Here is a 267640-nt window from a genome sequence, read left to right as displayed (position 1 = left end):
AAACATACCCATTTTTGCTTTCCGAGATAATGTTCTCGACTTCCACACATTCTTCAAGGCCCCCAGAATTTTCGCCCCCTCCCCCACCCTATGATCCACTTCCGCTTCCATGGTTCCATCCGCTGCCAGATCCACTCCCAGATATCTAAAACACTTCACTTCCTCCAGTTTTTCTCCATTCAAACTCACCTCCCAATTGACTTGACCCTCAACCCTACTGTACCTAATAACCTTGCTCTTATTCACATTTACTCTTAACTTTCTTCTTTCACACACTTTACCAAACTCAGTCACCAGCTTCTGCAGTTTCTCACATGAATCAGCCACCAGCGCTGTATCATCAGCGAACAACAACTGACTCACTTCCCAAGCTCTCTCATCCCCAACAGACTTCATACTTGCCCCTCTTTCCAAAACTCTTGCATTTACCTCCCTAACAACCCCATCCATAAACAAATTAAACAACCATGGAGACATCACACACCCCTGCCGCAAACCTACATTCACTGAGAACCAATCACTTTCCTCTCTTCCTACACGTACACATGCCTTACATCCTCGATAAAAACTTTTCACTGCTTCTAACAACTTGCCTCCCACACCATATATTCTTAATACCTTCCACAGAGCATCTCTATCAACTCTATCATATGCCTTCTCCAGATCCATAAATGCTACATACAAATCCATTTGCTTTTCTAAGTATTTCTCACATACATTCTTCAAAGCAAACACCTGATCCACACATCCTCTACCACTTCTGAAACCACACTGCTCTTCCCCAATCTGATGCTCTGTACATGCCTTCACCCTCTCAATCAATACCCTCCCATATAATTTACCAGGAATACTCAACAAACTTATACCTATGTAATTTGAGCACTCACTCTTATCCCCTTTGCCTTTGTACAATGGCACTATGCACGCATTCCGCCAATCCCGAGGCACCTCACCATGAGTCATACATACATTAAATAACCTTACCAACCAGTCAACAATACAGTCACCCCCTTTTTTAATAAATTTCACTGCAATACCATCCAAACCTGCTGCCTTGCCGGCTTTCATCTTCCGCAAAGCTTTTACTACCTCTTCTCTGTTTACCAAATCATTTTCCCTAACCCTCGCACTTTGCACACCACCTCGACCAAAACACCCTATATCTGCCACTCTATCATCAAACACATTCAACAAACCTTCAAAATACTCACTCCATCTTCTCACATCACCACTACTTGTTATCATCTCCCCATTTGCGCCCTTCACTGAAGTTCCCATTTGCTCCCCTGTCTTACGCACTTTATTTACCTCCTTCCAGAACATCTTTTTATTCTCCCTAAAATTTAATGATACTCTCTCACCCCAACTCTCATTTGCCCTTTTTTTCACCTCTTGCACCTTTCTCTTGACCTCCTGTCTCTTTCTTTTATACGTCTCCCACTCAATTTCATTTTTTCCCTGCAAAAATCGTCCAAATGCCTCTCTCTTCTCTTTCACTAATACTCTTACTTCTTCATCCCACCACTCACTACCCTTTCTAATCAACCCACCTCCCACTCTTCTCATGCCACAAGCATCTTTTGCGCAATCCATCACTGATTCCCTAAATACATCCCATTCCTCCCCCACTCCCCTTACTTCCATTGTTCTCACCTTTTTCCATTCTGTACTCAGTCTCTTCCGGTACTTCCTCACACAAGTCTCCTTCCCAAGCTCACTTACTCTCACCACCCTCTTCACCCCAACATTCACTCTTCTTTTCTGGAAACCCATACAAATCTTCACCTTAGCCTCCACAAGATAATGATCAGACATCCCTCCAGTTGCACCTCTCAGCACATTAACATCCAAAAGTCTCTCTTTCGCGCTGCCTGTCAATTAACACGTAATCCAATAACGCTCTCTGGCCATCTCTCCTATTTACATAAGTATACTTATGTATATCTCGCTTTTTAAACCAGGTATTCCCAATCATCAGTCCTTTTTTCCGCACATAAATCTACAAGCTCTTCACCATTTCCATTTACAACACTGAACACCCCATGTATACCAATTATTCCCTCAACTGCCACATTACTCACCTTTGCATTCAAATCATCCAACACTATAACCCGGTCTCGTGCATCAAAACCACTAACACACTCATTCAGCTGCTCCCAAAACACTTGCCTCTCATGATCTTTCTTCTCATGCCCAGGTGCATATGCACCAATAATCACCCATCTCTCTCCATCAATTTTCAGTTTTACCCATATTAATCGAGAATTTACTTTCTTACATTCTATCACATACTTTCACAACACCTGTTTCAGGAGTACTGCTACTCCTTCCCTTGCTCTTGTCCTCTCACTAACCCCTGACTTTACTCCCAAGACATTCCCAAACCACTCTTCCCCTTTACCCTTGAGCTTCGTTTCACTCAGAGCCAAAACATCCAGGTTCCTTTCCTCAAACATACTACCTATCTCTCCTTTTTTCACATCTTGGTTACATCCACACACATTTAGGCACCCCAATCTGAGCCTTCGAGGAGGATGAGCACTCCCCGCGTGACTCCTTCTTCTGTTTCCCATTTTAGAAAGTTAAAAAAATACAAGGAGGGGAGGATTTCTGGCCCCCAGCTCCCGTCCCCTCTAGTCGCTTTTTACGACACGCGAGGAATGTGTGGGAAGTATTCTTTCACCCCTATCCCCAGGGATAATATACATATATATATATACACATACACACACATACACACACACACGCACACATACACACACACACACATACATATATATACATGTGAAAAATGTAAGAAACAATTTAGAAACTGAAACTTCTAGCTTGAAATGAAAAAATGAATGTCACATAATGGTTCAATCTCTGGCTATGGAAAAAGGAAAAGTTTAATTTATTTACACAAACGTCAATAGTAGTTCTTATCAATTTAACCACTCTATCAATAAGCTTCAATGTCTAAGCTACATTTTTTCCAATTTCACTATTTTCTTGTCAAAGCACTATGTATGAAAACTATCACTCCAGTAACACAACTATAAACATTTACTTTCCCTTTAAAAAAAAAAAAGTTCTGGGGAAGTCTGTCTCGATACACTGCGGGACACTCTACCACCTGGCGAGAGATGTGTGGAAATAAAAAGAGCGTGGTTGAGAGAGCAGAAGAGGGTGTTTTGAAATGGTTTGGGCACATGGAGAGAATGAGTGAGGAAAGATTGACCAAGAGGATATATGTGTTGGAGGTGGAGGGAACGAGGAGAAGTGGGAGACCAAATTGGAGATGGAAAGATGGAGTGAAAAACATTTTGTGTGATCGGGGCCTGAACATGCAGGAGGGTGAAAGGATGGCAAGGAATAGAGTGAATTGGATCGATGTGGTATACCGGGGTTGACATGCTGTCAGTGGATTAAATCAGGGCATGTGAAGCGTCTGGGGTGAACCATGGAAAGCTGTGTAGGTATGTATATTTGCGTGTGTGGACGTATGTATATACATGTATATGGGGGTGGGTTGGGCCATTTCTTTCGTCTGTTTCCTTGCGCTACCTCGCAAACGCGGGAGACAGCGACAAAGCAAAAAAAGAATAATATATATATATATATATATATATATATATATATATATATATATATATATATATATATGCGAACAAAGTGCATAGGAACGCACACCTTCATAGAACATACAAACCTCCAACAGCCAGGATTGAACCTGGGACCCCTGTGCCACAAGCGGGAATGCTACTGCTAGGCTCTGGGCCTGGCTAATAGGAAATAACAATTCGAATATTATGTACTCGATTACCTTTCATCTCATGTTGGTGAGGAATGGGGTCTACACTGGTCATTTTCCAACGGGCACATATAGCCATCAGATAGCATTTTTACAGAAGCTAAATTTACAACGTGGAGGTATATGAATACGAACAAGGTGCATAGGAATGCACACAGGGGTCCCGGGTTTGATCCTGGCTGTTGGAGGTTTGTATGTTCTATGAACATACATATTCTTATGGGTCCACGGGGAAATGATACATGATAAGTTCCCAAGTGCACTTTCGTGTAATATTCACATCATCAGAAATATAAGTCAGTTGATATACAGTGAAGAGAAGTAGCTAGGACGCCATTTGGTAAACAAGTGATTATTGAAGACAACCAGCGTTTCTAAAACGTATTATGTGGACCAGAAGGGGAATTGTTTACAAATTTTATCAACAATAAAGCTATCCAATTTGTGTATACCTTCACAAATATTAAGGTTATAATTCTTTGTGTATTGATAATAGAAGATTCAATGACATTTCTCGTCATATTGGAGTTAGAGTTAATAACTGGGATAGCATTACTCCAGTCAGTACAATGATCATAGTTTTTAATGTGATTAAACAAAGCGTGTGATTCTTGTCCTTTACTTATACTGTATTTATGTATTTTTTCAGATCCTCTTCAAAATGGACAACAATGGTGGTTGTGTGCTTGTGGAGCAAGAAAAGCTTCATCATAGTATGAATGTTCCACGGGACAAGTTTTCCTTTGATAAGTTCCGTAATATGTGCATCTTGTCAGGCTGTGATTATCTTCCATCCTTGCATGGCATTGGCCTGGCAAAAGCTTGCAAGTTTTTCAGTGTTATATCAAATCCAGATATTCATAGCGTAAGTTCAGAGCAGTAGTTAAGGTCTTGTTGAAGAAAGAAAAACTCATTTGGAAGTATTTAATTATTGATTATTATAATTTCTTGTTGAAATAAAAATTTTGTTTATCTGTAGTTACATTTAAGGTAAATCTTTTGGAGGTAAGAAGATGCTCACTCACCCATAGTTGCTGAAGTATGTGAAATGTACAAAAAAAAAAAAGGAAGCAATTTAGAGAAAATTTTCACTTGTATCTTTTTGATGTTTCCATGGACTTTGTGACGTGTTATTATTTTGGCATTGAAGATAGTCTTGCTAATCTTGGGCTTAGTTAAAGAGTTGAATTAGAAATAATTTCTGCATTTTAGTGAAACATTCTTTTGATATTAGATAATTTACTATTGCCAGGTTCTTTGCAAACTCCCGAGCTACCTGAAAATGCCACAGCTAGAGGTTACTCAAGAATACCGTGATGGCTTTATCAAAGCTCGCAACACATTCTTGTACCAGCTAGTGTTTGACCCTATTGACCGCATCCTTCGCCCTCTAAATGATTACCCAGATGGCAATGAAGCTGAGGATTTCCCTTATGCAGGAAAATTTATTGGTCATAAGCAAGCTCTACAGATAGCACTAGGAAATGTCAATGTTCAGACTGGAGAAATAGTTAACCACTTTTCTCCAGACACTTCTAAGGTATTTGATTTTCTTATATTCCTGCATTATGCTTTGTGTTTTGCTCTTTATGAATGCTGGATATATTGATTTGATTTTTCTTACTTCATTGCTGTTTCCTGCATTTGAGAGGTAGTGCCTGGAACAGATAAAGAAAGTCCTCATTTGCTCACTTCCAGTCTGTAGCTGTTATGTGTAATGAACTGAAACCACAGCCCCTTATTCACATCCAGGCCCCACAGACCTTTCCTTGGTTTCCCCCAGTGCATCATATTCCCTAGTCTAGTTCACTGACATCAAGTCATTTCCTGTATATCACTTCTCTCCATTTCACTCTGTCCCATGTACTCCTTTCACCCTCCTGCATATTCAGGCCCTAAGTACTCAAGATCTATTTCACTCCATCCTTTCATATCCAATTTGATCCACCTTCTTATCCCCTCCACATCTGACGCAAGTGTACACAGCAGAAGTAAGCAGGGAGAGACAGTTAAAGGAAGTTAGTGTATACGGTAGGCGTGAGCAATGAGATACAAAGCGAAATTAAGAAGAGAGCGTCAATAGAGGGAAGTGCTCACAGCAAAGAGAGGGAAAGGAATAGATAGAAAGAACATTATTTTCTGTACCATGTATCCTCTTTGTCAATGTCTCCTCACTCATTCTCCCATTTGTTCAAACCATTTTGGGACTTTGTCTTCATCTTGCTGATCCACACTATGAAGAATAGAGAGGTAAAAGTGCAATCAAGCTAGATGATGAATCAGAAAATCCAGGGAGGAGTATGAGAGAAGGAGTTTGACTCAAGATGGAAGTGCAGTAAATGTAGGTACGCAGTCATGTGTGAATGAGGCATTTAAAATGTTTAGAGAGAGATTGGAAAAGTTTGTGAAATCTGTAGTTGGATGCATTGTTGTGCAGTATAAAGATAAAAGGGGAAGTGTATAGTGGATGGATGAGATTAGAAATGCCATGGAAGATGAGAAAAAAACATTTGGTAGATGGCTCGAAAGGAATGTACCAAGGGAAGTTCAGCAAAGGAGGAGGGAAGAATGAAAGATGTATAAGCAGAATGTTAAGAAGCTGCTTGAGGAAAGCAAACAAAGGTTCGATGAAGATTTTGCATGAAAGTTGAGTGAAAAGTTTAGGGAGAAGAAGAAATTGTACTGAAAGGAGGTGAAAAAGATGAATGTAATTGTGGAAATTTGAATGTGAGAAGTTAGGAATGGGAGTTGATGAATCAAAAGGAGTAAGTGAAAGGAAGATGGAATGATATTTTGAAGAACTGATAAATATTGGTCAGAGATAGGTAACTTTTATTACATGCATGTGTATGGAGGATGGAAGGAAGAGGATACAAGTGCAAGGGCCTATAGCAAGGGAGGTAAAAGGGTGATAATGAGGTTGAAGGTAGGAAAGGCACCTCAAGTGAACGGGATTACAGCTGAAATGCTGATGTATGAAATAGTAAATGTGGTAGAGTGGATGCGTTTATGTATTTTAGCATGGAAGCAGAAAGTTGTTCCTGAGGATTGTATGAAAGCTGTTATTGGTCTTTTATTTAAAAGAGAAGGTGCTAATGATGTATGTAATAATTATAAGGGAATATGTGTATACTCTTTTTATTATACTTGATTGCCATTTCCTGTGTTAGTGAGCTAGTACCAGCAAACAGACAAAGAAAGACCCATCCACTCACATACATATATATATATATATATATTTTTTTTTTTGCCGCTGTCTCCGCGTTTGCGAGGTAGCACAAGGAAACAGACGAAAGAAATGGCCCAACCCACCCCCATACACATGTATATACATACGTCCACACACGCAAATATACATACCTACACAGCTTTCCATGGTTTACCCCAGACGCTTCACATGCCCTGATTCAATCCACTGACAGCACGTCAACCCCGGTATACCACATCGATCCAATTCACTCTATTCCTTGCCCTCCTTTCACCCTCCTGCATGTTCAGGCCCCGATCACACAAAATCCTTTTCACTCCATCTTTCCACCTCCAATTTGGTCTCCCACTTCTCCTCGTTCCCTCCACCTCCGACACATATATCCTCTTGGTCAATCTTTCCTCACTCATTCTCTCCATGTGCCCAAACCATTTCAAAACACCCTCTTCTGCTCTCTCAACCACGCTCTTTTTATTTCCACACATCTCTCTTACCCTTACGTTACTTACTCGATCAAACCACCTCACACCACACATTGTCCTCAAACATCTCATTTCCAGCACATCCATCCTCCTGCGCACAACTCTATCCATAGCCCACGCCTCGCAACCATACAACATTGTTGGAACCACTATTCCTTCAAACATACCCATTTTTGCTTTCCGAGATAATGTTCTCGACTTCCACACATTCTTCAAGGCTCCCAGAATTTTCGCCCCCTCCCCCACCCTATGATCCACTTCCGCTTCCATGGTTCCATCCGCTGCCAGATCCACTCCCAGATATCTAAAACACTTTACTTCCTCCAGTTTTTCTCCATTCAAACTCACCTCCCAATTGACTTGACCCTCAACCCTACTGTACCTAATAACCTTGCTCTTATTCACATTTACTCTTAACTTTCTTCTTTCACACACTTTACCAAACTCAGTCACCAGCTTCTGCTGTTTCTCACATGAATCAGCCACCAGCGCTGTATCATCAGCGAACAACAACTGACTCACTTCCCAAGCTCTCTCATCCCCAACAGACTTCATACTTGCCCCTCTTTCCAAAACTCTTGCATTCACCTCCCTAACAACCCCATCCATAAACAAATTAAACAACCATGGAGACATCACACACCCCTGCCGCAAACCTACATTCACTGAGAACCAATCACTTTCCTCTCTTCCTACACGTACACATGCCTTACATCCTCGATAAAAACTTTTCACTGCTTCTAACAACTTGCCTCCCACACCATATATTCTTAATACCTTCCACAGAGCATCTCTATCAACTCTATCATATGCCTTCTCCAGATCCATAAATGCTACATACAAATCCATTTGCTTTTCTAAGTATTTCTCACATACATTCTTCAAAGCAAACACCTGATCCACACATCCTCTACCACTTCTGAAACCACACTGCTCTTCCCCAATCTGATGCTCTGTACATGCCTTCACCCTCTCAATCAATACCCTCCCATATAATTTACCAGGAATACTCAACAAACTTATACCTCTGTAATTTGAGCACTCACTCTTATCCCCTTTGCCTTTGTACAATGGCACTATGCACGCATTCCGCCAATCCTCAGGCACCTCACCATGAGTCATACATACATTGAATAACCTTACCAACCAGTCAATAATACAGTCACCCCCTTTTTTAATAAATTCCACTGCAATACCATCCAAACCTGCTGCCTTGCCGGCTTTCATCTTCCGCAAAGCTTTTACTACCTCTTCTCTGTTTACCAAATCATTTTCCCTAACCCTCTCACTTTGCACACCACCTCGACCAAAACACCCTATATCTGCCACTCTATCATCAAACACATTCAACAAACCTTCAAAATACTCACTCCATCTCCTTCTCACATCACCACTACTTGTTATTACCTCCCCATTTGCATCCCTTCACTGAAGTTCCCATTTGCTCCCTTGTCTTACGCACTTTATTTACCTCCTTCCAGAACATCTTTTTATTCTCCCTAAAATTTAATGATACTCTCTCACCCCACCTCTCATTTGCCCTCTTTTTCACCTCTTGCACCTTTCTCTTGACCTCCTGTCTCTTTCGTTTATACATCTCCCACTCAATTGCATTTTTTCCCTGCAAAAATCGTCCAAATGCCTCTCTCTTCTCTTTCACTAATACTCTTACTTCTTCATCCCACCACTCACTACCCTTTCTAATTAACCCACCTCCCACTCTTCTCATGCCACAAGCATCTTTTGCGCAATCCATCACTGATTCCCTAAATACATCCCATTCCTCCCCCACTCCCCTTACTTCCATTGTTCTCACCTTTTTCCATTCTGTACTCAGTCTCTCCTGGTACTTCCTCACACAAGTCTCCTTCCCAAGCTCACTTACTCTCACCACCCTCTTCACCCCAACATTCACTCTTCTTTTCTGAAAACCCATACAAATCTTCACCTTAGCCTCCACAAGATAATGATCAGACATCCCTCCAGTTGCACCTCTCAGCACATTAACATCCAAAAGTCTCTCTTTCGCGCGCCTGTCAATTAACACGTAATCCAATAACGCTCTCTGGCCATCTCTCCTACTTACATACGTATACTTATGTATATCTCGCTTTTTAAACCAGGTATTCCCAATCGCCAGTCCTTTTTCAGCACATAAATCACAAGCTCTCACCATTTCATTACAACACTGAACACCATGTATCCAATTATTCCTCAACTGCCACATTACTCACCTTTGCAATCAAATCACCATCACTATAACCCGGTCTCGGCATCAAAACCACTAACACACATCATTCAGCTGCTCCAAAACACTTGCCTCTCATGATCTTTCTTCTCATGCCCAGGTGCATATGCACCAATAATCACCCATCTCTCTCCATCAACTTTAGTTTTAACCATATTAATTGAGAATTTACTTTCTTACATTCTATCACTTACTCCCACAACTCCTGTTTCAAGATTACTGCATACTCCTTTCCCTTGCTCTTGTCTCTTCACTAACCCCTGACTTTACTCCCAAGACATTCCCAAACACTCTTCCCCTTTACCCTTGGCTTCGTTTCACTCAGAGCCAAAACATCCAGGTTCCTTTCCTCAAACATACTACCTATCTCTCCTTTTTTCACATCTTGGTTACATCCACACATGCACTTAGACACCCAGTCTGAGCCTTCGAGGAGGATGAGCACTCCCCGCGTGACTCCTTCTTCTGTTTCCCATTTTAGAAAGTTAAAAAAATACAAGGAGGGGAAGGATTCAGGCCCCCCGCTCCCGACCCCTCTAGTTCGTCCCCGCCTTCTTAACGACATCGCGAGAATGGCGTTGGAGGTATTCTCTTCAAACCCCTATCCCCAGGATAACTAAATATAATATAATCTATATATATATATATGATGATACAGCTCTGTGGCTGATTCATGGAGAAACTTGCAGAAGCTTGTGACTGAAGTTTGGAAAGTGTGTGAACGAAGAAAGTTAAGAGTAAATGTGAATAAGAGCAAGGTTATTAGGTACAGTGGGGTTGAGGGTCAAGCCCAATTGGGAGGTGATTGAATGGAGAAAAACGGGGGGAAGAAAAGTTTTAGAAAATCTGGGGGGGTTTGGGCAGCGGAGGAAACCATGGAACGGAAGGGGAATCTAGGGTGGGGGGGGGGGGCAAAAATTTTGGGAAACCTTGGGAAGAATGTGTGGAAGTCGAAAAACATTATTGGGGAAACCCAAAAAGGGGGTATGTTTGAAGGAAAGGGGTTTTCCCAAACAATGTTTTATGGTTGCGAGGGTGGGCAAAGGATAGAGTGGGGGCGCAGGAGGGGGAATTTTGCTGGAATGAGATGTTTGGGGGACAATTTTGGGGTGTGAGGGGGTTTTGATCGAGTAAGTAACGAAAGGGTTTAAGAGAAGTGTGGAAATAAAAAGAGCGTGGTTGAGAGGGGCAGAAGAGGGGTTTTGAAAAGGGTTTTTGGGCACAGGGAGAAATGAGTGGGGAAAGATTGACCAAGAGGTTTAAAAAATTGTGTCGGGGGGGAGGGAACGAGGAGAAGAGGGAGCCCAAATTGGGGGGGAAAAGAGGAGTGAAAAAGATTTTGTGTGATCGGGGCCTGAACTGCAGGGGGGTGAAAGGGGGAAAAAGGAATAGAGTGAATTGGTTTCATGGGGAATCCCGGGGTAACGTCCCGTCATATAAAGGGCTTTTGGTGAAGCGTCGGGGGAAAAACCCCATGGAAAGCGTTTTGGGAAGTATATTTGCTTTGTGTGGACGTATGTAAATACATGTGTTTTGGGGGGGGGTTGGGCCATTTCTTCGTCTTTTTTCCTTGCGCAAAACCCTTGCAAATGGGGAGAAAGCAGAAAAAAAAAACAAAAAAAATAATATATATATATATATATAAACATGACACATACATACGCACATATATACACACACCACAACACATATACATATATATAACAATGAAAAATGTAAGATATAATTTAGGAAACTGAAACTTCTAGTCTGAAATGAAATGAAAAAATAAAATGTCCACATTATGGTTCAACCTCAGGCAATGAAAAAGGGAAAATGTATAATTTATTTAACACAAACGGCAATAGTTTTTATTATGTTCTCAATCAATTTAACCAACTGTATCAATAACTTCAATGTCTAAGCTACATTTTTTCCCGTTCACTATTTTCTTGTCAAAGCACCATGTATGAAAACTATCACTCCAGTAACACAACTATAAACAATTACTTCCCCTTTTATATATATATATATAACATATATATATATATATATAATATTATATATATATATAATCGCAAAAAAAAATTTAAAAACAACCATGGAGACATCACACTCTATTCCGCCGCCGCAAACCTACATTTCCACTGAGAACCAATCACTTTCTCTCTTCTAAGTACACAAGCCTTACAACCTCGAATAAAAAACTTTTCACTGCTTCTAACAACTTGCCTCCACAACCATATATTCTTAATTACCTTCCACAGAGCATCCTGGAAAGAGTCCTTGGAAAGAAGGGGCAAGTATGAAGTCCTGCTGGATGAAGAGTGGGAAATGGAAGTCAGTTTTTTGTTCGCTGATGATACAGCGCTGGGTGGCGATTCATGTGAGAAACTGCAGAAGCTGTGCTGATTGGTAAAGTGTGTTTGAAAGAAAAAGTTAAGAGTAAATGTGAATAGAGCTAGGTTATTAGTAAAAGTAGGGTTAGGGTCAAGTCAATTTAGAAGGTGAGTTTTTAATGGAGAAAAACCTGGAGAAGTGAAGGTTTGTAGATATCTGGGAGTGGATCTGTCGCGGATGGAAACCATGGCAGCGGAAGTGGATCATAGGGTGGGGGAGGGGGCCGAAATTTTTGGAGTCCTTGAAAAATGTGTGGAAGCGAGAACATTATCTCGAAAGCAAAAAAAGGGTAAGTTTGAAGGAATAGTGTTTCCAAGCAATGTTGTATGGTTGCGAGCGTGGGCTATGGATTAGAGTTGTGCGGCAGGAATGGGATGATATGCTGGAAATGAGATGTAAGAGGTACAATGTTGGTGTGAGGTGGTTTGAATCGAGTAAAATAACGTAAAAGGGGAAGAAGAGATGTGTGGAAATAAAAAGAGCGTGGTTGAGAGAGCAGTAGAAGGCTGTTTTGAAAAAGGTTTGGGCACATGGATAGAATGAGTGAGGAAAGATTGACCAAAAGGATATATGTGTCGAGGTGGAGGGAACGAGGAGAAGAGGGAGACCAAATTGGAGGTTGGAAAGATGGAGTTGAAAAGATTTTTTGTGATCGGGGCCTAACATGCAGGAGGGTGGAAAGGAGGGCAAGGAATAGAGTGAATTGGAGCCGATGTGGTATACAGGGGTTGACGTGTCTGTCATGGATTGAAAACAAGGCATGTGAAGCGTCTGGGGTAAACCATGGAAGCTTGTGTAGGTATATATTTGCGTGTGTGGACGTGTGTTGTACATGTGTAAGGGGGGGTTGGGCCTTTCATTTCGTCTGTTTCCTTTTCGCTACCTCGCAAAGACGCGGGAGACAGCGACAAAGTATAAAAAAAAAAAAAAACTATATATATTAAAAATATATATATATATATATATATATATATATATACACACACCACTGCAATACCATCCAAACCTGCTGCCTTGCCGCTGCCATCTTCCCCGCAAAGCTTTTACTACCTCATCTCTGTTTTTCCAAATCATTTCCCAAACCCTCTCACTTTGCACCCAACCCCTCGACCAAAAAAACCCCATAACTGCCACCTTAACACAAACACATTTAACAAACCCTTTAAAAATACCACTCCCTCCCTTTTTCACAACACCACCACTTTTTTATCACCTCCCCATTTGCGCCCTTCACCGATGTTCCCATTTGTTCTCTTGTGTAATGCGTTTTATTTACCTCCTTCCAAAACATTTTTTCTATTCTCCTGAAATTTAATGATACTCTCTCACCCCAACTCTCATTTGCACTTCTTTTTCACCTCTTGCACCTTTCTCTTGACCTCCAGCCTCTTTCTTTTATACATCTCCCAGTCATTTACACTATTTCCCTGCAAAACTCATCCAAATGCCTCTTCTCTTCTCTTTCACTAATAATCTTACTTCATCATCCCACCACTCACTACCTTTCTAATCTGCCCACCTCCCATGCTTCTCATGCCACAAGCATCTTTTAAGGAAGCCATCACTACTTCCCTGAGTACATCCCTTTCTTCCCCCACTCCCCTTTCGTCCTTTGCTCTCTCCTTTTTCCATTCTGTACTCAGTCTCTCCTGGTACTTCCTCACACAATACTCCTTCCTAAGCTCACTTACTCTCACCAATCTCTTCACCCCAACATTCTCTCTTCTTTTCTGAAACCTCTACAAATCTTCACCTTCGCCACCACAAGATAATGATCAGACATCCCTCTAGTTGCACCTCTCAGCACATTAACATCCAAAAGTCTCTCTTTCGCATGCCTATCAATTAACACAATACTCCAATAACGCTCTCTGGCCATCTCTCCTACTACATACTTATGTATATCTCTCTTTTTAAACCAGTTATTCCCAGTCACCAGTCCTTTTTCAGCACATAAATCTACAAGCTCTTCACCATTTCCATTTACAACACTGAAAACACCCATGTACCCAGTTATTCCCTCAAATGCCACATTACTCACCTTTGCATTCAAATCACCCATCACTATAACCCGGTCTCGTGCATCCAAACTACTAACACAGTCATTCAGCTGCTTCCAAAATACTTGCCTCTCATGATGTTTCTTCTCATGCCCAGGTGAAATATGCACCAATAACCACCCATCTCTCTCCATCCACTTAAAGTTTTACCCATATCAATCTAGAATTTACTTTCTTACACTCTATCGCATACTCCCACAACTCCTGTTTCAGGAGTATTGCTACTCCTTCTCTTGCTCTTGTCCTCTCACCAACCCCAGACTTTACTCCCAAAACATTCCCAAGCCACTCTTCCCCTTTACCCTTGAGCTTCATTTCATTCAGAGCCAAAAGATCCAGGTTCCTTTCCTCAAATGTACTACCTATTTCTCCTTTTTTCTCATCTTGGTTACTTTCCACTTACATTTAGACCCCCCAGTCTAAGCCTTCGAGGAGATGAGCACTCCCCGAGTGACTCCTTCTTCTGTTTCCCCTTTTAGAAAGTTAAGATACAAAGAGGGTAGGGTTTCTAACCCCGCTTCTGTCCCCTTTAGTCACCTTCTACAACACATGAGTAATACGTGGGAAGTATTCTTTCTTCCCTATCCCCAGGGATATATGTATGTATATATGTATATATATATATATATATATATATATATGGGAAGTGAGTCAGTTGTTGTTCGCTGATGATACAGCGCTGGTGGCTGATTCATGTGAGAAACTGCAGAAGCTGGTGACTGAGTTTGGTAAAGTGTGTGGAAGAAGAAAGTTAAGAGTAAATGTGAATAAGAGCAAGGTTATTAGGTACAGTAGGGTTGAGGGTCAAGTCAATTGGGAGGTGAGTTTGAATGGAGAAAAACTGGAGGAAGTGAAGTGTTTTAGATATCTGGGAGTGGATCTGGCAACGGATGGAACCATGGAAGCGGAAGTGGATCATAGGGTGGGGGAGGGGGCGAAAATTCTGGGGGCCTTGAAGAATGTGTGAAGTCGAGAACATTATCTCGGAAAGCAAAAATGGGTATGTTTGAAGGAATAGTGGTTCCAACAATGTTGTATGGTTGCGAGGCGTGGGCTATGGATAGAGTTGTGCGCAGGAGGATGGATGTGCTGGAAATGAGATGTTTGAGGACAATGTGTGGTGTGAGGTGGTTTGATCGAGTGAGTAACGTAAGGGTAAGAGAGATGTGTGGAAATAAAAAGAGCGTGGTTGAGAGAGCAGAAGAGGGTGTTTTGAAGTGGTTTGGGCACATGGAGAGGATGAGTGAGGAAAGATTGACCAAGAGGATATATGTGTCGGAGGTGGAGGGAGCAAGGAGAAGAGGGAGACCAAATTGGAGGTGGAAAGATGGAGTGAAAAAGATTTTGTGTGATCGAGGCCTGAACATGCAGGAGGGTGAAAGGAGGGCAAGGAATAGAGTGAATTGGAGCGATGTGGTATACCGTGGTTGACGTGCTGTCAGTGGATTGAATCAAGGCATGTGAAGCGTCTGGGGTAAACCATGGAAAGCTGTGTAGGTATGTATATTTGCGTGTGTGGACGTATGTATATACATGTGTATGGGGGGGGGTTGGGCCATTTCTTTCGTCTGTTTCCTTGCGCTACCTCGCAAACGCGGGAGACAGCGACAAAGTATAAAAAAAAAAAATAATATATATATATATATATATATATATATATATATATATATATATATATATATATATATATATATACATGTTGGGGATGAGAGAGCTTGGGAAGTGATTCAGTTGTTGTTCGCTGATGATACAGCGCTGGTGGCTGATACATGTGAGAAACTGCAGAAGCTGGTGACTGAGTTTGGTAAAGTGTGTGAAAGAAGAAAGTTAAGAGTAAATGTGAATAAGAGCAAGGTAATTAGGTACAGTAGGGTTGAGGGTCAAGTCAGTTGGGAGGTAAGTTTGAATGGAGAAAAACTGGAGGAAGTAAAGTGTTTTAGATATCTGGGAGTGGATCTGGCAGCGGATGGAACCATGGAAGCGGAAGTGGATCATAGGGTGGGGGAGGGGGCGAAAGTCCTGGGAGCCTTGAAGAATGTGTGGAAGTCGAGAACATTATCTTGGAAAGCAAAAATGGGTATGTTTGAAGGAATAGTGGTTCCAACAATGTTGTATGGTTGCGAGGCGTGGGCTATGGATAGAGTTGTGCGCAGGAGGATGGATGTGCTGAAAATGAGATGTTTGAGGACAATATGTGGTGTGAGGTGGTTTGATCAAGTAAGTAACGTAAGGGTAAGAGAGATGTGTGGAAATAAAAAGAGCGTGGTTGAGAGAGCAGAAGAGGGTGTTTTGAAATGGTTTGGGCACATGGAGAGAATGAGTGAGGAAAGATTGACCAAGAGGATATATGTGTCGGAGGTGGAGGGAACGAGGAGAAGTGGGAGACCAAATTGGAGGTGGAAAGATGGAGTGATGGTATGGGGATGGTATGGAGGGGGATGGTATTCCATGTGTGGCGAGGTTGCGATGGGAATGAATAAAGGCAGACAGTGTGAATTGTGTGCATGGGTATATATGTATGTGTCTGTGTGTGTCTATATATGTGTAGATTGAGATGTATAGGTATGTATATTTGCGTGTGTGGACGTGTATGTATATACATTGTGTATGGGGATGGGTTGGGCCATTTCTTTCGTCTGTTTCCTTGCGCTACCTCGCAAACTCGGGAGACAGCAACAAAGCAAAAATATATATATATATATATATATATATATATATATATATATATATATATATATATATATATATATATATATATACACATATATATATATATATATATATAGGGGATGGGGAGAAGGAATACTTCCCACGTATTCCCTGCGTGTCGTAGAAGGCGACTAAAAGGGAAGAGAGCGGGGGGCTGGAAATCCTCCCCTCTCATTTTTTTTTTTATTTTCCAAAAAAAAAAAGCAGAGAAGGGGGCCAGGTGAGGATATTCCCTCAAAGTCAAAGTCCTCTGTTCTTAACGCTACCTCACTATCGCAGGAAATGGCGAATAGTATGAAAAAAAATATATATATATATATTTTTTTTTTTTTTGCTTTGTCGCTGTCTCTCGCGTTTGCGATGTAGCGCAAGGAAACAGACAAAATAAATGGCCTAACCCACCCCCATACACATGTATATACATACGTCCACACACGCAAATTTACATACCTACACAGCTTTCCATGGTTTACCCCACCCGCTTCACATGCCCTGATTCAATCCACTGACAGCACGTCAACCCCGGTATACCACATCGATCCAATTCACTCTATTCCTTGCCCTACTTTCACCCTCCTGCATGTTCAGGCCCCGATCACACAAATTCTTTTTCACTCCATCTTTCCACCTCCAATTTGGTCTCCCACTTCTCCTCGTTCCGTCCACCTCCAACACATATATCCTCTTGGTCAATCTTTCCTCACTCATTCTCTCCATGTGCCCAAACCATTTCAAAATGCCCTCTTCTGCTCTCTCAACCACGCTCTTTTTATTTCCACACATCTCTCTTACCCTTACGTTACTTACTCGATCAAACCACCTCACACCACACATTGTCCTCAAACATCTCATTTCCAGCACATCCATCCTCCTGCGCACAACTCTATCCATAGCCCACGCCTCGCAACCATACAACATTGTTGGAACCACTATTCCTTCAAACATAGCCATTTTTGCTTTCCGAGATAATGTTCTCGACTTCCACACAATCTTCAAGGCTCCCAGGATTTTCGCCCCCTCCCCCACCCTATGATCCACTTCCGCTTCCATGGTTCCATCCGCTGCCAGATCCACTCCCAGATATCTAAAACACTTTACTTCCTCCAGTTTTTCTCCATTCAAACTTTCCTCCCAATTGACTTGACCCTCAACCCTACTATACCTAATAACCTTGCTCTTATTCACGTATACTCTTAACTTTCTTCTTCCACACACTTTACCAAACTCAGTCACCAGCTTCTGCAGTTTCTCACATGAATCAGCCACCAGTGCTGTATTATCAGCGAACAACAACTGACTCACTTCCCAAGCTCTCTCATCCCCAACAGACTTCATACTTGCCCCTCTTTCCAAAACTCTTGCATTTACCTCCCTAACAACCCCATCCATAAACAAATTGAACAACCATGGAGACATCACACACCCCTGCCGCAAACCTACATTCACTGAGAACCAATCACTTTCCTCTCTTCCTACACGTACACATGCCATACATCCTCAATAAAAACTTTCACTGCTTCTAACAACTTGCCTCCCACACCATATATTCTTAATACCTTCCACAGAGCATCTCTATCAACTCTATCATATGCCTTCTCCAGATCCATAAATGCTACATACAAATCCATTTGCTTTTCTAAGTATTTCTCACATACATTCTTCAAAGCAAACACCTGATCCACACATCCTCCACCACTTCTGAAACCACACTGCTCTTCCCCAGTCTGATGCTCTGTACATGCCTTCACCCTCTCAATCAATACCCTCCATATAATTTACCAGGAATACTCAACAAACATATACCACTGTAATTTGAGCACTCACTCTTATCCCCTTTGCCTTTGTACAATGGCAATATGCACGCATTCCGCCAGTCCTCAGGCACCTCACCATGAGTCATACATACATTAAATAACCTTATCAACCAGTCAATAATACAGTCACCCCCTTTTTTAATAAATTCCACTGCAGTACCATCCAAACCTGCTGCCTTGCCGGCTTTCATCTTCCGCAAAGCTTATATATATATATTTTTTTTTTTTTTTTTGCTTTGTCGCTGTCTCCCGCGTTTGCGAGGTAGCGCAAGGAAACAGACGAAAGAAATGGCCCAACCCACCCCCATACACATGTATATACATACGTCCACACACGCAAATATACATATCTACACAGCTTTCCATGGTTTACCCCAGACGCTTCACATGCCCCGATTCAATCCACTGACAGCACGTCAACCCCGGTATACCACATCGCTCCAATTCACTCTATTCCTTGCCCTCCTTTCACCCTCCTGCATGTTCAGGCCCCGATCACACAAAATCTTTTTCACTCCATCTTTCCACCTCCAATTTGGTCTCCCTCTTCTCCTCGTTCCCTCCACCTCCGACACATATATCTTCTTGGTCAATCTTTCCTCACTCATTCTCTCCATGTGCCCAAACCATTTCAAAACACCCTCTTCTGCTCTCTCAACCACGCTCTTTTTATTTCCACACATCTCTCTTACCCTTACGTTACTTACTCGATCAAACCACCTCACACCACACATTGTCTTCGAACATCTCATTTCCAGCACATCCATCATCCTGCGCACAACTCTATCCATAGCCCACGCCTCGCAACCATACAACATTGTTGGAACCACTATTCCTTCAAACATACCCATTTTTGCTTTCCGAGATAATGTTCTCGACTTCGACACATTCTTCAAGGCTCCCAGAATTTTCGCCCCCTCCCCCACCCTATGATCCACTTCCGCTTCCATGGTTCCATCCGCTGCCAGATCCACTCCCAGATATCTAAAACACTTCACTTCCTCCAGTTTTTCTCCATTCAAACTCACCTCCCAATTGACTTGACCCTCAACCCTACTGTACCTAATAACCTTGCTCTTATTCACATTTACTCTTAACTTTCTTCTTTCACACACTTTACCAAACTCAGTCACCAGCTTCTGCAGTTTCTCACATGAATCAGCCACCAGCGCTGTATCATCAGCGAACAACAACTGACTCACTTCCCAAGCTCTCTCATCCCCAACAGACTTCATACTTGCCCCTCTTTCCAAAACTCTTGCATTCACCTCCCTAACAACCCCATCCATAAACAAATTAAACAACCATGGAGACATCACACACCCCTGCCGCAAACCTACATTCACTGAGAACCAATCACTTTCCTCTCTTCCTACATGTACACATGCCTTACATCCTCGATAAAAACTTTTCACTGCTTCTAACAACTTGCCTCCCACACCATATATTCTTAATACCTTCCACAGAGCATCTCTATCAACTCTATCATATGCCTTCTCCAGATCCATAAATTATATTTTATATTTTTTATTTATTATACTTTGTCGCTGTCTCCCGCGTTTGCGAGGTAGCGCAAGGAAACAGACGAAAGAAATGGCCCAACCCCCCCCATACACATGTATATACATATGTCCACACACGCAAATATACATACCTACACAGCTTTCCATGGTTTACCCCAGACGCTTCACATGCCTTGATTCAATCCACTGACAGCACGTCAACCCCGGTATACCACATCGCTCCAATTCACTCTATTCCTTGCCCTCCTTTCACCCTCCTGCATGTTCAGGCCCCGATCACACAAAATCTCTTTCACTCCATCTTTCCACCTCCAATTTGGTCTCCCTCTTCTCGTTCCCTCCACCTCCGACACATATATCCTCTTGGTCAATCTTTCCTCACTCATTCTCTCCATGTGCCCAAACCACTTCAAAACACCCTCTTCTGCTCTCTCAACCACGCTCTTTTTATTTCCACACATCTCTCTTACCCTTACGTTACTCACTCGATCAAACCACCTCACACCACACATTGTCCTCAAACATCTCATTTCCAGCACATCCATCCTCCTGCGCACAACTCTATCCATAGCCCACGCCTCGCAACCATACAACATTGTTGGAACCACTATTCCTTCAAACATACCCATTTTTGCTTTCCGAGATAATGTTCTCGACTTCCACACATTCTTCAAGGCCCCCAGAATTTTCGCCCCCTCCCCCACCCTATGATCCACTTCCACTTCCATGGTTCCATCCGCTGCCAGATCCACTCCCAGATATCTAAAACACTTCACTTCCTCCAGTTTTTCTCCATTCAAACTCACCTCCCAATTGACTTGACCCTCAACCCTACTGTACCTAATAACCTTGCTCTTATTCACATTTACTCTTAACTTTCTTCTTTCACACACTTTACCAAACTCAGTCACCAGCTTCTGCAGTTTCTCACATGAATCAGCCACCAGCGCTGTATCATCAGCGAACAACAACTGACTCACTTCCCAAGCTCTCTCATCCCCAACAGACTTCATACTTGCCCCTCTTTCCAAAACTCTTGCATTTACCTCCCTAACAACCCCATCCATAAACAAATTAAACAACCATGGAGACATCACACACCCCTGCCGCAAACCTACATTCACTGAGAACCAATCACTTTCCTCTCTTCCTACACGTACACATGCCTTACATCCTCGATAAAAACTTTTCACTGCTTCTAACAACTTGCCTCCCACACCATATATTCTTAATACCTTCCACAGAGCATCTCTATCAACTCTATCATATGCCTTCTCCAGATCCATAAATGCTACATACAAATCCATTTGCTTTTCTAAGTATTTCTCACATACATTCTTCAAAGCAAACACCTGATCCACACATCCTCTACCACTTCTGAAACCACACTGCTCTTCCCCAATCTGATGCTCTGTACATGCCTTCACCCTCTCAATCAATACCCTCCCATATAATTTACCAGGAATACTCAACAAACTTATACCTATGTAATTTGAGCACTCACTCTTATCCCCTTTGCCTTTGTACAATGGCACTATGCACGCATTCCGCCAATCCCGAGGCACCTCACCATGAGTCATACATACATTAAATAACCTTACCAACCAGTCAACAATACAGTCACCCCCTTTTTTAATAAATTTCACTGCAATACCATCCAAACCTGCTGCCTTGCCGGCTTTCATCTTCCGCAAAGCTTTTACTACCTCTTCTCTGTTTACCAAATCATTTTCCCTAACCCTCGCACTTTGCACACCACCTCGACCAAAACACCCTATATCTGCCACTCTATCATCAAACACATTCAACAAACCTTCAAAATACTCACTCCATCTTCTCACATCACCACTACTTGTTATCATCTCCCCATTTGCGCCCTTCACTGAAGTTCCCATTTGCTCCCCTGTCTTACGCACTTTATTTACCTCCTTCCAGAACATCTTTTTATTCTCCCTAAAATTTAATGATACTCTCTCACCCCAACTCTCATTTGCCCTTTTTTTCACCTCTTGCACCTTTCTCTTGACCTCCTGTCTCTTTCTTTTATACGTCTCCCACTCAATTTCATTTTTTCCCTGCAAAAATCGTCCAAATGCCTCTCTCTTCTCTTTCACTAATACTCTTACTTCTTCATCCCACCACTCACTACCCTTTCTAATCAACCCACCTCCCACTCTTCTCATGCCACAAGCATCTTTTGCGCAATCCATCACTGATTCCCTAAATACATCCCATTCCTCCCCCACTCCCCTTACTTCCATTGTTCTCACCTTTTTCCATTCTGTACTCAGTCTCTTCCGGTACTTCCTCACACAAGTCTCCTTCCCAAGCTCACTTACTCTCACCACCCTCTTCACCCCAACATTCACTCTTCTTTTCTGGAAACCCATACAAATCTTCACCTTAGCCTCCACAAGATAATGATCAGACATCCCTCCAGTTGCACCTCTCAGCACATTAACATCCAAAAGTCTCTCTTTCGCGCGCCTGTCAATTAACACGTAATCCAATAACGCTCTCTGGCCATCTCTCCTATTTACATAAGTATACTTATGTATATCTCGCTTTTTAAACCAGGTATTCCCAATCATCAGTCCTTTTTCCGCACATAAATCTACAAGCTCTTCACCATTTCCATTTACAACACTGAACACCCCATGTATACCAATTATTCCCTCAACTGCCACATTACTCACCTTTGCATTCAAATCATCCAACACTATAACCCGGTCTCGTGCATCAAAACCACTAACACAGTCATTCAGCTGCTCCCAAAACACTTGCCTCTCATGATCTTTCTTCTCATGCCCAGGTGCATATGCACCAATAATCACCCATCTCTCTCCATCAATTTTCAGTTTTACCCATATTAATCGAGAATTTACTTTCTTACATTCTATCACATACTTTCACAACACCTGTTTCAGGAGTACTGCTACTCCTTCCCTTGCTCTTGTCCTCTCACTAACCCCTGACTTTACTCCCAAGACATTCCCAAACCACTCTTCCCCTTTACCCTTGAGCTTCGTTTCACTCAGAGCCAAAACATCCAGGTTCCTTTCCTCAAACATACTACCTATCTCTCCTTTTTTCACATCTTGGTTACATCCACACACATTTAGGCACCCCAATCTGAGCCTTCGAGGAGGATGAGCACTCCCCGCGTGACTCCTTCTTCTGTTTCCCATTTTAGAAAGTTAAAAAAATACAAGGAGGGGAGGATTTCTGGCCCCCAGCTCCCGTCCCCTCTAGTCGCTTTTTACGACACGCGAGGAATGTGTGGGAAGTATTCTTTCACCCCTATCCCCAGGGATAATATACATATATATATATACACATACACACACATACACACACACACGCACACATACACACACACACACACATACATATATATACATGTGAAAAATGTAAGAAACAATTTAGAAACTGAAACTTCTAGCTTGAAATGAAATGAAAAAATGAATGTCACATAATGGTTCAACCTCTGGCTATGGAAAAAGGAAAAGTTTAATTTATTTACACAAACGTCAATAGTAGTTCTCATCAATTTAACAACTCTATCAATAAGCTTCAATGTCTAAGCTACATTTTTTCCAATTTCACTATTTTCTTGTCAAAGCACTATGTATGAAAACTATCACTCCAGTAACACAACTATAAACATTTACTTTCCCTTTAAAAAAAAAAAAGTTCTGGGGAAGTCTGTCTCGATACACTGCGGGACACTCTACCACCTGGCGAGAGATGTGTGGAAATAAAAAGAGCGTGGTTGAGAGAGCAGAAGAGGGTGTTTTGAAATGGTTTGGGCACATGGAGAGAATGAGTGAGGAAAGATTGACCAAGAGGATATATGTGTTGGAGGTGGAGGGAACGAGGAGAAGTGGGAGACCAAATTGGAGATGGAAAGATGGAGTGAAAAAGATTTTGTGTGATCGGGGCCTGAACATGCAGGAGGGTGAAAGGATGGCAAGGAATAGAGTGAATTGGATCGATGTGGTATACCGGGGTTGACATGCTGTCAGTGGATTAAATCAGGGCATGTGAAGCGTCTGGGGTGAACCATGGAAAGCTGTGTAGGTATGTATATTTGCGTGTGTGGACGTATGTATATACATGTATATGGGGGTGGGTTGGGCCATTTCTTTCGTCTGTTTCCTTGCGCTACCTCGCAAACGCGGGAGACAGCGACAAAGCAAAAAAAGAATAATATATATATATATATATATATATATATATATATATATATATATATATATATATATGCGAACAAAGTGCATAGGAACGCACACCTTCATAGAACATACAAACCTCCAACAGCCAGGATTGAACCTGGGACCCCTGTGCCACAAGCGGGAATGCTACTGCTAGGCTCTGGGCCTGGCTAATAGGAAATAACAATTCGAATATTATGTACTCGATTACCTTTCATCTCATGTTGGTGAGGAATGGGGTCTACACTGGTCATTTTCCAACGGGCACATATAGCCATCAGATAGCATTTTTACAGAAGCTAAATTTACAACGTGGAGGTATATGAATACGAACAAGGTGCATAGGAATGCACACAGGGGTCCCGGGTTTGATCCTGGCTGTTGGAGGTTTGTATGTTCTATGAACATACATATTGTTATGGGTCCACGGGGAAATGATACATGATAAGTTCCCAAGTGCACTTTCGTGTAATATTCACATCATCAGAAATATAAGTCAGTTGATATACAGTGAAGAGAAGTAGCTAGGACGCCATTTGGTAAACAAGTGATTATTGAAGACAACCAGCGTTTCTAAAACGTATTATGTGGACCAGAAGGGGAATTGTTTACAAATTTTATCAACAATAAAGCTATCCAATTTGTGTATACCTTCACAAATATTAAGGTTATAATTCTTTGTGTATTGATAATAGAAGATTCAATGACATTTCTCGTCATATTGGAGTTAGAGTTAATAACTGGGATAGCATTACTCCAGTCAGTACAATGATCATAGTTTTTAATGTGATTAAACAAAGCGTGTGATTCTTGTCCTTTACTTATACTGTATTTATGTATTTTTTCAGATCCTCTTCAAAATGGACAACAATGGTGGTTGTGTGCTTGTGGAGCAAGAAAAGCTTCATCATAGTATGAATGTTCCACGGGACAAGTTTTCCTTTGATAAGTTCCGTAATATGTGCATCTTGTCAGGCTGTGATTATCTTCCATCCTTGCATGGCATTGGCCTGGCAAAAGCTTGCAAGTTTTTCAGTGTTATATCAAATCCAGATATTCATAGCGTAAGTTCAGAGCAGTAGTTAAGGTCTTGTTGAAGAAAGAAAAACTCATTTGGAAGTGTTTAATTATTGATTATTATAATTTCTTGTTGAAATAAAAATTTTGTTTATCTGTAGTTACATTTAAGGTAAATCTTTTGGAGGTAAGAAGATGCTCACTCACCCATAGTTGCTGAAGTATGTGAAATGTACAAAAAAAAAAAAGGAAGCAATTTAGAGAAAATTTTCACTTGTATCTTTTTGATGTTTCCATGGACTTTGTGACGTGTTATTATTTTGGCATTGAAGATAGTCTTGCTAATCTTGGGCTTAGTTAAAGAGTTGAATTAGAAATAATTTCTGCATTTTAGTGAAACATTCTTTTGATATTAGATAATTTACTATTGCCAGGTTCTTTGCAAACTCCCGAGCTACCTGAAAATGCCACAGCTAGAGGTTACTCAAGAATACCGTGATGGCTTTATCAAAGCTCGCAACACATTCTTGTACCAGCTAGTGTTTGACCCTATTGACCGCATCCTTCGCCCTCTAAATGATTACCCAGATGGCAATGAAGCTGAGGATTTCCCTTATGCAGGAAAATTTATTGGTCATAAGCAAGCTCTACAGATAGCACTAGGAAATGTCAATGTTCAGACTGGAGAAATAGTTAACCACTTTTCTCCAGACACTTCTAAGGTATTTGATTTTCTTATATTCCTGCATTATGCTTTGTGTTTTGCTCTTTATGAATGCTGGATATATTGATTTGATTTTTCTTACTTCATTGCTGTTTCCTGCATTTGAGAGGTAGTGCCTGGAACAGATAAAGAAAGTCCTCATTTGCTCACTTCCAGTCTGTAGCTGTTATGTGTAATGAACTGAAACCACAGCCCCTTATTCACATCCAGGCCCCACAGACCTTTCCTTGGTTTCCCCCAGTGCATCATATTCCCTAGTCTAGTTCACTGACATCAAGTCATTTCCTGTATATCACTTCTCTCCATTTCACTCTGTCCCATGTACTCCTTTCACCCTCCTGCATATTCAGGCCCTAAGTACTCAAGATCTATTTCACTCCATCCTTTCATATCCAATTTGATCCACCTTCTTATCCCCTCCACATCTGACGCAAGTGTACACAGCAGAAGTAAGCAGGGAGAGACAGTTAAAGGAAGTTAGTGTATACGGTAGGCGTGAGCAATGAGATACAAAGCGAAATTAAGAAGAGAGCGTCAATAGAGGGAAGTGCTCACAGCAAAGAGAGGGAAAGGAATAGATAGAAAGAACATTATTTTCTGTACCATGTATCCTCTTTGTCAATGTCTCCTCACTCATTCTCCCATTTGTTCAAACCATTTTGGGACTTTGTCTTCATCTTGCTGATCCACACTATGAAGAATAGAGAGGTAAAAGTGCAATCAAGCTAGATGATGAATCAGAAAATCCAGGGAGGAGTATGAGAGAAGGAGTTTGACTCAAGATGGAAGTGCAGTAAATGTAGGTACGCAGTCATGTGTGAATGAGGCATTTAAAATGTTTAGAGAGAGATTGGAAAAGTTTGTGAAATCTGTAGTTGGATGCATTGTTGTGCAGTATAAAGATAAAAGGGGAAGTGTATAGTGGATGGATGAGATTAGAAATGCCATGGAAGATGAGAAAAAACATTTGGTAGATGGCTCGAAAGGAATGTACCAAGGGAAGTTCAGCAAAGGAGGAGGGAAGAATGAAAGATGTATAAGCAGAATGTTAAGAAGCTGCTTGAGGAAAGCAAACAAAGGTTCGATGAAGATTTTGCATGAAAGTTGAGTGAAAAGTTTAGGGAGAAGAAGAAATTGTACTGAAAGGAGGTGAAAAAGATGAATGTAATTGTGGAAATTTGAATGTGAGAAGTTAGGAATCAAAAGGAGTAAGTGAAAGGAAGATGGAATGATATTTTGAAGAACTGATAAATATTGGTCAGAGATAGGTAACTTTTATTACATGCATGTGTATGGAGGATGGAAGGAAGAGGATACAAGTGCAAGGGCCTATAGCAAGGGAGGTAAAAGGGTGATAATGAGGTTGAAGGTAGGAAAGGCACCTCAAGTGAACGGGATTACAGCTGAAATGCTGATGTATGAATAGTAAATGTGGTAGAGTGGATGCGTTTATGTATTTTAGCATGGAAGCAGAAAGTTGTTCCTGAGGATTGTATGAAAGCTGTTATTGGTCTTTTATTTAAAAGAGAAGGTGCTAATGATGTATGTAATAATTATAAGGGAATATGTGTATACTCTTTTTATTATACTTGATTGCCATTTCCTGTGTTAGTGAGCTAGTACCAGCAGACAGACAAAGAAAGACCCATCCACTCACATACATATATATATATATATATATATTTTTTTTTTGCCGCTGTCTCGAGCGTTTGCGAGGTAGCACAAGGAAACAGACGAAAGAAATGGCCCAACCCACCCCCATACACATGTATATACATACGTCCACACACGCAAATATACATACCTACACAGCTTTCCATGGTTTACCCCAGACGCTTCACATGCCCTGATTCAATCCATTGACAGCACGTCAAGCCCGGTATACCACATCGATCCAATTCACTCTATTCCTTGCCCTCCTTTCACCCTCCTGCATGTTCAGGCCCCGATCACACAAAATCCTTTTCACTCCATCTCTCCACCTAGAATTTGGTCTCCCACTTCTCCTCGTTCCCTCCACCTCCGACACATATATCCTCTTGGTCAATCTTTCCTCACTCATTCTCTCCATGTGCCCAAACCATTTCAAAACACCCTCTTCTGCTCTCTCAACCACGCTCTTTTTATTTCCACACATCTCTCTTACCCTTACGTTACTTACTCGATCAAACCACCTCACACCACACATTGTCCTCAAACATCTCATTTCCAGCACATCCATCCTCCTGCGCACAACTCTATCCATAGCCCACGCCTCACAACCTTACAACATTGTTGGAACCACTATTCCTTCAAACATACCCATTTTTGCTTTCCGAGATAATGTTCTCGACTTCCACACATTCTTCAAGGCTCCCAGAATTTTCGCCCCCTCCCCCACCCTATGATCCACTTCCGCTTCCATGTTCCATCCGCTGCCAGATCCACTCCCAGATATCTAAAACACTTTACTTCCTCCAGTTTTTCTCCATTCAAACTCACCTCCCAATTGACTTGACCCTCAACCCTACTGTACCTAATAACCTTGCTCTTATTCACATTTACTCTTAGCTTTCTTCTTTCACACACTTTACCAAACTCAGTCACCAGCTTCTGCTGTTTCTCACATGAATCAGCCACCAGCGCTGTATCATCAGCGAACAACAACTGACTCACTTCCCAAGCTCTCTCATCCCCAACAGACTTCATACTTGCCCCTCTTTCCAAAACTCATGCATTCACCTCCCTAACAACCCCATCCATAAACAAATTAAACAACCATGGAGACATCACACACCCCTGCCGCAAACCTACATTCACTGAGAACCAATCACTTTCCTCTCTTCCTACACGTACACATGCCTTACATCCTCGATAAAAACTTTTCACTGCTTCTAACAACTTGCCTCCCACACCATATATTCTTAATACCTTCCACAGAGCATCTCTATCAACTCTATCATATGCCTTCTCCAGATCCATAAATGCTACATACAAATCCATTTGCTTTTCTGAGTATTTCTCACATACATTCTTCAAAGCAAACACCTGATCCACACATCCTCTACCACTTCTGAAACCACACTGCTCTTCCCCAATCTGATGCTCTGTACATGCCTTCACCCTCTCAATCAATACCCTCCCATATAATTTACCAGGAATACTCAACAAACTTATACCTCTGTAATTTGAGCACTCACTCTTATCCTCTTTGCCTTTGTACAATGGCACTATGCACGCATTCCGCCAATCCCGAGGCACCTCACCATGAGTCATACATACATTGAATAACCATACCAACCAGTCAATAATACAGTCACCCCTCTTTTTTAATAAATTCCACTGCAATACCATCCAAACCTGCTGCCTTGCCGGCTTTCATCTTCCGCAAAGCTTTTACTACCTCTTCTCTGTTTACCAAATCATTTTCCCTAACCCCCTCACTTTGCACACCACCTCGACCAAAACACCCTATATCTGCCACTCTATCATCAAACACATTCAACAAACCTTCAAAATACTCACTCCATCTCCTTCTCACATCACCACTACTTGTTATCACCTCCCCATTTGCATCCTTCACTGAAGTTCCCATTTGCTCCCTTGTCTTATGCACTTTATTTACTTCCTTCCAGAACATCTTTTTATTCTCCCTAAAATTTAATGATACTCTCTCACCCCACCTCTCATTTGCCCTCTTTTTCACCTCTTGCACCTTTCTCTTGACCTCCTGTCTCTTTCGTTTATACATCTCCCACTCAATTGCATTTTTTCCCTGCAAAAATCGTCCAAATGCCTCTCTCTTCTCTTTCACTAATACTCTTACTTCTTCATCCCACCACTCACTACCCTTTCTAATTAACCCACCTCCCACTCTTCTCATGCCACAAGCATCTTTTGCGCAATCCATCACTGATTCCCTAAATACATCCCATTCCTCCCCCACTCCCCTTACTTCCATTGTTCTCACCTTTTTCCATTCTGTACTCAGTCTCTCCTGGTACTTCCTCACACAAGTCTCCTTCCCAAGCTCACTTACTCTCACCACCCTCTTCACCCCAACATTCACTCTTCTTTTCTGAAAACCCATACAAATCTTCACCTTAGCCTCCACAAGATAATGATCAGACATCCCTCCAGTTGCACCTCTCAGCACATTAACATCCAAAAGTCTCTCTTTCGCGCGCCTGTCAATTAACACGTAATCCAATAACGCTCTCTGGCCATCTCTCCTACTTACATACGTATACTTATGTATATCTCGCTTTTTAAACCAGGTATTCCCAATCGCCAGTCCTTTTTCAGCACATAAATCTACAAGCTCTTCACCATTTCCATTTACAACACTGAACACCCCATGTATACCAATTATTCCCTCAACTGCCACATTACTCACCTTTGCAATCAAATCACCCATCACTATAACCCGGTCTCGTACATCAAAACCACTAACACACTCATTCAGCTGCTCCCAAAACACTTGCCTCTCATGATCTTTCTTCTCATGCCCAGGTGCATATGCACCAATAATCACCCATCTCTCTCCATCAACTTTTAGTTTTACCCATATTAATTGAGAATTTACTTTCTTACATTCTATCACTTACTCCCACAACTCCTGTTTCAAGAGTACTGCTACTCCTTCCCTTGCTCTTGTCCTCTCACTAACCCCTGACTTTACTCCCCAGACATTCCCAAACCACTCTTCCCCTTTACCCTTGAGCTTCGTTTCACTCAGAGCCAAAACATCCAGGTTCCTTTCCTCAAACATACTACCTATCTCTCCTTTTTTCACATCTTGGTTACATCCACACACATTTAGACACCCCAGTCTGAGCCTTCGAGGAGGATGAGCACTCCCCGCGTGACTCCTTCTTCTGTTTCCCATTTTAGAAAGTTAAAAAAATACAAGGAGGGGAGGATTTCTGGCCCCCCGCTCCCGTCCCCTCTAGTCGCCTTCTACGACACGCGAGGAATGCGTGGGAGGTATTCTTTCACCCCTATCCCCAGGGATAATATATATATATATTATATATATATATATACTGATGATACAGCTCTGGTGGCTGATTCATGTGAGAAACTGCAGAAGCTGGTGACTGAGTTTGGGAAAGTGTGTGAAAGAAGAAAGTTAAGAGTAAATGTGAATAAGAGCAAGGTTATTAGGTACAGTGGGGTTGAGGGTCAAGTCAATTGGGAGGTGAGTTTGAATGGAGAAAAACTGGAGGAAGTAAAGTGTTTTAGATATCTGGGAGTGGATCTGGCAGCGGATGGAACCATGGAAGCGGAAGTGGATCATAGGGTGGGGGAGGGGGCGAAAATTCTGGGAGCCTTGAAGAATGTGTGGAAGTCGAGAACATTATCTCGGAAAGCAAAAATGGGTATGTTTGAAGGAATAGTGGTTCCAACAATGTTGTATGGTTGCGAGGCGTGGGCTATGGATAGAGTGGTGCGCAGGAGGATGGATGTGCTGGAAATGAGATGTTTGAGGACAATGTGTGGTGTGAGGTGGTTTGATCGAGTAAGTAACGTAAGGGTAAGAGAGATGTGTGGAAATAAAAAGAGCGTGGTTGAGAGAGCAGAAGAGGGTGTTTTGAAATGGTTTGGGCACATGGAGAGAATGAGTGAGGAAAGATTGACCAAGAGGATGTATGTGTCGGAGGTGGAGGGAACGAGGAGAAGAGGGAGACCAAATTGGAGGTGGAAAGATGGAGTGAAAAAGATTTTGTGTGATCGGGGCCTGAACATGCAGGAGGGTGAAAGGAGGGCAAGGAATAGAGTGAATTGGATCGATGTGGTATACCGGGGTTAACGTGCTGTCAGTATCAAGGCATGTGAAGCGTCTGGGGTAAACCATGGAAAGCTGTGTAGGTATGTATATTTGCGTGTGTGGACGTATGTATATACATGTGTATGGGGGTGGGTTGGGCCATTTCTTTCGTCTGTTTCCTTGCGCTACCTTGCAAATGCGGGAGACAGCAGCAAAAAAAAACAAAAAAAAATATATATATATATATATATATACATACACATACATACGCACATATATACACACACACACACACATATACATATATATACATATGAAAAATGTAAGAAATAATTTAGAAACTGAAACTTCTAGCTTGAAATGAAATGAAAAAATGAATGTCACATAATGGTTCAACCTCTGGCTATGAAAAAGGGAAAATGTATAATTTATTTACACAAACGTCAATAGTTGTTCTCATCAATTTAACCACTGTATCAATAAGCTTCAATGTCTAAGCTACATTTTTTCCAGTTTCACTATTTTCTTGTCAAAGCACCATGTATGAAAACTATCACTCCAGTAACACAACTATAAACATTTACTTCCCCTTTATATATATATATATATATATATATATATATATATATATATATATATATATATATATCCATAAACAAATTAAACAACCATGGAGACATCACACACCCCTGCCGCAAACCTACATTCACTGAGAACCAATCACTTTCCTCTCTTCCTACACGTACACATGCCTTACAACCTCGATAAAAACTTTTCACTGCTTCTAACAACTTGCCTCCCACACCATATATTCTTAATACCTTCCACAGAGCATCCTGGAAAGAGTCCTGGAAAGAGGGGCAAGTATGAAGTCTGTTGGGGATGAGAGAGCTTGGGAAGTGAGTCAGTTGTTGTTCGCTGATGATACAGCGCTGGTGGCTGATTCATGTGAGAAACTGCAGAAGCTGGTGACTGAGTTTGGTAAAGTGTGTGGAAGAAGAAAGTTAAGAGTAAATGTGAATAAGAGCAAGGTTATTAGGTACAGTAGGGGTGAGGGTCAAGTCAATTGGGAGGTGAGTTTGAATGGAGAAAAACTGGAGGAAGTGAAGTGTTTTAGATATCTGGGAGTGGATCTGTCAGCGGATGGAACCATGGAAGCGGAAGTGGATCATAGGGTGGGGGAGGGGGCGAAAATTTTGGGAGCCTTGAAAAATGTGTGGAAGTCGAGAACATTATCTCGGAAAGCAAAAATGGGTATGTTTGAGGGAATAGTGGTTCCAACAATGCTGTATGGTTGCGAGGCGTGGGCTATGGATAGAGATGTGCGCAGGAGCATGGATGTGCTGGAAATGAGATGTTTGAGGACAATGTGTGGTGTGAGGTGGTTTGATCGAGTAAGTAACGTAAGGGTAAGAGAGATGTGTGGAAATAAAAAGAGCGTGGTTGAGAGAGCAGAAGAGGGTGTTTTGAAATGGTTTGGGCACATGGAGAGAATGAGTGAGGAAAGATTGACCAAGAGGATATATGTGTCGGAGGTGGAGGGAACGAGGAGAAGAGGGAGACCAAATTGGAGGTGGAAAGATGGAGTGAAAAAGATTTTGTGTGATCGGGGCCTGAACATGCAGGAGGGTGAAAGGAGGGCAAGGAATAGAGTGAATTGGAGTCGATGTGGTATACAGGGGTTGACGTGCTGTCAGTGGATTGAAGCAAGGCATGTGAAGCGTCTGGGGTAAACCATGGAAAGCTGTGTAGGTATGTATATTTGCGTGTGTGGACGTGTGTATGTACATGTGTATGGGGGGGGGGTTGGGCCATTTCTTTCGTCTGTTTCCTTGCGCTGCCTCGCAAACGCGGGAGACAGCGACAAAGTATAAAAAAAAAAAAAAAAAAAAAAAATATATATATATATATATATATATATATATATATATATATATATATATATATATATACACACCACTGCAATACCATCCAAACCTGCTGCCTTGCCGGCTTTCATCTTCCGCAAAGCTTTTACTACCTCTTCTCTGTTTACCAAATCATTTTCCCAAACCCTCTCACTTTGCACGCCACCTCGACCAAAACACCCTATATCTGCCACTCTATCATCAAACACATTCAACAAACCTTCAAAATACTCACTCCATCTCCTTCTCACATCACCACTACTTGTTATCACCTCCCCATTTGCGCCCTTCACTGAAGTTCCCATTTGCTCACTTGTCTTACGCACCTTATTTACCTCCTTCCAGAACATCTTTTTATTCTCCCTAAAATTTAATGATACTCTCTCACCCCAACTCTCATTTGCCCTCTTTTTCACCTCTTGCACCTTTCTCTTGACCTCCTGTCTCTTTCTTTTATACATCTCCCACTCAATTGCATTTTTTCCCTGCAAAAATCGTCCAAATGCCTCTCTCTTCTCTTTCACTAATAATCTTACTTCTTCATCCCACCACTCACTACCCTTTCTAATCAACCCACCTCCCACTCTCCTCATGCTACAAGCATCTTTTGCGCAATCCATCACTGATTCCCTAAATACATCCCATTCCTCCCCCACTCCCCTTACTTCCATTGTTCTCACCTTTTTCCATTCTGTACTCAGTCTCTCCTGGTACTTCCTCACACAAGTCTCCTTCCCAAGCTCACTTACTCTCACCACCCTCTTCACCCCAACATTCACTCTTCTTTTCTGAAAACCCATACAAATCTTCACCTTAGCCTCCACAAGATAATGATCAGACATCCCTCCAGTTGCACCTCTCAGCACATTAACATCCAAAAGTCTCTCTTTCGCACGCCTGTCAATTAACACGTAATTCAATAACGCTCTCTGGCCATCTCTCCTACTTACATACATATACTTATGTATATCTCGCTTTTTAAACCAGGTATTCCCAATCGCCAGTCCTTTTTCAGCACATAAATCTACAAGCTCTTCACCATTTCCATTTACAACACTGAACACCCCATGTATACCAATTATTCCCTCAACTGCCACATTACTCACCTTTGCATTCAAATCACCCATCACTATAACCCGGTCTCGTGCATCAAAACCACGAACACAGTCATTCAGCTGCTCCCAAAACACTTGCCTCTCATGATCTTTCTTCTCATGCCCAGGTGCATATGCACCAATAATCACCCATCTCTCTCCATCAACTTTCAGTTTTACCCATATTAATCGAGAATTTACTTTCTTACATTCTATCACATACTCCCACAACTCCTGTTTCAGGAGGTGACTGTATTATTGACTGGTTGGTAAGGTTATTTAATGTATGTATGACTCATGGTGAGGTGCCTGAGGATTGGCGGAATGCGTGCATAGTGCCATTGTACAAAGGCTAAGGGGATAAGAGTGAGTGCTCAAATTACAGAGGTATAAGTTGTTGAGTATTCCTGGTAAATTATATGGGAGGGTATTGATTGAGAGGGTGAAGGCATGTACAGAGCATCAGATTGGGGAAGAGCAGTGTGGTTTCAGAAGTGGTAGAGGATGTGTGGATCAGGTGTTTGCTTTGAAGAATGTATGTGAGAAATACTTAGAATAGCAAATGGATTTGTATGTAGCATTTATGGATCTGGAGAAGGCATATGATAGAGTTGATAGAGATGCTCTGTGGAAGGTATTAAGAATATATGGTGTGGGAGGAAAGTTGTTAGAAGCAGTGAAAAGTTTTTATCGAGGATGTAAGGCATGTGTACGTGTAGGAAGAGAGGAAAGTGATTGGTTCTCAGTGAATGTAGGTTTGCGGTAGGGGTGTGTGATGTCTCCATGGTTGTTTAATTTGTTTATGGATGGGGTTGTTAGGGAGGTGAATGCAAGAGTTTTGGAAAGAGGGGCAAGCATGAAGTCTGTTGGGGATGAGAGAGCTTGGGAAGTGAGTCAGTTGTTGTTCGCTGATGATACAGCGCTGGTGGCTGATTCATGTGAGAAACAGCAGAAGCTGGTGACTGAGTTTGGTAAAGTGTGTGAAAGAAGAAAGCTAAGAGTAAATGTGAATAAGAGCAAGGTTATTAGGTACAGTAGGGTTGAGGGTCAAGTCAATTGGGAGGTAAGTTTGAATGGAGAAAAACTGGAGGAAGTAAAGTGTTTTAGATATCTGGGAGTGGATCTGGCAGTGGATGGAACCATGGAAGCGGAAGTGGATCATAGGGTGGGGGAGGGGGCGAAAATCCTAGGAGCCTTGAAGAATGTGTGGAAGTCGAGAACATTATCTCGGAAAGCAAAAATGGGTATGTTTGAAGGAATAGTGGTTCCAACAACGTTGTATGGTTGCGAGGCGTGGGCTATGGATAGAGTTGTGCGCAGGAGGATGGATGTGCTGGAAATGAGATGTTTGAGAACAATGTGTGGTGTGAGGTGGTTTGATCGAGTAAGTAACGTAAGGGTAAGAGAGATGTGTGGAAATAAAAAGAGCGTGGTTGAGAGAGCAGAAGAGGGTGTTTTGAAATGGTTTGGGCACATGGAGAGAATGAGTGAGGAAAGATTGACCAAGAGGATATATGTGTCGGAGGTGGAGGGAACGAGAAGTGGGAGACCAAATTGGAGGTGGAAAGATGGAGTGAAAAAGATTTTGTGTGATCGGGGCCTGAACATGCAGGAGGGTGAAAGGAGGGCAAGGAATAGAGTGAATTGGATCGATGTGGTATACCGGGGTTGACGTGCTGTCAGAGGAATGAATCAGGGCATGTGAAGCGTCTGGGGTAAACCATGGAAAGCTTTGTAGGTATGTATATTTGCGTGTGTGGACGTATGTATATACATGTGAATGGGGGTGGGTTGGGCCATTTCTTTCGTCTGTTTCCTTGCGCTACCTCGCAAACGCGGGAGACAGCGACAAAGCAAAAAAAATATATATATATATATATATATACACATACGCACATACACGTTCATATACATACATGCATATATACATACATACTCATACATACGTACACATCACATACATATATACACATGTACATATTCTCGCTTGCTCATCTTTCTTCATTCCCGGCGCCAACCCCACTCCACAGGAAACAGCATCACCACACCCTGCATCTGCGAGATAGTGCCAGGAAACATACAAAAAAGGCCTTATCTGCTTACATCCACACACTATCTGTCATGTGTAATGCACTGAAACCACAGCTCCCTATCCACATCCAGGCCCCACAGACCTTTCCATGGTTTACTCCAGACGTTTCACATGCCCTGGTTCAATCCATTAACAGGACGTTGACCACAGTATACCACATCATTCCAATTCATTGTATTCTGTGCATGCCTTTCACCCTCATGCATGTTCAGTCCCTGATTGCTCAAAATCTTTTTTACTCCATCCTTCCACCTCCATTTTGGTCTCATGCTTTTCCTTGTTCCCTCCACTTCTGACACATACATCCTCTTTGTTGAAAAAGAAAAATGCCCAAACCATCTCAACACACCCTCCTCTGCTCTCTCAACAACATTCCTTTCACTACCACTCATCTCTCTCACCCTTTCATCACTCACGCCATCAAACCACCTCATACCACATACCGTCCTCAAACACTTCATTTCCAATGCATCTACCCCCTCCACACAACCCTATCTATACCCCATGTCCCATGACCATATGATATTGTTGGAACTACTATTCCTTCAATCATGTCTATTTTTGCTTTCCAAGATAATGTTCTCTTTTTCTGCACATCTTTCTTTGGTCCGTGAAACTTCACCCCCTCCCCAACCCTGTGACTCACTCCTTCCATGGTTCCATTCACAGCCAAGTCCACTCCCAGATATCTAAAACAGTTCACTCTATCCATTCAAACTTACATGCCAACTAACTTATCCCTCAGTCCTGCTGCACCTAATAGCCTTGCAGTTATTCATATTTACTCTCAGCTTTCTCCTTTCACATACTCTTCCAAAATGTCACCAACTTCTTCAGTTTCTCTCTCAAATCAGCCACAAGTGCTGTATCATCAGCAAACAACAACTGACACCAGGAAAAATTTATGGAAGATTGTTGAGTAATAAGAGTGGATGGAGTAATAAGAGAGGTGAAAGCAAAACTAGGGAAAAATGGTGCAGAGATGGAGTCAAATGTTGAGGTGTGGTGGCTAGTGACAAGCCTGGTTGTGGATAATGCTGTGTTGTTTTCTGAGAGTGAAAAGGAGTTGTAGAAGGTTGTAAGTGTGCTTTTGATGTGCGTAAGCATAAGTGAATGGAGGTAAATGCAAATAAAAGTAGAATAATGGTGTTTGAAACAGAGTGAAAGTATAGATTTTGTAAAACCATATAGAGTGAAAGAAGCAAGTGTACTAAACTGTTATGAATATGGGAGAAGAAAGATTTGAAGATGTGACAGAATTTAAGTATTTAGGGGCTGTCTTAGGTAAATTTGGTGATATGGAAGGAGAGATAAGGGAGAGAGCATTACAGGGTAGAAGAGTCATGGGGTCCATTAATAGAATACTGAAGGGCATAGGTGTAAGTATGAAAGCAGAGAAAGGATTAACAGACAGCATAGTCCTCTTGACCCTAACCTATGCAGCTGAAACATTGACAAGGAAGGAGTCACATAGGTCAGGGATCCAGACTGAGGAAATGAACCATTTGAGAGGAGTGTATGGTCTGAGTACATGGAATGAAGAAAGAAATGAAGGGGTGTATGAGAGATTTAGTATGGCAGGGAATGCAAAAGGAATGTATGATGGAATAGTAGAGTGGGTGAAACATAATACTCTGATGTGGTTTGGACAGGTGGAAAGAATGCAAGATAGGAACTGTACAAGGAGAGTGTATGATAATACTATTAAAGGGGTTGATGTGAGAGGAAGACCACTGGGACATGGGGAAATAGAGTGGAAGAGTACTGGAGGGAGAGAAATGGTGGAAGAATGTGAGAGGTATGTAAGAACAGGAATAAGTGGAGACTCTTTTGCCATGGTCACCCCTTTGAAGGGAGTTCCCAGAGGGAACAGGCTTCAGAGATAGAATGGATGGATAGATAGATAAACCACATCACACCACATATTGTCCATAGTTATTTGATTTCCAACACATCGACCCTCTTCCACACATCCTTCGCATCCATACAATATCATTGGAACTACCTTCAAACATGCCCATTGTTGCCCTCCCAGAGTTTTACACACATTCCTCATTTCTCAAAGAACCTTTGCCTTCTCGCCCATCCTGTAACTCACCTCTGATTCCATTATTCCATTCACTGCCATGTCCACTCCCAAGTATCTAAAACACTTCACTTCCTCTAAATATTCTCCATTCAGACTCATACACTGACTAACCTTCCCTTCTGCCTTGCTAAACTTAACCTTGCTTTTATTCACATTTACCTACAACTTCCTTCTTTCTCATACTCTCACAAAGATAACCAAATGTTAGGTTTCACTGCCAGGAACATAGATTGAAAGACACCAGAAACAATTCTCACACTTTACAACTCTCTAGTAAGACCACACCTTGAATATACAGTCCAGTTTTGATGCCCAAACTATAAAAGAGATAAGGAAAAATTAGAGCAAGTACAAAGATGCACAACAAAATTGGTTCCATCCTTTAGAAATCTAGCATACAAAGAGAGGCTAGAATGATTAGATCTATTCCCTAAAAAACATAGACTTCACAGTGAATTAATCCAAGTGTTCAAATTCTGAACAAGTTTAATAAAGTAAACCATGGGCATCTTTTCGAAGTACAAGAAAATATGGTTACTAGGACAAATGGAATAAAACTCAAAGCTAAAAGATTTAGTACAGATGTGGGAAAACGCTTTTTTTCCTATAGGTGTATTGAACACTGGAATAAGTTACTGTCAGACATAGTGAATGCTAAAACTATAGATACGTTCAAAAGTCATTCAGACAAATATTTTATAAATTCAGGTATACTTTGAGAAAAATACCAGAAATAAATGCATAAACAACAATGATAACGAGGACATTGGAAGGTTTATGTGCAGCAGTGGGGAGTCGGTAATAGCTTCAAAAAGTACCGAGCAGAATTGAATTTTTCTTGTCAAGTTTAATTATTTTTTTTTTCAGACAACCCAGTCGTGGGCCAATCAGGCCTCCTGTTGTCTGTCTTTCCCATGTAAACTCATGTAAACTTTGACACCAACTTCTATAGTTTTTTAGCAATCTTGCCACCTGTGTTGTATCATCAGCAAATGACTGACTCACTTCCCAGACCTTGTCACTCCATACAGATTGCATATTTTCCCAATCTCTAAGAGTCTTTCATTTAGCTCACTCACCACTGCATCAACTGCATCCACAAACAAATTAAACTGCCATGGTGACTTCACACACCCCTGTTGCAGACCAGCTTCCACCCAGAACCACTCTTATTTCTCTCTACCTGCTTGCATACATGCCTTACACAATAAAAACTTCTGATTGTTCCTAGTAGCTTTCCTTCTACACTGTATATCTGTAAAACCTTTCACAAGGCATCCCACCAACCTTGTCACTTGCTTTCTGTGGATCCATAAATGCCTCATACATATCATTCTGTTTCTCATAGTATTCCTCGTATATATTCTTTAAAGCAAACACCTGATCCGCATATCCTCTACCAGTCCTGAAACTGCATTGTTCCTCTCCAGTCTGATGCTCTATACATGCCTTCAAGCCCTCCATCAACTCTCTCCTATACAACTTATGAGGTACACTCCAGCTGCCTTACCTAATTTCATCTTACCTAAGGCTTTCTCCACCACTTCTTTCTTCACCAGACCACTTTCCATTACTCTCATTATGCATATCTCCCCAACCTAAAGACACTACATCTGCCATCCTGTCATCAAACACAATTAACAGTCTTCCATAATACATGTACTCACTCCATCTCTTCACCTCACCATTACCTATTCCCACTTCCCCATTGACCTCCACCAATGTTCCCATTGTTTTCTTGTGTTTCTTACACTTTTAGTCTCTTCCAAAGCATCTTATTCTCCCTAGAAATTACTTATAATCACTCACCCCAACTCTGTTTGCCCTTTTCTTCGATCCCTTCACTCTCCTCTTGACCTCATGTTGCCTTCTCTCGTATATCTTCCGGTCACTTGCACTCCTTCCTTATTGATTTTGCTCATACACCTCTTTTTTTATTCACTAGCAAATTTACTTCATCATCCCACCACTCACTACCCTTTCTCACCTGCCCACCTCCTACCTGTATGCCACCCACTTCTCACTTTTACCACTACTGCTTCCCTTATTACCTCCCATTACTCACCCACTCCCTTTGCTTTGTTTGCACTCACCTTTTGCCATTTAACACTCAAGTCTCTTGTAGTGTGTATTCACAAAAGTCTCTTTTCTAAACTCGGTTACTTTCACTACTCTGTTCACAATCATATTGTTTCCTCATTTGAAAACCTCTACAAATCTTCACTCTTTTCTCTACCAGGTAATGATCAGACAGCCCACCAGCTGCCCGTCTCTGCTTATTCACATCCAAGAGTCTCACTTTTGCCTGCCAATCATTTAGTATGTATTCCATTAATGCCTGCTTATCATCTTTTCTACTCACCCACATATACTTTAAGCTTATGTTTGTCTCTCTATTTAAAACAGGTACTCCCAATCACCAGTCCCTTTTCAGTGCGCAACTCCATTAGCTGTTCGCCATTTTCATTTGCCTTACTAAATGCCCCATGCTCCCCAGTAATACTCTCAGCTGCCATATTACTTACCGGCATTTAAATCACCTATCAATAATACTCACCTGATCACTTGCTTCAAAACTGCTGACACATTCACTCAGCTGTGTCCAAAAGACTTGCCTCTCATCATCATCTTTCATCACATGGCCACATGTAAAAGCACTCATAATCACCCATCTCTAAATCCACTTTCATCTTTACCCACATCAATCTGGAGCTTACTTACTTACACCCGTGCACATTCCCACAACTCTTGCGTAAGACTTTGCCCTCAGTATAACCCCTGACTTTACCTGAGATATTCCAGACCTTTCTTCACCATTACCCTTGAGCTTTGTTGTGCTGAGAGTCAGACCATCGTGGTCCCTTTCCTCAAACATGCTATCTTTCTTTACTTTCTTTTCATCTGGTTACATCCATACATATTTAGACAACCCATCCTGAAGTGATCTCTGCCTTCTTTCATCTTTTGCTTCTGTTTTAACTTCTCCACTGTTAAGGGTCAGGTCTATGATCATCCGAGGAGCTTCAGTAATGTGGCAGTTGAGGGAATAATTGGTATACATGGGGTGTTCAGTGTTGTAAATCGAAATGGTGAAGAGCTTGTAGATTTATGTGCTGAAAAAGGACTGATGATTGGGAATACCTGGTTTAAAAAGCGAGATATACATAAGTATACTTATGTAAGTAGGAGAGATGGCCAGAGAGCGTTATTGGATTACGTGTTAATTGACAGGCGTGCGAAAGAGAGACTTTTGGATGTTAATGTGCTGAGAGGTGCAACTGGAGGGATGTCTGATCATTATCTTGTGGAGGCTAAGGTGAAGATTTGTATGGGTTTTCAGAAAAGAAGAGTGAATGTTGGGGTGAAGAGGGTGGTGAGAGTAAGTGAGCTTGAGAAAGAGACCTGTGTGAGGAAGTACCAGGAGAGACTGAGTACAGAATGGAAAAAGGTGAGAACAATGGAAGTAAGGGGAGTGGGGGAGGAATGGGATGTATTTAGGGAATCAGTGATGGATTGCACAAAAGATGCTTGTGGCATGAGAAGAGTGGGAGGTGGGTTGATTAGAAAGGGTAGTGAGTGGTGGGATGAAGAAGTAAGAGTATTAGTGAAAGAGAAGAGAGAGGCATTTGGACGATTTTTGCAGGGAAAAAATGCAATTGAGTGGGAGATGTATAAAAGAAAGAGACAGGAGGTCAAGAGAAAGGTGCAAGAGGTGAAAAAAAGGGCAAATGAGAGTTGGGGTGAGAGAGTATCATTAAATTTTAGGGAGAATAAAAAGATGTTCTGGAAGGAGGTAAATAAAGTGCGTAAGACAAGGGAGCAAATGGGAACTTCAGTGAAGGGCGCAAATGGGGAGGTGATAACAAGTAGTGGTGATGTGAGAAGGAGATGGAGTGAGTATTTTGAAGGTTTGTTGAATGTGTTTGATGATAGAGTGGCAGATATAGGGTGTTTTGGTCGAGGTGGTGTGCAAAGTGAGAGGGTTAGGGAAAATGATTTGGTAAACAGAGAAGAGGTAGTGAAAGCTTTGCGGAAGATGAAAGCCGGCAAGGCAGCAGGTTTGGGTGGTATTGCAGTGGAATTTATTAAAAAAGGGGGTGACTGTATTGTTGACTGGTTGGTAAGGTTATTTAATGTATGTATGACTCATGGTGAGGTGCCTGAGGATTGGCGGAATGCGTGCATAGTGCCATTGTACAAAGGCAAAGGGGATAAGAGTGAGTGCTCAAATTACAGAGGTATAAGTTTGTTGAGTATTCCTGGTAAATTATATGGGAGGGTATTGATTGAGAGGGTGAAGGCATGTACAGAGCATCAGATTGGGGAAGAGCAGTGTGGTTTCAGAAGTGGTAGAGGATGTGTGGATCAGGTGTTTGCTTTGAAGAATGTATGTGAGAAATACTTAGAAAAGCAAATGGATTTGTATGTAGCATTTATGGATCTGGAGAAGGCATATGATAGAGTTGATAGAGATGCTTTGTGGAAGGTATTAAGAATATATGGTGTGGGAGGAAAGTTGTTAGAAGCAGTGAAAAGTTTTTATCGAGGATGTAAGGCATGTGTACGTGTAGGAAGAGAGGAAAGTGATTGGTTCTCAGTGAATGTAGGTTTGCGGCACGGGTGTGTGATGTCTCCATAGTTGTTTAATTTGTTTATGGATGGGGTTGTTAGGGAGGTGAATGCAAGAGTTTTGGAAAGAGGGGCAAGTATGAAGTCTGTTGGGGATGAGAGAGCTTGGGAAGTGAGTCAGTTGTTGTTCGCTGATGATACAGCGCTGGTGGCTGATTCATGTGAGAAACTGCAGAAGCTGGTGACTGAGTTTGGAAAAGTGTGTGGAAGAAGAAAGTTAAGAGTAAATGTGAATAAGAGCAAGGTTATTAGGTACAGTAGGGTTGAGGGTCAAGTCAATTGGGAGGTGAGTTTGAATGGAGAAAAACTGGAGGAAGTGAAGTGTTTTAGATATCTGGGAGTGGATCTGGCAGCGGATGGAACCATGGAAGCGGAAGTGGATCATAGGGTGGGGGAGGGGGCGAAAATCCTGGGGGCCTTGAAGAATGTGTGGAAGTCGAGAACATTATCTCGGAAAGCAAAAATGGGTATGTTTGAAGGAATAGTGGTTCCAACAATGTTGTATGGTTGCGAGGCGTGGGCTATGGATAGAGTTGTGCGCAGGAGGATGAATGTGCTGGAAATGAGATGTTTGAGGACAATGTGTGGTGTGATCGAGTGAGTAACGTAAGAGTAAAAGAGATGTGTGGAAATAAAAAGAGCGTGGTTGAGAGAGCAGAAGAGGGTGTTTTGAAGTGGTTTGGGCACATGGAGAGGATGAGTGAGGAAAGATTGACCAAGAGGATATATGTGTCGGAGGTGGAGGGAACAAGGAGAAGAGGGAGACCAAATTGGAGGTGGAAAGATGGAGTGAAAAAGATTTTGTGTGATCGGGGCCTGAACATGCAGGAGGGTGAAAGGAGGGCAAGGAATAGGGTGAATTGGAGCGATGTGGTATACCGGGGTTGACGTGCTGTCAGTGGATTGAAGCAAGGCATGTGAAGCGTCTGGGGTAAACCATGGAAAGCTGTGTAGGTATGTATATTTGCGTGTGTGGACGTATGTGTATGGGGGGGGGGTTGGGCCATTTCTTTCGTCTGTTTCCTTGCGCTACCTCGCAAACGCGGGAGACAGCGACAAATTATAATAAATAAAATATAAATATATATATATATTCATTTTCTGATACTCTTCGTTTTCCCTTTCATCCAGGATGTGATTGGAGTATGTTTTGGACTGTGCCATATTGGTTTGTGAAAAATTGAAATTGAATATTCTGTTATGAAGAGTGAAACTAACTAGACAAGATTACGGAGAAATAAGTCTTTCAAGCATAATTGGTGAAATATATGTAGGACAGTGACTGATTGTGTTAAAAGAAGTAGTGAACTCCTCCTTGATGACAACCAGCATGTTTTTAGAGAAAAGAAGAGAGTGCAAAGACCAGATTTTTGCACTTAGATAAGTAGTAGAGAATGTTCTAGAAAAAGGTATATACATTGTTTCTGGATTTGGAAAGGCATATGATAGAGTGAACAGGAAATCATTTAGGAAATTCTGACTCTTTATGATGTGCATGGAAGACTTGCGAATGCTATGATGAGCTTTTATAATGGAAGCAGTGTGTGTACGAAAATAATTGATGGAATGAGTGAGGGGGTTTGACATAAGTGTGTGAGTGCATTAGGGTTAAGTGATGTCATCATCATTATTTCATGTTTTCTTATGGATAGGGCATTACATGAAGTGAGAGCAAGGGAGGGTGATTGTGGTGTAAAACTTAATGATGCAGAGAGAGAGAGAACGGAAGTTACTGCAGTTACTGTATGAATATGATGCTGTGTTGTTAGCTAACTCAAAGGAAGAGCTAGATAGAATGATGTGACATTTCATCGAAGTATTAAGGAAGAGGATGCTGAAAGTGAATACAAATAGAATTAAGATTCTACTTAAAGAAAGGGATATATCATGGTGTAACGTCAGTTTAGATTGTGACAAACTGGACAGTTTAGATCTTTATTTTCTTTCATACCTTTTTGTCATTTCCCAGATAGAAGAGAGGGATAGACTAAGAAAAGGTCCCATTTGCTCACATCCATTCTCTTGCTGTGATGGGTAATGCACTCAATATCTTATTCACTCCATCCTTCCATCTCATTTTTCTTCTCCTCCTTGTCCCCTCCATTTCTGACGCATATGTCCTCTTTTTCAACCTCTTCTTGCTCATTCTCTCCATATGGTCAAACTTTTTCCTCTTCAGCCCTTTCAACCATACTCTTCTTATTTCCACACTTACTAGTTCAACCCTCCTCACACCATATGTTGTCCTTAGACATTTTATTTCCACCACATCCACCTTCTTCCATACATTCTCATCTGTAGCCCATGCCTCACATCCATACAATAATGTTAGGACTCCTACTGTACCTTAAGACATAATCATTTTCATTCTCCCAGATACTGATCTCTCTTTCCATACATTTCTCAGAACTCCCAGAACTTTCGTCCTGTCACCCACCATATGACTCCCCTCCACTTCCATGATTCCATTCTTTACCATATCCACTCCAAGGTGTTTAAAATGCTTCACTTCCTCCAAGTTTTCTCCATTCAAAGTTTCACCCGTTAACCTTTATCTCTGTGGTGTTAAACCAGATAACCTTGCTTTTACTTACAGTTACTCACAGCTTTATCCATTCACACATTCTCCCAAACTCAGACACCTGCATCCACAGTGTCTCACTCAAAATTCTGTCAACAGTTCTGTATCATCAGAACATTAACAATACTTGAGTACTTCCAAGTCCCCTTCATTCCCTACAGATGGCATACCTGCTTGTATTTCCAAGACCCTTGCATTTTCCTCCCTCACCATTTCATCCATAAAGAAATTACACACCCATAATGACATCACATTCTGCAGACCCACTCACCCTCTTCCCTCCTACTCACACATATGCCTTACTTTTTTGATAAAACCTTCTTACTTCTAATAGCTTGCCTCCCACACTATATATTTTCAATTCCTGTCATAAAGGATCTCTACCATATGCTTTCTCTAGATCCATAAATACCACATACAGATCTTTCTCTTTCTGTAAGTATTTCCCACATATTCTTGAAAGCAGACTTCTGATCCACTTGTCCCTTACCACTCCTGAAACCACATTTTTCCTCCCCATTTTGATGCTCTGTGCTTAACACTACCCTCTCAATCATGACTCTTCCATACAACTTACCACTTGCACTCTGAAAACTAATACATTTGTAATATAAACACTCATCTTTGTTCTCCTTGCCTTTACATAATGGTACTATACGTTCCTTCTGCCTGTCCTCTGGCACCTCACCATGATCCATTGAAAATCCTATTAGATGATCAACTTAGTTACCTCCTTTCTTAAGAAATTCAACTGCATTGCTATCCACTCCAGCAACCATGCTACATTTCTATCTATCTATCTATCTATCTATATCTCTGACACCTGTTCCAATTGGAACTTCCTCAAAGGGTTGGCCGTGGCAACAGTCTCCATAACTAAAGAACACCAGTGCTGCTTTTTAGCCTTTATTGCCTCATTCTTAATAGGCCACTGGTAGAGGGCAAGTGTAATGCAGTGTTTGCAGAGGCTCCTACCTAATGTTCCTAATGACTTCTATCTAAAGCTTTTACCTACTGTTTCTACCTAATGTTTGTATCTAATACTTGTGCCTAAATGTTCCTACCTACTACTTCTACCTACTGCTCCACCCATTTTGCCAAAAGGCAGGACTAGCACATATGCTCAGTGCAGGAAAATCTGTAGTTGTGAAGAATGAGCTGCATGAGTTAAGTGTTGTCAAGTGTTACTTATGACAAGGAGAGATTGTATGTTTGTGGACAAAATGCCAGTAGTCCACATGTTACTGAGGCAGAAATAAAAGACAGCTACCTGGATCATTCTAAGTAAGCTTTCATATTTGATCCTAAGTAAGTTTTCACCTTATCTCTTTCACCATACCACTCTGTATGACTCTTTCTTTGTGTACCTATCCAACCCAAACACCCTACATCTGCCAGTGTATTGTCAAACACATCCAGCAAAGCTTCAAAGTACTCACTTTATCTCATCTTAACCTCCCCCATCTGCCCATTTCTCTCATGTTCCTATTTGTTTTTTTGTTTTTCTCATCATTTTAATCTCCTTCCTAAGTATTTTCCAATTCCCCCTGCTGCTTCGTTTCTGCCTCCTACCTTTTTCTCAGTTACTTATCCTAGTTATTTGCACTGCTTCCCTTTAAGTATGGCTTATACACCTCTCTCTTTCATGGCAACATTACTTTGTCTTCCCACAACTCAGCACCCTTTCTCATATGCCCATTTTCTGCCTTTTGCATGCCACATACTTCTTGCACACATGCCAACACTGCTTCACTAAAATACCTCTTATTCCTCACCTACTTCCTTAGTTTCATTTACTTTCCCATTTTGCCTTTCTATATTCAGTCTATCCTGTTATTTCTTCATAAATGTTCTTTTTCCAGGTTCACTTATTCACATCCCTCTTCTACCTCATATCATTTCCCCTTTTCCAAAACACTCTATAAATTTTCATCCTCACCTCTACCTGGTGATGAGTAGACATCCCACAAGCTGCTCTTTTCAGCACATTCACATCAAAGAGTTCTGTTTTGCATGCTTATTAATTAGTACGTAATCCAGTAGTGCCAGCTTACCATCTTTCATTGTCACCCTCATATACTTATGTACATCCCTCGTTTTAAACCAAGTACACTCAGTCACTGTTCCTTTATCTTGCTGAATGTGCCATGCCCCTCTGTTATACATCAACTGCCTCTTTATCTACTTTTGCATCATATCACCAATCACTAATACTCATTTTCTTGCATCTTTTCTCTTGCATCAAAACAGCTGACACTCACTCAGTTGCAACCAAAACACTACCTCTTTTTTACCATTCTTCTCATGGCCAAGTGCAGAAGAATTGATAAAGATCAACGTATCATAATTCACTTTCATTTTTACCCACATCTGTCTGGATGTATATGAGTGATTTTAGAGGCTGTACAAATGTGATTCACCACATGGACAAGAGGTACATAGATTGACACCATCATAGATATCTCATCTTGTTTTTAAAAGCTTTAATCCTGGGATTTTTTTATTATCCATTTTGACAGAAAAAAAGTAATATTCATTCTCACAGTACCAAATATGTTTATTGTGATGATTCATGGAATGATAAGAGCTCTCAAAGATAGGGTAGGTTGTGTGAAGTTTTAGAGAGAAGAAATATAAGTTAGGACTTAGAAGTGGTAAAGTGTCCTAATAGGAAATTTTATCCAATTCTGAGATCTGAAATGCTATACATTTTACTTTGGATGAATGGTATATCTGATATTGATTGGTTGACTGATGAATTATCTTGTTTCCTGTAGCCTACAGAGCCAAAGTCATCAAGCTGGAACAAGTATGGTGATATTAGCTCAGCTCATCCAAGCATTTGGACCAAGACCTTCACCAAAAAGGGGCCTGTTGTGCCAAATATCATGACTCCTGAAAGACAAACAATGAGGGGTAAAGAAGTTACTGTCTCAACTTCAGTCTTAAATAGAAGAAAACCAGGTAATTATATTTGATTGAACTCATTTGTTGTGGTTCAGTCATGATTTTTTAATACTTTTTAAAGGAAGAAGAGAGATGATCAGAGAAGTTGTGGATTTTCTTTTTACTTATTTTCGTAGTGTATCTACACATAGAGGGAGAGGGAGGGGGGGGATGGTGTTTAAACAGACCTATGGAATGTCTTTCATTGTAATTTTGATGATTCAAAACTGAAATGGTAGTGATTATGAAAGATGTACAGTATTTTATAAATGCGCTCTACTCTACTTCATGTTAGGTAAAAGATAACCGGATCTCTTTGCAATGCTTTGTCATATGATGAATTTACTTTGTCACAAGATGAATTTCTACTTTCATTGTATGATGTTATAGCACTTAGTAAGGAAAATTTTCAGACTATACAAAGGAATGGTGTACAAGAAGTTCTGTATTTATGTTGCTTCAGTTTGTTTCATTATATCATCAGTAAGTTAGGGAATGTTCATTTTAGAATGTATTGATTTAGTACAAGCTTTCCCCTACTTATAACCTATGCAACATACGACCTTCCGCACATATGACCAGAAAAAAGATTATGAATTAAAGAATAGAAATGATGAAATATGAAATATAGAATCTTAAATAAAAGGTAAAAGAAACTATCTTTGTTATTGTACTTGATCACCATTTCCTGCATCAGCGAGATGGCACCAGGAACAGATGAAAAATGACCCATCCTCTCACGTGTGTATATACATAAATGCTCATACTCATACATATACATGCACATACATATGCATATCACCATATACACATTTACATACATATGCATACACAGACATATACATATATACACATGTACATATTCATACTTGCTTGCCTTCAATCCATTCCCAGCACCACCCTACCCCACAGGAAACAGCATCACTTCCCCCACTTCAGCAAGGTAGTGCCTGGAAAACAGACAAAAAAGGCGACATTCATTCACACTCAGTCTCTAGCTGTCATGTGTAATGTGCTGAAATCATAGCTCCCTATCCACATCCAGGCCCCACAGACCTTTCTATGGTTTACCCCAGATGTTTCACATTCCCTGGGTAAGTCCATTGACAACACATCGACCCTGGTATACTACATTGTTCCAATTCACTCTATTTCTTGCACACCTCTCACCCTCCTGTATGTTCATGCCCGGATCACTCAAAATCTTTTTCACTCCATCCTTCCACCTTCAAGTTGGTCTCCCACTTCTTGTTCCCTCCACCTCTGATACATATATACTTTTTGTCAATCTTTCCTCACTCATTCTCTCCAAATGTCCAAACCATTTCAACACACCCTCTTCTGCTCTCTCAACCACACTCTTTGTATTACCACACATCTCTCATACCCATTTATTACTTATTCGATCAAACCATCTCACACCACACATTGTCCTTAAACATTTTATTTCCAACACCTCCACCTTCCTCTGTACAACCCTGTCTATAGCCCATGCCTTGCAACCATATTGTTGAAACTACTATCCCCTCAAACATATCCATTTTTCCTCTCTGAGATAATGTTTCTCCTTCCACACATTCTTCATCGCTCCCAGAACCTTTGTCTCCTCCCCCACCATGTGACTCACTTCTGCTTCTATGGTTCCATTCGATGCCAAGTCCACTCCCAGATATCTAAAACATTTTACGTCCTCCAACCTTTCTCCATTCAAACTTACATCCCAATTAACTTGTCCCTCAACCCTAGTGAACCTAATAACCTTGCTCTTATTCACATTTACTCTCAACTTTCTCCTTTCACACACTTTTCCAAACTCAGTCATCAACTTCTGCAGTTTCTCACTTGAATCAGCCACCAGTGCTGTATCATCACATGACAGGCAGCAGAGTAGAGACTTACAGGTATTGAATGATCTGTGAATCAGGAGTTCTGGATGGCTAAGAGCAGGTGGTGGGTTTGTGATGTCAGTGTGGTGATGGTCACAGTTTGACTGAGCAAACCCATTTATCAAGCAAAAAGTGCTGATGATACAAGGATTAACCAAAATGGGTGAGTGAACAAGAGCTTGCTCACCAATTTTATGAGAGTAGGAGTAATGCTGACCTGATTATCCCCCAAAAATATGTTGCATGCTGGACACCACCTTGGATAGAAAAAGCCTATCAGTCTTCAAAACCTACATTATTTATTTTACTTGTGTAATTCCTACCATATTTTGCTAATGATTTGCCCTTACATATGTTTGAATTTTATCCCTGGGGATAGGGGAGAAAGAATACTTCCCACGTATTCCCTGCGTGTCGTAGAAGGCGACTAAAAGGGGAGGGAGTGGGTGGCTGGAAATCCTCCCCTCTCGTTTTTTTTTAATTTTCCAAAAGAAGGAACAGAGAAGGGGGCCAGGTGAGGATTTTCCCTGTAAGGCCCAGTCCTCTGTTCTTAACGCTACCTCGCAAATGCGGGAAATGGCGAATAGTATAAAAAAAAAAAAAAAATGTTTGAATTTACTCTTGACAGCCTTTTCCAGCATATTTCACTGGAATGATTAAGGCCAAAATCTCTTTTGATTCAGAACAGAAAAGTGTCGTCAGTATTCAGCAACTATTGTACCTTCCAGTCTGCTGCACTATGGTCTTGCTTTATCTCACTAATACCCCTCTGTATATTTTACATCATGCCTCATCCATGTATCTTTTAAGGAAATGGTTCAGTTAGTCTTCTGTAATGAGTGGTAAGAATCATAGAGATTAAAGTATTTAGTGAAATAGATGGAACTGCTTCTTTTGCATAAAGATTTTTCCCATACTTTGTTCCAGAACCTGAAGTGAATGACGGAGATCCAACTGAAGGGGATCTCCAAAACATGTATTGTCAACCAAAGAAATGCAGGAAGGTTGAAGCATCTCTTGATAACACTGAAGAGTCACATGATGAATGTGCTATTCCCAGCTCCACAGACCAGTCATCAGATTCACATGACACAGAATATGTTACTGACATGAATTTGAGTTCCTCAGTGGATAAAGAAAATGATACATCTCTGGAAACGCATCACTCACCATATGAACAAAAAAAGTCAAGAAATCCATTTGCAAAGTCTCATACTGCCATTAGATTAGCATCATCATCTGGAGAACAGTTCAGTGCACTGAAGAAATTCAGTAAGATAAAAAAAACTGTGGTGGACCAGACTTCTATAATTCACAGTAGGTCAGTGATAGAGAGTTTTTAGAATGCTTAAGTTGTTGATATACCAAAGATGAGAGGCTGTCAAGAGGTAGGCCCTATCTGAAAGATTGGAAGTTGCATTATTTTCCTAATTATTTTTGTATATTGAAATAATCTAAAGAGTGAGGAAGTAGAAATAGAAATAAGTTTATCTTATGGAATGATATTCTGTACACTTTATTAGATATAATATTTGTAGTAGATATTAGATCCCTGGGGATAGGGGAGAAAGAATACTTCCCACGCATACCTCACGTGTCGTAGAAGGTGACTAAAGGGGACGGGAGCGGGGGGTGGAAACCCTTCCCTCCTTGTATTTTAACTTTCTAAAAGGGGAAACAGAAGAAGGAGTTACGCGGGGAGTGCTCATCCTCCTCGAAGGCTCAGATTGGGGTGTCTAAATGTGTGTGGATGTAAATGTGTGTGAGGAAAGGAACCTGGATGTTTTGGCTCTGAGTGAAACGAAGCTCAAAGGTAAAGGGGAAGAGTGGTTTGGGAATGTCTTGGGGGTAAAGTCAGGGGTTAGTGAGAGGTCAAGAGCAAGGGAAGGAGTAGCACTACTCCTGAAACAGGAGTGGTGGGAGTATGTGATAGAGTGTAAGAAAGTAAACTCTAGATTGATATGGGTAAAACTGAAAGTGGATGGAGAGAGATGGATGATTGTTGGTGCATATGCACCTGGGCTTGAGAAGAAGGATCATGAGAGGCAAGTGTTTTGGGAGCAGCTGAGTGAGTGTGTTAGTAGTTTTGATGCACAAGACCGGGTTATAGTGATGGGTGATTTGCATGCAAAGGTGAGTAATGTGACAGTTGAGGGAATAATTGGGGTACATAGGGTGTTCAGCGTTGTAAATGGAAATGGTGAAGAGCTAGTAGATTTATGTGCTGAAAAAGGACTGGTGATTGGGAATACCTGGTTTAAAAAGAGAGATATACATAAGTATAAGTATGTAAGAGACAGGAGGTCAAGAGAAAGGTGCAAGAGGTGACAAAAAGGGCAAATGAGAGTTGGGGTGAGAGAGTATCATTAAATTTTAGGGAGAATAAAAAGATGTTCTGGAAGGAGGTAAATAAAGTGCGTAAGACAAGGGAGCAAATGGGAACTTCAGTGAAGGGCGCAAATGGGGAGGTGATAACAAGTAGTGGTGATGTGAGAAGGAGATGGAGTGAGTATTTTGAAGGTTTGTTGAATGTGTTTGATGATAGAGTGGCAGATATAGGGTGTTTTGGTCGAGGTGGTGTGCAAAGTGAGAGGGTTAGGGAAAATGATTTGGTAAACAGAGAAGAGGTAGTGAAAGCTTTGCGGAAGATGAAAGCCGGCAAGGCAGCAGGTTTGGATGGTATTGCAGTGGAATTTATTAAAAAAGGGGGTGACTGTATTGTTGACTGGTTGGTAAGGTTATTTAATGTATGTATGACTCATGGTGAGGTGCCTGAGGATTGGCGGAATGCGTGCATAGTGCCATTGTACAAAGGCAAAGGGGATAAGAGTGAGTGCTCAAATTACAGAGGTATAAGTTTGTTGAGTATTCCTGGTAAATTATATGGGAGGGTATTGATTGAGAGGGTGAAGGCATGTACAGAGCATCAGATTGGGGAAGAGCAGTGTGGTTTCAGAAGTGGTAGAGGATGTGTGGATCAGGTGTTTGCTTTGAAGAATGTATGTGAGAAATACTTAGAAAAGCAAATGGATTTGTATGTAGCATTTATGGATCTGGAGAAGGCATATGATAGAGTTGATAGAGATGCTCTGTGGAAGATATTAAGAATATATGGTGTGGAAGGAAAGTTGTTAGAAGCAGTGAAAAGTTTTTATCGAGGATGTAAGGCATATGTACGTGTAGGAAGAGAGGAAAGTGATTGGTTCTCAGTGAATGTAGGTTTGCGGCAGGGGTGTGTGATGTCTCCATGGTTGTTCAATTTGTTTATGGATGGGGTTGTTAGGGAGGTAAATGCAAGAGTTTTGGAAAGAGGGGCAAGTATGAAGTCTGTTGGGGATGAGAGAGCTTGGGAAGTGAGTCAGTTGTTGTTCGCTGATGATACAGCGCTGGTGGCTGATTCATGTGAGAAACTGCAGAAGCTGGTGACTGAGTTTGGTAAAGTGTGTGGAAGAAGAAAGTTAAGAGTAAATGTGAATAAGAGCAAGGTTATTAGGTACAGTAGGGTTGAGGGTCAAGTCAATTGGGAGGTGAGTTTGAATGGAGAAAAACTGGAGGAAGTGAAGTGTTTTAGATATCTGGGAGTGGATCTGGCAGCGGATGGAACCATGGAAGCGGAAGTGGATCATAGGGTGGGGGAGGGGGCGAAAATTCTGGGGGCCTTGAAGAATGTGTGGAAGTCGAGAACATTATCTCGGAAAGCAAAAATGGGTATGTTTGAAGGAATAGTGGTTCCAACAATGTTGTATGGTTGCGAGGCGTGGGCTATGGATAGAGTTGTGCGCAGGAGGATGGATGTGCTGGAAATGAGATGTTTGAGGACAATGTGTGGTGTGAGGTGGTTTGATCGAGTGAGTAACGTAAGGGTAAGAGAGATGTGTGGAAATAAAAAGAGTGTGGTTGAGAGAGCAGAAGAGGGTGTTTTGAAGTGGTTTGGGCACATGGAGAGAATGAGTGAGGAAAGATTGACCAAGAGGATATATGTGTCGGAGGTGGAGGGAACGAGGAGAAGAGGGAGACCAAATTGGAGGTGGAAAGATGGAGTGAAAAAGATTTTGTGTGATCGGGGCCTGAACATGCAGGAGGGTGAAAGGAGGTCAAGGAATAGAGTGAATTGGAGCGATGTGGTATACCGGGGTTGACGTGCTGTCAGTGGATTGAATCAGGGCATGTGAGGCGTCTGGGGTAAACCGTGGAAAGCTGTGTAGGTATGTATATTTGCGTGTGTGGACATATGTATATACATGTGTGTGGGTGGGGGTTGGGCCATTTCTTCCGTCTGTTTCCTTGCGCTACCTCGCAAACGCGGGAGACAGCGACAAAGTATAATAATAAAAAAAAAATAAGTATGTAAGTAGGAGAGATGGCCAGAGAGCATTATTAGATTATGTGTTAATTGATAGGCGCGCGAAAGAAAGACTTTTGGATGTTAATGTGCTGAGAGGTGCAACTGGAGGGATGTCTGATCATTATCTTGTGGAGGTGAAGGTGAAGATTTGTAGAGGTTTTCAGAAAAGAGGAGAGAATGTTGGGGTGAAAAGAGTGGTGAGAGTAAGTGAGCTTGGGAAGGAGATTTGTGTGAGGAAGTACCAGGAGAGACTGAGTACAGAATGGAAAAAGGTGAGAACAAAGGAGGTAAGGGGAGTGGGGTAGGAATGAGATGTATTTAGGGAAGCAGTGATGGCGTGCGCAAAAAATGCTTGTGGCATGAGAAGCGTGGGATGTGGGCAGATTAGAAAGGGTAGTGAGTGGTGGAATGAAGAAGTAAGATTGTTAGTGAAAGAGAAAGGAGAGGCATTTGGACGATGTTTGCAGGGAAGTAATGGAAATGAGTGGGAGATGTATAAATGAAGGAGGCAGGAGGTCAAGAGAAAGGTGCAAGAGGTGAAAAAGAGGGCAGATGAGAGTTGGGGTAAGAGAGTATCATTAAATTTTAAGGAGAATAAAAAGATGGTAAGGTTATTTAATGTATGTATGACTCATGTTGAGGTGCCTGAGGATTGGCGGAATGCGTGCATAGTGCCATTGTACAAAGGCAAAGGGGATAAGAGTGAGTGCTCAAATTACAGAGGTATAAGTTTGTTGAGTATTCCTAGTAAATTATATGGGAGGGTATTGATTGAGAGGGTGAAGGCATGCACAGAGCATCAGATTGGGGAAGAGCAGTGTGGTTTCAGAAGTGGTAGAGGATGTGTGGATCAGGTGTTTGCTTTGAAGAATGTATGTGAGAAATACTTAGAAAAGCAAATGGATTTGTATGTAGCATTTATGGATCTGGAGAAGGCATATGATAGAGTTGATAGAGATGCTCTGTGGAAGGTATTAAGAATATATGGTGTGGGAGGCAAGTTGTTAGAAGCAGTGAAAAGTTTTTATCGAGGATGTAAGGCATGTGTACGTGTAGGAAGAGAGGAAAGTGATTGGTTCTCAGTGAATGCAGGTTTGCGGCAGGGGTGTGTGATGTCTCCATGGTTGTTTAATTTGTTTATGGATGGGGTTGTTAGGGAGGTGAATGCAAGAGTTTTGGAAAGAGGGGCAAGTATGAAGTCTGTTGTGGATGAGAGAGCTTGGGAAGTGAGTCAGTTGTTGTTCGCTGATGATACAGCGCTGGTGGCCGATTCATGTGAGAAACTGCAGAAGCTGGTGACTGAGTTTGGTAAAGTGTGTGAAAGAAGAAAGTTAAGAGTAAATGTGAATAAGAGCAAGGTTATTAGGTACAGTAGGGTTGAGGGTCAAGTCAGTTGGGAGGTAAGTTTGAATGGAGAAAAACTGGAGGAAGTAAAGTGTTTTAGATATATGGGAGTGGATCTGGCAGCGGATGGAACCATGGAAGCAGAAGTGAATCATAGGGTGGGGGAGGGGGCGAAAATCCTGGGAGCCTTGAAGAATGTGTGGAAGTGGAGAACATTATCTCGGAAAGCAAAAATGGGTATGTTTGAAGGAATAGTGGTTCCAACAATGTTGTATGGTTGCGAGGCGTGGGCTATGGATAGAGTTGTGCGCAGGAGGGTGGATGTGCTGGAAATGAGATGTTTGAGGACAATGTGTGGTGTGAGGTGGTTTGATCGAGTAAGTAATGTAAGGGTAAGAGAGATGTGTGGAAATAAAAAGAGCGTGGTGGAGAGAGCAGAAGAGGGTGTTTTGAAATGGTTTGGGCACATGGAGAGAATGAGTGAGGAAAGATTGACCAAGAGGATATATGTGTCAGAGGTGGAAGGAACGAGGAGAAGTGGGAGACCAAATTGGAGGTGGAAAGATGGAGTGAAAAAGATTTTGTGTGATCGGGGCCTGAACATGCTGGAGGGTGAAAGGAGGGCAAGGAATAGAGTGAATTGGATCGATGTGGTATACCGGGGATGACGTGCTGTCAGTGGATTGAATCAGGGCATGTGAAGCGTCTGGGGTAAACCATGGACAGTCGTGTGGGGCCTGGATGTGGAAAGGGAGCTGTGGTTTCGGGCATTATTGCATGACAGATAGAGACTGAGTGTGAACGAATGGGGCCTTTGTTGTCTTTTCCTAGTGCTACCTCGCACACATGAGGGGGGGAGGGGGATGGTATTCCATGTGTGGCGAGGTGGCGATGGGAATGAATAAAGGCAGACAGTGTGAATTGTGTGCATGGGTATATATGTATGTGTCTGTGTGTGTCTATATATCTGTACATTGAGATGTATAGGTATGTATATTTGCGTGTGTGGACGTGTATGTATATACATTGTGTATGGGGGTGGGTTGGGCCATTTCTTTCGTCTGTTTCCTTGCACTACCTCGCAAACGCGGGAGACAGTGACAAAGCGAAATAAATAAAATTAATAAAAAGATGTTGTGGAAGGAGGTAAATAAAGTGCGTAAGACAAGGGAACAAGTGGGAACTTCAGTGAAGGGGGCTAATGGGGAGGTGATAATAAATAGTGGTGATGTGAGAAGGAGATTGAGTAAGTATTTTGAAGGTTTGTTGAACGTGTATGATGATAGAGTGGCAGATACAGGGTGTTTTGGTTGAGGTGGTGTGCAAAGTGAGAGGGTTAAGGAAAATAATTTGGTAAACAGAGAAGACGTAATACAAGCTTTGCGGAAGATGAAAGCCGGCAAGGCAGCATGTTTGGATTGTATTGCAGTGGAATTTCTTAATAAAAGAGGTGACTGAATTGTTGACTAGTTGGTAAGGTTATTTGATGTATGTATGACTCATGGTGAGGTGCCTGAGGATTGGCGGAATGCTTGCATAGTGCCATTGTACAAAGGGGATAAGAGTGAGTGCTCAAATTACAGATGTACAAGTTTGTTGAGTATTCCTGGGAAATTATATGGGAGGGTATTGATTGAGAGGGTGAAGGCATGTACAGAGCATCAGATTGGGGAAGAGCAGTGTGGTTTCAGAAGTGGTAGAGGATGTGTGGATCAGGTGTTTGCTTTGAAGAATGTATGTGAGAAATACTTAGAAAAGCAAATGGATTTGTATGTAGCCTTTATGGATCTGGAGAAGGCATATGATAGAGTTGATAGAGATGCTCTGTGGAAGGTATTAAGAATATATGGTGTGGGAGGCAAGTTGCTAGAAGCAGTGAAAAGTTTTTATCAAGGATGTAAGGCATGTGTACGTGTAGGAAGAGAGGAAAGTGATTGGTTCTCAGTGAATGTAGGTTTGCGGCAGGGGTGTGTGATGTCTCCATTGTTGTTTAATTTGTTTATGGATGGGGTTGTTAGGGAGGTAAATGCAAGAGTTTTGGAAAGAGAGGCAAGTATGCAGTCTGTTGTGGGTGAGGGAGCTTGGGAAGTGAGTCAGTTGTTGTTCGCTGATGATACAGCACTGGTGGCTGATTCATGTGAGAAACTGCAGAAGCTGGTGACTGAGATTGGTAAAGTCTGTGAAAGAAGAGAGCTAGAGTAAATGTGAATAAGAGCAAGGTTATTAGGTACAGTAGGGTTGAGGGACAAGTCAATTGGGAGGTAAGTTTGAATGGAGAAAAACTGGAGGAAGTGAAATGTTTTCGATATGTGGGAGTGGATTTGGCAGTGGATGGAACCATGGAAGCAGAATGAATCATAGGGTGGGGGAGGGGGCAAAAGTTCTGGGAGCGTTGAAAAATGTGTGGAAGTTGAAAACGTTATCTTGTAAAGCAAAAATGGGTATGTTTGAAGGAATAGTGGTTCCAACAATGTTATATGGTTGCGAGGCGTGGGCTATGGATAGAGTTGTGTGGAGGAGGGTGGATGTGTTGGGAATGAGATGTTTGAGGACAATATGTGGTGTGAGGTGATTTGATCGAGTAAGTGATAATAGGGTAAGAGAGATGTGTGGTAATAAAGAGTGTTTATGAGAGAGCAGAAGAGGGTGTTTTGAAAAGGTTTGGTCACATGGAGAGAATGAGTGAGGAAAGATTGACCAAGAGGATATATGTGTCAGAGATGGAGGGAATGAGGAGAAATGGGAGACCAAATTGGAGGTGGAAAGATGGAGTGAAAAAGATTCTGAGTGATCAGGGCCTGAACATGCAGGAGGGTGAAAGGCGTGCAAGGAATAGAGTGAATTGGATCGATGTGGTATACCGGGGTTGACGTGCTGTCAATGGATTGAACCAGGGCATGCGAAGCGTCTGGGGTAAACCATGGAAAGTTGTGTGGGGCCTGGACGTGGAAAGGGAGCTGAGGTTTTGGTGTATTATTACATGACAGCTAGAGACTGAGTGTGAACGAATGTGGCCTTTGTTGTCTTTTCCTAGCGCTACCTCGAGCACATGAGGGGGAGGGGGTTGTTATTTCATGTGTGGTGGGGTGGCGATGGGAATGAATAGGGGCAGACAGTGTGAATTATGTACATGTGTATATATGTACATGTCTGTGTGTATATATATATGTATACGTTGAGATGTATAGGTATGTATATTTGCGTGTGTGGACACGTATGTATATACATGTGTATGTGGGTGGGTTGGGCCATTCTTTCGTCAGTTTCCTTGTGCTACCTCGCTAACACGGGAGACAGCGACAAAACAAAATTAAAAAAAAAATATATTAGATAAGTAATATTTACTTATCGAACCTTTGAAGACTCCCTGCCCCTGCCAAGCCTCACCACTTAGCTCAAACACATGTACTGTTGACACTGTCAGGCTGGATGATGAACATGCACCCTTGCACCCTCACAATTGAAACTGCTCCTATGAGAAACTGGAGTCCGTTTAACCTGATTCTTTTGTAGCCACCATCCAGTCCTCTGTTAATACTAGCACAAGCTTCAACCAACACATAACCCACTCTGCTTGTGCTGTAATTTTAGTTTACACGCCACATTACACTAAACCCTTTTGGTGTTATGATACTCAATTGAAGCAAGCATAGTAGGGTGCTGTTGTCCTCAGTCTAACCACTTACAGTAAAAACTTTGATTTTGTGCTCATTGTAATATATATTGGATAGCCATTGATGGGAACTACAACAAAGGATGAGTCATTGGAACAATTTGAAGGCCTCACTAACCCTCAAGTAAGCTTGAGGGACAGTTGCATGCCTGTTTAGGTTTTTGGCCTAAAAATTCCCCTGAACTGTTGCCTGCAATTTTTGATATTTTTGTGAGTGTAATGGATTTGCTTAAGTACTTCAATGTATGGACTATTTTTCTTGCTGAATTTGAATCTTGGGTTGAAATATGTATTAGGGGACAGTATATAAGTAATTCATTGCTATTCTTAGAAGATTTTGAGATTATTTGGTTCATGATTATTGGGTATTTATCGGATTGGGGAAGCATTATGAGATATTTTCCATGATTATTTTAAGTATAGAAGCATTTCTTTATATCATTTCAATTTTAAAACAAAAGGTCCATCGGCAAAAAAATTTCCTGAAGTATTATGTGCAATTTTCGTATTTTTGTGTGGTAATAGATTTGCTTTAAAACTCAGTATGGTTAATGCTGACTTTGAATGTTTGGTTGAAATATATGTAGGGAGACAGTAGGGCATATAAATATGTAATTGATTGTTAGTCTTTTAGAAGACTCTTTGCTTATTCTCTTTGTAATTATGGGATATCTATTGGCTTGGGAAGCATTACGAGATATTTTCTGTGATTATGGATAAAAACATTTCATTATGTCATATATCAATTTTAAAACAGAAAGGTTTTTGGGTAAAAAAATTCCCAGAACTACTGGTATTTTTGTGAGGTAATAGATCCTGCTTGCAAGCCTTGGTGTAAGGACTATTTTTCATGTTAATTCGAATCTGGGTTAAAATATATGTTCAGAGACATTAAGGTTTGTAAATAAGTAATCGATTGTTACTCTTTTTGAGAATTCTTTGATTTTTCGGCTTGTATGTATTGGGTATCTGTCTCCAAGAGAAAGCATTATGAGATATTTTTCATGATTATTTCAAGTATGGAAGCATTTCATTATGTCACATTTCAGTTGTATAACAAAACAGTTTTTGGGCTAAAAAAAATTTCCTGATTCCTGCAGTTTTTAGTATATTTGTGAGGCTAATAGATTTGCTAGAAGACCTCAATATAAGGACTACTTTTCATAGTGAATTCGAATCTGGGGTTGAAGTATATGCTGGGGGGACATTAAAGCCTGAAAATAAGTAATAGATTGTTACTCTTTTAGAAGATTCTGTGATTTTATGGTTCTTATTTATTAGGTATCTGTCACTTGGGAAACAATGATGAAATATTATCTGTGATTATTCTAAGTGTAGAAGCATTATATGTATTTGTTGCTCATTATACTTTGTTGCTGTCTCCTGCATTAGCGAGGTAGCACAAGGAAACAGACAAAAGAATGGCCCAACCCACCCACATACATATGTATATACATGCATGCTCACACATGCACATATACATACCTATACATTTCAACATATACATGCATATACATACATAGACATATATATATACACATGTACATACTCATACTTGGTGCCTTCATCCATTCCCATCGCCACCCTGCCACACATGAAATGGCAACCCTCTCCCCTCACGTGTGTGCGAGGTAGCCCTAGGAAAAGACAAGAAAGGCCACACTCGTTCACACTCAGTCTCTAGCTGTCATGTTTAATGCACCGAAATCACAGCTCCCTTTCCACATCCATGCCCCACAAAACTTCCCATGGTTTACCCCAGACGCTTCACATGCCCTGGTTCAATCCACTGACAGCACATTGACCCCGCTGTACCACATCGTTCCAATTCACTGTATTCTTTGCATGCATTTCACCCTCCTGTAAGTTCAGGTCCCAATTGCTCAAAATCTTTTTCACTCCATCCTTCCACCTCCAATTTGGTCTGCCACTTCTCCTCGTTCCACCATCTCTGACACATATATCCTCTTGGTCAATCTTTCCTCACTCATTCTCTGCATGTGACCAAACCGTTTCAATACACCCACTTCTGCTCTCTCAACCACACTCTTTTTATTACCACACATCTCTCTTATCCTTTCATTACTTACTTGATCAAACCACCTCACACCACATATTGTCCTCAAACATCTCATTTTATCCATATCTCTGATGCCCATTCCCTTCAGGAACTCCTGTCAAGGGGTGGCCATGGCAAAAGAGTCCCCACTTCTCCCTGTCTTACTTGCCTCCCTCGTATACACCATTCTATGCATTTCTTTAACCCACTTCTCCCTGTCCTTTATTGCCTCCCTCGCATACACCATTCTATGCATTTCTTTTAATCTTCAACATTACTGGTAGACTCCAGTGCCACTTCTTAACCTTTTGTGCAGTGTTTCCAGAGGTAGCCAAAATTGTCAAAAGAAATGAAATGTGACAGCACACCTCGGGTGTTTGTCTAAATTTAAAAGTATTGCCCTGCCTCCCCCTTTAGTTACACCCCTAATGGGTGTAATAACAAGGTCACCACGAGAAGGCAGGGATGAGACTTGGATACTATTTACAGGGGCCCTCACTGTCTGTGAAGCTTAGTCATGACTTGTTTCCTTGGTTAGTATATTGATCAAGTACAGGGAAAAATATATTGTACTTCAGATATTAACATATCTTCGGCTTTTTTCTGAACAACAATTGGGGATTGAGTAGAGTGAAGATTTCATATTTTTTTTTAGTTTCCTATCTACAGCAACACAAACTGAACAGTTGCAATGAACCATATACATTTTAGGTTTAGAGGAAAGATTACATGTAGGTAATTCATGATATTCTGTTTTTCAGGTACTTTGCTCCTCCTGCAGTTGAGACCTCACCTACACCAGGCATCAGTGCACAGGTGATCATGAAATCCCCAGCACAAAGCACAGCAGAATCAGAAGGTCACAGCCAAAAACTGAATGTAAAAGAGCAGAAAATAGTTGACAATAATTTGGAAATTAAACTGCCAATAGAAGACTGTCCTCTTGAGACCCCAAAAGCTCTGTTGTCTTCTGTTCAGAGTAACACCGTACCAAAAAAAAATAATACCACTTTTCAATGGCGTAAGCTCTCTGAAATGTATTCCTACACTGAGACCAAAAGTATGAAAATAGAAGGCAGTCCTGCAACTAAGAGTGCATTTAAGTTTGTAAACCAACAAAAAACTGAATCATCTAAAGAAGACACTGAAACATTGTCTCAAAACTTGGACAATGAGGAACTTTGCTCATTTTCTCAAAGGAGTTGTCTGTCAGAACTGTCATCATGCAGTGATGTAGGCTCCTTGGACAATGAGTCTTTCTGTTTGACGCCTTCATCCTTGCCCTCAACACCAGAAGCTGGTATTACTACAGCACTTCAGGAAGCTATGACACTCCCATCTGTTACCACTTCATTGGTATGTTTGATGATAAGCCTTTTTGTTTTGATTCATAATTTGTAGCATATTTTTCAGGCTTTTATTATCTCTTTAATATTGTTATACAAGAGGTGATAGTCATGTACTTATGAATGACATGGTAGTGAAAGCATTCACATGAGACTGAAGTCTGTTGGAAGAGATTGGATAAAACCAATTCAGAAATCATCCAACTTCATGTAAATACATTTAGTAACGTCAGATTATTACCAGTTGCAGAAGTCTTTGGGAATCTCATGTGTAAGTTCCATTCCTAGGCTACATTTAAGTTGTTTGCAAGATAGTGCCACTTTATCTGTTTATTGTTTTCATGGCAGATATTTGAACTGGTAAAACCTTCAAGCTTTATTAATTTAATGTTTTACTTATCATAAGCATGATTATGTTCGTATGAACTGCATTTCATGAAAGAAGAGGTCTAGTCAGTCTTAGGATTCAGTAGCTGTCAAATCAGTTTGAATGCATTTGTTCAGATATTAATGAGATAGGTGTCTCGCACTGGCTTGAAGATTGTAGAATCCCAAAAGCTGGATGTTTGGTTGAAGGAGACATAAATGTCATTTTTAGAATCACAGGATTGTGGTCTGAACGGTATGGAAATGCAAATTTAACCAAATCAAGAAGTTCAGGTTATTAAAATGTACTTTGCTGGATTATGTTCTAGATAGAGATTCAATTTTGTAAATTTTTCAGGCAGTTTTAGGTGATTGGACTTTAAATTCTGCATGTGCTGCTGAACGTCTGATCAGATTTTATAAATTGACTGGTTAAGATGTAGGGTTTTCAGATCTTTTACTTTGGGTAATGATTTTGTAGTATTTGAGTGAGATATTAGTTCCTTGTTATTAATCTTAAATTTTTACTCCTATAGATCAAAACCAAGGTTAATAGTTTGTAAATTATCTATTGACTTGCTTGCCCAATCTTGGGAAGCTACTGTGTATGGCAGCTCAAGGTTGGGTGTGCAAATTTTGATAACTGTTTCTTTCCCTACACCTCAAAGCTTTGGAACTCTGTACTCTCATGTCTTCCTCAGTATAACTGTGACATGGCACTTTTTAAAAGACAAGTTTTTCACTTTCTCCAAAATTCCTAAATACTTTCCCTTGCCTCTTCTTTTCCCCTTTTATTTACTTCTATGTATTTCAATTAAGGCCTGGCCTTGATGTGGACTTTTGTCTGTGACTGGAACCTTCAAAGTGAAAAACAGAATTGATGGCAGTTTTACTCACCACAGGTAGTATTGATATTAATTTCTTTTTGTATTGCGATAAGGTCATATTTATGTAGGGTCTGTCTATGTTGGGCTTTTCATATTTGTCAAATGATGGCTGATTGTCATGGAGGAATAAACTGCATTGTTTTCAAAGTTGATTTTGTAGTGTAATACATATTTATTATTTATTTATTTATTTTGCTTTGTCGCTGTCTTCCGCGTTAGCGAGGTAGCACAAGGAAACAGATGAAAGAATGGCCCAACCCACCCACATACACATGTATATACATACACGTCCACACACGCAAATATACATACCTATACATCTCAATGTGTATACATATATATACACACACAGACATATATACACATGTACATGATTCATACTGTCTGCCTTTATTCATTCCCATCGCCACCTCGCCACACATGGAATAACCAACCCCTCCCCCCTCATGTGTGCGAGGTAGCGCTAGGAAAGATAACAAAGGCCCCATTCGTTCACACTCAGTCTCTAGTTGTCATGTAATAATACACCGAAACCACAGTGCCCTTTCCACATCCAGGCCCCACAGAACTTTCCATGGTTTACCCCAGACGCTTCACATGCCCTGGTTCAATCCACTGACAGCACGTCGACCCTGGTATACCACATCGTTCCAATTCACTCTATTCCTTGCACGCCTTTCACCCTCCTGCATGTTCAGGCCCCGATCACTCAAAATCTTTTTCACTCCATCTTTCCACCTCCAATTTGGTCTCCCACTTCTCCTCGTTCCCTCCACCTCTGACACATATATCCTTTTGGTCAATTTTTCCTCACTCATTCTCTCCATGTGACCAAACCATTTCAAAACACCCTTTTGCTCTCTCAACCACACTCTTTTTATTACCACACATCTCTCTTACCCTTACATTACTTACTTGATCAAACCACCTCACACCACATATTGTCCTTAAACATCTCATTTCCAGCACATCCACCCTCCTGCGCACATCTTTATCCATAGCCCACACCTCGCAACCATACATCATTGTTGGAACCACTATTCCTTCAAACATACTCATTTTTGCTTTCCAAGATAATGTTCTCGACTTCCACACATTCTTCAAGGCTCCCAGAATTTTCGCCCCCTCCCCCACCCTATGGTTCACTTCCACTTCCATGGTTCCATCCGCTGCCAGATCCACTCCCAGATATCTAAAACACTTCACTTCCTCCAGTTTTTCTCCATTCAAACTTACCTCCCAGTTGAGTTAACCCTCAACCCTACTGTACCTAATAACCTTGCTCTTATTCACATTTACTCTCAACTTTCTTCTTTCACACACTTTACCAAACTCAGTACTGCAGTTTCTCACATGAATCAGCCACCAGGGCTGTATCATCAGCGAACAACAACTGACTCACCTCCCAAGCTCTCTCATCCACAAAAGACCGCATACTTGCCCCTCTTTCCAAAACTCTTGCATTCACCTCCCTAACAACCCCATCCATAGACAAATTAAAAAACCATGGAGACATCACACACCCCTGAAGCAAACCTACATTTACTGAGAACCAATCACTTTCCTCTCTTCCTACACTTACACATGCCTTACATCCTCGATAAAAACTTTTCACTGCTTCTAACAACTTGCCTCCCACACCATATGTTCTTAATACCTTCCACAGAGCATCTCTATCAACTCTACCATATGCCTTCTCCAGATCCATAAATGCTACATACAAATCCATTTGCTTTTCTAAGTATTTTTCACATACATTCTTCAAAGCAAACACCTGATCCACACATCCTCTACCACTTCTGAAACCACACTGCTTTTCCCCAATCTGATGCACTGTACATGCCTTCACCCTCTCAATCAATACCCTCCCATATAATTTCCCAGGAATGCTCAACAAACTTATACCTCTGTAATTTGAGCACTCACTCTTATCCCCTTTGCCTTTGTACAATGGCACTATGCAAGCATTCTGCCAATCCTCAGGCACCTCACCATGAATCATACATACGTTAAATAACCTTACCAACCAGTCAACAATACAGTTACCCCCTTTTTTTTAATAAAGTCCACTGCAATACCATCCAAACCCGCTGCCTTGCTGGCTTTCATCTTCTACAAAGCTTTTACTACCTCTTCTCTGTTTACCTAAGAGAATTCAAGCCAGTACAGTAGAATGTGAGGTTGAGATGATGAGAAGGCAGTATTTTAATGCATTATTAGAGGCTTTATTTTGTATGTGTGCAGCACTGTGTGTTTTGGTTTTGAAAAAGAGTTACAGACTAAAGTGTTAACCCTTAAACAACAGTATTGCTTCCATTATCCATACCCATGTGGAACAATTTAATTTTTGTAAAGAAAATAAAACAAAGTAATCGACAGTAATTCCTCTGTATTGTTGTGGGAGGGTGCTGAGTAGACTGGGGAGGGCATTTGCTGGTTGTATGGATACTCCTTATCTCATTCTATACATGATGATTATACGTCCCAGGTGTGTTTGCAATCTTTATTATATTGATTATAGGTAAATAAAGTGCGTAAGACAAGGGAACAAATGGGAACTTCAGTGATGGGGGCAAATAGGGAGGTGATAACAAGTAGTGGTGATGTGAGAAGGAGATGGAGTGAGTAATTTGAAGGTATGTTGAATGTGTTTCATGATAGAGTGGCAGATATAGGGTGTTTTGGTCAAGGTGGTGTGCAAAGTGAGAGGGTTAGGGAAAATGATTTGGTAAACAGAGAAGAGGTGATAAAAGCTTTGCGGAAGATGAAAGCTGGCAAGGCAGCAGGTTTGGATGGTATTGCAGTGGAATTTATTAAAAAAGGGGCTGACTGTATTGTTGACTGGTTGGTAAGGTTATTTACTGTGTGTATGACTCATGGTGAGGTGCCTGAGGATTGGCGGAATGCTTGCATAGTGCCATTGTACAAAGGCAAAGGGGATAAGAGTGAGTGCTTAAATTACAGAGGTATAAGTTTGTTGAGTATTCCTAGTAAATTATATGGGAGGGTATTGATTGAGAGGGTGAAGGCATGTACAGAGCATCAGATTGGGGAAGAGCAGTGTGGTTTCAGAAGTGGTAGAGGATGTGTGGATCAGGTGTTTGCTTTGAAGAATGTATGTGAGAAATACTTAGAAAAGCAAATGGATTTGTATGTAGCATTTATGGATCTGGAGAAGGCATATGATAGAGAGTTGATAGAGATGCTCTGTGGAAGGTATTAAGAATATATGGTGTGGGAGGCAAGTTGTTAGAAGCAGTGAAAAGTTTTTATCGAGGATGTAAGGCATATGTACGTGTAGGAAGAGAGGAAAGTGATTGGTTCTCAGTGAATGTAGGTTTGCTTCATGGGTGTGTGATGTCTCCATGGTTGTTCAATTTGTTTATGGATGGGGTTGTTAGGGAGGTAAATGGAAGAGTTTTGGAAAGAGGGGCAAGTATGCAGTCTGTTGTGGATGAGAGAGCTTGGGAAGTGAGTCAGTTGTTGTTCGCTGATGATACAGCGCTGGTGGCTGATTCATGTGAGAAACTGCAGAATCCAGTGACTGAGCTTGGTAAAGTGTGTGAAAGAAGAAAGTTGAGAGTAAATGTGAATAAGAGCAAGGTTATTAGGTACAGTAGGGTTGAAGGTCAAGTCAATTGGGAGGTAAGTTTAAATGGAGAAAAACTGGAGGAGGTGAAGTGTTTTAGATATATGGGAGTGGATTTGGCAGCGGATGGAACCATGGAAGCGGATGTGAATCATAGGGTGGGAGAGGGGGCTTCAGGGCGTTCTGGGAGTCGAACAAAGTTGTTGAGATAAAATACTCGATTGGGTGGGAGCGCTTTTCTGAACCTAAAATTGACACAGGTACGGACCTGTGGTGCTTGAGGACATCCTAGGACTCAAATGAAGTTCTTGAGATGATATACTAAAGTGGGTTGGGGCGCTTTTCTGAACTTAAAATCGACACAGGTGCTTTAGGGCGTTCTGGTAGTCGAAAGATTTTGTTGAGATAAAATACTGGATTGGGTCAGAGCACTTTTATGAACCTAAAATTGACACATATACGGACCTGTGGTGCTTGAGGGCGTCCTGGGAGTCAAACAAAATTAAGATAAGATATTTGATTAGGTTGGAGCACTTTTCTGAACCTAAAATCGACACAGGGACAGACCTGTGGTGCTTAAGGGCATTCTAAGAGTTTGAACTAAGTTGTTGAGATAAAATACTCGACTGGGTTGGAGCACTTTCTTTAAATTAAAATCGACACAGGCACGGACCTGTGGTGCTTGAGGACATCCTGGGACTTGAACAAAGTTCGTGAGATAATATACTAAAGTGGATCGGGGCGCTTTTCTGAACCTAGAATCGACGCAGGTACAGACCTGTGGTGCTTGAGGGCGTCCTGGGAGTCGAACGAAATTAAGATGAAAAACTTGATGAGGTCGGAGCACTTTTCTAAACCTAAGATCGACACAGGTACGGACCTGTGAAGCTTTAGGGGATTCTAAGAGTTGAACTAAGTTGTTGAGACAAAATACTTGACTGGGTTGGAGCACTTTATTTGAATTAAAATCGACACAGGTACAGAACTGTGGTGCTTGAGGACATCCTGGGACTTGAACAAAGTTCTTGAGGTAATATACTAAATTGGATCAGGGCACTTTTCAGAACCTAAAATCAACAGGTACGGACCTGTGGTGCTTGAGGGCATCCTGGGCGTTGAACAATTTTGTTGAGATAAAATACTGGATTGGGTCGTAGCGCTTTTCTGAACCTAAAATCGACACAAGCACCTGTAGTGCTTGAGGGCATCCTGGGAGTTGAACGAAGTTGTTGAGATGAAATGCTAGATTAGGTCAGGTTGCTTTTCTGAACATAAAATCGACACAGGTACGGACCTGTGGTGCTTGAGGACATCTTGGGACTCAAACGAAGTTCTTGAGATGATATACTAAAGTGGGTAAGGACACTTTTCCGAACCTAAAATCGGGACAGTGACGGACCTGTGGTGCTTGGGGGCGTTCTGGGAGTCAAACGATTTTGTTGAGATGAAATACTGGATTGGATCGGAGCACTTTTCTGAACCAAAAATCAGCAAAGGTACGGACCTGTGGTGCTTGAGGGTGTCCTAGGAGTCGAACGAAATTAAGATGAAATACTTGATTAGGTGGAGCACTTTTCTGAACTTAAAATCGCCACAGGTAGAACCTGTGGTGCTTAAGGGCATTCTAAGAGTTGAACTAAGTTGTTGAGATAAAATACTCGATTAGGTCGGAGTGCTTTTCTGAACCTAAAATCGACACAGGTATGGACCTGTGGTGCTTGAGGGCATCCTGGGAGTCAAACGAAATTCAGATATTATACTTGATTAGGTTGGAGCACTTTTCTGAACCTAAAATTGACACAGGTACCTGTGGTGCTTAAGGACATTCTAATAGTTGAACTAAGATGTTGAGATAAAATACTTGACTGAGTTGGAGGATTTTTTGAAATTAAAATCAACACAGGTACGGACCTGTGGTGCTTGGGGACATCCTGGGACTTCAACAAAGTTCTTCAGATAATGTACTACAGTGGATCAGAGCACTTTTCTGAACCAAAAATCGACACAGGTACGGACCTGTGGTGCTTTAGGGCATCCTAGGAGTTGAACGAAATTAAGATAAAATACTTGATTAGGTCGGAGCACTTTCCTGAACCTAAAATCGACACAGGTACGGACCTGTGAGGCTTAAGGGGATTCTAAGAGTCAAACTAAGTTGTCGAGACAAAATACTCGACTGGGTTGGAGCACTTTATTTAAATCTAAATCGACATAGGTACGGAACTATGGTGCTTGAGGACATCCAGGGACTTGAACAAAGTTCTTGAGATAATATACTAAATTGGATCGGGGCACTTTTCTGAACCTAAAATCGACAGGTACGGACCTGTGGTGCTTGAGGGCATCCTGGGAGTCGAACAATTTTGTTGAGATAAAATACTGGATTGGGTCGTAGCGCTTTTCTGAACCTAAAATTGACACAGGTACGGACCTGTGGTGCTTGAGGGCATCCTGGGAGTTGAACGAAGTTGTTGAGATGAAGTGCTAGATTAGGTCAGATCGCTTTTCTGAACATAAAATCGACACAGGTACGGACCTGTGGTGCTTAAGGACATCCTGGGACTCGAACAAAGTTCTTGAGATAATATACTAAAGTGGGTAAGGATACTTTTCCGAACCTAAAATCGAGACAGGTACAGACCTGTGGTGCTTGAGGGCATTCTGGGAGTCGAACGATTTTGTTGGGATGAAATACTGGATTGGATCGGAGCGCTTTTCTGAACCAAAAATCGACAGGTATGGATCTGTGGTGCTTGAGGGTGTCCTGGGAGTCAAACGAAATTAAGATAAAATACTTGATTAGGTCGGAGCACGTTTCTGAACCTAGAATCAACACAGGTAGGACCTGTGGTGCTTAAGGGCATTCTGAGAATCAAACTAAGTTGTTGAGGTAAAATACTCGATTAGGTCGGAGCGCTTTTCTGAACCTAAAATCAACACAGGTACGGACCTGTTGTGCTTGAGGGCATCCTGGGACTTGAACAAAGTTGTTGCGATAAAATGCTAAATTGAGACGGCTCACTTTTCTTAACCTCAATTCGATATAGGTACGGACCTGTGGTGCTTGAGGGCATCCTGGGAGTCGAACGAATTTAAGATGAAATACCTGATTAGGTCAGAGCACTTTTCTGAACAGAAATTCGACACTTGTACAGACCTGTGGTGCTTCAGGGCATTCTGGGACTTGAACAAAGTTCTTCAGATAATATACTAAAGTGGGTCAGGGCACTTTTCTGAACCTAACATCGACACAGTTACAGATTTGTGGTGCTTTAAGGTGTTCTGGGAGTCAAAAGGTTTTGTTGAGATAAAATACTGGACTGGGTCGGGACGCTTTTATGAACCTAAAATTGACATAGATATGGAACTATTGTGCTTGAGGGCGTCCTGGAGTCGAATGAAGTTAAGATAAAATACTTGATGATTAGGTTGGAGCACTTTTCTGAACCTAAAATTGACACAGGTGTGTATGTGGTGCTTGAGGACATCCTGGGATTCGAAAGAAGTTGTTGAGATAAAAGACTAAAGTGAGTTAGCGTGCTTTTCTGAACCTAAAATCGACATAGGTACGGACCCGTGGTGCTTAAAGGTGTTCTAGGAGTTGAACAAAATTAAGATTAGATACTTGATTAGGTCGGAGCACTTCTCTGAACATAAAATCGACATGTACGGACCTGTGGTGCTTGAGCATTCTGGGAGTCAAATGATTTTGTTGCAGTAAGATGCTAAATTGAGTCGGCTCACTTTTCTGAACCTAAAGTCGACATAGGTTTGGATCTGTGGTGCTTGAGGGCGTCCTGGGAGTCAAACAAAGTTAAGATGAAATATTTGATTAGGTCGGGGCACTTTTCTGAACAGAAAATCGACACTTGTATGGACCTGTGGTGCTTCAGGGCGTTATGGGAGTTGAAGGAAGTCATTGAGATAAAATACTTGATTGGGTGGGAGCATTTTTCTGAACAGAAAATCGACAGGTGTGGACCTATGATGCTTGAGGGTGTTCTGGGAGTCTAATGAAATTGAGATAAAATGCATGATTGGTGGAAGCACTTTTCTGAACCTAAAATCGACACAAGTATGGACCTGTTGTGCTTGAGGGCATTATGGGAGTCATATGAAGTTGTTGAGATCAAATTCTCGATTGGGTTGGAGCACTTTTCTGAATCTAAAATCAACACAGGTATGGACCTTTGGTGCTTGAGGACATCCTAGGACTAGAATGAATTTCTTGAGATACTATACTAAAGTGTGTCAGGGTGCTTTTCTTAACCTAAAATCAACACAGGTATGGACCTGTGGTGCTTGAGGGTGTTCTGGGAATCGAACAATTTTGTTGAGATAAAATACTAGATTGGGTCAGAGCACTTTTCTGAACCTAAAATCATCACAGGTATGGACGGACCTGTGGTGCTTGAGGGCGTTCTGGGAGTAGAATGATTTTGTTGAGATGAAATACTAGATTAGGTCGGAGCACTTTTATGAACATAAAATCAACAGGTACAGACCTGTGGTGCTTGAGGGCGACCTGGAGTCGAACAAAGTTGTTGAGATAAAATGCTCAATTAGGTTGGAGCGTTTCTTAACCTAAAATCAACACAGGTACGGACCTTTGGCGCTTGAGAACATCCTGGGACTCGAACGAATTTCTTGAGATAATATAGTAAAGTTTGACGGGGCGCTTTTCTGAACTTAAAATCGACACAGGTATGGACCTGTGATGATTGAGGGCATTTTGGGAGTTGAACGATTTTTAGATAAAATGCTAGATTGGGTTGGAGCGCCTTCCTAAACCTAAAATCAACACAGGTACGGACCTGTGGTGCTTGAGGGCATCCTCGGAGTCGAAGGAAGTTGTTGAGATAAAATACTTGATTGGAACGGAGCGCTTTTCTGAACCCAAAATCAACACAGGTCGATTTTCTGACCTGTGGTGCTTCAGGGCATTCTGGGAATCAAAGTTGTCGAGATAAAATACTTGATTGGGTCAGAGCACTTTTCTGAACCTAAAATCGACAAATACGGACCTGTGGTGCTTGAGAACATTCTGGGGCTCTAGTGAAGTTGTTTAGATAAAATACTAAAGTGAGTCAGAGCTCTTTTCTGAACCAAAAATCGACACAGGTGTGGACATGTGGTGCTTGAGGACATCCTGGGACTCTAATGAAATTTTTGAGGTAAAATACTGGGTTGGAAAAGAGCGCTTTTCTGAACCTAAAATTGACAAAGGTACGGACCTGTGGTGCTTGAAGGCATTCTGGGAGTAGAACGAAGTTGTTGAGGTAAAATACTGGATTGGGTTGGAGCACTTTTCTGAACTTAAAATTGACAAAGGTATGGACCTTTGGTGCTTTAGGGCATTCTGGAAGTTGAACAAAGTTGAGAGAAAATACTTGATTGGGTTGGAGCACTTTTCTGAACCTAAAATCGACACTGATACAGACCTGTGGTGTGTCAGGGCGTCCTTGGAGTTGAATGAAGTTGTTGAGATAAAATACTTGACTGGTTTGGAGCACTTTTCTGAACGTAAAATCGACACAGGTACGGACCTGTGGTGCTTCAGGGCATTCTGGGAATCAAACGAAGTTGTTGAGATAAAATATTCAAATGGGTTGGAGCATTTTTCTGAACCTAAAATCGACACAGGTGCTTGAGGACATCCTGGGACTTGAACAAAGTTCTAGAGATAATATACTAAAGTGGGTCGGGGCACTTTTCTGAACCTAAAATCGACACAGGTCCGGACCTGTGGTGCTGGAAGGCATCGTGGGAGTCGAATGAAGTTGTTGAGATAAAATAATCGATTGGGTCAGGGCACTTTTATGAACCTAAAATTGACAATGTTAAGGACCTGTGATGCTTGAGGGCATCCTGGGAGTCAAACGAAGTTCTTACGATATGATACTAGATTATGTTGGAGTGCTTTTCTTAACCTAGAATCGATAGAGGCACAGACGGACCTGTGGTGCTTGAGGGCGTCTAGGAAGTTGAATGAAGTTGTTGAGATCAATACTTGATTGGGTCGGAGCATGTTTCTGAACCTAAAATCGACACAGATACAGACGTGCGGTGCTTCAGGGCGTCCTTGGAGTCGAATGAAGTTGTTGAGATAAAATCTTGACTGGTTTGGAGCACTTTTCTGAACCTAGAATCAACACAGGTATGGACCTGTGGTGCTTCAGGGTATTCTGGGAATCAAACGAAGTTGTTGAGATAAAATATTCAAATGGATTGGAGCATTTTTCTGAACCTAAAATCGACACAGGTATGGACTGCTGGTGCTTGAGGACATCCTGGTACTTGAACAAAGTTCTAGAGATGATATACCAAAGTGGGTCGGGAACCTTTTCTGAACCTAAAATCGACACAGGTACGGACCTGTGGTGCTTGATGGCATTATGGGAGTCGAACGATTTTGTTAAGATAAAATACTAGATTGGGTCGGAACGCTGTTCTGAACCTAAAATCAACACAGGTACGGACCTGTGGTGCTTCAGGGTGTCCGGGGAGTTGAATGAAGTTATAATTCAAAATACTTGATTAGGTCAGAGCACTTTTCTAAACCTAGAATCAACACCTGTGGTGCTTAAAGATATCCTGGGACTCAAACGAAGTTCTTGAAATAATATACTAAAGTGGGTCGGGGCACTTTTCTGAACCTAAAATCAACACAGGTACAGACCTCTGATGCTTGAGGGCATTCTGGGAGTTCAACGAAGTTGAGATAAAATACTGGATTGGGTAGGAGCACTTTTCTGAAACTAAAATCAGCACAGGTATGGACCTGTGGTGCTTAAGGGCGTCCTGAGAGTCGAACAAAGTTAAGAAAAAAATACTTGATTAGGTTGGAGCAATTTTCTAAACATAAAATCGACTGGTATGGACCTGTGGTGCTTCAGGACATCCTGGGGCTCTAGCGAAGTTGTTTAGATAAAATACTAAAGTGAGTCAGAGTGCTTTTCTGAACCAAAAATCGACAGGTGTGGACATGTGGTGCTTGAGGACATCCTGGGACTCTAACGAAGGTCTTGAGGTAAAATACTGGATTGGGTCGGAGTGCTTTTCTGAACCTAAAATCAACAAAGGTATGGACCTGTGGTGCTTGAGGGCATTCTGGGAGTAGAAAGAACTTGAGATAAAATACTCGATATGGTCGGAGGACTTTTCTCAACCTAAAATCAACTCCTGTGGTGCTGGAGGGCATCGTGGGAGTCGGAGGAAGTTGTTGAGATAAAATACTCGATTGCGTCGAGGCACTTTTATGAGCCTAAAATTGACAATGGTACGGACCTGTGATGCTTGAGGGCGTCTTGGGAGTCGAACGAAGTTGTTGAGACATAATACTAGATTATGTTGGAGTGCTTTTCTTAACCTGAAATTGATAGAGGCATAGACGGACCTGTGGTGCTCGAAGGCATCCAGGGAGTTGAATGAAGTTGTTGAGATTCTTTCTTTCATACTATTTGCCATTTCCCGCATTAGCAAGGTAGCGTTAAGAGCAGAGGACTGGGCCTCTGAGGGAATATCCTCACCTGGCCTTGTTCTCTGTTCCATCTTTTGGAAAATCAAAAAAAAAAAAAAATACCTAATTGGGTTGGAGTGCGTTTCTGAACCTAAAATCGACACAGGTACAGACCTGTGGTGCTTGACGGAGTGCTGGGAGTCAAACGAAGTTGAGATAGAATACTTGATTGGGTCAGAACAATTTTTTGAACCTGAAATTGACACAGGTACGAATCTGTGGTGCTTCAGAGCGTTCTGGGATTCGAACGAAGTTGCTGATAAAATACTTGATATGGTCGGAGCACTTTTCTCAACCTAAAATCAACACAGGTACGGACCTGTGGTGCTTGAGAGCATCCTGAGTCGAACACAGTTGAGATAGAATACTCTATTAGGTTGGAGCGCTTTCCTCAACCTAAAATCAACACAGGTATGGAACTGTGGTGCTTAAGGGCATCCTGGGAGTTGAACGAAGTTGTTGAGATTGAATACTCAATTAGGTCGGAGAGCTTTTCTGAACATAAGATCGAAACAGGTACGGACCTGTTGTGCTTGAGGGTATCCCTGGACTTGAACGAAGTTGTTGTGATAAAATAATAACTTGAGTCGGTGCACTTTTCTGAACCTAAAATCTACACAGATATGGGCTTGTGGTGCTTCAGGGCGTCCTCGGAGTTGAGCGAAGTTGTTGAGGTAAAATACTTGATTGGGTTGGAGCACTTTTCTGAACCTAAAATTGACACAGATACGGACCTGCAGTGCCTCAGGGCGTCCTTGGAGTTGAACGAAGTTGTTGAGATAAAATACTCGACTGGGTTGGAGCACTTTTCTGAACCTAAAATCGACACAGGTACAGACCTGTGGTGCTTCAAGGTGTTCTGGGAATCAAAGGAAGTTGTTGAGATAAAATATTGGAATGGGGTGGAGCATTTTTCTGAACCTAAAATCGACACAGGTATGGACCGCTGGTGCTAGAGGACATCCTGGGAGTTGCCTGATGTTTTAGAGATTATATACTAAAGTAGGTCGAGGCACTTTTCTGAACCTAAAATCGACACAGGTATGGACCTGTGATGTTTGATGGCATTATGGGAGTTGAATGATTTTGTTGAGATAAAATACTAGATTGGGTTGGAGCGCTTTTCTGAACCTAAAATCATCACAGGTATGGACCTGTGGTGCTTCAGGGTGTCCTGGGAGTCGAATGATGTTAAGATAAAATACTTGATTAGGTTGGAGCACTTTTCCTGAACCTAAACTCGACACAGGTATGGACCTGTGGTGCTTAAAGACATCCTAGGACTTGAACAAGTTCTTGAGATAATATACTAAAGTGGGTCGGGGCGCTTTTCTGAACCTAAATTCGACACAGGTATAGACATGTGATGCTCGAGGGCATTCTGGGAGTTCAATGATTTTGAGATAAAATACTGGATCGGGTTGGAGCACTTTTCTGAACCTAAAATTGACACAGGTATGGACCTGTGGTGCTTGAGGGTGTCCTGGGAGTCGAACGAATTTAAGAGAAAATATTTGATTAGGTCGGAGCAATTTTCTAAACCTAAAATCAACACAGGTACAGACCTGTGGTGCTTGAGGACATCCTGGGGCTCTAGCAAATTTGTTTAGATAAAATACTAAAGTGAGTCAGAGCACTTTTCTGAACCAAAAATTGACACAGGTGCGGATATGTGGTGCTTGAGGGCATCCTGGGTATCTAACGAATTTTTTTAGTTAAAATACTGAATTGGATTGGAGCGCTTTTCTTAACCTAAAATCGACAAAGGTACAGACCTGTGGTGCTTGAGGGTGTTCTTGGAGTAGAACGAAGTTGTTGAGATAAAATACTCGATATGGTCGGAGGGCTTTTTTCAACCTAAAATCGACACAGGTACGGACCTGTGGTGGTGGAGGGCATCATGGGAGTCGAATGAAGTTGTTGAGATAAAATACTCGATAGGGTTGGGGCACTTTTATAAACCTAAACTTGACAATGATACAGACCTGTGATGCTTGAGGGCGTCATGGGAGTCGAAGGAAGTTGTTGAGATATAATACTAGATTATGTCGGAGCGCTTTTCTTAACCTAGAATCGATAGAGGCACGGACAGGGCATCTACGGAGTCGAACGAAGTTATTGAAATAAAATACTAGATTAGCTTGGAGCCCTTTTCTGAACATAAAATTGACACAGGTATGGACATATGGTGCTTGAAGGCATCCTGGAAGTTGAACGAAGTTGTTCAGATAAAATACTCGATGAGTTTGAAGCGCATTTCTAAACCTAAAATTGACACAGGTACGGAACTTTGGTGGTTGAGGACATCCTGGGACTCAGTCGAAGTTGTTGAGCTAAAATACTAAAGTGAGTTGGCATGCTTTTCTGAACCTAAAATCAACAAAGGTATGGAGCTGTGGTGCTAGAGGGCGTTCTGGGAGTCGAATGAAGTTGTTGTGGTGATGTACTGGATTAGGTTGGAGTGCTTTTCTGAACCTAAAATCGACAGGTACGGACCTGTAGTGCTTGAGGGCATCCTGGGAGTCGAATGAATTTAAGAAAAAATATTTGATTAGGACAGAGCACTTCTCTGAACCTAAAATCGACACAGGTACGGACCTGTGGTGCTTGAAGACATCCTGGGGTTATAGCGAAGTTGTGTAGATAAAATACTAAAGTGAGTCAGAACACTTTTCTGCACCGAAAATCGACACAGGTGCGGACATGTGGTGCTTGAGGACATCCTGGGACTCTAACGAAGTTGTTGAGGTAAAATACTGGATTGGGTTGGAGTGCTTATCTGAACCTAAAATCGATAAAGGTACGGACCTGTGGTGCTTGAGGGCATTCTGGGAGTAGAACGAAATTGAGATAAATCACTCAATATGGTCGGAGCACTTTTCTCAACCTAAAATCGACAGGTACGGACCTGTGGTGCTGGAGGGCATCCTGGGACTTGAATGACATTGAGATAGAATAATTGATTGGGTCGGGGCACTTTTATGAACCTAAAATTGATAATGGTATGGACTTGTGGTGCTTGAGGGCGACCTGGGAGTCGAACGAAGTTGTTGAGATAAATACTAGATTACGTCGGAGCACTTTTCTTAACCTAAAATTGACAGAGGCACGGATGGACCTGTGGTGCTTGAGGGCATCCAGGGAGTTGAACGAAGTTGTCGAGATAAAACATTTGATTGGGTCGGAGCGTGTTTCTGAACCTAAAGTCGACACAGGTATGGACCTGTGGTGTTTGACGGAGTTCTGAGAGTCAAACGAAGTTGTTGAGATAAGATATTTGATTGGGTTGGGACAATTTTTTTAACCTAAAATCGACAGGTGTGGATCTGTGGTGCTTCAGGGCGTTCTGGAATTTGAACGAAGTTGTTGAGATAAAATCCTTGATATGGTCGGAGCGCTTTTCTCAACCTAAAATTGACAGGTATGGACCTGTGGTGCTTGAGGACGTCCTGAGAGTCAAATGAAGTGTTGAGATAAAATACTCGATTAGGCTGGAGTGCTTTTCTCAACCTAAAATCGACACAGGTATGGACCTGTGGTGCTTGAGGGCATCCTGGGAGTCGAACGAAGTTGAGATAAAATACTCAATTAGGTCGGAAAGCTTTTTTGATCAAAATCGAGAGGTACAGACCTGTGGTGCATGAGGGTATCCTGGGACTTGAATGAAGTTGTTGTGATAAAATAATGAATTGAGTTGGTGCACTTTTTTAACCTAAAATCAAAAGATACAGACCTGTTGTGCTTCAGGGCGTCCTCAGAGTCGAAATAAGTTGAGATAAAATACTCAATTAGGCCAGAGCGCTTTTCTCAACCTAAAATCGACACAGGTATGGAACTGTGGTGCTTGAGGGCGTCCTGGGAGTCAAACGAAGTTGTTGAGATAAAACACTCAATGAGGTCGGAGAGCTTTTCTGAGCATAAAATCGACACAGGTATGGACCTGTGGTGCTTAAGGGTATCCCTGGACTCGAACGAAGTTGTTGTGATAGAATAATGAATTGAGTCGGTGCACTTTTCTAAACCTCAAATCTACACAGATACAGACCTGTGGTGCTTCAGGGCGTCCCCAGAGTTGAACGAAGTTGTTGAGATAAAATACTTGATTGGGTTGGAGCACTTTTCTGAACCAAAAATTGATGCAGATACGGACCTGTGGTGCTTCAGGCTGTTCTAGGAATCGAACGAAGTTGTTGAGATTAAATATTTGAATGGGTTGGAGTGTTTTTCTGAACCTAAAATCGATACAGGTATGGACCGCTGGTGCTTGAGGACATCGTGGGACTTGAACGAAATTCTAGAAATAATATACTAAACTGGGTTGGGGCACTTTTCTGAACCTAAAATCGACGCAGGTATGGTGCTGTGGTGCTTGATGGCATTATGGGAGTCGAATGATTTTGTTGAGATCAAATACTACATTGGGTTGGAGTGCTTTTCTGAACCTAAAATTAACACAGGCACGGACTTGTGGTGCTTCAGGGTGTCCTGTGAGTCAAAGGAAGTTGTGAAGATAAAATTCTTGATTAGGTTGGAGCACTATTCTGAACCTAAAATCGACACAGGTACAGACCTGTGGTGCTATAGATAATATACTAAAGTGGGTCGGGGCACTTTTCTGAACCTAAAATCGACACCTGTGATGCACAAGGGCATTCTGGGAGTTCAACGATTTTGAGATAAAATACTGGATTGGGTAGGAGCACTTTTCTGAAACTAAAATCAACACAGGTATGGACATATGGTGCTTGAGGGCGTCCTGGAAGTTGAATGAAGTTTAGATGAAATACTCGATTAGTTCAGAGAGCTTTTCTAAACCTAAAATCGACACAGGTACGGAACTCTGGTGGTTGAGGATATCCTGGGACTCAATCGAAGTCATTGCGATAAAATACTAAAGTGAGTTGGCATGCTTTTCTGAGCCTAAAATCAACAAAGGTATGGACCAGTGGTGCTTGAGGGCATTCTGGGAGTCGAATGAAGTTGTTGAGGTGACATACTGGATTGGGTTGGAGCGCTTTTCTGAACCTAAAGTTGACAGAGGTGCTTGAAGGCATTCTGGGAGTCGAAAGATTTTGAGATAAAATACTGGATTGGGTTGGAGTGCTTTTCTGAACCTAAAATCGACACAGGTATGGACCTGTGGTGCTTGAGGGTGTCCTGGGAGTCGAACAAATTCAAGAAAAAATATTTGATTAGGTTGGAGCAATTTTCTAAACCTAAAATCGACACAGGTACGGACCTGTGGTGCTTGAGGACATCCTGGGGCTCTAGCAAATTTGTTTAGATAAAGTACTAAAGTGAGTCAGAGCACTTTTCTGAACCAAAAATTGACACAGGTGCGGATATGTGGTGCTTGAGGGCATCCTGGGTATCTAACGAAGCTTTTGAGTTAAAATACTGGATTGGATCGGAGCGCTTTTCTGAACCTAAAATCGACAAAGGTACGGACCTGTGGTGCTTGAGGGTGTTCTGGGAGTAGAACAAAGTTGAGATAAAATACTCGATATGGTCGGAGGGCTTTTCTCAACCTAAAATCGACACAGGTACGGACCTGTGTTGGTGGAGGGCATCATGGGAGTCGAATGAAGTTGTTGAGATAAAATACTCGATTGGGTTGGGGCGCTTTTATAAACCTAAAATTGACAATGGTATGGACCTGTGATGCTTGAGGGCGTCATGGGAGTTGAAGGAAGCTGTTGAGATATAATACTAGATTATGTCGGAGCGCTTTTCTTAACCTAGAATCGATAGAGGCACGGACGGACCAGTAGTGCTTGAGGGCGTTTAGGAAGTTGAATGAAGTTGTTGAGATAAAACACTTGATTGGATTGGAGCGCATTTCTGAACCTAAAATCAAGAGATACGGATATGTTGTGCTTAAAGACATCCTGGGACTTGAACGAAGTTCTTGAAATAATATACTAAAGTGGGTTTGGGGCACTTTTTTGAACCTAGAATTGACAGGTACAGGCCTGTGATGTTTGAGGGCGTACTGAGTGTTCAGTGATGCTTGAGGGCATCCTGGGAGTCGAACGAAGTTGAGATAAAATACTCAATTAGGTTGGAGAGCTTTTTTGATCAAAATCGACAGGTACGGACCTGTGGTGCTTGAGGGTATCCTGGGACTTGAACAAAGTTGTTGTGATAAAATAATGAATTGAGTCGGTGCACTTTTCTGAACCTAAAATCGACAGATACAGACCTGTTGTGCTTCAGGGTGTCCTCAAAGTCGAATGAAGTTGAGATAAAATACTCGATTAGGCCGGAGTGCTTTTCTCAACCTAAAATCGACACAGGTATGGACCTGTGGTGCTTGAGGGCATCCTGGGAGTCGAACAAAGTTGAGATGAAATACTCAATAAGGTCAGAGAGCTTTTTTGATCAAAATCGACAGGTACGGACCTGTGGTGCTTGAGGGTATCCTGGGACTTGAACGAAGTTGTTGTGATAAAATAATGAATTGAGTCAGTGCACTTTTTTTAACCTAAAGTCGACAGATACAGACCTGTTGTGCTTCAGGGCGTCCTCAGAGTCGAATGAAAGTTGAGGTAAATACTTGATTGGGTTGGAGCACTTTTCTGAATATTGAATGAATTTGAGATAAAATACTTGATTGAGTTGGAGCCTTATTCTGTACCTAAAATCGACACAGGGATGGACCGCTGGTGCTTGAGGACATCCTGGAACTTGAACGAAGTTCTAGAGATAATATACTAAAGTGGGTCTGGGCACTTTTTTTTTAACTCAAACTCAACACAGGTATGGACCTGTGGTGTTTGAGGGTGTCCTTGGAGTCGAACGAAGTTAAGAAAAAATACTTGATTAGGTCGGAGCAATTTTCTAAACCTAAAAGCGACACAGGTACGGACTTGTGTGCTTGAGGACATCCTGGGGCTGTAGCGAAGTTGTTAAGATAAAATACTGAAGTGAGTCAGAGCACTTTTCTGAACCTAAAATCGACATAGGTGTGGACATGTGGTGCTTCAGGACATCCTGGGACTCCAACGAAGTTGTTGAGGGAAAATACTGGATGGGGTTGGAATGCTTTTCTGAACCTAAAATCGACAAAGTTACGAACCTGTGGTGCTTTAGGGCATTCTGGAAGTAGAATGAAGTTGTTGAGATAAAATACTTGATATGGTTGGAAGGCTTTTCTCAACCTAAAATCAACACAGGTACGAACCTGTGGTGCTGGAGGGCATCATGGGAGTCGAATGAAGTTGTTGAGATAAAATACTCATTTGGGTTGGGGCACTTTTATAAACCTAAAATTGACAATGGTACGGACCTGTGATGCTTGAGGGCGTCCTGGAAGTCTAAGGAAGTTGTTGAGATATAATACTAGATTATGTCGGAGCGCTTTTCTTAACCTAAAATCGATAGAGGCACAGATGGACCTGTGGGGCTTGAGGATGTCCAGGGAGTTGAATGAAGTTGTTGAGATAAAATACTTGATTGGGTTGGAGCGCGTTTCTGAACCTAAAATCGACACAGGTACGGACCTGTGGTGCTTGAGGGCATCCTGAGTCAAACAAAGTTGTTGAGATGAAATACTCGATTAGGTCAGAGTACTCTTCTCAACTTAAAATTGACACAGGTACGGAACTGTGGTGCTTGAGGGAGTCCTGGGAGTCGAACAAAGTTGTTGAGATAAAATACTCAATTAGGTCAGAGAGCTTTTCTGAACATAAAATCGACAGGTACGGACCTGTGGTGCTTGAAGGTATCCCTGGACTTGAACGAAGTTGTTGTGATAAAATAACTAATTGAGTTAGTTCACTTTTCTGAACTTAAAATCTACACAGATACAGATCTGTGTTGCTTCAGGGTGTCCTCAGAGTTGAACGAAGTTGTTGAGATAAAATACTTGATTGGGTTGGAGCATTTTTCTGAACTTAAAATTGACACAGGTACGGACCTGTGGTGCTTAAGGACATCCTGGTACTTGAACGAAGTTCTTAAGATAATATACTAAAATGGGTCGGAGCGCTTTTCTAAACCTAAAATTGACACAGGTACGGAACTTTGGTGGTTGAAGACATCCAGGGACTCGATCGAAGTTGTTGAGATAATATACTAAAGTGAGTTGGCATGCTTTTCTGAGCCTAAAATCAACATAGGTATGGACCTGTGGTGCTTGAGGGCATTCTGGGAGTTAAACAAAGTTTATGAGGTGATATACTGGATTGGGTTGGAGCGCTTTTCTGAACCTAAAGCTGACACAGGTATGGACCTTGGGTACATGAGGACATTCTGGGAGTTGAAAGATTTTGAGATATTGGGTTGGAGCGCTTTTCTGAACCTAAAATCGACACAGGTATGGACCTGTGGTGCTTGAGGGCGCCCTGGGAGTCAAACAAAGTTAAGAAAAAATACTTGATTAGGTCAGAGGACTTTTCTGAACCTAAAATCGACACAGGTATGGACCTGTGGTGCTTGAGGATATCCTGGGGCTCTAGCGAAGTTGTTTAGATAAAATACGAAAGTCAGTTGGAGCGCTTTTCTGAACCTGAGATTGACGCAATGTATTTACATACCTAGTGTATACATTGCGAATTATTAGATGATACTTTAAAATTGTCTTCATTTGATAGCTTAATTAAAATTCATAGACAACCAAACAATATTTTAACCCAGTATTTGTATTTAGCATAGAAAATAATTCTCATAATGAGGTTTTGAAGGAAATGTATTTTACTGAGAAAAATACCAAAAATTGCAGGGTATAGAGATATGTAGTATGTTGGAGGAAAGGAACCTGGATGTTTTGGTTCTGAGTGAAATGAAGCTCAAGGGTAAAGAGGAAGAGTGGTTTGGGAATGTCTTGGGAGTAAAGTCAGGGGTTGGTGAGAGGACAAGAGCAAGGGAAGGATTAGCACTACTCCTGAAACAGGAGTTGTGGGAGTATGTGATAGAGTGTAAGACAGTAAACTGTAGATTGATATGGGTAAAACTGAAAGTGGATGGAGAGAGATGGGTGATTATTGGTGCCTATGCACCTGGGCATAAGAAGATCATGAGAGGCAAATGTTTTGGGAGCAACTGAGTGAGTGTGTTAGCTGTTTTGATGCACGAGACCAGGTTATAGTGACAGGTGATTTGAATGCAAAGGTGAGAAATGTGGCAGTTGAGGGAATAATTGGTGTCCATGGGGTGTTCAGTGTTGTAAATGGAAATGGTTAAGAGCTTGTAGATTTGTGTGCTGAAAAAAGACTGGTGATTGGGAATACCTGGTTTAAAAAGAGATCTTTTTCTTTTTTCTTTCAAACTATTCGCTATTTCCCGTGTTAGCGAGGTAGCGTTTAGAACAGAGGACTGGGCCTTTGAGGGAATATCCTCACCTGGCCCCCTTCTCTATTCTCTCTTTTGGAAAATGAAAAAAAAAAAAAGAGATATATATACATATATATATAAGTATACGTATGTAAGTAGGAGAGATGGCCAGAGAGTGTTAATTGATAGGCGTCTGAAAGAGAGACTTTTGGATTTTAATGTGCTGAGAGGTACAACTGGAGGGATGTCTGATCATTATCTAGTGGAGGTGGTGAAGATTTGTAGAGGTTTCAGAAAACAAGAGAGAATGTTGGGGTGAAGAGGTGGTGAGAGTAAGTGAGCCTGGGAAGGAGATTTGTTTGAGGAAGTACCAGGAGAGACTGAGTGCAGAATGGAAAAAAGTGAGAGCAGAGGATGTAAGGGGAGTTGGGGAGGAATGGGAGGCATTTAGGGAAGCAGTGGTGGCTTGTGCAAAAGATGCTTGTGGCATGAGAAGCATGGGAGGTGGGCAGATTAGAAAGGGTGGTGAGTGGTGGGATGAAGAAGTAAGATTATTAGTGAAAGAGAAGAGAGAGGCATTTGGACGATTTTTGCAGGGAAATAGTGCAAATGAGTGGGAGATGTATAAAAGAAAGAGGCAGGAGGTCAAGAGAAAGGTGCAAGAGGTGAAAAAGAGGGCAAATGAGAGTTGGTGTGAGAGAGTATCATTGAATTTTTGGGAGAATAAAAAGATGTTTTATCCCTGGGGATAGGGGATTAAGAATACTTCCCACGTATTCCCTGCGTGTCGTAGAAGGCGACTAAAAGGGGAGGGAGCGGGGGGCTGGAAATCCTCCCCTCTCGTTTTTTTTTAATTTTCCAAAAGGAGGAACAGAGGGGGGCCAGGTGAGGATATCCCACAAAGGCCCAGTCCTCTGTTCTTAACGCTACCTCGCTAACGTGGGAAATGGTGAATAGTTTAAAAGAAAGAAAAAAAGAAAAAGATGTTTTGGAAGGAGATAAATAAAGTGCGTAAGACAAGAGAACAAATGGGAGCATCGGCGAAAGGGGCTAATGGGGAGGTTATAACAAGTAGTGGTGATGTGAGGAGATGGAGTGAGTATTTTGAAAGTTTGTTGAATGTGTTAGATGATAGAGTGGCAGATATAGGGCGTTTTGGTCGAGGTGGTGTGCAAAGTGAGAGGGTTAGGGAGAATGATTTGATAAACAGAGAAGAGGTAGTGAAAGCTTTGCGGAAGATGAAAGCTAGCAAGGCGGGTTTGGATGGTATTGCAGTGGATTTTATAAAAAAAAGGGGGTAATGTATGTATGGCTCATGGTGAAGGACCTGAGGATTGGTGGAATGCATCCATAATGCTATTGTACAAAGGCAAAGGGGATAAAGACGAGTGTTCAAATTACAGAGGTATAATTTTGTTGAGTATTCCTGGAAAATTATATGGGAGGGTATTGTTTGAGAGGGTGAAGGCATGTACAGAACATCAGATTGGGGAAGAGCAGTGTGGTTTCAGAAGTGGTAGAGGATGTGTGGATCAGGTGTTTGCTTTGAAGAATGTTTGACAGAGTTGATAGAGATGTTCTGTAAAAGGTGTTAAGAGTATATGGTGTGGGAGGCAAGTTGGCTAGAAGCAGTGAAAAGTTTTTATTGAGGATATAAGGCTTGTGTACGAGTACGAAGAGAGGAAAGTGATTGGTTCTCAATGAATGTCGGTTTGCAGCAGGGGTGCATGATGTCTCCATACCATAGTGTACATGTTTTTTTGTTTATATATTATTATATTTTATTTACCTTGAACTTTATTGACATAAATAAATGAACAAAGAACTTTATTTGCACCAAAAGTGTCAGCACATATACCTTAGACATTTTTTTTGTTCTAAAACTAGCTTGAGTACCCAGCACTGCCTAAAAAAAAAAATGGAACCTTTGATGGCCTGAAACTTCTTTCAAGCCAATGTACAGTAGCATAAAACTGTCCAAATTCTGAAATAACTGCACCTGAAATCTGGGGCCTGTAGGTACTATAGTTCAGCCATGAAAGAATAACATATAAATGCACAACTTGGTCTTCCTCAAGTCTTCCTGAGATCCTTTTCAGTTCCTCTTCAAGTCTTTCACTAAATCCACCCATTTTTTCATCAGATCTTCTCTAGGTCTTCCCACGTTCCTACCAAGTTCTCCAGACCCTCCCACGGTCTTTTCACAGTCTGTGACTGGCCAGTAGAGCTTACAGTGTGTGTGGAATTCAGCTTGTGGGAAATTAAGTGTTTAGATTGATGCACGTAGCACCCTCTTACATAAATTAATTTTAGGTTGACATCCATAGCACCAAAAGGGTTAAAGAATCACAAGAAATAATGGGAGACATGTCTGTTGTTATAGAAGGATAAGGATTAAAAGTAAAAAAGAATAGATATATGAGAGAGGAGAACAAAAGGAAGGCTGAAGTGGGAAGAGCATTAATGCTTTTACAGATCGGAAAAGCTTGGGTTATAGACTGAGTAGTGAGCATGTTGTAGATCTGGCAAGTGTGTATATTATAACAAAGTGGTCATGTGTTCATCAGTGTTTGTTATCTTCATGAAGGCAGTAATTGTTCCTCTTCACAGTATTAGGTTAAAGGGAGTATGATCGATTGTCAGAATTACAGAGGAATAATTCTTAACATAGTTGGCAAGGTCTGTGATACAAGAGTGACTGCTTAGGGTACAAGAATCAGTGAACCCTTTGTTGGTGAGGAAAGATGTTTAGACCAGATTTCATTTTGAGACAAGTAGTGGGGAAAGTTTAAAGGAAAAGGAAAGTGAGTGCAGCATATATGGATATAGAAAAGGCTTTTCATAAAAGGAATTAAAACTCTTCAGGAAGTTCTGACTCCATATGGTATGTGTGGAAGACTTCTGAATAGTTAAAGAGCTTTTTTAGTGGAAGTAATGTTTGTTTAAGAAAAACTAGGAGTTTAAGAAATTGGCTTGAAATAACAGTGGGAGTGTCACCTTGGCAATTCAATTTTTTTTTGGTTGGATCATTATCTGAGATGAGATTATGGTGAGGAGCTAGCAGTGTACTGCGCCTAGTCATGATGAAGCGATGTAAATTGCCAGAATTGTTGTATCCACTTAATACAATGCTGCTGGGAGAATCATAGGAGAAATGCATTAGAATGGTGGATTGTTTCAGTTATATATGTAGATGGAGAATGCAGAAAGGCATTACAAGTAAAAGCAAGATTTAAATTACTGAAAGTGTTAGTAGAGCACAGTGCAGTATCAGGCTGGATGATGAACAGGTAGATGTGGATAAATATAGGTATGTGGCTACCATTAGTAAGGAGAGTATTGGGAAAGGAATATAGGTATGTGGCTACCATCAGTAAGGAGAATATTGGGAAAGCTGAAGTTGAGATTAAAGTCGTCCAAGGGATAAAGATTGGAAGTGTACAGAGAGTTCTGGTGAATGGAAAATTCAGTGTTCATATGAAGCTTACATGAAGGAACATTTGTGTGGGTGTGAAACACTTTGGTATAAGTCATGATAGGGGAAAAAAAGGGAGATGGGTAACTTGTGTAGTGTAGCTGGAACTAAGAGGATAGCTAGATTGAACAATGTAGATCAGGAAGATATGTGGTGAGAAGAAATTATTGGAAAAACACATTGGTGAAAGTCTTGCAGGATGGTATAGTCAAGTAAAATATGTGGCAGACAAAAGATGTTTCAAGATTTATAGTAGTACATTGAAAGTTATAGGGAAGAGAGTTAGGTTGCAAAAGAGATGGATCAGTGCCCTAAGGGTGTTGATGAGTCTGTCTCTGATGCCTGCTCCCTCTTGGAACTCCCTCAGGTGAGTGGTTACAGCAAGAGTCTCCATGGCTGGTGAACTCCAGTTGCCACTTTTAGCTTTTGTGCCTCATCCTTAACAGGCCAAAGGCAGAGGGTAACTCTGATGCAATGTTTCCAGATGCTTCTACCTATGTTCCAACCAACTACTTCTGTCAAATGTTTCTCCTTAAAGTTCCAGCCTTCTACTTCTGTCTAATGTTTCTGCCTAATGTTCCTGCCTACTACGTCTACCTAATGTTTCTACTTAATGTTCTGCCTAATGTTCATACCTACTAATGCTATTTTGCCAAAGGTAGGGCTGTTGCATAGCACTCTCCACAGGAAAATCTAGACTTAAGAAGAATATGTTGTGTGAGTTACATTTTGGCAAGTGTTATGTGTGACAAGGAGAGATTGTATGCTTGTGGACTGAATGCCGGCAGCCCATGTGTTGGTGAGGTTAGGGATATTTCAGATGAAGATATGAAGATACCAGAGGAATGATTGAGGATTAGATGCAGTGCAGGATGGTCACCCTTCTTAGGGGTTGGGTGTACCAACGCATGCTTCTAAGAAGGAAAAGTTCTGGTTCTTAAATAGAAAGAGGACAGTCAAGAAAGCTCAGGTGCAACTTCAGAGGCAGCCTTTTTAAATACATAGGGATGGATGCCATCAGGACCATAAGCCTTACTTGTGTCCAGAGAAAGAATTGCTTTTCAGACAGTTTGAAAAGAGATTATGGGGAGGGACATAGGTTTAGTAATAGGAGAATCAGGGTGTGAAGGAATGATAGTCATCCAAGGTGGAGTTAGAGCAGAAACAAGAACCAAAGAGAGTTGCTTTGTATATGGGAGAGACAGCAATTGTACTGTCAAAATGGAGAAGTGAAGGAAAGCGAGAGCAACAAAAATTAATAGCAAGTCCCTTAGCTAAAGACCAGAAAAATTTTCCACACTTAAAAGTTGGTTTTTATTTTTCTTGGTTTAACATGTAAATTTTTTTAACTTTCAGGTACAACACAGAGGTACAGTGTCAGGCATAAGAAACCAGAAGGAATGTAGACGTCTAGGACTGTCTCGATCTGTCACTACAAAGAATAAGAAACAAATTGGTGCAAAGCAATTAAACCTTAAAGATATGTTTGGTTATAAAAAGTAAGTATTACTGAGAAAGTAACCTGTAAGATTGCAAAATTTTCTTGAGGAAATTGTTATCCTTTCATGAAGAAGCATCTGATAATACGTCACCAAGAAAAGTCCAGTGAAGTGAGGAAGTAAACTTGAATGAAACTGTTTCTTGCCACATTTCAATCTTGTATCGTCATATTTCCCACCAGTAGAACTCAAATACATCTTGTAGCTAACCTCACTCATCTTACCTTGAATGTTGCCAATTTCTTGAGAGACCATGAGGTTTGAGAATTATCAGATCACAGTAACTTGCATATACATATAATTAATGGTGTTGGTGCAAGTCTTCAAGACAGGGGTGAGTATTGAGTCTGTGAGGGATGAGAGGGCCTGGGAAGTGTGTCATTTGTTATATAAGTTGATGATACAGCACTTGTGGCAGGTTTGAATGAGAAACTGCAGAAGTTGATGACTGAGTTTGGAAGAGTGTGTGAAAGGAGGAAGTTGAGAGTAAATATGAATAAAGGCATGTTAATAGGTTTAGCAGGATTGAGGGACAGTTTAGTAGGGGATGTGATTTTGAATGGAGAAAAATTGGAGGCAGTGAAGTGTTTTAGATACCTGAGAGTGACCATGTCAGCAAATGGAAGCAAATGTGAGTCATAACATGGGTGAGGAGGCAAAGGTTCTGGGAGTGCTGAAAAATGTGTGGAAAGAGACAACATTATCTGGGAGGGTGAAAATGGGTATGTTTGAAGGAATGGCAGTCCCAGCAATATTATATGGATACGAGGCATGGGCTATAGGTAAGGCTTTGTGGAGGAGGTTGGGTGTTTTGTAAATGAAATCTCTGAGGTCAGTGTGTGGTGTGAGGTGGTTTGATTGTGTAAGTAGTGAAAGAGTGAGAGGTGTGATAATGAAGAGTGCGGCTAAGAGACCTGAAGAGGGTGTGCTGAAGTGGTTTCCACAAATGAAGAGTATTTTGAAGGTTTGTTGAATGTGTTAGATGATAAAGTGGCAGATATAGGGTGTTTTGGTCGAGGTGGTGTGTGAAGTGAGAGTCAGGGAGAATGATTTGGTAAACAGAGAAGAGGTAGTGAAAGCTTTGCGGAAGATGAAAGCCGGCAAGGCGGCGGGTTTGGATGGTATTGCAGTGGAATTTATTAAAAAAGGGGGTGACTGTGTTGTTGACAGGTTGGTAAGGATATTCACTGTATGTATGGCTTATGGTGAAGTGCCTGAGGATTGGCAGAATGCATGCTTAGCGTCTTTGTACAAAGGCAAAAGGGATAAAGGTGAGTGTTCACATTACAGAAGTATAAGTTTGTTGAGTATTCCTGGGATATTTTATGGGAGGGTATTGATTGAGAGGGTTAAGGCATGTACAGAGTATCAGATTGGGGAAGAGTAGTGTGGTTTCAGAAGTGGTAGAGGATGTGTGGATCAGGTGTTTACTTGGAAAAATATATGTGAGAAATACTTAGAAAAACAAATGGATTTGTATGTAGCGTTTATGGATCTGGAGAAGGCATATAATAGAGTTGATAGAGATGCTCTGTGAAAGGTGTTAAGAGTATATGGTGTGGGAGGCAAGTTGCTAGAAGAAGCGAAAAGTTTTTATCGAGGATGTAAGGCATTTGTATGAGTAGGAAGAGAGGAAAGTGATTGGTTCCAAGTGAATGTTGGTTTGCAGCAGGAGTGCATGATGTCTTCATGGTTGTTAAATTTGTTTATGAATGGGGTTGTTAGGGAGGTGAATGCAAGAGGTTTGGAGAGAGGGGCAAGTATTCAGTCTGTTGCGGATGAGAGGGCATGGGAAGTGAGTCAATTGTTGTTCGCCAATGATACAGCGCTGGTGGCTGATTTGGGTGAGAAACTGCAGAAGCTGGTGATTGAGTTTGGTAAAGTTTGTGAAAGAAGAAAGCTGAGAGTAAATGTGAATAAGAGCAAAGTTATTGGGTACAGTAGGGTTGACGGACAAGTCAATTGGGAGGTATGTTTGAATGGAGAAAAACTGGAGGAAGTGAAGTGTTTTAGTTATCTGGGAGTGGATTTGGCAGCGGGTGGAACCATGGAAGCAGAAGTAAGTCACACTGTGGGGGAGGGGGTGAAAGTTCTGGGAGCGTTGAAAAATGTGTGGAGGGCGAGAACATTACCTCGGAGAACAAAAATGGGTATGTTTGAAGGAATAGTGGTTCCATCAATGTTATATGGTTTTTATTTGATTTGTATTTCATATTTGCTTTCCTTTATTCAGATGTAGAATTTGTAACATTAGGCGTGTTTTATAGATAGGGTTGTGCGTAGGAGAGTGGATGTGTTGGAAACGAGATGTTTGAGAACAATATATGGTGTGAGGTGGTTTGATCGAGTAAGTAATGAAAGGGTAAGAGAGATGTGTGGTAAGAAAAAGAGTGTGGTTGAGAGAACAGAAGAGGGTGTATTGAAATGGTTTGGTCACATGGAGAGAATGAGTGAGGAAAGATTAACAAAGAGGATATGTGTGTCAGAGGTAGAGGGAACAAGGAGAAGTGGGAGACCAAATTGGAGGTGGAAGGATGGAGTGAAAAAAATTTTGAGCGATCAGGGCCTGAACATGCAGGAGGGTGAAAGGGGTGCAAGGAATAGAGTGAATTGGAACGATGTGGTATACTGGGGTCGACATGCTGTCAATGGATTGAACCAGGGCATGTGAAGCGTCTGGGTTAAACCATGGAAAGTTTGTGGGACCTGGGTGTGGAAAGGGAGCTGTGGTTTCGGTGCATTATACATGACGGGTAGAGACTGAGTGTGAACGAACGTGGCCTTTGCTGTCTTTTCCTAGCGCTACCTCGTGCACATGCGGGTGGAAGGGGTTGTCATTTCAAAGGATATACTTATGTATATCCTTTTTCAGCACATAAATCTACTAGCTCTTCACCATTTCCATTTACAACACTGAACACCCCATATACACCAATTATTCCTTCAACTGCCACATTACTCACCTTTGCATTCAAATCACCCATCACTATAACCCGTTCTCGTGCATCAAAACTACTAATACACTCACTCAGCTGCTCCCAAAACACTTGCCTCTCATGATCTTTCTTCTCATGCCCAGGTGCATATGCACCAATAATCACCCATCTCTCTCCATCCACTTTCAGTTTTACCCATAGCAATCTAGAGATTACTTTCTTACACTCTATCACATACTCCCACTACTCCTGTTTCAGGAGTAGTGCTACTCCTTCCTTTGCTCTCGTCCTCTCACTAACCCCTGACTTTACTCCCAAGACATTCCCAAACCACTCTTCACCTTTACCCTTGAACTTCGTTTTATTGAGCCAAAACATCCAGGTTCCTTTCCTCGAACATACTACCTCTCTCTCCTTTTTTCTCATCTTGGTAACATCCACACACATTTAGACACCCCAATCTGAGCCTTTGAGGAGGATGAGCACTCCCCGCATGACTCCTTCTTCTGTTTCCCCTTTTAGAAAGTTAAAATACATGGAGGGGAGGGTTTCTAGTCATTTTTTGTTTGTTTCATTGTGCTACCTCACTGATACAGGAATATACAGCATATATTATGTTGGTGGATTTGAGTAAGAAACAGCACAAGTTAGTGACTCAGTTTGAGAGAGTGTGTGAAAGTAGGAAGTTGAGAACAAGTTGGAATAAAAGCACGGTTATTAGGTGTATTAGGGCAGAGGAACAAGTTAGCTGGGGTGAATCTGAGTGGCAAAAATATGTAAGTGAACTGTTTTAGGAACCTGGAAGTGGACATGGCAGTGAATGGAACTGTGGAAGTGAGTCATAGGATGGATGAAGGGGCAAAGGTTCTGGGAGCACTGAAGAGTGTGTGGAAAGAGGCCATTATCTGGGAGAACAACAATGGGTATGATTGAGTAGTCCCAAAGATACTGAATGGATGTGAGTCATGGGAAATAGATAAGGAACGTGCAAAGGAGGGTGGAGATGTTGAAATGAAATGTTTGAGGGCAGTATATGATATTAGATGGTTCAATTGAGTAAGTAATAAAGAGTAAGGGAGAGGTGTGGTAATAAGAGTAGTGTGGTTGAGAGAACTGAAGAGGTTGTGTTGAAATGGTTTGGACATAGGAGAGAGTGCGTGAGGAGAGGTTAACAATGAGAATACTTGTGCCAGGTGAAGGGGAAAAATAAAAGAGGTAGGCCAAACTAAGTGGACCTGAACATGAGAGTCAAAGGCATGCATAAAATAAGAGTGAATTGGAAGGATGTAGTATAAAGGGGTGGACATCCTGTCATTGACTGAAATGGCATGTAAAGCATCTGGGGTAAACCATGTAAAGGTTGTTGGGCCTGGTTGTGAGTAGGGACGTGTGGTTTCATTGCATTCATGACACTTTGAGTGGATGCAGCTTTTCTTTGTCTGATCTGAGCACTACCTTGCTATCATGGGAGGCAGCAGTCAAGTCTGAAAAAAATGTGTACATATATTCTTTCTATATCTCTGATGCCTGTTCCCTCGGCAAACTCCCACAAGGGGTGGCACCGGAAAGTATCTATAACTGGTGAACTCTAGTGCTGCTTCTTAGTCTTTAGTACCTCACCCTTAACAGGCCACTGGCAGAGGACAACCTAGCACAGTGTATAGTATCTGTATTAATGTTATCAGTAAAATGAAAAAGAAAGTTTTGAAAATAAAAATGTTATGCCTTTTATGAAAACAACACTGTCCATTCTTGTCTCTGATAGCAGTAGAGCAGTAGCAACTTTGTGGGAATTACAAGGCCATATTTAGTTTTATGCTGTTTATTGCTCATTCTGTAAGGATAAAAACATCATCTATAAGGGTGCAAAGTCTTTGCTGTTCAGAAAAATTACTATTGATACTGAAATTTACAGCTCATGAAGTAGAAAGTTGAATTTCTTTGCAGTTATCATGATTTGCTGTGTTAGTCCTGTTTTGGTACTGCCTTTGTGAAATGTAAACATAGCCATACTTAAGAATCTCAGTATCATCTTATGTATATAAAAAAACTCACTTTACCATATAGTGCTATTTACTTTTGTACATTTTAATTTTATGCTAATTTTAATCAGGTCAATCTCGTGTGTTACTTTACATTGCCTTAAACGTAAGTGGGTATATCCATATCAGTAACTTTTGTAGCTAATGCTACTACTGCCACACTTAAAACACCTGTGTATCACTGTAATTGTATGCCTTTCCTCCATACCTTCTGTAATGGAATTGGTAGACTTACCTTATGTGGTTGAACAAATACCAGTTCCTTTGAGATTAGGGACATTTAATTTTTTTCAGTTTTTCTAATTCCTTGTAAGACCATATTTAACAGCTTTGTTGAATTATGTTATGTGATAAAGTAGGTGCGTCAAGAGCACAGCCCATCCCAAAAGTAAATTATAGTTGGATTAATTTCTGACATTGCCTGTTTATTCCTAATCATGTTGATACATAAAATCAGGATTATTATTACTATACTTGATCACTATTTCCCGCTTCAATGAGGTAGCGCCAGGAAACAGACGAAGGAAGAACCCATCCACTCGTATATACATACACACACACATTCATGTCAACATGTACATATTTATACTTGCTTGTCTTCATCCATTCCTGGCACCACCCCACCCCACAGAAAATAGATGAAAAAAGGCCACCTCCACTCACATTCAGCCTCTAGACCTTTCCATGGTTTACCTCAGACGTTTCACATGCCCTGGTTCAGTCCTTTGGCAGCATGTCAACCCCAGTATACCACATCGTTCCAGTTCACTGTATTCCATGCACACCTTCCTGCATGTTTAGGCCCCAATCACTCAAAATCTTTTTCACTCCATCCTTCCACGTCCTATTTGGTCTCCCACTTCTTGTTCCCTCCACCTCTGACACATATACCCTCTTTATTAACCTTTCCTTAATCATCCTCTCCATATGTCTAAGCCATTTCAGTACACCCTCTTCTGCTCTCTCAACCACACTCTTTTTATTACCACTCATCTGTCTTACCCTTACATTACTTACTCGATCAAACCAATTTACAACACGTTGTCCTCAAAAGTTTAATTTTCAAAACATCCATCCTCCTTGCAACCACATATAATGTTGTGGAACTACTATTCCTTCAAAGATACCCATTCTTCATTGCTCCCATATTTACTCTCAACCTCCTCCTTTCACACACACTTTTCCAAACTCAGTCACCAACTTCTGCAAATTCTCAATTAAATCAGCCACCAATGCCATATCATTAGCAAACAACAATTGACTTACTTCCCAAGCCCTCTAATCCCCAACAGACTGCATACTTGCCCCTCTCTTCAAAACTCTTGCATTTGCCTCTAACCACCCCATCCATAAACAAATTTAACAACCATGGGGACATCACACACCCCTGCTGCAGACTGATCTTCATTGGAAACCAATCACTCTCCTCTCTTCCTACTTGTACACATCCCTTACACCCTTGATGAAAACTTCTCTGCTTCTACCAGCATATTTTCCACGCAGCATCTATATAAACCCTATTATAGGCTTTATCCAGATTCTTAAATGCTACTTACAAATCCATATGTTTTTATAAGTATTTCTCACACTCATTCTTCAAAGTAAACACCTGATCCACACATCCATTACCACTGCTGAAACTATACAGCTTCTCCCAAATCTGATGCTCTGTACATGCCTTCACCCTCTCAATCAATAACCTCCTATACGATTTTTCAGGAATAGTCGACAAACTTGTGCCTCTATAGTTTGAACATTCACCTTTATTCCCTTTGTTCAGTGGCAATATGCACGCATTCTGCCAATCCTCAGGCCCTTTACCATGACCGTACATACACTGAATATTCTTACCAACCAATCAAAAACACGTCACCCAATCACTTAATGGCACCCAAATAGGATCTTTGGCACAGGTATACTGTCATCAGTGAACATATTGCTAACTTGTGTGTTGTAGTTCTAATCAGTTTATAACTATTGTTATTAATATGTCCAGTCTAATTTGCATCCTCAAAATTATTTAATACTCGTTGTTTTCCTTTTAGAGATCAAGATAAGCTTCCTGTTAGACCATTGGTGTGAGGGCGGTTTAGTTGAGAAGCAAGACTAATACAAACTATTTATGAAGAAAATAACTCGGTTTTAAAGTATTTAATTTTTTTATGTAATATATGACAATAAAAAGACAGTTTCTAGAAAACTCTATTTACTTTCATAATTACAAAAATTTGTGCATTAAGTACAACATATGCAGTCATCTGATCAAGTTTTGCACATGTGCAACATGGCCAATTTTCCCTGGACACTGATACAGATAACCAGCAGAATCACATCTACGTAAAATTGGTAAGCCTGAATCATTTTTTAAAAAATATAAAATTCCTGACACTCCCTTGCAACATTTACTCTTGGTAGCAGGTTACTCTTGGCTGTTTGGAGGTAAAATTAATGACTATTAATCTTGGTAACTATACATATTACATTTACTTTATTATGGCAAACATTGCATCATAATTTCAAGTTTTCAATCAAAGTAATTACATTTCTTAATTATACACAAGTACATTAGAACCTTGAGATATCAATTAATAATCCACCAGAGTTGCAAAGAAATTTTGTAAAAATGTAAACGAATTATATTTTTTAACAGTGATGATGACTATAACAAAGACCGATTATCACAGAAAGCAAACATATTTTTTATGAGAACATCTTGTGTATGTTATTGGGTTGGTTAAAAATTCAAAGATAAAGAACAAATAAGTCTTGAAATGATGGAAAGAGTAAAATTTTACTAGCACAGTTTTCTAAGTCTACTGTAAGCACATCATAACCTGGAACACAAAACTGCATTGATTTCTTTGAACTGTAGGTAAAATTTTGGTAACTTCAGTTTAAAGCTGCCACAGTGTTAACTGAATACTGATGAAAGCTCTGTCAGTCAATTTACTCTACTCAGCAGAACTACAGGGTTGACAGAAATTAGTACCTATTTAAAGCAGATAAGGCTTTGAAGGTTAAGGAAAAATGACAGAATTTAAGAAAAAAAAAAAAGGATAGAAATGAACATAACCCATGCAAATTTCATCTGACTTTCCTCAAGGCCACATCTTTTACCTTATTTTCAGTTATCTGAGAAACAATGTCTATAGTCTGCTTTCATCCATTTGCTGCAACTGTGAGCATTCAGTGGAAGAATGTTTAGACTGTTCTTTCAGATTATATGAACACTTTAAATCATTTATTTAAAAACTACTCATTAAAATAGATGAATAATCTTGTGAGCTTTCGGATGCAAATGTTTAAACAATGTCACATTTCATTTTTTTTTTATTTCACTATGTGAGATATAGCATAATTAAGATATCTCTGGGGAAAGTCCAGTGTGCTTTTCATAGGTTCTGCTCACTTTTTTGTTCTTTAATATTTAACTCCACTTTTGATCTTATCTCAAAGCCATCTGACCTCCACTGGAGTAAAATGCTTGTGCTAAGTGCAACAAATCAACAGATAGGACTTTCATTAATATTAGTAAATTAATATTGATGGAGGCCTTCACTGAATATTTACCAAAATAAAACATGTGCCTATGAACACAAGTTCTAAGCTTGTGCAAGAGAGTAATTTGCATTTTCCCGAAAGTCTACCCACTCCTTGAAGGTTACATGCAAATTCTCAAGGTTCTATTGTGCATTTACAAATCCCATTTATATATATATTTTTTTTTGCTAAACTACATAAAACTCCAGCAAAATTAAGTTCATACTTAGTCATTATTTCCTAACACCCATACTACCTCAAGCCAGTATGGTTAAACATTCTAGAGTGACCCTGGCTTGTCTTCAACATCATTGTTTTCAAGCTTCTTTTTATCATAATGGCACATACAAGGACTTAAATCCGTTCAGCAAATGGTAAGGGGTGGGGTACTGCAGAGCATTAAAACATGCTCTGCATTTAAGGCACAAATATTCCATGACATTGTCAGAGTCAAATGTATACATATAAAACTATGGCTTATGATAACGAATGACTGTGCAAGATGGTAATTTACACAAGTTGTGTGTATATATATATATATATATATATATATATATATATATATATATATATATATATATATATATATATATATATATATATATACGTATATAATGAAGCTACTGTCAACCACTTGAGCATAATGTCTGTCATGGAATTACATGTATACATATAAAACTATGGCTTAATTATATCATAGCACCACTTAAATGCTGAAACACACATGAATCACACACATAAATAATTTAATTTTTGAAGCCCATTATGAAATCAGTTTGCGACATAAGTAAATTCAAAATCTTCACGCCTCAATAATAGCTATATCAAATAAAAGTGCAATACTGAAAAATTTCCCCCCCCCCCAAAAAAAAAATCCAGCTTGCATTCTTGACTACCCCACTCCTTACTAATGAACACAACAATACAGAATTGCTGTCACTAAGCATGTTATCATCCCAAGAAAAATGCAGTCTTTCATTTTGCCCATGTGACATATTCATACTTAATAAAAATAATAATTATAATGTAAAAATTACTGCATGTTTCTCTAATGATACAAAAACTTTAAAAGAAACAATGTAGCCCACAGCTACTTTACAAAGGCTTTGGCTTCAAAGTAAGGATTCTCGTATCTACAGCTTAATTGTTTGTTTTACAAAATTAATTTTTTTTTGTCAAATGGGAATACATGTATTGTATTTAAATAAATGAACAATGAAATTTTGCTTCTGCTCCACTTGCACTTAATTCTCTTCTTTGTGTGCTGATTGCTTGAGACCACAGAAATACTTTCCAAAATTATATTTTAAACTATCCCTCCTGAAGGACAGAAATTATGAATGCCTTAATACTACAAAATATTTGTTACCATCTGCAAGAAAACAAAATAAGCTGTAAACACATTACCAGTGCTAATTTTGAGCACCTTCAAAGGAACATTAAGACAGGGTTGTGGCCAGAGATGTGGGTATATGGCAAATATGTACTGAGATCAGTTATATAAACCACACTGTTAATTCTGAATTTACTTAAGGTTATTTCACTGACTGTTTCTCTCCAAGCCTGCATAAATAATAACAACAAACATTTTGTTGTCTAAGATCCCCCACAACTTTAGCCACAACAGAATCCACTACACTGCCTCTGTGTTCCATGATATTCCCACTATACTCAGGGAAACATTAGTCTAACGAATCAAATATTAATAAATAGTTTAAATAATCAGAAAATGCTGGGAACAGGTAGATACCCAGATGTATAGGAAGAGTACGACATGGCCACAAGCTTGAACTGCAACACCAGGGTAAATGAGATCCAAGTCTGAACCCTGATTAGCCAGCACAGACAACCTGGGTTTTGTACAGTCAACCCTTTTGAACTGTACGGTATATTGTCTAAAGCAGCTCAGAACTTTGGCCTGAGTGAGTTACAGTGGTGGTACACTATAACTATAACCTGATGGATATGATCAACCTATTGGTTACACAAGTAAAGCTACAGTCAACCTCACTAGTAGGTGTTAATAAGCGGTCACTCTGCATAGGAACTACACTGAGCCAAATAAAAAGGAAGTAAATAATAATAATAAATGATAATACTTATAATAATATAAAAGCAGCCAGCACTTTCAGCCTGCCTGTGCATCAAACCTTTTAATTATCAATTGAGAGGAATTTAGTCATGAAATTATACCTGTATAACTTTGTACAGATAGTTTGTACAACAGATATTTACACTCCCAGAATCTGTTTATTAAAGATTATTTAACAGCTCAAATTTGGTTATAACAATCATATCCAACTTTAACATTACAGAAAATTATTAGTGGTAAGACAGTGACAGTCCTATTTAGCTAATTACAAGGGCAACAAAGATACTAACATCCTAAAGGGCTTTGAACATACAACCAGTAGCAGGTTATTAGACAAATAATTATGGCTGACAACAACCAACTGCAGGTTATCAGACATAGGGCTATGGCTGGACAGCTGGTTGGTTACTACTGAGCAACGAACTCGAGACTCCTCAACACAAACATTATGTACAAGGTCTTCACAGCCACTTGGCTCAGATGACTAAACAATCAATGCACCAGTCATACATTTTCTCTGAGAGATATTACTGCTACAACCTTTTCTCAAACGTACTTGGAAATCAGTTACATAACCAGACTCGGTATTCAACCCGATTACTGTATTACATACTGGAGAGAAGATTCACTGTGAAAGTTGTCAATACCCCAGAGTGATTCCTCTCATATCTCTGCACGTGACTGGCCGTGATATACTGGGACTTTGCATGGTGAGTGCAAAGTCCATGTCTCATAAATATCACCACTTCTTGTGACAGAGGGACTCAGTTCTGGCAGTCTCTGGCATCTACACCTCGTCTGGGGCCATGTCACAATTGTTGTTGACAGTGTTGGCAGAAAGATTGCTTGGGGCCTGGCAAAATATGGCTGTGTTAGTTGGATCTGTTAGAATTTGAAAAAATATATCAAAATACTTAGAAGAAAAAAGGAAAAGAACTGATGATATTGTACTGCGCTTGATATGATGTAAGAAAAAGTGAAAAAATAAAAAGTTAGGAAATTTATATCAATATATTCTATACAAGGAATAACAGAGTATTACATTAAATTACTGGTGTTAGAATTTTTTATGGTTACAGTCATGTTTTTGAGTAATAAACAATTGAGCTTATACTTCTACTATGGCACAAGTGAAAAACCAGGGGAAAATAAGACATGACAAAAGGGTTCAATGCAATGCCAAACGAGATGAAGGCAAGAGGGGCATGACAAAACAGGCCAACAGGTCATGGTGGTTGCCACAACTCATGCCAGGAGGAGCAATGGGCCAACATGAAAGAGTTGCAAGACATGCCACAAGAGAGCGTGGCAAGGGTGGTCGGTAGAGCTCCAGGCTCATGCACGCGCACTACTAAAGGCCCTTACTTACATGCACCACATGACCTTGCATGGGTTGCTTCCTCACAGAGTGAATTTTGTAACAAGATGTGACAGGCACCATCTCCTGTTGGTGGACAGATATGAGCATCAACCCTTGTGTATGTGGAGGGTAAATGAGCTTGGGAATACAACCTGGGCTTTTAACCACACAATCAATTTATCCTTTCAAAGAAAGCATCTTTCTTGTGCTGCAGAGAGTCTCAATAACTCTTTTGAGTGAAGTCAGACTTGAAGAGTCAACCGTACTTCATTCATTTTACTAAGACCCACATAATTTTTTCACCAAACCAATAGAAACTTTAATGGACAATCTTTACTCTCCCACATGTAAAAAAAAAAAAAAAAAAAAAAAAAAAAAAAAAAAATCAAAATATTAAGATATTAAGCCCAGCTTTGTATTCCCTTTGAGTGCTGCTATCTGCTAAGGATCTGGGACAAAGTGAATCCTGTTTTATAGAAACAAAACATGCTGGAAAATAAGGACACTAGTAGATTCTTCGTTCATGTAGCTCTTATAGTTTAAATGCCTCCTATTAATTTTTTTTCCATAGCTTTTTGATTAGCAAGATACGGAAAATGGACTGCTTTATCAATTTCAACAAGGCATTATTGGTGATATAATTGATTCTAGGTATTTTTTTTATTTCATAATATGATACAATTCTACACTTCTTTAACCCCTTGTTTTACTATCACAAGTATACTTTGAACAAATGCAGAATGTACTTTTCACAAGTTGACTTGTGCTGTCTTTATTTTTCAAAATACACTTCCAGGGCAAGTTAGGGAGTTATACTATTTCATTTTTTATCAATATTTGGCAGCATATTAATTCTTTGCACACTGCTCACTGATGGGAGGACAGTGAAACGTATGTAAAGCAGTGAAGATATTTCACTTTCCTCCTGAATTTCCATCCATTTTCTGCCCTAAATGGATGGTGAAAATACAATATATGTTAATACTAACGTGGGAGACAGCGACAAAGTATAAAAAAATAAATATAGATAACTAATGATTTTACAGACATAGTAGAGTCTAGAGGTGACATATGGTCTAAAGAAGATAGTTTGGACACATCAACAAATTTGTCTAATCCTTAAGTGTGGAGTCGAGTAAATTTGGATCTACCAAATTTGGACTTCCCAATACAGTTGCTTCTACTATGTACAGAGTACTATATGCAGAAAATTTTATTACAAATATCAGGGGCCTTTACACAATGATGGGGTTACATTCCTGAAGATTTGGTGTTTTAGCAACCTGTCATTTAACGAGTCATTGAAACCCATGTTATGAGAGGGGTTACACTTTTGACTAAAAACTTGCACCTCATGCTAATCTGGGAAGATGTGAGATACCCTAAAAGTAAGGGAAACACTGAAAAGTTGAGACTGTGTGAAAATCTTACCTAGAAGGGTTACGATTATCATGAGAAAATTATGGATACCACATGAGAACAGGAAACTTTTAAAATGTATGTTAGCTTTACCTAAACTGAGAGTGGGGAAGGGTATGTTGTTCTGAGGAAATGATGGGTACCATAAGATTAAAAGAATCAAGTTTTAAAAATCAACAGAACCTAAGAAAACCTTACCCAACTGAGATTACGGAAGACTGTGCTGAATCTGTAAGAATGCAAAGGTATGGGAAACACTTTCCAAAATCAACAGAACCTATGAAAACCTTACTTAACTGAAATTACGGAGGTCTGTGCTGAATCTGTAAAAATGCAAAGGCATGGGGAAACACTTTCCAAAATCAACAGAACCTACAAAAACCTTATTTAACTTCCCCTACAAACATTAGTGTACTGTATTTTTGATGTAAGAAAAAAAATCATTACCATACTTAATTTTCTAATGCTTTAAACTGGAACTTTATCAAATCTTAAAGTACCAATCCTTTAATCATTTAAGGAAAATGTTAAGATTCTAAGTCAAGCCTATGAGAAACTTTGAACATGAATGCTCTGGCCAAATCTTTAGGAATTACATTCCAGTTGCTGAAGGTTACCTTGTGAGGAACACCAAGTTTTCACACAGATATTGAAAATGTAATGAAGTATCTGGCAAATACTATTATCACAACTGAAATGGATTAACTTACTTTTTCAATCTAAATGAAGCAAGGTGAGCTGTACTATGGCAGAAAACTGGAAAATGTGCTGTGTTTACAAACCATGGCACCTTCCCCCTTGTGAGATAGGAATCTTAAATAATTTTCCTCTAACCTCAATAAGAAATACAAGAATGAAAAGAAAAACTTATGTGATCCTCTTAACCAGTTTCTTATTGAAAGAAAATACTAGTTACTTCATACAGCAAACTGAAAATATGAACACTTTTTCAATAATTATAATGTACTGGTTTTCTTCTCTATCAATAAAATACCAGTAAAGATAGAAAGTATTTAAAGGATTTTTTAGTCATATGTTTTATAATAACAGCAGAGCAAAAAATTTACAATTCGTCCCACAACTACCACCAATTTAAATTTAGATCTTTATCACAACACAAGCTGTCTGAAAGTTTACACAGAAGTCTCTGCTATTTTCAAGGGCATTTGCAGGCCAAAGTAAGTTAACCACGACTATTCTGTGGTAACATATAGTATGTAGTTCAATGTTTTCAAGTCAAGAAGTTGTCATTTATATGGCATATTACAAATACAGCAGGTTTGGATGGTATTGCTGTGGAATTTATTAAAAAAGGGGGTGACTGTATTGTTGACTGGTTGGTAAGGTTATTTAATGTATGTATGACTCATGGTGAGGTGCCTGAGGATTGGCGGAATGCGTGCATAGTGCCATTGTACAAAGGCAAAGGGGATAAGAGTGAGTGCTCAAATTACAGAGGTATAAGTTTGTTGAGTATTCCTGGTAAATTATATGGGAGGGTATTGATTGAGAGGGTGAAGGCATGTACAGAGCATCAGATTGGGGAAGAGCAGTGTGGTTTCAGAAGTGGTAGAGGATGTGTGGATCAGGTGTTTGCTTTGAAGAATGTATGTGAGAAATACTTAGAAAAGCAAATGGATTTGTATGTAGCATTTATGGATCTGGAGAAGGCATATGATAGAGTTGATAGAGATGCTCTGTGGAAGGTATTAAGAATATATGGTGTGGGAGGCAAGTTGTTAGAAGCAGTGAAAAGTTTTTATCGAGGATGTAAGGCATGTGTACGTGTAGGAAGAGAGGAAAGTGATTGGTTCTCAGTGAATGTAGGTTTGCGGCAGGGGTGTGTGATGTCTCCATGATTGTTTAATTTGTTTATGGATGGGGTTGTTAGGGAGGTAAATGCAAGAGTCTTGGAAAGAGGGGCAAGTATGAAGTCTGTTGGGGATGAGAGAGCTTGGGAAGTGAGTCAGTTGTTGTTCGCTGATGATACAGCGCTGGTGGCGGATTCATGTGAGAAACTGCAGAAGCTGGTGACGGAGTTTGGTAAAGTGTGTGGAAGAAGAAAGTTAAGAGTAAATGTGAATAAGAGCAAGGTTATTAGGTACAGTAGGGTTGAGGGTCAAGTCAATTGGGAGGTGAGTTTGAATGGTGAAAAACTGGAGGAAGTGAAGTGTTTTAGATATCTGGGAGTGGATCTGTCAGCGGATGGAACCATGGAAGCGGAAGTGGATCATAGGGTGGGGGAGGGGGCGAAAATTTTGGGAGCCTTGAAAAATGTGTGGAAGTCGAGAACATTATCCCGGAAAGCAAAAATGGGTATGTTTGAAGGAATAGTAGTTCCAACAATGTTGTATGGTTGCGAGGCGTGGGCTATGGATAGAGTTGTGCGCAGGAGGATGGATGTGCTGGAAATGAGATGTTTGAGGATAATGTGTGGTGTGAGGTGGTTTGATCGAGTAAGTAACGTAAGGGTAAGAGAGATGTGTGGAAATAAAAAGAGCGTGGTTGAGAGAGCAGAAGAGGGTGTTTTAAAATGGTTTGGGCACATGGAGAGAATGAGTGAGGAAAGATTGACCAAGAGGATATATGTGTCGGAGGTGGAGGGAACGAGGAGAAGAGGGAGACCAAATTGGAGGTGGAAAGATGGAGTGAAAAAGATTTTGTGTGATCGGGGCCTGAACATGCAGGAGGGTGAAAGGAGGGCAAGGAATAGAGTGAATTGGAGCGATGTGGTATACAGGGGTTGACGTGCTGTCAGTGGATTGAATCAAGGCATGTGAAGCGTCCGGGGTAAACCATGGAAAGCTGTGTAGGTATGTATATTTGTGTGTGTGGACGTGTGTATGTACATGTGTATGGGGGGGGTTGGGCCATTTCTTTCGTCTGTTTCCTTGCGCTACCTCGCAAACGCGGGAGACAGCAACAAAGTATAAAAAAAAAAAAAAAAAAAATTACAAATATCACAGAATATAATCCTAATGTTTCTTGCCAAGAGGCTGAGTAAGATTTCAAAACATTTTCCAGTACTTGTAGGATATGACTAATATAATTTAGCTTTGCCAACTGTAAAAGGCATTATAACTGTAAAGCTCCACAGAATATTAAGAATCAATACATGAAAATTTGCTGTTGCCTACAAAGTCACCAACAGCAGGTGGAATATAATTCTAAACAAGTTTTCCAGTGCTTGTGGGATAGAGAGCTGGTATTATTTTAATTTGACATTCTTATGAATTATATAACAACTGCAAAACCTCAAAATGTCTTTAAATATCTTACTATTAATGGAAAAGAATAGTCAATGTGGTAAATTAGACCTCCCATCAGAAAAAAAAAAAAACTACTGTTTGATCTTAGTGTCATTCTGAGTTTGTATTGTACCCTCATTCGACAATTTCACACAAAACGAAGTTTCTCTATGAGACATCCCTATATGAGGGCCCTTGGTAATACAACTACTTTTATGAAACCCTAGATATCTTAGGATGATACTTCCAGTGTAAATTAATATATGATGGCTTCTTAGTTTGTTTTCCATATTTGTTTGCCGTTCCCCAGGGTATCACCAGCGACAGATGAAAGGTTACATTAGCTCAGAGCCATTCTTAAACTGATGTGTGTAATGCACCAAACCAAAGTCTCTAATCCAAAACCAGGTCCCACAGTCCTTTCCATGGTTTCCCCTGGCCACTTCACATGCCCTGGTTCAGTATACTGAACTATATACCACATCATTCCAATTCACTTTATCCAGTGCAAGCCTCTCACCCTCCTGCATGTTCAAGCCCTAATCACTCAAATTCATTTTCACTCCATCCTTCTATCTCCAATTTGGTCTTCCCCTACTTCTAGTTCCCTCCACTTCTAACACATATATCATCCTGGTCAACTTCTTCTGACACATCCTCTCAATATGTCCAAACCATTCCAGCACATCCTTTTCAGCTCTCTCACCCACACTTTTTATGTTACCAAACATCTCCTTTATCTTTTTATTACTTATTTAATTTAATTTCCAACACATCTAACCTCCTTTGCACATCCTCACTGATGGGACTCCTATACCTTGTAACATGCCCATTTTCACCCTCCCAGATAACAATCTCTCTTTCCACACATTCTTTGACATTCCCAGACCCTTAGACTCTCACCCACCCTATGACTTACTTCTGCTTCCATGGTGCAATTTGCTGCCATGTCAGTTCCTAGTTATCTAAAACATTTCACTTACACCAAATTTTCTCCATTCAAACTAACACTAACCTGTCCCTCTACCATGTTAAACCTAATATCCTTGCTTTTATTCTTATTTACTCTGTAATTTTTTTGTTAGCTGAGATGGCATGGGCAGCTGAGGCCCTAATCAAGGCCATCCCATTAATGCCAGGTGAGGATATTCCCTCAAAGGTCCAGTCCTCTGTTCTTAATGCTACCTCGCTAATGCGGGAAAGGGCGAATAGTTTAAAAGAAAGAAAAGATATATATATATATATATATATATATATATATATATATATATATATATATATATATATATATATATATATATGGGAGGGTATTGATTGAGAGGGTGAAGGCATGTACAGAGCATCAGATTGGGGAAGAGCAGTGTGGTTTCAGAAGTGGTAGAGGATGTGTGGATCAGGTGTTTGCTTTGAAGAATGTATGTGAGAAATACTTAGAATAGCAAATGGATTTGTATGTAGCATCTATGGATCTGGAGAAGGCATATGATAGAGTGGATAGAGATGCTCTGTGGAAGGTATTAAGAATATATGGTGTGGGAGGCAAGATGTTAGAAGCAGTGAAAAGTTTTTATCGAGGATGTAAGGCATGTGTAAGGGTAGGAAGAGAGGAAAGTGATTGGTTCTCAGTGAATGTAGGTTTGCGGCAGGGGTGTGTGATGTCTCCATGGTTGTTTAATTTGTTTATGGATGGGGTTGTTAGGGAGGTGAATGCAAGAGTTTTGGAAAGAGGGGCAAGTATGAAGTCTGTTGGGGATGAGAGAGCTTGGGAAGTGAGTCAGTTGTTGTTCGCTGATGATACAGCGCTGGTGGTTGATTCATGTGAGAAACTGCAGAAGCTGGTGACTGAGTTTGGTAAAGTGTGTGAAAGAAGAAAGTTAAGAGTAAATGTGAATAAGAGCAAGGTTATTAGGTACAGTAGGGTTGAGGGTCAAGTCAATTGGGAGGTAAGTTTGAATGGAGAAAAACTGGAGGAAGTAAAGTGTTTTAGATATCTGGGAGTGGATCTGGCAGCGGATGGAACCATGGAAGCGGAAGTGGATCATAGGGTGGGGGAGGGGGCAAAAATTCTGGGAGCCTTGAAGAATGTGTGGAAGTCGAGAACATTATCTCGGAAAGCAAAAATGGGTATGTTTGAAGGAATAGGGGTTCCAACAATGTTGTATGGTTGCGAGGCGTGGGCTATGGATAGAGTTGTGCGCAGGAGGATGGATGTGCTGGAAATGAGATGTTTGAGGACAATGAGTGGTGTGAGGTGGTTTGATCAAGTAAGTAACGTAAGGGTACGAGAGGTGTGGAAATAAAAAGAGCGTGGTTGAGAGAGCAGAAGTGGGTGTTTTGAAATAGTTTGGGCACATGGAGAGAATGAGTGAGGAAAGATTGACCAAGAGGATATATGTGTCGGAGGTGGAGGGAACGAGGAGAAGTGGGAGACCAAATTTTAGGTGGAAAGATGGAGTGAAAAAGATTTTGTGTGATCGGGGCCTGAACATGCAGGAGGGTGAAAGGAGGGCAAGGAATAGAGTGAATTGGATCGATGTGGTGTACCAGGGTTGACGTGCTGTCAGTGGATTGAATCAGGGCATGTGAAGCGTCTGGGGTAAACCATGGAAAGCTGTGTAGGTATGTATATTTGCGTGTGTGGACGTATGTACATACATGTGTATGGGGGTGGGTTAGGCCATTTCTTTTGTCTGTTTCCTTGCGCTACCTCGCAAACGCGGGAGACAGCAGCAAAAAAAAAAATATATATATATATATATATATATATATATATATATATATATATATATATATATATATATATATATATATATATATATATTTTTTTTTTTTTTGCTTAGTCGCTGTCTCCCGCATTTGCGAGGTAGCGCAATGAAACAAACGAAAGAAATGGCCCAACCCACCCCCATACACATGTATATACATACACGTCCACACACACAAATATACATACCTATACATCTCAATGTACACATATATATACACACACAGACACATACATATATACCCATGCACACAATTCACACTGTCTGCCTTTATTCATTCCCATTGCCACCTCGCCACACATGGAATACCATCCCTCTCTCCCCTCATGTGTGCGAGGTAGCGCTAGGAAAAGACAACAAAGGCCCCATTCGTTCACACTCAGTCTCTAGCTGTCATGCAATAATGCCCGAAACCACAACACCCTTTCCACATCCAGGCCCCACACAACATTCCATGGTTTAACCCAGACGCTTCACATGCCCTGATTCAATCCACTGACAGCATGTCAACCCTGGTATACCACATCGATCTAATTCACTCTATTCCTTACCCGCCTTTCACCCTCCTGCATGTTCAGGCCCTGATCACTCAAAATCTTTTTCACTCCATCTTTCCACCTCCAATTTGGTCTCCCACTTCTCCTCGTTCCCTCCACCTCCGAAACATATATCCTCTTGGTCAATCTTTCCTCACTCATTCTCTCCATGTGCCCAAACCATTTCAAAACACCCTCTTCTGCTCTCTCAATCACACTCTTTTTATTTCCACACATCTCTCTTACCCTTACATTACTTACTCGATCAAACCACCTCACACCACACATTGTCCTCAAACATCTCATTTCCAGCACATCCACCCTCCTGCGCACAACTCTATCCATAGCCCACGCCTCGCAACCATACAACATTCTTGGAACCACTATTCCTTCAAACATACCCATTTTTGCTTTCCGAGATAATGTTCTCGACTTCCACACATTCTTCAAGGCTCCCAAGATTTTCGCCCCCTCCCCCACCCTATGATTCACTTCCGCTTCCATGGTTCCATCCACTGCCAGATCCACTCCCAGATATCTAAAACACTTTACTTCCTCCAGTTTTTCTCCATTCAAACTTACCTCCCAATTGACTTGACCCTCAACCCTACTGTACCTAATAACCTTGCTCTTATTCACGTTTACTCTTAACTTTCTTCTTTCACACACTTTACCAAACTCAGTCACCAGCTTCTGCAGTTTCTCACATGAATCAGCCACCAGCGCTGTATCATCAGCGAACAACAGCTGACTCACTTCCCAAGCTCTCTCATCCACAACAGACCTCATACTTGCCCCTCTTTCCAAAACTCTTGCATTCACCTCCCTAACAACCCCATCCATAAACAAATTAAACAACCATGGAGATATCACACACCCCTGCCGCAAACCTACATTTACTGAGAACCAATCACTTTCCTCTCTTCCTACACGTACACATGCCTTACATCCTCGATAAAAACTTTTCACTGCTTCTAACAACTTGCCTCCCACACCATATATTCTTAATACCTTCCACAGAGCACCTCTATCAACTCTATCATATGCCTTCTCCAGATCCATAAATGCTACATACAAATCCATTTGCTTTTCTAAGTATTTCTCACATACATTCTTCAAAGCAAACACCTGATCCACACATCCTCTACCACTTCTGAAACCACACTGCTCTTCCCCAATCTGATGCTCTGTACATGCCTTCACCCTCTCGATCAATACCCTCCCATATAATTTACCAGGAATACTCAACAAACTTATACCTCTGTAATTTGAGCACTCACTCTTATCCCCTTTGCCTTTGTACAATGGCACTATGCACGCATTCCGCCAATCCTCAGGCACCTCACCATGAGTCATACATACATTAAATAACCTTACCAACCAGTCAACAATACAGTCACCCCCTTTTTTAATAGATTCCACTGCAATACCATCCAAACCTGCTGCCTTGCCGGCTTTCATCTTCCGCAAAGCTTTTACTACCTCTTCTGTGTTTACCAAATCATTTTCCCTAACCCTCTCACTTTGCACACCACCTCAACCAAAACACCCTATATCTGCCACTCTATCATCAAACACATTCAACAAACCTTCAAAATACTCACTCCATCTCCTTCTCACATCACCACTACTTGTTATCACCTCCCCATTAGCGCCCTTCACTGAAGTTCCCATTTGCTCCCTTGACTTATGCACTTTATGTACCTCCTTCCAGAACATCTTTTTATTCTCCCTAAAATTTAATGATACCTCTCACCCCAACTCTCATTTGCCCTCTTTTTCACCTCTTGCACCTTTCTCTTGACCTCCTGTCTCTTTCTTTTATACATCTCCCACTCAATTGCATTTTTTCCTTGCAAAAATCGTCCAAATGCCTCTCTCTTCTCTTTCACTAATAATCTTACTTCTTCATCCCACCACTCACTAACCTTTCTAATCAACCCACCTCCCACTCTTCTCATGCCACAAGCATCTTTTGCGCAATCCATCACTGATTCCCTAAATACATCCTATTCCTCCCCCACTCCCCTTACTTCCATTGTTCTCACCTTTTTCCATTCTGTACTCAGTCTCTCCTGGTACTTCCTCACACAAGTCTCCTTCCCAAGCTCACTTACTCTCACCACCCTCTTCACCCCAACATTCACTCTTCTTTTCTGTTAACCCATACAAATCTTCACCTTAGCCTCCACAAGATAATGATCAGACATCCCTCCAGTTGCACCTCTCAGCACATTAACATCCAAAAGTCTCTCTTTCGCGCGCCTGTCAATCAACACGTAATCCAATAACGCTCTCTGGCCATCTCTCCTACTTACATACGTATACTTATGTAAATCTCGCTTTTTAAACCAGGTATTCCCAATCACCAGTCCTTTTTCAGCACATAAATCTACAAGCTCTTCACCATATATATATATATATATATATATATATATATATATATATATATATATATACCTCGCAAACGCGGGAGACAGCGACAAAGTATAATATATATATATAATATATATATATAATATATATATATATATATATATATATATATATATATATATATATATATATATATATATATATTCTATCTATTCTATCAAACTATTCGCCATTTCCCGCGTTAGCGAGGTAGCGTTAAGAACAGAGAACTGGGCCTTTGAGGGAATATCCTCACCTGGCTCCCTTCTCTGTTCTTTTAAACTATCCGCCATTTCCCGCATTAGCGAGGTAGCGTTAAGAACAGAGGACTGGGCCTTTGTGGAATATCCTCACCTGGCCCCCCTCTGTTCCTTCTTTTGGAAAATTAAAAAAAAAGAAAAAAAAAACGAGAGGGGAGGATTTCCAGCCTCCTGCTCCCTCCCCTTTTAGTCGCCTTCTACGACACGCAGGGAATATGTGGGAAGTATTCTTCATCCCCTATCCCCAGGGATAATATATATATATATATTTCTTTCGTCTGTTTCCTTGCGCTACCTCGCAAACGCGGGAGACAGCGACAAAAAAAAAAATATATATATATATATATATATATATATATATATATATATATATATATATATATATTTATTTTTTTTTTTTTTTGCTTTGTCGCTGTCTCCCGCGTTTGCGAGGTAGCGCAAGGAAACAGACGAAAGAAATGGCCCAACCCACCCCCATACACATGTATATACATACGTCCACACACGCAAATATACATACCTACACAGCTTTCCATGGTTTACCCCAGACGCTTCACATGCCTTGATTCAATCCACTGACAGCACGTCAACCCCGGTACACCACATCGCTCCAATTCACTCTATTCCTTGCCCTCCTTTCACCCTCCTGCATGTTCAGGCCCCGATCACACAAAATCTTTTTCACTCCATCTTTCCACCTCCAATTTGGTCTCCCTCTTCTCCTCGTTCCCTCCACCTCCGACACATATATCCTCTTGGTCAATCTTTCCTCACTCATTCTCTCCATGTGCCCAAACCATTTCAAAATACCCTCTTCTGCTCTCTCAACCACGCTCTTTTTATTTCCACACATCTCTCTTACCCTTACGTTACTTACTCGATCAAACCACCTCACACCACACATTGTCCTCAAACATCTCATTTCCAGCACATCCATCCTCCTGCACACAACTCTATCCATAGCCCACGCCTCGCAACCATACAACATTGTTGGAACCACTATTCCTTCAAACATACCCATTTTTGCTTTCCGAGATAAAAATATATATGTATCCTAGCCTGAGTCAGGTGCCCATTTTATTGTCCAACCCCTACAGGCAGATGAACAACTGGGATGACTGTGAATTGATTGCTGTAGCCAAGATTCAAACCTGTGCGCTCGACCCCGGGTGGCCCATGAATGTGTCACGGTCAGGAACGCTAACCACTACACCACGGGTGTCCCCCTTTTAAAAACACTTCCAAACTCTTTCTAACTTCTATAGTATCTCATTCAAACCTGTCACCAGTTCTGTGTCAACAGAAAACATCTGGCTCACATTCTAGGCCTCCCCCATTCCCAACAGATCACATACTTGCCCCTTCCTAAACTCTTGCACTCACCTCCCTTATACCATCCCAACCATAAACAAATGAAACAGCCATGGTGATATCACACATCCCTTCACCAGACCAACCTTCACTTGGAATCACTTAGTTTCTGCTTTCCTATTCATATACATGCTTTACACCCTCGATAAAAACTTCATGCTGCTTCTAGTAGCTTTCCTCCCACACCATATCTTTACAAGATCTTCCAAAATGCATCTTTATCAACCCTATCATAGGTTTTCTCCAGATCTTTAAATCCCATATATAAGTCCTTCTGTTTCTTTAAGTATTTCTCACTCCCATTCTTTAAAGCAAACACCTGATCCATATATCCTCTAACACTTCTGAAAACCACATTCTTCCTCCCCAATTTCATGCTCTGTATCACTACCTTCCCATACAACTTAACAGATACACTCAAAAAAAAATATACCTCTGTAGTTTGAATAATCACCTTTGTTCTCCTTGCCTTCATTCAATGGCATTATGTGTGCATTCTGTCAATCCTCAGGCACCTCACCAAGATCCATACATACACTGAAAATCCTAACAAAGCAATCAACAACAATCACCCCCTTTCTAAGAAAATTCAACTGCAATACCATTCACTCCAACCACAATTCACTTCCTCCAAGGCTTTCACCACCACAACTTTCTTCACCAAACCACTCTCCATGACTCTCACTTTGCATACTACCCTGACCCAAACACCCTACATCTGCTATCATACCATCAAACACATTCAGCAATCCTTTCAAAATACTCACCCCATCTCCTCCTTACTTCATCAATGCTTTCAAAATACTCACTCCATCTTCTCACTTCATCACTACTTGTTACCTTTTCCCCATTTGCCCCCTTCATCAATGGTCACATTTGATCTCGTGTTTCTCACACCATTAACTTTTTCCAAAACATTTTTCTTTCCCTGAAGTTTACCGATTCTCACCCCAGGTCTGAATTTCCTCTTTTTTCAATTCCTGCACCTTCCTCTTAACCTTGTGCCACTTTCTCTTTCACATCACTCAATCATTTGCACTCCTTCCTAGTAAGTACTGCCCATACACCTCTCTTTTCTCTTTCACAAGCAACTCTACTTTGTCATCCCACCACTCACTTCCCTTTCTCACCTGCACACTTCCCACCTAAAGCCTGCCATACACAACTTTTGCACATGCCAGCCATTGCTTCCCAAATACATCCCATTCCTCATCCACTTCCATAGCCTCATTTACTCTCACCTTTTACCTTTTCACACTCAATCTCTCCTAGTATTTCTTCACACAAGTCTTTTCCAACCTCACTTACTTTTACCACTCTCTTACACATATTTCCTTTTTTCCAAAAACCTTTAAAAATCTCCATCCCCACCTCCACAAGGTAATGATCAGACATCCCAACAGCTGCCCCACTCAGCACATTCATGTCAAAAAACCTTTCCTTTGCATGCCTATCAATTAGTATGTAATAATCCAATAATGCCTGCTGACCATCTTTCCTACTTGCATACATATACTTTTGTAGGTCCTTCTTTTTAAACTAAGTATTCCGAATCACCAGCCCTTTTTCAGGACACAACTATATAAGCTGCTTATCATTTCCATTCACATTACTGAATACCCCATGCCTCCTAATTATACCCTCAACTGCCACTTTGTTCACCATTTTATTCAATTCATCCATCACTAACGCCCTGCATCAATCACTACTCTCCCATAAAACTTACCAGGTACACTCAACAAACTTATTCCTCTGCAATTTGAATACAATCCCCATACATCTCACCATGATCCATACACACAGTGAAAATCCTAACTAACCAATCATCAACACAGTTACCCCTTTCTTACGACATCAGACTGTGATACCATCCACTCCAGACGCCTTGCCACATTTCATCATACATAAGGCTTTTATCACCTCTTCTTTCTTCACCAAACTACTCTCCTTGACTCTCTTACTTCACTTACCACCCTAACCTAAATAACCTGCATCCGTTACTCTATCATCCAACACATTCAAGTCTCTCAAAATACTTGGTCCATACCTTCAATTCATGACTACCTGTTACCACTTCCCCCTTTGACCCCTTCATTGGTGTTCCCATTTGTTCTCTTGTTTTTATCATGCTATTAACCTCCTTCCAAAACATCCTATTCTTCTAGAAGTTTAATGATATTTGCTCACCCCTACTCCTATTTTTTCAACTGCACTTTCCTCTTTACCTCCTGCTGCTTTTTCTTAAACATCTCCCAATCATTTGCACTCCTCTGTAAGCATCATCCATATACCTGTTTTTTTTCTTTCACTAGCAACTTTACTTTGTCATCCCACCACTTGCTACCTTTTCTACTCTGCCAGACTCTCACTTTAAGTATGCCACATGCAACTCTCAAACATGCCAGTACTGCTTTCCAAAATACCTCTCATTCCCCACCCACTACCCTAGCTCCACTTACTCTTAACTTTTGCCATTCTACACTCAATCTCTCCTAACATTTCTTCAAACACTTTTCCAAGCTCACTCATTCTCACCATTTTCTACTCATCCATGTCTCCTCTTTTCCAAAAACCTCTACAAATCTTCACACTGGCCTCAAAAAGTTAATGATCAGACATCCCACCAGCTGTCTCTCTCAGCATATTCACATCCAAGTCTCTTTTTTGCACACTTATCAATTAGTATGCAATCCAGCAATGCCCGCTGACTATCTTTCCTCTTCATATATGCATACATGTGTACGTCCCAATAACCAGTCGTTTTTCCACACACAACCTCACAAGCTGTTCATAGTACTGAATCCCCATGCCCCCAATTATACCTTCAACTGCCACATTACTCACTTTTACATTTAAATCAAATTTCACTAATATCTGGTCTCTCGCACCCAAACCTGCACACACACACTCACTTAGCTGCTCCTAGAACACTTACTTCTCATGATTTTTCTTCTCATGGCCACAAGTATAAGCACAAATAACCACCCATCTCTCACAATCCACTTCACCTTTACCTGCAACAGTCTGGAGCTCACTCTTACAATCTTTCACACATTCCTACAACTCTTGCTTCAACAATAGTGCTAGCAGTACCTTAGCTTTAGCTCTCACTTCAACCTTTAACTTACTCTTAAGACATATCTATATCACTTTTCTCCCTTGCTCTAGAGCTTTGTTTCAATCAAAGCCAGAATGTCCAGATCCCTTTCCTCAAACATACTACCTATCTCTTCTTTCTTCTCATCTTGGTTAAATCCACACACATTCAGACACCCAAGCCTGAACCTTCCAGGAGGAGGAGCACTCCCCAGTTGGCTCCTTCTAATCCACCTTTTAGAAAATGAAATATAAGAAGAGGGAGTGTTGTGAGTGTGTGCACTTTCAAGCACCCGACTCCTGCCCCTTTTAGTCACTTTCTAAGGCCACACACAGGGAATATATGGAGGCAGAATTCTTTCTCCCTTATCCCAGTTTCTTAAATAATATCTATAAATATATTTTTTGTGTTACTTTGCCCACACGAACATATCTCAGAAATGAAGTAAAAATAGGACTAAAAAAAAAAAAAGAAAATAAACAGGTAAGGCAATGGGTTAAAAGGATAAAACAAATTTATACAATTCAGAGGAAAAATAAGAAATTTATAAAAAAAAAAAGTAAAACTGATCATATTAAACATGACTCAAGATAAATTTTGTTTTAGTAAAACAGTTACCAGTTGAAACAATCTTTATAGCCATGTTTAGAATAATAAAGTCTCTTTGACCTGTGTGACAACAGCATGACTTTAATTTCCAAAAAAATCTGACATATGACAGAGACTGAAATACCATGCATACTGTACAGGGAGATGGGTGTAAATGAGCATGCGAGTATAGGTGCATGCATGCAAGGTTTGGTGCCTTTTCCTGTACTTGTCCAAAACAACTATTTCTTGCAAACAGCAGCTCTTTGATTGCATTATTAGAACATTACATAAATCATAAAATCAAAAGTGTAATTACATCATCCCATCCTTATTATTCTGTGCATGAGTTTTCCAGCCATCAGTCTTTGTACCCTTATCCTTCTCAATTCCTGTACCCACCTTGACTTTTCTGTAACCTTTCATAACATCTTTTTATGCCTGCTGAGGCAGATGGGTGCAAAAAAGCATGTTAGAAATGGATGTCTGCATGTATTTCTCTTTTATGTTAGAAATGGATGTCTGCATGTATTTCTCTTTTTCTGTTTCATTCTTTACCTGTTTTAAGTGTGGGGAGGGAGGGAGAGTACAGTTATGAAATCACACACTTTTTATAAAACCTTGATTTCTCCATAAGTATCACCTACTAAGCTGCCATAAAAGTATATATTCTTTCTGACATGCCCTCTCCTCTATTTCGAGTTCCCCTGATCTTAAGCAGTTATATCTTTAAAAAATGAAGAGACTTATTCATCTAAACATTTAATAAATGCCAGTGGACTAAGTAGAAAGAATACTACCCTCCTAGCTTCTGCATGTTGCAGAATGCAATTAAAAGGGGCACGAAGGTGTGTGTGTGTGTGTGTGTGTGTGTGTGTGTGTGTGTGTGCTGGAAGCCCTTTCCTCCTTATAAATCAATTTCTAAAACTGGGAACAGAAGAATGAGCCAAGAGAGGAGTAATCATCCTTCTCCATGGCTCAGGCTGGGGTCTCTGAATATGCATAGATGTAACCAAGATGTAAAGAAAGAAGAGGAAAGTAATATAGTTGGGCAGAAGAACCTGGGTGTCCTGGCTCTGAAAGAAACTGAATTCATGAAGGAGCAAGAATGGTTTGGGTATGTCTGAGGGGTTAAGTCTATGATTTGTGTGAGAGTAAATAAGATCTGGCACTTTTGTTGAAACAAGTTGTTGAATTTGATGAAGAGTTCAAGAAAGTGAGTTCCAGACTGATGTGGCTGAGAATGAGAGCTTGGTAGTGAGAGGAGCAAGGAACAAAGGGAAGTGTTTTAGATGAGTAAATGCACCTGCAATTTTGATGAAAGGGATCAAGAACCTCAATACAAGAGTGGATAATGTGGTAGTTAATGGAATGACTTGGGGGGGCTCCCCACATGTAAATAAAAATGAACAGTTTGTCTTGATGCGTACTGAAAAGGAATAGTGACTGGGAATACCTGGTCTAAAAAAGGTGCATACTTAAGTACATATGAGTGCAGAATGGGGTGTACAGGCATTATGTGTTGATTTGTAGGCATGCAAAAGAGAGAGTGCTGGATGTGAATGTCCTGGTGGGATATCTGATCACATCTTGGTGGTGAATGTGAAAGTCTGAATCAGTTATAGTTAAACAGGAAATTACATGGGTTAGAAGAGTGTGCTGAAAGTCAGTGAACTTGGAAAAGAAGGCTTGTAAGCAAACATACCAAGATAAGGTGTGAGTACACAAAACTAGGGGAGTGGATGACAAATGAAAAATCTTTGAGGAAGTTTGCTTACATGTGCAGATGCAGTCTGTGTGTGTGTGTGGGTGGGTGGGTGGGTGTGGGGGGGTCAGAAGGCAGTGTGGTGGGATGAGAGAAAGAAAGAAAGAGAGAGAAAAAAATATGGGTAATATATATAGGGAAGGAATATAAGTGATTAGGAAATGTACTATAGAAAATGGCAGGAGGTCAAGAGGAAGGTGCAGGTGATGAAAAAGGTAAATAAGAGATGAGGTCACCGTATCAACAACCTTATGAGAGAATAATAAAATAAAATTCTTTAAAAAATTCATTGCATGAGCAAAATAAGAAAACAACTGGGAATATCAGTGATGGGAGCAAATGGAGAAGTGGTAAAGGCAATGAATGGGTAAAGAGAGGATGGCATGAGTATTTTGAAAAATTGATCAATGTGTTAGATGACAGGTTGGTAGAAAAGGGGTGTTTGGAATTTGGAGGTATGAAGAGCAAAAGAATCAGGGCAAATGGCCTAGTAAAAACAGAAGAGTGGTGAGAATACCATGTAGTTCATATCCTATATAAGACCATACTAAAATATGAAATTCAAGTTTAGTCACTACACCTAAAGAAGCATATGGAGTTAATACAGAAGGTCCTGAGGAGGGAAACAAAGATGGTACCAGAAATAAGAGAGCTAAGATACAGGGAAGGCTAAAAGGCTTTACATTTGCCCAACTTGGAAGAGAGAAGAAAGAGTGAAGGGTGACCTGATCAAAACCTTTGCTTTTGAAACAGACTGATGATGTGGACAGTGAAAAGTTTTTTGCAAGATGTAAGGATAGAGCAATGAGAGAAAATAACATGAAATTAAGCAAGAAACTTGTGAAAGGAGATGTAAGGTGCTTTTGTAGTATAAGAGTAGTGAACACATTGTATAGAATAACTACAGACATGATTAATCAGACAGCATACATGAATTTAAGAAGTTGTATGATAGACGAGAATGTTCAAGAAATGGTGTCCTACGAGTGTAAAACTCCCTCCCCATACAGTACAAGTAGGTAATTACAGATCAAGTGTGGCAAAGCAGCTGGAGGGAATGGAACTGCTTTTAATCTTTTACAAGAAAAAGTGTGACACTGTTGACTTATAAGTCAGGATTTTCAGCGCATTAATGGCTCATAGTGAGGATTGGTGTAATACCTGTGTAATGCCAATATATAAAGGTAAGGGATACAAAAAACGAATGTTATAATTTGAGATATAATTATGCTGAGTAGTATACATTTCCTGGTAAATGCTATAGGAGAGTGGTGATCATGAGGGTGGTGTCATGCACAAAGCATCAGAATGGGGAGGAGCAATGTGGCTTCATGAATGGCAGAGGATGTGTGGACTAGGTATTTGCTTGGGGGATTTATGTAAGATATGTTTAGATAAAGAGAGAGATTTCCATGTGCCAATTATAGATCTGGAAAGAAGTGTATGAAAAGGTTGACAAAGTTGCCTTATGGAAAATGTTACAAATATGTGATGAGGGAGGAAAGCTACTAGATGCAGAAGGAAATTTCATTGTGGAAGTACAGTTTGTGTGCAAATACAAACGGAGGCAGGTAGGTCTGCATCAAGGATGTGTAATGCCATTCTGGATAATCAACCTATTTTGGATGGGATGGAGGAGATAAATGTGAGGGTCTTGGAGTAAGGGACAAGTCTACATTACACTAAGGAACAGACGAAGAAAAGGCTTCATTCACATCCACACTCAAGCTGTCATATGTAATACATCAAAACCATAACCCTCTATCTACAACCAGGCCCTACAGACCTTTCTGCAATTTCATTAGGCTGCATCATATGCCCTTATTCAGTCCACTGACAGCATGCTGCCCCCTTTATACCACATTGCACCAATTCACTCAATCCTATGCACACCTTCCATCCTCCTGAATATTCAGGCCCTGATCACTCAAAATATTTTTTCACTCCATCCTTCCATCTACAGTTTGGTCTCCTCTTCTCCTTTTTTTTTCTCTACTTCTGACACATATGCCCTTGCCAACCTCTCCTCACTCATTTTCTCCAAATGTCTAAACCAATTCAGCACACCCTCTTCAGTTTTCTCAACTACCTCTTCTTATTACCACAAATCTCTCTTACCCTTTTAATACTTACTTGATCAAGCCACCTCAAAACTCCTACTGCCCTCAAATATATTATTTTTAAGACATCCACCCTTCCCTGCACATTTTCATCAAAAGCACAAGCCTCACATCCATACAACAATGGTGGGGCTACTATACCTTCAAACATCCCCATTTTTGTCTTCCCAGACAACGTCCTCTCTATCCACACATTCCTTAACACTTCCAGAAACTTCACTCCATCATCCATGCTGTGACTCAATTTTAGTCTTATGGTTACATTTGCTACCATGTCTACTCCCAGGTATCTACAACACTACACTTTCTCCATTCAAACTCGCACCCAAAATAACTTGTCCTGCTGCCGTGCTAAACCATTAACCTTACTTTTGTTCCCACTTATTCTCAAGTATCTCCTTTCACACATTCTTCCAAATTCAGATACCAAATTCTGCAGTTTCTCACTCAAACCTGCCACCAGCAAATACCAAATGACTCACTTTTCAGGTCCCCACGCCCACTACAGATTGCACACTTGTCTCTCTCTCCAAAACCCTTGCATTTACCTCCCTCACCACCACACCCACAAAGAAATTAAACAGCTATGGGTAAATCACACATCCTGCTGCAGACCTACCTTTGCCTGGAACTACTCTCCCTCCTATCTATCTACTCATACACAAACCTTCTCAATAATTCCAACAGTGTTCCTCCCACATCATATATTTGTAAGACATTCCATAATGCATCTCTATCAATCCTAGCATATGCTTTCTCTAAATTCATAAATGAAATATGAAATCCTTCTGTTTCTTTAAGTATTTCTCACACATATTCTTTAAAGCAAACACCTAATCCACATATCATTTACCAATCCTAAAACCACACTGTTCCTCCCAAACTTTATGCTCTGTACATGCACTCACCCTCTCAATCAATACTCTCTCATACAACTTACCACGTGCACTTAACAACCTTATACCTCTGTAGTTCAAGTAAACCAAATTGCAGATGCAAGAATGAAGTGAAAAAGATTTTGAGTGACTGGGGCCTGAACAGGAAGGTAGGTGAAAGGTGTGTATGTGATAAAGTGAACTGGAATGGTGTGATGTACTGGGGTCAACATGCTGTCATGGACTGAACCCGGGCATGTGAAGTGGCAAGGGGAAACATGAAAAGGTCTATGGGGCCTAATTATAGATAGCGAGTTGTGGTTTCAGTGCATTACACACGACATCTAGAAAATGGATGTGATCAAATGAGGCCCTTCTTTGTCTATTCTTAGGCTACCTCAGTTATATGGAAAATGGTGATTTTGTATGAAAAAAGTAATAAAACTATTCTAAAAGGAGGTGAATAACAGTAGAATTGAGGCATGTGAAAGGAGCTGTTAACATAGTATTGGACAAGTTTAGGAGAATGTTAGTGACAAAGAGGAAGAGTTGAAGAGAATGATGGGACTGCTGATGCAGGAAGGGGATAATGAAAAGAAATGCAAATAAAAGTCATGTGTTAGTTTTTGAGAGAAATGTGAGATCACAATGTAAGATCAGTTTGCACAGTAAAGAACTGAGAGTAGTGGATGAGTATAAATATTCAAGAGGAAAGTGAAGTAAGGATGGTTGAAGGTAAGCTGAAGTTGAAAGTAGTGTTATGCATAGAGTTGCACTGAAAGCTCTGATGAATGGGAAAAATCTAAGCAGTGTATAAGTTGCCTCAATAAAGGTGTACTTGTCCTAATTCTGTATATGGATGTGAAACCCATGTTCATACAAATGTCCTTACAATCAGGACAAATAAAACAATTTGTGCAGTTACAATGGTAAATCTGTGTTATATGGTTGTAATCAGGGTAGACAAAATAAAGAATTAAACTGTTAGGTTATCTTACAAAGAGAAAGATGGATTAACATAAGGAGGTTTATATTTCAGATGAAGATGCTAGGTAGAGGGACGCTTGGGTACAGGATACAGTGGAGGCACTCTGTACATGGAGATGGTATGAATGGAAATCTAGGTCTCACTTAATGAATCTTAATGATTAAGGTAAAAAAGAAAAAGCGCTCTTGTAAGTGTGGAAGACAATATTTCACTTTAATGCTGGGATTGGCTTGAGGATGTGTGTGCGTAATGTTTGGAGGTTGTATGTACCTGATCCAACCCAATGAAGTGGGAATTGAGTAATAACAATAGAAAGCTGTAATCATCACCCAGTATTCTTATCTCTTCTATGGTAATTTCTTAATATATTGCCTCTAACCTCTCCCTAATTTCAGGTGCCATTTTTGTAGCCCCCCACAGGAACTACTCATTTACATCTTTATGCCTGTAAGGAATTAGAACCAAATGCTTGATGCATACTCTGATTTAGACCTAACATACATAGTAAATATGCAATCAAATATTTTCTTACCTGTGCACTTTAATCATGATATCAAATATCAAACAGCAGACAAACAGACTCCATAATTCTCCTAACAAGGTATAGTATTCTGGCAAAATGGTAGTTCCTATATCAAATCACTTTCATACAGAATCGTAGTTTGTTTCTTACCAAATTATAGTCATATCTAGGCCTTCTTGCTTTGTGTTATATCCTTAAAAGTTTGTATCTGCTTGGACTGAACTTCAAGAACCATGTACCAAACCATCTCAGACCTTATCTACATCCCCTTGTAGGTGATGCTACCCTGGTCATTCCTCCTTTCTCTCATAACTTCAGTATCATTTAAAAAGATATCCAAGAATGAATCTAGTCTTTTTGTTAAGCTGTTAACACAAAGCAAGATTAAAAGTGACATGGCACTCCATTGAACTTAACCTCAAAAGTCAGGTGATATGATGTTCTGCAATTATTCATTTATTATATTAATTTATTTTGCTTTGTCGCTGTCTCCCGCGTTTGCGAGGTAGCGCAAGGAAACAGATGAAAGAAATGGCCCAACCCACCCCCATACACATGAATATACATACACGTCCACACACGCAAATATACATATCTATACATCTCAATGTACACATATATATACACACACACAGACATACATATACACCCATGCACACAATTCACACTGTCTGCCTTTATTCATTCCCATCGCCACCTCACCGCACATGGAATACCATCCCCCTCCCCCCTCATGTGTGCGAGGTAGCACTAGGAAAAGACAACAAAGGCCCCATTCGTTCACACTCAGTCTCTAGCTGTCATGCAATACTGCCCGAAACCACAGCTCCCTTTCCACATCCAGGCCCCACAGAACTTTCCATGGTTTACCCCAGATGCTTCACATGCCCTGATTCAATCCACTGACAGCACGTCAACCCCGGTATACCACATCGATCCAATTCACTCTATTCCTTGCCCGCCTTTCACCCTCCTCCATGTTCAGGCCCCGATCACTCAAAATCTTTTTCACTCCATCTTTCCACCTCCAATTTGGTCTCCCACTTCTCCTCGTTCCCTCCACCTCCGACACATATATCCTCTTGGTTAATCTTTCCTCACTCATTCTCTCCATGTGCCCAAACCATTTTAAAACACCCTCTTCTGCTCTCTCAACCATGCTCTTTTTATTTCCACACATCTCTCTTACCCTTACATTACTTACTCGATCAAACCACCTCACACCACACATTGTCCTCAAACATCTCATTTCCAGCACATCCACCCTCCTGCGCACAACTCTATCCATAGCCCACGCCTCGCAGCCATACAACATTGTTGGAACCACTATTCCTGCAATTATGACATGAAAAAAAAAATGAGGCCTTCAGATTTCCCATTTCCATTAAATAATGAAATAAATACATGTAAAAGTATAGGATACATACAAACAACTGAGCTAACATATCTTACATGACTGTGGTTTAGTGCTAGAAGATAATGCATAGATTGCCTGGTGAAGGCAGTGGTGGGGTGGTGGAGGAAAGTTGGAAGATTGATGTGCATGTGGCAGGATGTGTGTGTGTGTGTGTGTGTGTGTGTGTGTGTGTGTGTAATTATGTACAGGTAAACCTTGATTTACAAAGCATAGGTATACAAGTTTCTTAAGTCACCAAAGTGGAAATTTTGTGATGCACTTAGGTATACATGAAAACCCTGTAGTTAAATTTATATTTCATTATTTTTGCCTTTCTCACAGCACTGTAAGATCCTGAGGTGCTGACATGTACATTTCAGGGCTTCCCATCCCAGACATGGTCAGTTTACAATAATGTTAGTTCTTGTTTATTGTCACTGATTCACACCATGGGCAAAAGGACAAGAAACAAAAGCTAAAATCTCACAGGTCCACTGTTATACAAGTTTTGCACTAAAAGGCACTACCAGTACTACTTTTGGATAAGCATAAAGCAACTCATATTACTTAAAGGCAAATCTATGCACAAGAGCTTTGCTGAAGCCTAAAACTCTTGTGAAAGACTCTGTATATAAACAAATTGGTTATTAAGTTTTGTTTCCATGGCAGCCCTACAACAATTTAATTCATCACTTTTTCAACACAACTTAGAATTTAGAAAACATCATTATCTTGGAGGTACCATACAACACTCCATTAAGCGATACTATAAAAAAATAAAGACAATTACTGTAAACTGACCCTAAAATTTTTAACTCAATATAACTTTTTTTTTTTAAAGGCTCCAGTCACGAACATTAAGGCCAGGTTCCAAATGAAACGGAAAAAGAAAAGACGAGGGAAAACACCTATGAACTTTGGAGGAAATGAAATACCTGGCTTTTGAAAAGCGCCAGGTCACAATTATTGGAAAAAACATAAAAAGAAAGAGAACTCCAAAGCTTCGACAACTCCAAAGCTTCGACGTGCAGGGAAAGAAGCAGGAACCAAAACAGCCCACCCTGAGTTGCCGATGGCCACACAACAATCACATGATGCAGCATCCCACAGAGCACTGTGCAGTCCAGCCAGTGGCGTGGGCATAATAGCAGCCAGCTCTTTGGAACAAAAACCAAAGCAAAACCCACATAAGAGGGAGAGCAAACCAACACCGCAGCACAGGGCAAGGGGACCAAGCTTGGAAGCTAACCTGGCACAGTCCAAAAGTCAGAATGCCTTTGACTCAAGCAAAAATACAAAGCCAGAAGCACCCCAAATGTGAGAGTAGCACTCCACACAAGGACGAACCAATCCCCTGCACAAACAGAACAAATGATCGGAAGAGCAGAAGCTTCAACATCCAAACATGACATCCAGCCCCCCAGAGGCAGACCCAGCCACTCCTACAATGTGGGACTTAAAAGAAAGCGCTGACGTCACAGTAACATCATACATATTCAATGAGTTGAGAGGCAGCATCACAAAACCATCAAAGGAGAGACGAGAGCTGCTAAGAGCCCTCGACATACAGATGGGCAGAAATTGGGTTTGGAGGCACCAAGCTCAACAAGATTTTGTCCACCCCACTAAGACATCCTGTCCAAGCCCGAGCCCACTGAGGAAGCTGTGCCAAGATGAGATGAAGACTGGGTGAGAGAAGAGGGAGCAGAACTGAAGGGTGCAGATGAATGCAGTGTTGAGCTGCCAGCACATGAGTGCACTGGACTGCCTGTGGAGGAGAGAAAATCTTTGAAAAAAAGGAAAAAAGTGCAGGGGACAGGACAGAACCCCAAGGGACACTGCTGTTGATGGGGAAAAGGGGGAGGCCGATCCATCAACAACAACAGGGACAGACTGGCTGGAAGGGAAGCCAGATATGAAGGAACAAAGTGAGAAAGGGAAGCTAAATGAGGGGTGCTCAGAGAGGAGACCCGAACACCATACCCCATTAAAAGCCCTAGACATGCCAAGAGCAACTATGCACAGCTCCCAAAAACCTCTCAGGATGATGACCAGACACCAATAAGATAGAAAAGAAAATCAACAGTGGAGCTCACCCCATGGAAGCCACAGTTGTGACCAGACAGAAGACTGCAATTCTCGAGGTGTTCAAGGATACAGGAGTTGAGGAGGGATTCAGAGACCCAGGAAATGGCAGATGTCAAAGCAACAGGACGACAGCTAGAGACGCCAGAATGGTCACCCCTCCCAGGGATGGGATGCACTAATACATGCCTCCAAACAAAAGAAAAAATACTGGTTCCCAAACAGAAATGGAGTAGACAAGCAAGCACAGGTGCAAGTTCAAAGGCAGACTCCCTCGCCACACAGGGATGGACACCATCATGACCACAAGCCCTGCATGCATCCAGAGAAAGAGGCATCCCTCAGGCATTCTGAAAAGATACCAAGGATAGAGGCACAGGACCAGCAAGAGGAGCACTAGGGGGTAAAGGAATGCTAAAGTCATCTAAGGTGGAGTCAAAGGAGAAACGGGAACCAAAGAAAGCTGCCCCATCCATGGGAGAGACAGTCACAGCATTGTCAGAAGAGAAAAGCAAAGTAAAGGAAGAGCAACAGAAGTTGATAGAGATGCCCCTAATCAAAGACCAGAAAGACCCATTAGGATGAGGAGAGGCCTTTGTACCTACCCTGAATAAAAGGAATGCCCTGCGTCATGGACAACATGCTTGCAGTAACTACCGGCAATGACAAAAGCAGAGTGGGAGCCAGAGGAAGGACAATCCTTCCAAGCCTGACATATCCAATCCCCAGTCTGAATGGCCTCAGAACAGGAATGGCCAAACCATGGACTGGACAAAGAGGTTGTCCCGGAGAAAGAGGGGACAAATGCATCAATCCTGCAAGAACAACCCCCGTCACATGCTTAGCAGAGAAAGAGAAGCATCGCCACACAAGAGACAGCGATCTACCCAAAGAAAGTCAGAAAAGAAGTCATGTAAGCCACTCCAGTCAGCTTCATTGAGGTGCCAGTATCCACGCCCAGAAGGGGCTGCTGGAGGGGAAGGCACCATTAGAGCAGACACACCCATGAGTGTGTGATTAGATGAACCAATTGGGGGCAATACTGTAAATTTATAGCTTAAGTCTACCCCAAAACAAACACTGAACAAGGCACTCCACTTCTTACATTTACTTACATATATCTCAGGGTAAAATCTTGTTTGATTATCAAGTCCAAAAGGAATATGATTTCCAAGTGAAGAATTTTCATAATCATGTACATTTTTGAGGAAATCTTAACTAAGTCATTCATGCTTCATGGGGAAATCTCTCATCACACTAACTAAAAGGAATTTCTGTCTATGATTGTGTACAGTGAGTTTCTTTGATGCATCATTCATTATCTTTCCGAAGTTGGAGCCATTATAAGGATTAAATAAATAAAAGAAAATTAATTGATAGTACCACGCTGTACCAATACATCATTGAAACAAACAAGATGGCTGCCAGGCAAGTGTAATCAGCTGCCAGATTTTTGGTGGTGAGACTGTCAACTATATCAAATCTCTATGAATCTCATAGATGATAATTCAGAGAGTTGTTGTTAAAAAGATGCTACATTATTGGCATATAATTGTTGTGTACACTAAAACTTTTTCATGAAAAACAACTTTTGTAGCATTTTGAAGCAGTTCAAGACATTTTGTGGAAATTCTTTTTCATAAGAATGTGAGTTAGCTCTTATCATTGGAATATATTGGAAGGTGTGCTTTGACTTCCAAAAGGTTTCTCATGCACAGAACCCTTCTTCTAACCTGTCTCCCTGTATTTCTAATTACCTACCTGTTCATTATGGGAAGAGAGCTTTACACTTGTGGGACCCCATATCTACTATTTTGTATACCATCAAGACTTCAATTTTTGTAAACTGCCTGCTTTCACATTCTCCTTGCTTAATCCATTCCAATCATCCACTACCTTTACACTAAATCAATATTTTTCACATCCTTCTTGAGAAACAACTTTCTCAGCATCTGATTATGGCCTCTGGTAACTCTAGTGCTGGAGTTCATGAAGACCTATTTACCGTTAACGTAATCTAGTTGATTAAGGAACTTAAAATCTGTTATCAGTCGTCCCTCTCTCTTCTCTGCTCCAAGGAGGACAGCCGTGCAGCCCTCATCCTTTCATTGTGGCTCAGCTCTCTTAATTCAGTTACTATCTTGGTTTTTCTTCTCTAGACCCTCTCAACCATATCCTTGTGCTTCTTTGGGTGCAATGACCAGACCTGATCGGCATAATCCAGCTTCAGTCAAATATAAGCAGTGAATAGCTTACTAAATATACTCTTTTCCATGTACCTGAGTGCAATTTTAATGTCTGCCCACCAACAGTTTACTTCTTAAACAATTCTCCAGATGTGTAATGCTGGTGATTGATCAGATACAATATCCACACCTAAATCTCTCTCACATGCTGATTCCTACAGCTTATTTCCCACTGAGTTACACTAGGGCCATCATTTACTGAGTCCCATCCTCAATAACTTGCACTTATCTGAATTGGAGTTCACCAGTTATGGAGACTTTTACCATAGCCACCTTTTTTTTAACATACAACATGACATTTGCCCTTTTCCACATAGCTGGAACTACTCCTTCCTCTAGTGTTCTATTTTTAACAGTATTTCAAGAGGCCTAACAAGTATCTCAGTGCATTCCTTCAGCACCTATGAGAAGACTTCTTCAGGTCTATGGCCATTGAGTAGGTCCAATTGTTCTGATAGCCTGATTTAATAATTTCTGTCAATTTTTATGCATTTTAAGATTTATCCTTTCCAACATTTCTAACACTGGTATAGTGTCATCCTCCACAGGGGAAAACACTTTTAAATAATTCTTCATCCTCTTCAAGAATTCTTTCCTTATTCCCTTGGCCTGCTATGTTGGTCTTTAGTAGACAGTTTGCTCCTCATAAACTAGTGTAAAAGCTTAAGGTTGTCTTCTACCTCATTAATACTACTCATTTCAAAAGTTCTTTCCTCCTCCCTCCTTACCTTGCAGTACCTCTTCCAAAGTACATCCCAAAGTTCTCTCTTTTTTAGCACTTCATGTAGAACTATGTCTCTTTCTACTTAACTCCCCTCCCTTTTAGTGTTCCATAGAACCAATGTCTTCACTCCTTTGCAGATTTCACAAAACTTTCTACAGCACTGGCCTATGATCTTGCTCTATGACACCTCCTAAACTACACTTTTCGAGAACTTGAAATGTAAAACATATTTGAAGATGAAGCTTTAATCACAGGCAGCTCATTAAACTTCTGGAGAATGCATATGCTCAGTACGCTGATGCTGCTTACAACACAACCATCAAATGGCTTAGTTTCGGCGAAGTTTTGAAGTGTGTACAGGAGCTGATCAAGGAAATTCAACTCTTTTCAGAAGCACGCTGATGCTGCTTACCACACAACCATCAAATGGCTTATTTTGGTGAAGCTTTGAAGAGTGTATGGAAGCTGAGCAAGGAAATTCAACTCTGTTCAGAAGTAAAAGAAAAGTACATTGATCTCCCATACCTTAAAGATCAAGAACTGTAATATGACAGCCTTTGCTGCTATAATGGGCCACAATATGTACATTAAATGTCCATAATATGAGCAGAACTACTATATCATTTGCTTGGTGCTGCTAGACTCTGCCTTCCTATGGTTACACTGTGATACTAAAATAACCTTTGACAAGGCTGTATCACAGGGAGTACAGTCCCATCATAAAACTTCTTATGCCAAGAGTCCACCATTCCCAGCTACTGGAAGTAATGGAAACTTATATATGCAGGAGCTCATGAAAAGAGTTCCTTGGCAACACTACGACTCTTTCTTAGAAAAGGGTCTTGGGGTAACTATATGAATAAATATATATATAAATAAATATGGATTTGTATGTAGCATTTATGGATCTGGAGAAGGCATATGATAGAGTTGATAGAGATGCTCTGTGGAAGGTATTAAAAATATATGGTGTGGGAGGCAAGTTGTTAGAAGCAGTGAAAAGTTTTTATCAAGGATGTAAGGCATGTGTACGGGTAGGAAGAGAGGAAAGTGATCGGTTCTCAGTGAATGTTGGTTTGCGGCAGGGGTGTGTGATGTCTCCATGGATGTTTAATTTGTTTATGGATGGGGTTGTTAAGGAGGTGAATGCAAGAGTTTTGGAAAGAGGGGCAAGTATGCAGTCTGCTGTGGATGAGAGAGCTTGGGAAGTGAGTCAGTTGTTGTTCGATGATGATACAGCGCTGGTGGCTGATTCGTGTGAGAAACTGAAGAAGCTGATGACTGAGTTTGGTAAAGTGCGTGAAAGAAGAAAGCTGAGAGTAAATGTGAATAAGAGCAAGGTTATTAGGTACAGTAGTGTTGAGGGACAAGTCAACTGGGAGGTAAGTTTGAATGGAGAAAAACTGGAGGAAGTAAAGAGTTTTAGATATCTGGGAGTGGATTTGGCAGCGGATGGAACCATGGAAGCGGAAGTGAATCATAGGGTGGGGGAGAGGGCGAAAGTTCTGGGAGCGTTGAAGAATGTGTGGAAGTCGAGAACATTATCTTGGAAAGCAAAAATGGGTATGTTTGAAGAAATAGTGGTTCCAACAATGTTATATGGTTGCAAGGCGTGGGCTATAGATAGAGTTGTGCGGAGGAGGGTGGATGTGCTGGAAATGAGATGTTTGAGGACAATATGTGGTGTGAGGTGGTTTGATCGAGTAAGTAATAATAGGGTAAGAGAGATGTGTGGTAATAAAAAAGAGTGTGGTTGAGAGAGCAGAAGAGGGTGTTTTGAAATGGTTTGGTCACATGGAGAGAATGTGAGGAAAAATTAATAAAGAGGATATATGTGTCAGAGGTGGATGGAACGAGGAGAAGTGGGAGACCAAACTGGAGGTGGAAAAATGGAGTGAAAAAGATTTTGAGTGATTGGGGCCTGAACATGCAGGAGGGTGAAAGGCGTGCAAGGAATAGAGTGAATTGGAACAATGTGGTATACCGGGGTCGACATGCTGTCAATGGATTGAATCAGGGTATGTGAAGTGTCTGGGGTAAACCATGGAAAGTTTTGTGGGGACTGGATGTGGAAAGGGAGCTGTGGTTTCGGTACATTATACATGACAGCTAGAGACTGAGTGTGAACGAATGTGGCCTTTGTTGTCTTTTCCTAGCGCTATCTCACGCACATACGGGGGGAGGGGGTTGTTATTTCATGTGTGGCGGGGTGGCGATGGGAATTTTTATTAATAAAGGCAGACAGTATGAATTATGTACATGTGTATATATGTATATGTCTGTGTGTGTACATATATGTATACGTTGAGATGTACAGGTATGTATATTTGGATGTGTGGACGTGTATGTTTATACATGTGTATGTGGGTGGGTTGGGCCATTCTTTTGTCTATTTCCTTGCGCTACCTCGCTAACCCAGGAGACAGCGACAAAGTACAATAAATAAATAATAACAATATGTATAATTTGTTTCACCATGTGGGGACCCTTATCATACTTGAAAGGCTTGTCTTCTTGGTATACTGAAATGTCTTAAGTCACAAGTAACTACAATTAGCACCAAGAAAGGATCCAAGTGTCTTAGTTACCCTATAACATGATGAGTAAAAGTATAGTTCTTGGGTACAACCTGCACCCTACTAGATACAGTCTTTCGGGCACTAATTATGATGATATAGATTTGTCAGATGCTAATCTGTCAGCAGAGAGAAAAGTTCTTAAAGTATCAGTAATCCTGGGGTGGTGATGGAGAAGAGATGATGTATGGGTCAGCTAAAGTCAATACACATATGATAAGCCAAGTTCTTGCAGAATACAAAATCTAAATGTTCATGCAACAACAAATATGGGTAATTCACCAATACCTATTCAACTTTTCTTAATGTTCCCTATCAATTTGATTAAACAACAATATCTTTTTTAATCTTTCAATAAACCATGGCCCTGAGGACCACCCTAATTTCCTGGACTGGGCTGTTTATGGATAACAATTAATTTCACAATTCTTTTTTTTCTTGAAAGTCATAGATAAGGCTAAAACAATTTAACTTACCTTTTTTATCATTAATTGCACTTAAAAATATATAGGTTTTGAAAATCGAAAAACTTGTTCCCTGAGGCAATGTCCCACAGATATCAGAGCTTCTCTAGGACACTCTCAGAAAATCAGGGTCACAATTTTCCAACCCTCAATATATCCAGAGAGGAAACACTGGCCTTCCTGATGCTTTGCTAACCACTCATCCATGGTTGCACAGGCTTACTCGCTCCAGGCCCAACTTTAACCAATTTGCAACAGCCACTGAGATGACTTCATTGACCCACTTGCTTCCAGTTGCTCAGCAACTCACAATTAGCAGAGTGTTGGTGTTATTCCTAAAGTTACCACAGTAGGTACAAAAAGTTTTTGAAAAAGGGAGGTGAATGCAGGGCAGGGTGGAAAAAAAAATGCTTGAAGGACAACAACTCCGAAAGAAAAAGTATTTTTAGCTTTCAAAACCAATATCTCTCTTCTCTGTTGCCTGTCCTGTGAGTAAGAAAGCATTTCTATATGAAGAAGGAGAGTTTGAAGAAAAACTCAGATAATTGGCAGTATCATAACCAATGAGGTTAGGGGGATGCTGCTACTACTGCCTTTCTGTGGTGACCTTGTTATTACAACCTCAGGGCTGGAACAGAAGGAAGTATTGCCCAACTCAATTAGGGCAACATTTGTTTTTAAAACAAATAAACAATTGAGGTGTGCTGAAGTTTATTTTTTTTTTGGACAATCTGAGAGCTTTGCTGCCTCTGGGTAGCAATGCACTGGAGTTGCCCTTTGCCAGTAGCCTGTTGAGGGTGAGGCAATAAAGGCTAGGAAGTGGCACTGGGGAGTAAAAGGGAAAAGCAAATGAGAGTGATGGCTCTAAATGTTGACGGAAGATTGGTGAGAGTATAAAGGAGGGAGCTTGTGGAGAAATTTAAGTTATAGTTTGGATATGCTAGGAGCTGAGGAATCCCATATCCTTGGACGGGGTGTACAGAGTGAAAATGGAAATGATGAATGTAAGTTATGGGAGGACATGGAAATAATATGGGAGGGAATAAATAAAAATTATCCAGGGAAAGGGAAAGACGAAAGCGCAACTGAGCTATCACTGAAAATATGGGATGATGTTACAGAGCACGGATGGGATGGATAAAGAATTCTGTATGTGAAAAGAATGACAGGAACTGTGAAGTATGCATGTGTATGTGTCAGTGAAAATGAAGACTGTGTGAGGTACGGATGAAATGAAGTATTGCAGGAGAAATGTACAAATGGGTTTGAGAAAGAGAGAATGGTGGTTGTAATGGGTGATATGAATTGTAAAGGTGGGATGTGATGAAACTGGAGAAATAGTTGGTAAATGGGGAGTGTCCGGAGTAAATGAGAATGAAAGCTATCTTGTGGATCTACAGATATACATAAATGAGAAATGACAGAAGAAACGATCAAAAGGCTTTGATTTACTATGTGGCAATAGATGAAAGGTTGAGAAAGCAAGTGCTGGATGCTAAAGTTGTGAGAGAATTCTTAAGAGACTTTGACTATTTTGCAGTTCTTGTGGAAGTGAGGATCAAGAAGTGGAGGTATAGTGTAAGGAAGAATGGAGAAATAAAAGTGTCAGCAAGTGAGAAGATGAATCAGAAAGAAACCAAGGAGGAGTATGAATAAAGGATGACAGAAAATTTATATGAAAAAGCAGTTAATGTAGGGATGTAGTCAAATGTGAATGAGGTGTTTAAAATGTTTGGAGAAAAATTGTTAAAGGTAGTAGAATTAGTGAGATGTGAGAATAAAAGAGGATATGCAAGGTGGACAGATGAGACTAGAAATGTTGTGGAAGAGAAGAAAAAGGCATATGGAAGACTGCTCTCAAGGAATGTACAGTGGAAGTTCAGCAAAGCTGGAGGGAAGAATATAAGATGTGTGAGTGGAATGTTAAGAAGCTGATAGATGAAAGCAAAGAATGAGTAGATGAAGAGAGGTACAGCTAGCTAAATCTTGATTTTTAGCTGGGCTTAAAAAGTACTGAAAATCCCTCATCATATATCAAGGGAAAATGAGACAATCTCTATACATGTCATCCACATGAGGTACAGATAGCCATCAAAAGGTGCCATGGAAAAACAAGCCCCTGTATATGTATGGTACTTTCTCTTCCTTAAAGGACAGCATGGCCTTGATGGTGAATACGTCATTCTCACTCACCCACTTGGTCCTCCAAGTCTCATGGTGTAGTCAATGTGTCTTAAGGAGGTGCAAATAATGTAAGCTGTGGACTTGAAGTGAAATATTCATCAAGTCTATTCTTAAACATATCTGTAGTTCTGCTTTAAACCACTCTAACTGGCAAAGTGCTCCATATGTTAACAAGGAAAATGTTTGCCCTTGAGTTTGTATCCATCACAGCAAGCAAAATCAGTTAAATCAAGTCTTAAGTAACTTGATAGATCATGATTATCAAAGCTTTTGATAATTTTGACCACTTGTGTTAGATCACCTCTTCGCCTTCTCTTTTCAAAGCTAAAGAGCTTCGAGTTGTTTAACCTGCTCTTGTAGGATTTGTTTCTCAGACAGCCAGATTGGAAAGCCAAAAGATTCCAACTCACCTGCCATGATATGAGGGGTGATCTTTACTGATAAGGGCATCACAGTATTTTCAACACCATATCAAAGTGTTTATTAGAGAGAAAAACTCCTCCCCCCTTACCCCCAGACTTGTCTACCTAAATGCCACACAACATCAACGGATTATGCCACTCAAGATCAATCAGTCAAACAAACAATACGAGGCTTGACTAAGATGCGCTCAATCCTAATTAGTACAACATCAAGGTTTGAATCAATGCTGTTACTCTGGGAAGCCATCATACTACACCAGTCTCTGTGTATTCCCCCTGTATGGGGTCTGTACACAAAAAACTCTGACAGAAAGCAAGCAAACTACCCATCCAAGTTTCAATAGAAAACAGATGGGAGAACCTGGGGTAAAGAGGAACAGTTTACCATCAAAGAAATGGTAACACTTAACAGGTAATAATTTCATCAATCAAAAATATTCAAAAAATAATATACCCTAAAAAGAATCACAGTATAAAATGCAAAACAAAAAAGAAGTCTAAGTACATGATCTAACATGTCCAGAGACCCAGAAAATTTTGAGGTGACTAGCGTGAATGACAGATGAGCCGGTGGGATGAAAACGTAATCAATGAGTGGAAGTTGCTGACAGGCATTGGGGGAGTCTGAGCTAAAGTCAGCAACTAGTGAAAGGTGGTTAGCATAGGGTATGAGGTATAAACCTCACTAGAAGGTAGGAGTTAGAGAATCTCTCACAGCTCGTGGGACAGACCAACCCTGGAGAGAAACATCAAATATCATGTTTGCAAAATAATACAGAACACTGTAGTGTAGCTGTAATATAAAAACTTCACACTACCTTATAAAACAGGAGAGCACAAAGCAAAAAGAGAACAAATAAGAGACGTACACAAATACACAGTATTTAGATAAAGAAAGTGGAAAAGGGTGCAGAAGCAAACTCTTACAAGCATTCTTATCTATTTCTAAGGCAAATCGGCACAAGCCACAAATATCGGAGACTGATTTCATCTGAAATGGAATTTTGTTAACTTCTCTTGAGCATAATTACATTTTGCTTCTTTCTATTTTCTTCAATGTATTCTATGCTCGAAAATTTCATAAATGAATCTTTCCAAAAACATCTTAGTAAAAAATGTTAAAGCATGGAAGCACTCGTTTAGAAGCTTGATGGAAAAACTACAAAAAATATGTGCTACATATTAAAATATATGCCCAAAACAACAACAGAATTCTTATCATATCAACTGGAATAATAATAATGAATATGTGGCAATGACAATTTTCCAGTTTCAACAAATTGTTCACCCCCCACAAACCCATGCAAACAAAGTCAAAGCTCAACAAAAAAAAAAAAACAGCCACATTTGATTCAGGTTCATAAAAGGTAAACAGGAAGGGCAACAGTCAGCCTTAGAAAGTATCCCTTACCTATTACACTAATCCAATCTTTCACCTCCAAATTATTTCTTAATATTCTTAGAGATCCCTTTTTTACCCTGAAATACATTTTGATTACATTGCAATAAAAAGTAAATTGATGAAATCTACAAGACAATATTTCACCAGGAAAGAAAAGAAATATCATTTTGACCACACATGACAAATGAGGGGAATTCTCGCTAAACCTATCATATCGAATCTACAAGTACTGATAGAAATGAATTCATATACAGAAACTAAAAACTATAAGAAATAAAAGAATCCATAATTCAGAAAATATAAATGCAGTTTAAAAGCAATTAAGAAGAAAATGACAAGTGTTATGGAATGCATCAACTCAGTTCACATGCAATTCTTGGTTGCAAAAGTTCTACATCTGTATTATACCTCATGCAACTGCTGTATATAAAGCAATATTTCTTAAAAAAAAATATTTGAGTATATTTTTAATTCTACAGGCTGAAAGTAAGACGGCTCCATCTTTTGCATAAAAACAAAAGCAACATTCAAGGATAAACTACAAATCTATCTACCTGATCCTAATGTAAGGCCTGTGTAAATTAATGGTAGAAAAAAGATTACAATGTATATTAATGTACAACTGATACAAACTTACAGTATATTCTTAGAGCACTACAACATATGATTATACTACTTCAACTCATTATCAAAGAGCAAAAGTCTTCAGACAATTAGTTTGATTATATGAACTGAACTTCTTGAAAAGGTGTAAGGTCATACAGCGCAACTGAAGAATATACCGTATTACAGTTAAGTCTCTTCAAACATCAATTAGTTTAATATAGTAACATCAAATTGGTCATCTAAAGCTAATCAAAATTCCTGTACCTTATTCATCTGATCTGATGTTTAGAAATATAATTAAACCCCAAACAATTACAATCTTTCTTGACACCCATAAACATATATTCAAGTCACTCACGTTCAAGACACAGACTGGTGGAACAAACCTACTGATTCAAATCTAATTATGAAATGTTAATATAAGCAAGGAACAAATGTTATATATTTCCATATAACATGTCCGCAAAAGGCCAAAGATACCTTCAGGGATGGATGATGGTTGTCTTCTGTATTCTTACCTTTGACTTACCGACTTAAATTGCCCTTACTACAAAGCCTCTTAAACCTTAATAATTGCAATGAATGAGTTTATGTTTTCTCTAGAAAGCTGTATCTTCATCACTATTCAAATACTTCTCATCAAATTTCTATCTATCTATATCTCTGATGCCCATTTCCTTTGGGAACCCTCTCAAGGTGGTGGTCACAATAAAAGAATGTCCATAACTGGAGAACTACAGTGCCGCTTCTTAGCCTTTCAGTCCCTCACTCTAAACAGGCAACTCTAGCACAGTGTTTCCAGAGGCTCCTCGCTAATGTTCCTAACGACTACTTCTATTCATATCTATATTTATTTTACTTTGTCGCTATCTTCTGCGTCAGTGAGGTAGCGCTAGGAAACAGACGAAAGAATGGCCCAACCCACCCATGTACACATGTATATACATACACGCCCACACACGCAAATATACATACCTATACATCTCAACATATATATACACACAGACATATACATATACACACATGTACATAATTCATACACTCTGCCTTTATTCATTCCCATCGCCACCCTGCCACACATGAAATAATAACCCTCTCCCCTCGCATGTGCACGAGGTAGCGCTAGGAAAAGACAACAAAGGCCACATTCGTTCACACTCAGTCTCTAGCTGTCATGTAATAATGCACCGAAACCACAGCTCCCTTTCCACATCCAGGCCCCACAGAACTTTCCAGGGTTTACCCCAGATGCTTCACATGCCCTGGTTCAATCCACTGACAGCACGTCAACCCCGGTATACCACATTGTTCTAATTCACTCTATTCCTTGCACGCCTTACACCCTCCTGCATGTTTAGGCCCCGATCACTTAAAATCTTTTTCACTCCATCTTCCCACCTCCAATTTGGTCTCCCACTTCTCCTCATTCCCTCTACCTCTGACACACATATATCCTCTTTGTCAATCTTTCCTCACTCATTTTCTCCATGTGACCAAACCATTTCAAAACACCCTCTTCTGCTCTCTCAACCACACTCTTTTTATTACCACACATCTCTCTTACCCCATCATTACTTACTCGATCAAACCACCTCACACCACACACTGTCCTCAAACATCTCATTTCCAGCACATCCACCCTCCTCCGCACAACTCTACTTCTACCTAACATTTTATTTCACAACATAAATGGATTCTTACATGGTGAACAATGGGTAAAAACCGAAAAAACAAACAATTCAAGAATGATATACTTGTTGAGAGAGAGAGAGAGAGAGAGAGAGAGAGAGAGAGAGAGAGAGAGAGAGAGAGAGAGAGAGAGGAGGGAGGGAGAGGGAGGAGAGAGAGGGAGAGAGAGGAGAGAGAGAGAGGAGAGAGGGAGAGAGGAGAGAGAGAGGAGAGAGAGAGGGAGAGAGAGAGGGAGAGAGAGAGGAGAGGGAGAGAGAGGAGAGGAGAGGGAGAGAGAGAGGGAGAGAGAGGAGAGAGAGAGAGGAGAGAGAGAGAGAGAGAGAGAGAGAGAGAGAGAGAGAGAGAGAGAGAGAGAGAGAGAGAGAGAGAGAGAGAGAGAGAGAGAGAGGAGAGAGAGAGAGAGAGAGGAGAGAGAGAGAGAGAGAGAGAGAGAGAGAGAGAGAGGAGAGAGAGAGAGGGAGAGAGAGAGAGGGAGAGAGAGAGAGGGAGAGAGAGAGAGGGAGAGAGGGAGAGAGGGAGAGAGGGAGAGAGAGAGAGAGAGAGAGGGAGAGAGGAGAGAGAGAGAGAGAGAGAGAGAGAGAGAGAGAGAGAGAGAGAGAGAGAGAGAGAGAGAGAGTCTGAACAGCAAATATACCCAATGTTTGCCAAGACAACTCTGTTTCTTAATGATCTACCGAGCAAGTAAAACTAATACAGCATGATGTATTATCATCTAATCTTGTAAAAAATTACTTTATCCAAAATGTGATCTAATCTAACAGTCATTTCAGTATGAATATAAATGTACACACACATACTGTTGGGGCCACTACTGTTTCAAATTTAAATTGGATTTAAGTATACAATTTGAAAATTGGAGAAAAAAATCACAAAAATATGTTTGCTAGTGATGCTAAGATTATAAAAACAAAAGAAAGAAAAAAGTGATGTATAATTCAATGATGAAATAATTCAAAGACACACAAACCCAATGTAGTAGTGGTCAAACAAAGGTCTACTGAATCTTAACCCTGGAAAATGCAAACTTATGAAAATGGGAAAGGCTTTAAATTGACCTGACTGTCAGTAATATATTTTGAGGAAACAAGTTATAGGTTGTACTATGAAAGCAACTAAGAGTTGATATCATGGTTAAGTTGTAACCTGATTGTTTTGTGGGAGGAACTGTGAAGAAGACAAACTATATTCTAATCAATGTTTTAACTGCCTCCAAGTACACGGACTTAGATATTTTGGGAAAATAAATGCAACCGAAATTTAAGTTGGGGCGCGACAAAACAATTCAGTCTCCTCACCTGATGATTCATGTAAAACTGCTAGAAAGGGTCTAAAAGAATGCAACAAAAATGGTAACCACTTTGAGTGAAATGAATTACAAAAATGGAAGCCATTAACCTGCCCATTTTGAAAGAGAGAATGATGGGGGTAGGGGGCACGATAACTTCACAAAAATTCCTAAAAGGCTACAACATTGTTAACAATGAACAGTTCCTTTAAGCTTAAAAGAGATTCAGGACAAGAGGGAACAACCGGAAGAAAGGCAAGAAAAGTAAATGGATAGCCATGAGAAAGGAACTGTCTAGTGATAACGTGGACAATGAACAACCAAACTGAAGATCAAGTAAATGTATGAAGCAGTGGAAATTCAAAAGCCTGTATGATAACCATATAAAAATACATGGTGGGGCCCTTTGAAAATCACAGCTCTCTTCCAATGATTTTAACTACAGTATAACACTGTAGATAAGAGAAACAGCATTATTCATAAAGCAATATATGCAGTGAGCACCAAGCACTAGTCAACCTCTTCAACACAATGTCTTCATAGGTATTCATAGGTAGGTGCAGGTACAACTCAAAAATAACAAATATACAACACAAAACACACAAAAATCATGATTGACTTTAATTTACTTTTCGGTTATCTATTGATACTACCATTTACCAAAATTACTTTAAATGAATTGTTTGTTCTTTCTATTTCAAAGCCTTTAATGCCACATGAGACCTCCATCTGTCTTGCTTTCTAAGCCTTGAATGGTAGATCAAGCAAAAAGCATACTGGACTATATCTATGTATCTACTTTATATCTATCTTGCTAAACTTTCAAAAGAAAATGCAAGTAATAATGTTAAAAAAGCTCAATAATATATTACTACATGAGGTTGATCATACATCAATCTATATAAATTTCAATGCACTAAAGGAACCCAACAGCACTGGGGGACTATGATTCATGAAACAAAGGGATTACAGTCATAGCTTAATGCTGCACCGTAACTCTGCCTTCACGACAGTGCCATAAATGACTTCTGGTCTATATAAACCTGCTGTACTGGGCTTTGCTTAATACATCTTACATTTACACACCTTCTTCACTACACAATAAATGGCATCCAAGAGAAAAAATCTAGCACTCAGCATATCCTACTTTCAGATTCTTCTTTACAGTCGACTGACTGCCTTCCACTATCTCTTCATAAACAAATCAAATAAATAAGGAAGGCTAATAGTGGTTTCCATATCCAAATCATCCACATTAAAAAACAAAGTGCACAGCTGTGCTGCTTGACCTAGTGCAACTAATGTAATGTGAATTACAAGGAATAAAACAATATCTATCCTTAAATCTGGAAATATAGTGAGATTGTAGGGCACATATACCCTGGCTGAAACTCCATTTGTATACAGATGACCCCGACTTACAATGGTTCATCTTACGATTTTTTTACTTTTTGATGGTGAGATATTCAACACTTTTGTCATAAAACAGGCTTCATGTTAGATGATTCCATCCAACTATAAGCTAATGTAAGTGTTCTGAGAACGTCTAAGGTAGGCTAAGCTAAGCTATGATGTTTGGCAGATAAGATGTACAATATTAAATGTATTTTTGACTTACGATATTTTCAACTAACAATGGGTATCTAAGAATGTAACCCCATTGTAAGTCGTGGATAAACTGTGCATATACAGCACAAGCAAAAAACACTTACGTGCTGTGTTTACCACAAAGACAAAAAATTACCAGATATCTTTATCCAAGAAATTACCAAGAGTGAGCGAGTGTGTGCATAGTTTTACCAATGTGAACAGTATGGAGAAAGAAAGTTCTCTTGTTGGGCCCCATCTCCTGAACTTTCCATGCCATTATATAGCCTTTTAAACCTTTAGAAACTGCTAGCATTCACCATCTCCCTGATCAATTTACTCCAATCATACATTACTTAAACATCCCTAGTGATAGGGAAGAAAGAATACTTCCCACGTATTCCTCCATGTTGTAGAAGGCGACTAAAAGGGGAGGGACTGGGGGGCTGGAAATCCTCCCCTCCTGTTTTACTTTTTCCAAAAAGAAGGAATAGAGAAGGGGGCCCAGTGAGGATGTTCCCTCTGAGGCTCAGTCCCCTGTTCTTAACGCTACCTCGCTAACGTGGGAAATGGCGAATATATATGAAAAAAAAAATACATTACTTAAACATTTCCTCACCCATATACAATGAAATTCCCAAATCTTCCAGCACACATCTTGCCTCTTTCACAGTTCTCCTGATGCGCAGCTCTGGTGACATTAAGCACAACGTCAACCCCTAGGTATCTTTCACATACAGATTCCTGCAATCTATCTCCAGCTATGTAACAATCATGCCAAAGCTTTCTTTCACTATGTCACCCTGTCAACCCCGAGGTATCTTTCACATACAGATTCCTGAAATCTATCTACAGCTATGTAACAATCATGCCAAAGCATTCTTTCACTATGTTCCACCCTTATCATCTTGCACTTTCTTGAATTAAAGTTCACCATCGATTTATCTGGCTAACTCTGGAGTTTGTCTAGATTCCCCTGTAAGCTGATGTACTCACATTTGTGATGGTTCTAGCTCTGTATCCTTACGTGACAGAGTTGAGTCAAAAGTGGTCCGACTTATAAAGTGTCTCAGGCTAACTTGACCCCCTTGCCCTACGCCATACTGTTAGTTCACTTTCTCTCTTCTATAGGCATTACTTTGATTTTTGCTCCTGAGAGCTGACTGTGTGTGTGCCCCTACCACTAGCTAGACCATTAAATACTTGCAAGTTGCTGAGTCACATGATTGTTGTATGGCCATCGGCACCTCAAGGATGGGCCATACCGATACCTGTTTCTTTCCCTACACATCAAAGCTTTGTTAATCTCTACCTTCTCATGTGTTTCCTAATAACTATGACCTCACACATTTCAAAAGACTGGTCTTTCACTTTCTCAAAAAATTCTAAATACTTTCCCTTGTCTTTTCTTTTTCCGTTTCATAATTCTCTCTATATTTCAATTAAGGCTCAGCCTTGATGTAGACTCTAGTCCAAATTGGAGCCTTCAACATAAGAAAAAGTCTCTTTAGGTCTCTTTGTAAGGTGATGCAATCCTCTTCACTTTTCACTTCCTTCATGATCACTGCATCATCTGCAGACATACCCATACCTTCTTGTAAGTCATTTATGTATATCAAGAATAGCAATGGTCCTAGAACAGAACCCTGTGGCACTCCTGTGGTCACCTCAACCTACTTAGAGAAGATTCCTCTGACATGCAATTCTGTTCCTTCTCACTGAGATAATCTCTCCACTGAAGAAGTTTCTTTCCCCCTTACTCCTGCTTGGCAATCCAACTTCTTAATCAGTCTCCCATGTGACACATTGTCAAATGCTGTTTGATAATCCAGATACAAATAATTCATCCAGCCTTCCCTTGTGTCTACGACAGAGTTCACTATTTCTTAGAAATCTAAAATCTAAAATTAAAAAAAAAAACACCTTTCCCTAAAACTGTGCTGTCTCTCACCTATGTAATCTCTCCTCTGTAGAATGTCATTTGCTATTTATTGATTTCCTTCCAGAATCTTGCAGATCACATTCATTAGGGAGAATGTTCTGTAGTTCAGTGCCTGTTTCCAGTCTCCTTTCTTATAGACAGGCATGACATTTACCTTCTTTCATTCCCTTAGCACTTTGTCTCTCTTCAGATTTCAAGTGGTTTACCTATCATATCTGCACATATCTTGATCACATATGGTGCAATTTTATCATGACCATGAACTCTGTAAGGTCAAGACCTTTTAGTGTTTTGTTAATGTCTTTTCTACATTTCTAAATGTTTTCTAAAGTTTTCTTCTCAATTCAACTCACAGGTGTTGGGGTGACAGTGATGTCCACAGTTAAAACTCTTTTAAACTTGTTACAATTCCTTACATCATCCTCAACTATTATTCCTCCTGTATTCCCAAGCCAGATCAACTGCTCTTTGACTGTCAACTGACTCCTAATGAGTTCATGGAAAAGTTACAGATTTTCTCCTGCCATGTCTACACTATATATTTTAATAAGTTTTTTGTTCCTCCTTTCTTTTAGTATACTTGTTCCTTGCCCTCTTGTACCTTGCATACACTGGCAAACTGGAGTGCCATCTGTATCTTCCCCACTACACATTTCAAAGCTCCTTTGCTTTTTGACGTCTTTCATTAAACCATTCTTTCTTACTGTTCCCTCAGTATTTGTGGTTAGAGGTACCTCCATTCACACTCCTTCATTGCAAATTTCACAGAATGTCTCACAACAAAGCCCTGGTTCCTGGCAACTTAACTCCAATTCCCAATTCATGTTAAATACTTGAGGTCTGCACAGTTTCCATGATGATGTCTCCTCTACTCTTTTAATGTCCTAATTTACCACAAGGTCAAACTGAAGCAAAATATATGATCACCTTTTCCAACTGATGTATCATACATAATATTCTCATTCAAAGCTAGTATGTGTGAAGATAAGATCTGTTTACAATTCTGGTATACAAAAGTTTCCTGTATACACTCCAAAAACTTGGTTCTGTAACTCCCTTTCACTACAAGAATCCCAATTTCCCAGTCTATCTTTCTACAATTGACCTCCAGTATTATCAGTACTTTACCATCTCAGAGAAATTAGTGGTTTGGTTCCACTTACCATGACAATTCCTCCTTCAATAATATCACTGTATATATGATTTGAATAATTGCAATTTTGGGAAGCATTATATGATTCTAATAACACTATAAACTTCTTCCCTATATTTACTCATCCCATTATCTATTGTCTGTAAAGGCCATCCTCTGCCATTTCTTGAAACTTAAGGTTATCATTTCTTCATACGGCCAATCCAACCCTCCTTTGACTTTTTTTCCCCTCCTTACTATCAGTATGCATCTGGGCAAAATGGGTGAGATATCTATTTAGGAAACTTTGTTTCCACAACTCCAGCAATATCAGGTGAACTTACCCTAATATGGTCCTTGAATTTCAGCTTAGTACTATCAAACATCAATCCGTCAGTCTGAATAAATTACTATTAGTCTGACATTAACACCTATATCCCTGCCCTCTCTGTGGTGCTGCTCTGTCCTCTTGCCTCATTTGGCAACTCCAGTTTTTTCTGACTAAATCTCTTTGTGCCTCCCTATCTCTTCCTTTGGTATATCACTAGGCGAATTACCCTCTGAATTCCATCCATGTCCATAGTTTTCATGCTTGTTCCCCTCTGGAACTCTCTCAATATTCTCCACAACTAATGAGCTCCAGTGCTGCTTCTTAGCCTTTAGAGCCTCATCCTTAACAGTCCACTGGCAGAGAACAAGTCTAGTGCAGTGTTTGCAGAGGCTCCTACCTAATGTTCCTATGACTACTACTTAATGCTCCAGCCTAATGTTCCTACTGACTACTACCCAATGCTCCAGCCTAATGTTCGTACCTACTACATCTACCTAATGTTCCTACTAAATGCTCCAACCTAAGTGTTCCTAACTACTACTTCTCTATAACATTCCTACTTTTTTGCCAAAAGGTAGGGGTCACAAAAGGAAAATCTGATTATGAATAATGAGCTGCGTGAGTTAAGTGTTGTCAAATGTTAAGCATGGAAGAGGAAAATTGTATGTTTACGGACATAATGCTTATAGTCCACGTGTGGGTGAGGCAGAAAGAAAAGAAAGCTACCTGGGTCAGAGGAGTGAAACTTAATAATCAATGAAGTGCTGGCTCACTATGCAGCCATTACTAACCCTTCCTAAACCCAGGCGGGTAGTACTGGTACTGAATTCCACCTTATCTTGAAGTTTCTTCACTTTCTTATTTTTTTTTTTTTTTTTTTTTTTATACTTTGTCGCTGTCTCCCGCGTTTGCGAGGTAGCGCAAGGAAACAGACGAAAGAAATGGCCCAACCCCCCCCATACACATGTACATACACACGTCCACACACGCAAATATACATACCTACACAGCTTTCCATGGTTTACCCCGGACGCTTCACATGCCTTGATTCAATCCACTGACAGCACGTCAACCCCTGTATACCACATCGCTCCAATTCACTCTATTCCTTGCCCTCCTTTCACCCTCCTGCATGTTCAGGCCCCGATCACACAAAATCCTTTTCACTCCATCTTTCCACCTCCAATTTGGTCTCCCTCTTCTCCTCGTTCCCTCCATCTCCGACACATATATCCTCTTGGTCAATCTTTCCTCACTCATTCTCTCCATGTGCCCAAACCATTTCAAAACACCCTCTTCTGCTCTCTCAACCACGCTCTTTTTATTTCCACACATCTCTCTTACCCTTACGTTACTTACTCGATCAAACCACCTCACACCACACATTGTCCTCAAACATCTCATTTCCAGCACATCCATCCTCCTGCGCACAACTCTATCCATAGCCCACGCCTCGCAACCATACAACATTGTTGGAACCACTATTCCTTCAAACATACCCATTTTTGCTTTCCGGGATAATGTTCTCGACTTCCACACATTTTTCAAGGCTCCCAAAATTTTCGCCCCCTCCCCCACCCTATGATCCACTTCCGCTTCCATGGTTCCATCCGCTGACAAATCCACTCCCAGATATCTAAAACACTTCACTTTCTTAAGTATGTCCTGACTAAATAACTTCAAGTCAAATGACAGTATCTGGGTCTCTCCTTACATCTTAATCATAACCACCAATTCTTCACCTTTCTTTTATTGCAGAAATTGCATCTGACAACTCTATAGCCTCTTGCAATCTGTTATTAGGCATTTCTTCTCTTTTTCTTGCCCCTTGACTCCTTATCTGGTGTATGGTCTCTCAAGCCAAAAGTAATCACTGATCTGCACCTAATGACTTCCTGCTTCACTAATCTTTCTAATTTTCATGCCATCCACTTTTCACCTACATCCTTCAGTGCTGAGCTGTTAACCTATGTGTCGACGACTTTCTCTATAATCTCTCTTTTTTTTTTTTTTTGCTAGAAGAACTCTTTGGCACTCCTCTAGTCATCTTGACCCACTTGAAGAAGACTTTCTGACATGCATTCTTTGTTCCTTCCGATAAGATAATTCCTCTATCAAAGGAACCTCCTTTCCTCTTATTCATGCTTGGTAATCCAGTTCCTTAATCAGTCTCCCATGCAGTAGTGTCAAATGCTCCTTTACTGTCCTGATACAAACAATTCACTAGCCTTTTAGTATGTCTACACCAGAGCTCACTCTCTAAGAAATCTAAAAGGTTAGTTACACAAACTTCTTTCCTAAATCTGTGTTGCTTCTCAATTAGCTAATTTCTCCTTTGTTGAAAGTCATCAATTGGCTTTCTGATAAATCTTCCCGGTACCTTACAGACTATATTCATCAAGGAGACTGGTCAGCAGTTTACCACCTCTTTACAGCTTCCTTTCTTATAGATGAGTATGACTTTTGCATTTTTCCACTCCTTTGGCACTTGGCTTTTCTCCAGCAACATCTTGAAGAGTATTTCAGGAAGTCTGTCTACAGTATCTGCAAACATCCTCAATATCTATAGTGAAATTTCATCAGGAGCATAAGTCGTGTATGGGTGGGCAAAATTAAGGCCTCTAGCCTTTTACTGTAACTCGGCTCTCATAATTCTAGCATCAAATTTGTTGCCCTCCTCTTTCAATTCTTTGGGTTAGTTTCCAAACTTGAGAAGTATACTCTACTTTTGGCCTTATAAAGGATATGAAAATCTGGCAGAATATTACCTCACCTATATACCTAAATGCTATTCCAATAACTACCAGCAGACACTGTCTCCTTTACTATTCTCCTTATGTGGGACTCTGACAACAAGTTAGGGATGATTTTAAATCTCAAATCTCAAGTCCCTCTCACATGCAAATTCCTGCAGCTTAATTCTTCTTAAACAATATTCATACAGAAACCTCCTTTCACTGTGTCATACCCTCATTAATTCACATTTACCTGGGTTGAATTTCATCAACCATGTACCAATCACCTGTGGAGTTTGTCTGGGTCTAATTGTAAGCTGATAAAATCCTCCTCACATTTCAATTCCCTTATGACACTGGCATCATCCACAAACATGTTCAGATAGGATTCCAATTCTTTTGGCAAGTCATTCACATAAACCAAGAGAATCAATGCTCTCAGGAAAAACTCTGAGAATATGCAACTGGTGATCACAACCCATTTGGAGAAGGCACCCCTGACATGTGTCTTTGTTCCTTTCCACTGAGATAATCTCCAATCCACTGAGGGTGTCTCCCCCATAATCCTGCTTGGAGATCCAGCTTTTTTTACCTGCCTGCTATGTGGCAAAGTGAAAATACTTTCTAGATACAAACACTGTACCCAGTCTTCTCTTTTGTTTGAAACAGAGCTCACTCTCTTGCAGAAATATACGCAATTCATTACACAAGACCTCTTTTCCCTAAAACAATGCTGTCTCTCGAATAGGAAGTTTTTTCTCTGCTAGAAGTCATCCATTTGCTTTCTGACTATCTTTTTCTCTACGTTACATACGATGCTCATTAAGGAGACTGGTCAGAAGTTAAGTGCATCATCCTGGTCACCTTTCCTTTAGATATGTGTGACATTTGCCCTCTTGCACTCCTTGGCACTTTAGTTATTTCTATTGCTATCTTATACAACTCCTGAAGTGGCTTGATTTATTCATCTCTATGCAATGTCAGTACATATAGAGAGATTTCATCAAGAACATGAGTCTCATTTGGGTCAAGACCCTCTAACGTTCTGTTTATGTCACCGTTAGATATTTCACTGCTTTCCAATACCTCCTTCCCCTACTATCTCACTGATGTTGGGGATATTAGTGTCTTCTATTGTGAAAATACTTTTGGACCTGTCATTCAGTTCCATATATATATATTCATACCTTCCTCTAAATGTCTACCCTCTGAATCCACTTGCCTTAATAACTGCTCTTTCACAGTTTACTCAGAATATCTATCAAATTCATAATAAGAAATTCAAGAATATCATAATAAGATAACAGAATTTTCACTGCAGTATGACAAGAACATTACACAAAAATTAATAATATCATAATAAAATCAGATCAGAATAAGATTTGAAGTTGACAATAGATATCAGAAACATCATTAGGTCACTATAATGCAATGAAAACTGGCAGGCTGGGCAAAAATGGTAATGCTATCTGCAATTTCGAAATAAAGGGTCTTTTACATTTTTTACAAGAATGCTTGGACTTCAACTAAATAACTGGAAATGCCATGAAATTACAATGAATATTATGATATATAGCACAACACTCAAAGCTTATTTCTACTAACTACAATGATAAGTGTCCCATGAGTGCAAACATACCTATGCATCAATCATGCCAACCCTAAGGGACACGATTAGAGAAAAATTAGCCAACTGATACATAACAAAACTAATAATATTGCACAGTACACTGCATGAGACCAGAATGGAACTCTAATGCCAAATATGCAAATCTAAAACCTACTTACACAGGCAAAACAGAGCTTCCTTGTTAGCAGGCAATTTTCAACTGTATTTTTTTTTTCATTTCTGAAGGATTGTACAATCAGTTTCCTATTACTGACCCTAACTGTATCTTGAAGTTTCCCTGAAGATTTTCACACTTCTGTTCAAAATTTCAGTAAATACCTAAAATAATAATACAAAGCATTTAACAAAATTATGATAAAGATAATGTTCAAGGTAAAACTTTTGACAGACTGCATGACCCTGGTGATGAAACTGACCTGCTGCTGTGTCTGGGCTCCCCCAGTGCCTGTTAGCTCCCCTAGTTTATTCTCAAGCACACGGATGCGGTTCTCCTGCTTCAAGAATACCGCCTTAAATTTCTTCATCTCAGCTTGCAATTCATCTATTCTTTTCCTGAGATCATCATTCACCTTGGAGACCTGTTTAAATGATGTCTTTACAGTAAATATAATCTTAACAAAAAGCAAATTATTAATTGATGAATAAATTACTCATGATCATTTGTCAAAAACATCATAATCTACAATCATATATCTTTACTTCAGCATTACAAATAAAACACTTACAATGATGAGTGAACTGTAAATGGGAAAAAAAAGGACAAGTAGCCCCATGCTACCAACTTATCAACAACAAAATCACTTCCTCTCTTAAAAAAATCAACTTCAATTCTATTCACTCTTGCCACTTTGCTACACTTATTATTTCATTCATACATGATTGCCATTTCCAGCATTAGCAAGGCAGTACCACCAACAGATGAAGAAATGGCCTCATTTTCTCATATCCACACTATAGATCTCAGTATAGTGCACTGAAACCAGAGTCCCCATTCACAACCAAGCCCTACACACCTTTCCATGGTTTCCTCAAACACCTTGTATGCACTGGTTCAGCCCAGTGACTGGATGTCACCCCCTGTACACTATATTTCTCTTATTCAATCTATCCCTTGCATGCCCCACATCCTCCTGCATGTTCAGGTCCTACACACTTCAAGCTTCTCTCACTCCATCCTTCCACCTCCTCCTCGGTTTCCCATTTTTCTCCTTCCCTCCACTCCACTCTCTTTGCTATCCTCTCCTTACTCATCCTCTTCATATGGCCAAACCATTCCAGCACATTCTCTTCAGCTCTCTCATATATACTTCTCTAACTGCCAAACCTCTCTTACCCTATCATCTCTGGTGCCAGATTCAAATATGAAACTGCAGAGAGTGGTGTTTAGAACTGGGAGAGAGTGTGTATGGAAAAAGTAAAGAGTAAATGTGAGTAAAAGAAAGGTTATTAGGTTTATCTATGCAATGAGACAGGTTTCTTGGGGTGTAAGTTTGAATGGAGAAAACTTAGATGAAATGATATATCTTATAAATGTGGGAGTGGACAGAGCAGAGAAAAGAAATGTTGGAGCTGAGGTGAGTCATATGGTGGGTGAGGGGCCAAAGGTCCTGTAAGATTAAGGAATATGTGGAAAGTGAGGTCACTATCTGGGAAGGCAAGGATGGTTATGTTTGAAGGTACAATAGTCTTGTGTTGTCTGGATGTGAGGCATAGGTTATAGATGAGAATGCAAGGAAAAGAGTAAGCATGTTGTAGATGAAATGTTAGAGGACAATACACAGTGTGATGGGGGTTGATCAAGTAAAAAATGAAAGGGTAAGAAAGAGATATGGTAAAAAGAAGGAGCTAAAGAGGGTTTGCTGAGACGATACAGGAACCTCCTGAATTACACCAATTCTAGAATTACACACATGGTCCACTTACACTTTCATATAAATTACGTGGGCTTACGTTTGGAATAATAAGATTATCATTGGGCTGGCAGCACAGTGGTGTGGCATTGCAAGTGTCATGTGATAAGCACATGTAAGCATGGTGTGGATATGCAACTTCAAGCTTTGCGGTCCTCAGCGTGTGAATAGAGTCTAAAATAATGGAATACTATAGTATTTTTGCTGCACTATACTGAATATTGCACATAGTTCCCCCTTGCATCATACCACTAAAGTGTCTTTTAAGTTCTCCTGGTACTATGTATTCAAATGTTCTGAGAGAGGTAAATGAACAGCTTATCTTCAGTGTGTCCTTGGACTTAGTAAATCTACTTTCCAGTTTGTGACAGTGCAGAGGAAATCAAAGAGCGAGCCAAGAGCATAACATTAATCATTGCATCTATGACCTCGTATTCCAGTAGTTTGATTTTGAAGAGAATGGAATGAATGCTGAGCAAAAACACTGAACTCAAGAAAATGTATCCATCAGCAGTGGAAGCATGAGCAATGAAGATATTTCCATCAAGTTCTGGTTAGTTTGCATATTTCAGGAAATGCTACCATTACCATAACATCACATGACTGGTAAGCTGCTTCTACTGATGTTGCTGATGCTGCAAATTTCCTGAAAACCTTTAAGACCATTATCAAGGAAGGCTATTATTCTCCTAAGCAGATTTTTACAGTGGACGAGGTGATATAATTTAGGAAGAGAACGACTTCAAGAATGTACATTTCCCTGACAAGAAAACTGCATGATGATAAAGAGTTGCCTAGGATTGCCTTATGGTGCTTGATGGAAGCAGCACTGAAGTTTTTGCAAGCTGAAACCACTGATGGTCTAACATTTAGAAAATCCCAGGGCTCTTAAGGGATTGCATGAAGCAATTTTTACCTAATCATTATTATTCTAATTCAGAGATGGATAACATGTACAGATTTCTGTAATTACTTTGTTGAAAAACTCTATGTAGAGCTGAAGGGGTACTGTTTAAAGGAGAAAATAGTTTTAAGATTCTCCTTCTTATCGATAATGCCCCTGGCCATCCATTTTCAATATAGGTCCTAATGAGAGCATCAAAGGAGTCTTTCTTCTGCCCAACACTACATCTCCAATCCAGCCAATGGACCATGGGGTAATATTTAGTTTTAAAGCCTACTATTTATAGAAAACATTTGCAAAACTCATGAAGGCTACAGATAATGACCAGATGACTGTGAATAAATTCTGGAACTCCTTTAACATCTGGGATATCATGATAGTCACTGAGGCCAGCAAGGATATCACCAGTGTCTGTATGAACAGGGTGTGGCAGAAGCTTTGTTCATGGGGTTTATGGGGTTTCGAGGTCGACACCCACATATCTAGAATGTGTGCACACACTATGGAGAAGGCAAAAAAAAAGTCAGCTTTTATGAGACTAAGGAGGAGTTGCTTGAATTGCATAAGTAAGAGCTCTTTAAAAAAGATCTTCAGATGGAGAAAGATACCCATGAATACAACCCCTTAATTTCCACTATTTATGTTGTTTGACTTAATCATATATGATTTACATGACCATTTTCAAGAACAAAATTACTGCATAAATCAGGAGGTGACTGTATTTCTCACACACATTCTTTAAAGCTAACACCTGATTCACATTTTCTCTACCATTCCTGAAACCATATTTGTTTATACTGTTCCTCACTCTGATGCTCTCAATCACCACTCTCCCATACAATTGAACCAGGCACATCAACAAAAATCAATAAAAAACACACATAAAAGATACTGATCCACCAGATTAACCTAAACAAAAGTCTACCAACACCATCACACACTGGCAGCAGATACTGTTCATGTCTCCGATTGCATTAAGTCTCAAGATCCCACAGAGCACTTACAAAAATGTCATCAAATCACAGACAAAAGAAAGAGACACTGATTTGACAACTTTGATGACCAAGAAGGAAAGTTTAGACACCTCAAGGTAAAGTCAAACCAAAGTCAGCTGTTCTACAATGCTCCTAAACAAGCAACTGCATGATAAAGAGTTTTGGCTGCTTGATGTCACCTCACCTCCATGCCATGGCATCATAAGCCAGGGTGGGTGTAAGGTCACTGAATCTTGTGAATGAACATCTGCTAGCCTCTTGGTTTATGACACATGAAAGAGTTGAATTCTCATGAATACATCTGGTTTAGAAGGGTAGGAAGCTGTTTTGGCTCTTTAACGAGCAGGTGTTCTCTCTCTGGTGCTCAAACCCAAGTTTGTCCACAGGTAAGAGAGCTAGTGTATGGGTTTAATGTTCTTTCATATTTCAACATGTACCACTCTTTCTCATAAGCTTTTCAACTAGCAACAGTATTCTGGCATTATGTCTGCGATGTCTGTGAGAAATGACACAATGTTACAATATCATATGAGATGTTCCCTTAAGACAAAACCACACTGTTTACAAACTCATTGCGTGTAGCATTTCTCACAACCAAAAAACAAAAAACAAACAGGAGTATATATGGTGTTACTCAACTCCTTGTTGCCAAGAGGATGGCTACAATGCAGTGGTATGTAAAGCAGATGGACTTATGTTTGTTCATTCTTAATGAGAGAAAATCCAGGTCATTGCACTTAAATCTGTCAATATATCCTTCCTGTTATAAGCATTCCTTTACATGTAATTTTTCATCAATACAAAACTTAAACATTCTAAATTCAGCTATAAAATTTCACTTGCATTCCACAAATCATGTCTGCTAAATACTCTGACAGTTCTGCTCTCCACATTTTCAGTTAAGTTAGGTAAAAGAATTTACAACCATTCAAAATCTTAAAATACACTGACCTAGATGTTTCAATGTGATAATAATAATAATAATAATATATACGTGCGTATGTGGGTGGGTTGGGCCATTCTTTCGTCTGTTTTCTTGTGCTACCTTGCTAACGCAGGAGACAGCGACTAAGTATAACAGAGATGTGGATTGGGGAGAAAGAATACTTCCCACGCATTCCTCACGTGTCATAGAAGGCAACTGAAGGGGATGGGAACGGGGGGCTGGAAACCCTCCCCTCCTTGTATTTTAACTTTCTAAAAGGGGAAACAGAAGAAGGAGTCATGCGGGTAGTGCTCATCCTCCTCGAAGGCTCAGATTGGGGTGTCTAAATGTGTGTGGATGTAAACAAGATGAGAAAAAAGGAGATATAGGTAGTATGTTTGACGAAAGGAACCTGGATGTTTTGGCTCTGAGTGAAACGAAGCTCAAGGGTAAAGGAGAAGAGTGGTTTGGGAATGTCTTGGGAGTAAAGTCAGGGACTTTAGAGAGGACAAGAGCAAGGGAAGGAGTAGCACTACTCCTGAAACAGGAGTGGTGGGAGTATGTGATAGAGTGTAAGAAAGTAAACTCTAGACTGATATGGGTAAAACTGAAAGTTGATGGAAAGAGATGGGTGATTAATGGTGCATATGCACCTGGGAATGAAAAGAAGGATCATGAGAGGCAAGTGTTTTGGGAACAGCTGAATGAGTGTGTTACTGGTTTTGATGCACGAGACCGAGTAATAGTGATGGGTGATTTGAATGCAAAGGGGAGTAATGTGGCAGTTGAGGGAATAATTGGTATACATGGGGTGTTCAGTGTTGTAAATGGAAATGGTGAAGAGATTCTAGAGTTATGTGCTAAAAAAGGACTGGTGATTGGGAATACCTGGTTTAAAAAGAGAGATATACATAAGTATACATATGTAAATAGGAGAGATGGCCAGAGAGCATTATTGGATTACGTGTTAATTGATAGGCCCGCGAAAGAGAGACTTTTGGATGTAAATGTGCTGAGAGGTGCAACTGGAGGATGTCTGATCATTATCTTGTGGAGGCGAAGGTGAAGATTTGTAGGGGTTTTCAGAAAAGAAGACAGAATGTTGGGGTGAAGAGAGTGGTGAGAGTAAGTGAGCTTGGGAAGGAGACTTGTGTTAGGAAGTACCAGGAGAGACAGAGTACAGAATGGAAAAAGATGAGAACAAAGGAGGTAAGGGGAGTGGGGGAGGAATGGGATGTATTTAGGGAAGCAGTGATGGCTTGCGCAAAAGATGTTTGTGGCATGAGAAGGGTGGGAGGTGGGCAGATTAGAAAGGGTAGTGAGTGGTGGGATGAAGAAGTAAGATTATTAGCGAAAGAGACGAGAGAGGCATTTGGACAATTTTTGCAGGGAAAAAATGCAAATGAGTGGGAGATGTATAAAAGAAAGAGGCAGGAAATCAAGAGAAAGGTGCAAGGGGTGAAAAAGAGGGCAAATGAGAGTTGGGGTGAGAGAGTATCATTAAATTTTAGGGAGAATAAAAAGATGTTTTGGAAGGAGGTAAATAGAGTGCGTAAGACAAGGGAACAAATGGGAACTTCAGTGAAGGGGGCTAATGGGGAGGTGATAACAAGTAGTGGTGATGTGAGAAGGAGATGGAATGAGTATTTTGAAGGTTTGTTGAATGTGTTTGATGATAGAGTGGCAGATATAGGGTGTTTTGGTCGAGGTGGTGTGCAAAGTGAGAGGGTTAGGGAAAATGATTGGGTAATCAGAGAAGAGGTAGTAAAAGCTTTGCGGAAGATGAAAGCCGGCAAGGCAGCAGGTTTGGATGGTATTGCAGTGGAATTTATTAAAAAAGGGGGTGACTGTATTGTTGACTGGTTGGTACGGTTATTTAATGTATGTATGATTCATGGTGAGGTGCCTGAGGATTGGCGGAATGCGTGCATAGTGCCATTGTACAAAGGCAAAGGGAATAAGAGTGAGTGCTCAAATTACAGAGGTATAAGTTTGTTGAGTATTCCTTGGAAATTATATGGGAGGGTATTGATTGAGAGGGTGAAGGCATGTACAGAGCATCAGATTGGGGAAGAGCAGTGTGGTTTCAGAAGTGGTAGAGGATGTGTGGATCAGGTGTTTGCTTTGAAGAAGGTATGTGAGAAATACTTAGAAAAGCAAATGGATTTGTATGTAGCATTTATGGATCTGGAGAAGGCATATGATAGAGTTGATAGAGATGCTCTGTGGAAGGTGTTAAGAATATATGGTGTGGGAGGCAAGTTGTTAGAAGCAGTGAAAAGTTTTTATCGAGGATGTAAGGCATTTGTACGTGTAGGAAGAGAGGAAAGTGATTGGTTCTCAGTGAATGTAGGTTTGCGGCAGGGGTGTGTGATGTCTCCATGGTTGTTTAATTTGTTTATGGATGGGGTTGTTAGGGAGGTGAATGCAAGAGTTTTGGAAAGAGGGGCAAGTATGAAGTCTGTTGGGGATGAGAGAGCTTGGGAAGTGAGTCAGTTGTTGTTCGCTGATGATACAGCGCTGGTGGCTGATTCATGTTAGAAACTGCAGAAGCTGGTGACTGAGTTTGGTAAAGTGTGTGAAAGAAGAAAGTTAAGAGTAAATGTGAATAAGAGCAAGGTTATTAGGTACAGTAGGGTTGAGGGTCAAGTCAATTGGGAGGTAAGTTTGAATGGAGAAAAACTGGAGGAAGTAAAGTGTTTTAGATATCTGGGAGTGGATCTGGCAGCTGATGGAACCATGGAAGCGGAAGTGAATCATAGGGTGGGGGAGGGGGCGAAAATCCTGGGAGCCTTGAAGAATGTTTGGAAGTCGAGAACATTATCTCGGAAAGCAAAAATGGGTATGTTTGAAGGAATAGAGGTTCCAACAATGTTGTATGGTTGCGAGGCGTGGGCTATGGATAGAGTTGTGCGCAGGAGGGTGGATGTGCTGGAAATGAGATGTTTGAGGACAATGTGTGGTGTGAGGTGGTTTGATCGAGTAAGTAATGTAAGGGTAAGAGAGATGTGTGGAAATAAAAAGAGCATGGTTGAGAGAGCAGAAGAGGGTGTTTTGAAATGGTTTGGGCACATGGAGAGAATGAGTGAGGAAAGATTGACCAAGAGGATATATGTGTCAGAGGTGGAGGGAACAAGGGGAAGTGGGAGACCAAACTGGAGGTGGAAAGATAGAGTGAAAAAGATTTTGAGTGATCGGGGCCTAAATATGCAGGAGGGTGAAAGGCGGGCAAGGAATAGAGTGAATTGGATTCCAAGATAACGTTCTCGACTTCCACACATTTTTCAACATTCCCAGAACTTTCAACCCCTCCTCCACCCTATGATTCACTTCTGCTTCCGTGGTTCCATCTGCTGCTAAATCCACTCCCAGATACCTAAAACACTTCACTTCCTCCAGTTTTTCTCCATTCAAACTTACCTCCTAACTGACTTGTCCCTCAACCCTACTGTACCTAATAACCTTGCTCTTATTCACATTTACTCTCAGCTTTCTTCTTTCACACACTTTACCAAATTCAGTCACCAGTTTCTGCAGTTTCTCAACCGAATCAGCCACCAGCGCTGTATCATCAGTGAACAACAACTGACTCACTTCCCAAGCTCTCTCATCCCCAACAGACTGCACATTTGCCCCTCTTTCCAAAACATCTTGCATTCACCTCCCTAACAACCCCATCCATAAACAAATTAAACAACTATGGAGACATCACACACCCCTGCCGCAAACCAACATTCACTGAGAACCAATCACTTTCCTCTCTTCCTACATGTACACATACCTTACATTCTTGATAAAAACCTCCCACACCATATATTCTTAATACCTTCCACAGAGCATCTCTTTCAACTCTATCATATGCCTTCTCCAGATCCATAAATGCTACATACAAATCCATTTGCTTTTCTAAGTATTTCTCACATACATTTTTCAAAGCAAACACCTGATCCACACATCCTCTACCACTTCTGAAACCACACTGCTCTTCCCCAATCTGATGCTCTGTACATGCCTTCACCCTTTCAATCAACACCCTCCCATATAATTTCCCAGGAATACTCAACAAACTTATACCTCTGTAATTTGAGCACTCACTCTTATCCCCTTTGCCTTTGTACAATGGCACTATGCAAGCATCCCGCCAGTCCTCAGGCACCTCACCATGAGTCATACATACATTAAGTAACCTTACCAACCAGTCAACACTACAGTCACCCCCTGTTTTAATAAATTCCACTGCAATTCCATCGAAACCTGCTGTCTTGCCAGCTTTCATCTTCCGCAGAGCTTTTACTACCTCTTCTCTGTTTACCAAATCATTCTCCCTAGCCCTCTCACTTTGCACACCACCTTGACCATAACACCCTATATCTGCCACTCTATCATCAAACACATTCAACAAACCTTCAAAATTCTCACTCCATCTCCTTCTCACATCACCACTACTTGTTATTACCTCCCCATTTGCCCCCTTCACTGATGTTCCCATTTGTTCCCTTGTCTTACACACCTTATTTACCTCCCCCCCAAAACATCTTTTTATTCTCCCTAAAATTTAACGAAAGTCTCTTCCCCCAACTCTCATTTACCCTCTTTTTCACCTCTTGCACCTTTCTCTTAACCTCCTGCCTCTTTCATTTATACATCTCCCAGTCATTTGCACTATTTCCCTGAAAAAATCATCCAAATGCCTCTCTCTTCTCTTTCACTAATTTTTTTTTTTTTTTTCAAACTATTCGCCATTTCCCGCATTAGCGAGGTAGCGTTAAGAACAGAGGACTGGGCCATCGAGGGAATATCCTCACCTGGCCCCCTTCTCTGTTCCTTCTTTTGGAAAATTAAAAAAAATTGAGAGGGGAGGATTTCCAGCCCCCCGCTCCCTCCCCTTTTAGTCGCCTTCTACGACACGCAGGGAATACGTGGGAAGTATTCTTTCTCCCCTATCCCCAATAATCTTACTTATTCATCCCATCACTCACTACCCTTTCTAATCTGCCCACCTCCCACGCTTCTCATGCCACAGGCATCTTTTGCACAAGCCATCACTGCTTCCTAAATACATCCCATTCCTCCCCCACTTCCCTTACGTCCTTTGTTCTCACCTTTTTCCATTCTGTACTCAGCCTCTCCTGGTATTTCCTCACACACGTCTTTTTCCCAAGCTCACTTACTCTCACCACTCTCTTCACCCCAACATTCTCTCTTCTTTTCTGAAAACCTCTACAAATCTTCACATTCGCCTCCACAAGATAATGATCAGACATTTCCTCCCTTTAAAACATATATATGATTAACCATTTCTACAATGCTTAAGACTGTTTCAAGATTTTTTCATCTCTAGTATCTCTATTCCTCTATGCACCAATAATACTGTACTCCTACCAATTTATTATTTTCTTTCATACCTGTTTGCCATATCCCACATTTGCAAAGCTGTGACTAAAGCAGACAACTGGGCCTTAAGTATTAGAGATACAGATCCTCACTTAGTTCCTTACTCAGTTAATTTTTTGGGAGAGTAATAATACTGCAGGGAAAGAGTTCCCTCTAACCCCCTACTCTATCATATTTATCGATTAATTGCCCCCCCAACTTTGTATTTATAATAAGAATTCCCATAGTTTCTCTTATTTCTTCCTTGAATTTTCTTCATACTGAAAATAAAGTATTACATAAAAAGAAACAAGTGCTGCAGGATTATCACCTTAAATTTACTAATAACCAATAAACTAAATATACAAATGCAATCATAAATGAATTAACAATATGAGTTAAAGTAAACTGTCTAGCTGAACAAGAAGAGGAGGCATATTACTTATTCTACACAGCTTACTCTGCCTGCATGTGGTATTTTTGTATGTATGTTGACTGTGTGAATTCACTGGAATATGAAGATGACCAGAAAAGATAAAATCCATCCAGCAAATTCTGTTACCATGTTTTACTTGCCCATTATATTTGTCGTATCACCAAGTTAAACTTGTTCCATTATATTATGCACTGCAAACAATGCCTAGTACTAAAATAAAATAAGTGTTCCCCATAGATATCTAACAATCTACTCCTCAAAAAGCCTCACCTCATTCACTTTCTCAAGAGCCTCTGAGGAGAGAGCTGTTGCCTTCCCATCCTCCTCAGACTTAACCTTGCCAGTAGGGGGCATCTTGTCCAGTATATTGGTCTTTTTCTTGGTTACCTTCAACTCTGTCTTCTGTGTGGCCTGGTACCCATCTGGAGATATAAAAATACTGAATGTAACATAAACACTTAGGGTAATTCATATTGAGCTATCAAATATTAAATGCAATTTCTTATATTCTGTAAGTATTAAAGAAAAATGTCTATTACTCACATATCAACAATCCACAAGTCTTAACTATCTGTACATTTTCTAAAGCTAGACAATATCTGCTAAAAGACAGCAACCACTCAATGGAAAAATACTTCACATATGTTTCACATTCCCAAACACTGGGTTAAATAACTTGTGCTCTGGCCTACAACCAAACTAGCTTCAGATCCTACAAAATTCATTGTTCATTCTATCAGGCATGCATTTCAGGTAATCAAATTTTGCCTTATACATTTAAAGGTTATGACAATTATTACCTGATTTTTTTCATGAAAAGGCAACATTTCTTACATTTCTTGTACAGGTCCATGACATAATGTATGCACTCGCCAGAATAGCCTGGGATAACTGGTCACTAGGTACATGACCCAGTAGTTTGCTAACTCAAAATGAGTCACTTCCAGGCACCCATAACTCACATCCTCAGGGGTTAACAATATGCATGAGTGGAACTTAAAATGTGCAAATAAAACACTCTACATGTACAGAAAGGTAAATACAGTATATATAAACAGCATATGCATCCACTCTTATCACACTTTCTCCTCCATATTTCAACATTTCAACCATAGTCCCATCTAATCCAGGTGCTTTTCTCAATCTCAACCTCATTATTGCCCCTTTTACTACCTTCTTGCTATAGGCCCCTGCACTTTTACCCTTTTCCTCCCATCCTCCATAACCATGCATATAGAAACTGCTTCCTCACTTTATCCCACACTCATCAGTTCTTCAAAATACTCTTTCCACCATCTTTTCACTTCCTCCTTTTGTTTCAGCTACTTCCCTTCCCTACTTCTCACATATACATTTCAGCCTTACATCAACCTCTTTCCTTTTTCTATATATTTTTTTTTATTATTTATTTTGCTTTGTCGCTGTTTCCCGCGTTAACGAGGTAGCGCAAGGAAACAGACGAAAGAATGGCCCAACCCACCCACATACACATGTATATACATACACGTCCACACACGCAAATATCCATACCTATAAATCTCAACGTATACATGTATATACACACACAGACATATACATATATACACATGTACATAATTCATACTGTCTGACTTTATTCCCATCGCCACCTCACCACACATGGAATAACAACCCCCTCCCCCCTCATGTGTGCGAGGCAGCACTAGGAAAAGACAACAAAGGCCACATTCGTTCACACTCAGTCTCTAGCTGTCATGTAATAATGCACCGAAACCACAGCTCCCTTTCCACATCCAGGCCCCACACAACTTTCCATGGTTTAACCCAGATGCTTCACATGCCCTGGTTCAATCCACTGACAGCACGTCGGCCCCGGTATACCACATCGTTCCAATTCACTCTATTCCTTGCATGCCTTTCACCCTCCTGCATGTTCAGGCCCCGATCACTCAAAATCTTTTTCACTCCATCTTTCCACCTCCAATTTGGTCTCCCACTTCTCCTCGTTCCCTCCACCTCTGACACATATATCCTCTTGGTCAATCTTTCCTCACTCATTCTCTCCATGTGACCAAACCATTTCAAAACACCCTCTTCTGCTCTCTCAACCACACACTTTTTATTTCCACACATCTCTCTTACCCTTACATTACTTACTTGATCAAACCACCTCACACCACATATTGTCCTCAAACATCTCATTTCCAGCACATCCACCCTCCTCCGCACAAGTCTATCCATAGCCCATGCCTCGCAACCATACAACATTGTTGGAACCACTATTCCTTCAAACATACCCATTTTTGCTTTCCGAGATAATGTTCTCGACTTCCAAACATTCTTCAAGGCTCCCAGAATTTTCGCCCCCTCCCCCACCCTATGATTCACTTCCACTTTCATGGTTCCATCTGCTGCCAGATCCACTCCCAGATATCTAAAACACTTTACTTCCTCCAGTTTTTCTCCATTCAAACTTACCTCCCAATAGACTTGACCCTCAACTATCTATCTATCTATATTCATCTATTTATTCATTTATTATACTTTGTCGCTGTCTCCCACGTTAGCGAGGTAACACAAGGAAACAGACAAAAGAATGGCCCAACCCACCCACATACATATGTATATACATACAAATCCACACACAGCACATATACTTATCTATACATCTCAACGCATACATATATATATATACACACACAGACATATACATATATGCACATGTACATAATTCATACAGTCTGCCCTTATTCATTCCCGTCACCACCCCGCCACACATGAAATGAAAACCCCCTCCCCTCGCATGTGTGCGAGGTAGTGCTAGAAAAGGCAACAAAGGCCACATTCATTCACACTCAGTCTCTAGCTTTCATGTATAATGCATCGAAACCACAGCTCCCTTTCCACATCCAGGCCCCACAAAACTTTCCATAGTTTACCCCAAACGCTTCACATGCCCTGGTTCAATCCACTGACAGCACGTCGACCCCGGTATACCACATCGTTCCAATTCACTCTATTTCTTGCACGCCTTTCACCCTGCTGCATCCATATACTTACCTATATATATCTCTGATGCCTGTTCCAACTGAAACTCCCTCAAAGGAGTGGCAATGGCAACAGAGTCTCCATAACAAAAGATCTCCAGTGCTGCTTCTTTGCCCTTAGGGCCTCCCTCTTAACAGACTACTGGCAGAGGGCAAGTGTATCGCAGTGTTTGCAGAGGCTCCTACCTAATGTTCCAAGTGACTTACTTCTATCTAATGTTCCTAGCTACTACTACCTTTTTCACCTCCCTCAAGTACAATTTCTTGTTTTCCCTAAGTTTTTCACTCAATATTCTTCCAAAATCTTTATCTACTCTTTCTTTGCTTTCCTCTATCAGCTTCTTAACATTCCACTTACATATCTTACTGTCTTCCCTTTATACTCTTCTCCTTAGCAAGTTTGTGGCTAATTCTATTTATCTGTATCTCCAATGCCTGTTCCCACCTTGAACTCCCTCAAGGGGGTGGCCACAGCAATAGTGTCTCCATAACTAGTAAACTCCACTGCTGCTTTTTAGCCTTTAGTGTCTCGCCCTTAACAAGCCACTGGCAAAGGGCAACTTTTCCACAGTTTTTGCAGAGGCTCCTACCTAATGTTCCAACTAACTATTTCTACCTAATGCTCCTACCTAATATTTCTACCCACTACTTCTACCTAAAGCTCCTGCCTACTGCTCCTTCTGTTTTGCCAAAAGGCAGGGCTAGTGCATATTGCTCACCACAAAAAAATCTAAAGTTACAAAGAATGAGCTGTATAAATCATGTATTTTCAGGTGTCATGTGTGAAAAGAGGGTTTGTATGTTTGTGGACAGTATGCCAGTAGTCTATATCTGGATGAGGCAGAAAGAAAAGACATAAGTGGATGAGAAGAGTAAAACTTGACATCCACTAAAGTGCTGGTTCACAACATAGCTGTCACTAACTCTCCTGATATCCAGGTCCTTGGCTGCCTACCAACTACCTCCAACTTTATGACTAATTCATACACTTGTAATGACATGTAATAGATGATAGGCAGCCAACAACCAGGGAGTTATATTACCAGTACTACCCACCAAGGTATCAGGAGGGTTGGTCATAAATATGTTGTGAGCCAGTGCTTCAGTCGAAGTCAAACTGCACTCTTACCCAGGTAGCTCTCTGTTCTTTCAGCATCACCAACACATGGACTACTGGCATTCTGTACACAAATATGCAATCTCTCATTGTTACACATAACACTTAACTCAAACAGCTCATTCTTTGTAACTCTATATTTTCCTGTGGTGAGCACTATGCTAGCCCTACCTTTTGGCAAAATGGCAGGAGCAACAGATGGAAGTAGTATGTACATACATTTAGGGAGGATCATTAAGTATAAACATCAGGTAGAAGTAGTATGTAGGAACATTAGGCAGCAGAAAGTTGGAACTAGGTAGGAGCCTCTGCAAGCACTGCTTAATTTGCCCTCTGCTAGTGGCCTGTTAAGGGTGAGGCAATAAAGGTTAAAAAGTGGCAGTAGAGTTCACTAGTTATGGAGACTCTTCTGCTGTGGCCACCATCTTGTATCAGAGATATAGGTAGATAAATAGATAGAAAACGGATTATATAAATAATATTTTTTATTTTTTTATTTTGCTTTGTCGCTGTCTCCCGCGTTTGCGAGGTAGCACAAGGAAACAGACGAAAGAAATGGCCCAACCCACCCCCATACACATGTATATACACACACGTCCACACACGCAAATATACATACCTATATATCTCAATGTACACATATATATACACACACAGACACATACATATATACCCATACACACAATTCACACTGTCTGCCTTTATTCATTCCCATCGCCACCTCGCCACACATGGAATACCATCCCCCTCCCCCCTCATGTGTGCGGGGTAGCGCTAGGAAAAGACAACAAAGGCCTCATTCGTTCACACTCAGTCTCTAGCTGTCATGCAATAATGCCCTAAACCACAGCTCCCTTTCCACATCCAGGCCCCACACAGCTTTCCATGGTTTACCCAAGACGCTTCACATGCCCTGATTCAATCCACTGACAGCACGTCAACCCCGGTATACCACATCGATCCAATTCACTCTATTCCTTGCACGCCTTTCACCCTCCTGCATGTTCAGGCCCCGATCACTCAAAATCTTTTTCACTCCATCTTTCCACCTCCAATTTGGTCTCCCACTTCTCCTCGTTCCCTCCACCTCTGACACATATATCCTCTTGGTCAATCTTTCCTCACTCATTCTCTCCATGTGCCCAAACCATTTCAAAACACCCTCTTCTGCTCTCTCAACCACACTCTTTTTATTTCCACACATCTCTCTTACCCTTACATTACTTACTTGATCAAACCACCTCACACCACACATTGTCCTCAAACATCTCATTTCCAGCACATCCACCCTCCTGCACACAACTCTATCCATAGCCCACGCCTCGCAACCATACAACATTGTTGGAACCACTATTCCTTCAAACATACCCATTTTTGCTTTCCGAGATAATGTTCTCGACTTCCAAACATTCTTCAAGGCTCCCAGAATTTTCGCCCCCCTCCCCCACCCTATGATTCACTTCCGCTTCCATGGTTCCATCCGCTGCCAGATCCACTCCCAGATATCTAAAACACTTCACTTCCTCCAGTTTTTCTCCATTCAAACTTACCTCCCAATTTACTTGACCCTCAACCCTACTGTACCTAATAACCTTGCTCTTGTTTACGTTTATTCTTAACCTTCTTCTTTCACACACTTTACCAAACTCAGTCATCAGCTTCTGCAGTTTCTCATATGAATCAGCCACCAGAGCTGTATCACCAGCGAACAACAACTGACTCACTTCCCAAGCTCTCTCATCCACAACAGACTTCATACTTGCCCCTCTTTCCAAAACTCTTGCATTCACCTCCCTAACAACCCCATCCATAAACAAATTAAACAACCATGGAGACATCACACACCCCTGCCGCAAACCTACATTCACTGAGAACCAATCACTTTCCTCTCTTCCTACACGTACACACGCCTTACTTTTTTCTTTTTTTTTTTTATACTTTGTCGCTGTCTCCCGCGTTAGCGAGGTAGCGCAAGGAAACAGACGAAAGAAATGGCCCAACCCCCCCCCATACACATGTACATACACATGTCCACACACGCAAATATACATACCTACACAGCTTTCCATGGTTTACCCCGGACGCTTCACATGCCTTGATTCAATCCACTGACAGCACGTCAACCCCTGTATACCACATCGCTCCACTTCACTCTATTCCTTGCCCTCCTTTCACCCTCCTGCATGTTCAGGCCCCGATCACACAAAATCCTTTTCACTCCATCTTTCCACCTCCTTACATCCTCGATAAAAACTTTTCACTGCTTCTAACAACTTGCCTCCCACACCATATATTCTTAATACCTTCCACAAAGCATCTCTATCAACTCTATCATATGGCTACTCCAGATCCATAAATGCTACATACAAATCCATTTGCTTTTCTAAGTATTTCTCACATACATTCTTCAAAGCAAACACCTGATCCACACATCCTCTACCACTCCTGAAACCACACTGCTCTTCCCCAATCTGATGCTCTGTACTACCTTCACCCTCTCAATCAATACCCTCCCATATAATTTCCCAGGAATATCCCCTTTGCCTTTGTACAATGGCACTATGCAAGCATTCCGCCAATCCTCAGGCACCTCACCATGAGTCATACATACATTAAATAACCTTACCAACCAGTCAACAATACAGTCACCCCCTTTTTTAATAGATTCCACTGCAATACCATCCAAACCTGCTGCCTTGACAGCTTTCATCTTCTGCAAAGCTTTTACTACCTCTTCCCTGTTTACCAAATCATTCTCCCTAACCCTCTCACTTTCCACACCACCTCAACCAAAACACCCTATATCTGCTACTCTATCATCAAACACATTCAACAAACCTTCAAAATACTCACTCCATCTCCCTCTCACATCACCACTACTTATCACCTCCCCATTAGCCCCCTTCACTGAAGTTCCCATTTGCTCCCTTGTCTTACGCACTTTATTTACCTTCTTCCAAAACATCTTTTTATTCTCCCTAAAATTTAATGATACTCTCTCACCCCAACTCTCATTTGCCCTCTTTTTCACCTCTTGCACCTTTCTCTTGACCTCTTGCCTCTTTCCTTTATACATCTCCCACTCATTTGCATTTTTTCCCTGCAAAAATCGTCCAAATGCCTCTCTCTTCTCTTTCACTAATAATCTTACTTCTTCATCCCACCACTTGCTACCTTTTCTAATCAACCCACCTTCCACTCTTCTCATGCCACAAGCATCTTTTGTGCAAGCCATCACTGCTTCCCTAAATACATCCCATTCCTCCCCCACTCCCCTTACAATATTAGGAAATATATTGTAACAAAAATATGGGCAGCACAACAATGTATAGTTTAGACAGTTTTCAGAGCATGGAGGGGAGTGTGAAGCTGTTGTCCCACAGTTCAAAACACATCTTATCAGGTGAATTATATAGTAAATTGTATTTTTTGTATATTTTTCCACACATTCCTCTTCTCTTAAGCACTTTCTTACCTAATACATGAAATAATCATTAACCACACATCAAGAAAGAATTATCCTGGGGAAGGAAAAAATACTCCCCACATACTTCTCGCATGTCATAGAAGGCGACTAAAAGGGGTGGGAGGAGGAGATTGGAAATCCTCCCCTCCTGTATTATTTTCCAAAAGAAGGGCAGAGAAGGGAGCCAAGGGAGGAATTTTTCCTCTAAGGCTCAGTAATCTGTTCTTGGCACTACCTCACTAAAGTGGGAAATGGCAAACATGTATAAAAAGATATCAGAGAGAATATGCAACAAAACCTTACCTAGTCTACCCTAGAGTTCTGAAGAAAAGAGGAAGTGACAAATAGGGAGATTCCTGTCTATCATTTTCTATGTGTGTTGTATATTACTTTTACAGCTTGGATAACATCTTGAGTGTTACTTGGTGCATCATATGTATTACCTACAAAATGTTTTCAGTATATTTTGTGATTTTTCTTTTTTGCCCACAGACCTTAATCCCTCATTTACTTGGAAGTGGTTCCATGATATAGTGCAATTTGATAGTACAAAAACGTTTATGTTACCTATCTACTGCTATATCATGACCCTATTATATCATATCCTGCTATATCATGACCCTGTTGTATCATATAATCCTTCCAGGAATTTTACTTATCCAAAAGACATAAACATATCAATGTACAAACTAACGGGATGGAAAATGACGTAGTTAAATATGCACTTGTTGAGAGGGTAAAGTTCTAATGATGGCAGATACCAATTATAACAAGAGAGACTGGGGTAATTTGGATTCTCATGGTGACAGATTCATGGAAATGAAGATTTCAGAGTGTACACAGGAAAATTTTCTACACCAATATGTTAATAAATAAGGATGGCAGAAAGTAAATGAGCTTCGAAACGTGCAGTGAAGATATAAACCGCACAACAGCCAGCCAGAATTCGAAACGTACAAGAGAGCAGGGAATGAATACAGCAGGATAAGAAAGATGGATGTGGAAAGGGAGCTGTGGTTTCGGTGCATCATACATGACAGCTAAAGGCTGAGAGTGAACGAATGTGGCCTTTGTTGTCTTTCCCTAGCGCTAACTCGCACACACATGGGGGGAAGGGTTGTCATTTCATGTGTGGCAGGGTGGCAACGGGAATGAATAAGGGCAGACAGTATGAATTACGTACATGTGTATATATGTATATGTCTGTGTGTGTATATATATGTATACATTGAGATGTATAGGTACGTATATGTGCGTGTGGACGTGTATGTATATACATGTGTATTTGGGTGGGTTGGACCATTCTTTCGTCTGTTTCCTTGCACTACCTTGCTAACGCGGGAGACAGCGACAAAGTATAATAAAAAAAAATAAAGAAAGAAAGATGGAACAAAAAGCTTTGAAAAGAACAGTGTGAACAAGGCAACAGAAAATCTAAAACTATTTTCATAAAGAGGGACCTCTCAATTTATGTGTATTTGATTTAAGCAGTTTTCTAGAATAATGCACAGGCATTTACCTCTTTAAATTACACAGGGTTAAGTTTGGGGTGACATGATCATCACTGGGCTGGTATCGTGGTGGTGTAGCATTGCCAGCACCATACAAGAAGCACATGTATGCATGGCATGGATATGGTCAACAGTCATAAAATGTTACAGTACATTTTGGAAAGAGGGGCAAGTATGCAGACTGTTGTGTATGAGAGAGCTTGGGAAGTGAGTCAGTTGTTGTTCGCTGATGATACAGCACTGGTGGCTGATTCAGGTGAGAAACTGTAGAAGCTGGTGACTGAGTTTGGTAAAGTGTGTGAAAGAAGAAAGCTGAGAGTAAATGTGAATAAGAGCAAGGTTATTAGGTACAATAGGGTTGAGGGACAAGTCAATTGGGAGGTAAGTTTGAATGGAGAAAAACTGGAGAAAGTGAAATGTTTTAGATATCTGGGAGTGGATTTGGCAGCGGATGGAACCATGGAAGCGGAAGTGAAACATCGGGTGGGGGAGGGGGCGAAAGTTCTGGGAGCGTTGAAGAATGTGTGGAAGTCAAGAACATTACCTCGGAGAGCAAAAATGGGTATGTTTGAAGGAATAGTGGTTCCAACAATGTTATATGGTTGCGAGGCATGGGCTATGGATAGAGTTGTGTGGAGGAGGGTGGATGTGCTTGAAATGAGATGTTTGAGGACAATATGTAGTGTGAGGTGGTTTGATCGAGTAAGTAATAATATGGTGAGAGAGATGTGTGGTAATAAAAAGAGTGTGGTTGAGAGAGCAGAAGAGGGTGTTTTGAAATGGTCTGGTCACATGGAGCGAATGAGTGAGGAAAGACTGACCAAGAGGTGGAGAGAATGAGGAGAAGTGGGAGACCAAATTGGAGGTGGAAAGATGGAGTGAAAAAGATTTTGAGTGATCGGGGCCTGAACATGCAGGAGGGTGTAAGGTGTGCAAGGAATAGAGTGAACTGGAACAATGTGGTATACCGGGGTCGAGGTGCTCTCAATGGATTGAACCAGGGCATGTGAAGCGTCTGGGGTAAACCATGAAAAGTTCTATGGGGCCTGGATGTGGAAAGGGAGCTGTGGTTTCAGTTCATTATTACATGACAGCTAGAGACTTAGTGTGAACGAATGTGGCCTTTGTTGTCTTTTCCTAGTGCTACCTCGCGCACATGATGGGGTAGGGCGTTGTTATTTCATGTGTGGCGGGGTGGTGATGGAAATGAATAAAGGCAGACAGTGTGCATTATGTACTTGTGTATATATGTACATGTCTGTGTGAGTATATATATGTATACGTTGAGATGTATAGGTATGTATATTTGCGTGTGTGGATGTGTATGTATATACATGTGTATGTGGGTGGGTTGGGCCATTCTTTCGTCTGCTTCCTTGTGCTACCTCGCTAACGCGGGAGACAGCGACAAAGCAAACTAAAAATAAATAAATAAATAAATTAAAATAAATTGCACCAAAGCATCTTTCAAGTTCTCCAGATACCACGTGGTGCTATGAAGAGTAAGACCATCGCCACTGAGATTAAGATGGATGTGTTTAAACATTATGAGCAAAGTGAATGAACAGCTGATATCAAGCAGCCATTGGACTTAGCAAGTCTACTTTACAGACTATATGTGATGGTGTAGAAAAGATCAGGGAGACTGCAAAGAGTGGAACATGAATCACTGCATCTAAGACTTCATATTCCTGAAATTCAATCATGAAGAGAAAGATACAAATGTTGGACACATGGATCAAACACCAAACTCAAGAGAATGTTCCTGTAGCATGCTTGTGATACAAGCAAGTCTCGGTTGGTTTGCAAACTTTTGGAAATACTACAATTACCATAATATCAAGATACCTGGTGAGGCTGCTTCTGCAATGTTGCTGCAGTGAAAAATTTCTCAGGAGCCCTCAGAACCATTATTGTAAAAGGCATTTTTCTCCTAAGCAGATTTTTAATGTGGATGAGAGCAGATTATTATGGAAGAGAATACCTTCTAGAGTCTACATTTCCTGTGAAGAGAAGACTGCACCTGGCTTCAAAGTCTGTTATTTTCTGATTATATCATTAAAATTCATTGCAAAGTATGTATGTTACAGTATTTTATGTCTCTTGGTACATGTATTCCATAATTTTTGACTGGGATGGTATTGCACTAAAAATGAAACCCCCTTACCTCCATTACTTATATCATTTGATTTATGTATTTTTGGTTTACTCAACCCTTTCCAAGAACATTACTATCATGTAAACTGAGAGGTCCCTGTATTCATCAGGACCAATTGTCAGTTAAAGAGCAGTCAATCTGGCTATGGGATTCGGAGGGAAACTAGAGGGTAATATGTGAGGAAATGAATGACAAGTTCAACAATATTTTTCACTGTGAAAGACAATTTAGCCTTAACTCTAATAAGATGGATGGAAGAGGTTTTAGGATGCAATGAGACATCTAGAAAAGACATAAACGAAATACTAAAGGACCTTGACCATAAAACGCTCATGGTCCTGATGATATTTTACAATGTGTTGAAAGTGTGAAGATACACTTAATGACCCGCTTGTATACTGTTCAAGATGTCACTGGAAAAAGTCAAAATGCCAATAGGTTGGAAAAGGTCAAATGCCATATCTTTCCATTAGGAAGAAGCCAGGGAAGAGGTACTGAGCTAAAAACCAGTTCACTGATGAATATGGAAAAATAATTAAAATGGAAATGGATGACTTCCTGCTGATGAGAAATAAAAAAGTGAAAGATGACATATCTACAGGGAAAGGGGGTCAAGTGAAATGAATTAGTTATATTAACATGAGAATGAGCTCTTTTAGACAAAATGGAGAGCTAGTTGGACTGTTTGTTTCTGGACTTCCAGAATGCATCTGACATTGTAACTCATGGAAGGCTGATTGAGAAGATGGATCATCAGGATCACGATTATCTTAGTGGAAGAAAATGGAGGACACATGTTGGGGGAGCCTTCTCAAAATGTGAGGTTAACAGTGGAGTCCTGCAAGATTCTGTTCTGGGATGAGAATGACTTGCCAGGAAGTATGGACTCCTATCTTAATATTTTGGAGATGACTGAAAGATCAAGAAAAAAGTAAAAAATTATGAAAACTACATGGTACCTAAACAAACTCCAAAGGTAATAAGCTGCAGGAATCTGTGCACGAGAAGGATTTAGGAGTTGACTTTGTTTCTAACCTGCAGCCAGAGTCCCACCTATTGAGCACAGTTAAGGAGACAACAGTCTGCTTGCAAATTTTAGAAGTGCATATAAATTCATGTTCAAGGAAATATTCAGCTAGCAGTTGAAGTCTGTACGTCTCCAAAATTGCAATGTGTTTCTCAAGTTCGGTCATCCAACCTAAAGAACGATAAAGAGGTAACAGTGAAGGTCAAAAGAAGGGCAACAAAGATGGTACCAGAATTAAAGGAGCTACTTTAACAGGAAATGCCCACCACAAAGGAGAGAAGGGTGAGAACTGACCTGATCACAACCTCTAAAAGGATGGTAAGTGGTGAACTGATCACAACCATTATATTTTTAAACCTGACTGATAATATAGGCAGTGGGCAGTTCTTTGAGAGTGATAACATAGGTAGCGGGAAGTTCTTTGAAAGATGTAGAGCAGAATAACCACAGGCCATAACATGTAATCAAACAGCAAGTTTGTTAAAAAGGATGTAAAGAGGTGCCTTTATAGTACATGGGTAATGGATATGCAAAATAAACTGAATGAAAATAAAGTAGTTGCTAAAATTTTACAATGTATGATAGCAGAGAAGGTTCAAGAGATGGAGCCCTATAAGTGTAAAACTCAAGCCCTGTATGGAACATAAGATAATTACAATATGAACGAAGTTTGTTTTACAGTGTTTGGAAAGGGATTTTCCATGAACATCCATGATTACAGCACTGCTAATCCAAAGACAGAGACATACACATGATGCAAAAACAGTTTATTCTATATCATTACCATAGAAAATCTTACCTTTGAGTGACATTAGGATGGGTTCTTTACTCTGTCCTTCCCACCACTCTTCTGCAGTCAGTGCTGGGATGTCTCCTGGAGTGTCAGGGTAGAGATCTTCTTGGAACAACTCTGACTATGAACAGAAATAAGGTTTGTTTTGAAGAGTAAAAATCACGGCAACCTTACTCATCTACCGTTACTGGCAATATAGATACATTGATACAAAGATTATGAAAGTTAAGTAATCATATATAAAATAGTCTACAAACTGTACTTTCTGTAAGTAAATCATGTCCCTAAAGAATAAGATGGAAAAGCTACTTATCATAATGCACAATTCTGCAAGAGTTACAAATTTCTAAGCATCACTGACATGTACTGTATAAATAACTTTCAGAGATAAGACTTTACAGTTACAATTGTGAACAACAATTCACATGAAATACAACTCAAATAAAGACACCTTCCAATCCTGGCTATCGACTCTTACCAAACAGATGAGCTTTAGAGACTGAAAAACAGCTACTTTTGAGTATGGTGTATAACAAGCTTTGAGCATCTGTCACTTTCCCAGAGGTTAAGTTTCCCAACCTTCTAGTGAGGTTAATGCCTTTCAAGACTCACTAAACACCTATTTAGTAGTTATGGCCTACAGCATGGTCCAGATTAGCCCTTCTGCCAATCAGCAGCCTCCACTTGGTAGTGAAATTATAATCCAGTTGGCTGACACACCTGTTGTGGTCACTCCTTTATATATCTTGGTAGGTGGTCATCATGCCAATACTGATTACCATCAGTTATGAGAAATACTTTTCAAAGAGAGAGAAAGGCACAACAGGATACAGCAACCTGGAAAAATTACTCTTGCGATACCACAATAGAAAGAAACAGTTTTTCATATCTCAGTACTCTCCAAGGTCGGCTGTCATGCAACTTTGAGAGCATAACGATATGAAGGAAAAGAGTGTGAGAAAACCTCTCAATTACGAGAATAGTATGGCACAAAAAGAACTTTAAAAGTTATCCTTTACTACATCAGTGATTCTCTGCCTTGAAGGAAGGTCCTCATCATATAAGATAAGGTAGAGCTTAGTCTTTAAACAGCACATAACTTGCAGAAAGCTGCTTATAGTTTGCTACAGAAAAGCCTTAAAATTTTCTGTATCTCGTTATTAAATGAAAGATATACCCAGATGCTTGTTTCCACCTGGAACTCCCTCAAAGGTGTGGCATCAACAATAGTCTTCATAGCCAGTGAACTCATAAAAAATTAAAAGTTTGCAAAAGAAAAGAGTTCAAATTTCCTGTTTCCCATTATCAAATGAAAAATATGCATGAAATGATATAAAGAAGCAAGAGAGCTAACATAACTTAAATGTCCATGCTTTTACAGTTAATGCACAGACTGCCCAGTGGAGGTAGTGGAAGAAGGGAGGAGGAGAAGGTACAACAAGGGTTGAGCCCTGTTATGCATATTCAGTAATAGCACATAAAGATTTATGCAATAATCACTGCATAAGTAGAGGATGTGTAAATAATACATAAGTAGAGGATGTGTAAAAAAGTAAGCTAATAAAACTCATCTGACCATGATATATGAAACAAGTTGTTTTTTCTGATACATCATCAAGATATCACCTCATAAATCTCTGTGAGGATATGCTCAGTACTGAACGGAACACTCCTCTAAGGTGACAGGAGATAATGGCATGAAAGCAAACAAAACTAAACACCCTGAGAGTTGGAATCTAAATTATAAACCTTTGCTGGTCTCTATGAAAAGAGTCAAGTCTGACTGCTGAGACTCAAGCATAATACAAGTTCAACTCTCTTCCACAAAAGACTAATTCTAACAGATTATGTCGATGCAAACTCTTAACGTAAAGCAGAACTGGGTTTCTCAGGATGGTATATAATCCACAATACACTGCATACTGGGAGAGGCTCTTGATTTGGAATTGAAAACAACCTTTTCCTGCCTGTAGAGTTAACATGTGAGAACCTTGGATCAAACCTTGTTAACAATTCAGGGCTCTTGTAATTATTACTGATGAGGATAACTGAACTTAATATTAGGTCAGAGTGCTGTAGTGAACCTTTTCCTCAAATGGGAGTACAGCTACAGCCATATCAAAAGAAGATGCAACAGTTCAGGGTCCATCCTAAAAGCATGAAATACCACATCTGAAGGCCTTAATTCTCAAGTGAGAGAAGAACCAGATCTGCTATGTGGGAAGGAACTGTTGTTCCTGACCTGAGGTCACACACAATCATATGTCAGACCAAGAAAAAATGAGACTCTACAATTCTGTTGTTCCATTTAATACAGAGCAATCTCAAAAATCCACCCTTTCCTTATGCACAAAATATTTTGGTAGAGGCTGTTGCCTAAAAGTATGCCAGCTATTTTAAAGCAATGATCCATTTCAAGCACACTGATCACCTCTCAGATGCAATGACACAAAAAAAAGTGCAGTTTCCGTGATACTGCACAGTTTGGGTGGGATGAAGATAAAGCCAGACCAAGAATGCTAAGGTCCTCTGATGAAGGGGTGACAATTGAAGGTTAATGGAAATGGATGAAACTTTAAAGATCACCAAATAAGAATACATTTTTTTCATACTTGATTGCCATTTCCTGAGTTAGCAAGGTAGCATCAGGTGGAGATGAAAAGTTACATCCACACACATCCATGCTCTAGCTGTCATGTGTGATGCATGGAAACCACAGCTTCCAATCCACAACCAGGCCCCACAGACCTTTCCATAGTTTATCCAATATTTCACATCCCCTGGTCCAGTCCACTGACAGTCCATCATCCCCAGTGCACCACATCGTTCCAATTCACTCTATCCCATGCAAGTCTTTCACCCTCCAGTTATGTTCAGGCCCCGATCACATAAAATCTTTTTCACTCCATCCTTCTATCTTCAATTTGGTCTCCCCCTTCCTGTCCCCTCCACCTCTAACACACACATTCTCTTCCTCAACCTCTCCTGATCCATTCTTTCTGTGTCCAAACCATTTCAGCACACCTCCTTCAGCTCTCTAAACCACTATTTTCTAGACTACCACACTTCTCTCTTCACTTTTATTACCTACTTTATTACCAAACCTCTCTCTTCTCTTTTATCACCTACTTGATCAAACTACCTCAAACCATATATTGTCCTCAAACATAATACCTTCAACACATCCAACCTCCTCCACACATTCTACATCTACAGTCTATGCCTCCCATCCATGCAATATTGCCAAGACAACTATACAATTTAAATGTATCCATTTTTACCCTTCCAGATTATGATCCCTCTTTCCACATAATCCTCATTGCTTCCGAACACCTATGCTCCCTCACCCAACCTACGACTTACTTGTTAAAATCGATCCATTCACCACTCCCAGGTATCTAAAAAAACTCCATTTCCCCCCAAGTATTCTCCATTAAAAGTCACAGCCCAACTAACTTGTCCCTCTGAGCTGCTAAAACTAAAACCTTACATTTATTCAACGAGCTGTCAATGGACTGAACCAGAGGATGTGAAATGTCTAGGGTAAACATTGGAAAGGTCTGTGGGGCCTGGATGTGGTAGATAGGGAGCTGTGATTCGATGCATTACACATGACAGCAAGAGACTGACTGTGAGCGAATGTGGCCTTTTTTTGTCTGTTTTCCTGGTGCTACCTCGCTGACATAGAGGGTGGCGATGCTATTTCCTGTGGAGAGGGGTGGTGCTTGGAATGGATGAAGGCAAGCAAGTATGAATATGTATATATGTATATATGTATATGTCTATGTATATGTATGTAAATGTGTATATGTTGATATGAGTGGATGGGTTTTTCTTCATTTGTTTCCTGGTGCTATCTTGCTGATGCAGGAAATGGTGACCATGTATAATAATGAAGATACTCATTCTCATAATAATGATTGAAATGGACACCTTACACAGTAACATGTATCTACCAAGAGCTATCAAAAATGAAAGGATGACATATCAAGCAGCAAGAATACAGTGATTCAAATGAACCCCGACCAACAAACTTCATAAATAACAATATAATCGACTGCAGAACTATCTTTTCAAATGTATTAATACAATATCAATTATCACAAAACATTACACAGATGGCTTGTTCATATTTCAATATAAGACATCATGAAATTTTTCAGTCCTAAGTTGCATATGCATTTTCAAACAAAACTCATGAAATACAACTTGATCTGGTCATAACTCTTTCCTGAGCAGATAAATCCATGTTTAAAAACAAAAAACAATAACAGGACACTTTTAATACAACAAACAAAAAAGTTCAGGCTCCTAAAGATATGAAAAGAAACTATTAAAATCTAATAATTTTATAATTGCTTTTGTATAGATTGGATTAAAGAGGTTACAAACCTACTAGAGCATACATGTAATAAGGCACTTCTAAAATGAGAATAAAAAGAGACAGGAAGAAGAAATATGATGTTCCGAAGATGGAAGTTTTAATTATCAGAGGTATAATCATACAAATAAACCAATAGCTCACCTTTCTGGGTACTGTCATTGTAATGATCTGACAGAAACCACTGTTGTTGAGTCTATAGAAACGGGTAATCTCACATGTAGTCACATCTACACCTCTCTTGGGCATCATACCAATACCTCGCTGGGGATCTGGTAACTGGAACGTGTTGATGTAGTGTACAAATGGGACCTCTGGCGTGATCTCAAAGTACCTGATGACACTGTCACCCTTGCCTGATAGGGAAAATAAAGCAAACTATATTTGTAAACTTCAAGCTAATGAACATTTTTGCTATCTCCCTTTCCACCAAAGTATTTATCAACAATTCTATAGACAAGATAACACACAAGAATCAATTGCTGTTACCGCTATAATGAATCATGGACTTCTTGGAGGAACATAAAACAAGTATGTACAGTATTACAAACTTTCAGGAGATTCCTTACAAAATCTCTTCAAAATCTATACAAAACATTTACTTCAAAAAAGCACTAGCAATTGGGAGCATGACTGCATGTAATGTACATATATTTTGCAGAGAAGAATGTACCTACATGTAATTACCTTTTAGTACTGTGTAGGAAGGATGTTTTATACTCATACCTTCCCATCTACTGAATTCTCTATTATACTCATACCATCCCATCTACTGAACATTCTCTTTAATACTCATACCATCCCATCTACTGAACATTCTCTTTAATACTCATACCAACCCATCTACTGAACATTATCTTTTATCACATGACCTCTCATACTTATTCAGTTTACCTCATTTATCAACCAGTATTGTTTAATTTCTAGTTTACTTTCATGTTATGTACTACATTCCAACAACTTTTAAGAAATAATTCAAACAACATAAACAATCTGGTTTAAAATCCACCCCTTGCTCTTTTATCTTCCATGGTAGCAAACTTAAGGCCTCTAACCTTTCCCTGTGACTTAGCTCCCTCAACTCTTTAACATCATAGCCCCAAATATATAGGGGGCCCCAGAATGAGGGCCTGAAAAAAAAAGGCTTTTCAATTAGTAAGAAGTATCAAAAAAAAAAAAAAGGTAAAGAAAAAAACATCCTGCAAACATACATCTTTTTTGGTACTATGTAGACATTTAAAGTTTGTCCACCTGCCAGTTGTGAGCTAGCTGGTTTATCATGACTGACTTGACAGAACATATCATCAATTTGGAGCCTGATCATCATCACTTACTCATGTAAATCACACATGAATTTGTTTCCATTTCATAATAATTACACTCCACATTTTTAGCGACATTATAAAATCATACCCAGTGAATAATGAAAAATCATTTCATAAACTGCTTTGCTAAGCACAACAGAACATTTACTTAATACTTTATTCATAGTTTTAAGATACAGCAATTATTCATAACGTTTTCTTTTTATAATTTTCAGATATTTACAGAAAACAGCATCACCACCCCTGATTCAGCAAGGTAGAGCCAGGAAACTTACGAAGAATGGCCACATCCACTCACACCCATTCTCTAGCTGTCATGTGTAATGCATTGAACCACAGCTCCCTATCCACATCCAAGCCTTACAGACCTTACCCAAGACTTTTCACATGCCCTGGTTCAGTCCACTGGTATATCATACTGTTCCAATTCACTATATTTCGTGCATGTCTCTCAACCTCCTGCATGTCCAGGCCCCAATCGCTCAAAACATTTTTCAATGCATCCATCCATCTCCAATTTGGTCTCTCACTTCTTCTTGTTCCATCCACTTCTGAAACATATATTCTCTTTGTCAACCTTTCTTCAATCATTCTCTCCATATGTACAAACCAATTCAACACACCTCTTCTGCTCTCTCAACCAAACGCTTTTTCTTATCACACATCTCTTGAGAGATAGGTAGTATGTTTGAGGAAAGGAACCTGGATGTTTTGGCTCTGAGTGAAACGAAGCTCATGGGTAAAGGGGACGAGTGGTTTGGGAATGTCTTGGGAGTAAAGTCAGGGGTAGTGAAAGGACAAGAGCAAGGGAAGGAGTAGCACTACTCCTGAAACAGGAGTGGTGGGAGTATGTGATAGAGTGTAAGAAAGTAAACTCTAGAGTGATATGGGTAAAACTGAAAGTGGATGGAGAGAGAGAGAGGTGATTATTGGTGCATATGCATCTGGGCATGAGAAAAAAGATCATGAGAGGCAGGTGTTTTGGGAGCAGCTGAGTGAGTGTGTTAGTAGTTTTGATGCATGAGAATGGGTTATAGTGATGGGTGATTTGAATGCAAAGGTGAGTAATGTGGCAATTGAGGGAATAATTGGTGTACATGGGTTGTTCAGTGTTGTAAATGGAAATGGTGAAGAGCTTGTAGATTTATGTGCTGAAAAAGGACTGGTGATTGGGAATACCTGGTTTAAAAAGAGAGATATACATAAGTATACGTATGTAAGTAGGAAAGATGGCCAGAGAGCGTTACTGGATTATGTGTTAATTGATAGGCGTGCGAAAGAGAGACTTTTGGATGTTAATGTGCTGAGAGATGCAACTGGAGGGATGTCTGAGTATCACATTGTGGAGGCGAAAGTGAAGATTTGTAGGGGTTTTCAGAAAAGAAGAGAAAATGCTGGGGTGAAGAGAGTGGTGAGAGCAAGTAAGCTTGGGAAGGAGAATTGTGTGAGGAAGTACCAGGAGAGATTGAGTACAGAATGGAAAAAGGTGAGAACAAAGGAGGTAAGGGGAGTAGGGGAGGAATGGGATGTATTTAGGGAAGCAGTGCAGGCTTGTGCAAAAGATGCTTGTGGCATGAGAAGTGTGGAAGGTGGGCAGATTAGAAAGGGTAGTGAGTGGTAGGATGAGGAAGTACGATTATTAGTGAAAGAGAGGAGGGAGGCATTTGCACGGTTCTTGAAGGGAAATAATGCAAATGACTGGGATATGTGTAAAAGAAAGAGGCAGGAGGTCAAGAAAAAGGTGCAAGAGGTGAAAAAGGGGGCAAATGAGAGTTGAGGTGAGAGAGTATCATTAAATTTTTGGGAGAATAAAAAGATGTTTTGGATGGAGGTAAATAAAGTGCGTAAGACAAGGGAACAAATGGGAACTTCAGTGAAGGGGGCTAATGGAGAGGTGATAACAAGTAGTGGTGATGTGAGAAGATGGAGTGAGTATTTTCAAAGTTTGTTGAATGTGTTTGATGATAGAGTGGCAGATATAGGGTGTTTTGGTCGAGGTGGTGTGCAAAGTGAGAGGGTTAGGGAGAATGATTTGGTAAACAGAGAAGAGGTAGTAAAAGCTTTACAGAAGATGAAAGCTGGCAAAGCAGCGGGTTTGGATGGTATTGCAGTGGAATTTATTAAAAAAGGGGGTGACTGTAATGTTGACTGGTTGGTAAGGTTATTCAATGTATGTATGACTTACGGTGAGGTACCTGAGGATTGGCGGAATGCTTGCATAGTGCCATTGTACAAAGGCAATGGGGATAAAAGTGAGTGCTCAAATTACAGAGGTAAAAGTTTGTTGAGTATTCCTGGGAAATTATATGAAAGGGTGTTGATTGAGAGGGTGAAGGCATGTAAAGAGCATCTAATTGGGGAAGAGCAGTGTGGTTTTAGAAGTGGTAGAGGAAGTGTGGAGCAGGTGTTTGCTTTGAAGAATGTATGCGAGAAATACTTAGAAAAGCAAATGGATCTGTATGTAGCATTTATGGCTCAGGAGAAAGCACATGATAGAGTTGATAGACATCCTCTGTGGAAGGTATTAAGAATATATGGTCTGGGAGGCAAGCTGTTAGAGGCAGTAAAAAGTTTTTATCGAGGATGTAAGGAATGTGTATGTGTAGGAAGAGAGGAAAGTGATTGGTTCTCAGTGAATGTAGGTTTGCGGCAGGGGTGCGTGATGTCTCCATGGTTGGTTAATTTGTTTATGGATGGGGTTGTTAGGGAGGTGAATGCAAGAGATTTGGAAAGAGGGGCAAGTATGCAGCCTGTTGTGGATGAGAGAGCTTGGGAAGAGAGTCAGTTGTTGTTCGCTGATGATACTGCACCGGTGGCTGATTCGGGTGAGAAACTGCAGAAGCTGGTGACTGAGTTTGGTCAAGTGTGTGAAAGGAGAAAGCTGAGAGTAAATGTGAATAAGAGCAAGGTTATTAGGTACAGTAGGATTGAGGGACAAGTCAGCTGAGAGGTAAGTTTGAATGGAGAAAAACTGGAGGAAGAGAAGTGTTTTAGATATCTGGGAGTGGATTTGGCAGCGGATGGAACCATGGAAGCGGAAGTGAATCATAGGATGGGGGAGGGGGCAAAAGTTCTGGGAGCATTGAAAAATGTGTGGAAGTCAAGAATGTTATCCTGGAAAGCAAAAACGGGTATGTTTGAAGGAATAGTGGTTCCAACAATGATATATGGTTGTGAGGTGTGGGCTATAGATAGATGTGTGCGGAGGAGGGTGAATGTGCTGGAAATGTTTGAGGACAATATGTGGTGTGAGGTGGTTTGATCGAGTAAGTAATGAAAGAGTAAGAGAGATGAGTGGTAATAAAAAGTGTGGTTGAGAGAGCAGAAGAGGGTATTTTGAAATGGTTTGGTCACACAGAAAGAATGAGAGAGGAAAGATTGACAAAGAGGATATATGTGTCAGAGGTGGAGGGAACGAGAAGTGGGAGACCAAATTGAAGGTGGAAAGATGGAGTGAAAAAGATTTTGAGTGATCAGGGCCTGAACATGCAGGAGGGTGAAAGGTGTGCAAGGAATAGAGTGAATTGGAACGATGTGGTATGATTCATGGTGAGGAGCCTGAGGATTGGCAGAATGCTTGCATAGTGCCATTGTACAAAGGCAAAGGGGATAAGAGTGAGTGCTCTAATTACAGAGGTATAAGTTTGTTGAGTATTCCTGGGAAATTATATGGGAGGGTATTGATTGAGAGGGTGAAGGCATGTACAGTGCATCAGATTGGGGAAGAGCAGTGTGGTTTCAGAAGTGGTAGAGGATGTGTGGATCAGGTGTTTGCTTTGAAGAATGTATGTGAGAAATACTCAGAAAAGCAAATGGATTTGTATGTAGCATTTATGGATCTGGAGAAGGCATATGATAAGAGTTGATAGAGATGCTCTGTGGAAGGTATTAAAATTTATATGGTGTGGGAGGCAAGTTGTTAGAAGCAGTGAAAAGTTTTTATCGAGGATGTAAGGCATGTGTACGTGTAGGAAGAGGAAAGTGATTGGTTCTCAGTGAATGTGGGTTTGCAGCAGGGGTGTGTGATGTCTCCATGGTTGTTTAGTTTGTTTGTGGATGGGGTTGTTAGGGAGGTGAATGAAAGAGTTTTGGAAAGAGGACCAAGTATGCAGTCTGTTGGGGATGAGAGAGCTTGGGAAGTGAGTCAGTTGTTGTTCGCTGATGATACAGCGTTGGTGGCTGAATCATGTGAGAAACTGCAGAAGCTGGTGACTGAGTCTGGTAAAGTGTGTGAAAGAAGAAAGTTAAGAGTAAATGTGAATAAGAGCAAGGTTATTACGTACAGTAGGGTTGAGGGTCAAGTCAATTGGGAGGTAAGTTTGAATGGAGAAAAACTGGAGGAAGTAAAGTGTTTTAGATATCTGGGAGTGGATCTGGCAGCGGATGGAAACATGGAAGCGGAAGTGAATCATAGGGTGGGGGAGGGGGTGATAATCCTGAGAGCCTTGAAGAATGTGTGGAAGTCGAGAACATTATCTCGGAAAGCAAAAATGGGTATGTTTGAAGGAATAGTGGTTCCAACAATGTTGTATAGTTGCAAGGCGTGGGCTATGGATAGAGTTGAGCACAGGAGGGTGGATGTGCTGGAAATGAGATGTTTGAGGACAATGTGTGGTGTGAGGTTGTTTGATCGAGTGAGTAACGTAAGGGTAAGAGAGATGTGTGGAAATAAAAAGAGCGTGGTTGAGAGAGCAGAAGAGGGTGTTTTGAAGTGGTTTGGGCACATGGAGAGAATGAGTGAGGAAAGATTGACCAAGAGGATATATGTGTCGGAGGTGGAGGGAACGAGGAGAAGAGGGAGACCAAATTGGAGGTGGAAAGATGGAGTGAAAAAGATTTTGTGTGATCGGGGCCTGAACATGCAGGAGGGTGAAAGGAGGGCAAGGAATAGAGTGAAGTGGAGCGATGTGGTATACCAGGGTTGACGTGCTGTCAGTGGATTGAATCAAGGCATGTGAAGCGTCTGGGGTAAACCATGGAAAGCTGTGTAGGTCTGTATATTTGCGTGTGTGGACGTATGTATATACATGTGTATGGGGGGGGGTTGGGCCATTTCTTTCGTCTGTTTCCTTGCGCTACCTCGCAAACGCAGGAGACAGCGACAAAGTATAATAAAAATAAAAAAAAATATATATATATACAATGAGATGTATAGGTATGCAAAGGTGCGTATGTGGACGTGTACGCATATACATATGTATGTGGGTGAGTTGGGCCATTCTTTGAACACTCACCTTTATCCCCCTTACATTATACAATGGCACTATACATGTATTCCTCTAATCCTCATACACTTTACCACTACCCATACGTACACTGAATATCCTTACCAACCAATTAACAACACAGTCATCCACCTTTCTTAATAAATTCAACTGCAATACCATCCAATCCCGAAGCCTTGCTGGATTTCATCCTCTGCAAGGTTTTCACCACATCTTCTCTTTTCACTGAACCAAACTCTTCCTGACTCTCTCATTTTGCATACCACCCTGCCCTAAACACCCTACGTCTGCCATTATATCATCAAACACACTTAACAGTCCTTCAAAATACTCACTCCATCACTACCTGTTATCACTTACCCTTTTGCTTCCTTCAAAGTCCCCATTGATTCTCTTGTCTTTCACACATTATTCATTTCCTTCCAAAAACATCTTTTTATCTTTCCTAAAGTTTAATGATACTATCTCACCTCAACCCTCATTAGCACTCTTTTTCATTCCTTGCACCTTCTTCTTCAACATCTTCCAAATATTTGCATTCCTTCCTTGTAAGTACTTTGTAAGTACTGCCCAAGCACTTCTCTTTTCTCTATGACTAGCAATCTTACTTCTTCATCCCACCACTCTACCCTTTTTAGTCTTCTTACCTTCCACCTTTTGCAGGCCACATGCATCTCTTGCACATGCCATCATTGCTTCCATAAATACCTCACATTCCTCACCCACTCCCCTCATTCCATTTACTCTTATCTTCTGCCATTCTACACTCAATCTCTCCGGGTATTTCTTCACACAAGTCTCCTTTCCAAGCTCATTTACTCCCACCACTCCCTTCTCCCTGACATTGGCTCCTCTTTTTGGAAAACCTCTATAAATCTTCACCCTTGCCTCCACAAGATAGGAATCAAACAGCCCATCTGCTGTCTATCTCAGCACATTTACATCCAAAAGTTTCTTTTTTACATGCCTATCAATTAATACTAAATCTAATAATGTACATTGACCATCACTCCTACTTACATACGTATACTTGTGTTTGTATCTCTTTTTAAACCAGGTATTCCCATCACCAGTCTTCTTTCAGCACACAACTCCAAAGCTATTATCCTTTTCCATTCATAACACCAAATATCCCATGCACACCAATTATTCCCTCAACCACCAAATTACTTACCCTCGCATTTAAATCATCCATCACTACTACTCAGTCTCATGCACAAGTACTGCTGGCACACCCACTCAACTGCTCCCAAAACACTTGCCTCTCATAAACTTTATTCTCATGGCCGGGTAAATAAGCTCCAATAATCATCCATTTCTTGCCATCCACTCTCAGTTTTACTCAAAGCAATCAAGAATACAATTTCTTACACTCTATAACACACTCCCACCACTCCTGTTTCAAGAGTAGTGCTACCCCTTCCTTGGCTCTTATCCTTTCACCTTCCCCTGACTTTACTCATATGACATTATCAAACCATTCTTCCCCTATCTCCAAGTTTGAATGGTAATGCAGAGGTTATTAAGAAAGGGGGTGACTGTGTTGTTGATTGGTTGGTAGGGATATTTATTGTATGTATGGATCATGGTGAAGTGCCTAAGGATTGGTGGAATGCATGCACAGTGCCACTGTGCAAAGGCAAAGGGGATAAAACTGAGTGTTCAAACTACATAGGCATAAGTCTGTAGAGTATTCCAGAAAATTGTGTGGGAGGGTATTGGTTGAGAGGGTGAAGGCATGTAGAAGGCATCAGATTGGGGAAGAGCAGTGTGGTTTTCAAAGTGGTAAAGGATGTGTAGATCAGGAGTATGCTTTAAAGAATGTGTATGAGAAATACCAAGAAAAACAGATGGATATGTATGTAGCATTTATGGATCTGGAAAAGGAATATAATAGGGTTCATAGAGATGCTTTGTGGAAGGTCTTAAAAGTATATGGTGTGGGAGCAAAGCTGGTAAAAGCAGTGAAACGTTTTTACCAAGGATGTAAGGCATGTGTACGAGTAGGAAGAGGGGAAAGTGATTGGTTCCCAGTGACGGTTGATCCCCATGGTTGTTTAATCTGTTTATTTTTTAATGGAGTTGTTAGGGAGGTAAATGCAAGAATTTTGGAGAGAGGGGTGAGTATGCAGTCTGTTGGGGATGAGAGGGCCTGGGAAGTGAGTCAGTTGTTGTTTGCTGATGATACAGTTCTGGTGGCTGATTCGTGTGAGAAACTGCAGAAGTTGGTGACTGAGTTAGGAAAAGTGTGCAAGAAGATAGATGAGAGAAAATGTTAATTGGGAGGTAAGTTTGAATGGAGAAAAATTGGAGGAAGTGGTTTTAGATATCTGGGAGTGGACTTAGCAGCAAATAGAACCATGGAAGTGGAAGTGAGTCACAGGGTGGGAGAGGGGGCGAAGGTATCTGTTATTTTGCGCAGAAAATTTTTTCTGTGAGGAAATGCACAACAGAAGTACACAGTGAAGTAAACGTGGATACAGAGGTTCCTATGAGAATACATTCAGTATCAACCTAAAGGCCAGATAATGCAAGAAAGATATAGTAATGGCATATATAATTTCCATAATTTGGGTGCATTCACTCTTTCTGTCAGCAAATGTAAGGATACGAAACAAAAAGCCCTACTGTATTGTACTTGCACTTACCACAGAGGTAGACAAGGTTGGTATCTGGGTCATACATAGGGAACATAACACCATTAGAGGAGTCCAGCTCCACCATGGTGATGGGATCATCTAGGTGGCCAGGGGCACGTAAGGAATACTGCCGCTCTGATCTTTTACTGAACCCTGTAGTGAACACCAACCCATTACGCAAAAAGATTGCTCGTGTAGCCTTGCTTCCTTCATGTGATGTCGCTTCCTGAAAAATACATATAACATAAATTTCTTCCCCTAAAGCTGTGTATATAAGGCAGTTTATCCTTATAGCTCTATAAGACCCACTTTCATACACATTAATTACAAAGTTCATCACTGATAATTCATCTCGCATTACAAAGGATACATTACTGGATAAAGCTATCAGTTTATATTTGCTTTCATTTCTGGGTTATGCTATCAACTCCCATGTTACTTGTTCAAAATCATCTATGTATGCAATATATGGAAGAAATTTTACACTTAAGTGATTCAATCCTAGATATTCTTTTCTACCACATAATCCTTTAAATTCATCCATAATGTCTGTGTGCGCAATATATGGAAGAAATTTTACACCTAAGTGGTTCAATCCTCACAATCCTTTGAATTAATCTATAATGTCTAAACTCACTTTCCAGTCTCAAATTTTCCCACATATCCAAAACTTCATTAGTGCTATGGAAGGATTCCTTCATATCTTTAGTGAATGATTCTTACTCCATTTCCTATTCCATTCTCTCATCAACCTGCCATGTCTAAATTTGATGAACTGCTCCCTAATATCCCATTAAATCCATTCAAAACTTAAAGGTTGTTAACACAATTCCCCTCTCCTTTCTCTCTTCCAACATGGGTAAAACTACGGTTGTTAGCCTCTCCCTGTGGCTCAGCTCCCTTGCTTCTTGTCCAAACTTTGCTGGCAATAACCAAAATTTCTCCAGATCTCTTTTTCTCCAGGAAAATGATAACAGAATCAGTGCAGCATATTCTATTTCAGTTCCATGCACAACTTGATGTATTTAGTCTGATGTTATACATTTTGAAAACTTTCAAACTTAAGCATGCAAAGGTACTGGTGCTCAGTGAAACAATTCTTGTTTGCCAAACATGCAATCCTGTTTAACCCTGGCATCTGCACTTCACCACAGTCATGTTTGCTGTTTTGAATGAAGCCTGGCAATTCCCAGGATCAGCACTGAAAATGCTCTTTCAGCAAGGTTTTTCAGTCTGGAAAATAGATTAATAAACCTTTCTTTCCTACAAAAGCAGAATTAATAGATTTGTGGCATAACCATCACTAGCATTCTAATAAATTTATGAAAGACAAGACTACACCTACACGAATTGAAAGCTGCACGTTCCAGCAGCTCCTTTGTATGCCTACACATGTTTTGCTCAAAAAATGCAACCCACACGGAGAAGGCACATTTCCCTTTCTCAGCATCTTGCAAGACAAGTCTCAATCACATATCAAAATACTATATGTTATGGCATGGAGTATACCACAACTGCACTGGAAGAAAATCATATGATTTCTATAGCAAATATGCAATTCCAGGACACATCTCATTTAACACTAACAGGGATAGGGGAGAAAGAATACTTCCCACGCATTCCCCGCATGTCGTAGAAGGCAGCTAAAAGGGACGGAAGCAGGAGCTAGAAACCCTCCCCTCCTTGTATTAAAACTTTCTAAAAGGGGAAACAGAAGAAGGAGTCACAAGAGAAGTGCTCATCCTCCTCAAAGGCTCAGATTGAGGTGTCTAAGTGTGTGTGGATGTAACCAAGATGACAAGAAAGGGGAAATAGGTAGTACGTTTGAGGAAAGGAACCTTGATGTTTTGGCTCTGAGTGAAACAAAGCTCATGGGTAAAGGGGGAGAGTGGTTTGGGAATGTTATGGAAGTAAAGTCAGGGGTTGGTGAGAGGACAACAGCAAAGGAAGGTGTAGCACTACTCCTGAATAGCAGCTGAGTGAATGTGTTAACAGTTTTGATACACGAGACCGGGTTATAGCGATGGGTGATTTGAATGCAAAGGTGAGTAATGTGGCAGTTGAGGGAATAATTGGTGTACATGGGGTGTTCAGTGTTGTAAATGGAAATGGTGAAGAGCTTGTAGATTCATATGCTGAAAAAGGACTGGTGATTGGGAATACCTGGTTTAAAAAGAGAGATATACATAAGTTTACGTATGTAAGTAGGAGAGATGGTCAGAGAGCGTTATTGGATTACATGTTAATTGATAGGCATGCGAAAGAGAGACTTTTGGATGTTAAAATGCTGAGAGGGGCAACTGGAGGGATGTCTGATCATTATCTTGTGAAGGCGATGGTGAAGATTTGTAGAGGTTTTCAGAAAAGAAGAGAGAATGTTGGGGTGAGAGAGTGGTGAGAGTAAGTGAGCTTGGGAAGGAGACTTGTGTGAGGAAGTACCAGGAGAGATTGAGTAAAGAATGGAAAAAGGTGAGAACAAAGGACATAAGGGGAGTCGGGGAGGAATGGGATGTATTTAGGGAAGAAGTGATGACTGGCGCAAAAGATGCTTGTGGCATGAGAAGAGTGGGAGGTGGGCAGATTAGAAAGGATAGTGAGTGGTGGGATCTAGATGTAAGATTATTAGTGAAAGAGAAGAGGGAGGCATTTGGACAATTTTTGCAGGGAAATAATGCAAATGACCGGGAGATGTATAAAAGAAAGAGGCAGGAGGTCAAGAGAAAGGTGCAAGAGGTGAAAAAGAGGGCAAATGAGAGTTGAGGTGAGAGAGTATCATTAAATTTTAGGGAGAATATAAAGATGTTTTGGAGGGAGGTAAATTAAGTGCGTAAGACAAGGGAACAAATGGGAATTTCAGTGAAGGGGGCTAATGGGGAGGTGATAACAAGTAGTGGTGATGTGAGAAGGAGATGGAGTGAGAATTTTCAAGGTTTGTTGAATGTGTTTGATGATAGAGTAGTAGATATAGGGTGTTTTGGTTGAGGTGGTGTGCAAACTGATAGAGTTAGGGAAAATGATTTGGTAAACAGAAAAGAGGTAGTAAAAGCTTTGCGGAAGATGAAATCTGGCAAGGCAGCAGGTTTGGATGGTCTTGCAGTGGAATTTATTAAAAAAGGGGGTGACTTTATTGTTGACTGGTTGGTAAAGTTATTCAATGTATGTATGACACATGGTGAAGTGCCTGAGGATTGGCAGAATGCTTGCATAGTGCCATTGTACAAAGGCAAAGGGGATAAAAGTGAGTGCTCAAATTACAGAGGTATAAGTTTGTTGAGTATTCCTGGGGAATTATATGGGAGGGTATTGATTGAGAGGGTGAAGGAATGTACAGAGCATCAGATTGGGGAAGATCAGTGTGGTTTCAGAAGTGGTAGAGGTTGTGTGGATCAGGTGTTTGCTTTGAAGATTGTATGTGAGAAATACTCAGAAAAGCAAATGGATTTGTTTGTAGCATTTATGGATCTGGAGAGGGCATATGATAGAGTTGATAGAGATGCTCTGTGGAAGGTATTAAGAGTATATGTTGTGGGAGGTAAGTTGTTAGAAGCAGTGAAAAGTTTTTATCAAGGATGTAAGGCATATGTATGTGTAGGAAGAGAGGAAAGTGATTGGTTCTCAGTGAATGTAGATTTGCGGCAGGGGTGTTTGATGTCTCCATGATTGTTTAATTTGTTTATAGATGGCTTTGTTAGGGAGGTGAATGCAAGAGTTTTGGAAAGGGGGCAAGTATGCAGTCTGTTGTGGATGAGAGAGCTTGGGAAGTGAGTCAGTTGTTGTTCGCTGATGATACAGCACTGGTGGCTGATTCGTGTGAGAAACTGCAGAAGCTGGTGACTGAGTTTGGTAAAGTGTGAGAAAGAAGAAAGCTGAGAGTAAATGTGAATAAGAGCAAGGCTATTAGGTACAGAAGAGTTGAGAGACAAGTCAATTGGGAGGTACGTTTAAATGGAGAAAAACTGGAGGAAGTGAAGTGTTTTAGATATCTGGGAGTGGATTTGGCAGTGGATGGAACCATGGAAGCGGAAGTGAATCATAGGGAGGGGGAGGGGGCGAAAATTCTGGGAGCCTTGAAGAAAGTGTGGAAGTCGAGAACATTATCTCGGAAAGCAAAAATGGGTATGTTTGAAAGAATAGTGGTTCCAACAACGTTATATGGTTGCGAGGCGTGGGCTATGGATAGAGTTGTGCGCAGGAAGGTGGATGTGCTGGAAATGAGATGTTTGAGGACAATATGTGGTGTGAGGTGGTTTGATCGAGTAAGTAATAATAGGGTAAGAGAGATGTGTGGTAACAAAAAGAGTGTGGTTGAGAGAGCAGAAGAGGGTGTTTTGAAATGGTTTGGTCACATGGAGAGGATGAATGAGGAAAGATTGACCAAGAGGATATATGTGTCAGAGGTGGAGGGAACGAGGAGAAGTGGGAGACAAATTGGAGGTGGAAAGATGAAGTGAAAAGGATTTTGAGTGATCGGGGCCTGAACATGCAGGAAGGTGAAAAGCATGCAAGGAATAGAGTGAATTGGAACGATGTGGTATACCGGGGTCGACGTGCTGTCAATGGATTGAACCAGGGCATGTGAAGTATCTGGGGTAAATCATGGAAAGTTGTGTGGGGCCTGGATGTGGAGAGGGAGCTGTGGTTTCGGTGCATTATTACATGACAGCTAGAGACTTAGTGTGAACAAATGTGGCCTTTGTTGTCTTTTCCTAGCGCTACCTCGTGCACATGAGGGGGGAAGGGGGTTGTTATTTCATCTGTGGCGGGGTGGCGATGGGAATGAATAAAGGCAGACAGTATGATTTATGTACATGTGAATATATGTATATGTCTGTGTGTGTATATATATGTATATGCTGAGATGTATAGGTATGTATATTTGCGTATGTGGACGTGTGTGGATATACATGTGTATGTGGGTGGGTTGGGCTATATTTTCGTATGTTTCCTTGCACTACCTCGTTAACACGGGAGACAGCGACATAGCAAAATAAAATAATAATGAATAAATACATAAGTATATGTATGTAAGTAGGAGAGGTGGCTAGAGAGAGTTATTGAATTATGTGTTAATTGATAGGAGCATGAAAGAGAGACTTTGGGATGTTAATGTGCTGAGGGGTGCAACTGGAGGGATATTTGATCATTATCTTGTGGAGGCGAAGGTGAAGATTTGTAGAGGTTTTCAGAAAAGAAGAGAGAATGTTGGGGTGAAGAGAGTGGTGAGAGTAAGTGAGCTTGGGAAGGAGACTTGTGCGAGGAAGTACCACGAGAGACGGAGTGCAGAATGGAAAAAGGTGAGAGCAAAGGACATAAGGGGAGTGGGAGAGGAATGGGATGTATTTAGGGAAGCAGTGATGGCTTGCGCAAAAGATGCTTGTGGCATGAGAGGCGTAAGAGGTGGGCAGATTAGAAAGGGTAGTGAGCGGTGGGATGAAGAAGTAAGATTATTAGTGACAGAGGAGAGAGAGGCATTTGGAAGATTTTTGCAGGGAAATGTTGCATATGACTGGGAGATGTATAAAAGAAAAGAGGCAGGAGATCAAGAGAAAGGTGCAAGATGTGAACAAAAAGAGAGTAAATGAGAGTTAGGGTGAGAGAGAATCATAAAATTTTAGGGAGAATAAAAAGATGTTTTGGTAAACAGAGAAGAGGTAGTAAAAGCTTTGCGGAAGATGAAAGCAGGCAAGACAGCAGGTTTGGATGGTATTGCAGTGGAATCTATTAAAAAAGGGGGTGACTGTATTGTTGACTGGTTGGTAAGGTTATTTAATGTATGTATGACTCATGGTGAGGTGCCTGAGGATTGGCGGAATGCGTGCATAGTGCCATTGTACAAAGGCAAAGGGGATAAGAGTGAGTGCTCAAATTACAGAGGTATAAGTTTGTTGAGTATTCCTGGTAAATCATATGGGAGGGTATTGATTGAGAGGGTGAAGGCATGTACAGAGCATCAGATTGGGGAAGAGCAGTGTGGTTTCAGAAGTGGTAGAGGATGTGTGGATCAGGTGTTTGCTTTGAAGAATGTATGTGAGAAATACTTAGAAAAGCAAATGGATTTGTATGTAACATTTATGGATCTGGAGAAGGCATATGATGGAGTTGATAGAGATGCTCTGTGGAAGGTATTAAGAATATATGGTGTGGGAGGCAAGTTGTTAGAAGCAGTGAAAAGTTTTTATTGAGGATGTAAGGCATGTGTACGTGTAGGAAGAGAGGAAAGTGATTGGTTCTCAGTGAATGTAGGTTTGCTGCAGGGGTGTGTGATGTCTCCATGGTTGTTTAATTTGTTTATGGATGGGGTTGTTAGGGAGGTGAATGCAAGAGTTTTGGAAAGAGGGGCAAGTATGAAGTCTGTTGTGGATGAGAGAGCTTGGGAAGTGAGTCAGTTGTTGTTCGCTGATGATACAGCGCTGATGGCTGATTCATGTGAGAAACTGCAGAAGCTGGTGACTGAGTTTGGTAAAGTGTGTGAAAGAAGAAAGTTAAGAGTAAATGTGAATAAGAGCAAGGTTATTAGGTACAGTAGGGTTGAGGGTCAAGTCAATTGGGAGGTAAGTTTGAATGGAGAAAAACTGCGGGAAGTAAAGTGTTTTAGATATCTGGGAGTGGATCTGGCAGCGGATGGAACCATGGAAGCGGAAGTAAATCATAGGGTGGGGGAGGGGGCAAAAATCCTGGGAGCCTTGAAGAATGTGTGGAAGTCGAGAACATTATCTCGGAAAGCAAAAATGGGTATGTTTGAAGGAATAGTGGTTCCAACAATGTTGTATGGTTGCAAGGCATGGGCTATGGATAGAGTTGTGCACAGGAGGGTGGATGTGCTGGAAATGAGATGTTTGTGGACAATGTGTGGTGTGAGGAGGTTTGATCGAGTAAGTAATGTAAGGGTAAGAGAGATGTGTGGAAATAAAAAGAGCGTGGTTGAGAGAGCAGAAGAGGGTGTTTTGAAATGGTTTGGGCACATGGAGAGAATGAGTGAGGAAAGATTGACCAAGAGGATATATGTGTCAGAGGTGGAGGGAACGAGGAGAAGTGGGAGACCAAATTGGAGGTGGAAAGATGGAGTGAAAAAGATTTTGTGTGATCGGGGCCTGAACATGCAGGAGGGTGAAAGGAGGGTAAGGAATAGAGTGAATTGGATCGATGTGGTATACCGGGGTTGACGTGCTGTCAGTGGATTGAATCAGGGCACGTGAAGCGTCTGGGGTAAACCATGGAAAGTTGTGTGGGGTCTGGATGTGGAAAGGGAGCTGTGGTTTCGGGCACTATTGCATGACAGCTAGAACTGAGTGTGAACGAATGGGGCCTTTGTCGTCTTTTCCTAGTGCAACCTCGCACACATGAGGGGGGAGAGGGATGGTATTCCATGTGTGGCGAGGTGGCGATGGGAATGAATAAAGGCAGACAGTGTGAATTGTGTGCATGGGTATATATGTATGTGTCTCTGTGTGTATATATATGTGTACATTGAGATGTATAGGTATGTATATTTGCGTGTGTGGACGTGTATGTATATACATTGTGTATGGGGGTGGGTTGGGCCATTTCTTTCGTCTGTTTCCTTGAGCTACCTCGCAAACGCGGGAGACAGCGACAAAGCAAAATAATAATAATATAAAAAAAAGATGTTTTGGAAGGAGGTAAATAAAGTGTGTAAAAACAAGAGAACAAATGAGAGCATCGGTGAAGGGGGCAAATAGGGAGGTAATAACAAGTAGTGGTGATGTGAGAAGGAGATGGCGCGAGTATTTTGAAGGTTTGTAGAATGTGTTAGATGATAGAGTGGCAGATATAGGGTGTTTTCGTCGAGTTGGTATGTGAAGTGAGAGGGTCAGGGAGAATGGTTTGGTAAACAGAGAAGAGGTAGTAAAAGCTTTGCAGCAGATGAAAGATAGCTAAGGTGACGGGTTTGGATGGTATTGCAGTGGAATTTATTAAAAAAAGGGGGAGAATGTGTTGTTGACTGGTTGGTGAGGATATTCAATGTATGTATGGCTCATGGTGAAGTGCCAGAGGATTGGCAGAATGCATGCATAGTGCCATTGTACAAAGGCAAAGGGGATAATGGTGAGTGTTCAAATTACAGAGGTATAAGTTTGTTGAGTATTCCTGGGGAATTATATGGGAGGGTATTGATTGAGAGGGTGAAGGCATGTACAGAGCATCAGATTGGGGAAGAGCAGTGTAGTTTCAGAAGTGGTAGAGGATGTGTGGATCAGGTGTTTGCTTTGAGGAATGTATGCGAGTAATACTCAGAAAAAAAATGGATTTGTAAGTTGCATTTATGGATCTGGAGAAGGCATATAACAGAGTTGATAGAGATACTCTGTGGAAGGTATTAAGCGTATATGGTGTGAGAAGCAAGTTCCTAGAAGCAGTGAAAAGTTTTTATCGAGGATGTGAGGCATATGTACGAGTAGGAAGAGAGGAAAGTGATTGGTTCCCAGTGAATGTCAGTTTGCGGCAGGGGTGCGTGATGTCTCCATGGCTGTTTAATTTGTTTATGGATGGGGTTGTTTGGGAGGTGATTGCAAGAGTTTTGGAGAGAGGGGCAAGTATGCAGTCTGTTGTGGATGAGAGGGCTTGGGAAGTGAGTCAGTTGTTCGCTGATGGTACAGTGCTGGTGGCTGATTCGGTTGAGAAACTGCAGAAGCTGGTGACTGAGTTTGGTAAAGTGTGTGAAAGAAGAAAGCTGAGAGTAAATGTGAATAAGAGCAAGGTTATTAGGTACAGTAGGGTTGAGGGACAAGTCAACTGGGAGGTAAGTCTGAATGGAGAAAAACTGGAGGAGGTGAAGTGTTTTAGATATCTGGGAGTGGATTTGGCAGCAGATGGAACCATGGAAGCGGAGGTGAGTCACAGGGTGGGGGAGCGGCCGAAGGTTCTGGGAGTATGTGTGGAAGGCGAGAACATTAAATCAGAAAGCAAAAATGGGTATGTTTGAAGGAATAGTGGTTCCAACAATGTTATATGGTTGTGAGGTGTGGGCTATAGATAGGGTTGTGTGGAGGAGGGTGGATGTGTTGGAAATGAGATGTCTGAGGACAGTATGTGGTGTGAGGTGGTTTGATCGAGTAAGTAATGAAAGGGTAAGAGAGATGTGTATCAGTAAAAAAGAGTAAGGTTGAGAGAGCAGAAGAGGGTGTATTGAAATGGTTTGGTCACATGGAAAGAATGAGTGAGGAAAGAATGACAAAGAGGATATATATGTCAGAGGTGGAGGGAACAAGGAGAATTGGGAGACTAAATTGGAGGTGAAAGGATGGAGTGAAAAAGATTTTGAGCGATCAGGGCCTGAACATGCAGGAGGGTGAAAGGCATGCAAGGAATGGAGTGAATTGGAACGATGTGGTATACCGGGGTTGACATGCTGTCAATGGGCAGAACCAGGGCACGTGAAGCATCTGGGGTAAGCCGTGGAAAGTTTTGTGGGACCTGGATTTGGAAAGGGAGCTATGATTTTGGTGCATTACACATGACAGCTAGAGACTGAGTGTGAACGAATATGGCCTTTGGTGTCTTTTCCTAGCGCTACCTTGTGCGCGCATGGGGGGAGGGGGTGCTATTTCATGTGTGGCAGGGTGGCGATAGAAATGGACAAGGGCAGCAAGTATGATTATGTACATGTGTACATACGTGCGTGTCTATGTATGTATATGTATGCATACGTTGAAATGTATAGGTATGTATATGTGTGTGAATGGGTGTTTATGAGTGGTTGAGCCATTATTCACCTGTTTCCTTGCACTACCTCGCTGATGCCCATACACACACATATACATATACATATACATACACATACACAGATATATAAATAAATACATAGGGATCTGGCAGCGGATGGAACCATGGAAGCGGAAGTGGATCATAGGGTGGGGGAGGGGGCAAAAATTCTGGGAGCCTTGAAGAATGTGTGGAAGTCAAGAACATTATCTCAGAAAGCAAAAATGGGTATGTTTGAAGGAATAGTGGTTCCAACAATGTTGTATGGTTGCGAGGCATGGGCTATGGATAGAGTTGTGCGCAGGAGGATGGATGTGTTGGAAATGAGATGTTTGAGGACAATGTGTGGTGTGAGGTGGTTTGATCAAGTAAGTAACGTAAGGGTAAGAGAGATGTGTGGAAATAAAAAGAGCGTGGTTGAGAGAGCAGAAGAGGGTGTTTTGAAATGGTTTGGGCACATGGAGAGAATGAGTGAGGAAAGATTGACCAAGAGGATATATGTGTCGGAGGTGGAGGGAACGAGGAGAAGTGGGAGACCAAATTGGAGGTGGAAAGATGGAGTGAAAAAGATTTTGTGTGATCGGGGCCTGAACATGCAGGAGGGTGAAAGGAGGGCAAGGAATAGAGTGAATTGGAGCGATGTGGTATACCGGGGTTGACGTGCTGTCAGTGGATTGAATCAAGGCATGTGAAGCGTCTGGGGTAAACCATGGAAAGCTGTGTAGGTATGTATATTTGCGTGTGTGGACGTATGTATATACATGTGTATGGGGGTGGGTTGGGCCATTTCTTTCGTCTGTTTCCTTGCGCTACCTCGCAAACGCGGGAGACAGCGGCAAAAAAAAAAAAAAAAAAAAAAAAAATATTCATACTTGCGTGCCTTCAACCATTCCTGGCGCTACCCCATCCCACAAGAAACAACATCACTACACCCTAGTTCAGCAATTTAGAGCCAGGAAAACAGACAAAAAAAAAACAGGCCACATTCGTTCACACTCAGTCTCTAGCTGTCATGTGCAATGCAAATGCATCAAAACCACAGCTCCCTATCCACATCCAGGCCCCACAGCCCTTTCCATGGTTTACCCCGGACATTTTATATGCCCTGGTTCAGTCCACTGACAGCATGTTGACCCCAGTATACCACATTTTTCCAATTCACTCTATTCCTTGCATACCTTTCACCCTCCTGTATGTTCAGGCCCCGATCACTCAAAATCTTTTTCCCTCCCTCCTTCCACCTCCAATTTGGTCTATCACTTCTCCTTGCTTCCTTCACTTCTGACACATGTATCCTCTTTGTCAATCTTTCCTCACTCATTCTCTTCATATGTCCAAACCATTTCAACACAACCTCTTCTGCTCTCTCAACCATACTCTTTTTATTTCCACACATCTCTCTTACCCTTACATTACTTACATGATCAAACCACCTAACACCACATATTGTCCTCAAACATTTCACTGCCAATGCATCCACCCTTCACCACACGGCCTTATGCACAGCCCGTGCCTCACATCCATACAATATTTTTGGGACTACTACTCATTCAAACGTAACCATTTTTGCTCTCCCAGAAATTTTTTCTCCTAAACATTCTTCAGCATTTCCAAAGCCTTCACCCCATCATCCACCCTATGATTCACTTCCTCTTCCATGGTTCCATTCACTGCCATCTCCACTCCCAGGTATCTAAAACACTTCACTTCCTCCAAGTTTTCTCCATTCAAAGTCACACCACAATTAACCTGTCTTTCAACCCTGCCTTTTTTCACATTTACTCTCAACTTCCTCCTTTCACACATTCTTCCAAAGTCAGTCATCAACTTCCGCAGTTTATCACTTGAATCTACCATGAGTGCAGTACCATCAGCAAAGAACAAGACTTAACTTCCCAGCCCCAGTCATACCCCACAGTCAGGATACTCACCCATCTCTCCCAGACTTGCATTCACCTCTCTTATCACCCCATCCATAAACAAAATGAACAACCATAGTGACATCACACAGTCTGGCTGCAGACCAACCTTCACTTGGAACTGTTCACTCTCCTCTCTTCCTCCTTGTATGCCTTCTCTACTCCCTTTACAAAAACTTCTCACTAGCTCTAACATCTTTTCTCACACACCATACATTTTGTAGGATTTTAATCATTTACATATTTGCAAACAATTTACTAAGAAAGCAGTATTTATATCAATAAAGAGGAAAATAGCTATATCTTTATCATAAAAATATACACAATAATAGAAGAAAGATGGTTTGTTTTACTGTAAAGTTTTCTACAATAGTTGCTGGCTTCCTACCATAATGACACAGTCACACTTTCTCAGATAATTCATTGGTGGCTGTAATATATATTTTTCAAATTAAGTTTCAAGGTTGCTTGTGACATTTATGGATAAGGTGTAGAACCACTCTCCAGCTGGGAATTCAAATTGAGCAGCAAAATAAAACTACAATTACAGCATGGAGCACCACCAAACATTGTGCCACCAACTGGGTGATCCTTTCTGAATGAAAGTTCACAGATCAACATTTTGCAAAGGTAACATTAGAAAATTAAGGTAAACATTTCTAGAATGGCCCTAGATTTTTGCAACAGTGACAGATTTTAATACAATTCACATCTTTCTGATATTCTTCTCAATTGATAATGAAATATCTGAGTATGTTGTAAGGTATTTCTGTTAAAATAGTCATGAAGTGAGGAGTTGGAGTGAGTTTTCTGAAGGACTTTTGAATGTTTGATGATAAGTTGGCAGTTGCAGGGCATTTGAGTCAGGGCAGTTTGGAAGTGAGAAATTCATGGAGGTGGTTTGGTGCAGAGAAGAGACGGTGAAAGCCTTAAGCAAGATGAAATGTGGCAAAAGGGCTGGAGTGGATAGCATTCCAGCTCAATTTAGTTAGAGGGGCTGACTGTGTTGTTGACTGGTCAGTTAAGATTTTCAATGTAAATACAGATCGAAAAAGTGCCTATCCATACACAGTGTCATTCTGTGTTGTTGACTGGTCAGTTAAGATTTTCAATGTAAATACAGATAGAAAAAGTGCCTATCCACACACAGTGTCATTGTATAAAGGCAAGGTAGATAAGGGAGATAAAGATGAATGTTTAAACTACTGAGGTATAAGTCTGTTGAGTGTACCTGGTTAAGGTGTATAGGAGGGTAGTGATCAAGAATGTGAAGATATATCTGGAGTAACAGATTGGGGAGAAGCAGTGTTGTTTCAGAAGTGGTGAAGGATGTGCTGATCAGGTGTTTGCTTTAATGAATGTGTGTGAGCATATGACAAGATTGATAGAGATGCCTGTGTGAAGTCTTAAGAATATACATGTAGAAGGAAAGCTGTTAGAAGTAGTGAAGAATTTTCATCTACGGTATAAGGTATGTGATCAAGTAGGAAGAAAAGTGAATGATTGCAAATGAAGGTTGGTCTGTGGGCTGTGGGTGTTCAATCTGTTTACGAATGGGGTGGTAAGATAAGTAAATACAAGAGTCTTGGAGATGGAGGGGCAAGTATACAGTCTGTAGGGGACGAGGGGGGCCTGGGAAGCAATCTAGATGTTTTTTGCTGATGATACAGCACTGGTGGCAGATTTAAGTAAGAAACTGCAGAAGGTGGTGACTGAGTATGGAAGTACGAGTGAAAGGAGGAAGTTAAGAGTACATGTGAATAAAAAAAAAAAAATACTAGGTTCAGTACAGATGAGGGACAGATTAGTTGGGGTATGAATCTGAATGGAGAAAAATTGGAGGAAGTTAAGTGTTTTAGACAACTGAGAGTGGAAACAGCAGTGAATGGAACCATAGAATTGGAAGTGAGTTATAGGATGGGTGAGGGGGCAAAGGTTACAAGAATGATGAAGAATGTGGGGAAAGAGAGATCATTAAACATGTGGGCTAAAATGGGTATATTTCAAGGTATGGTAGTCCCTACATTATCATATGGCTTCAAAGTATGGGTTATACGAAAGGCTGTGCAGAGGAGGGTGGATTGCTGAATATGAAATGTATGAAGGTAAGAGAGAATTGTGGTCACATGTTCAGTTGAGATCTGACAATGGTGTGCTGAAATTATTTGGGCATATGGAGAGAATGAGTAAGGAAAGGTTGACGAAAAGAACATAAGTGTGAAAAGTGGATGGAACAAGGAGAATTGAGACACCAAATTGGAGATGGAAGGATGGCATGAAAAAGATTTTGAGCAAATGGGTCCTGAACATGCAGGAGGATGAAAGGCATGCACAGGATAGAGTGATTTGGAACAATGTGGTAAACAGGGGTCAATGTGCTGTCTATGGACAGAACCAAGGAATATGAAGTATCCAGTATAAACCATGAAAAGGTCTGTGAGGCCCAGTTGTGGATAGGGAACTGTGGTTTTGATGCATTACACACAACAGCCAAACTATGGATGTGGGTGGATGTAGCCTATCTTCATCTGTTCCTGGAAATGGTGATCAAGTCGTTGGGGGGATTGTATAACATCAAAGTAAAATAACACATTCCAACCACTGACAGTCACTTATTAAGGTCTCCCAAGTTTTCTTGTTCTTACTCTCATAAAAGTGAGATCTAACTAACTTGAAAATATTGAAATGGACAATAATAATTCCACAGTAATGGTCATAAAAAGAACGATCAAGTTTTCATATTCTTAATATTCCATAAAAGTGAGATCTAAATAACTAGAAACACAAAAAAAGGTATCATAATGGCAAAATACACTGACACACAAATAAACCATACTAAAATGGATATTTTTCATTTGGAAAGTTTGACTAAACATTCACTCCACCTCAATCCCACTGCCACCCTATCTCAATGCCCCATCCCCGATATTCTCAGTTAAATTTCTAAATGTCTTCTGATTTACCAATGAAAAAGCAACAGATTCTGACTCAAATAGCTAAATATACATCACAGTAGAAGCAGTAGACTGATAGTAAGCTATGATGTTTCAGGTATAGTCCAAGCACAAGGTTAGATTCGGGAAGTTTTTGCCCGGAATGTACCCCCCCCCCTTACAACATTGGCTTCAATTACTCATAAAAGAACATGCTACTATAATGACGGATTGCCAGGAATGTTCTGCAGAGATCTTCTTTACTCACACGTCTTCATTCTCCTGACAAGCACAAGGACAAAACACATATAATCCACATTTATCTGAAAAGCATTAAATAACAGCCCTCCTAACCCAGTTCTAAACGCCACCCCATACTGAAACTACACTTTCCATAAACGTTTAGACACTATCCATTACTCCAACATTTGAGCATCATTTCAATATATCATGAGACTCATTATGGTCAAGATGCAATTTCCATGCTGAAACCTATGCTCAACTAAAAAGACACACACACAAAATCACCGAACTTCACGAACTGTGGCCCTGCCGGGTGGCTGCAGCACTGTGGGAGCCCTATAGAAGGGGCTCCAGTGGCAGAGAGGTAAGGTAAATATATAAAGAGGGCCTGAAGGAAAGCAAAAGGGTAATACAGTAACAATTTTGAGAAGCCTTACAAAACATACTGATGCTAATCTAAACATTGGCATTTACCTCAAACACTTCACCATCTCGTGGATTGATTATCCTAATTTTCTTGTCCTTGCATGTGGTTAACAGCAGAGATCCATCCCAGTTAAAGCAGCATGAATAAATGATGTCTGGGTGTACATCAATGGTGTTGAGAGCCTCCCCACAACCAACATTCCAAATAACAACAATATTATCTGAGCCAGCTGAAAGGAGGATGTTATTAGCTGTGGGGTGCCACACAACCATCCCCACACGTCGTTGATGATACACCAAGTCCACCACTGGCTCTGTCATTGTCCTGTAATTACAAACATGGGCAGTGGTGATTTGAAAATACTAAAGGAACAAAATAACCTGAGTTAACATTATGCATTTCCCACATTAAAAAGAAGAGTAAAGAATTCTACAGACAGTACATTTCTTATCATAAGTGCCAGAAGTCTAAAAATCTTGCTCTTTATATGTGAAAAATTCATTTACTGATACTGAATCCAGATGTTATCTAATTCTATCAGAGGCAATGAATAAGCTGAAAATGAATGAGAGTAAAAGAAAAGTTGGTCTATTTTAGAAAGGGGAAATTATGTATGAAATGTAGCTGGATAGATGCAGGCCAGAGTTACAGCAAGCATATGTATATTTGCATTGCATTATCAGCAAGAATGGGGGGAAAAAAGAGTAAGTTATTGGGAAGTGTTATAGGAGCATCATGGTCTGCAACAATATAATCTTCCTATAATAGTTGGTTGATAAAAACCATAACATATATAATAAGAAACAGCTGTCTTAACTTGTAATAATCATATACCTGAAAAAACACTGAAATCACCCCCACTCTTATTACTGAAAATTTTAACTTAGCAATTGCCATGTCTGACAATATACTTTGCTAGAATCCCTCAGAAATTAATTACTTTGGAAAACAGAGACTATGTGTTTGTGAGATTATGGTTTGTGCTTTAACTGTTTGTGCATTATAGGAATGGAGTTTTGCACTCATGGGAACAATTTTTTAAACTTTCTCTTGCATTATATCATCTTTTAGCCTAATTTATAAGTTTTACATCAACGGTTTTCTCTCTTAACATAATTCCATGTAGCCACAACTCAGATTCTAATAACCCTTTAAGGGCAGAGCCAAGAAATTTTAGGTGGGTTCCCAGGACAGAGTTATCAAAAAATTAGAAAAGTACTTTATCAATTAATGGGAAATACAAAAAATGAAAAAAAGGTGAATCAATCTTATTTGTTCCTCTGAGGAATTTAATCCTGACATGCTGCATGAGCTCACCCAGGGTCATACCTTTCTCCATTGTGTTACACTAATAACTGACATTAAGATTCTTTTCCATTGCTTATCATAGCTGCTCGAAACATACGGTATCTCTATATATTAATAAATGTGTCTTTCAATTTAAAATGAGGTGAAAGGTGGTAACTGTGCAATCCCTATTAAGTTATATGGGCAACTGACACTCTTAAGATGTGACATCAGACATCTGCCACTCTATCATCAAACATATTCAACAAAAACCTGCAGAATACTCACTCCATCTCCTTCTCACTTCATCACTAACTGTTATTACTTCCCCCCTTGCCCCCTTCATCGATATTCCCCTTTGTTCGTTTGTCTTATGCACATCATTTACCTCCTTCCAAAACATCTTTTTATTCTCCCTAAAGTATAACACTTCTCTCTCACACCTAACTCTTATTTGCCCTCTTTTTCTAACCTTGCTCCTTCATCTTGACCTCCTGCTGCTTTCTTTCGTACACCTCCCAGTCATTTGCACTCCTTCCTTGTACGTATTATCCAAACACCTTTCTTTCACTGACAACTTTACTTATCCCACCACTCACAATCCTTTCTAATCTGCCTACCTCCCACCTTTCTCTTGCCACATGCATCTTTGGCACATGCCATCACTGCTTCCCTAAATACATTCCATTTCTCACCCACTCCCCTCAGGTCATTTACTCTCACCTCTTACCATTCTCCACTCAATCTCTCCTGGTACTTCCTCAAACAAGTGTCCTTTCCAAGCTCACTTACTCTCACCACTCTCTTCTCCCCAACATTCTTTTTTCTTTATTGAAAATCTCTCTATTTTTTCATAATATTTGACCATTGTTTCCTTTATCAGCGAGGTAGAACCAGACAACAGAAGAAAGACACATCCACTCGTATACTAACATATATACATATTTTTTTTTTTTTTTCAAACTATTCGCCATTTCCCGCATTAGCGAGGTAGCGTTAAGAACAGAGGACTGGGCCTTTTTCGGAATATCCTCACCTGGCCCCCTCTGTTCCTTCTTTTGGAAAATTAAAAAAAAAAAAAAAACTAGAGGGGAGGATTTCCAGCCCCCCGCTCCCTCACCCTTTTAGTCGCCTTCTACGACACGCAGGGAATTCTTAATCCCCTATCCCCAGGGATAATATATACATATATGCCCATTATCTATTCATTTATTTATTCATCTATTTATTTATACTTTGTCACTGTCTCCCGGGTTAGCGAGGTAGTGCAAGGAAACAGACGAAAGACTAGCCCAACCCACCCACATACACATGTATATACATATACATCCACACACGCACATATACATACCTATACACTTCAATGTATACATATATATACATTCATTTTTTTATCATATTTTGTCGCTGTCTCCCGAGTTAGCGAGGTAGCGCATGGAAACAGACGAAAGAATGGCCCAACCCACCCACATACAAATGTATATACATAAACTTCCACAGATGCACATATACATACATATACATTTCAACATATACATATATATACATACACAGACATATACATATATACACATGTACATAATTCATAATTGCTGCCTTTATTCATTCCCGTCGCCACCCCGCCACACATGAAATAACACCCCCCCTTCCCCCACATATGCACGAGGTAGCGCTGGGAAAAGACAAAAAAGGGTACATTCATTCACACTCAGTCTCTAGCTGTCATGTATAATGCACCGAAACCACAGCTCCCTTTCCACATCCAGGACCCACAAAACTTTCCATGGTTTACCCTAGATGCTTCACATGCCCTGGTTCAAGGTAGCGGGTTTGAATGGTATTGCAGTGGAATTTATTAAAAAAGGGGGTGACTGTGTTGTTGACTGGTTGGTAACGATATTTAATGTATGTATGACTCATGGTGAGGTGCCTGAGGATTGGCAGAATGCATGCATAGTACCATTGTACAAAGGCAAAGGGGATAAAGGTGAGTGCTCAAATTACAGAGGTATAAGTTTGTTGAGTATTCCTGGGGGAAATTATATGGGAGGGTATTGATTGAGAGGGTGAAAGCATGTACAGAGCATCAGACTGGGGAGGAACAGTGTAGTTTCAGAAGTGGTAGAGGATGTGTGGATCAGATGTTTGCTTCGAAGAATGTATATGAGAAATACTTAGAAAAACAAATGAATTTGTATGTAGCATTTATGGATCTGGAGAAGGCATATGATAAGAGTTGATACAGATGCTCTGTGGAAGGTATTTAGAATATATGGTGTTGGAGGCAAATTGCTAGAAGCAGTGAAAAGCTTTTATCGAGGATGTAAGGTATGTGTACAAGTAAGAAGAGAGGAAAGTGATTAGTTGTCAGTGAATGTCGGTTTGCAGCAGGGGTGCATGATGCCTCCATGGTTGTTTAATCTGTTTATGGATGGGGTTGTTAGGGAGATGAATGCAAGAGTTTTGGAGAGAGGGGCAAGTATGCAGTCTGTTGTAGATGAAAAGGCTTGGCAAGAGTCAGTTGTTGTTCGCTGATGATGCAGCACTGGTGGCTGATTCGGGTGGGAATCTGCAGAAGCTGGTGACTGAGTTTGTAAAGTGTGTGAAAAAAGAAAGCTAAGAGTAAACGTGAATAATGGTATGTTACCATTTTTAGATTGCCTGACCTATAGGCAAGGAAAGAAGTTTAAGTTCAGCATATACAGAAAACCTACTAATGTGTGCTCATATATCCATTATCAATGATCTCAACAGAGTTAAATTATCATCATTTCAATCTATGTTCCTTAGGACATTACATTTTTGCAGTTCAGAGTTTATTGATGATGAGTTTGAGAAGATATATTCTAGCAAAGAAATCATTTTACAGAGTTGAGCCCAAGCCTCCCACTGACACCAAGAATCTTTTAGTTCTCCCTTTTAATAATAATTTTACTTTACTTCCCATGTTGCTTAAATCCTTTAATGTAAATGTTGCCTTCAGCAACAATAATACTATAAAGAATATCTTAATCAGGAACTCACCAGAAAATTCTCCTGGATGCATCTATAAAGTGCCATGTAGAAACTGATAAGTTTTATGTTGGGCAGACTGGTAAGGATCTTTCTGCTAGACTTAAGCAACATGAATATAGTATAAGAACAGGACAAGAATCAAATGCATTGTTTAATCACATTAAAAACTATGATCATTGTATCGATTGGAGTAATGCCATCTCAGTTATCAACTCTAACTTCAGTACCACGAGAAATATCACTGAATCTTCTATTATTAAATACTCAAAGAATTGTAACCTTAATATTACTGAAGGTCTATACATATTGGATACCTTTATTGTTGATAAAATTTGTAAACAATTCCCCTTCCTGTCCACATAATAAGTTTATGATACGCTCGTTGCCTGTCTTGGACAATCACTTGTTTACCAAATGGTGTCCTAGCTACGTCTCTTTGTTGTATATCAAGCTGACTTATATTTCTTTCTTGTATTTACCCAGATGATGTGATTATTACATGAAAGTGCACTTGGGAACTTACTGTGCATCATTTTCCCCATGGACTCATAGGAATGTATTTTTTTTTTTTTTTTTTATACTTTGTCGCTGTCTCCCGCGTTTGCGAGGTAGCGCAAGGAAACAGACGAAAGAAATGGCCCAACCCCCCCCCATACACATGTATATACATACATCCACACACGCAAATATACATACCTACACAGCTTTCCATGGTTTACCCCAGACGCTTCACATGCCTTGATTCAATCCACTGACAGCACGTCAACCCCGGTATACCACATCGCTCCCATTCACTCTATTCCTTGCCCTCCTTTCACCCTCCTGCATGTTCAGGCCCCGATCACACAAAATCTTTTTCACTCCATCTTTCCACCTCCAATTTGGTCTCCCTCTTCTCCTCATTCCCTCCACCTCCGACACATATATCCTCTTGGTCAATCTTTCCTCACTCATTCTCTCCATGTGCCCAAACCACTTCAAAACACCCTCTTCTGCTCTCTCAACCACGCTCTTTTTATTTCCACACATCTCTCTTACCCTTACGTTACTCACTCGATCAAACCACCTCACACCACACATTGTCCTCAAACATCTCATTTCCAGCACATCCATCCTCCTGCGCACAACTCTATCCATAGCCCACGCCTCGCAACCATACAGCATTGTTGGAACCACTATTCCTTCAAACATACCCATTTTTGCTTTCCGAGATAATGTTCTCGACTTCCACACATTCTTCAAGGCTCCCAGAATTTTTGCCCCCTCCCCCTCCCCCACCCTATGATCCACTTCCGCTTCCATGGTTCCATCCGCTGCCAGATCCACTCCCAGATATCTAAAACACTTCACTTCCTCCAGTTTTTCTCCATTCAAACTCACCTCCCAGTTGACTTGACCTTCAACCCTACTGTACCTAATAACCTTGCTCTTATTCACATTTACTCTTAACTTTCTTCTTCCACACACTTTACCAAACTCAGTCGCCAGCTTCTGCAGTTTCTCACATGAATCAGCCACCAGCGCTGTATCATCAGCGAACAACAACAACTGTCTCCATGGTTGTCTAATTTGTTTATGGATGGGGTTGTTAGGGAGGTGAATGCAAGAGTTTTGGAGAGAGGGGCAAGTGTGCAGTCTGTTGGGGATGAGACAGCTTGGGAAGTGAGTCAGTTGTTGTTCGCTGATGATACAGCACTGGTGGCTGATTCGGGTGAGAAACTGCAGAAGCTGGTGACTATGTCTGGTTAAGAGTGTGAAAGAAGAAAGCTGGGAGTAAATGTGAATAAGAGCAAGGTTATTAGGTACAGTAGGGTTGAGGGACAAGTCAACTGGGAGGAAAGTTTGAATGTAGAAAAACTGGAGGAAGAGAAGTGTTTTGGATATCTGGGAGTGGATTTGGCAGCGGATGGAACCATGGAAGCGGAAGTGAGTCACAGGGTGGGGAAGGGGGCGAAAGTTCTGGGAGTGTTGAAAAATGTGTGGAAGGCGAGAACATTATCTAGGAAGGCAAAAATGGGTATGTTTGAAGGAATTGTGGTTCCAACAATGCTATATGGTTGCGAGGCGTAGGCTATAGATAGAGTTGTGCGGAGGAGGGTGAATGTGTTGGAAATGAGAAGCATGAAGACAATATGTGGTGGGAGGTGCTTTGATCGAGTAAATAACGAAAGGGTAAGAGAGATGTGTGGTAATAAAAGGAGTGTGGTTGAGAGAGCAGATGAGGGTGTTTTGAAATGGTTTGGTCACATGGAAAGAATGAGTGAGGAAAGATTGACAAAGAGCATATATGTGTAAGAGGTGGAGGGAATGAGGAGAAGTGGGAGACCAAATTGGAGGTGGAAAGATGGAGTGAAAAAGATTTTGAGCGATCGGGGCCTGAACATGCAGGAGGATGAAAGGCATGCAAGGAATAGAGTGAATTGGAACAATGTGGTATACCGGGGTCGACGTGCTGTCAATGGATTGAAAAAGGGCATGTGAAGCGTCTAGGGTAAACCATGGAAAGTTTTGTGGGACCTGGGAGACAGTGACAATGTTTATCATTATTATCATTTTGCTTTAACGCTGTCTCCTGCGTTAGCGAGATAGCGCAAGGAAACAGATGGAAGAATGGCCCAACCCACCCACATACACAAGTATATACATACACGTCCACACATGCAAATATGAATACCTACATATCTCAATGTACACATATATATATACACACACAGACATATACATATATACACATGTACATAATTCATAGTGTCTGCCTTTATTTATTTCCATCGCCACCCAGCCACACATGGAATAACAACCCCATCCCCCCTCATGTGTGCGAGGTAGTGCTAGGAAAAGACAACAAAGGCCACATTCGTTCACACCCAGTCTCTAGCTGCCATGTAATAATGCACCGAAACAACAGCTCTCTTTCCACATCCAGTCCCCACACAACTTTCCATGGTTTAACCCAGACGCTTCACATGCCCTGATTCAATCCACTGACAGCATGTCGACCCCGGTATACCACATTGTTCCAATTCACTCTATTCCTTGCACGCCTTTCACCCTCCTGCATGTTCAGGCCCCGATCACTCAAAATCTTTTTCACTCCATCTTTCCACCTCCAATCTGGTCTCCTACTTCTCCTCATTCCCTCCACCTCTGACACATATATCCTCTTGGTCAATCTTTCCTCACTCATTCTCTCCATGTGACCAAACGACTTCAAAACACCCTCTTCTGCTCTCTCATCCACACTCTTTTTATTTCCCCATATCTCTCTTACCCTTACAATACTTACTCGATCAAACCACCTCACACCACATATTGTCCTAAAACATCTCATTTCCAGCACATCCACCCTCCTGCGCACAACTCTATCCATAGCCCACACCTCACAACCATACAACATTGTTGGAACCACTATTCCTTCAAACATACCCATTTTTGCTTTCCGAGATAATGTTCTCGACTTCCACACATTCTTCAAGGCTCCCAGATTTTTTGCCACCTCCCCCACCCTATGATTCACTTCCGCTTCCATGGTTCCATCCGCTGCCAGATCCACTCCTGGATATCTAAAACACTTTACTTCCTCCAGTTTTTCTCCATTCAAACTTACCTCCCAATTGACTTGACCCTCAACCCTACTGTACCTAATAACCTTGCTCTTATTCACATCTACTCTCAGCTTTCTTCTTTCAAACACTTTACCAAACTCAGTCACCAGCTTCTGCAGTTTCTCACATGAATCAGCCACCAGCGCTGTATCATCAGCGAACAACAACTGACTCACTTCACAAGCTCTTTCATCCACAACAGACTGCATACTTGCCCCTCTTTCCAAACTCTTGCATTCACCTCCCTAACAACCCCATCCATAAACAAATTAAACAATCATGGAGACATCACACACCCCTGCCGCAACCAAACATTCACTGAGAACCAATCACATTCTTCTCTTCCTACATGTACACATGCCTTACATCCTCGATAAAAACTTTTCACTGCTTCTAACAATTTGCCTCCCACACCATATATTCTTAATACCTTCCACAGAGCATCTCTATCAACTCTATCATATGCCTTCTCCAGATCCATAAATGCTACATACAAATCCATTTGCTTTTCTAAGTATTTCTCACATACATTCTTCAAAGCAAACACCTGATCCACACATCCTCTACCACTTCTGAAACCACACTGCTCTTCCCCAATCTGATGCTCTGTACATGCCTCCACCCTTTCAATCAATACCCTCCCATACAATTTACCAGGAATACTCAACAAACTTATACCTCTGTAATTTGAGCACTCACTCTTATCCTCTTTGCCTTTGTACAATGGCACTATGCAAGCATTCCGCCAATCCTCAGGCACCTCACCATGAATCATACATACATTAAATAACCTTACCAACCAGTCAACAATACAGTCACTCCCTTTTTTAATAAATTCCACTGCAATACCATCCAAACCTGCTGCCTAGCTGGCTTTCATCTTCCGCAAAGCTTTTACTACCTCTTCATTGTTTACCAAATCATTTTCCTTAACCCTCTCACTCTGCACACCACCTCGACAATGTATAATAAATAAAAATTTCTTTATTTTCCTTTGTCGCTGTCTCCGCATTAGCAAGGTAGCGCAAGGAAACAGACGAAAGAATGGCCCAACCCACCCACATACACATGTATATACATACACGTCCACACACGCAAATATTCATACCTATACATCTCAACGTATACATATATATACAAACACAGACATATACATATACACACATGTATATAATTCATGCTGTCTGCCTTTATTCATTCCCATCGCCAGCCCGCCACACATAAAATAACAACCCCCTCTCCCCTCATGTGCGCGAGGCAGCGCTAGGAAAAGACAACAAAAGCCACAATCGTTCACACTCAGTCTCTAGCTGCCATGTAATAATGCACCGAAACCACAGCTCCCTTTCCACATCCAGGCCCCACACAACTTTCCATGGTTTACCACAGACGCTTCACATGCCCTGGTTCAATCCACTGACAGCACGTCGACCCCAGTATACCACATCGTTCCAATTCACTCTATTCCTTGCACGCCTTTCACCCTCCTGCATGTTCAGGCCCCGATCACTCAAAATCTTTTTCACTCCATCTTTCCACCTCTAATTGGGTCCCCCACTTCTTCTCATTCCCTCCACCTCCGACACATATATCCTCTTGGTCAATCTTTCCTCACTCATTCTCTCCATGTGACCAAACCATTTCAAAACACCCTCTTCCGCTCTCTCAACCACACTCTTTTCATTACCACACATCTCTCTTACCCTATTATTACTTACTCGGTCAAACCACCTCACACCACATATAGTCCTCAAACATCTCATTTCCAGCACATCCACCCTCCTCTGCAAAACTCTATCTATAGCCCACGCCTCGCAACCATATAATATTGTTGGAACCACTATTCCTTCAAACATACCCATTTTTGCTTTCCGAGTTAATGTTCTCGACTTCCACACATTCTTCAACGCTCCCAGATTTTTTGCCACCTCCCCCACCCTATGATTCACTTCCGCTTCCATGGTTCCATCCGCTGCCAGATCCACTCCTGGATATCTAAAACACTTTACTTCCTCCAGTTTTTCTCCATTCAAACTTACCTCCCAATTGACTTGACCCTCAACCCTACTGTACCTAATAACCTTGCTCTTATTCACATCTACTCTCAGCTTTCTTCTTTCAAACACTTTACCAAACTCAGTCACCAGCTTCTGCAGTTTCTCACATGAATCAGCCACCAGCGCTGTATCATCAGCGAACAACAACTGACTCACTTCACAAGCTCTTTCATCCACAACAGACTGCATACTTGCCCCTCTTTCCAAACTCTTGCATTCACCTCCCTAACAACCCCATCCATAAACAAATTAAACAATCATGGAGACATCACACACCCCTGCCGCAACCAAACATTCACTGAGAACCAATCACATTCTTCTCTTCCTACATGTACACATGCCTTACATCCTCGATAAAAACTTTTCACTGCTTCTAACAATTTGCCTCCCACACCATATATTCTTAATACCTTCCACAGAGCATCTCTATCAACTCTATCATATGCCTTCTCCAGATCCATAAATGCTACATACAAATCCATTTGCTTTTCTAAGTATTTCTCACATACATTCTTCAAAGCAAACACCTGATCCACACATCCTCTACCACTTCTGAAACCACACTGCTCTTCCCCAATCTGATGCTCTGTACATGCCTCCACCCTTTCAATCAATACCCTCCCATACAATTTACCAGGAATACTCAACAAACTTATACCTCTGTAATTTGAGCACTCACTCTTATCCTCTTTGCCTTTGTACAATGGCACTATGCAAGCATTCCGCCAATCCTCAGGCACCTCACCATGAATCATACATACATTAAATAACCTTACCAACCAGTCAACAATACAGTCACTCCCTTTTTTAATAAATTCCACTGCAATACCATCCAAACCTGCTGCCTAGCTGGCTTTCATCTTCCGCAAAGCTTTTACTACCTCTTCATTGTTTACCAAATCATTTTCCTTAACCCTCTCACTCTGCACACCACCTCGACAATGTATAATAAATAAAAATTTCTTTATTTTCCTTTGTCGCTGTCTCCGCATTAGCAAGGTAGCGCAAGGAAACAGACGAAAGAATGGCCCAACCCACCCACATACACATGTATATACATACACGTCCACACACGCAAATATTCATACCTATACATCTCAACGTATACATATATATACAAACACAGACATATACATATACACACATGTATATAATTCATGCTGTCTGCCTTTATTCATTCCCATCGCCAGCCCGCCACACATAAAATAACAACCCCCTCTCCCCTCATGTGCGCGAGGCAGCGCTAGGAAAAGACAACAAAAGCCACAATCGTTCACACTCAGTCTCTAGCTGCCATGTAATAATGCACCGAAACCACAGCTCCCTTTCCACATCCAGGCCCCACACAACTTTCCATGGTTTACCACAGACGCTTCACATGCCCTGGTTCAATCCACTGACAGCACGTCGACCCCAGTATACCACATCGTTCCAATTCACTCTATTCCTTGCACGCCTTTCACCCTCCTGCATGTTCAGGCCCCGATCACTCAAAATCTTTTTCACTCCATCTTTCCACCTCTAATTGGGTCCCCCACTTCTTCTCATTCCCTCCACCTCCGACACATATATCCTCTTGGTCAATCTTTCCTCACTCATTCTCTCCATGTGACCAAACCATTTCAAAACACCCTCTTCCGCTCTCTCAACCACACTCTTTTCATTACCACACATCTCTCTTACCCTATTATTACTTACTCGGTCAAACCACCTCACACCACATATAGTCCTCAAACATCTCATTTCCAGCACATCCACCCTCCTCTGCAAAACTCTATCTATAGCCCACGCCTCGCAACCATATAATATTGTTGGAACCACTATTCCTTCAAACATACCCATTTTTGCTTTCCGAGTTAATGTTCTCGACTTCCACACATTCTTCAACGCTCCCAGAACTTTCACTCCCTCCCCCACCCTATGATTCACTTCTGCTTCCATGGTTCCATCCGCCGCCAAATCAACTCCAAGATATCGAAAACACTTTACTTCTTCCAGTTTTTCTCCTTTCAAACTTACCTCCCAATTGACTTGTCCCTCAACTCTACAGTACCTAATAACCTTGCTCTTATTCACATTTACTCTCAGCTTTCTTCTTTCACACACTTTACCAAACTCAGTCACCAGCTTTTGCAGTTTCTCACATGAATCAGCCACCAGCGGTGTATCATCAGTGAACAACAACTGACTCACTTCCCAAGCTCTCTCATCCACAACAGACTTCATACTTGCCCCTCTTTCCAAAACTCTTGTATTCACCTCCCTAACAACCCCATCCATAAACAAATTAAACAACCATGGAGACATCACACACCCCTGCCGCAAACAAACATTCACTGAGAACCAATCACTTTCCTCTCTTCCTACACGTACACATGCCTTACATCCTCGATAAAAACTTTTCACTGCTTCTAACAACTTACCTCCCACACCACATATTATTAATATCTTCCACAGAGCATCTCTATCAACTCTATCATATGCCCTCTCCAAATCCATAAATGCTACATACAAATCCATTTGCATTTCTAAGTATTTCTTATACATTTTTCAAAGTAAACACCTGATCCACACATCCTCTACCATTTCTGAAACCACACTGCTCTTCCCCAATCAGATGCTCTGTACATACCTTCACCCTTGCTGGATTTCATTTTCTGCAAAGCTTTTACAACCTCTTCTCTGTTTACCAAATCATTCTCCCTAACCCTCTCACTTTGCACACCACCTCGACCAAAACACCCTATATCTGCCACTCTTTCATCAAACACATTCAACAAACCTTCAAAATTCTCACTCCATCTCCTTCTCACATCACCACTACTTTGTACATGTTATCACCTCCCCATTAGCCCCTTCACTGGTGTTCCCATTTATTCCCTTGTCTTATGCACTTTATTTATCTCCTTCCAAACCATCCTTCTATTCTCCCTAAAAATTTAATGATACTTTCTCACCCCAACTCTCATTTGCCCTCTTTTTTGCCTCTTGCACCTTTCTCTTGACCTCTTGCCTCTTTCTTTTATACATCTCCCACTCATTTGCATTATTTCCCTGCAAAAATTGTCCAAATGCCTCTCTCTTCTATTTCACTAATAATCTTACTTCTTCATCCCACCACTCACTACCCTTTCTAATCTGTCCACCTCCCATGCTTCTCATGCCACAAGCATCTTTTGCACAAGCCATCACTGCTTCTCTAAATACATCCCATTCCTCCCCCATACCCTTACCTCCTTTGTTCTCACCTTTTTCCATTCTGTACTCAGTCTCTCCTGGTACTTCCTCACACAAGTCTCCTTCCCAAGCTCACTTACACTCACCACTCTCTTCACCCCAACATTCTGTCTTCTTTTCTGAAAACCTCTACAAATCTTTACCTTTGCCTCCACAAGATAATGATCAGACATCCCTCCAGTTGCACCTCTCAGCACATTAACATCCAAAAGTCTCTGTTTTGCATGCCTATCAATTAACACGTAATCCAATAACGCTCTCTGGCCATCTCTCCTACTTACATATGTCTTTTCTTTCATACTATTCGCCATTTCCCGAATTAGCGAGGTAGTGTTAAGAAAAAAAAAAAAAAAAACGAGAGGGGAGGATTTCCAGCCGCCTGCTCCCTCCTCTTTTAGTCGCCTTCTACGACATGCAGGGAACACGTGGGAAGTATTCTTTCTCCCCTATCCCCAGGGATAAACTTACATATGTATACTTATGTATATCTCTCCTTTTAAACCAGGTATTCCCAATCACCAGTCCTTTTTCAGCACATAAACCTACAAGCTCTTCACCATTTCCATTTACAACACTGAACACCCCATGTACACCAATTATTCCCTCAACTGCCACATTACTCACCTTTGCATTAAATCATCCACCACTATAACTCGGTCTTGTGCATCAAAACTACTAACACACTCACTCAGCTGCTCCCAAAACACTTGCCTCTCATGATCTTTCTTCTCATGCCCAGGTGCACATGCACCAATAATCACCCATCTCTCTCCATCAACTTTCAGTTTTACCCATATCAATCTAGAGTTTACTTTCTTACACTCTATCACATACTCCCACCACTCCTGTTTCAGCAGTAGTGCTACTTCTTCCCTTGCTCTTGTCCTCTTACTAACCCCTGACTTTAGTCCCAAGACATTCCCAAACCACTCTTCCCCTTTACCCTTAAGCTTCATTTCACTCAGAGCTAAAACATCCAGGTTCTTTTCCTCAAACAAACTACCTATCTCTCCTCTTTTCTCATCCTGGTTACATCCACACACATTTAGACACCCTAATCTGAGCCGTCGAGGAGGATGAGCCCTCCTCGCGTGACTCCTTCTTCTGTTTCCCCGTTTAGAAAGTTAAAATACAAGGAGGGGAGCGTATCTAGCCCCCCGCTCCCGTCCCCTTTAGTCGCCTTCTATGACACATGAGGAATGCATGGGAAATATTCTTTCTCCCCTACCCCTGGGGATGGGGGAGAAAATATTTCTTGACATCTTTTGTTATCAGATTCTTGCCAAGCTTCCAGCCAAACTCAACGTTGGAAAAATGCTGAATTATTCACCTAAATGAATCTGTTCTGACACCTAACACTGGAATCATGTCTTGCCCCTTGCTTGACCTTCTAATCTGTCTCACTCCATGGCTGTCAGTCTCTCTCTGAAGCTTAGTTCCCTACTTCTGGACCTCCTCCAGCAGATCATTATGTTCCCTAAAGTGGGATGATCAAACTGGATTTAAATACTCGATAATGCATTTAAAATATACAGCAAATAATTTTTTTAATAACCCTATGTTAGTGTTTTTAAATATATTTCGATGTTCAGAAGTAAATTATTTGTCTCCATGACAATCCTGTTGATGTGCTGTTCTCAAGACAGGCATGGTGCTATATCAACGCCAAGGTCCCTTTCCTATGCATATTCCTACTATTTGTTTCCAACAACAAGTTGTCTTAATTTGTCTCTTCTTAGGGTTAAACTTCTTGTCATGTGTCTGGCTAGAGCTGGAGTTTTTTTAAGTTTCTTAGAAAGTTTACACAGTCCTTAGTTTTCTTAGCTTCTCCCTTAATTTCAGTATCACTCACAAACATACACATGCATGATTCCATGCCTTCTGGTAAATCATCTATCTAAACCAGTTATATCAGTGGCTCTCAAATCACACACTGCAGAGCCCCAATTATTGTCATTTTAATGTGAGTACACACCTCTGAGGTGTCCTCTGCATTCTTCCAATTAAGTGATTTATGATCCATTGTACTAGTACCTCACTTATGCTGGCCTAGAGCTCAAAGTTTTTGATCAATATCTTGTAGTGGACAGTGCCAAAGATTTTAAAGCAGCTCAAGGATAAACAGTCCATCCATCCAACTTGTCTGCTGGGGATACTCATAATTCAACCATAGATGTCAAGGAGATTGGTTATGCATCCATTCATCCATTCATTTGCTGATTATCATCCCCAATGTATTACATATGTGCCTGTCAGAAATACAGCATATGTTAAACATATGAAGTGAAGATCAAAATCGATGCAACATCGAAGCGAGTGCCTTAGATATTCAGTACAAGGCTAAGACTTTCTATGAAGATTTAAGGTGTAAGGGAGATGAGATTCTGACCAATTCAAGGATGGCTTCAGTGGTTCAAAAGGCAGAGTGGCTTGTACAATATCAAGGTATTATTTTAGACATAATAATAAGGAAAAATTGCACTAAAGCATAAAGTCTGAAAAATATCTTCAAAGACAATGAACTGAATGCACTGCTTAGGTGCATCTCATAGGAATTAGTCCTGTTTATGGGGCTTTGGTTTATCACTCACAAACTAGTCCCAGTATTGAGAAACTGTATCTGGATTTCAGAGAAGTATTTATAAGTGGAATATATTCATAAACAGACAGTTTTGGAAGAATTCCAGATATTAGGAAGCTGGATAAGAATTCATATACCTGTCCCACATTGAAATCTACTGTATAACAAAATAGGCAGGTTGAAAAGGCCCTCAGTATGGTAGCAAGGTTGGAGACTGAATGTAAGCAGGAAGAGGTTAGTCCATGAAAACAGGAGATATAAAGCAGACAAACTGCATACGCTCTGAGCAAAGATAAATGAACAAAAAAATCATATGACAGATCTGGAACAGACTGCTTGGAATGGCATAACATCCACAATTGTATGCTGCTAAATGTTGATCTGTACCAGTAGTAATGCTGCTAAATGTTGGTTTGTACCAGTAGTAAAACAAGTTAGTACTGAGCCATTCAGATGAATGTTTTAAAATTAACAATTAATGTATGTGAATATCAGATAAACACAGTATGCTAAAGGGGTGTTTGACAATCCAAAAGGTTCTCCAATATGGTCATAGAAAATAGATAGTGAAATTCTTTTTTTCATACTATTTGCCATTTCCCACATTAGCGAGGTAGCATTAAGAACAGAGGACTGACCCTTTGAGGGAATATCCTCACTTGGCCCCCTTCTCTGTTCCTCTTTGGAAAATAAAAAAAAAAAGAGAGGGAAGGATTTCCAGTCCCCTGCTCCCTCCCCTTTTAGTCGCCTTCTATGACACGCAGGGAAAACATGGGAAGCATTCTTTCTCCCCCATCCCCAGGGATAAGACAGTGAAATAAAAGAATGTATACATGCAAGTGAGGTTAGTACATATACATTTCAAGGAATACCAAAGATGGAACAAAAGGGGAAAGCAAACATATGAGAGGTGTCATGTCACAGATGGAGGGAATTGCAAGAAATGTTTTAAGGTTACATAGAGAGCAGGTTCTAAATGAACCCACCTGTTATATAGGAGAGAGATATCTTCAAGATAAACAAAATAGAGAAAAACATTTTATAACTGTAACCTGAACTTAACTAACAAAGATCCTAAACTATAGCATTAAGTAAATCATGCTATAAAGAAACATCTTGCTTAGTGCTAATAAAAATAACAAAAAAATATATTATGAACCCATATCTCTGTACTTACATGTGCATGCCTTTCCACAGAAGCGAAAGCAATGAAATAAATATTCACAAGAACTTAGGATTCATATGGAAGAAATTTCTATCTCAGAACATTTTCATTTAGAGACTTCTGTTAATATCAATAGCCAAATTATTCATAAAATTCTAAGTGCTCAAGATGTGTCTCATTACCAGTTCAGTGTTCATACTCTTACTAATATGTAGAACCAGATACCTGACTGAAAACACATGACATGGGATGACATGATCTTTCACCAGATGACTGCTCCTACCATCATACACAAGGGAATGGTGCTGTTTCAAACCAAAAGCCAAATTAATTCATCCACTCAATTACCACAATATCTTTCATACTTACGTCACCAAGCCATAATCTGGGATTTGCCAAACTTTGACAACACAGTCTTCGGATCCAGAGGCAATGACATTATCATTGAAGGGGTCCCAAGCAATGTCAAGTACAGGGCCCTTGTGTCCCCCTACCAGCGGATGATCTGGTGGGATACGACCAGCCTGAAGGGATATCACAACATCAATACCTGAACGTTTACTTCCTATGTATCTAAATCACATATAAAGGAATGATATTTACGTAGATATATAAATCTTAAAAAGATGGATTAAGTGAACAAGATTACTTTAATGGCATAAGAATTAAGCTCTATGTGAGTACTAGGAGTAAATTGTGAAAAAGTACTTGAACTTTAAGTATTTAGAATAAACATACTAATTAAATCAATAGTTATAAGTAGATATGATATATTATCATTAACATGCATAAAACATTTTATGTATGGATTGGATTATTCATATACACAGTTAATAGTTTCCTTAGCCAGAAACATGTTAATGTTGGGATGATAAATGAAAATTGTATTACAAAAAGAATAAAAGTGCACTGAAACCAAATAATATAAACATTTCATGCACCAATTGGGAGTCAGACCTTTGTAATATGCAATAAAGAAATGTTCATATTAATTACTAACAAATGAGTAGCAGAACAGCCTCCACACATATTATTTTTTTTTCAGGAAGTTCTCAGTATTTTACCTTTACTAAATGAATTTCTGTGATGCTGTTTCTCAAAGAAATGTACAACTAACTTTTTATCCTGAAGCCTACCCAGCACCATATTCTTAACTGAGGTAATCTGAGTAGATATTATTTATAGGGGTAGAGCAATGCAAGCAATTAAAGAAATTCATATTTTGTGCGACAATTCCATTTGTTATCTGACTCTGGAGAGACAAATCTAATAAAATCCAGAAGGAAAATACCGAGACATGAACCCTTCTATAAGAGAAGTAGACACTTCATCCTGTTTTACATTAACTGTTAGTGACACACTGTGGGGGGTAAAGACATCTCAGAAAGACTGAAATGTTCCTGCCAATTACCTTCAAGCTAACTTACCAATGCTGCTTTCTTCGATAAATATGTCTGCAAAACATTCAACATCTTACAGTATTGTCACTATGTCTATTGAATCTATGTTATCAAAACTATATTAATTTCACATTCTCCTTTCACTCTAACTGAAAAATAAACTACTGCATCCATATCTTTGGAAACTGTCATTTTTCATTCCAAGACTATTTTAACAAACAAATGATTACTGCAACCATTTTAACTATTTTCAAAGCACTACAACTATCACTTCCCTAAATCCTGTAAAAACATTTTTAATATACAATTCATGACTTACCAAAACCCCCTTTCTATCTGGCTCCCAAATCCCTTCCTGAAAATGCATGTGTTGTCTTATATACAATAACCACAGTAGTCATGAAACTTAGATAAGTACTACACGAAAGTGGTCTAATCACATCATGCAAATATCATCATATCTATTCTAACCAAAAAAGATGATCATCATCTCTATTCTAACCAAAAAAGATGATGGGAAAAAGTGTACCACAAAAAATATTGTAAAGCTACAATCATAAATGTCATTCCATCAGTGGCAAAAGGAAGGAGTAATAGGGGTTATCTAAAACATAATATCTTTTGAAACATCAACCCTACCCTAAAATAGTTTTGAAGGCCCTTATACCTCCAGTGCTTAGTCTCTTTCTAAGCTGCAATGTTAATTAACATGAGCAGTCTGACTGAGGCTGAGACCCACACATCTATATATCCTCCACAGCCTGAGTGGTCTGGATCACTTTCCAAGTACTTGTACAGGCCTTTTTAAAATTTCTCATTTGAACAGTCTTTAGTACATTAAGTAGCTGTTAGCAATGCATAAGCATTACTAAGCCCTACATGTTTACATCATTCTCTCTTATTTTACTTACAGCACCTCTTGATTTCAGATGTAAAATCCAGAGATCTTGATAAAACAAATGGTGCAATATTGGTTTGTTGTACTGAATAAAACTGATACAACGTCTTATCAATGTAAACATAGTATCATATCAACGGTGTACTGTTCTGAACAAGAGCAATGCTTTGTTGACATATCAATGTAATCACAACCTTGAGTCTACACTGTACAGCTATGTTGAATCAAATGGCAAATCCAATTTGTTTTCAACATTATTGCAATGCTGATCCTTGACCTTTTAACACTGATTCAAGAGATTTTAGCCCGCTGGAATTGAACAGAATGTTTTCATACAGTTTATTACAGTCAAGGATTTTCTGGTTTTATTGGCCTCTTTACCTTAGCCACAAAACAGCCATTTCTTAAAAGATTTCCAATTTGAGGTTGCCCAAGTGAATGGTACTCAGATCTGCATAACATTAGGATCTGAAGAAAATCATCAACTTTGCAGGACACTCAAAAGCATATTTTCTCCTTTACACATTTCCATTCGCAACTACTTTAAACTTTCTATTGGTTAGAAATTCCCTGATACATTTTCCTATTTTCCCTTTAATACTGCATTATGTTTCATCACTTACTTTAGTAATGCTCCATAATTCACCATGTCAAATGCTTTTGCAAAATCAGAAAAGCCTGTACTTACCTATCTGTATTTCAATAGGAAAGAGTTTTGCACTCATGGGGCCCCATCTCTTCAATATTCTCTATACAGTATGGCTTAAATCTATGTATTCTGTTTGCATTAACAATGCCCTCAGTCATTTAAATCCATTCATCCACAACTCTTCTACCAAAAAAGAACTTCTAAACCATAATTTTTAACGAGTTTCTTGCTTATTTCATGTTATATCCTCTGATTACTCTATCTCTACATCTTTCAAAGCACAGTTCACTGTTTATATCATTGATTCATTCTAAAAATTTGAAAGTTTTATTCAAGTCACCCCTCACTCTTCCCTCTTCTAAGGAAGGCAAATTCAAAGCCTCTAGCCTATCCCCATTAATCATCTCTCTGAAATTCTGCTACCATCTTTGTTGCCTTCCTTTGGACCTTCTCTCTTTCCTCTTTGTGCTTCTTTATACACAGTGACCAAACTAGAGGAAAATATTCTAGTTTTAGCCTTGTGTATGAAATGAACAGCTTACTAAACATTTCCTTATCCATACCCTTGAAAAATATTCTAATATTTCCCAGAAGTCAGTTTGTCTCTTTAATCATTCTCCTGAACTCAGGCAACAGCTTAGGGATGATTTTGACACACAAGGCCTTCTCACATACACAACCCTGAATCTTATTTCCTGCTAGATAATAATCATATCAAGGCCTTCTTTCACTCTGTCCCATTCCCATTACTTTACCTCTGTTTGGGTTGAATTCATCCACTATGAATCTGACCAACTCTGGAGTATGTTTAGGTCTCCTTGTACTTTCCTTATGAACTCTGAATCATCCACTACTAGAACAGTAATGATCCCAGTACAGACCCTTGTGGCACTAGACTGGTTCCCTCAATTCATTTGGAGATGGCCCTTGTGACATGCATCCTTTGCTCATTTCCTCTGAAATAATCTAGGCTAGGCATTCCTGCATTATGCTTTATACAGCTTATTCTTGGTTGTTCTAACCTATCCAAAATATACCATTATTTGCAATGGCTGCACATAATAATCAAAGGGGCCTGTTATCTTTATCATAATTTAGTTTTCTCTTCTTAATTGCAATGACTTGTTACCTAATACTTTAATGTTTTTCTCATGCAAAATATTTTCTTATAACTTTATTTCTATCAATTTGTCAAGTGTCTCTTTCATATCTGGGTTGTAACGCTTATCAAACCTTCTTCCTTCCCCATAATTTGTCAATTTAACTTGTGATTTGAAGATTTCTATATGTATTTCATTCAGATAATTACACAAAATCTTCTCAAAACACTTCATTACAGGTTTTAAATAGCTTCTTACACTTAAATGGGTAAAGTCTTTTGGCATTCATCAGTTCATATTGTGCCAGCTGACGAATACATTCAAATTTACGGCTTGGGTTCAAAGGTTCTATTCTGAACTTTTAATATTACTGAACATCTAAGGTTGTAATTTTCACAATAATTCATAAGCACACTTTCCAATCACTTTTCTGTATGTAAGCAAACAAGAAAACTAATTCATAAATAGAGCCTTCGTTACTTCAGATGCTCCAAAAACATGATGTAAGTTCCTATCATTTGGAGTTTTTTCTTTGCCAAAAAGGCAAGTTATTAGACAATCTAACACCAGTGAAACTGAAAGTAGTCTTTCTAAAAACATAAACACTAAGAAAATTGTATGATACGCCATTTCTGGTACTGTGATCTTTCAAACAGATTGGAGCATTTCCACTGTATACTTCATACATATCACTGAATTTTGACTAATTACCTATATACTTAATTAGTAACATACCAATTGACTGTTTATATATTTTTGTTTATATATTTCAAAATATATTTATATTTTGAAGGTTTGTTGAATGTGTCTGATGACAGAGTGGCAGATATAGGGTGTTTTGGTCGAGGTGGTGTGCAAAGTGCGAGGGTTAGGGAAAATGATTTGGTAAACAGAGAAGAGGTAGTAAAAGCTTTGCGGAAGATGAAAGCCGGCAAGGCAGCAGGTTTGGATGGTATTGCAGTGGAATTTATAAAAAAAGGGGGTGACTGTATTGTTGACTGGTTGGTAAGGTTATTTAATGTATGTATGACTCATGGTGAGGTGCCTGAGGATTGGCGGAATGCGTGCATAGTGCCATTGTACAAAGGCAAAGGGGATAAGAGTGAGTGCTCAAATTACAGAGGTATAAGTTTGTTGAGTATTCCTGGTAAATTATATGGGAGGGTATTGATTGAGAGGGTGAAGGCATGTACAGAGCATCAGATTGGGGAAGAGCAGTGTGGTTTCAGAAGTGGTAGAGGATGTGTGGATCAGGTGTTTGCTTTGAAGAATGTATGTGAGAAATACTTAGAAAAGCAAATGGATTTGTATGTAGCATTTATGGATCTGGAGAAGGCATATGATAGAGTTGATAGAGATGCTCTGTGGAAGGTATTAAGAATATATGGTGTGGGAGGCAAGTTGTTAGAAGCAGTGAAAAGTTTTTATCGAGGATGTAAGGCATGTGTACGTGTAGGAAGAGAGGAAAGTGATTGGTTCTCAGTGAATGTAGGTTTGCGGCAGGGGTGTGTGATGTCTCCATGGTTGTTTAATTTGTTTATGGATGGGGTTGTTAGGGAGGTAAATGCAAGAGTCTTGGAAAGAGGGGCAAGTATGAAGTCTGTTGGGGATGAGAGAGCTTGGGAAGTGAGTCAGTTGTTGTTCGCTGATGATACAGCGCTGGTGGCGGATTCATGTGAGAAACTGCAGAAGCTGGTGACGGAGTTTGGTAAAGTGTGTGGAAGAAGAAAGTTAAGAGTAAATGTGAATAAGAGCAAGGTTATTAGGTACAGTAGGGTTGAGGGTCAAGTCAATTGGGAGGTGAGTTTGAATGGAGAAAAACTGGAGGAAGTGAAGTGTTTTAGATATCTGGGAGTGGATCTGTCAGCGGATGGAACCATGGAAGCGGAAGTGGATCATAGGGTGGGGGAGGGGGCAAAAATTTTGGGAGCCTTGAAAAATGTGTGGAAGTCGAGAACATTATCCCGGAAAGCAAAAATGGGTATGTTTGAAGGAATAGTGGTTCCAACAATGTTGTATGGTTGCGAGGCGTGGGCTATGGATAGAGTTGTGCGCAGGAGGATGGATGTGCTGGAAATGAGATGTTTGAGGACAATGTGTGGTGTGAGGTGGTTTGATCGAGTAAGTAACGTAAGGGTAAGAGAGATGTGTGGAAATAAAAAGAGCGTGGTTGAGAGAGCAGAAGAGGGTGTTTTGAAGTGGTTTGGGCACATGGAGAGAATGAGTGAGGAAAGATTGACCAAGAGGATATATGTGTCGGAGGTGGAGGGAACGAGGAGAAGAGGGAGACCAAATTGGAGGTGGAAAGATGGAGTGAAAAGGATTTTGTGTGATCGGGGCCTGAACATGCAGGAGGGTGAAAGGAGGGCAAGGAATAGAGTGAATTGGAGCGATGTGGTATACAGGGGTTGACGTGCTGTCAGTGGATTGAATCAAGGCATGTGAAGCGTCCGGGGTAAACCATGGAAAGCTGTGTAGGTATGTATATTTGCGTGTGTGGACGTATGTATGTACATGTGTATGGGGGGGGTTGGGCCATTTCTTTCGTCTGTTTCCTTGCGCTACCTCGCAAACGCGGGAGACAGCGACGAGGTATAAAAAAAAAAAAAAAAAAAAAAAAAAAAAAAAAAAAAAAAAACCAATTGACTGAAACTCTTCTGCCTAATGTGAATTCCAGGGGTAGAGCTCCTGCCATGAAAATGAAAGCTTATTTTTGGGAATAGATCTCCTAACATGAATCTGATAACTTTATTCTAAAATAAATCTGATAACTACATTTCTACCTGCTTGCAAGCAAGTACCATGATAGGCAATGATAATCAAACTGACACTGAACCAAATCTACAACATGTAACCTTTTTATTTTCATATCAAAATTCCTACAAGTTCCATAAATATCCAATTTTATCAGAACATTCAGAAACAACTTTGATAGCAATACTGTGAGAGTATATTGTCCCTCAAGAGAGCTTGGTCTAAAGTCACACCTAAATGTGTTACTTGCTGCTTCAATTCAATATCAGTTCCATGACAGTGTACCTGTAACCTATCACACTGACAACATTTTCTCTGATGCCAAGAATAATGACTCAGTTTTAACTTGGTGGAGAGACAGCTTGCTGTCCACCAACTAATCAAGCACCAACTCCAGTTCTTCATCAAGTACAGCCTCCATCTATGATAAACCCTTGCCTTATACAAGCATACCAATCAGGCTCTTGTCTAAGCTGTTTTCTCTACATCAGTGCCATATGTATCTACATGTATGTCTACAATAAAAGCATGCATGTGCAGCAATCATAACTAGTAATGCATGTAATCAATGTATCCTTTCACCAAATCATTTTCACTAGGGACCTCATATCTGCCTATTATACTTTTTCTACCATAATCCATATCTAAGTCACCAATTTCAGCTACATTACCTCAACATGGGAGGGGGGGATGCCCACAATTACTGTGAAAACTTGGACATTATGACCTCATCAATATGCTATATAATAATTCATTTACCTTTTAAATCATCTCAAATTCATAATAGTTACTCCTCAATCATACCAACAGTTTATAATGAGAGTACTATGATGAAAATACATCCTTACCTCACATTCTCATGCTGTATAATCAAAACTCCACTTATGTCAAAATATCGCAAAATCTTTTCATTTCCATAACAACTTCCTTAACCCTTAAACTACTACATAAATCATTTACCAGTACATAGTTGCAATATAAGTCACCTGAGAAAAGACTTTTACACCAGTGCTCTAAATTGAGTACCAAGTTTAGCATTCATTAATACATCCATAAACTTCAACAATCACCACAGCAAAACAAGGATAAATAAAAGATATATCTTTTAATTTTTCACATTTCTGCATACTTATCTTTAAGTTCATAGAAATAAAATACGATTTTAAGAGTCCTTTCTCAAGCTTTCTGTACATATGGTAGTAGCCAACTTTTCCGGTAGCCGCAGTTTAAGGGTTAAGGTGTTAATACATTCTTCAAAATCACTTTTTAAACTTCAAATCATCCTGTTAAATGATTTATATCTAAAACTCATTATCCCACAATTAAACATTTTATATCTAATACTTATTATCCCATAATCTAAACAAATACCATGTTCACTCTTAATTTCCTTTTACCAAATCCATAAATGCTGCATACACACCCTTACATTCAATAAAAAACCTTTCAGCAATATGTGCTATCATACATAGAGAGAGAAAAGAAATACCTTATTGACTTTTGAGAGAGGAAGAACAATGAAAGCTCCACCTCCACCTGACTCTACTATAATGGCGCAAAATTTTGGATTGACAGCGCAAAAAGTGGCATCCCATGATGACTTGCTGACTCGTATATTGTCAAAGCACTGTTCCCGTTTTAAACATGTGCCATATACGTGACGAAATTTGCTTTGTCGGACCAGTCGGAATGACATCTGGAAAAGAAGAGAAAGATCATATATATGGGGAATCATAATCATCACTTTCCTCTACATAAAAGGCACAGGAATATTCATACCTTTTACCTATTTCCTGATACTTAATATGTAAGGTATCATAAATGAGTAACTTTACTAATAAATCTTTATTATTCTTATACTTTAAAACAAAGAACAATGACAAGTGTTCAGTTCATAAATATCTAGTTTCAATAAAAGTCTAAGCCATTAATCACTATTTTCATGTAATGAGAAACAAGATTCAACTATCAAATAACCTTAACATTACACTTGTAAGAGTGAATATTTTTCTTATTTACTAACACCACAGTTCTGTAAACTGTCTCAGAAACATTTCAGTGAATAATGGAAAAATGATGTTGAAGATATCATAAATTTCAAAAAAGGTTTAAATTACTTTCAGCATTAAAGAAATTTATTGAAAATCTAACTTTAAGAATACAAAATATGTTCTGTGAAGGATACAAGGAAATATGCTGTAGCGAAGAGATAAAAAGAAGTGAGAATAACAAGTGGTGCAATGATAGGTAAGTGAGACAGACTTACTAAAAAATATTGTGCAGATCACATCTTTACTATGAGATTTATACCTGGAACAATGTTGGAAGAAACTAAAGTATATACAGCATTCACTAAACTTCAAAAGTTTCATTTATGGGGAATAATCAAAGAACATGACAGAAAAATGGGGGAGAAAAAATGCTTAAAGAAGTGAAGGATTTTCTGAACAGAACAGGCTGCATATCAAAATAACAGTGGACTGAGACTGGTTTATCTTTCATGAAAGAGGGCATGGATTCATTGTCATCCTACTTGTCTTTTGCCTACAATAATGAATTAGTAATATAATGAGGGAAGTTTGGTGGTTGAGTTTGGAAGACCTCGGACAAGGTGGTGGGAAGCCTGTCTTGTGGGTAGGTAACCTGGGAGCATGTGCATGGTGACTGGAACAACAACACATCTATAACATGTGGTGGAAATTTTGTTGTTATCTGAGAGAGAATCAAACTGTCATTGGCTCGGCGGTGTCTCAGGAATGCTGGCCATGATAGGACATACAGCACCCAGAATTATAAAGCAGGTTCTGGCCTGCTACACTGTCACAGATGGCTGCATTGAGGCCAAAGGGTCCCATAGGGAGAGGAAATGTGTTAGGTGGGATACACCCAGTTCTGTGGAGTGGCACAGAATATTCCAAGCTGTAGCTAGACTGCACAGATATTGGTGCTAAGCTGGAGACTCATGAGGTTACAAGGAAGGGTCAGTTCCATGAAGTATTCAGGAAGAGTTCCATAAGTGAATTACACTAGGGTGGTGAAGCAGATTAATAAGTTGTGGAGTTACTGTTGGAGCAGGACTTTGAGTGTGACAAAGTAATGCTGGTGTTAAGGTTTAATAGATGGAAGTAATTACGGTAAAAGTATGTAAACTATTACATTGACTGGCACAGTAAGGTTTGGCCACACTGAACTGAGTGTGTTGTGACTTGAGTCAATAAAATTACCAGGCACTGTGTTAACAGTGATCATCCTGGATGTGAACAATATGTGAACTTTTGAAATCTCTTATTCAATGCTGTGAATAAGGTTTCATTTAGTTATGAAACGAAGTTGACTTTTCTTTTTTTTGTATCTGGTAGAGATTATTCTTGTAATATATCCCTGGGGATAGGGGATTAAGAATACTTCCCACGTATTCCCTGCGTGTCGTAGAAGGCGACTAAAAGGGGAGGGAGTGGGGGCTGGAAATCCTCCCCTCTCGTTTTTTTTTTTTTCCAAAAGAAGGAACAGAGGGGGCCAGGTGAGGATATTCCAAAAAAGGCCCAGTCCTCTGTTCTTAACGCTACCTCGCTAACGCGGGAAATGGCGAATAGTAGAAAAGAAAGAAAAAGATTTCTTTCGTGCTTTAGATTTTCTCTATTGGTGTGGTGAGGTGGGCCCTGTGTACTCTGCTACAGAAATTATTTTAGTGTAAGGGCAGTTTCACCTCATTTCAGTAAGAAAATACAACTTGAAAGGATTAGTTATCTATAATGTTATACATGCATAACACTTAAGCTGATGGTAGTAATAACAGAGGACTTGGCATAAATTACAAACACATCCAAGAAGGATATGTATAAAAAAGAACATTTCATGTGAATGAAAATCAGTGCACTGGGGCTTTGTTTGAGAAAGGGAATCAGAGAAAACAAGTTGGTAAAAAGATAATGGACAGATAAAGATTTTAAACATTTAAATGAGAAGCATTTTCACAAATAATGGAAACAGAAGCTGATATAGTGTGTTGCAAGGCAGGCAAACTGTGGATGCTTTCATAAGAGTTATAACAGGAAATGGAAAATCAACTAATATGTAAGTTTTGGTGCAGTGCACACTACTAAATGGCATTGGTATATGAGTCGGAGAAAGCATAATAGTTACCTGTAAAAGATGAAGAACAAGGAAATGTGGAAAATTTACAAAATGGTAATAAAGAGCATATTTACTTAAAGAAATTTGAGGAGGAAAGGTTTTACTATGTGAATGAGAGATAAAACAAAAGAAGTAACACCATAGTGGTATGAATGCAACTAAGTGCATCTGTGGGGGACAAAACAGATAAAGTGAACAATCAACTGTAACAAGAAAGATAAAAGCAGGGACAGAGAGCATGAGAATTGTTTTGATGGCTAAATCTACAGAAAGGTATCAAATTAATACAATATGGAGGATACTTTGCATGAACCATACAAATGTACTGTACAAGAAGGCACAAAGTTAACAAATACAAATACAGTACTACAGTAAACAGCCAATCTGCATCCAATTTCAACAAGATAAAATGCCTTCCAAAGACTCTCAAGAGAGTTTTCTTTAATAAAGAAAAATACAAGCAACAGCAGTATTGGTTATGTGACAATTCCTATACTGAGCCCATACTGATACTGTGTGCTCAAAGAAAAAGATTTCTCAGCTAAACAATCATTTCCCTATGAACTCCATGAGAAGAATCAGATATCCCTCAGTGATAACCAAAAATGACATATTCAGTGAAGTAGGTTGTAGTCAGTAGGCAGCCACTGACCTGGAAGGTATTTTACCAATACTACCCATCTAGGTATTGAGAGGGTTAGTGATGGCTGCTCAGTGAGCCAGCAATTCGGTGTCTGTCCACAAACACACAATCTCTACTTGTTATAAATAACAGTTGACATCACTTAATCAATGCAACTCATTCTTTGCAACTCTAGATTTTCCTGTGGTGAGTTCTCTGTGCTAGCCCTGCCTTTTGGCAAAGCAGTATAAGCAATAGATAGAAACAGTAGGTAGGTACACTGGACAGGAGCTTTAGGTCAGAAGGTAAGAGTATTTGTTAGGAGCAGTAATGGGAGCATTAGGTAGTAGTAATAGTTTGTAAATTAGGCACGAATATAAAGTAAACACATTTGGTAGGAGCCTCTAACAACACTGCACTTGAGTTGCTATCTGCCAGTGGCCTGTTAAGGGTGAGGCACTAAAGGCTAAGAAGTGGAACTGGAGTGCATCAGATATGGAGACTATTTTGCCGTGGCCATCCCCTTGAAGGAGTTCCTATAGGAAATAGGAGTCTGAGATATAGATAGATAGACATACTCAGCAAAAATATGACTCCTTTCTCTAATGGGTTACATGCTTGAGCAAAACACCTCAACTAGAAAAAAAATACCTGCATAGGGATTTGCCAAGTGTGCATCAGTGATCTCAAACTGTATCCTAATTGCTTGATCAATTTGCACTCATCAGTTAAACAAGTCAACCAATAATCTTTACTAAAAAATAGTTCTAAACTAATTCAGAATATATCAGGTCATTCTTGTAACATATTTGCTGTTAGCAAACTATATTCCAACAGAATCCTATACATCTACCCATCTAATAAACTTCTTGCAATATTTACAATATGAAATCCAAAGAACAATTTCTTCCCAGCAGTTCTGGTTTTAAAATCTAACAATATTCTGCCCCTGAAAATCCAGTGATGATCTCTAAACAAGCAGTTAATATCAAACCTATACTATCATAAACAAATCTGTATCAGTGCAAATACTGAAACTACCCTTACCATTAATCATGACTAGTTCATAATCAATGTGAGTTTTGTCACCAAGGTTACATTCCTTAAACAATAAAAAAAGTTTTGTCCATTTAAAATGAAAAGCATATGAAATATTTACTGACAAATTACATACAGTCTATTGAATACTGAAACATAATTCACTTTCAACAATACACTTTCCACTTATATTGATGCCCAGGTTACATTCCATGTTGACACCATGTAACATTTTAATCAATTCCAGTACCACTTTCAGCACCAGTTTACTACCAGTTCAAGAAAATATAGTTTGAATAAGTCCCACACCATCAGGCACAGAAAAATTCCTATCTACTTCTATTTGAGGCTGTATTCCAACATACCAAAACTCATTCAAATTACTAAAATAAACATATCCTGGATTTCATCTAAAAAAGTTTCCAGCTGAATAATGAACCAACTTTCTCTTAACTAAATAAAATTTGTAATAGCCACCAAGTTTTGTAAACAATAAAAATTACATGTTTTCCAGAGGTATCAACCAAATGCACATCATCTTCCTTGCCAATATCCTTCTATTTATTCATTCAACGGACATTTCCTGCTGTACAAAAGAACGACCCATGCAAAATGTACCTCATCCAAACATGACAACTACTACATATCTGTGGATACATCCAGGGAAAACCACACAAATGGGAATATTAAAAGCTGATCACAGTAATTAACTAAAACCAGTTCTTTAGTGTTTCTTGTGTATCATTAGAAATTTTAAGGAAACTTATGCCTTTTCTAATTTAACAGAAGACAGAAGTTCCACTTCTGATACAATCTTACTCTGTATAAGCTGATGAGAAGAAGCTCCACCTTGGGACACTACCAGCTTATGGTCTCACTCCCTCCTAGTCTCATTATCAGCCACTGCCACACAATGCTTACAGCTACTTTTCCAAGGATATTTTTTCATGTCCTTTTACCCATGTTCTCCTTAATTATTCTTTTTCTTTTCTATGGAATCAATGCAAAAATGAAAAGATTTATTTACAAATGTGTAATAAACTTGCAAAAGAACATAAAAAAAATGAAAACTCTCTGTGTGGTAAGTACACTGAGGATACAGCTATCAAATGCCTTATCAGCCAAGCCCTCAGAATACATCATAGCTTACTGAGCACCACCTTCTCAACACAGAGGCAGTTACTTATTCCAAACAGCTATTCTAAAAAGAAATTTAAATTACTAAGATGAGGTAACATCTTGACCAACTGCACCTTCAAAATCTACAATAATAAATCATCTAAAATAAAATATATATATAAAAAAATGGTGCAAAGTTGTCAATTAGTTCAAGAATTTTTTCATTGCTTCATAAGTAATGAAATACTTTCACATTCTGAGCTAATCTAGTGATAATGCAAAACTTATCACTATAATAAAAAAATACCAAGATTGATTTCTACTTTGTCTTTGGTTTGGGAGAACTGGGGAAACATAAAAACTAAGATAAATCTGCTAAATATGGTAAGCCATGCTCATCAAAGTGATCAAACACTTTATCATCTACATCTCTCTTTTCTGCATTGAAAACCATATAATACAGTTTGATTAGCATTTAGAAAATTCTTCTAGGGTGATTTCCATAAAAAAAATCTATCACTTTGAAAAGTACAACCTCTGATAATCTGTTCTCTGTTCTATATACAAACACAACTTTTGGATTTTGTTCCATACTTTGAATTACTTTTTTTACTTACTCACTGTTATCTTTTAGGCAAACCTATCACTACCTTTCAGCATTTCTTATTCCTTCTTCTGGTTCTATTTCATTTCCATATACCTGTATAACTTAGCCCTTTCTTCCCTTTTTGATTTATCCACTACTTTCATTATCTTTGTTTGTTATTACATTGCCTTTCATTTGGCTTTCATCTTGCAATTATTCATTCTATGCCCTAGTAAAAAACTTACATAAATTTTTGCATTACAACTATTAAAGCTTTTGCCCTATTTGCATCAGATATCAATTTGTTGGCCACTCCAATTTATCACAGTGGAAACCTAAGTTGTTCAGACTGTTTATGTCTTCCACTGCAGTATTCTGTCTGTCTTCATAAATTTCTACTTCAAATTAACAGCAAACATTACAACTATTGAAGCTTTTGCCCTATTTGCATCAGATATCAATTTGTTGGCCACTCCAACTTATCACAGTGGAAACCTAAGTTGTTCAGACTGTTTATGTCTTCCACTGCAGTATTCTGTCTGTCTTCATAAATTTCTATTTCAAATTAGTAGTTAATTCCAGTGGTGGCATGTGACAATGCAAATCAAGGGATTGCAGAAGTCTCTTGTGTCACAACAAGAAAATTACAAATGATAAATGTGTACTCACTTTAATAGAACAATAAGTACACCTGGAGAAAACCTGGTGAAGTCTTTGAGGGTCTTCTATCCTTAAAACCAGGTTGGGCTAAGGCTGTTAGGTTGCATTGTTGGTTGACCAAGCTCTTCAAAGCTATAGTCCAAAGGCCTGCATAGCCCCCACAAACTGGCTGGTCTAGTATAGTTTGAAGGCACTTGTCGAAGACACTCTCAAACTTCTTTATCATGCATCCCATGGTGTTGCTGATGATTGCTGATATGACATTAAAGAGTCTTGGGCCCTAGATGTTTAAAGTGCTCTCTCTTTTTGTACATATCACATCTCTGGATTTCACAGGTAGTATTTTACAAAGTCTTTCATGCCTGTCGTACAAGCAGGATGTTAATTCTGAGAGTTAGTTGAGAGCCATGCTTTCAAAGATCTTCTATGTATAGATGATGATATACCATTCTAATCTGCACTCCTAGTAATTCAGTTCATTACCATGTTAACATGGGGCATGAAAGATCTCTGAGCACCTTCTAATTCTGCAATTTTGCTAGCCTTGTAGGGTGATGTTAGAACATAGCAATATTCAGTTCGAGAAAGAATTAGCATCTTGAATAATATCATAAATAACTTTCCTTTTGACTTAAAAGTCTGCAGAATCCAGCCAACCATCCCTCTAGAGGAGGCACCTGATGTTTTGTTATGTTTGCTGAATGTCTTTAGACACTATTGCACCGACATCTTTCACATCATTCTACTTCCTTTATGACAGTGTCTGTGTCTGTTAAGTATTCTGTATTCTTTACCATTTCTTCATTACCCTCATGCTGGAAGAGTTGAAATTTATCCCCACTAAGAAGCAGGTTGGTCTCAGTGGCCTAAAGAAAAACTTTGTCTCTTTGTAGTATTTTTATATCCTCAATTGATGTGATTTTCACACTTACTCTTGTATCATCTGCAAAGGATATGAAACTGTGGCTCAAGCTTGTGCCAATATCAGATACAAAAATGAGGAACAGTGGGTCCTTGGGGTACTAAGCTGACACCATGGAGGCAATGGAGATGGCATGGTTTACAACTATGTGCTGTGATGTGTTACTTAAAAAGTTGTCATCTATCTCTCAATTTTTCCAGTTATTTCCATCTTTTGCATTTACATACTATGAAACCATGGTCACATTCACCAAATGTTTTTGGAATTTGTTTGTTTTCTTAAGCTTCAAAAATCCTTTCATGGTGGTCAAGCAACTGAGGAGGGCAAGGGCTTCCTGCCCCGAAACTATGCAGTCTTTGCTTAAGTAGGCTGTTCAGTCCATGTACTGTCTCTCTCTTGGGACAGTTTTGAAGATTTAAATATAGTGCAATGCTACTGCTACTGGTCTATACTTCTTTGAACTGCTTTGTCCTCACCTTTGTGGAATGGGGCAATGTGAGTCTGCTTCAAACTCTCTGGAATGATGCCAGAATACTGACTTTTTCTTTAGAGGATTTTTAGTATTCGTATTACTTGTGCTTTGCATTAGTTTATGAAGACTGAGTTCCATGAGTTCTGGCCTAGGGCTGAGTGCATGGGCATACTCTTAATGGCCCTCTCGAAATCCTGTTTGAGGCGGTGACATCTGCTATGTGTAAATTGGGATTACTGTGTAAGAAGTCTACTGGGTCATTGATTTCTAAGGTAGTTTATTGCTAGCTGATTACTGATTTATAATGCCTTTTTAGAATCTCACTTATCTCTTGGGAATCATCTGTAAAGATACCTTCTTCTCTTTCTGGGGGACAAATGGAGTTTATGGTCCTAGATTTGCATTCAGCATATGAGTAAATGTATTCTGGGTTATTTCTTATTTCATTCATGGCTCTTCCCTCTTTTCATTTTTCCTGTTTCATATATGACTTTTGAGTGCATGGTCAAAGACTGATAATTCATTTGATAAGTTTTCTTTCCTCTACTGAGTGAGTTGTGGTTTCTTTAGGTTTGCAATTCTTTATAGCTTTCTATAAAGAGCTGTCTTTCTTGTTCTATCCTAGAGCTTTCATGCTTTCTTCTATTTGGTATATGTCTGTTTCATGTCTGGAGTACCAAAGCTGTCATGTCATTTACACACTCCTCCTCTGTTTTGGTATTCAGCAGGGTTTCCCACTGTCTTGCTGACATCTTACTGATCACATTCTCCCATCCATTTACTATTGAAACTGAGATTACTGAATACACCTCCACTGTTAAGTGTGTTCTTTCTATGTGGTTTAGCATCCAATCTTGTTTTCACTTCAATTAAATTGTAATCAGATTACAGGTGTTTGAAATGGAGATGTCACATGTTAGGTCCACATTATTTATAAAGATTAATTCCAGAGTTATTTCTTCCGGCTGGTTTTGTTATTTGTTGACTGAAGGGGAATTTTTCACAAAAATCTCCACAAATCTTCAACCTTCCCTCCACCATGTAATGATCAGATATCCCATTGTCTCCCTCTCTCAACACATTCACATCTATGAGTCTCTCTTTTGCATGCCTATCAATTTGTATGTAATCTAATAATGCTCTCTTACCATCTCTCCTACTCACCCACGTATGCTTATGTATGTCCCCCTTTTGAAACCAGGTATTCCAAATCACCAGTCCTTTTTCAGCACACAACTCCACAAGTGGTTTATCATCACTATTCATCTCAGTGAATACTATATGTTTATCAGTTAACCCTCAACTACCACATTTCTCACTCTTGCACCTAAAGCACCCATTACAAATACCCAATCTACAAATACCCAATCGCTTTCTTTGCCGTCGCAACAACCACTGCCTTTTCCCTAATTCCCAAACTATTCTTCCCCTTTACCCTTGAGCTTTGTTTCATGCAGAGAATATCCAGGCTCCTATCCCGAAACATAATACCTCTCTCCCTTCTCAATTTGGTTGCACCCACACAAAATCAGACAACCCAGCCTGAACCTTCCAGAAGGCTGGGCACTCTCCAGTTAGCTGCTTCTTCTGTTATATCTCTTAGAAACTGAAATACAAGAGGGTGGTTTCCAGCCCATGGCTTCCACTCCTCTTTGTCGCCTACTATGACACACAGGGAATACAACAGTATTTTCTCTCTTCCTCCACAGACTAGTGGTCCACTTGGACTTATCTGAAGTGAACATGCAGGTGAGAACATCACCACCAGACACATTAAAAGCTATGATATGGCACTTTAGAATAAGTAAAGTACTAGTCTGTAACACACAAAATGGCTCTATAATACACAGATTCCTCACAGTTCTTCACATCAGGTGAAAACAGAGTATACACAAGAGGGCACAGTTATACCCTAATCAAACTAACAGAAAAACTGACAAAAAAAGTAAATATAAAGGAGAAACCAACATGTAACATAATTCATTAAATGTAGATGTAATAAATAAGACTATCAAGTTGTAAAATAGGTTAATGATACAAATGCACTTTAGTGCCACCAACTTACATAATCTAATCTAATGGAATCTGACTGACTTTCTTGTGGAATGGTACCACTTATTACTAAGAGTGAACTGAGACTAGAGAAGCATAACTGGCATCATTTACAATATCACTGGGTGCTAAATAAGTCCACTGTGAGGAGGGTTCTGATGATCAAGGAAAAAGTGGCATCAAATAATGTAAGCAAAACACTTAGGAAACAATAACCAAGACATGACCAAAATTTTCTTGAACTTGAAAACATTAAGTTTACCTAATTTCATCTGCTCTTCGTTTGCTATTGTCCTCCACTGGACCTCACCATGAATCCAGAGGGCATTGCAATGATGAAAAATGCCTAGATCCAAACAAAAATCCCAGTAAATGTCGTAAATATTAAATATTTGTTCCAATTCTTTCCCTATCTTATTTGATCTTTGGGTGGATCTGGCATCAGCCATGATGTGCTTCTTGATGGCTTATATTGTAAGATGTCCTCCTACGATGTGTACAGAGATAAGAGCATCAAGAATGGTATTCTGATTGGATCCCATGCAGGGATATTTATCTCCTTATAATAACCCTACAGAAAACTTTTACTGATTAATAATTATGTTTATCATCATGAAATACATCAAACAGGCAATGCATCAGTTTAACCCTACTGCTCTGTTGCTTTAAGGAATAACATGATAACAGTATTAACCCATTCCTTAACCTTAACTTGGACTGGCACTGCCTGATTTGGAGGATATTTCTATACAATGGTAGACATAGATGATAATGGGAAGGGATAAAAAGATCTGAGAAAATACAGGGTTACTTAGTGAAACAACAGTCCAGGTCACTTTAATCCATCCTCCCCAAGAAGCCTTGTCTTAATTTTCACTGTTCTAGCTGTACTAAAATACTGAAATTTCAGAATCACTGAACATTATGAGCACATTTCAAAATTTCAGACTCAAAAAGTTCATGACCATAAATCTCACAAAATGGTTATATGGTTCATGAAAAAATATGAAATACAGTTACATATGCATTGTGAGGAGGAATAGACCAGGCCTAGTCCACAGCCAGATATTACTACACAGAAATTTCATGCTTCTTAATTCTTAATTCTTTTCCATTTAAGACTACAGTATTCATGCTGTCCTGATTAATGACATTTTACTGTACCAAACAACCTGTCTGGTGTGGGATGCAAAATTTGCCATTATTTCCTCATAACCAAAGGATTTTGTTGGTATATCAACACAAGCAAAAACAGTGAATTACTGAATTTTTCTGAATACCGAATAAAGAGTTACTAGGGTTTTGCTTGTTATATTACACACACATATGAGAGTGTTGAGAAAAAAGAAAGATTAAAAAAATGAGGTACTAAAAACATGTCTCACCACAAGCAATCTTCAGCAGTCAGTCACAATAATGCTGGTAAGGGATACTTTTACAATAAATCTCAGCTGCTTGGGGAAATTACGTGAGATTTTCAAAGGTTCTGTTAATTTCAACGTGTTCCACCTACTTTTGAATCAACTAACCCCTCACATTTTCCCTATCTTCATAGCCTTTAATAGATTTCAGGAGTCTTCTACCCCACAGCTAGAGCTAAGATTAAGCTGCTGAGTTGGAATGTTGGTCGACCAGGCTGTTGGAAACTGCAAACCACAGGCTCACATATCTACAACAGCCTAGTTTACCTGGTAAACCTTGTAAATACTTGTCCAGGGGCTTCTTAAATTTCTCTCTGTACACTCTATATTGTTCCTGGAGCCTGCAAGTAATGTGCTGAGTAGTCTTGGGCCCTGGACATTCCAGATATTTTCTCCTTTTGTACCTGCAGCACCTTCTGATATAAGTGCAATACTTTACAGTCTCCCATACACATTGTGCATACAGGAAATAATTATCAAGAGTAGGTTTGGGTATATGCCCTCCCATAACCCTGAATGGCTAACCTTCACTCAATGGAAATCTAACCATAGCAGGCATCAAACAACACATGAATTACATCAACTTCCCATGCCACAAACATCATCATCAACGGAACAAGCACACTACCTCCTCACTATCACGTTATTGTATCATTCTATGATGATATGACAAGATGCTTTGAATCATAAAAAGCTGGTTGAAATAATTTTCACTTAGTGTAAGAAATGTACCTATACCAGTTTCATAAAGAATTAGAATCACAGGGCTGAAATGACATTTTACTATTGTACTTCACAGCCATATAATTTGCTGGCATCATATGCAACATACAATTATGAATCTTACATGTCTGTCTAATTTCAGGAGTAATGCTCTAGATCGGTGCCAGAAATGCTTTCTTAAGAGTTCAGTCTCAATACCAGATTAGTGAGCCTTTGCTTCCAGGTTGTGAATGAATTTGCAAATATCAGGAAATCATTTTTACATACATTCTGATGTATTAACAATGAAGACCCTAAAGCTGAATGACTTGCGATGTGCATTTTCACATGCTCCTTAGCAAGTCTACATGTACCCTCTGATAAAAACAAAGCAGTCTGAGTGGAGCTAACCATACTCTTCCATAAGTATTTTTCAAATGTCACAATCACACATAAAAATATTCTATATTACTGGACAGAATATATGAAACAAAATTTCAGAGTCAAAGACCCCTGCAGTGGAATAAAAATATACAAAAATAATTGGTATCAATAAATCTCAGATATCAAAATCAGAAATTTTATCTTTCACAGGGAACAATACCAAATAAAGCAATGGTAATGAACCAGGGGAAACTGTGAAGTTATCATGTAACAGTATGTAATACACTTGTAAAGCACTAGATGAAACATCACTGCTTAGCTCCTTCCTCTGTTCCTTTTTTTGAAAGTAATACTGGAGGAGAGAATTTCAAGTCCCTTGCTCCTTCCCTGTTACTTGCCAACTACAACACCCATGATATTTGGAGGTGAAAATGAAATCAAGACCTTCTACAGAAGTTGCAGCTTATCCAGCAGCTCTAGGGAAGAATACCTATCAAATGAAATTTTGGAGACAGATCACAAACTAAAAATGTAATATGAAACAAAGGAAAAGGAAGAGGAAAAAGCCATCAATGGCGTAACAAATACCCCGAAATACTTGTCTCACATTTAACATGCAAATCCAGAACCACAAACCTCGTTAGCCCACTAAAAACTGAAAGTATTTTTATAGATGAATGAGATTCTAAAATGGCAATATGAACTAGTATTCAGTGAGCCTAACACAGTAAAAATAAATGACCCAACAGACGTTTTCCTAAGCAGTAATCCCCTAAGAGTGCACAGAGCAGATATCACCACCTCAACACAAGATTTTATGAAGGTTATTGAGAGCATGGCCATCTACTCATCCCCAGACTTCTGGAACTAGGTCTTTATAAAGAAATGCAAAATATCTTTAGCATGAGCATCAAATATTCTCTGGAGAAAAAGCCTAGATTCTGGCAACATTCCTGAGAGTCTGAAACTCAGTCATATGGCACCATTCCAGCCCCCTTCCACAAAGGCAGAAGCACAGCAGTCCTAAATCTGCCAATTAAAAGCACTAATATTGCAAATTATCAGAATGTTCAAAAGAGTCTAATGAGGCAAACTGACAGCATTTACAGAGCTGAACAATCTATATAACTTAGGGAAACAGGGTTTCAAGGCAGGAAGATCTTGCCTCTCTTAGTTGCTTGACCACTATGATAGGATTGTTGAAGCTCTGAAAAACAAAGAAAATACTAACATGATTTACATGGACTTTGCAAAAACATTTGAAAAATGTGATTATGGTGTCATAGCACATATAATGCAAAAGATAGGAATACCAGGACAAACTGGGTGATGGCTATACAACTTTTTTTTTATAACAGATCACAACATTTCGTTATAAACCATGCAATCTCCAGTAACTTCAAGGTAAAAAGCTCAGTCCCCCAAGAAATTGTACTTACAGCTCTCCTGTTCCTCATTCTTATATCTGACATTAATGCTACCACAAACCACAGTTTTACATCATCCTTTGCAGTTGATACAAGAATAACTATGAAAATCACAGTAGTAAAGGATGCTGAAAGGCTACAAAGAGACGTAAATAAAGTTCAACTGGGCAACTGAGACCAAAATGCTTTTCCATGGAGATAAGAAAATCGAAACACACACTATCATAAACCAACTGAATAATGTGAAAGAAACTGAAGTAATAATGTCTAATGACCTACTCTTCACTGAACAAAACAAAACAATGCTTGCCACATGCATAAGGATGGCAGACTGAATCCTGCAAGCCTTCAAGACAAGGGTTGAAAAACTAATTACGATATCATTCAAAGTCCTAATTCTTTCATGAATTGCATATTGATGTGCTCTAACATCAACCTACAAGGCACTAAATTACTGGGAATGGCTGAAATTTCTAAGGATAAACTCCCTGGAGTGCAGGCAGGAGAGGTATATCATCACCAGTCTTTGGAAAATCCAAGAAGGTATTGTTTCCAACCTACATTCAGAAATAACACCCTACTGATATGACAGGCATGGAAGACTTTGTAAAATACTACCTGTGATATCCAAAGGTGTGATATGAATAAAAGCAGAGAACACTTCAAACATCTGGGGCCCAATACTTCAAAATCTTGATTCTATCAACAAAAACAGCATGGGATGCACAGTAGAGAAGTTTAAGAGTGCCCTAACAAGTAGCTACAAAGTGTAAAAGAGCAGACAGGCTATGGGGACTATGTGGGCCTCAGGGGTGTGGCTTCTAACAGCTTGGTCAACCAATGACCAACCCAACAGCCTGAGCACAGCCTGGGCTGTGGGAGCAGAAGACCCCTAATGACTTCAACTGGTATTCCAGGAATTCACTATGTATCCTTGGGTATATCTGATGTCGTTCAATAAAATATAATCACTAAATCATGCTTCTCAGGCGTTATCATATAGTGTTCTCTAAACACTACAGCAGCATTGCAGAATACAATCAGGTACCTCCACTATGTAAGCATTGATATCGAACAGCTGGGTATCCTGATTATGTAATTTCTTCCTTTTCTTTTTATCCTGTGGTAAACTGGTGGTTTTGGAAAAGTCTATGAAGATCATGGAAAATGTGGGTTTAATTAGTGCGAGTCCCATATTGGAGAAATACTCATACATATCGTCGACAAACCCTGAGAAAGCTTTACATGACTTCACACAAGGGACAAGGTTTACCTTATTCTCAATATTATAATCAGAATGACCAAAAATATTATCTTATTCCTCCATCCACCTTGTGAAGAATATCTGGTAATCTATTAATAAGTTTGCCATTGTAAAAACTTTGCACCCTGAGTGAGTTTTTTTTTTTTTTGGCAGTTAGTGGAGTGCTCTGAGGTAACAATAAGAGAGGAGGAGCATGTTCTGAAACATTAACTTTTGTTTTCCGATACTAGGTCAGGTGACACTGGTGAGTGTTGATTATATATGGAAGGTGCGACAGGAATGGATGGGGGCAGCAAGTATGAGTGTGTATGTGTATATATGTAGAAAGTTGAGAGTAAATGTGAATAAGAGCAAGGTTATTAGGTACAGTAGGGTTGAGGGTCAAGTCAACTGGGAGGTAAGTTTGAATAGACAAAAACTGGAGGAAGTAAAGTGTTTTAGATATTTGGGAGTGGATCTGGCAGCGGATGGAACCATGGAAGTGGAAGTGAATCATAGGGTGGGGGAGGGGCGAAAATCCTGGGAGCCTTGAAGAATGTTTGGAAGTCGAGAACATTATCTCAGAAAGCAAAAATGGGTATGTTTTGAAGGAATAGTGGTTCCAACAATGTTGTATGGTTGCGAGGCGTGGACTATGGATAGAGTTGTGCGGAGGAGGGTGGTAGTGCTGGAAATGAGATGTTTGTGGACAATATGTGGTGTGAGGTGGTTTGATCGAGTAAGTAATGTAAGGGTAAGAGAGATGTATGGAAATAAAGAGAGTGTGGTTGAGAGAGCAGAAGAGGGTTTTGAAATGGTTTGGTCGCATGGAGAGAATGAATGAGGAAAGATTGACAAAGAGGGTATATGTGTCGGAGGTGGAGGGAACGAGGAGAAGTGGAGACCAAATTGGAGGTGGAAAGATGGAGTGAAAAAGATTTTGAGTGATCGGGGCCTGAACATGCAGGAGGGTGAAAGGCGTGCAAGGAATATAGTGAATTGGAACGATGTGGTACACCGGGGTCGACGTCCTCTCAATGGATTGAACCAGGGCATGTGAAGCGTCTGGGCTAAACCATGGAAAGTTGTGTGGGGCCTGGATGTGGAAAGGAAGCTGTGGTTTTGGTGCATTATTACATGACAGCTAGAGACTGAGTGTGAACAAATGGGGCCTTTGTTGTCTTTTTCCTAGCACTACTTTGCACACGAGGGGGGAGGGGGTTGTTATTCCATGTATGGCGAGGTGGTGATGGGAATAAATAAAGGCAGACGGTATGAATTATGTACATGTGTATATATGTATATGTCTGTGTGTGTATATATATGTATAGGTATGTATATTTGAAGTGTGCGGACATGTATGTATATGGATTTGTATATATATATATATATATATATATATATATATATATATATATATATATATATATATATATATATATATATATGTATACATGGGGTGTTCAGTGTTGTAAATGGAAATGGTGAAGAGCTTGTAGATTTATGTGCTGAAAAAGGACTGATGATTGGGAATACCTGGTTTAAGAAGCACGATATACATAAGTATACTTATGTAAGTAGGAGAGATGGCCAGAGAGCATTATTGGATTACGTGTTAATTGACAGGCGTGCGAAAGAGAGACTTTTGGATGTTAATGTGCTGAGAGGTGCAACTGGAGGGATGTCTGATCATTATCTTGTGGAGGCTAAGGTGAAGATTTGTATGGGTTTTCGGAAAAGAAGAGTGAAGGTTGGGGTGAAGAGGGTGGTGAGAGTAAGTGAGCTTGGGAAGGAGACCTGTGTGAGGAAGTACCAGGAGAGACTGAGTACAGAATGGAAAAAGGTGAGAGCAATGGAAGTAAGGGGAGTGGGGGAGGAATGGGATGTATTTAGGGAATCAGTGATGGATTGCGCAAAGGATGCTTGTGGCATGAGAAGAGTGGGAGGTGGGTTGATTAGAAAGGGTAGTGAGTGGTGGGATGAAGAAGTAAGAGTATTAGTGAAAGAGAAGAGAGAGGCATTTGGACGATTTTTGCAGGGAAAAAATGCAATTGAGTGGGAGATGTATAAAAGAAAGAGACAGGAGGTCAAGAGAAAGGTGCAAGAGGTGAAAAAAAGGGCAAATGAGAGTTGGGGTGAGAGAGTATCATTAAATTTTAGGGAGAATAAAAAGATGTTCTGGAAGGAGGTAAATAAAGTGCGTAAGACAAGGGAGCAAATGGGAACTTCAGTGAAGGGCGCAAATGGGGAGGTGATAACAAGTAGTGGTGATGTGAGAAGGAGATGGAGTGAGTATTTTGAAGGTTTGTTGAATGTGTTTGATGATAGAGTGGCAGATATAGGGTGTTTTGGTCGAGGTGGTGTGCAAAGTGAGAGGGTTGGGGAAAATGATTTGTTAAACAGAGAATAGGTAGTGAAAGCTTTGCGGAAGATGAAAGCTGGCAAGGCAGCAGGTTTGGATGGTATTGCAGTGGAATTTATTAAAAAAGGGGGTGACTGTGTTGTTGACTGGTTGGTAAGGTTATTTAATGTATGTATGACTCATGGTGAGGTGCCTGAGGATTGGCGGAATGCGTGCATAGTGCCACTGTACAAAGGCAAAGGGGATAAGAGTGAGTGCTCAAATTACAGAGGTAAAAGTTTGTTGAGTATTCCTGGTAAATCATATGGGAGGGTATTGATTGAGAGGGTGGAGGCATGTACAGAGCATCAGACTGGGGAAGAGCAGTGTGGTTTCAGAAGTGGTAGAGGATGTGTGGATCAGGTGTTTGCTTTGAAGAATGTATGTGAGAAATACTTAGAAAAGCAAATGGATTTGTATGTAGCATTTATGGATCTGGAGAAGGCATATGATAGAGTTGATAGAGATGCTCTGTGGAAGGTATTAAGAATATATGGTGTAGGAGGAAAGTTGTTAGAAGCAGTGAAAAGTTTTTATCGAGGATGTAAGGCATGTGTACGTGTAGGTAGAGAGGAAAGTGATTGGTTCTCAGTGAATGTAGGTTTGCGGCAGGGGTGTGTGATGTCTCCATGGTTGTTTAATTTGTTTATGGATGGGGTTGTTAGGGAGGTAAATGCAAGAGTTTTGGAAAGAGGGGCAAGTATGAAGTCTGTTGGGGATGAGAGAGCTTGGGAAGTGAGTCAGTTGTTGTTCGCTGATGATACAGCGCTGGTAGCTGATTCATGTGAGAAACTGCAGAAGCTGGTGACTGAGTTTGGTAAAGTGTGTGAAAGAAGAAAGTTTAGAGTAAATGTGAATAAGAGCAAGGTTATTAGGTACAGTAGGGTTGAGGGTCAAGTCAGTTGGGAGGTGAGTTTGAATGGAGAAAAACTGGAGGAAGTGAAGTGTTTTAGATATCTGGGAGTGGATCTAGCGGCAGATGGAACCATGGAAGCAGAAGTGGATCATAGGGTGGGGGAGGGGGCGAAAATTCTGGGAGCCTTGAAGAATGTGTGGAAGTCGAGAACATTATCTCGGAAAGCAAAAATGGGTATGTTTGAAGGAATAGTGGTTCCAACAATGTTGTATGGTTGCGAGGCGTGGACTATGGATAGAGTTGTGCGCAGGAGGATGGATGTGCTGGAAATGAGATGTTTGAGGACAATGTGTGGTGTGAGGTGTTTTGATCGAGTAAGTAACGTAAGGGTAAGAGAGATGTGTGGAAAAAAAAAGAGCGTGGTTGAGAGAGCAGAAGAGGGTGTTTTGAAATGGTTTGGTCACATGGAGAGAATGAGTGAGGAAAGATTGACCAAGATGATATATGTGTCGGAGGTGGAGGGAACGAGGAGAAGAGGGAGACCAAATTGGAGGTGGAAAGATGGAGTGAAAAAGATTTTGTGTGATCGGGGCCTGAACATGCAGGAGGGTGAAAGGAGGGCAAGGAATAGAGTGAATTGGAGCGATGTGGTATACCGGGGTTGACGTGCTGTCAGTGGATTGAATCAAGGCATGTGAAGCGTCTGGGGTAAACCATGGAAAGCTGTGTAGGTATGTATATTTGCGTGTGTGGACGTATGTATATACATGTGTATGGGGGTGGGTTGGGCCATTTCTTTCGCCTGTTCCTTGCGCTACCTCGCAAACACGGGAGACAGCGACAAAGCAAAAATATATATATATATATATATATATATATATATATATATATATATATATATATATATATATATATATATATATTCCCTATTCCCTGGGGATAGGGGAGAAAGAATACTTCCCACGTATTCCCTGCGTGTCGTAGAAGGCGACTAAAAGGGAAGGGAGCGGGAGGCTGGAAATCCTCCCCTCTCGTTTTTTTTTTTTTTTTAATTTTCCAAAAGAAGGAACAGAGAAGAGGGCCAGGTGAGGATATTCCCTCAAAGGCCCAGTCCTCTGTTCTTAACGCTACCTCGCTATCGCGGGAAATGGCGAATAGTATGAAAAAAAAAAAAAAAAAAATATATATATATATATAAATATAGGGATAGGGGAGAAAGAATACTTCCCACGTATTCCCTGCGTGTCGTAGAAGGCGACTAAAAGGGGAGGGAGCGGGTGGCTGGAAATCCTCCCCTCTCGTTTTTTTTTTTTTTTTTTTAATTTTCCAAAAGAAGGAACAGAGAAGGGGGTCAGGTGAGGATATTCCCTCTAAGGCCCAGTCCTCTGTTCTTAAAGCTACCTCGCTAATGCGGGAGATGGCGAATAGTATGAAAGAAAGAAATATATATATATATAATCTATGTTTATCATACTTTGTCGCTGTCTCCCACGTTAGCAAGGTAGCGCAAGGAAACAGACGAAAGAATGGCCTAACCCATCCACATACACACGTATATACGTACACGTCCACAGACGCACATATACATACCTATACATCTCAACGTATACATATATATACACAAACAGACATATATATATGTACGCATGTACAAACCACAGCTCCCTTTCCACATCCTGGCCCCACAAAACTTTCCATGGTTTAGCCCAGACGCTTCACATGCCCTGGTTCAATCCAATGACAGCACGTCAACCCCAGTGTACCACATCGTTCCAATTCACTATATTCCTTGCACGCCTTTCACCCTCCTGCATGTTCAGGCCCCGATCACTCAAAATCTTTTTCACTCCATCTTTCCACCTCCAATTTGATCTCCCACTTCTCCTCATTCCCTCCACCTCTGACATATATATCCTCTTAGTCAATCTTTCCTCACTCATTCTCTCCATGTGAACAAACCATTTCAAACCCTCTTCTGCTCTCTCAACCACACTCTTTTTATTACCACACATCTATCTTACCCTTTCATTACTTATTCGATCAGACCACCTCACACCACATATTGTCCACAAACATCTCATTTCCAGCACTACCACCCTCCTCCACACAACTCTATCTATAGCCCACACCTTGCAACCATATAACATTGTTGGAACCACTATTCCTTCAAACATACTCATTTTTGCTTTCCAAGATAACGTTCTCAACTTCCACACATTTTTCAACTCTCCCAGAACTTTCGCCCCCTCCCCACCCTATGATTCACCTCCTCTTCAATTTTTTCATTTCATCGTACCTGATCGCCGTTTCCTATGTCAGCGAGGTAGCGCCAGGAAACAGACGAAGAATGCCCCATCCACTAATATATACACAGATATCTATACATAAATATCATGCATGCACATATACACACATATACATATACTTATCAACATATACACATATGAATACATACACAAACACAGACATATACATATATACACATTTCCATATTCATACTTCCTTGCCTTCATCCATTTCCAATGCTACCCTGCCCCAAAGGAAACAGCATCGCTAACTCCTGCCTCAGCGGGGTAGCGCCAAGAAAACAGACCACATTCATTCACACTCAGTCTCTTAATTGTCATGTGTAAGGCACTGACACCACAGCTCCCTATCCACATCCAGGCCCCACAGACCTTTCCATGGTTTAACCCAGATGCTTCACATGCCCTGGTTCAGTCCATTGACAGCACGTTGACCCCAGTATACCACATCGTTCCAATTCACTCTATTCCTTGCACACCTCTTACCCTTTTTCACTCCATCCTTCCACCTCCAATTTGGTCTCCCGCTTCTTGTTCACTCCACCTCTGACACATATAATCTCTTTGTCAATACTTCATCACTCCAAACCATTTCAATACACCCTCTTCTGCTCTCTTAACCACACTCGTTTTATTTCCACACATCTCTCTTACCCTTTTCTTACTTACTTGATCAAACCACCTCACACCACATATTGTCTTCAAACATTTCATTTCCAACATATCTCCTCCTCCACACAACCCTATCTACAGCCCAAGCCTTGCAACCATGTAACATTATTGGAGCTACTATTTCTTCAAACATACCCGGTTTTGCTCCCTGAGATAACATTCTCTCCTTTCACACATTCTCCATTGCTCCCAGAACCTTCGCCCCCTCCCCACCCTGTAACTCACTTCCACTTACATGGTTCCAATTGCTGCTAAGTCCACTCCCAGTTATCTAAAACACTTCACTTCCTCCAATTTTTCTCCATTCAAACTTACATCCCAATTAACTCATCCCTCAACCATGCTAAACCTAATAACCTAGCTCTTATTCACATTTACTCTCAAATTTCTCCTTTCACACACCTTTCCAAACTCAAGTCACCAACTTCAACAGTTTCTTCCCATGCCCTCTCATCCCCAATACTGCATACTCGCCCCTCTCTCCAACACTCTTGCATTCACCTCCCTAACCAACCCATCTGTAAACAAATTAACCACGGGGACATCACACACCCCTGCCACAGAACGACATTCACAGGGAACCAATCACTCTCCTCTCTTCCTCCTCATACACATGCTTTACATCCCTGGTAAAAACTTTTCACTGCTTTTAGCAAATTACCTCCCACACACACTACTTTTAAGACCTTCCTATCAACCCTATTGTATGCCCTCAGATCCATAAATGCCACATACGGATCCATCTGTTTTTCTAAGTATTTTTCACAAACATTCTTGAAAGCAAACACCTGATCCATATATATATATATATATATATATATATATATATATATATATATATTTTTTTTCACACGATTCGCCATTTCCCGCGTTAGCGAGGTAGCGTTAAGAACAGAGGACTGAGCCTTTGAGGGAATATCCTCACTTAGCCCCCTTCTCTGTTCCTTCTTTTGGAAAATTAAAAACGAGAGGGGAGGATTTCCAGCCCCCCGCTCCCTTCCCTTTTAGTCGCCTTCTACGACACGCAGGGAATACGTGAGAAGTATTCTTTCTCCCCTATCCCCAGGGATATATATATATATATATATATATATATATATATATATATATATATATATATATATATATATATATATATATATATATATATATAAGTTTGTTGAGTATTCCTGGTAAATTATATGGGAGGATACTGATTGCGAGGGTGAAGGCATGTACAGAGCATCAGATTGGGGAAGAGCAGTGTGGTTTCAGAAGTGGTAGAGGATGTGTGGATCAGGTGTTTGCTTTGAAGAATGTATGTGAGAAATACTTAGAAAAGCAAATGGATTTGTATGTAGCATTTATGGATCTGGAGAAGGCATATGATAGAGTTGATAGAGATGCTCTGTGGAAGGTATTAAGAATATATGGTGTGGGAGGAAAGTTGTTAGAAGCAGTGAAAAGTTTTTATCGAGGATGTAAGGCATGTGTACGTGTAGGAAGAGAGGAAAGTGATTGGTTCTCAGTGAATGTAGGTTTGCGGCAGGGGTGTGTGATGTCTCCATGGTTGTTTAATTTGTTTATGGATGGGGTTGTTAGGGAGGTAAATGCAAGAGTTTTGGAAAGAGGGGCAAGTATGAAGTCTGTTGGGGATGAGAGAGCTTGGGAAGTGAGTCAGTTGTTGTTTGCTGATGATACAGCGCTGGTGGCTGATTCATGTGAGAAACTGCAGAAGCTGGTGACTGAGTTTGGTAAAGTGTGTGGAAGAAGAAAGTTAAGAGTAAATGTGAATAAGAGCAAGGTTATTAGGTACAGTAGGGTTGAGGGTCAAGTCAATTGGGAGGTGAGTTTGAATGGAGAAAAACTGGAGGAAGTGAAGTGTTTTAGATATCTGGGAGTGGATCTGGCAGCGGATGGAAACATGGAAGCGGAAGTGGATCATAGGGTGGGGGAGGGGGCGAAAATTCTGGGGGCCTTGAAGAATGTGTGGAAGTCGAGAACATTATCTCGGAAAGCAAAAATGGGTATGTTTGAAGGAATAGTGGTTCCAACAATGTTGTATGGTTGCGAGGCGTGGGCTATGGATAGAGTTGTGCGCAGGAGGATGGATGTGCTGGAAATGAGATGTTTGAGGACAATGTGTGGTGTGAGGTGGTTTGATCGAGTGAGTAACGTAAGGGTAAGAGAGATGTGTGGAAATAAAAAGAGCGTGGTTGAGAGAGCAGAAGAGGGTGTTTTGAAGTGGTTTGGGCACATAGAGAGGATGAGTGAGGAAAGATTGACCAAGAGGATATATGTGTCGGAGGTGGAGGGAGCAAGGAGAAGAGGGAGACCATATTGGAGGTGGAAAGATGGAGTGAAAAAGATTTTGTGTGATCGGGGCCTGAACATGCAGGAGGGTGAAAGGAGGGCAAGGAATAGAGTGAATTGGAGCGATGTGGTATACCGGGGTTGACGTGCTGTCAGTGGATTGAATCAAGGCATGTGAAGCGTCTGGGGTAAACCATGGAAAGCTGTGTAGGTATGTATACTTGCGTGTGTGGACGTATGTATATACATGTGTATGGGGGGGGGTTGGGCCATTTCTTTTGTCTGTTTCCTTGCGCTACCTCACAAACGCGGGAGACAGCGTTTTAGCACATTTTAAAGAGTCAACCCAAAAATAGATCAAAGAAGAGCCTGCAGGAAGCCTGTCTTTAGATTTTTCCAAGTGACATCTGCTGGAAATGGATCTTCCAATGATTCTAAGGATTTTTTTTCTTTGATTTCTGAAGGCTTTTTTTTTTATTATTCTTTATCTCCAGCATATGTGTTTGCACATTTTAAGAGTCAGTCCAAAATTCTATGATTTAGAGAGGCCCACTTATATGGAAGTTTATTGTCAGGTATACCGTATCTATGAATTTTAGACCCTTGATTCTCAGGGTGAACCAGAACTCTCCAGCCAAAATCTTACATCCTGAATAATGACTTTAGGAAAGGAGCAGATTGCGATTTTGACTGAAAAGCTGCTGGTTTTACAGCATTATCACTTACCAATGTTGTAAGCAAGCCTACATAGAAATGAAATTTAATATCTCAGGTATCAGAAATGTTAACCAAACCAGTTTTAGCATGAACTTTTCTGTTCGGTGCATTACACATGACAGCTAGAGACTGAGTGTTAACGAATGTGGCCTTTGTTGTCTTTTCCTAGCGCTACCTCACGCGCACACAAGGGGAGGGGGATGCCATTTCATGTGTGGTGGGGTGGCGACAGGAATGGATGAAGGCAGCGTGTATGAATATGTACATGTGTATATATGTATATGTCTTCATATGTATATGTATGTATACATTGAAATGCATAGGTATGTATATGTGCATGTGTGGGCATTTATGTATATACACGTGTATGTGGGTGGGTTGGGCCGTTCTTTCTTCTGTCTCTTTGCACTACCTCGCTAATGTGGGAGACAGCAACAAAGTATGATAAATATATATGAAATATATATATATATATATATATATATATATATATATATATATATATATATATATATATATATATTTTTGCTTTGTTGCTGTCTCCCGCGTTTGCGAGGTAGCGCAAGGAAACAGACAAAAGAAATGGCCCAACCCACCCCCATACACATGTATATACATACGTCCACACACGCAAATATACATACCTACACAGCTTTCCATGGTTTACCCCAGACGCTTCACATGCCCTGATTCAATCCACTGACAGCACGTCAACCCCGGTATACCACATCGCTCCAATTCACTCTATTCCTTGCCCTCCTTTCACCCTCCTGCATGTTCAGGCCCCGATCAAACAAAATCTTCTTCACTCCATCTTTCCACCTCCAATTTGGTCTCCCTCTTCTCCTCGTTCCCTCCACCTCCGACACATATATCCTCTTGGTCAATCTTTCCTCACTCATTCTCTCCATGTGCCCAAACCACTTCAAAACACCCTCTTCTGCTCTCTAAACCACACTCTTTTTTTATTTCCACACATCTCTCTTACCCTTACGTTACTTACTCGATCAAACCACCTCACACCACACATTGTCCTCAAACATCTCATTTCCAGCACATCCATCCTCCTGCGCACAACTCTATCCATAGCCCACGCCTCGCAACCGTACAACATTGTTGGAACCACTATGCCTTCAAACATACCCATTTTTGCTTTCCGAGATAATGTTCTCGACTTCCACACATTCTTCAAGGCTCCCAGAATTTTCGCCCCCTCCCCCACCCTATGATCCACTTCCGCTTCCATGGTTCCATCCGCTGCCAGATCCACTCCCAGATATCTAAAACACTTCACTTCCTCCAGTTTTTCTCCATTCAAACTCACCTCCCAATTGACTTGACCCTCAACCCTACTGTACCTAATAACCTTGCTCTTATTCACATTTACTCTTAACTTTCTTCTTTCACACACTTTACCAAACTCAGTCACCAGCTTCTGCAGTTTCTCACATGAATCAGCCACCAGCGCTGTATCATCAGCGACCAACAACTGACTCACTTCCCAAGCTCTCTCATCCCCAACAGACTTCATACTTGCCCCTCTTTCCAAAACTCTTGCATTCACCTCCCTAACAACCCCATCCATAAACAAATTAAACAACCATGGAGACATCACACACCCCTGCCGCAAACCTACATTCACTGAGAACCAATCACTTTCCTCTCTTCCTACACGTACACATGCCTTACATCCTCGATATATATATATATATATATATTATTTTTTTTTCATTATACTTTGTCGCTGTCTCCCGCGTTTGCGAGGTATCGCAAGGAAACAGACGAAAGAAATGGCCCAAACCCCCCCATACACATGTATATACATACGTCCACACACGCAAATATACGTACCTACACAGCTTTCCATGGTTTACCCCAGACGCTTCACATGCCTTGATTCAATCCACTGACAGCACATCAACCCCGGTATACCACATCGCTCCAATTCACTCTATTCCTTGCCCTACTTTCACCCTCCTGCATGTTCAGGCCCCGATCACACAAAATCTTTTTCACTCCATCTTTCCACCTCCAATTTGGTCTCCCTCTTCTTCTCGTTCCCTCCACCTCCGACACATATATCCTCTTGGTCAATCTTTCCTCACTCATTCTCTCCATGTGCCCAAACCACTTCAAAACACCCTCTTCTGCTCTCTCAACCACGCTTTTTTATTTCCACACATCTCTCTTACCCTTACGTTACTCACTCGATCGAACCACCTCACACCACACATTGTCCTCAAACATCTCATTTCCAGCACATCCATCCTCCTGCGCACAACTCTATCTATAGCCCACGCCTCGCAACCATACAACATTGTTGGAACCACTATTCCTTCAAACATACCCATTTTTGCTTTCCGAGATAATGTTCTCGACTTCCACACATTCTTCAAGGCTCCCAGAATTTTCGCCCCCTCCCCCACCCTATGATCCACTTCCGCTTCCATGTTTCCATCCGCTGCCAGATCCACTCCCAGATATCTAAAACACTTCACTTCCTCCAGTTTTTCTCCATTCAAACTCACCTCCCAATTGACTTGACCCTCAACCCTACTGTACCTAATAGCCTTGCTCTTATTCACATTTACTCTTAACTTTCTTCTTCCACACACTTTACCAAACTCAGTCACCAGCTTCTGCAGTTTCTCACATGAATCAGCCACCAGCGCTGTATCATCAGCGAACAACAACTGACTCACTTCCCAAGCTCTCTCATCCCCAACAGACTTCATACTTGCCCCTCTTTCCAAAACTCTTGCATTTACCTCCCTAACAACCCCATCCATAAACAAATTAAACAACCATGGAGACATCACACACCCCTGCCACAAACCTACATTCACTGAGAACCAATCACTCTCCTCTCTTCCTACACGTACACATGCCTTACATCCTCGATAAAAACTTTTCACTGCTTCTAACAACTTTCCTCCCACACCATATATTCTTAATACCTTCCACAGAGCATCTCTATCAACTCTATCATATATATAAATAAAACAATGTTTTCACATATTTTTCCCATAAAAGTAGAGGTTTATCTTAACTTTCAACATTCTAGTCTAAATATACCAAATAACACCAAGGCTCAGTATAATACCCATGTCCTACATATAGTAGAGAGGAAGAGGGGAAGCAGATGTTCATACCACCACCCAGCTTCCCTAAAAACACCCATTCGACATGATCCCCAGTAGTACACAATAAAAATGTTCGCATATTTCTACCATACACCTCAGTTACTCAGAAAAGTTAAGCGATGCTTTCAAAGGATATTTACAAGTTTTTTGCCAACTTATACTCACTATTCTTTCCTTCTATATTATCAAAGAATTAAATAAAATACGCCATATCATGCTTTACCACTATCATTCTCTTCTGCAAACATAAAACTACAATTACAAAACCACATCCCTCAATACCTACAGCAATCACCAAGCTAGATCTGAAATGATAAACTATTGAACGTTCACTATCGATATTCTTTGGTTCATCCAATGGACTGTGTGTAAAAGCAAACACACACAAGACCCAAACCTTCGGGTAAAGTGATGAAAACAGGGCCAAAACCATAATTATTTTTCAAATAACATGAAAAATACAGTTAATTTTGGCTACATCATAAAATCAAGTGGTTTTCAAGAGACCTCTTAGTTTTAATGTTTTGTTACTTTCCTCCCACACCTGATGTTCACAACCTTCCCAATTATCAATCATTTATACATGTAGGATTACTTAATACTAATGACCTCATCAAAGACCTTTTAAATCACTTCTATGTGTCAACTACTGACCTCGTTACAGACGTAAACTCCTTCTAAGTGTTTGGGGTCCAGGAATCCACTAATATAATTCTCTTCCAGTCCATTAATTGATAACTTTGGTGCCCTTAAACTACATATTGAAAAGTAAATCACGCAAATCATGTGTCCAACACCATAATAAGATGCCACATACACTCATACCTTTGGTCAACTCCATTTCAGTATGAAACACAAAATTGTATTAACATACTGAAATGATGACTACACTTGCAGTCTGGGCTGGTTTATACGCCCTGGGTAACACTGAGGAAACTGTTCATATTAATACGGCAAATGTTAAGTGAAAGCGAAGTTTGGGTTCAAGTAAAAGTGAAAATATCGGTCCTTAATGGAATATTACTTTTACTTACGTTGACATAGTATATCGCATATATGAGAAGGTCTGTCTCATTAAGAAAGACCTAATGTCTTCATTCACAAGCCCATGACACATCAATTCTGCCCAAAATGGATATAATTTTGATAAAAACGAACCTTTTCGTGAACACCGCCGCCTCTCTACACAACCTAATCAACCAGTCTCCTTTCTCATATCATTTCTCCCCATCATGTCCACCAAGTTGGCTTATTATCAAACTGTAACCCAGTTCAGACCCCCGCCTATGTTCAAACCCCCGCCTATGGGATAATCCACATACATGAAAGCGGGGGGCTGACCCCCTTTTATTTTTATCCGTTTACTGGAGAGGGTGACTCACAAATATAAATGTGCTCCTTTATACACACAATTAAAACACAACGGACATACGCACCAAACGCAAATAATATTTACCTTTGTTGTATTCGATCTGTATAATTATCACAACGAATAATGTACACGTTTGTACACAAGACCTTAAGTTTAGTATCACATGGAGCAGCACACCACCTCCACAAGAGCGAAACCCACACTAAACACAAATTCCAATCATCTACACGAGACTCGAACCTTGACTTCTTTTAATTTTAACAAGCTAATTTCTCCCCTAAATTACACGTAGTATGAGTTAAGTTTATACGTGAGAAATAAGAGAGTAATGTAGACTAGATAAATGTAGGAGAAAATAGAGGAACTTCCGAGGGAGAAATATTTTTAGAAGTGCTAGAATTATTGGGTAGTGAGTTGGGGAGCGAGGTGGAGCACGTCAGATAGACGAAGACCTTATTAGGAAAAGACGGAAAGGTGAAGAACTTTGATAACAAACTGAACATGATGAACACGAGAACTCTCTCCATTATGGAACAATAATGATAATACTTCATGAACATCGTCTTAATGACCTGACTCGTGAGTTATCATTTCTCATTTCATGCACGTCTACAGTGAATATACCGGTGTATATATATATATATATATATATATATATATATATATATATATATATATATATATATATATATATATATATATATTGGAAAGGATCACAATTTTGCGCGTGATCAAGTTTATTCTTATAAGTCCCCGTGATTCATAGGAATATATATATATATATATATATATATATATATATATATATATATATATATATATATATATATATATATATATATATATAAGGCATAACTATTTAATCGCTCAGAATGTGGGTAGTGCACGTTTTGGGGGCTCCCTCACTTAACTTTCTTTGCTATGCTGTAGAATTTTGTCAATGATCACATTTGAATCAGTTATCTTATTCTGTACATGCTCAGCATTACTAATATAATAGTATTCCTCTACATCTTTCTGCCACAAGTCTCCTCACCTTCAGTTCATACATGAACGATATTGTTCATTATTGACACCGTCGACATAATAAAGAACATGGAGGGGTTTCTAATTACGTTCCCCTTATTCTTATATCTTCAATGGTGGTTTAATTTGTAACCTCTAAACTTCTTCATGTTTATAAGTTCTTACCATTTCTGTTACTCTTCTCCGGATCTTTTATGTCAAATCTGTATTTCTAAATTGTGGTGATGAAATTTAGAGATGCATATTGTCATATCAATATAAGAGAAGCTGTAAATAGTTAAGTGGACATCATTAGTGTGATGGAATGGTATAAATCTTCATGTTAAGTGTGTGTATCATGATCTCTGGTCTTATTATCATGCGATGATGGAGCAGGTGAGATGGTCTAGCAAGAATCCTTAAGCCATTCCCAGTGGGGTCGCCTGAACCAGGCATTTCTAAAGTCGAAAAAGTGTTTCTTTATTTATCCTGTTTACTTTACCCACTGGCTTGACCAGGGAGGTGCTCTGTGACCAGGGAGGGGCTCTGTAACCAGGGAGGGGCTCTGTGACCAGGGAGGGGCTCTGTAACCAGGGAGGGGCTCTGTGACCAGGGAGGGGCTCTGTGACCAGGGAGGGGCTCTGTAACCAGGGAGGGGCTCTGTGACCAGGGAGGGGCTCAGTGACCAGGGAGGGGCTCAGTGACCAGGGAGGGGCTCTGTGACCAGGGAGGGGCTCTGTGACCAGGGAGGGGCTCAGTGACCAGGGAGGGGCTCAGTGACCAGGGAGGGGCTCAGTGACCAGGGAGGGGCTCTGTGACCAGGGAGGGGCTCAGTGACCAGGGAGGGGCTCAGTGACCAGGGAGGGGCTCAGTGACCAGGGAGGGGCTCTGTGACCAGGGAGGGGCTCAGTGACCAGGGAGGGGCTCTGTGTCGAGGGGAAAAGAAGACGTTTGTGCTCACATGGAGATGATTTACAATATAATGTAATGTGGAGTTTGATGGTACGAACTTGGCCGTCTGGTTGGGAACCAGGGATGACCGGTAGCAACAAGATCACAAAAGATTTTATCAAATTATAATAATTTCATTTGTAAGTTTCAATAAAACTGTAGAAGATTAATTATATCAATAATGCTGCCCAAACCCGACATACATCCCTGTGTAATGCTGGGGATAATGTTACCTGAAATTCCTACCTGGTGGTTATTAGACCAAACTGTTAAAGAGGCGGCCAACATTCTGGGATTTATATGTAATATTATAAAATGTAAGTTTGAGCATATTATTTTCACCCTTAATTAAGTGGTTTCTGCTTCCCCATCTTGAACTGTGTTCACCTTTGATCACTCTAAAAAAAAATACAATCGAGTAATGCTTCGCTAGCAAGATGATTCCTGGGTAAGAAATTCTATGAAAGGCAACTACACAATTCTAATCCAACCAGATTAGAACAAAGACAGTTGAAAGGTGATCTAATAAGGGTCATCAATACGGGTCATCAATACGGGTCATCAAAATCGTCATTGGCTTCGGTAATTTCGAGCTAGAAAGTTACTGGCTCGTATGTCACCAGTCATAATGGAGACATAACTTGTGGACAAACGTGTGAACCACAATGAGACGAAATGCTCCAACTTCAAGAGGATTGTTAAGGTTAATAACGATTGACCAATAACAACAGCTGAGAGTAATATCATACATACGATTATAGAAAAGACTTGATAAATATTTGGCTTCAGTTCCACGATCGACAATATCTGTGCCTCCAGAATTACAAAATCTTGCAATTATCTTCTCTCGAATTACAAAATCTTATAATTGTTTTCTCTATGTAACAGTGGTATTTCTCTATGTAACAGTGGTATTTCTCTGTTACAGTGGTATTTCTCTATGTAACAGTGGTGTTTTTCTCTATGAAACATTGGTATTTCTATGTAACATTGGTATTTCTATGTAACAGTGGTATTTTTCTCTATGAAACATTGGTATTTCTATGTAACATTGGTATTTCTATGTAACAGTGGTATTTTTCTCTATGAAACATTGGTATTTCTATGTAACATTGGTATTTCTATGTAACAGTGGTATTTCTATGCAACAGTGGTATTTTTCTCTATGAAACATTGGTATTTCTATGTAACATTGGTATTTCTATGTAACAGTGGTATTTCTATGTAACAGTGGTATTTTTCTCTATGAAACAGTGGTATTTCTATGTAACACTGGTATTTCTATGTAACAGTGGTATTTCTATGTAACAGTGGTATTTCTATGAAACTGGTATTTTTCTCTATGAAACATTGGCATTTCTATGTAACATTGGTATTTCTATGTAACAGTGGTATTTCTATGTAACAGTGGTAATTCTCTGTTACAGTGGTATTTCTCTCTATGTAACAGTGGTATTTTTCTCTATGAAACATTGGTATTTCTATGTAACTTTGGTATTTCTATGTAACAGTGGTATTTCTCTCTATGTAACAGTTTTATTTTTCTCTGTGAATCATTGGTATTTCTATGTAACATTGGTATTTCTATGTAACAGTGGTATTTCTATGTAACATTGGTATTTCTATGTAACAGTGGTATTTCTATGTAACATTGGTATTTCTATATAACAGTGGTATTTTTCTCTATGAAATATTGGTATTTCTATGTAACATTGGTATTTCTATGTAACATTGGTATTTCTATGTAACAGTGGTATTTCTACGTAACAGTGGTATTTTTCTCTATGAAACATTGATATTTCTATGTAACATTGGTATTTCTATGTAACAGTGGTATTTCTATGTAACAGTGGTATTTCTATGTAACGATGGTATTTATATGTAACAGTGGTATTTCTATGTAACGATGGTATTTCTATGTAACAGTGGTATTTTTCTCTATGAAACATTGGTATTTCTATGTAACAGTGGTATTTCTATGTAACATTGGTATTTCTATGTAACATTGGTATTTCTATGTAACAGTGGTATTTTTCTCTATGAAACATTGGTATTTCTATGAAACATTGGTATTTCTATGTAACAGTGGTATTTCTATGTAACAGTGGTATTTCTATGTAACAGTGGTATTTTTCTCTATGAAACATTGGTATTTCTATGTAACAGTGGTATTTCTATGTAACATTGGTATTTCTATGTAACAGTGGTATTTATATGTAACAGTGGTATTTCTGAGTAACACTGGTATTTCTATGTAACAGTGGTATTTCTAGTAACAGTGGTATTTCTATGTAACAGTGGTATTTTTCTCTATGAAAACATTGGTATTTCTAAGTAACAGTGGTATTTCTATGTAACAGTGGTATTTCTATGTAACAGTGGTATTTTTCTCTATGAAACATTGGTATTTCTATGTAACAGTGGTATTTCTATGTAACATTGGTATTTCTATGTAACAGTGGTATTTATATGTAACAGTGGTATTTCTGAGTAACAATGGTATTTCTATGTAACAGTGGTATTTCTATGTAACAGTGGTATTTCTATGTAACAGTGGTATTTTTCTCTATGAAACATTGGTATTTCTATGTAACAGTGGTATTTCTATGTAACAGTGGTATTTCTCTCTATGTAACAGTGGTATTTTTCTCCATGAAACATTGGTATTTCTATGTAACAGTGGTATTTCTATGTAACATTGGTATTTCTATGTAACAGTGGTATTTCTATGTAACATTGGTATTTCTATGTAACAGTGGTATTTCTATGTAACAGTGGTATTTCTATGTAACAGTGGTATTTTTCTTTCCTCACGCCACACTAAGCTCGTCAGTTTTAGCATTTCTTCCAGCATTACCAATAGCCTGGTTGGGACTCCCTTGCATGATGGTTTTTATCCTGCTATGTAACACTACAATCTTTACTGAACTCTGACGATTATCTCAACTCATTCACAACTTCTCATTCTTCACCATGTTACCTAATCTTCCGCTATGATCTCCTAACCTTGTACAATAATTAGCATCATCTGCATATCACAGCTGTAATGATTACACTTTGATTCTCCATGATCATGTATGACACCACACTCACCTATCTCTCGCGCCTCCAGTATTGCTCCACCCAGAGAGACATCTCCTCTCACCTCCTGCATGGCTCCACCCAGAGAGACATCTGCTCTCACCTCCTGCATGGCTCCATCAAGAGAGACATCTGCTCTCATCTCCCGTATGACTCCACCATCATGCAGAGAGACATCTGCTCTCACTCCCGTATGACTCCACCATCATGCAGAGAGACATCTGCTCTCATCTCCCGTATGACTCCACCATCATGCAGAGAGACATCTGCTCTCATCTCCCGTATGACTCCACCATCATGCAGAGAGACATCTGCTCTCATCTCCCGTATGACTCCACCATCATGCAGAGAGACATCTGCTCTCACTCCCGTATGACTCCACCATCATGCAGAGAGACATCTGCTCTCATCTCCCGTATGACTCCACCATCATGCAGAGAGACATCTGCTCTCATCTCCCGTATGACTCCACCATCATGCGGAGAGACATCTGCTCTCATCTCCCGTATGACTCCACCATCATGCAGAGAGACATCTGCTCACCAACACACAACCCTGACCTTCTCCAACATCAACACCTTCAGTACATCACTATCTCACATCAGGTACACGACACGTACGGGCCAGACGTGTGTCCGTCATGACCATTCCGGGGAAAAGGAAAATGCCATAATAAATTCTGAGTCTTCACAGTTACGTGGCTGGTCGTGAGAGATGACTTTGTAAGATGGAAATGTTCTTGGGAAGATGATAGCGGGACGAGAGGTCCACACTGTGTGTGTGGGGGAGGAAGTGGTGGGATCATAGCGTTCACTCCTCGTGTGGCACAGCTCTGGTGGCAGGGGACACATGAAGACACCTCGTGACACAGCTCTGGTGGCAGGGGACACATGAAGACACCTCGTGTGGCACAGCTCTGGTGGCAGGGGACACATGAAGACACCTCGTGTGGCACAGCTCTGGTGGCAGGGGACACATGAAGACACCTCGTGACACAGCTCTGGTGGCAGGGGACACATGAAGACACCTCGTGTGGCACAGCTCTGGTGGCAGGGGACACATGAAGACACCTCGTGTGGCACAGCTCTGGTGGCAGGGACACATCGTGAGAGCAGAATGATACCTCCTGGTACAGCAGGGAGAAGCCGTGGACGTGAGGGCAGACAGAGGAAGATGATGTCTTGCGGGAAGGAAGTGAGATGGAAGGCATTTGATTCCACTCTGGCGGAGAAGGAGGTGGAGCAAGAGCCAGTGCAAGGCAAGGCATTTGATTCCACTCTGACGGTGAAGGAGGTGGAGCAAGAGCCAGTGCAAGGCAAGGCATTTGATTCCACTCTGGCGGAGAAGGAGGTGGAGCAAGAGCCAGTGCAAGTGTGTGTGAGCAGCGCCCCGTACTGAGGCGAGTGAGTTCTTCCCTGCAGACATGAAACACACGCTCACAGGTAAGGTTATTACTGGTCTGTACAGCACCATCAGCTGTGGGGAAGCTGACTGTGTCATGGTGGTTGCAGGACACACTGGAGGCTGTGGTTATGTCCAACATGTTCAGGTTATCACAGGGATGAACTGTGGTGTCTGGAAACTAACACCGAGTGACCATAAGTAGCTGAAGATATAGAGAGAACATTATGTTTGACCATGACTAACCAAGTTTCTCCCTCGCCGTTGCGAGAAACTGTGTGACGTACCAGACAGAGAAGGAGTGAGTGATAGAGTGAGGAGAGAAGGATGATGAGATAAAGTGTGATGAGTGGAATGATCAGAGCAACGGTGATGAGGAGGGAAGAACGTATGAGGAGGGAAGAACGTATGAGGAGGGAAGAGCGTATGAGGAGGGAAGAACGTATGAGGAGGGAAGAAAGAGAGGCGTCTGTGGGACGTGCCCCTGAGGGACGCTTGTGTTGACAGAAGGAAAGTGGCTCTATCTAGGACTGCTGCAGTGGACCAGCTGGAGGGGCTGCAGTGGACCAGCTGGAGGGGCTGCAGTGAACCAGCTGGAGGGGCTGCAGTGAACCAGCTGGAGGGGCTGCAGTGAACCAGCTGGAGGGGCTCCAGTGGACCAGCTGGAGGGGCTGCAGTGGACTAGCTGGAGGGGCTGTAGTGGACCAGCTGGAGGGGCTGCAGTGAACCAGCTGGAGGGGCTGCAGTGAACCAGCTGGAGGGGCTGCAGTGAACCAGCTGGAGGGGCTGCAGTGAACCAGCTGGAGGGGCTGCAGTGGACCAGCTGGAGGGGCTGCAGTGAACCAGCTGGAGGGGCTGCAGTGAACCAGCTGGAGGGGCTGCAGTGAACCAGCTGGAGGGGCTGCAGTGGACTAGCTGGAGGGGCTGTAGTGGACCAGCTGGAGGGGCTGCAGTGGACCAGCTGGAGGGGCTGCAGTGAACCAGCTGGAGGGGCTGCAGTGAACCAGCTGGAGGGGCTCCAGTGAACCAGCTGGAGGGGCTCCAGTGGACCAGCTGGAGGGGCTGCAGTGGACTAGCTGGAGGGGCTGTAGTGGACCAGCTGGAGGGGCTGCAGTGAACCAGCTGGAGGGGCTGCAGTGAACCAGCTGGAGGGGCTCCAAAGAACCAGCTGGACTGGCTGCAGTGGACTAGCTGGAGGGGCTGTAGTGGGACAGCTGGAGGGGCTGCAGTGGGCCAGCTGGAGGGGCTGCAGTGGACCAGCTGGAGGGGCTGCAGTGGACTAGCTGGAGGGGCTGTAGTGGGACAGCTGGAGGGGCTGCAGTGGACCAGCTGGAGGGGCTGCAGTGGACTAGCTGGAGGGGCTGTAGTGGGACAGCTGGAGGGGCTGCAGTGAACCAGCTGGAGGGGCTGCAGTGGACCAGCTGGAGGGCTGCATTGGGCTAGCTGGAGGGGCTACAGTGGACCAGCTGGAGGGGCTGCAGTGGACCAGCTGGAGGAAGGGGGAATCATGAAGAGGGAAACAGAGAGAAGCACAACAGCCAGTAGCAGGAAGTTTGAAGACAGTGGCTTATACCACACGTCTCCCCTCGTACACATGCATGACTGGCACATGCATGACTGGCACTATAAATGCACTTGACACATGATCAAGAAGCTATCATGCATACCACACACAACATGACCCTACCAAGACACATCATCATGCACTATGTGTCACCTGCCTTTGGTGAATGCAGGAATGTTGCACACGCCTTCCTTCCTTCCTTTGCCCTAGAACGTTCTATACTAGGAATCTAGCAGCAAAAATCTGGTGGACACGTCCTCTTGGTCTGTGTAAAGACAATTTGTTTCTTTTCCACGCGATAAGTCACCATCTTTCCTGGCCAGCTGAGCTGACACGTAATTGCTCTTGGATAACTGAGTGCAACCTGACCACCTGACCTGGCTGAGCTGACACTCCGCCGAGGGGGAGTGAGGCACACAATACATGCGTTGTAGACAGTGAGGAACAGTTTGATGGAATGGAGAACTGAGAGAGAGAGAGAGAGAGAGAGAGAGAGAGAGAGAGAGAGAGAGAGAGAGAGAGAGAGAGAGAGAGAGAGAGAGAGAGAGAGAGAGAGAGAGAGAGAGAGAGAGAGAGAGAGAGAGAGAGAGAGCAGGATACAGGTAAACACATGTACCACCCCACGGTAGCGACTACACTGGGTGTCACTGACAGTGTTTACGAACACAGATACTGGCAGCTTAGTTATCTATTTCCACATATCCTGGTCTATCGAGGCGTAGTCTCACTTAGTCCCACCATCATCATGTCTGTAACTGCTTGGACTGGTCCTCACCAGCCGTACATCTGACCAGCTCAGAGAATACCGTTTATTCCTAAATCCTTAACCTGTCCCATCTTCATCTCCATCTACCACTTGCTCTGGATGAGGCATTGTGTAACATGTTTCCCTGCTGACGTATCATCATACATAATGTTCTCAGTATTCATAGTTGGTATGTATGTTGACGTATCATCATACATAATGTTCTCAGTATTCATAGTTGGTATGTATGTTGACGTATCATCATACATAATGTTCTCAGTATTCATAGTTGGTATGTATGTTGACGTATCATCATACATAATGTTCTCAGTATTCATAGTTGGTATGTATGTTGACGTATCATCATACATAATGTTCAGCCGTGGCCACAATCATGCTGGTACAGGACGGTCTGCAGCAGCCACTGTGATGGCCACTTGCTTCTCCACTGGACTCTAACCTATGCAGGCCAGAGCTACACAGGTAAACATGGACGTATGGACGGAGAGTAACCTGCACAGTCTTGACTGCACCAGCCACACTGTACACCTGTGTGGTTATGATGAGGTGCAACACCAAGCGGGCGGCTCATGAAGCTGCGTCTCCATACGACTCCCAGCCCCGCGCTCCCTCAGACTATCTCTTTATAACTGTAATCCTCCATTACCTGTCCTCTACCATCTCTGAGAAGTATATGTGTTGCTGCTTCGAGTAGCATTCTAAACGTTCCTTCTGAAGCGACAGAATTCTCCGTTGGATAATATAATTTAAATCCCATGTTCTCAGTTATATATATATATATATATATATATATATATATATATATATATATATATATATATATATATATATATATATATATATATATATGGCTGTAGTTATTCTTCAGACAACAGGTTGATTACAGTCAGTAACCTGAGACAGATCTGACACCTAAGTATGTTATTCGTTGACCACATCAACACCACATCAATATAAGATCTTCGTACCAGGGTATGACTGACACATGTGTGCCAGATGACACACTTGTCTGGAGACATGACACACAGCTTTACATGACACGAGGTTCACGAGACATGACAACTCCAGATGACATGAAGTTCAGGGGACATGACAAACTCTGTTCTGACTTTCCTTGGGGAAATTTCTGTTTCTTACGTGGTGATGCTTCTGTCTGCGACAAACGCATAGCAAAGGTTATTGTTGCGGGAATGGAAGCATTTATCCGCTCTTCCTCCAAGACAACCTCTTCA

General features: G+C 40.5%; 3 protein-coding genes across 17 annotated transcripts in view; 2 read left to right on the top strand and 1 right to left on the bottom strand.

Moving 5' to 3' along the window:
* The window catches only part of LOC139755746 (exonuclease 1-like), a 41373-nt gene extending 35971 nt beyond the window's left edge, over positions 1 to 5402 (top strand). Inside the window, exons 5-6 of the mRNA XM_071674376.1 lie at positions 4443 to 4658; positions 5046 to 5402. Of these exons, the coding sequence (XP_071530477.1) occupies positions 4443 to 4658; positions 5046 to 5402 (573 nt within the window). The remainder of the gene's footprint in view (positions 1 to 4442; positions 4659 to 5045) is intronic.
* A 19882-nt stretch (positions 5403 to 25284) lies between these two features.
* On the top strand, positions 25285 to 97697 carry LOC139755982 (uncharacterized). The gene is made up of 7 exons (XM_071674854.1): positions 25285 to 25494; positions 25882 to 26169; positions 49090 to 49276; positions 52072 to 52465; positions 63327 to 63921; positions 90377 to 90519; positions 97543 to 97697. Exons 1-7 carry the CDS (start codon positions 25291 to 25293, stop codon positions 97577 to 97579), a joined length of 1848 nt encoding a protein of 615 aa, XP_071530955.1. The 5' UTR covers positions 25285 to 25290; the 3' UTR covers positions 97580 to 97697.
* Positions 97687 to 257883, bottom strand: coro (protein coronin). Of its 15 annotated transcripts, none has more exons than XM_071674860.1 (12): positions 257725 to 257883; positions 228589 to 228795; positions 222018 to 222053; positions 220668 to 220822; positions 203399 to 203675; positions 188116 to 188332; positions 179062 to 179273; positions 174543 to 174657; positions 161709 to 161860; positions 151312 to 151473; positions 102499 to 102573; positions 97687 to 101982 (listed from the first exon to the last, which is right to left on the bottom strand). In XM_071674860.1, exons 2-12 carry the CDS (start codon positions 228793 to 228795, stop codon positions 101917 to 101919), a joined length of 1674 nt encoding a protein of 557 aa, XP_071530961.1. In that variant the 5' UTR covers positions 257725 to 257883; the 3' UTR covers positions 97687 to 101916. The 15 variants fall into 15 exon arrangements, with proteins under 15 accessions (XP_071530961.1, XP_071530971.1, XP_071530966.1 ...); XM_071674870.1 differs by lacking the exons at positions 102499 to 102573; positions 222018 to 222053 and adding exons at positions 137968 to 138035; positions 221726 to 221752; XM_071674865.1 differs by lacking the exon at positions 222018 to 222053 and adding an exon at positions 221726 to 221752.
* Positions 257884 to 267640: the final 9757 nt, after the last annotated feature.

The sequence above is a fragment of the Panulirus ornatus genome, chromosome 20, assembly GCF_036320965.1.
Source record: "Panulirus ornatus isolate Po-2019 chromosome 20, ASM3632096v1, whole genome shotgun sequence".
NCBI lineage: Eukaryota > Metazoa > Arthropoda > Malacostraca > Decapoda > Palinuridae > Panulirus > Panulirus ornatus.
The sequence above is the reverse complement of the archived record's forward strand: the minus strand, read 5'-3'. Positions and strand labels throughout refer to the sequence as shown.

Bases quoted from the DNA above. Each gene is read 5' to 3' on its own strand.
- LOC139755982 (XM_071674854.1), top strand. From the start codon at position 25,291: ATGGACAACAATGGTGGTTGTGTGCTTGTGGAGCAAGAAAAGCTTCAT. The intron at 26,170-49,089 runs GTATTTGATTTT...TGTTTCCTGTAG, and splicing joins TTTCTCCAGACACTTCTAAG to CCTACAGAGCCAAAGTCATC. The intron at 49,277-52,071 runs GTAATTATATTT...ACTTTGTTCCAG, and splicing joins CTTAAATAGAAGAAAACCAG to AACCTGAAGTGAATGACGGA.
- coro (XM_071674855.1), bottom strand. From the start codon at position 242,502: ATGTGCTATGACACCATAATCACATTTTTCAAATGTTTTTGCAAAGTC. The intron at 228,796-242,376 runs GCAAGATCTTCC...CTTCTTTTCCAG, and splicing joins TGGTCAAGCAACTAAGAGAG to ATGTCATTCCGACTGGTCCG. The intron at 188,333-203,398 runs GTAAATGCCAAT...TGTATTTTTCAG, and splicing joins GAGATGGTGAAGTGTTTGAG to GAAGCGACATCACATGAAGG.